Genomic DNA, 211542 nt, shown 5'->3' with positions numbered 1-211542 from the left:
ACTTTAAGTGCAGTTAACTGACTGACTGTCCTGCCTAATCTAGCTAACTCAAATGAAATGACACTGTCTCTCTCTCTCTCTCTAAGCACACCGGAACACACTGCACAGGGCCGCCGTGCAGGCGGCCTTATATAGTGTGGGGCGTGTACTAAATCCCCTGAGCCATAATTGGCCAAAGCCTCCTTGGCTTTGGCCAATTATGGCTCTCTGTTAAGGCGGCGCTGTGATTGGCCAAGCATGCGGGTCATAGTGCATGCTTGGCCAATCATCAGCAAGCAATGCACTGCAATGCCGCAGTGAATTATGGGCCGTGACGCGCCACACGAATTTGGCGCGAACGGCCCATATTGTTCGGAATTCGCCGAACGGGCGAACAGCCGATGTTCGAGTCGAACATGGGTTCGACTCGAACACGAAGCTCATCCCTATAGTAGATGACTAAGATGTGCTTACCCCTGTGTGGGACCTCTCAGATGTAGGTGAACAGTACACATAAGAAGAGAAAGGAAAGTTTGCCATGTCACAGCCTCCAAGCTTTAAACCCCGAGCGGGAGCACTGGGCTACGCCCCTAACGCCATATGAGTGTGGCTACGGAGGATGCCCGCGCTGCGCATGCGCGAGCTCCTCCAGCCAGCGGGATGACGCACTGCACGCCAAACGTGGAGCCGCGGAAATGCGGAAGTCACACGATGGGTGTAGATATATGGCGCCGATGTAAAGGTGGCCCCACCCATACACTAGTTGGAGGGGAGGGGACAGCAAGGGGGAGGATGGCCCCCCAATTTATACATCGCAACTCCCGGGAAGGAGAAACAAAACCGCGGCCACCGATGGACACAGCACATAGGAGACAGTACCATAAACCAACCAGGAATGACATACAGAAATGATATAGTACTCATATGTAAATGTATGATGGCAATAAATAGTAGTAGGTATGACCACGAGAGCAGCAAGCAGACCAAGTGGGCTAGTAGGTGTCTTCCACCTTAATAATTCGAGAGAAAAAGAGAGCGGTCTGGGTGATGCCCATCAAACTCTGCCACTGTGCCCCATCAAATGCCACCACTGCGCCCATCAAATTATGCCACTGTGTCCCATCAAATGCCACCACTGTGCCCAATAAAATGCTGCCACTGTGCCCCATGATGAAACCATAGACAGACAGGGTACAGATAGCATGTAGTGGTGAGATGTACCTACCTGCTCCTCGCGTCGGTCCCCTACTAAAGGCAGCAAGAGAAGCACATGATGTTCATTCTGAGTGCCCTGCAGTGCAATCTGGGAGTTGTAGTCTCTGCAGATCACAGGCACCAGAGGGCCAAGTTGAAGTCTGTGCTGTGGAGAACTACAACTCCCGCCATGCATTGGGGCCGCCGACTGTGGGGGGGAAAGGCTAGGAGAACGGCGCCGCGGCGGTGGAGCCTGCTATTGGACACAATGACGTGTGTTCTTCTCCCTCGTCCCGGTGGCTCAGCTCAGACAGGCGGCCGCGGCGTCAGTCTGTGTGCAGCGCCAGCCGCCCGCACACTCCGCCGGCTTGCTTGGGCTGCGCACTGACGATATTTCCTTCCACTCCTGAGGCAAATTAAGCGAGCGCAAGGCCCTTCTGGGGGCGAGGCCTAAGGCGAGTGCCTGTCTTGCCTAATTAAAGAGCCGCCTCTGCATGAGACACCTACTAACAAGAGTGGAGGAAGAAACAACAGTGGACAAGCAAGGAGAGGAAATAAAAAATTTGAAACACCAGTTGGAAGTGCTGCAGAAGGAACAGAGGAACATTAGGTATAAAATGGAGGACCAAGAGAACCGCAGCAGAAGAAAAAACCTCCGGATTAGAGGTCTCCCGGAAACGCAAGGTGAAAAAGAGAATCTACAGGAAAAAATGGAGGAAATTTTCAAAGATCTGAAGAACCCCAGCAACATCAGCGGTAACTTAAAGCTAGATAGAGTTCATCAGATTAGAAAGCCAGCTGAAATCAGGGGAGACGTTCCGTGTGATGTTATTGTGCAGTTTCATAATTACCGGGATAAAGAGCAGATTAATTCAAACTTAAGGAAAAACCCGCAAGTGAAGTATGGCGAAACAAGCCTACACATCTTTCAGGATTTAGCCGCAGAGACCCTTAGCAGGAGAAGAACTCTGAAACCATTACTAGCTGCCTTAAAGGCGCACGACGTCCAATACTCCTGGGGCTTCCCTGCCAGTCTAATTGGACGTAAGGACGGCTGTATGGCGGTGTTGAGATTTCTGGAGGAAACACAGAGATTCTGCGACCGTCTTGGAGTCCCATTAATGGAGATCCCGGGGTGGTGGGAGAGAAATGGAAACCAGGAGCAAACAGGGGACTTAACCACTTGGAAACCAATATTAATGGCAAAAGAACATAGGGGTTAAAAGGGTCCCCGGCCCTAAAATGATCGAAAATAGGCTTTGTCTGTCTGTTCTTTTTTTTTTTTCTTCTTCTTTCTTTTCTTATATGATCTAAAGTCGGTGGGGGGCAGGGGGAGCGGGTGGGGGGGGTGTGGGAGGGATGGCCGGGATTATATCTAGAGGAAAGCTTTCGGCTCAGACTTGACCCCTCTTCGAGCTCAACCTCTGGGGAGTCAACCGTGAGGCCAGGTGGAGTTGGAGGGCCACGGTTTTATAGGGGGCTCATGTGGAAATCCAATACTTCCCCAATTTTGTTGGGAAAAGGGGAAAGGGGGGGGAGCAGGGGGGTTTGGGTAGGTGGAGGCGGGAGAGGGGGAGGGGGGTGGAGGGAGGGGAGGGCATGGGGGGGGGCGAAGGGAGGGGCTCTTCAACGAAATGAAACCTTGAGCTTGTATCACAAAGTGAAGAACATAATTAGGATGAGTGAGGATGGCCAGCTTAAAAATGATCTCTTATAACGTCAGGGGCTTAAATTCCCACGTGAAACGTGCTAATATCCTATGTGGATTGAAGATATTGAAAGCTGAGGTGGTAATGCTTCAAGAGACACATCTAAGCGCCAGTAAGAACCAAAAAATCTATTCTAGAGACTTCCCAGTATGGTATTACGGTGACTCACCAATAAAAGGTGCAAGAGGTGTTGCCATAGGGTTCGCCAGGGAGACCAGGTTTGAAATGGAGGAGGCAATGGCCGACCCGGAGGGGCGGTTTCTCTTCTTAAAAGGCAAAATCAATGGTTTTGAAGTGCTCTCTGGCAAATATCTATGGGCCTAACAGAAACACGTATGAAAAAGTAATAGGTATATTGGCAAAGTTTGAAGAATTTAAGATAGGGAAGGCTATTATTGCGGGAGATTTCAATTTATGTTTAGACCATGGAAAGGATTGTTCGTCACATGTCCGGGGGAGGGATGGAGCTTGGGTAGGTAAATTTAAAAAAAAGCTGCAACAGCTCCAGCTGGTAGATGTGTGGAGGATCCAACATGGTGATACAAGAGATTATGCTTTTTACTCCCCCGTACATATGACGTATTCGAGACTTGACTTCATCCTGATTGAACACAGGTTGCTGGAGGATGTTATGGAGGTAGCTATCGGTAATATGTTGTTTTCTGATCATGCACCAGTGAGTTTACAAATAAAAATAGGGGAAACCCACACCCAGGGCTTAGGGTGGAGATTGAATGAAGATCTGTTACAAGACAAAGATATTTTAGAGAGAATCAAGGAAGAACTGGAGTGGTACTTTAAAATAAATGTCCCTGGGGAGGTAAACGAGGCTACAGTTTGGGAGGCCCACAAAGTGTATATCAGGGGTATATTTATGATGGTAGGTACGGAAAAAAAAAAAGAGATGGAAAGAAGAAAGCTCAGCCCTGATAAAAGAAATTCAAGAACTAGAGCAACAACATAAAACGTTGGGAGAGAGGGAGGCTTGGATAAACCTACTGAAAAGAAGGGAAGAGCTGAGGGCTTGTACAGAACAGGAAACGCGTAAAACCTATAACCTGGTTAAGAAAGATAGATATATTAACGGTAACAAACCGGGCAAGCTCCTAGCCAGGGCCTTAAAAAAAAAGAAAACAAGTAATTTTATAGAAAAAATTAAGACCAAATCTGGTGAAATTAAATATAAGACGTGCGACATCACGAAAGCATTCTGAGATTTTTACGGCGAGTTGTGCGCAATAAACACAAACAGTTCACACGAGTCAAATAAATGTAAGTGCGAGGACAACAACATTTTTTTGAAAGAAGCAAAATTAACAAAAATTACAGATGATGATAAAGTCTTATTAGATGCCCCGATTACCGAGCAGGAACTAAAGAAAGCCATACAGGATACACCAAACGGGAAAAGCCTAGGCCCTGATGGGTTGACGGTTCTGTACTACAAAAAACTACAGGAAACATTGATTCCCATAATGTGTTCATATATGAATGGGATAGGGGAAAACTGGGAGATGAGGAAGGAAGCACTAGAAGCAAGCATCGCCATCATCAGGAAAGAAGGGAGAGATAGCACGTTATGTTCTAGCTACAGACCTATTTCGCTCTTGAACGTTGACACAAAGCTATTTGCAAAGATCTTAGCCGACAGATTGAAAAAGATAATTAATGAGATAGTCCACTCTGACCAAGTAGGTTTCGTGACGGGTAGAGAAGGGAGAGACAATGGCATTAAAACATTATTGGTGACCGAGATAATGAAGGATAGGGGAGCCCCAGGTCTACTTCTGTCAATGGATGCTGAAAAAGCTTTTGACAGGGTAGACTGGGGCTTCATGTGGGATACACTCGAGGAGATTGGTATAGGTAATAAAATGCTCAGTAAGATTAAATCCTTTATACTCTGCCTACAGCAAGGGTTAAGACGAACGGTACGCTCTCTGAACCTTTTATAATGCACAACGGCACTAGACAGGGGTGCCCACTTTCCCCGCTGCTTTTCGTGCTGACGTTGGAACCTTTATTGGCTAAGATATAACTCAGTCCAGACATCAGCGGGGTTAAAATTGGGGAAGAAGAGCACAAAATTCGAACCTGCTAGAGACCATCAAGACTTATGGTAGACTATCCAACTTCCGGGTTAATGCAACTAAGTCGGAAATACTGGAAATAGTGGAAGATAAAGCAGGGGATAAGACCTATCAAGAGAGTCTCCCATTCAAATGGGGGATATAAGAACTTAACTATCTAGGAGTTAAAATTACCCCAGATAAAGAGACACTGTTCCAAGCTAATTACAAGGCACTTCTTAATGAGATCAGGACTGATTTGAATAGAATCCCGCGAAATCAATTCTCATAGGGAGGCAGAATAAATTTACTTAAAATGTCAGTTCTCCCGAAAATCATGTATAAAATGCAAATGGTCCCAATTTCAATACCGCAGAATTTTTTGAATAAATTGCACACTTTGTTTTTAATGTTTATATGGCGGGGGAAAAAAACACGAATTAAGTATACACAATTAGTCAATGATAAGAGGAAGGGGGGGTGGGGTTCACCGGATATTAAAAAATATTACGTAGCCATAGTTATATCACGGATTATAGATTGGGTGAAAACAAATATAGAAAAACAGTGTGCCAAAATAGAGGGTATAATGAGTGGGGTGGATTGGGGTAAAAATGTGTGGATTCCACCACAGTGTAGAAAATTGAGCACGAAAACACTGGATATCACCAAACACGTTTTAAACATGTGGGATAAAATACATGACAGGGAGAAATGGGGTTATAATTCACCACTAATCCCGCTTAAGGACACCGATTATTTCCTGCCCGGGAGGGAAGATTTGTTTGGGAGATGGATACTGAAGGATGAGGCCCAATTAAAAGACATCATGAGTCAGGGCAAGTTGTGTACCTACCAGGAGTTAAAAGCAAAAGATAAATGGTTCATTATGGACTTTTTTAAGTACAGGCAGTTGAAACATTTTGTTGACACACTCCCGCAGCCAATAAGGTTGGTGGAAGATCTTCGCCCCCTCGAAAAAGCACTTTAGGAGAAAAAAGGAAGGGGGTGAGCGTCTAGGATTTATAGAACATTGATTAAAATGGGAGAAGTTGAGTGCCCGATATTCCTTAGGAGGTGGGAGGAGGAATTGGGAAATAAGATCAGTGTAAGCGAGGGGGGGCTGCTCCTTGGTAGAGTGAACGCTACCTCAGTGAACTACAGGGTATCAGAGATGAACTTTAGAATCTTGGCGAGAATGTATATCACCCCGGATAGGGCACATAAAATACAGAAAGAAACATCGCAACTATGTTGGAGGGGTTGTAAGGACATAGGGACAATGGCGCATATATGGTGGCAGTGCCCGGGAATGAAAAAATTCTGGGGGGAGATAAGGAGTAATATTTTTGAGATCACTAGTATGAGGATCCCAGATGACCCCTGGGTGTGCTTACATCACGGGAGTAACATGCCCACAAAGAGGTACTTGAAATCACTGTTACCACATCTCCTTAATGCGGCCAAGAGTCTTATTCCTAGATACTGGTTAGACAGAAGAAGACCTACAATGCGGGAGTGGTTCAATAAAATAGAGGAAATTCACTGCCTGGAGTATCTGAGATACAGTGAGGGATTAGAGATGAAGAGTATGAAAAGACATGGAGTGATTGGGTAAAATCTAAGTCCTCCCCCAAATTGGTTGAGTGGTGGGAAATAGAGCCGGAAAAAATAGAAAATAGAGCCGGAAAACCGAATAGGAGTTTAAACACTAACTCGAACCAGACGTTACATACTCAAATAGGGTAAATGCTTAGGAGAGGGATAGAGATAGATACAGGCCAAGACCATTGGGGGAAGAGTTGGGGGGTAGGGTTGGGGGGGATGGGCGGGTAATCGGGACTCCTAGAGGGGGGGTAGGCTTTTGGGGTATATTATTTTTGTATTCGGATATTTGTATGGTATGTTGTAATCTTTATTACTTAATAAATGGTTGATGAAAAATGAGTAAGCCACAATGATGTGAAATTATTAAGGGATGATATTGACTTGAAAGTTGAAACAATATCTCCCAACACTTTGCTGATGTGGCAAAAAAAAAAAAAAAGGAGACATAGATGCAAAGCTCTTCTCAGCATCAGGCTCCACTCTCAATTTTTCGTCTGTATTAGGTGATTTTATTATTGGATTAAACTGATTCTGATATTTATTTATTTTTTTTAATTTAAAGTATTGTACTTTTATTAATTAATATGTGTATTTATATGTTGGAATATTACTAATTTCTGCAATCAACTGGCAAATGATTAGTTAAAATATGTTTTCCATAGCATGGCTTGATATCTAATATCAGTATTATGTATACAGTATGTCATTTCTGTCATTTGATTCATTTTTGTGATTCAATTCTAAGAAGGACAGAGAGGGCAATCTATAACAAAGATCTGAATTGTATGTTGTCTACCGGGCGCTCGGGTTTGGCACATCACGGATCTGGTGGACAGATTACTGGGAGGGAATGGGGAAGACCCGGCTCTCATGGTGCACATTGGCACCAATGAAAAAGTCAGAGGCAGATAGAGTGTCATAAAGAACGATTTTAGGGACTTGGGAGGTTTGAGGAAATTGAGGAAAAGGACCTCCAAGGTAGTATTCTCAGGAATACTACCGGTACATCGAGCCACACCAGAGGTAGATTAGGGAAGTAAACAAGTGGCTGAAGAGCTGGTGTAGTAAGGAGGGGTTTGGTTTATGGAGGACTGGGCCGACTTCTCAGTCGATCACCAGTACTATAGAAGGGACGGACTGCACCTAAATGAGGAGGGTGCAGATCAGCTGGGAATAAAGATGGCCAATAAGTTAGAGGGGTTTTTAAACTAGGTGATGGGGGGAGGGCCCAGAGGTAGAGATAGTCAGTGCGGAACATATTCCAGAGGGTAGTATTGAGGGCATTAGTGGTAGGTTGACTAAAGCATATAAACCCAAGGTAAGTATAGTAACAAGTCCTAGTTGCAATCTTGGAACACCCAATAAGAGGATAGTATGCGACCAGGCTAAACTACATGGCATGTTCACCAATGCCCGAAGCCTGGCAGACAAGATGGGTGAACTAGAGATATTGTTGTACAAGAAGTATTTGGCTTTTGTGGGAATTTCAGAGACCTGGTTCAACAGCTCTCATGATTGGCTGGCAACCATTCAAGGGTATACCCTTTATCGCAGGGATAGAGAGGGTAAAAAAGGGGGAGGGGTATGCCTATAAATTAAGAATAATGTACAAGTGAATGTGTGCGTTGACATCACTAAGGGAGCTAGGGAGGAGGTGGAATCCTTATGGGTAGAACTCCAAAGGAATGAAGCTAAGGGGAAAATATTACTGGGAGTATGCTATAGGCCCCCTAACCTGAGGGAGGAGGGTGAGACGGATCTCCTATCACAAGTTGAATTAGTAGCAAGGATGGTAAGTGTTATCATAATTGGGGATTTTAATTATCCAGACATAGACTGGGCGGAGGGAACCACGCATTCGTCTAAGGCACGCCAGTTCATAAATGTCTTGCAGGACAATTTCATGGTTCAGATGGCAGACGCACCAACTAGAAATAAAGCGTTAGTGGATCTACTGATTACCAGCAATACAGACCTGATCACGGATGTGGAAATACGGGGCAATTTAGGAAACAATGATCACAGGTCAATTGGCTTCAGTATAAATCACAGAAATAGGAACCATAAGAGGAATACAAAGACACTATATTTCAAAAGAGCCAACTTCCCTAAACTATGAACCTTGTTAAAAGGCATGAATTGGGATAAAATCTTAGGAACAAAGAACACGGAGGAGAGATGGGTTTGCTTTAAGAGCATATTAAATAAGGACATTAGCCAATGCATCCCATTGAGTAATAAATTTAAAAGAGCAAACAAAGCAAAGGAGAAGGCCTTCAAAAAATACAAGGTTGAGGGATCATCATCAGCATTCAGACTTTATAAAGCATGCAACAAGAAATGTAAGGGTGCAATTAGGGAGGCTAAGATAGAACACGAAAGACACATAGCGTAGGAGAGCAAAAAAAATCCTAAGACATTCTTTAAGTATGTAAACAGTAAAAAAGGGAGGACAGGCCATATTGGCCCCATAAAGAATGAGGAAGGACATCTGGTTACAAAGGATGGGGAGATGGCGAAGGTATTGAATTTATTCTTCTCCTCAGTCTTCACGAGGAAATCGGGGGGCTTCAGTAACTAAAACTGCAGTGTTTATCCTTATGACACATCACAGGAAGCACCTCCATGGTTAACCACTTGTTGACTGCCTAACGCAGATATACTGCGGCAGAATGGCACGGGCAGGCAAAATCACGTACCTGGTACGTGATTTGCCTCCCGCGGGCAGGGGGCGTGGGAGCCTGAGGCGGTCGGCATCGTTGGGGGAGCAATCCGTGCTGAGGGGGAGGCCACTCATTCATGGCCACCCCTCGCGATCGTTCCCAACGAATGACAATCTTCCTCTGCCTCTGTAATGTAAACAGCGGCAGAGGAAGTGATGTCATCTCTCCTCGTGTCAGTCTTTTCGTTCCGGCGCCGAGGAGAGAAGACATCCAAGTAAGTGCACCAACACTACACTAACAGTAGAACACTCTAGGCACACATTTCACCCCCCAGTCACCCTCCGATCACCCCCCGATCATCCCCCTGCACCCCCTGTTACAGTGACACCAATAGCAGTTTTTTTTCCTGATTATTGCATTGGTGTCATTTTGTGTTATAAGTGGTAGGGCAGTTACTGTTAGGCCCCTTTAGGTCTAGGGTACCCCCCTAAAACCCCTAATAAAGTTATAACCCCTTGATCACCCCCCCCCCCCGTCGCCAGTGTCACTAAGCGATCGTTTTTCAGTGATCACCATATAACTGTTACAGTAGTTAGTTTGTTTTTTATTGTTTCAGGGCACCCGCCGTTTATAACCTAATAAAGGTTTAACCCCCTGATCGCCCGGTGGTGATATAAGTTAAGATTTAGGGTCAGATAGGGTCTGCGTCACCCCAGGCAGCGTCAGGTTAGTGCCAGTACCGCTAACACCCACGCACGCAGCATACACCTCCCTTAGTGGTATAGTATCTGAACGGTTCAATATCTGATCCGATCAGATCTATACTAGCATCCCCAGCAGTTTAGGGTTCCCAAAAACGCAGTATTAGCGGGATCAGCCCAGATACCTGCTAGCACCTGCGTTTAGCCCCTCCGCCCAGCCCAGCCCAGCCCACCCAAGTGCAGTATCGATCGATTACTGTCACTTAAAAAACACTAAACACACATGACTGCATCGTTCGCAGAGTCAGGCCTGATCCCTGTGAACGCTAACAGTTTTTTTGGTAGCGTTTTGATATAGTTGCTAACAGTCAGGAGCTTTTTTACCTCACTAGTGTACCACTAAATTTAGAGCTCGATCGATCCTACAAAATTCAGCCCCTCGTAAACCACTTCAACCAACGTTTTGCAGACTTGTTAGGGAGGTAAATATAAAGGTTCGCCGTCAGCACTTTATAGCATCAGGGACCCCCATATACTACCTAATAAAGGATTTAACCCCTTAATTGCCCCATAGTTAACCCTTTCACCAGTGATCACCGTATAACTGTTACGGGTGACGCTGCTTAGTGTGTTTATTTTTTATAGTGTCAGGGCACCCGCCGTTTATTACCGAATAAAGGTTTAGCCCCCTGATCGCCCGGCGGTGATATAACTTGGGTTTTAGGGTCAGATAAGGTCTGCGTCACCCACGCACGCACCATACACCTCCCTTAGTGCTATAGTATCTGAACAGATCAATATCTGATCTGATCAGATCTATACTAGTGTCCCCAGCAGTTTAGGGTTCCCATAAACATAGTGTTAGCGGGATCAGCCCAGATACCTGCTAGCACCTGCGTTTTGCCCCTCCGCCCGGCCCAGCCCACCCAAGTGCAGTATCGATCTATCACTGTCACTTACAAAACACTAAGCGCATAACTGCAGCGTTCGCAGAGTCAGGCCTGATCCCTGCGATCGCTAACAGTTTTTTGGTAGCGTTTTGGTGAACTGGCAAGCAAGCACCAGCGGCCTAGTACACCCCAGTCGTAGTCAAACCAGTAACACTTGGTGACGTGGCGAGTCCCATAAGTGCAGTTCAAGCTGGTGAGGTGGCAAGCACAAGCAATGTCCCGCTGCCACCAAGAAGAAGACAAACACAGGCCCGTCGTGCCCATAGTGCCCTTCCTGCTGCATTCGCCAATCCTAATTGGGAACCCATCACTTCTGCTGCACCCGTACTTCCCCCATTCACATCCCCAACCAAATGCAGTCGGCTGCATGAGAGGCATTTTCTTTATGTCCTCCCGAGTACCCCTACCCAACGAACCCCCCCAAAAAAGATGTCGTGTCTGCAGCAAGCGCGGATATAGGCGTGACACCCGCTATTATTGTCCCTCCTGTCCTGACAATCCTGGTCTTTGCATTGGTGAATGTTTTGAACGCTACCATACACTAGTTGAGTATTAGCATAGGGTACAGCATTGCACAGACTAGGCACACTTTCACAGGGTCTCCCAAGATGCCATCGCATTTTGAGAGACCCGAACCTGGAACTGGTTACAGTTATAAATGTTACAGTTACAAAAAAAGTGTAAAAAAAAAAACCACAAAAAAATATATATAAAAAAAAAAAATAGTTGTCATTTTATTGTTCTCTCTCTCTCTATTCTCTCTCTATTGTTCCGCTCTTTTTTACTGTATTCTATTCTGCAATGTTTTATTGTTATTATGTTTTATCATGTTTGCTTTTCAGGTATGCAATTTTTTATACTTTACTGTTTACTGTGCTTTATTGTTAACCATTTTTTTGTCTTCAGGTACGCCATTCAGCTGCAACACAGATTTATTTATCTTGACAGAAACGATATATAAAGCCGTCACTCCAGCGGAGGTGATATATGCCGAAGCATGGTTGCAGCAGGGGCGGAGGAGCAATTTGCTCCTAACTTTTGGGGCGGATGCCCCCATGCTTCGGCATATATAAATGGTGCATGTATGCCCATCATTAGAAGTGGGTGGATGATGGTGGGCATACCCACCGATTTATCTCTTTTTTTCGTTCAGCCCACAGGCTGCATGAAAAAAAAAAGATTACAATATATGCCCAACAAGGACCAGCAACATACTGGTACGTTGCTGGACTTTGAGTGGTTATCCCAGAATGATGCCTGCAGGTTTAGGTATCATCTTGGTATCATTCTTTTCAGCCAGCGGTCCAATTTTATGAAAAAGCAATCCTAGCGACTAATTAACCTCTAGACTGCTTTTACAAGCAGCGGGAGGGAATACCCCCCCCCCCACCGTCTTCCATGTTTTTCTCTGGCTCTCCTGTCCCAACAGGGAACCTGGGAATGCAGCCGGTGATTCAGCCAGCTGACCATAGAGCTGATCAGAAACCAGAGTGGCTCCAAACATCTCTATGGCCTAAGAAACCGGAAGCTACGAGCATTTCATGACTTAGATTTCGCCAGATGTAAACAGCGCCATTAGGAAATTGGGAAGAAAGCATTTTATCACACCGATCTTGGTGTGATCAGATGCTTTGAGGGCAGAGGAGAGATCTAGGGTCTAATAGACCCCAATTTTTTCAAAAAAGAGTAACTGTCACTACCTATTGCTATCATAGGGGATATTTACATTCAATAAAAATGATTTTAAAAAAATGATAGACAACAAGGAGAGGGGCGCCTCTGAGTATAAATCATAAATACATTTTATTAAAACAACAATATCCACTCACATGGAAGTTGGAGAAGTTGCATTAGGGTCGGTTGGCTGGGCTGGAGAGATGCGGTGGAACTACAGGTCACAGCGGTTCCTGCAGGGCATGCCAGGTCCAAAGAGGATTAGTTCTTGCAGCCAGGTTCAGTCTCTTGCAGCGAACAGTCCAACACAAATCCTGCTGGGTTGGGAGCCAGGTTATGTCCCAGATGCACAGATAGGGGTTCCAGGGAAGGAAGGGAGAGATGTGTAGGACGCCAGATCATCCGTTCAGCCGTGCTGCTGCTCACTGATAGAATGGTGTGAAGCCTCTAGGAAGGGAAAAAGGCCGGCCAAGCCAAAGATCTCTAGCGAGGCTTGGAGAGCAAGTACAGCGTGGCGCCCGGTGATGACGTCACACGCATGCGACGCGTTTCAGAATAGGCTTGCCATTGGTGGACGAATGGCCGCATTCCTTTGTCAAGCATAGGGAGAGGAGGACACAGTGGGCTTATATAAGCTGAAAAGGGGGGGGCGGGGCCGGAAAGTCCGTGATTTGCATAAAAAATAGGTAATGGGCGGCATTAAATGGCAGGGGGGATAAAAACAAAAGGACCTTACAATGACATAGTGCAGAAAAAATAAAAGGGAGAATATATGTATATAATTTTACAACAGGGCTCCAATTAAGACTTAATTGTTCGCTGCAAGAGACTGAACCTGGCTGCAAGAACTAATCCTCTTTGGACCTGGCATGCCCTGCAGGAACCGCTGTGACCTGTAGTTCCACCGCATCTCTCCAGCCCAGCCAACCGACCCTAATGCAACTTCTCCAACTTCCATGTGAGTGGATATTGTTGTTTTAATAAAATGTATTTATGATTTATACTCAGAGGCGCCCCTCTCCTTGTTGTTTGTTTTAGCTTGCTGGACCCTGCTTTTGGTTCCTTTGGTGGCCGCCCTGACTGACCTCTTGTATATACTCCCAGTATATATGCATGAACTTACACATGCATTTTTACAGTTTTCAGTTTCTGGACTAATCGGTTTTACTTTCAAGGTAACTGTGCTTTGCGCCTTTTTACTTGTATTAAAAAAAATGATAGGAACAGTTTAAAAATAAGATAAAAAAGCAAAAAAATAATAAAGAAAAAAAAAAAGCACCCCTGTCCCCCCCTGCTCTCGCGCAAAGGCGAACGCAAGCGTCGGTCTGGCGTCAAATGTAAACAGCAACTGCACCATGCATGTGAGGTATCACCGCGAAGGTCAGATCGAGGGCAGTAATTTTAGCAGTAGACCTCCTCTGTAAATCTAAAGTGGTAACCTGTAAAGGCTTTTGAAGTCTTTTAAAAATGTATTTAGTTTGTCGCCAATTTTAAAACATGTCGTGTTTGGTATCCATGTACTCAGCCTAAGATCATCTTTTTTTTTTAAATCAAACATTTGAGCAATATAGTGTGTTTTAGTGCATTAAAATTTTAAAAAGTGTGTTTTTTCCCCAAAAAAATTGTTTGAAAAATCGCTGCACAAATACTGTGTAAAAAAAAAATGAAACTCCCACCATTTTAATCTGTATGGCATTTGCTTTCAAAAAATATATAATGTTTGGGGGTTCAAAGTAATTTTCTTGCACAAAAAAAAAAATTTTTCATGTAAACAAAAAGTTTTAGAAAGGGCTTTGTCTTCAAGTGGTTAGAAGAGTGGGTGATGTGTGACATAAGCTTCTAAATGTTGTGCATAAAATGCCAGGACAGTTCAAAACCCCACCAAATGACCCCATTTTGGAAAGTAGACACCCCAAGCTATTTGCTGAGAGGCATGTCGAGTCCATGGAATATTTTATATTGTGACACAAGTTGCGTGAAAATGAAATCTGAAACCTGTGACGATACGCGCTGACGTCGCCACGCTGTTTGATTAAGAGGACGGGGTTTTCTATTACAGTCGGCCGGCTCTGTTTTTTAGCACTAATTTATTCTACTGAAATGTAAGTGCAATACTTTTCTTTCTTAAATAAAATATCACAAACGTTATCACACTATGGTTGGTCTTTCTCTTATACCCGTTTGAGTTACCGAGACCTACCGGACGCCCACGATCACAGGGGATTGCGGTACACAGACGACTCATCTGGGTGTATTAGTTTGGACGTCCCTTATCAAGCAAAGTCCGTGGCTGGGCTAAAGCCAACTGCATGCTTTTGCTTGCCATCTGGTAAGAGAGTTTTTTAATAGGTGGCAGCACTTAAGTTTTGGACCAAGCTCACCTGGGTGTTTTGTTATGAACTTTGTCAATGCACATCTATTCTGATATCTATAAGCCATTGCTGGTTTGGATATATAGAGCGCAGCTTCTCCTTCCTAAAAGGTCAATTTTGCTGCAGCAGGTTCTATACACGGTACAGATGCACCTCTTTACAGGCAGACTAAGGGCACCCTCCAGGCACAATGCTACTCTAAAAACAATCTTTTTTGAAAGTTTTTTTTGCATTGACACATGTCCCCCAGGGCAGTACCGGGCCCCTGTACCCTTTTTATGGCCAATAACTTGCATGTAAGCTTCCAAACTGGGGATTTTTGATTTTTCAATTGTGATCCCATTGACTTCAATGGGGTCTGAACTTTTGTTGTTTAGATGTTCGAGAGTTCTGGCGCAAACCGAACCGGGGGGATGTTCAGCCCATGTCTAATTCTAAGCTGGACTCAGAGCTGTCACTGCTATACAATGTAACTTTACATGGCTCAAGTACTGCCATAAAATACAAATATATCATATACATCTTAAAGTAAAACTAATTAGCTACTTATTTGCCCATTGTTACATAGTAGGTGAGGTTGAAAAAAGACACAAGTCCATCAAGTCCAATCTATGTGTGTGATTATATGTCAGTATTACATTGTATATCCCTGTATGTTGTGGTCATTCAGGTGCTTATCTAATAGTTTTTTGAAACTATCGATGCCCCCCGCTGAGACCACCGCCTGTGGAAGGGAATTCCACATCCTTGCCACTCTTACAGTAAAGAACCCTCTACATAGTTTAAGGTTAAACCTCTTTTCTTCCAATTTTTTATTTTTTTTTATTTTTTTATTTATAACCGACAGAGTGGGCCCACACGGACCAAATAATACAACCAACAGTATATCTTCACCACGGATTATTACATAACACAGCACACTTAAGGCCATTATGTTGCGGAATCATGGCGAATTAATTAGTACAGTCCCATGTGTTCCCACTCTCCTTTTTTCCTTTTTCCAAAACGTTGTGAAAAAGTCCTGCAAACAGAAAAAGAAAGAGGCAGCAAAGAGAAGAAAGAGAAGAAGAAGAAAAGAAATATAGTGTGGGAGAAGTGTAAGGGAAGACAGGGGTGGGGGGAGGGGATGGGGAAAGTCCCCAGGCTCATGGATCGAGTTGAGTATATAATGTAGTGCAATAGCATTGCTGATTTCCCCGTGTCCTGCACGCGGCAAACCGAGTTAAGTCGGTGTAGTTGTTTTTAAAGCCTGTCCTTCATTAGAATATATAAACATGTTCCACAACTGCCATGTTTTGGAGAATTTCTCTTGTCTATTTTGTGCCGTATGGATGAGATCTTCCATATGTTTAATCTCTTCTACTTTTTGTAATCCATAATGCTATGGGTGGTGGAGTTGTAGACTTCCAATGTAATGGAATGCAGGCCTTAGCTGCGTCCAATAGATGACGCAGCACTGACTTTTTATATGTTTTCATGGGAATGTTTGCCGCATGCAGGAGGAAGAAGGCCGCATCATCAGCTATAGTGTATTCTGTAAATTTCTGTATTGTCTGCTTTACGGTTTGCCAAAAATTTGTCAGACTCGGACATGACCAAAAGACATGTAATAGTGTCCCTTTTTCCGTTTGGCATCTCCAACAAAGATCAGATGTTGCCGGAAGAATTTACTTAACTGTGTTGGGGTTCTGTACCAGTGTGATAGGATTTTATAGTTCATCTCTTGAGTTTTGGCACATATAGAGGATTTGTGTGTGAACTTCAGAATTTGTTGTAAAGTATAGGGAGGACAGAGATAGTCAACTGTAAGCACCACATCCCATGATTAGGTAATGAACAGAAACTAAAGGCTGTTTAGCCTAGAGAAAAGGGGGAGGGGAAAAAACTTCCCCAGGGACTTTTAAGGTGCTATTTAATAAACAGTATATTCAAAGAATTCTGTACAATCATAGTGAATAAAATTAATATTTATTGATATGAATCACATTAAAATATTTATGCCATACTTCAAGAGTAAGACATGTTAATAAGAGCACTATGACATAAACAATGTCACCCAAGAAAATTTTTTTGTTATATCACAATTAGACAGTGCAACAAGAAGCAACTACTTAAAGGTGCCAAGACAATCTGCCGCTCTCGACATGTTTCGCTCTAATACGAGCTTCTTCAGGAGTTTAAAGGCAATGATTGTGGCGGACTCAGGCTGTAGCACATTAATCCGATATAAATATTTCAATAGATCGACAGTACTGCTGCTAGTTTCAAACCGGAAAGTTCACATATATGAGGGATATCACTGCCATGCTATGACCACAGGGGAATATAAAGTTTACGAAGCGGCCCTGGAACATAAAAGTATACCGGCAAATAGTATCATATAGGTGGAGATGGCATCATAAACGAGTGAAAAAATTGGTGAAAAAATTTTATTTTATTTTTTTTCACTGATGGCTGCAAGAAGGAGCGATCGCCAGCAGAAATATTTTTTCACAAGTAGTGGTCCGGCATGCAGACTGAGGAGAGCATCACGCTGCCTCTGTAGGATCGCACCGGTGACAGAGCTCTGTCACCGGTGCGATCCTACAGAGGCAGCGTGATGCTCTCCTCAGTCTGCATGCCGGACCACTACTTGTGAAAAAATATTTCTGCTGGCGATCGCTCCTTCTTGCAGCCATCAGTGAAAAAAAAAAAATTTTTTCACCAATTTTTTCACTCGTTTATGATGCCATCTCCACCTATATGATACTATTTGCCGGTATACTTTTATGTTCCAGGGCCGCTTCGTAAACTTTATATTCCCCTGTGGTCATAGCATGGCAGTGATATCCCTCATATATGTGAACTTTCCGGTTTGAAACTAGCAGCAGTACTGTCGATCTATTGAAATATTTATATCGGATTAATGTGCTACAGCCTGAGTCCGCCACAATCATTGCCTTTAAACTCCTGAAGAAGCTCGTATTAGAGCGAAACATGTCGAGAGCGGCAGATTGTCTTGGCACCTTTAAGTAGTTGCTTCTTGTTGCACTGTCTAATTGTGATATAACAAAAAAATTTTCTTGGGTGACATTGTTTATGTCATAGTGCTCTTATTAACATGTCTTACTCTTGAAGTATGGCATAAATATTTTTTTTTTTTTAACACAGGTAATGTTTATTGAATGTATTATACATTACACTTGAAAATGCAAGTCATACATTGCAGACAGGAGTACAACAAAACAGGGTTTACAAATTATACTGGTAGGTTTATAAAGGCTTATATCGTTTGATATGTAAGTTTCTAACACCGTGGACAAACTAAAGAACCAATCCTCAAGGGAATCAGTATAATCCATGCATGAATGAACCCTACATGTTAAAGCACACTCTCGCCCTGTATTTTTAGCACATATAAGACGCCTTTATTTTCCCTATATGAGGGGGGGGGGGGGAGAGAGGCTCCCACCAAGAAATCAAGAGAGTAAGAAGAGGAGGGTCCAATAACCATCCACCTACTCCAGTGTGCTCGACCCCCTATTAGCACCGCATATCTGTTACCCATCAATTGTTTCGGGGTAAAATTAAACCGTCAGATGTTTAGCCTCCACCCAAGCCGCCCATATCTTCTCAAACTTATGAGGACAGTTCCTACCCATGTATGTGAGTTTATACATTGGTAGTATTGCATTCACCTGCGCCCGCCATGCTTTTGTAGTAGGGGGGTCAGGCAGTTTCCATCTGAGCAGGATTTCTTTCCTGGCATAGTAGGCTGCATAGAACACGAATAGCTTTGTGTGTTTAGTAGTTGCCAGGTTGTCTGTAATGCCTAGTAGAAACACAAGCGGATCTACATCCAGGTGTAACCCTGCTACCCCATTTATATCTGACACCACCTCCCGCCAATAGGTCTGAAGGATCGGGCATGACCATACAACATGGAAGAAAGTTCCCACCGACTGCCTGCACTTAGGACAAACATCTTCTACTCCTGGATAAATGTTGGCTAGCCTATGCGGGGTATAGTACACTCTATGTAAGAATTTCATCTGGATAAACCTGTCCCTTGCTGAGATCATGAGTGGGATGCACTGCTGCAAGCCTTCAGACCAGTCTTCCTCAGTCAGTTCAGGGATATCTAGCTGCCATTTAGTGAACAGTGGGGTCAATGTGGAGGTGTCTTTACAAGTGAGCCTGATATATATAGAAGACAGTATACGGTCAATATCCGTTACTGTAAGTAAGGACTCAACTGAGTGTGTGGCAATAACTATCCCGTTAGGGAACTGAGCCCTGGCCGCGTGACTGAGCTGTACATATCTAAAGAACATCCACGAGGGAAGATGATATTTACCTTTTAATTCTGTGAACGACATAAGGCGATCATCTTTGAAAATATGGCGTATTGTCCGGATCTCGTATCTGGCCCATACCTGCGGGTCAGGGATGGACTGGAAATGCGGCAGTTTGGGATTACCCCATAATGGTGTATATGGTGAGACAGCATTACGATTATTAAGGTAGCCTGATACTTGACCCCAAACCCTCACCGTCGTCTTCATCAGCGTGGTAACTCGAGGGCTGTATCTCGGTCCCCTGTACACTAGGTTGCTAAGTTCTGAGTATGAACCAAGAATCGCCGCCTCTAAGTTGACCGCTGGGTTGGCTCTGTCCTGAGTAAACCACCAACGCACAGACACTAATACCGCCGCCCAGTAATACTTCTTGAAATTTGGTAGGGAGAGGCCACCTTCCATAAGCGACAGCTGTAAAGTGTGTTTAGCTATTCTGGGAGCTGCCCCCGCCCAGACAAAAGACGTGATAGCCTGGTCCAATTTGACAAAGAAAGAGTTAGGGATGGGAACTGGGGTATGCCGGAAGGCATACAGGAACTTTGGTAAGAAGGACATCTTAATTAGGTTTATCCTCCCCACCGGGGTCAGTGGAAGTGTTTTCCACACTGAGCATCGTTGGATAAAGCGCTGTAAGATGGGGTAGACATTATCTTCTAAATACTTCCGTTGGTCTAATTGAACCTGTATACCCAGGTATTTGAACTGCGCTACCCTTTTCAGGGGGGTGGTTGAGTCTATCGGCCTAGGGACTCCCGACAGGGAGAACAGGAGCGACTTATCCCAATTTACCCGGACTCCTGAGAACGCACCAAATTGGTTAATAATGGACAGAGCCGCCCCCAGTGATTGCTGGTCATCTTGAAGGTATAAGAGCATATCGTCTGCGTATAATGAAACTTTTTCAGTCAGGGGGGGAAACGACATGCCTCTCACCGCCGTCGCCGCCCTGAGAATCACCGCTAATGGTTCAATCGCAAGGGCGAAGAGAGCCGGAGAAAGTGGACAGCCCTGCCTGGTGCCCCGGTGGAGTGGGAATGATGCAGACAAAACACCGTTCGTGCGAACTCTAGCCGTCGGACCTGAGTACAGAAGGCGTACCCATTTTACAAATTTAGGTCCCATGCCAAATCTAGGTAGAATATGCCATAAATATTCCCACTCCACCGAGTCAAAGGCCTTCTCCGCGTCCAAGGAGGCCACCACGCCAGCTCCCCCCCCACCAGTCGAGCTCGCAATCACCGTAAACAGTCTACGTAAATTGATATCTGTTCCCTTGCCTGGCATAAACCCAGTCTGGTCACCATGGATTAGGGATAAGATAACTGTATTGAGCCTGGTAGCCAAAACCTTTGCAAGGATCCTTGCATCCACATTAAGGAGCGATATAGGCCTATATGAGGAGCAAAGATCAGGGTCTTTTCCAGGCTTGGGAATTACAATGATAACAGCTCTAGACATGGAAGGAGGCAGGGAGTCAGAATCGAAGGAGGCATTGAGGACTTCGAGCAGTCTAATGGCAAGGGTGTCAACGTGTTCTTTGTAAAATTCCACAGGGAATCCATCATCACCCGGGGTCTTTCCCGACTGGAGGGAGCCAATAGCCGCTTGGATCTCCTTGAGGGTGAGCGGAGCGTCAAGTCTCTGTCTAGCTGCTACCGACAGGCAGGGCAGCTCAATGGCATCTATGTACGTCTGTAATTCGTCAGCAGAATATTGTACTCTGGAAGAATAGAGGTCCTCATAATATGAGGCAAAGCACCTGTTTATGTCTCTAGGATCAGACAGCAGCCGACCCGAGGCCTCTTTAATATTAGCCACAGAGGTCGTCGCCGCCTGCTCCCGAGACAACCATGCCAGGAGACGCCCGGTCCGCTCACCCTGCTCGAAGATACGCTGCGACTGGTGCAGCATTATCTTCCTCGTGGCTGCCACCCGCAGAAGTGTCACCTCCCTCATCGCACACTGTAAGTCAATTCTACAGGTTTCATCCTTATTGGCAGTATACTGGGCCTCCAATCGGCCAGCCCTGCGTTCAGCCTGGAGCAGTGCCTCGCCAGTCTGGCGCCGGGTGGAGCCTATGGCTTTCTGATAGTGGTCCCTAGCATGAAATTTAAAATCTTCCCATGTAGAAGCAGGCGCGGTAGCAGGTGGATTAGCTGCCCAGTACTCCCGCACAGCCAACTCCGCCCCCGGAGCTATACGGTCATCAGAGACCCAATACCTGGACAAACGCCAAAGGCAGTCGGCGGGAGCAGGACCCACGTTTAGTTTTAGTAGAATGGGGGAGTGGTCAGATATACCTCTAGGCAGATGAGAGATCTCCTGTACCTTAGTGAGAAGAGCTCTAGTGGCAAAAATCAGGTCAATACGGGACATGGCTCTATAGGAGGCTGATTGGCAGGTGTAGGATCTCAAGAGGGGATTCTTCCATCGCCAAACATCCGTTAGGTCGAACGTGGATGCCCATTTAGAAAGCGGGGATTCCACAGACCCATCCGGGGTTAGCCTATCTACAGCAGGGCAGGGAGGCATATTAAAATCGCCCGCTAGGACAACATTGTCAGTGGAGCATCCAGCTATAAATCTAGCAATTTTATTTAGGATTAACAGCGATGCTGGCGGAGGTATGTAAAGTCCCACTATCACCATAGGCATATTTGCAATAACTGCATGCATTGCTACATATCTGCCCTCGGGATCCAAGTGCAGGTCCAGCAGTGTAAAGGTTAGGTTCTTATGAATTAGTATACTAACCCCTCTGGCATACGATGAAAAGGTGGCATTATAATAGTGTCCCACCCACGGTTTCTTTAAACTAAGGACTCGACCCCCAGTGAGGTGAGTCTCCTGTAATATGCAGATATCTGGCCGGTGGAGTTTAAGGAAGTTAAAGACTAAAGAACGCTTGACCCGGGAGTTTAACCCTCGGACGTTCCAAGATATGATTGTTACTGGGGCCATAATAATTTGGGGCAATATACGACAACCTGCAGGAGGAGTGCACTCAGATCCCTAGGCAGGGAAGTTAATCTCGTTATCCATGACTCTACAATTGGCTTTGTACATGTGACCAACCAGCCATACACACCCTGAAGCCAGCATACCCCATATACCTGTGTGTAACGTAAAGAACATTTCTTGTTAAACTTTAACTGAAAACCCCCCCCCCTCCCCGCACACCCCCCCAAACCAGAGCGTGCCTGATCCCAAAAACCAAACATGATCAACGATCAAATGGGGACATGAACCAGAGGGCCGGAAACAGTTAGCGCCCTCTCAGGTTACAAAGGTCTAAGTCAGTAGAAGATGCCGCCATCAACGGGATATGGCGGAATTCCTTTATTTTCTCCCGGTTATCACCGGGGGCACATTCTTAAAACAACTCCCCCCTCCCCCTCAAAAAAAAAAAAAAAAAAAAAAAAAACCAAACCCCCCATTTCTAGGGTATAAAAAAGGAGGGAGCAGAGGTGACAGTGTCATGTATGCCACAGTAGAAAAATGGCCAGCAGACGAAGTGGCAGCCCGAGCTTGCAGAGAATCAAAAATTCAAAAAACAAAACAAAAGAAAAAAAATGTCACTATCAGACGTCATACGTGGTAGGATAGTTCTTGTTGAAATATCGGCTCCTCCTAACTCAATAAAGTCAGCCAGATAGTGAAAGTCAGGGCAGTCAAGATAATTTTCAGGATGGGAGACGAGTGGCGCACCAGCTCCAATAACGGCAAGGGTTAAGCAGTGGAGAGTCTCCGAGTCAGGGCCGCCCGACATCCCGCCAAGCCCATTCCCCTCCATAGGCAAGTCCCAAAGTCCGACTGTGCGGAGAAGCGAAGGGGTTAACTATAAGGCAGACAGTGGCACTGTCCATGTGGCGGACAAGCCGCAGGGGCCCGAGGCAGAGTATTGGCAGGGAATAACATCAGCAGATCATCTATCCCCCTAATTGCGAGGGAGAGTGTTCAGCCAGTGTGAGGCCTCATTAGGTGAGGTAAAGAAGCGGACAGTCTCTCCGTCTTGCACACGGAGTCGGGCAGGGAACAGCATACTGTACCGTATTGCTTTAGCTCTCAGGGCCTGCTTCACTGCATCGAACGACTTGCGCTGCCTCTGAGTGTCCGCCGAGAAGTCAGGGAAAAACATCAGGCGGGTCGCTTCATGTCGAATGTCCGCCATCTTGCGTGCCTCGCGGAGTATCAGGTCCCGGTCCCTGAAATTCAATAGCCGGAATATGAAAGTTCTGGGTGGGGTTCCCGGGGGGCCCCGGGTCGGCGGCATCCTGTGAGCCCTCTCAACGGCAAAGTGTGGCGAAAACGCTGCTTGGGGGAAAAGTGAGCGAAGTAGCCGCTCCGTGTAGGCAGAGGTATCGGAGCCTTCAGATCCCTCAGGCAGGCCGATTATCCGTAAATTGTTACGCCTATTACGGTTCTCAGAGTCTTCGGCTTTAGCCTCCAAATGCTTCACTCTCACTTGCAGGGTGTGAAGGGAGGCTGAGTGATCCCTCACTGTGTCTTCTGTGTCTCCCACGCGGCGCTCCACCTCAGTGACCCGCTGCCTCACCTTCTCAAAATCCTGCCTGATAAGACCAATCTCTAGCTGCACGGTGTCAATTTTAGTGGTGAGAGTAGAGAGGGAGGACTGACAGCCCGTGATAGCCTGCATCAAGGCAGCAAAATTACCCTGTTCCGTAGAAGCAGTCTCAGGCCCCTCCGTCTGGGTCGCCATGCTTTGCACTGCCGCCACGTGTGTAGCGGCGCCTCCGGGATTGATGTGAGAGTTTCTCAGGTTATGTTGCTCCGGGCGCCGCCGGTTCCGTGTCCGCATCCGCAGGGGAATCTTAGGAGTCGCTTCAGACAGTTAAGGCAATTCAAAGGATGGGATAAAAGGATAAAATCCCCGCTATGGCTGCAGAGCTTCCTGACTAACCGTCCTACTCCGTCGCCATCTTGGCCACGCCCCCATGGCATAAATATTTTAATGTGATTCATATCAATAAATATTAATTTTATTCACTATGATTGTACAGAATTCTTTGAATATACTGTTTATTAAATAGCACCTTAAAAGTCCCTGGGGAAGTTTTTTCCCCTCCCCCTTTTCTCTAGGCTAAACAGCCTTTAGTTTCTGTTCATTTCAGAATTTGTTGTTTCTTGGCTAGGCTAAAGCTACAGTTCATTTCTTTTTCCCATTTGGTTAGTCCTGGTGGGACAAAGTCTGTTGGGGGAGTATTGTGGATACTGTAGGTCAGGGAGAGTGTGTGTTGTAGAGTCCCCGAGGTTGAACATATGTCTTCGAATGTGGTGAGTATCTGTCCGTTCGTTGGGGGTTGAATGTTTTTGAGGAAATGACTCAGTTGAAGTGCCCTCGGGAAGTCCAGTCTGTATGTGCCTGTTGGATCAGTAAGTTCTGCGGTTGTTTTCCAGCGTCCGCCCGCACTAAAGTGGGAGGCTTGATAAAGGTCCAACCTAGCTAGATTCCCAAATACCAAATCTTGTAGTCCTGGTGTGAACAGCGCGTTCCCTAATATTGGATATAAAGGGGAGTTCAGTGAAGACAGGGTTGCCCTCGAAAGCAGTCTAGCGCAGACAAGTATGGTGTTTCCTATTAATGGGTGTCTCTTAATCTCCGCCGGAATAGTCGAGGGACACCAAGAAGCTCTCCGAAGAGGTACTTGGCTTTGGTTTTGTTCCAGACTAGTCCAGAGTTTGGTCTCTTGGTGCCGACACCAATCGATCAATCTACCCAGATGAACCGCCTGGTAGTAGGCACGAACGTCTGGTAATGCTAGGCCACCATATTGCTTGGGGAGAACCAAGATTTTGTGAGCTAGTCTCGGTTTTTGTTTAGCCCAAACAAACTCCGAAAACGTCGATTGTACTTTTTTGAAAAAAGGTGTAGGTATGTTCACAGGTAGTGCTTGCATAAGGTAGATGAATTTGGGGAGAATAGACATTTTCAGTATGTTGCACCGTCCCACCCAGGAGTGTAAGCCCGCGCCCCATTTGTTTAAAAGCTCCCTTATCGTTTTAAGCAGTGGTGGGAAATTTAGATCATAGAGCTGTGACAGATTATGGGGAATCTGTGTACCTAAATATTTTAGGGCCTTGTTATTCCATTTCAAATGAATACTGGATTGGAGGTGCAACAGCTGTGAGTGTGATATTCCAACTCCCATAGCTTCCGATTTAGCGAAGTTTATCTTCAGATTGGAGAGATTCCCGTATAGTTCGAACTCTTTCAGCAGATTCGGTAGGGAAATTGTTGGGTTTGTAAGAGAAAACATGAGGTCATCCGCATATGCGGATACCTTGTATTGGGTTTGATTTATCTCCACCCCCTTAATGTTGGGGTTTAGTCTTACATGACATAGGAAGGGTTCAAGAGATAGGGCAAAGAGGAGGGGGGAAAGTGGGCAACCCTGTCTTGTTCCATTGGTAATTGGGAACAGGTCTGACAACATCCCATTGGCTCTGACTCTGGCGGACGGTGTTGTGTAAACTGCCATAATCCATCTTAACATCTTTCTACCAACTCCCACGTGTCGGAGTGTTTCGAACATGAAGGCCCAGTTTACACGATCAAATGCCTTTTTAGCATCTGTGCTGACAAAGACACTCTGTGTTTTTGTGTGGTTGGTTGTATGAATTAGGTTCAATACCTTAATGGTGTTATCCCTCGCCTCTCTAGTGGGCACGAAACCCACCTGATCTAGATGTATTAAGTGAGGGAGGTGTAGCTGTAGTCTGGACGCTATTATTTTAGTGAATAACTTGATATCCGTATTGAGCAAGGAAATTGGCCGGTAGCTTCCACACTGGGTCGGATCTTTCCCTTCTTTAGGGATGACCGAGATCTGCGCCTGCAAGGAAGAGTCATGGAACCCGCCCCCCTCTGTGTGGCTATTAAACAGCTCCACCATGTGGACACTCAGGGATGGCAGAAGAGTTTTATAGTACTGTACTGTTAGACCGTCTGGGCCCGGAGCCTTCCCTGGTTTGGTGTTGCCTATTGCTGCTTGTAGTTCAGACAATGTTATAGGGTCCTCTAGTAAGTCGCGTGTTTCAGTGGACAATGTAGGCATCTGGGAGTTAGTTAAATAGTCCCTCATTCGCTCTGTTGGTGGGCATGTCGTGGGGATGTTATATAATTTTTCGTAGTAAGATTTGAATTCATTTGTAATTTGTTGGGGAAGGGTCATTTTGTGGCCTAAGTGTGAGTAGATATGTGGTATATAAGATGCCATCCTTTGAGTCTGTAAAGATTGTGCCAGCATTCTGCCACATTTGTTGCCTGATTCGTATACTCTTTTCCTGGTAATTTGCATTGCAGCTTTGGCTTTATAATGAAGTAGATCCGTGATCTGTGTACGCACCCTGTCCAGTTCAATCCCCAATTGTCTTGTCTGGGTCTGTTTATGTGCAATCTCTAGTGTCTGTAATTTTTTTATCAGTAGGGTCATTTGTTCAGTCCTCTGTTTTTTAAGTCGTGAACCATGTTGTATAAGGATACCCCTTATCACCGCTTTGTGGGCTTCCCATACGAGACCCTTGTTGCTGTCTGTGGTGTGGTTGTCTTGGAAATAGTGTGTTATCTCTCTGGTGACAGCTGTAAGCGTCTCCGGGTCCTGCAGTAGGCTCTCGTTTAGTCTCCAAGGACTTCTTTGTCCCTTGTAGAAGTCTGTCAAAGCATAGCGCATCATGACTGGGGCATGGTCTGACCATGTAATGGAGCTGATAGTGGTGCTCCTGACTGCTTGTAGTTGTCTATGGGGGATCAAAAGGTAGGCTATACGTGAGTATATTTGGTGTGGGCGGGAGAAAAATGTATAGTCCCGGTTTCCGGGGTGCAAGAGACGCCAGGCATCTATTAATTGTGTCTCATGCAAAGCTAAGTAAATAGCTCTGCGAGTTCCTTTGTGTGTGGAAGATGTTCCCGTCGAGGTATCCTCTGAAGGGAGGAGGGGGATGTTTAAATCTCCTCCCACAATGAGTTGGCCTTCTGTAAATTTTTGAAGGAGTTTCAGATGTTTTCTGATAAAAGTGTCTTGGTGGCAGTTGGGGGCGTATAAATTGGCTATAGTCACCCTCACGTCGCCTATCATGCCCTTGAGGAAGAGATATCTTCCCTCCGGGTCTGTCTTTATAGCAGTCAAGGACCAGGGTATTTTAGCCGATATCTGAATGGAGACCCCTCTAGATTTAGCCTCCGAATACGTTGAGTGATATACCGTCGGGTAGTGTCTGTTTTTCAGGATGGGTAAGCATTTTCCCGGAAGTGGGTCTCTTGTAGCAGAACTATGTCTGCTTTCATGCGTCTCATATCATTTTGTAGCATTCTTCTTTTTTCTGGGACATTAAGTCCTTTACGTTTAAGGTTACAATGTGAAGTTCGTCCATGATCCTGGGGAGTGGGGGGTAGGGAGAGAGTAGATGGGGGAGGCGTAAGCTGAAGGGTAGTAGGGAAGTAAAAGAGAAGTGAGAGAAATCAGAAAAAAGATAGAAATGAGGGTAAGAGACTCTCTATCAGAGTCTTAAATTTCTATTTAGAGTAGCAAAAACTTGCTTATACGCTCTGCAGGGAAACCTGCGTATTGAGCTTGTGCCTAAGTGGGAGTGTGATCAGCGAGGGACCTGGGAGATATCCGGACACCATCCGCACCCCCCCTACCCTGGTGTGTATATAAGTGCAGGCAGGTGGAACAATGGCATTCCTATCTTAGACAAGAAATAAACAGGTATAATAACCTCATAGAACAACATTCCTACATAACAGTTCTTACATGTCTTAACACAAACTGCAACACTTGTATGATAGTATAGGAAAGCAGGCCAGACACGTATATAAAACAGTAACTAGAACAATTCTCCGGTGGGGCATCCCATCTCCCCCTCCCCCCGTGACCTAACCAACTACCCGTTGTCATCTCCCTCCCGCCCTTGGCAAAGGGCAATACGCGTATCAGTGGCCAACGGCGGGGCGGAGGGTCCGTATCGTGAAAGAGACCCCGGTAACCTCCTCCCTCATCAGCTTCCGAGACACGATCACCCCAACCAAGTTTTACCCTCTCATCTGTTACCGTGCCATCACCCCAACATATACGTTCTTGACACAGAGGTTGCAAATTGATAGTATGGTGAACCTTCCCTGTTGCGAAAGTCTCGTTCGTTGCTGTTAAACATCTGCCTGGGTTAAGATAATTGAGCAGGGTCCAAATACCGACAGTTCCCATTGGCATTAGGGGTAAAACTTCCTTACCGGTCAGCAAATTGGAGTATTGACAGGTTTTGAGATGTGGGACTAGTTGCAGGGTGGAAGGAGTCAGATCCTCTGCATGTGTCCCTTCGTTATACGTCATGTGCTGGCGTGGGCCCTGTGAGTATGTTATCATTTAGATTTTCTATCTTGACTCATAGTTCGTGTTGGGGTGGGAGAAGTCCTCTGGCGGGTTGGTTGCAAGTACAATGCTCTTGGTGTAGTGTCTCTTTACGTATTCCTTAGACGCTCCTTGTGTGGAAGGGTGGGGAGGGTCTCTCATGTTCACCACTGTCTGTCCATGTGGGGTTGCATAGGCCAACCTTAACCGAATCATGGCCCTGGTGTAGCAACAGATATAAGGTCCTCTCAAAACTCAGGGTGACCTGACAGTGGCATAGGAGGCTGTTGGCTCTGCTCAATACTTTGGCTTACAGTGCACATATTGGAGCCGACAGTGAGGGGAGATAGCCCTTAAACAAACCGTTTCTCCCTGTTCATAATATGCAGACCTCCCGCTCTGTCTAGGTCTTTGTGGTAATTAAGGTGGGTGCCGGGTAGGTATTCCGGAGAACTTTAGAACGGGGAAACACCCCCGTGGTTTAACAGAGAAAGGTGCCACAATGACTATGCCTACTTCTTTAACTAGTTACTTTCAAAAGTCAAGACTCACGTGGACCGTTGTTGTTGGAGGCTCTAGAGCGGCCCCGAATCCTCTGAGATCTGGGCGGCTGGTTGGATCTGAGCGTTAGAGGTCCTGAGCGGCCCGTCGTTCTCGGTATTTTCAGCAGCCAGTTGGGTATTGGGATCGGGTCAAACCCCAGAAAAGTAAAGCAGGCAGGGAGATCCGCCGGGGATCGCAGCGTGAATGAAGACTGGTTATCACCGCTAGGGGATACCCCCATCTATAAGTGTATCCATGTTGCCTTGCAGCTTCCAAAAGGGGTTTTAGCATAGCTCGGCGTTGAAGAGTGGCTCTGGATATATCCGGTAAGATTTGAATTTGTGCACCGTCGAATTCTATGTCTCCGCTATCCCAGGCGTTGCGCAAGATGGTTTCTTTTTGAGCATACCGGTGTAAGCGGCATAGGACGTCCCGGGGTCTTGCCGGGTCTGTAGGCTTTGGTCCTAGGGTTCGATGGACCCTGTCAATTTCCAAAGAGGGTGCGGGGTTTTCTAGAAGTCTATGAAATATGGCTGTTACTGTCTCCGCCAGATCCTCCGGTCCCGTTGCCTCTGGAATCCCCCACAGCCGCAGGTTGTTGCGGCGGCTACGGTCCTCCATTTCTTCGATATGTAGCTGCATCTCCTGTATCTCCATATTGTGGGATTCATGGGCTTGTTCCAGTGATAAGACCCTGGACTCCAATGTAGTGGTCGGAGTTTCCCCAGCGGACACTCGGTGGTTAATCGTGTGTAACTCTGTCTTGATCTCCTGTATGTCCCTGTTATGTGCTTCCTCCACGCGTTGAATCAGGGCCTCGATATCAGCCCTGGTAGGAAGAGCCTGTAGCATGGCGCGTAGATCATCTTCTATCCGCATCTGGCTGTGTGGGGAAATTGCTGTCTCGGATCGGAATGCAGCCGGGGTCCCCGAGTGTGGATCTGCTTCCATAGTGTTAGATGGGGTGAGTATCTGTGTCACAATGGGGGTCCTCTCCGTGCCGTGTGCACGTGGCGCGGTTACAATGGCACCTGGGGATATCTCCTGCCTGTCTCTGAGGAATCGTCTTATCCCACGCTGTGAGTTCGGGGTTCCTGTCCCTCTAGTCGTCGCTCTTGTCTTGTAGTGTTTAGGGGTGGACATGCCGTGCTCACCTGCCGTAGAAGTGGGTTGTTTGGCCGGTGAAGTGCGGATCGTGCCCGGAGCACCTTCAGCTCACGTCTTTACTCGGCCATCGCTAAGCCACGCTCCCTTTTCTTCCAATTTTAATGAGTGGCCATGTGTCTTGTTAAACTCCCTTCCGCGAAAAAGTTTTATCCCTATTGTTGGGTCACCAGTACAGTATTTATAAATTGAAATCATATCCCCTCTAAAGCGTCTCTCAGAGAGAATAAGATTAGTGCTTGCAACCTTTCCTCATAACTAATATTCTCCAGATCCTTTATTAGCTTAGTTGCCCTTCTTTGTACTCGCTCCATTTCCAGTACATCCTTCCTGAGGACTGATGCCCAGAACTGGACAGCATACTCTAGGTGTGGTCGGACCAGAGTCTTGTAGAGCGGGAGAATTATCATTTTATCTCTGGAGTTAATCCCCTTTTTAATGCATGCCCATATTGTTTGCTTTGTTAGCAGCAGCTTGGCATTGCATGCCATTGCTGAGCCTATCATCTACTAGGACCCCCAGGTCCTTTTCTATCCAAGATTCCCCCAGAGATTCTCCCCCCGTGTATAGATTGCATTCATATTTTTGCCATCCAAATGCATTATTTTACATTTTTCAACATTAAACCTCATTTGCCATGTAGTTGCCCACCCCATTAATTTGTTCAGATCTTTTTGCAAGGTTTCCATCCACCCTGTGGAGAAGTTATTGCCCTGCTTAGCTTAATATGGTCCGCAGATACAGAGCTTGAATTGTTTACCCCATCCTCCAGGTCATTTATGAGCAAAATAAATAGGATTAGTCCCAGCACAGAACCCTGGGGGACCCCACTACCCACCTCTGACCATTCCGAGTACTCTCCATTTATCACCACCCTCTGAACTCGCCCTTGTAGCCAGTTTTCAATCCATGTACTCACCCAATGGACCTTATTTTGTTCAGTAAAAGGTTATGGGGAACTATGTCAAATGCTTTTGCAAAATCCAGATACACCACATCTACAGGCCTTCCTTTATCTATATGGCAACTCACCTCCTCATAGAAGGTTAATAGATTGGTTTGGCAAGAATGATCCTTCATGAATCCATGCTGATTACTGCTAATGATACCGTTCTCATTACAAAAATCTTCTATATAGACCCTTATCCCCTCCAAGAACTTGCATACTATTGATGTTAGGCTAACTGATCTGTAATTCCCAGGGATGTATTTTGGGCCCTTTTTAAATATTGGTGCTACATTGGCTTTTCTCCAATCACCTGGTACCATTCCAGTCAATATACTGTCAGTAAAAATTAGGAACAGTGGCCTGGCAATTACTTGACTGAGTTCATTAAGTACCCTCGGATGCAAGCCATCTGGTCCCGGTGATTTATTAATGTTTAGTTTCCCAAGTCTAATTTTAATTCTGTCCTCTGTTAACCACTTCAGCCCCAGAAGGATTTACCCCCTTCCTGACCAGAGCACTTTTTACAATTTGGCACTGCGTCGATTTAACTGCTAATTGCGCGGTCATGCAATGCCACTTGGGGTGTCTACTTTCCAAAATGGGGTAATTTGGGGGTGTTTTCTATTACAGCCGGCCGACTCTGTTTTTTAACGCTAATTTATTTTACTGAAATGTAAGTGCAATACTTTTCTTTCTTAAATAAAATATCACAAACATTATCACACTATGGTTGGTCTTTCTCTTATACCCGTTTGAGTTACCGAGACCTACCGGACGCCCATGATCACAGGGGATTGCGGTACACAGAGGACTCATCTGGGTGTATTAGTTTGGACGTCCCTTATCAAGCAAAGGCCGTGGCTGGGCTAAAGCCATCTGCATGCTTTTGCTTGCCATCTGGTAAGCGAGTTTTTTAATAGGTGGCGGCACTTAAGTTTTGGACCAAGCTCATCTGGGTGTTTTGTTATGAACTTTGTCAATGCACATCTATTCTGATAGAGCGCAGCTTCTCCTTCCTACTGTATGTTTGTGTTATCTTGCAATTAAGCTGCTGCTGTTTGGATTTAATATGTTAATTTTTAAATTTTTTAATCATTATTGCCACTTATATCTAGCGTGGTTTTTTCCTATATATAAAATTGACCTTTAGGCTGGGTTCACACTGATGCAAATTGGATGTGGTTTTCACCACATCCAATTCACATGACAGGAGAATGTGACCGGCTTTCAATGGAGCCGGTTCACACAGCTCCGGGGTGACAGCAGAGTGGATTGCACAACGGCACTGTGCTCTTTGGCTCCATTTCAGGTCTAAATTCAGGCAAAAATTAGGGCCTGATTCACACCTGAAACAGAGAACACGGACGCACGGGACCCCTGCTGTGAGCCGCCTTGGCACTAGCTGCATCTCATCAACAAAACATGGACTCATAGCTATATGCCAAATTTTTCACCTTATTTCTCCCATTTCCATCTTTACATTTGGATTTCACAGAGACAACTCTTCCTGACTGAGTGAGGGAAAACAAGCTCTCCTTGGTCTCTGTGCCCCTTTGGAGTGAGTAGAGATTGCTGTGGGACCTCACTGCTATCTATCAGATCACTGACCAGCTGTCAGTTTCAGAGGCTGAAGATTACAACACAGTAGGGATGAGCCGAACACCCCCTGGTTCGGTTCGCACCAGTACCTGCGAACGGACCGAAAGTTCGCACGAACGTTAGAACCCCATTGACGTCTATGGGACTCGAACGTTCGAAATCAAAAGTGCTCATTTTAAAGGCTAATTTGCATGGTATTGTCCTAAAAAGGGTTTGGGGACCCGGGTCCTACCCCAGGGGACATGTATCAATGCAAAAAAAACTTTTAAAAACGGCCGTTTTTTCGGGAGCAGTGATTTTAATGATGCTTAAAGTAAAAAAAAAAAAAAAGTGAAATATTCCTTTAAATATCATACCTGAGGGGTGTCTATAGTATGCCTGTAAAGTGACGTGTGTTTCCCGTGTTTAGAACAGTCCCTGCACCAAATGTCATTTTTAAAGGAAAAAATCTCATTTAAAACTGCTTGCGGGTTTAATGTAATGTCGGGTCCTGACTCCTGGCAATATGGATGAAAATCAGTGAGACAAACGGCATGGGTACCCCCCAGTCCATTACCAGGCCCTTTGGGTCTTGTATGGATATTAAGGGGAACCCCGCACCCAAATTAAAATAAGGAAAGGTATATACTCTGAACAGCAGTATACAGGCTGTAGGTTTGTTGTTAAGTAGAATCTCTTTGTAATTTTGAACGGGTACATTTTTAACGTGTTTAGCTCCAGCCAAAAAATCTTTTTTAAGCTTTTTGGAAAACATAGGGAAGGGTTATCACCCCTGTGACATTTGTTTTGCTGTCTTTCCTCCTCTTCAGAAGATTTCACCTCACTTTTTGTCCCAATGGATTGGAAAGCATCAGTGGAAAGGAGAAATGTTTTTCCCATATTAACTCTTACAGGAGAGAATTTCCCTTCCTAGGGGTAGATTTATTCTCACTTCCTGTTGTCTCCTTCCGTTTGCAAGTAGGAGTCGTTTGTAAGTTAGTTGTTTGAAAGTAGGGTCCTGCCCTATATACTCAGCAGAAATTTGGGCCTTAGGTGTTGCTGTGGCCACAACACTGTAAGCCCTCACAGGGCTCTGCTGTGAAATATTAGATCAAGAATTGTAATTACATGCCCCTGTTGAACAGGAGCTGAAAAATTAGGCCTTAGGCACTGGTGCTGGTGCCACAACACTGCAACCCCTCACAGACACTCTAGTTGGAATGCAGGAACAAGCCCTGCTGCAAAGTATTGCATCAAAAATTGTAATTACACGCCCCTGTTAAACAAGGGCTGAAAAATTGGGCCTTAGGCACTGGTGCTGGTGCCACAACACTGCAACCCCTCACAGACACTCTAGTTGGAATGCAGGAACGAGCCCTGCTGCAAAGTATTGCATCAAAAATTGTAATTACACGCCCCTGTTAAACAAGGGCTGAAAAATTGGGCCTTAGGCACTGGTGCTGGTGCCACAACACTGCAACCCCTCACAGACACTCTAGTTGGAATGCAGGAACGAGCCCTGCTGCAAAGTATTGCATCAAAAATTGTAATTACACGCCCCTGTTAAACAAGGGCTGAAAAATTGGGCCTTAGGCACTGGTGCTGGTGCCACAACACTGCAACCCCTCACAGACACTCTAGTTGGAATGCAGGAACGAGCCCTGCTGCAAAGTATTACATCAAAAATCGTAATTACACACCCCTGTTAAACAGGGGCTGAAAAATTGTGCCTTAGGCTCTTACAAGCTATCAGCGTGATGACTGAGGAGGAAGAGGATAATTACTCAGGAATAGTCACTCAGCATCAGCATAGGCAGTCTTTGAAGGGATCTGAGATTTCAAAAAAAATTATTCGGTTACATCAGCATCAGGTGCTTGGTAGCTGGTGGTGATCCAAGACTCATTCATTTTTATGAAGGTCAGTCGATCGACCGAGTCAGTGGACAGACGCACCCTGTGATCGGTTACCACGCCTCCAGCAGCACTGAATGTGCGTTCCGAAAGAACGCTGGATGCAGGACAGGCCAGTAGCTCAATTGCATACTGTGCAAGCTCTGGCCAGTGATCCATCCTCAAGACCCAGTAACCCAGAGGATTTTCGGTGGGAAAGGTGTCCAAGTCTGATCTTGCCCCTAGGTATTCCTGCACCATGTAAAACAGACGCTGGCGATGGTTGCTGGAACCAATCATACCTTGGGGCTGCGGACCAAAAAATTGTCTGAACGCATCGGTCAGACGGCCACCTTCTCCACCGCTCCTTCTTTGACTGACCGAAGCCTCAGCAACACGTTGTCCAGAAACAGGAGTTTGTAACCTCCCAGTCTCTGGGAACGCGTTGCACAGACCTTTCTGCAAGGCCTCCCGAAGATGTTTCATCCTCTGCTCCCTCTGCGATGGCAAGATAAGGTCCGCAACCTTACCCTTGTAACGTGGATCAAGGAGGGTTGCCAGCCAGTATTGGTCCTTCTCCTTGATACCACGAATACGAGGATCCTTACGCAGGCTTTGCAGGATCAGGGAGGCCATGCAGCGTAGGTTTGCTGAGGCATTCGGTCCGGAGTCCTCTGGGTCACTAAGGACGACATGGTCCGCAGCCACCTCCTCCCAGCCACGTACAAGTCCATGTGTTTCTTGGGACTGATCCCTTAAAGACTGCTGCTGATGCTGAGTGCCAGGCTCCACCTCCATACTGACACAATCTTCCTCCTCCTCCTCCTCCTCTTCCTCCTCGTCCTCTTCCTGTGTGATCGGCGGGCATGCAGGAACACTGTCTGGATAAAGGGGGCCTTGAGAGCTAAGGAAGTCCTCCTCTTCCTGCCTCTGTTCTGCCTCAAGTGCCCTGTCCATTATTCCACGCAGCGTGTGCTCCAACAGGTGGACAAGGGGGACAGTGTCACTGATGCATGCACTGTCACTGCTCACCATCCTCGTGGCCTCCTCAAATGGTGACAGGACAGTGCATGCATCCCTGATCATGGCCCACTGGCGTGGGGAAAAAAAACCAAGCTCCCCTGACCCTGTCCTGGTGCCATAGTCGCACAGGTACTCATTGATGGCCCTCTGCTGCGTGTGCAGCCGCTGCAGCATGGCCAACGTTGAGTTCCACCTGGTGGGCATGTCACAGATTAGGCGGTTCTTGGGCAGGTTAAACTCCTTTTGGAGGTCCGTCAGCCGAGCACTGGCATTATATGACCGGCGGAAATGCACACAGACTTTCCTGGCCTGCCTCAGGACATCCTGTAAGCCCGGGTACCTGCCCAAGAACCGCTGCACCACCAAGTTAAGGACGTGAGCCAAACAGGGCATATGGGTCATTTGTCCCTGTCGGAGGGCAGAGAGGAGGTTGGTGCCATTGTCGCAAACCACCATTCTTGCCTTAAGTTGGCGTGGCGTCAACCACCTCTGAACCTGCCCCTGCAGAGCTGACAGAACCTCTGCCCCAGTGTGGCTCCTGTCCCCCAAGCACACCAGCTCAAGCACCGCATGGCATCTTTTGGCCTGCGTACTTGAGTAGCCCCTTGAACGACTACGGAGCACCGCTGGTTCCGAGGAAGAGGCCATGGAGGAAGAAGAAGAGGAGGGGGTGGAGGAGAGAGGTGTGTCACAATCATTAGCATTTTGGAGGCGTGGTGGCGGAACAACCTCCAACACTACTGCACCTTGTCCTGCATCCTTCCCAGCTGCCAGCAGAGTCACCCAATGCGCCGTGAAACTTAGGTAACGTCCCTGTCCATGCCTGCTGGACCATGAGTCAGCGGTAATATGCACCTTACCGCTGACCGCCCTGTCCAGCGAGGCATGGACATTGCCTTCCACATGCTGGTAGAGAGCCGGAATCGCCTTCCGTGAGAAAAAGTGGCGTTTGGGTACCTGCCACTGAGGAACTGCACATTCCACAAACTCACAGAAGGGGGCAGAGTCTACCAACTGAAAAGGCAGCAGTTGAAGTGCTAGCAATTTTGCCAAGCTAGCATTCAACCGCTGGGCATGTGGATGGCTGGGAGCAAACTTCTTTCGGCGGTGCAGCAGCTGGGGCAGGGAAATTTGCCTGGTACAATCTGACGTCGGTGTACCAAAATCAGATTGCCCACAAGTACGTGGCTGTGACACACCTAATTCTACACCTTCATTCCTCTCAGTGCAGGTCTCAGAGAGGACTGAAGGTCTAGTGGGGTTGGAAATCTCAGCTGATGAGGAGCAAGCAGAGGTCCTCTTTGTTCTTTGGTGTGGGTCTTTTAGATACGCTTGCCAACGAACTGCATGGCAGGTCAATATATGTCTGGTCAAGCATGTGGTACCCAAGCGGGAGATGTTTTGGCCACGCGAGATACGCTTGAGACATATGTTGCAAATAGCAGCGGTGCGATCTGATGCACTCGTCTCAAAAAAGGCCCACACCAAAGAACTTTTTGAATAACGCGCAGAGACTGCAGCGCCCTGCACATGTGGAGCTTTGGGGTGTGATGCAGTCAATGTGCTGCCCTTAGGCTGGCCCCTGGAGGGCATCCTGCCTCGTTGGTGATGTGCCGCCTCCTCCTCCTCCTCCTCCTCTTCTCTCCTATCAGGCACCCACGTTGAGTCAGTGACCTCATCATCCCCTCCCTCCTCATCACTGGAGCAAACCTGGCAGTATGCTGCAGCAGGGGGAGCATGACTGCCAGATTGCTGTCCTTCTTGGGCACCCCCTCTGTCCGTGCTCGTGTTACTGCCTTCATCGAGCTCAGTATCATCATCAGAGCCTTCCAAACGCTGGGCATCCTCCTGGAGCATGTACCCAACACTGTGGTCAAACAGTTCGAGGGACTCCTCAGGAGGACATGGTGGGGCTAGGGAAGGAGTCACTGATGACATTGAGCCGAGGGAAGAGGCCGCTGCTTTGCCAGACAAAGTACCCTGGGCATGGGTGAGAGAGGATGAGGAGGATGAGGACGGCTTGGTCATCCACTCGACCAAGTCTTCCGCATGTTGCGGCTCAACATGGCCAGCTGCCGAAAAAAAGGCCAAGCGTGTCCCATGGCCACGTGCTGATGAGGATGCACCGTCTCCACGACCAGCACTAGACACAGAGCCTGCTTGCCCTCTCTTATTGGCTTGTGACTGTCTGCCTCTCCTTCTTGGCCTTCCAGACATACTAATGGCCTGTAGCTGCACTAAGCTGGGATATATATATATATATATATATATATATATATATATATATATATGTACTGATACTGCAGCTAGCAAAATCAACTGCCTGCCTGTAGTATGAGAACACCACCAACCTTCTACAGGTAGCTTTAGCTGAACACTGTGAGGTGGACGCACCCCACTAACTTGTAGGTTTAGCAGAACACTGTGAGCAAGACGCACTGCACTAACTGTAAATAGTCTAGCTGCCTGACTGTGGTACTAATAGGATCAAAAGAACACCAGCAATTTTATTTAAAATACTGTAACAAGACAAGCCTGCCTGTCAGTAAGAAGATAACAGGAACGGATCTAGCTGAACACTGTGAGCAGGACGCACCCCACTAGCTTGTAGGTTTAGCTGAACACTGTGAGGTGGACGCACCCCACTAACTTGTAGGTTTTGCTGAACACTGTGAGCAGCACGCACCCCACTAACTTGTAGGTTTAGCAGAACACTGTGAGCAGGACGCACTGCACTAACTGTAAATAGTCTAGCTGCCTGACTGTGGTACTAATAGGATCAAAAGAACACCAGCAATTTTCTTCAGGTAGCTGTATTTACTGTAACAAGACAAGCCTGCCTGTCAGTAAGAAGATAACAGAAACGGATCTAGCTGAACACTGTGAGCAGGACGCACCACACTAGCTTGTAGGTTTAGCTGAACACTGTGAGGTGGACGCACCCCACTAACTTGTAGGTTTAGCTGAACACTGTGAGCAGGACGCACCCCACTAACTTGTAGGTTTAGCAGAACACTGTGAGCAGGACGCACTGCACTAACTGTAAATAGTCTAGCTGCCTGACTGTGGTACTAATAGGATCAAAAGAACACCAGCAATTTTCTTCAGGTAGCTGTATTTACTGTAACAAGACAAGCCTGCCTGTCAGTAAGAAGATAACAGAAATGGATCTAGCTGAACACTGTGAGCAGGACGCACCCCACTAGCTTGTAGGTTTAGCAGAACACTGTGAGCAGGACGCACTGCACTAACTGTAAATAGTCTAGCTGCCTGACTGTGGTACTAATAGGATCAAAAGAACATCAGTAATTTTCTTTAAAATACTGTAACAAGACAAGCCTGCCTGTCAGTAAGAAGATAACAGGAACGGATCTAGCTGAACACTGTGAGCAGGATGCACCCCACTAGCTTGTAGGTTTAGCTGAACACTGTGAGGTGGACGCACCCCACTAACTTGTAGGTTTTGCTGAACACTGTGAGCAGCACGCACCCCACTAACTTGTAGGTTTAGTAGGAACACTGTGAGCAGGACGCACTGCACTAACTGTAAATAGTCTAGCTGCCTGACTGTGGTACTAATAGGATCAAAAGAACACCAGCAATTTTCTTCAGGTAGCTGTATTTACTGTAACAAGACAAGCCTGCCTGTCAGTAAGAAGATAACAGAAACGGATCTAGCTGAACACTGTGAGCAGGACGCACCCCACTAGCTTGTAGGTTTAGCTGAACACTGTGAGGTGGACGCACCCCACTAACTTGTAGGTTTAGCTGAACACTGTGAGCAGGACGCACCCCACTTACTTGTAGGTTTAGCAGAACACTGTGGGCAGGATGCACTGCATTAACTGTAAATAGTCTAGCTGCCTGACTGTGGCACTAATAGGATCAAAAGAACACCAGTAATTTTCTTCAAAATACTGTAACAAGACAAGCCTGCCTGTCAGTAGGAATATAACAGGAACGGATCTAGCTGAACACTGTGAGCAGGACGCACTGCACTAAATGTAAATAGTCTAGAAGATAACAGGAACGGATCTAGCTAAACTGAATACAGTGTATATATATATATATATATATGCAACACCTGGGATGCATATATATACACAATACACTTTAAGTGCAGCTAACTGACTGACTGTCCTGCCTAATCTAGCTAACTCAAATGAAATGACACTGTCTCTCTCTCTCTCTAAGCACACCGGAACACACTGCACAGGGCCGCCGTGCAGGCGGCCTTATATAGTGTGGGGCGTGTACTAAATCCCCTGAGCCATAATTGGCCAAAGCCTCCTTGGCTTTGGCCAATTATGGCTCTCTGTTAAGGCGGCGCTGTGATTGGCCAAGCATGCGGGTCATAGTGCATGCTTGGCCAATCATCAGCAAGCAATGCACTGCGATGCCGCAGTGAATTATGGGCCGTGACGCGCCACACAAATTTGGCGCGAACGGCCCATATCGTTCGCAATTCGGCGAACGATCGAACAGCCGATGTTCGAGTCGAACATGGGTTCGACTCGAACACGAAGCTCATCCCTACAACACAGCTACAGACATTCCTTTCTCCTCTCTCTGCACACAATGGACATAAATCAACTGAGCCTCCTGACTTTGTATATCAGCAGAAAGCCATCAGTAAGGACACAGTATATTGGTCTTTTATGACCTTACATGCAATGGAAAGAATCAAAACTGTCCCTTCTCATAGTTGCCAACACTGTAAAAACTTTTTTGGCTGTAGGTGGAGTCTTGTTATAATTAGGAGGCGGAGCATGTGTTGGTGGGCGTGGCACAGAGGAAAAGTAAAAATGCGGTGCACGATTTTGAAGGGATGAGGTTGGAATCCTAATTGGTATATCCATTTATGAGGTTCTGTGGAGGGTGTCAGAGAACTGGGGGATGATCAGCAAGCCTATTATTTACAGTGAGTCAACATATTTAATGTCTTTAATAAAACCTCCAACATATTATTAATTCCCTCTAAATGCTGAGTGTATAGTTGCCAACATTGTAAAAAAAATTTTAGGGACACTTTTTGGCTGTAGACGGAGTCTTGTTATAATTAGGGGGCGGGGCATGCGTTTGTGGGTGCGGTACAAGGGAAAAGTAAAAATGGGCATGGTTTGCACAAAATAGTGGGCGTGTCTTAAATGGCTCAAAGGGGGTGTGGTTAGAGTCTGAGATGAATGAGGGATGGAGAGGGAAAGGGGGGAGAGGGATGGAGGGACAGCAGGCCCGGATCCTACACAAAAATAGAAATGTGTATTCTAGAAAGTTTAACAACCAGCAGATAAAGATACTCCAAACACTCGGTGTTAGCACTTCAATCATCCCGGCACCATGGTTGTTATGGTGTCAGGATGATTGAAGTGCATTATTTCTATTATTACATTGTAGTATAAAATTAAATAATTCAACTCACCATAATGCTGAATCAGTGGGATCCCTGAGCGTGTCACCTGCCACGTCGCCTGCCACCAGCCGTCCGTCCTTGCATCAGGTGCCCCCAGCAGAGTCCGTCCTTGCATTCGGTGCATTGCAGATGTCCCCAGTGGAACCCCCCTTACATCAGATGTCCCCAGCGGAGCCCCCCTCACATCAGGAGTCCCCAGCGGAGCCCCCCCTTACATCAGGAGTCTCCAGCAGAGCCCCCCTCACATCAGGAGTCTCCAGCGGAACCCCACTCACATCAGGAGTCCCCAGCAGAGCCCCCCTCACATCAGGTGTCCCCAGCGGAGCCCCCCTCACATCAGGAGTCCCCAGCGGAGCCCCCCTCACATCAGGAGTCCCCAGCGGAGCCCCCCTTTACATCAGGAGTCCCCAGCGGAGCCCCCTTTACATCAGGAGTCCCCAGCGGAGCCCCCCTTTACATCAGGAGTCCCCAGCGGAGCCCCCCCTCACATCAGGAGTCTCCAGTGGAGCCCCCCTCACATCAGGAGTCCCCAGCGGAGCCCCCCCTCACATCAGGAGTCCCCAGTGGAGCCCCCCCTCACATCAGGAGTCCCTAGCAGAGCCCCCCTCACATCAGGAGTCCCCAACGGAGCCCCCCCTCACATCTGGAGTTCCCAGCGGAGCCCCCCTCACATTAGGAGTCCCCAGCAGAGCCCCCCTTTACATCAGATGTCTCCAGCTGTGCCCTCCTCACATCAGGAGTCCCCAGCGGTGAATCTGCCGCCATTACAGAAGGCCAAGGGGAACAACATAATGTCTCCGCCGGCCGCGGGCGTGGTTACAATAGAACAACCGCCCACCCCCGCCCCTTTCCATAACAGACTGGCAGCGGGGAGGAGTGGGGCGGAGCGGGGATGGGCGGAGCGGGGCGGAGCGCGGGGTGGGCGGCGCCGCAGCAGCTAGCCACCCAGCTCCACTCCACTTCTGGTCTTCTAAAAAATGGCGGCCGGCGGAGACATTGTCTCCGCCGGCCGCGGACCTCTAGGGGCGGTGGTGAAAAATCGGGAAACAGTGGATTTCTCTGGACATTTCCCGGGAATAATTAAAATCTGGAAAAGAATCTAAATCCGGGGAATGTCCCGGGAAATTCGGGACAGTTGGTAAGTATGCCTTCTCCCTGTACACATCAATATTGATCTGGGTAAGCAAAGGGAATTCAATCCCTGACATTTTCTTTTCTGTATGTCCTGTTATATTGCCACGGTTCAGACTTCAGTTTGAGAGATTATATATGTGCTGATAGTGCTAATAATTACATGGAGAAATAACCTTTGGATAATCTCATATGGAATATGAACTCCCTCTGAAAGTATTCTCTGTATCTGATTACTTTTTGTTTTTTACTCTGCGGTCCTCAATCACAGATCTGTGGAAAGTGACATTCATCTATACCATACGGAAACTGGGTTGAACGAATGCGTGATTGGTATTGCTATCCGCGTTCTGATAATGTTATCAGGTTATATTATTATGTGGTGGAGGTTTCTTCTATTTATTACATTTTGTATATGGTGGAATTATTTATAATAAAGTAATTTTTGCTAAAAAACTGTTTTTGTTCCTCCTTGAAGAATCCCTCGTGGGCTGTTTGCCCTCTCTTTTTCTCCAGAGAATTTTTTCTATGTGAGCCGTGTCCGCACACAGTGTGAACCCAGCCTTATAAAGAAAAAAAATGACATTTACATTGATTTTCCCTGCAAGCTTTCTCTATTTTATAAGCAGAGGCTGCAATCAGCGCAAAAATAACAACAAACCCCCTTTTTGTATGCAAGCTGGACACTGAAGGAGTTTTCACAAAAATACAAAAATAGTAAATGTTAAAATATATAAGTGCAGCGCAAACATAAATTCCAAAACATTGGTGAACAAGAAGTCCCAGAATATAATTTTCAATAATTATCAATAAAATGATGAGAAAAAGTCCAGATAGTTGGTGAACAACAAGTCCCAGAAAGCCTACACCAGTGATGATAAATCCACATAAGGTGACAGTCCCTCCACCTCCGGTCTTATTATCTACTCTCACCTCAAAGCACGGACTCCTGAGCTAACAGGTAGTCATGCAAGCAGATCCCAATATACCAAATGGGTTGAACCGAATCACACACTTATCTCTAGAATCCTCAGAAACAGGTGAGGTAATACTCAAGGTGGGTGCCTGCACAGAGACTGGAGCAGCAGCAGGGATGGCCTGCAACACAGGTTGTACCAGAGCAGCCATAGTGGAAGATTCATCCTCATTGTTGATTCTGCTTGTCAGTCCTGGCTACTTAAAGCCGTCCAGCTCACTTCATCTCTGCCTTCGCCTTTGGTCACATCTCAGAGACATTCTCCTACGTTCCTGTTGAAGACTTGCTCGGCTGACATCCCTTCTGGCTCCTGATCCTGCTCATTGTACTACTACGTTGATCTCTGGCTCTCTGACATTGGCATTGGCTGACTACCCGATCTGGTTACTGAACTCTGGCTATGTATTGACTACAATTACTCTGTTTACCTTTTTATTATTATTAAACAAGTGATTAACTGTACTTCTGTCTCTGATTCATGGTTTCTGACAGTAGGTGAAGGCCATGAATTCAGAAGATGCAGTCAGTCCACTTGTTGGTAATATTTTTTCCAGATCGGATGACCAGGATCACCGCATGGATCAGTTTGCCTTAGCATTAAAAATGCTCCTGAGTCGCACGGCTTACCTGGAATCTTCCACTATGGCTGCTCTGGTACAACCTGTGTTGCAGACCGTCCCTGCTGCTGCTCCAGTCTCTGTGCAGGCACCCACCTTGAGTATTACCTCTATAAGAGGCATGTCTGGTTCCACTCCGCTTCCCCATCGATTTGGGGGTGATCCAGTTCAATGTAGAGGGTTTCTCAACCAGGTTGAGATATACTTTGAGATGCTGCCCCAGGCGTTTCCCACAGACAGAAACAAAGTAGGTTTTGTGATATCTTTGCTTTCTGAGAGAGCCTTGGCCTGGCAAACCCTCTATGGGAGACGCAAAAACCCGTGGTCCTGAGTTACCCAGTGGTTACCCAGTTTGTGGCTTCCTTCAAAAGGGTATTTGACATTCCCGCACGCTCCGCATCTGCTGCCAAGAGCCTCATATCCATCAAACAGAGTACAAGAACTGTTGCCGATTACGCCATTGAATTCCATACTCTGGCAGCAGAGGTTGCTTGGAACAATCAGGCCCTCGTGGCTGCCTTCTCTAATGGTCTCTCGGATAATATCAAGGATGAGATAGCAGTCCGAGATATACCCACTGAGCTGCAGAGGTTGATCACATTTGCCATCCTCATTGACTCCAGAATCAGAGAAAGACTCTCTTTTAAGGAGCACTGGTGCAAGCCTCCTGTACATTTGTCTCCGAGCTTTGCAGTCCCACCCTTGCCTCCCTCACCTCCCATGCCTCCTGGTACCGAGTCGGTCTGTGAAGATGAACCCATGCACTTGGGCTTCACGCATCTCCCTGCGGATGAGAGAGCCCTTAGGAGGAGGGAGTGATTGTGCCTTTTATTCTAGAAGTTGATGCTTCTGAGACTGGAGTTGGCACCCTTCTGTCTCAACGTCCTAACTCTGAGTGCGCTATACATCCATGTGGCTACTTTTCCAAGAAATTGTCACCGGCAGAGTGCAATTACGAGATTAGTGACAGAGAGCTGTTGGCGATCATTTTATCCCTGAAAGAATGGAGACATCTCCTTGAAGGTACCACTGTGCCGGTTCTCATTCTTACTGACCATAAGAATCTCACATTCTTGTCTGAGGCTAAGCGCCTCTCTCCCAGAAGGGCACGATGGGCTCTTTTCTTGTCGAGTTTTAATTACCTTGTCACAACAATTTTCCTCCACTTCCAAAATGGAGTTGGTTTCGATCCCTGTGATTCCTCCTGATCGTATTCTGGCTACGGTTCGCACTAGTCTTACTTCTCCTTTGGTCGATGCTCTTCCTGAGAGTCCAGCTCACTTCATCTCTGCCTTCGCCTTCGGTCACATCTCAGAGACATTCTTCTGCGTTCCTGTTGAAGATTTGCTCGGCTGACGTCCCTTCTGGCTCCTGATCCTGCTTGCTGTACTACTACATTGATCTTGATGTAGATACAGATGTTACTGGCCCCCTCATAGTGGCATGGAAACATCTGCCTCTACTTGTTGGCCACCCAGACATGATGGGGAAGGCTTATTACCCAAATATAGAAGAAACTGGGAAATGTGTGATTGGATGCACTTTATTGAATGAAAAGTGGTGTTTGGTGCACTTTAAATTGAGGACTGACGCTGACAGAAATGTAAAAACTAAAAAATAAAAAAATTAAAAAATAAAGGGGGAACACTAGTGTCGCAGTCAGAAAAACTGTGGCTGAAATTAGTTTTTTTTTAAAAAGGGGGGGAAAGGCAGGGGACAAAAAAAAGACGACCCCCCCCCCAAAAAAAAAAATGCAGCAACCAAAAAAAAAAGGCTATACAGCACTGTATACAGTACTAAATGTTATGTAATGGTGTTAAACACTGCACTACACTACACTAACACACTACATTGACATATACTGACACACTATACTCGCATACTACACTATACTCACACTATACTGACACACTACACTATACTGACACACTATACTCACAATATACTGACACACTATGCTATACTCACACTATACTGACACTCCATACTCACACTATACTCACGCTATGCTGGCACACTACACTATACTCACACTATACTCACACTACACTATACTGACACACTATACTAACACTACACTAACACTCTACACTCAGAGTCACAATATGTGAACACAATAACTCGCTAATAGCAAACTGAGCCCTGCTCTATCTCCACTCCAACAACACACTGCAAAATCTTCCTGTGGGAAGAAACCTTTTATAGTGTGGGACAATGAGCACTGAGCTGTGATTGGACAAAGTCATCATCACTTTGTCGACTCAGTGCTCTGACAGTGCTCTGTGCCCTAATTGGCAAAGCCTTGCACCTGACCAGTGGTCAGGTGCATTTCTTTACCCAATTAGGGCCCTAGAATGCACTGTGAAGCCTGCAGTGCATTGTGGGGCGCTCGGTGGGAAAACATCCTGCCGACCGCCCCCAAATTCAGGTGTTCGCTGAATGGGCGAATAAGTGATAATTGGGCCTAACTTTTGCTTGGCCTGAACCGTTCGCCCAACACTACTTAGAATGTTTTCATGTATGTCGGTTAAAGGATCCATCTCAACAGGGATGGGGGCTCAGGTATTTAATAAGCAGCTCATCCAGCACCAGTCACCCCCCTTTAAAAAAGTCTTTACAGACAAAACGTTGAGAGTGGAACCTGATGCTGGGAAGAGCTTTGGATCTGTATCTCTTGAGCAGTGGAAGGGTTGTAAGCATTCTGAGGATTTGAGTGGCTGGCTGGCTGATTGCTGTATCCTTGTTTCAATGTGCCTGTTTACTTGCAGTCTATGTGAGTGTTTTTTTTAGTTTCTTTAATAAAATTATTCAGAAGTTATCACACCATTGGAGTTCTCCTGTGCTCTTTTTATGTATCCATCTGAGGGGAGAGCAGAGAAAGTGGTGGATAACAGCCTAGGTACCTGACATGAGCCTGGTTTGCCTAATCTGTTCTTAGATGGCCGCAGAGGTCATCCAGTGTTGCAGCATCCAATTGGGCCACTGGTGACACCTATGGAGGCTTCAGAGAAACAAAGTTCCTCTCATTCTCCATTCCCTCTGTACAAACGTCAACAACACAGTGCCACCTACAGAGCCTACATATGGTCTATCCTGGAGGCTTGAAGCTTAGGTGTCCAGTTACATCCATATGATGCAATTCCTGCAAGAACTGGCCACACTCTTTGAACAGCTTCAGGCTTCACTCATTCCTCTGGTTCCACAGCCTCCCCCGCAGCCTGCAAGCTGCACCTCTTCTGCCATCTCTTATGGCCAGCATTTCCAGTGCATCTTTAAGAAATTTGGGCAGACATAATTTTCAGCATGCAAACTTTTAAGTCTCCATCTGAGATTCTCTACACTGGATACCTTCCGCAACTTTGCATCCGTGCATCAAAATTAAAGCAGTATTTTTTTTTTAAACCTGAAACGCAATGTCATAATGTGAAACTTACCTGAAAATGAAGCCTTCCAGCAGCGCGCTGTCACTGCTGAAGGCGCTTTCATCTTCACCCGGTCTTCCTTCCGGGCTTGCGGACTCCGGCTGTGTGAGCTGGAGCCGCAATGACGTCACTCCCGCGCATGCATGTGGGAGCTGCTGTTTTACGGCATAGTACTCACAGGACTCTGAAGGAACAGGACGGGTATGCCGTTACTTCAGAGCGCATGCGCTGGTGACATCACCGGCTGTATGTACAGTAAATATCTCCTGAGCGGTGCACGTTTAGGAGATATTTACAGTACCCATAGGTAAGCCTTATTATAGGCTTACCTATAGGTAAAATTCATGCATGGGAGTTTACTCCTACTTTAAATTGGAAAAACTATGCCTTGGTCACTACCTTCTGGCAAGAGATAGCAGATAGAACTATTCCAATTAATTTGGATGAATCAATATCACTGTGTAACCAAACTAACATTAATTTCCAGGAGAGGCTCCAGGAAAGGTCACACCAGCAACATTCTTTCCCAAGTAATCCTTAGTCCACGTCTCCTTGATACTTGGAACAGCTTTCACCAACCACTTCACTTCCTGTTGAGGAACCTATGCAGCTAAGAAGAACTAAGGGATGTATCTATCCTCTATCATCCCTGAATCACAGGTCATGTCCGATTACATAGCCAAGAACTTGCAAAAAAGCATAATTTACAAACCTTCATCTCATATGTGTGTGTGGGGTTCTTCTTCACCTCCACGAAAAACAGTTCTCTAAGGCCATGCATTCACTATAAGGGCTTAAATGCCATTACCATTAAGAACCTGTATCAGCTGACCTCTTCCTGTTAGCCTCAAAGCCACACAATTGTCCTTGCATCTACTGCAGGCAGTTTATATGAAACTACTGCTCCATCTCTGCACCCATCACTACTACTCCATTGCTAACCAATAAAAGTGCTGAAGCCAGAGGTTAGTCTACCAAAGCTGTTACTGCTTTTCAAGAGTTAAGAGAAGACTTTATTTTGGGACTCCTTCTCAATTCTCTTTTGGTTCTCTTTTTCATTTAAGTAAAAGCTTTCTCTGTAGGGGTAGATGCTAATTATTCAATCCTTTTGAAGGTAAACAACATCCACTTGCCTTCTTTAAAGAAATTTTCCCCCACAAAAATAAATTAAACAAATAACACTCTCACTGACTCTGAGCTCCTTGCGATCAAACTTGCTTTCCAAGAATGGCACCACTTCCTCAAAGGATCTCCACATTCCACCCAAATCTATAGTATTTAAAGAATGCTGAATGACTAAATCCCAAACAGGCCAGGTGGAACCTTTTTTTCAGTTTGGACTGGCGCTCTCTCCAGATCTTTGACTACACAATATTCTGAGTTTGCTACCGATTCTAAAATGATTATTCCCACCTCATGCAACAATTACTCTCTCACTCACTCAAGAATTGCAAATCCCTCCAGCTAAGCCATTTGTCCCAGTGGAACTGAAGCACAAAATGCTACAATGGGTAATTCAAAGTGGGGGGGCATTCAAGGTTTCAGTGTTCTTTCCTCCTTATTAGTCAACACTGTTGGTAGCCTTCTTTTCATTCTGATATTTGAAAAGACCTTAAAGCCCCCATCAAATCATTCTTTGCAGCTATTACCTTTTGTACCACCACCCCCTCCCTTTAGAATGTAAGCTCTACGAGCAGGGCCCTCCTGAACCTTTTGTTTTGAACTGTACTGTAATTGTGTTGTCCCCCTTATACATTGTAAAGCGCTGCGTAAACTGTTGGCGCTATATAAATCTCGTATAATAATAATAATAAAGCCTGCCACATTTGTGCTCAATCCTATTCCTCTTCTCTAGCCCCCACCTGCTCTTACTACAACCTATTCACAAAAGAACCCCTGATCTTACATAGCCATTGAATTTGACACAGCTCTTTTACCTTCAAGAAACAATATTGTAATTCGGGTCACCATTGATCAATTTTCCAAGATGATATATTTTGTTCCACCTCTTGGCCTTTTCTCTGCTCCTGCGTTGGTACTCATCTTTTTCAAAAGATCTTCTGCCTCCATGAGGTTCCATCCTACAACATCTCTAATAGGTGTGTACAATTTATGTTTGGTTTTTAGAAAACCTTCTGCAAGTCAATCAATTTCTCTTTGGATATGACTTCATCTTACCAACTACAGACAGAGAGGATTTAAAGAAATTGGAAGTATAGCTTCAATCCTTGTTTTCTGCTCATTATGATGATTTGCCCTCTCTCTTTCAATGGGCTTAAGCTCATTCCCAGCATCTGGTAACAAGTTCAAAGATTGCTCCAGCTGGAGGACAGTGTCTGTTTCTTCACTAAAAACATCAGACTCAAATTTAAATCTATGTGCCAAATTTGCTCCAGATTTTCAACTCTTTCCATGTTTCTCTGCTTAAACCATTACTCTAGTCATACCACTCATCGGATCACTGAAGACATTCAGGAGTGAAAATCAAAGCTCAAACTCCTGGTCTTCCAGAAGTACACTGCAGACCAGTAACTTGTTGATTGGAAGAGAAGCATCTTAGATTCGGGCATCAGATGTCTTTGCACTGCACCTCTAAAAAGAAAAAAAGTATTCAGAAATACCCTTGTAAACCTGGTCCTAGGCATGTCCCATAAGAGGGTGGGTACCTATTCTTCCGTATTCCAGCACTGCCTCTGCCAAGATTTATGTAAGAATGCACATGCCTCTCATATTAGGCAACATTTGCTTATCCTGGATTTATCTTTAGGTACCATATTGGAGATTGTTTGGCCATTTTAGGGATCAAAACTGCAACCTTGATATTGCTAAAGGTCTGCTTCAGCAGAAAAATATTAAAGTGTATATATGTTCAAAATGTAAAATATTATATTCCTTTCCACATTTTATCAAAATTATTTCTAGCCTACTATTAATCTGAACGATCTTGAAGTTTTTAAAGTTACTTTATGAAGATCCCTACACATTTACTTTCTTGAATTCTGTGACACATACTGTATTCATAATGCTCTGTGATTAGTTACTGCTGTGTCACAGTAAGTCAGTACAAGAATCACTGCTTGCAGACAGCAAGGTAAAATGGGATATGTAGTCCTTAGAAATAGAGAAGCTGCAAAGCATGCAGGGAATACAGGAAGTTGTGGAAAGAGATGGCCAGCAAACAGGTAGCACTCAGAACATGAAAGGAGATGCATCTACCTGTTGAGTTGTAGTTCCAGGCCTCCTCATCAGTGCCCACCAGTGCTGCCTCATCAATGCCCATCAGTGCAGCCTATCAATGCCCACCAACGCCCATCAGTGCCACCTCATCAGTCCTATCAGTGCAGCCTCATCAGCTCACATCAGTGAAGGAGAACAATTACCTGTTTGAAAAATTTTATAACAAACTATGAAAAAGGTTTTTTTTTAAAGATTTTCAGGTTTTATTTGTTAATTTAGCAAAAAATAAAAAACACAGTGGTGATTAACCACTTCAATACCAAGCACTTAGACACCTTCCTGCCCAGACCAATTTTCAGCTTTCAGTGCTGTCGCAGTTTGAATGACACTTGCGCGGTCATACAACACTGTACCCAAACTAAATTTTTATAATTTTGTTCCCACAAATAGAGCTTTCTTTTGGTGGTATTTGATTACCTCTGCGGTTTTTATTTTTTGCTAAACAAATAAAAAAAGACTGAAAATTTTGAAAAAAATAAAAGTTTTGCTTTTGTTTCTGTTAAAAAAATTTGTAAATAAGTACGTTTTCTCTTTCACTGATGGGCACTGATAAGGCGACACTGACAGGCACTGATACGGCAGCACCGATGAGGTGGCACCAATGAGCGGGCACTGACGATGGGCACTGATATGCGGAACTGATGGGCACTGGTAGGCAGCACTGATGGGTGGCACTGATATGCAGCACTGATGGGCATTGATAGGCGGCACTGATGGGCACTCGTGGGTGGCACTGGGTGGCACTGGTTGGCACTGATGGGCACTGAAAGGCGGCACTGCTGGGCACTGATAGGGTGGCACTCATAGGCGGCACTGCTGGGCACTGATAGGCGGCACTGATATGAGGCACTGATAGGCATCCCTGGTGGCACTGGCAGTGGTAGGCATTGGAGTGGGCAATGATTGGCAGCTGCCTGGGCACATAGTGGTATTTCCCTGGGGGTCTAGGGGGCATACCTGGTGGTCCAGTGTGGATGGCTTCCCTGGTGGTCCTGGGTGGCTTCCCTGGTGGTCCTGGGTGGGATCCGAGGGGGGCTGTGCTGATAAACAATCAGCACAGACCCCCCTGTCAGGAGAGCAGGCGATCGGCTCTCCTCTACTTGCGTCTGTCAGATCTGATCACGTGGTAAAGAGTCTCCGTCAGAGACTCCTTACCTAGATCGGTGTTGCGGGGTGTCAGACTGACACCCCGCAACAACATTGCCGCGATGCGCGCCCCCGGGGGCGCGCAGCGGCTCGATATTCCTGATCACGTCATATGACGTCCGGTCAGGAATATCAAACCACTTTGCCGCCGTCATTTTGTAATAGGGCGGGCGACAAGTGGTTAAATAGCATCAGAAATTTCTATTTGTGTAAAAAAAATGATAATAATTTTGTTTGGATACAGTGTTACATGACCACGCAATGTCATTCAAAGTGTGATAGCGCTGAAAGCTGAAAATAGGCCTGGGCAGGAGGGGGGTAAAAGTGCCCAGTAAGCAAGTAATTAAATAGTTAAGGGGTGGGGCCCCCCGGTGATGCCCCCTTGTGACATCACCAACCCAGCATGCATACTCATTCACATGGGTGGCCAGGATCTGGGGGGTAGAGGAGAAGTGTCTTCCTGGCCCGCTCTTTAACAACCAGCTAATCACTGGTTGTTAAGGACACCGCTGGCCTCCACATAAAAAATAAATAAATAAAAAAACTCTGCTAAACACTTGACAATGGCGTTTAGCAGAGTTTAGAAGAGTTTAGTAGCATGTAGGAGCTGTCAGCGTTTTTTCTGCCAAAACATTGCTGCTCCACAATGCGCTGGCCCTGTTTTTTTTTTTTTAACAGCTTCTAAACGCCTATGCTACTAAAAGCTTCTAAAAGCCTATGTGTGGGGGCGTGGCTTGATGCATGGAGCAGGCAAACATGTAGTGCTTCAGCTCCCGGATCCCTTGGCTCTACAGGGCTTCTCCACGCCGCTGATCACTGCCTAAACAGACCAAATGGGGAAAGATAAGTACAAGGATCAGAAGGTATCAGGGGAATCCCGTCCTGGGGGAGATTTGGGGCATTTTTTCACCTGTTCTTTGGCCGCGGCCCAGCGCCAGCCAGAATCCAAGATGGCGCCAGCACCTCTGTCCCCAGCCCGCTCTGAGTCGGTCCTGGACTTACTGGCCGGCTCCCAGGCATGCCATCCCACTCCTGGGACACAGGATCGCGCCCCCCCCCCCAGGCGCTACAGGAGCCACTCTAACACATCCCTGGGATCAGAGGATGGATGGGACTTAGACTCTCAGATGAGATCTCTGCACAGCTACATGCGATCCCTCCCAACAAAAGCTGACTTTGAACAGTGTGTTACACGTATTGAGAAAACTTATAAGCAAGAGATCACTGAGCTTAAAAGGGACATTGGGGACATAGAAACCACCACTGAAGGCCTCCATGCCTCAGTGCAGTCACATGAGGAAATACCTTATTCGCACACAGTCATGCTGCAACAACTAGCATACCAGAAAGACGACATTGAGAACAGAAACAGGTGCAATAATATCCGAACCCAAAGATTTAAAGGCAGCAGTGACAGCCATCTTCAATCAGCTATTACAATTGTCCAAAGATAATCCCCTTTAACTTGACCGGGTCCACAGGACCTCTGGCCCCAGGAAACCTGACCCCTCATTTGTGCGTGACACCCTATGCAGATTGCACGTCTATAACATAAAAGAATCCATCATACGTGCTGCCAGCACTCAGGACTCTATTCTCTTTAACACTACCCCCGTGATGCTGCTGCCTGACCTCTCACGCCAAACCTTAACCATGTGGAAAACTCTGAAGCCTCTGACGCAGTTACTTCAATCTCGTCAGTTGAAATATCAATGGTGCTTTCCCTGCCATACCTGCCTCAGTGGCAAAAACAGAGCCGCAAACGGCGTCCCTGATCCTCATCGCACAAAGATCCCAATGATTGATGTCCTCTAGGCCGGCTGGTCATCCATTCCCCTTCTTTTGTGAACAGGATCACCTCCTGTGTTTACTCAGAACCTCTGAGTACAACTTCTCCAAGACTCACCTGTTGATCTTCTTTCCACTGAACACCTTCCAATAAGTTTCTACTGTTAGCGGTTACATCCACGCGGAAGGCTCTTTACTACATACCCACATTGGGACTCACCTACAGAAGACGCCAGGTTCTACAGTTCGGGACTGGAACTACTGAATCGTGATACTCAGGAGAGAACTCAGCAAAATTTACCAGTCCTGTCCCCTGCAACTACCCCCTCCTCTTTTATCCTGATATTCATTCCCATGCGTATCCATCCCTTATTGCCTACTGCTTCACTTGTTAGACTCTAACTTTTGATTTCCAGGGAAGCATGCACTTGATTTCGATACGTAACTGCTCTCCTGCCAAGAGCACCTTACACCCATGTTCTGTTAGCCTATGTTCTGTTCACGTGTTATATTTTACTGTTCATAACTTTTCCCCCCATGACAGGTTATTTTGCTCATACCTATTTCCTGCCCTGTGGAGCCTCCATGCCTACCATAACCCCCCCAGGCATATTCGGTGCAAGTTTTTAGCAGCGTACCTTGGTTTAGAGATGTTCCCCACAATACATTTTTATGTATACTGTAGCTACATACTTATGACTAATTGGTTCCACCTAGTGGCCTACCCAAGTAATTCTGTTCATCCTCTACTGTCAGGGCTCTAGCCTCCTGTGCTTGATTTTACCAAAACATGCTGTATTGCTGCTCTACTGACACTGGAGCCTGGGATTCCCTTTTCCTGTCTATGCTTTTATACTACTACCTTTTCCGCCAACTATTCCTCTCTAATAGTTCCCTATTCTTCCACTTCCCCCCATCCCCCCCCCCCACTGCTGGTTGGGACTGGTCCCCGAAGGACTTTCATTACTCCATTTTTACTACCCTTAACCCCCCTTCCTATCATGGCAGTCACACCACCTCTTAACCTAGCATCCTACAACTGCAGGGGCTTTAACACCCTGGAGAAGCGCAGCCAGATTCTCTACCACTTTCACAAACAAAGAGCTAACTGCAGGAGACACACTTCTGTACTGGCTCAATACCCACGATACGCAATCGCCATTACACTACCTGGTTTCATAGTACTAATCCTCTAGTTAAATCCAAAGGGGTTTCCATTGCATTTCACAGATCTTTTCACCCTGAGGTACTTGACCCCTGTATTGATGACAATGGACGTTTTGTGTTTCTCAAATTAAAACTCAAAAATTTTCTCTTTACACTGGCCAATATCTATGCTCTCAAGGTGGACCAGGCTCGCTTCCTTTCTATCACTCTCACCAGACTATCCTCCTTCGGGGATTCCTGTGTTATCACCGGAGGTGATTTGAATGTCGATCTCTCCCCGTCTGCCGACAATTCCTCGGGTAAGTCATCCATGTCCACAACCTCACTCTCACACATCAAATCCCTTCTACACTCCCACCACTTAGTAGATGTATAGCGCATACACCACCCCACAGAAAGAGACTATACCTATTTCTCCATAGCCCACAACTCCTACAGCAGACTAGACTATTTCTTCATCTCACAATTCCTCTTAGATACCCCATTGCAAACTTCCCTGGGACATGCCCTCTGGTCTGACCACTCCCCGGTATACCTATCCTTTGCTCATCCCCCACAGTCGCGTAGAGAAGCATCTTGGCGTCTCAATGAAAACCTACTACGGGACCCAGTGTGTATTGCTGAAGTTACCAAAGCGATCCAACACTTTCGGTCTGACCACTCCTCAGACACCACCACCCCACTCAATCAATGGTTGGCCCTGAAGTGTGTGGTCCGGGGCGTACTCATACAAAATGGCGCTCGGTTAAAGAAAATTAGATCAGATGACATCCGGCGCCTCCTTACCACCATTTCAGACTTGGAATCCCTTCACAAAAGGGATTCCTCTCGGTTAAAGAAAATTAGATCAGATGACATCCGGCGCCTCCTTACCACCATTTCAGACTTGGAATCCCTTCACAAACAAACCTTAGACCCGTCCGCCTTTGTCACCCTCTCGAATGCTCGTCGTGACCTTCTCCAATTATTAGACTCCCACTCCCTAATAGCCAGGGACCGCGCCTACTACTCCATAGCCAATATGTGTGGCCAACACCTAGCATGGGTCATTCACCCTAGACCCCCCCACCAGCCCATCCTCTTCATCACCAAACCAGACCAGACCAAGGACTTTAACACCAAAGGCATATCTACCTCATTCAGGGACTTTTATTCCCAATTATATAATCTCTCACAAGCAACCCCACACAGCCCTACATCTTCCTCTCAGGATCCAATGCAGGCCTATATCGCTGAAACGGCACTGCCCACAATTTACCCCCAGGAATCCTCAGCTCTAGATAGACCCTTGTCGGAACCAGAATTTCTGAGTGCCATCAAGGGACTAAAACTAGGCAAATGTCCAGGCCCAGATGGCTACACACCGCGGTTTTACAAAACCTTTGCACCTCTGTTAATACCATTCCTGGCTAGGGCCTTCAACGCCATCGATGACACTACCCTCCCCTCCAGAGACCTCCTATTAGCTAATATATTCATCCTCCTGAAACCCTGTAAAGACCCCTCCCAGTGCAGCAGCTATCCCCCCACATCCTTATTAAATATAGACCTAAAACTATTTGCGAAGGTTGTCGCCAACCGCCTCTCCCCTCTACTTCTAGGGATTATACACAGAGACCAGGTCGGTTTTGTCCCAGGCAGGGAGGCCCGGGACAACACTACCAAGACCATACATCTCATCTCCTATATCCAATGTCACCGACAACAGGCTTGTCTTCTGTCTTTTGATGCCGAGAAGGCATTTGACCTGGTCAACTGGCGATTTCTGTGACATTCCCTTGAGCAAATAGGTTTAGGATCAACCTTCAACTCCAAAATCATGTTCCTTTACTCACACTCCTCTGCATCGGTCTTAGTGAATGGCACGTCATCAGAAGCGTTCAACATATCCAATGGCTCCATAGAAGGTATCCAAACACCATTCGAACACCATAAATTATCACTTTACGTGGATGACTTACTAATCTATGCCCGACAGCCCCACACAACCCTTCCTTGCCTCTTCTAGGAATTCAAACGATTCGGATTACTAAGCAATTTTAAGCTCAACATCTCCACAACAGAGGCCCTTAACATCTCTTTATCCAAATCAACCATGTCTTCACTTTCTCCAACTACTCCTTTCAATGGCAGACCAAGGGCATCTCCTACCTGGGCGTAACAATCCCTGTTAATCTTTCTAATCTTTTTACACTAACCTATATCCACCTTCTCTCCCGACTTCGAAAAGACTTGGCTTCCTGGGGGGGCATGACTCTACCCTGGTTTGGAAGCATTAATACCCTCAAGATGGACACCCTACCCAAACTATTATACCTATACCAAACTATACCAGTCACCATCCCCAAATCTTTTTTTTCTGCCCTAAGCTCCCTCTCTATTCATTTTATATGGAATAAGGGGCTATCCAAAATTAAATATAAATTACTCACACGTCCAAAACTACAGAGAGGCACAGGCTTACCGGATTATGAGCTTTACTATAAAGCCACACTCATGGCATCCTAGAGTGGTTCCCACAACCCTTCCAAAAAGCCTTGCTGATGGTCGAGCAGGACCTGTCTCCTGTCGATCTACGGGCTCTTCTCTGGGGTTAAAAGGGCAGCCTCCCGTACTTATCATGCACCTCACCTCTGACCACAGCTGTCCTTGTGCTTTGGTATAGGAGAGGGCTATGCGAGATTCTTTCCTCTGATCTATCCCCCTTATCATCACTATTTGACCACCCGGCCTTCCCACAGGGCAAAGGGGCTTACGCGCTGGATTCATTCCACCACCACCTGGCCTCAGGCACATACCTTCATCCACTCGGGAAACAGAACCCTGATCGTCCCAACGGGAACATGCGACTGGCTCACTTCCTTACACCTAACAACCTTTACCAAACACGTATTTTTTTCATCCCAGATCCACCGCCCGCTCTCTGAATTTGAACATCTGGGTTCCCTTCAGGAGCTGCCCAGACACTTACTTTCCCACATTTATAGTCTGATTCAGGCCCTCACACAAAATTACCTACCCACTTATACCAGGATATGGTCGGCAGAACTGGGAAAGACCCTCACCAGAGCGGAATGGCAGATTGCATTCCACTTCACACACAAGTCCTCCATCTCCTGCTACTCAAAAGAGAAGAACTTCAAGATTCTGTCTAGATGGTACAGGGACCCCGCCACACTACAAAAAATATTTCCATCTTCCTCATCTACCTGCTGGCGATGCAATGCAGCCACAGGCACGTATCTTCATGTCTGGTGGGAGTGAGATCGGATTCGACCCTTCTGGAAACAGGTATTTCAGGTATATGATAAGATATATGATGAATCTTTGCAAATGACCCCTGAAATAGCCCTTCTTTCCATACTACCAGGATCAATAGCCTCCCAAAAACGGTGCCTATTACGCTTTTTTCTATCGGCGGCCCGTCACCTCGTCCCCCTTTTTTGGAAAACAACCACTACCCCCCCCCCCCATTATCTCTCTGGGTCTCCACGATGAATGACATTATGCAAATGGAAGAGATGTTGGCACTAGACAATAACACCTACGAAAAATATACAGTTTTGTGGTCTGTCTGGCGGCGCTTCTCCTCCTCAGATACCCTGGCTGAAATGCTTCCTCTTTCCCCGAGCTCAGCTCCCCCTCTACCCTGATCTCTAACCAAAGTCAGAGGATGAACCCCAACTGATAAATCAGAGTCCTTCTCTTCCAGTGTCTGCCAGCAGACCCCCTCCCCACCCCTCTCCTCTCTTAGCCCTCCTCTCTTTGTCTTCCTTCCTCCTTTCTTTTCTCCTCATACTCTTTTATTGTTTGACATAAAATGATTGTATGACTATACACAAAATCTCAGACACCAGCACTGCTATAGGCGAGAGCCATTTGGCACGCTGGTTGCCGCTTCTCTGTAAACAATATGTCAACTGTGTTTTTCTTTTCTGTTGATATTCTGTTATCTTACCAATAAAAACATGTTTAACCCTAAAAGCCTATGTGTGCATGGATGATAGGTGCCACTAAAGTCCACCCTAAAATTCCCACCACTTACATGTAAAAAGTTTCTTTGTGGGTTAAATGGCAACCAGCATCACTTAAGCTACCTTCTGAGACCCCAAGGGGGTATATCATCAAACCATTCTGGGCTAACAAGAGAATACTGCAAGGGCCTGTAATAGGGTTGTCACCTCATCCCTTTAAACTCAAACGCATATGAATTGCTCAGATTCTGAGGCCAATTTAATGCTGATAAGGCACCTTAATTAGTCACATAACCTGTGTAATTCATATGTGTTTGATTTTATTTATACATTTGTATTTATACATTTGTGATGTTCTGTGGAGGATGTCAGAGAACTGGGGATGATCAGCAAGCCTATTATTTACAGTGAGTCAATATATTTCATGTCTTTATCTAATAAAACCTCCAACATATTATTAATTCCCTTTAAATGCTCCATGGGAGGTTACTACTTTATAACAAGAGTTGGCAGTGAGATCCAATACACAGGTGAAGCTCAGGTGTACTAGTACATAATATTATGGAACAGAGAGCAGCAGGTGACATTAACTACAAGGATGATGACTTGGAGACAATACTTGCTCCTTTTCTGTTGTTGTGTCTTTATTACTGGGGTAAGTACAATTATTTGCTTAACTTTTTATAAGAGTTCTTCTAATGACTGCATATTGGGAGAATACAGTATAGCTGGGCAAAGACATTATTGATTGAATATTTTTTTTTCTTTTAAATTCTTTTAAATTCTTTGAAAACAAAAATTCAGTCCTTAGTCTAGCCCCTTGTTTTCCTATCCTATCCTTAGCCATTCCTTTCCCCCCTTACCCTTACAATTTTCCTTCACTCTCCACTTAGTTTAACCTCTTCTTAAAACCGCCTTTTACCTAACCGCGATTCTCTTGCCCTTTATAGCTCAGGCTCCACTTCTCACCTGCAAAGTTTTTCCTTTCTGTTTCTTGCAGTGTCTCAATACCTGAAAATGCAACTTTACCCATTTAATTTATTTTCCTTTACCAAGGACACTTCATGGTTTTTAAATAGCCACTGTGGCCAATTTAATCCAACTAGGAATGTCACACTTTTATCCCCTTAATACATATAAAAGTAGCTATACATTCTTCTATGACTTTCACCCTTTGGATACCTGGGGTGTCTTCCCCTCCTTCTTCTTTAATATTATTGATAATATGTGTTTTTTACAGATTAAGGTTATTAGCATTCCATTCACTGCTTCATACTTCATGCCAAGCTTGGATCTACAGGTGCATCTAACAAAATTAGAATATCATCAAAAAGTTATTTATTAATTCAATTTAAAAAGTGAAACTTATATATTATATGTAGGACCCCCTAGCGTTGCTAGAGTGCTAGAGTTAGTGTTGTGTACAGAGTAGGTAAATTGTTCAGGCTGGCCGGCAACCAAGCCTGTGTGTTTTTCTGGGTTCAGGGTTTAAGGGACTCAGGGAGGGCTGAATAATTCACAGGCAGCATCTCTGAAATCTGGAAAAAACTTGGAGAAGATTCTAGAAGGATGGGAGTGAAGGAGAGGAGGAGCTGCCTGGAGTATTCTGAGGGCCCTGACTAATCCCCAACAGATGGGTTGGCAGGAGGCAGGCCCCCTCAAATACTCTTAGTCAGTCCAGCTGGGGCAGTGGAATCTGTAGATGGAGTGTTAGGCTGTCGGTGGCCCTTGAGGGTAACACCCTAGTCTGGGGGTTGACTTTAGGCCTGGGCTTGGGTGCAGAAGGGACATTCTTCACGACACACAGAGGTTTCCTGACCAAAGGCACGGAAGCAAGTGGAGGACAGCAGGAGAACACTGCCAGGCAAATCTCCAGGGTGGAAGAAAGCCAGGTGGGCTGGTGAGCGTTACAGTCAGAGGACTGAGAGACATGCCTGAAGGGACTGGGTGCAAGCAGTCTGGGATGGATGCAGAGTCAGTCTGGGAGGACTGTGGAATTTTAGCCAGGATGGCTAGTGAAAGAGGCAGCTGCAGCTAGGTGGGCTGGCAGTGCCTGAAGAGGTGGTGCTGGGATCAGAAGCCACAGTAGGAGGACAGCTGGGCACTAGGACTTTTTGCTACACTAGCATAGGGGCCTGTGGTCCCTGCCTGTAAAGGGCATTTGCTTTGGTCTGATTGTGCTGTTGTCATCCATCCACACAGTGCCAGCTGGTCCTGGGAATTGTTGTTCTACAAGCAAGTTTGTGCTGGAGGTAGAGGAGAAGTGTATATACCAACTGTATATAGTTGTGTCCCTGAAGAGTTCTACTGTTCTGATCAAGCGGGCATCCCATAATACCCTAAACCCTATCCCAGTTCAATACCCCTAATAAAATACAAAAGCAAAGCTGCAAGGACTGATTCTTGACTTACTTTTTGCTATAATACATATCCAATAAAAAATAGTAGAAAAACAAATTTTTTCATCAGTTTAGGCCAATATGTATTCTACTACATATTTTCGGTAAATAAAATTCCAATAAGCGTATATTGACTGGTTTGCGCAAAAGTTATAGCATCTACAAAATAGGGGACACTAAAAGAGATTTTTTTAATTATTGTTTTTACTAGTAATGGCTGGGATCAGCGATTTTTAGCAGGACAGAGACATTGCGGCGGACAAATCTGACCCCAAGTGACACTTTTTGGTGACCAGTGACACCAATACAGTGATCAGTGCTATAATAATGCACTGATCACTGTATAAATGGCACTGGTGGTGATCAAAGGGTTAGGTGTTCCCTAGGGGGGTGCTTTCTAACTGTTAGGGGGATGGGCTCACAGGGAGTAGAGAGAGATCGCTGTTCCTGATCACTACGAACAGCAGATCTCGCTCTACTCTCCTGTCAGGACAGGGATCTGCCTTGTTTACAAGGCAGATTCCGTTCAGCCTCTGTGAGGAGCGATCGTGGGCCACACGCATCGGCACCCACGCCTCTCCGCAAGCACGCGCGTGCCCTGTATTTATTATACGAAACAATGTACAGGTACGTCGTTTTGCGCAATAGAGCCGACCTGCCGCAGTATATATACTGTGGCTGGTCGGCAAGTGGTTAAAGAAGCTGGCTGTTCACATAGTGCTGTATCCAAGCATATTACTGGAAAGTTGTGTGGAAGGAAATAGTGTAGTAGAAAAAGGTGCACAAGCAGGGGTAACCACAGGCTTGAGAGGATGAAGTAAAGGCCATTCAAAAATTTGGGGGAGATTTACAAGTAGTAAACTACGGCTGGTGTCAGTGCTTCAAGAGCCACCACACACAGACGTATCCAGGAGATGGGCTACTACTGTCGCATTCCTTGTGTCAAGACACTCCTGAGCCAGAGACAACGTCAGAAGCGTCTTGCCTGGGCTAAGGAGAAAAAGGACTGGACTGTTGCTCAGTGGTCCAAAGTCCCCTTTCGGAAGTAAATTTTGCATTTCATTAGGAAATCAAGGTCCCAGAGTCTGGAGGAAGAGGGAGAGGTACATATTCCAAGTTGTATGAGGTCCAGTGTGAAGTTTCCACAGTCGGTGATGATTTGGGGAGCCATGTCATCTGCTGGTGTTGGTCCACTGTGTTTTATCAAGCCCAAAGTCAGCACGGCCCTCTACCAGAAAATTCTAGAGCGCTTCATGCTTCCCTCTACTGACCAGCTTTATGGAGATGCTGGTTTCATTTTCAAGCAGGACTTGGCACCTGCCCACAATGCCAAAAGTACCAATATCTGGTTTAATGATCATGGTATCACTGTGCTTGATTGGCCAGCAAACTTGTCTGACCTAAACCCTATGGAGAATCTGTGGGGTATTGTCAAGAGGAAGATAAGAGACACCAGACCCAATACAGAAGAGCTGAAGGCTACTATCAGAGCAACCTGGGCTTCTATAACACTTTAGCAGTGCCACAGGCTGATCGCCTCCATGCCATGCCACATTGATGCAGTAATTCAGGGATCCTCAAACTACGGCCCTCCAGCTGTTACGGAACTACACATCCCATGAGGCATTGTAAAACTCTGACATTCACAGACATGACTAGGCATGATGGGAATTGTAGTTCCTGAACAGCTGGAGGGCCGTAGTTTGAAGACCCCTGCAGTAATTCATGTAAAAGGAGCCATGACCAAGTATTGAGTGCATACTATATTGTATATGGACATACTTTTCAGTAAGCCAACATTTTTGTACTAAAAATCCTTTTTTTTATTGGTTTTATGTAATATTCAGTTTTTTGAGATTTTTTGAGATACTGAATTTGGGGTTTTCACTAGCTGTAAGACATAATCATCAAAATTAAAAGAAATAAATATTTGAAATATATGTGTGTAATAAATCTATATAAAATATGAGTTTCACTTTTTCAACCGAATTACTGAAATAAATTAACTTTTTGATGATATTCAAATTTTTTGAGATGCACCTGTATATTATGACAGGATAGCCTTTGTACTGCCGCTCCCCAACCTCTGTATTCTGTCTGCATTGTATCGTACCATATAAAAAAAAAAAAGTGTTCATTAGAAGGGAAGGACTTTAGTCTGGACAGTAAACACCTTTGTGTAAAGATGGTCACATCAGACAGACCTTCTCACGATTCAGAGAGGATCACAATTAAAATGTTTTTTATTTTCCTACTGAAGTATGCATTCTACTCTCATAAATTCTAAATTGACTTCTAAATTTTAAAATGTTTGTATGAACATTCGTTCAAAACTCCAATAGTGTATAGAAACTTAGGATGCATGAAGCAATTGCAGCTGATAACCTTAGTCAACATGACTTATCGGACCTTCCCATAAATTTTGCAAGAAAAACACTAAACTATTTATAAAAATCATAAGATGACCGTTAAAGATGAGCACAGATTTGGTTCAAGCCCTGAAGTTCGGACCAAACCCCCGAAACAAGCAGTCACTCCCGCCATTCAGCGGTGGACAAGGCATTCCCCGACCTGCAGCCATACATAATGAAGGGGCAGGGATATTCAGACATCATTGACCTAATATGTCCATATCTGGTCAAATACACTGTCCAATAATGGCCATGGGACCATATTAGGCCAGTGATGCCATGAGCATCACTGCCCATTTGTTACGTACAGCTGCAGAGTGGGGAATGCCTTGGCCACAGATTACCGGGTACTGATTTTGTCTGAGTGACAACTTAAATGCCCAGTTCGGTCCAAACCTAAGTTCGGACCAAACCCATGCTGATCCCTAATTGTCATCACATGATTTTTACATATACTTCAGAGTTTCTCTTTCAAAAGACAAGGTTCGTCCAAAATTTAGACGTCATAAGAGCAGAATGCATACTTCAGTAAAGCTGCTTTCACACTGGGGCGTTGGGGGCGTGGGCGGTAAAGCGCCGCTATTTTTAGCGGCACTTTATCGTCGTTTTTGCAGAGGTTTTCGACCGGCTAGAGGAGCGCTTTTAACCCCCACTGGCGGCCGAAAAAGGGTTAAAACCACCCGCAAAGAGCTTCGGCGGCGCTGCCCATTGATTTCAATGGGCAGGGGCACTTTAGTGATCTTTTCTGAATTCTGAAAAGGTCTGTTTGATGTGACCCTCCCTAAAGGGCTTTAGACCACCACATTTTTTAAAAATTTCTCTCTCAAAAGACCACGACTGTCCAAAATTTACGAGCGTGTTAAATAAGTCATGAGGGCCAAGGTTATCTGCTACAATTGTTCATGCATTCTCAGCTGGCAATACACTAGTAGATTTTTGAATGAACTCTTGTACAAACACTTGTAGGAAAATTTGTACAAAAATTCTCAGTACATTTGACAACTTGGTGAATGTCGTTCCAAAGTACTTCAAAATTGTGTTTGCATTTAACGTTGCATTTTGGAATGAATAGAACTTACCAAACAAGAATACACTGTTGGAAATGTGCTCATTCAAAAAAAAAAATCCATCCCGTACCTTCAAATGTTCTCATCACTACAGTCAAAAATGAATGTTTAACCCCATTAATGATTATAAAATCAAATGAACATTCTTAGAAATAAAAATTTGGAACAAAATTCTACTAGTACATAACCGGCCTAAAACTAAGCAGAAGTGCAAAGTATTCAGCCTAATAGTGGCCATGCACATAGAAATATGTAATTGAACAATCTAACAAACACAGTATTGTTCCACTCTTTACAGTTAACTAGAGAAATAGTGATTGCAAAATATGATCTATATCAGTCATAAATATAAATGATCAATTAAAACTGATTGTATATTCAATCTGTATTAGAATTGGTTCCCTGACACACACACACACACACACACACACACTTGATCGATAAGCGATCAGCAAAATTCCACTGTGCCTGATTGACTTTGGAAAGTTGAAAATCGATCAGGAGGTTGCAAATAGGAGGGGTCTCTGGTTTACAATTTTTCTTTTTAGTTTGATTCAGGTTATTCGCACTGAACGATTATAATGATACGTGTGAGAGCATCATAATTATCTTGCCTCTGACAATAATGTTCATGGGAACTTCCCAGTTGGCAACAGACATAAGAGAAGGATCAATCATTATTGAGCATTTGATCATATACAGTAAAGCAGTGATTCTCAACCTTAGCCCTCAAGTATCCCCAACGGGCCATGTTTTCAGGTTTTCCTTTACTTTGCACAGCTGCATTAAATTAATATCAATGACACGGTAATGATAAGAGCTATTTATCTAAGGGAAGTTCCCAAACCATGGCCATTTGGGGGGTACTTGGGGACTGAGGTTGAGAACCACTGCAGTAAAGCACATGTATTTTGAGGTAAAAATTCCTTCTATGTCATGCACTTTCACCAGGGGAATGAAAGCTGAATTCACATACAGCATAGTAAAAATACACGCAGTTCCCTGCTTTATTGCGATTTGATGTATATTTGTGTGCTGATGTGTGATTGCTGCATTCCCTTGTTTTGCACATTTTCTTGTCCTAAAACAATAAAAAAGTTATTACTTTCTGCTGGACATACTGCATACTGTGTTCAAAAGAGATAAGATGAAATGAAAGTGTGTTTTATTTCATTACTATTAACCACTTGAGCTCTCGCTCATATATATCCTTTACAGTGTGGACCAGAGAAACTGGTCCTGTAAATTTGGTGATAACTGATTAATTAAAATTCCAAATCAATATGTACATTTTTTTGTAGACAAACTAGGCTTTCTTTTGGCAGTATCGACTTGCACAAAATAATTTTGTATACTGTATAATCTATAGACAAAAACATTTCGAAAAATTAAACGCTTTTTTAAAATTTTGAAAAAATTGGTTTAATGTAAATAAAAAGTATACTTTTTAATAGTTTGTCCTGTTTAAAATTACACTAAAATTATGTTTCTGGTACAAAGAATTTTAAAGTTATTTACAAATAAAAAAAAGGCATATCTTTCGATTTGTGCATTTTTTTTTATGCAGCACTAAAAAATAGAATGAAAACAAAATAAAATGAAAATGAATAAAAAAAAAAATTACAATTCAATACATGTCTCCAAGATACAACTGAAAATTAGATGAAATATCTTGAGCCCACGTTCACATCTGCCCCTTTTGACATGCGATTTGACATTTTGAATTGGTGCGACATAGCCTTTGTGGCGCCACTCTGATTCCCAAAAGTAGTTCCTGCTCTACTTTTGGCGACTTCCGGAGGAAGGAGCAGGAACCCGCACAGATGTCTCTGAAATCACTCCTGAAGTCGGACTGACATGCGGGTTTGAAATCCTGCAGTTCAGTTCAGCTGAATGATTTCCAACCCACATCAGTGTGAACCTAGGCTCAAAGCGAGATGAAATCTCCTTTATTAGGCTGTCACCAAAACATGTGCCTTTATATTGCAAGATTTCCCATCACTTGATCCTATAAAAACTCAAATTTTCTATTGTTTTTTAGTCCCAGTGACAATGATCTATAAAACAAAACTGCAGTGTTAAAAAAGAGCCCTTATTACGCTATACAAAGAGGCTTCCAAATATGTCTTAATAAATAAAAAGTAAAAAAGTATTAAGAGTCTACAACATACTCCTCATAAAGGTGCTCAAAAAGTGGAATGCAGTTCAGAGAATGGAGTGCAGCAAAGCAAACCCATAACCTTCACCCGATTGCACTGCCTCTTACCATCATAATTTGACCCCCTCAGATTAAAAGTTTAAAAAGTTCAGTATGAATTGTCCTAGTCACAAAAACCCCTGGTGAAGAGGGTCTGCCAAACTCCTCTGAGAGGGGCACACTTGAAAATGGCAATTGCGTTCCAAAAAGCAGGAATAGGACAAAAACTCCTCCCCTGCAGCGGCAATGCGCTCCAAATAGGAAAACATTTAAAAAACTGAACAAACTCATACAAAAGCCTACAAAAAGAACCAAATCCTCATTTGTATGAGTTTGTTCTATTTTTAAATGTTTTCCTTCCACTATTTGGAGCACATTTCTGCTGCAGGGGAGGAGTTTTCTGTCCCCTTCCTATTTTTTGAAACGCAATTGCCGTAATTACGAAGGCTCAGCCCTGTCCCTTATAAAAAGTGAGGTCAGACCCCAGCCATGCCCCTGATGACGTCATTGATGACGAAATACATAGTGGAGTCTTGAAGTGTGACGTCATTGCGCATCCGGACGTAGCCGCCATTTTGTTGGTTGGAAACATTGGAAGTTATCTACAGATATGCTTCTTTGTAATCTATATTCATGTGAGTTTATGACTTTAAACATAATAAAGAGTGTTTTTAATTTCTACACTATGAGATGCACTTTCTGCTTTCCCCTGCTTAATCTGGGAGTTCTTTGAGTATTGCATCGGAAGTTTTAAAGTGTACCCGACTGAGAGGAGTTTGGCGGACCATCTTCACCAGGGTTTTTTTGTGACCAGGACAATTCATGCTGCGCTTTTTGACCTTTCCTCTGAGAGGGGTCAAATTATGATGGTAAGAGGCAGTGTGATTGGGTGAAGGTGATGGGTTTCCTTTGCTGTACCCCATTCTCTGAACTGCACACCAGATTTTGAGCACTCCCAGGATAACCTTTATGAGGACTCTAAAATATGCAAAGACTAGTGCACAAAAAACCACAACCTCCTATATAAAGTATATAGACCTGAGTAAAATAATGAATATAGTGGTACCAGATAGAAAGCAGCCAACATAAATGGGTGCACTCAACACCCCAGAACCTAAATGCTAAAACAAAATAAAATGATATGTGGCGCTGCTCTATCCTCCCGTACCAAACTGCAGGGAAGCAAGGTTGGCACTAATAGATCAATCAACATCCAGGTAAACCTCCTACTTGCAGGTACTAAATATATGACTGAGAGGTCTTAGCCACTGAACCAATATTACAGGTACTAAATATATAACTGAAAGGTCTTAGCCACTGAACCAATATTCCTAATGGATAGCCTGCATGTCAAATCAAAAAAATAAAAAAATATATATACACAACTAGTGCAATCCCTAGTGCAATAAACCAACCTCCACACTAAAATCAATGGTCAAAATTATAATAAGTATCCTGCATAGCAAAATATGTACATAGATAAATAAATGGTTACATAAATAAATAAATAAAGTGACTTGTGCACAAGTGCAATCCCTAGCCCAATGACCAATCTCCACAATGTATACAGTAATCAGAGTGACCTGATAATGACTCTAAAATACAATCCAAATATTGTAAAAGTGCAAATAGTGCATAACAAGTGCAAAATTATTAAATTGTGCATAAAATAAATTACTAATGTGACCTCATTTTCTCTAAAGTGCAGTGACTCAACCAGTGTAGAAAATATCCTGAACAATGTGCGACTACGGACGCCAATGGAATGCTCCGCAGTGATAAAATTACAAATAAAGCAAAAATTGCTAACATATGTGCAATATATGATATTAATAATAGAATCGCATCCCTTAAATCTGAGATGCAAAACAGAGCACACAAAAAAAAATTATAATATAGTCCAAAATGTAACAATGGTGCAATGCAATCCACACCAATAACATGCAATCTGTGATTTCCAGTGTTCAAACAGTCTTTTAAAGACGTGCAGATAGCAGTGACTTGTGATGTTCTTTGCTTCTGGTGCACACACCAATTATTCCCCCCAGCCTCTCACCTCCAGTAGCGGCCCCCAGTGGGCCGAGTCAAGCGGATGGGTAATGTTATTATCACAGGGATGTATTTCATGCAGCGGCACCGTCAGCGTTCGCCTTCCCTGTGGGGTGACTGTAGATATAGCTCTCTGCTTCAACTCCGGCCACTCACAGTAGTCCCAAGGCAATAGTTAAGAAGAAGGAATAGCTCCCATAGTGTAGTATTTTAAAATTCAGGTTTATTATAAAAATGTAGTAATTTACATAGAAAATCACAACGAGCAGTGAGAAAAGTGTATGGCTTCCGGGTTCGGCCGTCCCCGACAAGCGTTGGCACCTGGCTCCTCCTACCCTGACGCGTTGCGTCACACCACGTGACTTTATCAAAGGGGAGGATAGAGCAGCCCCACATATCATTTTATTTTGCTTTATGAGGACTCTGTTATGGACTCTTAATACCCTTTTAGGCAAATATTAGGTGTGTACAGGGGTGCAACACCCCTTACCCTACAATGGTGGACTATAACGGCCACAGAGAGGAGACATGTTAAAATTTACATAATGTTATTATAAAACTTTAAAATCTATTAAGCAAAAAAAAAAAAACCCTCCAAACATAGGGAGGAACTACAAAATATAAAACACTGTATGTGGTTGGCACAGTACACTAAATTCAGAAGAAGTGGTCGGATGTTGTCTGTACAGTCATTGTTTCGTCAAGAGAACTGGCGTCTACAGGACCCAGACGTATTTGATCTTAGATTTACAAGTGAGACCCATTAGTCGGTCGGCCAACCCACACGCCTAGGGGGGGCATAGGAGCACACAAGGCAGGATCCAACCACAGCAGAAGTGAAGAAATAAGGCAGTGGTCTTGGCTACAGCAGCAGTACATATGGCAACAGGGAGGATAGCGAGGGAACAGGGGCCACGCAGTTCATAAATTCCAGAATCATCTTATTAATGGAATGTGGATCACATTCACAAAGTCAGACTGGGTTGCACAGCCCATCACACCCACTGCCAAAAGGAGTCGCTCTTTTACTTTTTATTTATTAAGACATATTTGGAAGCCTCTTTGCATAGTGTGATTAGGGCTCCTTTTTTAGTGCTGCACTGTTTTGTTTTATATGTTATATTTATATTGTTTTCTAGCAGTATTGTGTCAGCAGCTTTATTTTAATAATTGAAGCAAAAATAACCGATTTAATTTATGTACACATCAACCAGTGACAATGATTGCCAAGACAAACAGGGAAATTAACTTACACAAGGAGGACAAAGACAACAATAAAAACATGAAGGTTTTTTTTTTTTTTTAACACTACTATCCAAATATAAATGTACACTTTATATACACTTTAATTCCTGGGCCCTGAAACACACATTCATACAGTACAATTTACTCAAGCAGCACAGAGAAAGAAGGGACCTGATTAATTTGTGTAACAATAAATCTGAGTTGCTTTCCCCGCAGAATCTGACTGTATTATTTGCTGAGAAACCCAAATCACAGCAGATGAATGTTGAAAGATTTTAAAACCAAATCCATGACTATATGTGGGCATGGACGAATGTTCCGAGTCATGTATATATTTTAAAATGTGCTGACTTTTTGTGCTAACTTTTTCTTACCTTATTTAAAGCTGGACATTAGGTGAAAAGCTAAATACACAGATGAACTAGATATATGGGAACTGTTTTACCTGCCAAAGGATTTGTATTTTTGTCTATACAGTCCTGGGAATTACACGGCTGTGCCACACAAGACAACCTTGGCAGTGCAGAAGACCTGATTTTTATCTGCTGCATTTCAGTAACACTTACATATCTTGTCCTTCTCCCAGCCTGTAACTTGACAGTAAAAATAGAAGCTCTCTCCTCTTATGAGCCTGTTTTAGCATATAAGTACTGCAGTACAACTGATTGGCTAGGATTAATTTTCTGCTCATTTGTTTATTTTACTACTTACTTACTACTTGTAACCTTTAAACAAAAATAAAGCCGACTGAGTGTCAGTTTTAAAAATACTTGCTGTTGGAAGTCTGCTTGTGCATCCTCCCGAAGTCTGAAGATTACAATTTACTCCAGGCAAGGTGATCTGAAACATAGCAAACACTTACATCTGGTGGAGGATGCGGGCAGCACTCTAATCAGACGGGAAAAAATTAAGAGGTGTTGAAAGCTTTGGTAAAAGCCACTGCAACGCAACAACATGCAACTGTGACCAGTGGTGGCTGATGCCAAACATTTTTGGGGGGGCGGCAAACAGTCCAACCACCACCACCCCCCTCCCCGGTCGGATCAGTCGCACCCCCCTGGTCGGTGGGTCAGATGGACAACCCGCACTCCCCCTCCGTCCTTCGATCACCAACCCCGCACTTACGCTATGTAGGTCGCGGGCAGTGCTTCCTCTGGGCGGCGGCTTCACTCAGCATCTTCTTCTCCTTGGCTTCACGGCAGCTTCCCCTGGGTCTCCTCCTCCTCTACCTCTTCTCCTCCAATTCAAATGCTTCTCCTCTCGACCAGTTGGGTCTCAGGATCCGCTTCCCGATTGGCCAGGAGGAGAATCAGGAACACAATAGAGAAGATTTATTTGCTATTGCCATGCAAGTGGGTGTGCTCGAGACGCAGTGCTCTGCGCCCGGAGCCCACCCTTTTTATAAGCCAATTAGAGCCTCAGGCTCTAATCATGTGCTTCTAAAACAAAAAAAAGCCCCATTGGAATCCATGCGTCCGGCACCCTGCATGTAGATTAGGGGCTGGGTGCATGGATTATGGGGGCGGCGCCCCGGCGCCCTGTATGGATGGGCCACCGCTGACTGTGACCCAGCAGCAGGCTACAGCATTATTGCAAGAAACAAATAGCCAACATATTGAAACAAATCACAAACATGCTGAAGTGTTGAAGCTGTTGTCTGACCAGGTTGGTGCAGTTACAGAGGCCCAGCAAATGGAGAGAGATGTCCTAAAAGAGGTGGCCCAACACCTGGCAAAGTTAAGTTAGGTGGGTAAGTGCAGAGAATGATAGCGGCAGATGATATGCAGGACTTTTTTTCAGCGGGAACGCGGGGGAATGCAGTTCCAGCCCCTCTTTGGGCCAAGGGGTGCTGGGGTGTGCTGCAGGGTATTAATGCTCACTGCTGGGGATCTATTTTTGCAAGGGGGTCTATTGTTGCTGGGGAGGTCTATTATTGCTGGTGGGGGACCTATTGTTGCTGGGGGGGGTCAGTTGTTGCTGAAAGAGATCTACTGTTGGGGGAGGGGTCTATTGTTGATGGCAGCCAGACAGACTATTAATGCTGGCTGTGCGGAGATCTGTTGATGCTGCCAGAAGTCTATTGTTGCTGGCGGGGAAATTTTGTTGTGGTTGGTCCATTGTTGTTAGGGGGATCTATTGTTGCTGGCTGCAGGGGATCTATTTTACTGCTTTTCTTGATATCATTACCAAATTCCATACAAATTACTTAGCACCTCAAAATGATACATGGTTCTATATTGTCTAAAAGGGACGGAACTGGGAGGTGGGTAGGGGCGGAGAAAAGGGGTGACTCTGAAAGGGGGAGTTCCTGCACCTATTGTCTGAGAAAAAAAGCCCTGATGATATGAAAGCCTTTCTTACCATTTTGAGGGAATTGCTGAACAAGAAGGGTGGCAGAGAGAGCAGTGGGTGAGGTTTATTGTACCCTTTCTGGGTGCTGAACCCCAAAATGCTTAACCACTGGGTGTATACAACCAAAAAGTCCCCACTCTCCTAAATGTTATTTTGTCTTATTCATCTTACCAGAAAATGCCTGCAACCAAAGGCCCTCTCAGCTCTGGAGGCAGTGGAGCATGTTGTTATGGACCACTATCTGTGAACAATACCTGTCACTCTAAGGCAGTGGGTAAGCCACAGAAACCCTAAAAGGGCAGAACAGCTTGTGAAAATGATAGAGAGGTATACTGGTGCTGAGAACCTTTTCAGTACTGAACTTGCAGTTTTGCAGAGTTCCTAAAAGACTGCTCACAGGGGTTAAGGGCCCAGGGAAAAGACTCTAGTAAAAAGTCAAGGGAGTATAGGCCAAATAGGTCAGGACCATGGTGCCTTTGGAATACTGGGTACAGAACCCATAAAATGTTTTCATTGAAATGGGTGAGGAGATATCATAACTAATGCAGTATTATAGTGCTTATATTAAGAAGCATGCCAGGAAAGCCTTGCAAAACAAATGTGTTTTTTTCAGTTGATGAAAATCCAGTTAGGGTTGATTTACACTTGCTTCGACTTTCCTCGAAGCAAGTGTAAATGAACGTGTAACTTTCCTCCTTGCCTCAATTTTCTATTTGTTTTTAAGGGGCTCAGTAGAACCCTGGCTCAGTAGTAATCCCCAACTTAGTAATAACTCCAGTTCATTAATACCCCCATTTAGCAGATTCCCAGATCATTAGTACCCCCGCTCAGCAGATCACCAGTTAATAAGTACCCTTGTTCAGCAGATCCTTGGCTCAGTAGTACACTCAGCTCTGCTGATTATCATGTGTGACATCTGCTAGTTTCTCCTGCTCTGGTCCCCCAGCTCTGCTGATCCTCTGCAACCCAATCCCATCTCTCATCTCCTTCCGCTATAGCATTTCTACGTTGTGCACCACATGTGCTGCCTGCTAGTTGCTCTGCCCCAGACCCCACTTACATTCCTGCTACTTCACTTCATGGTGCACAACAGATGTGACATCTGCACAAGACACTCCCAGAATATATACACACAAACCAGAAATGACTGCTGATTATGTATTTCTGGTCTGCTTGTCGGTTTCCCAGTGCATCCTTGGATATCATATACCTCCATAGCTAATAAAAGCTCCTCAAAATGCTTCAGCTGCTCTTAGGAAATGTTGTGATAGACTTCTGTGGAGGCTTTGGAGAAGTTTTGAAGCACCAAGCAAGTGACAAGGAGTATAATTTTTGAAAATAGCGCAACAGTGTGAACAGGACTGTAAGCTAAAAAAAAAAAAAAAAAAAGACAGTGACATCGAGCGCTCAGAGGTCTTCTATGGTAAAAAGCAACAAGGGCATCAGTCTTCCAAGACTGGGTGGATGCTGCCCTCCTCAGATGGGGTAATCCGGTAGAAACTACGAAAACAAAGCAAAATGGAAGGTGCGCACACCCAGTGCATTACCAATGGCATTTATTGAATAATAAAAAGAGTAAAAGATGGGTACTCACAAAGTGCAACTCTCAAATGAGCCATAAAAACACACAGTGTAGGATAGTGTGGACACGAGTGCTATATCACATCAAGGGGTAAAACTGACGCGTTTTGGGGCACACCCCCTTCCTCAGAGCTAAGCTGCTGAGGAAGGGGGTGCGCCTCTGAAACGCAGCAGCTTTCACTATTTGATGTGATACAGCACTTGTGTCCACACTATCCTACACTGTTGAGAATTTCACTTTGTGAGTACCCATTTTTTACTCTTTTTATTATTCAATAATTGCCATTGGTAATGCACTAGGTGTGCACGCCTTCCATTTTGCTTTGTTTTCGTAGGACTGTAAGCTAACCATTTTATTTATGGTGAGAGGTGCTTTGATTGACATGCAGAGTGCTTTAAAAAAGCATGTAAAATGCCACATTTTGAAGCAAGTCTAAATAAACATCCTTGCTTGACTCATGTTGTGTTGTTACTGTTGTACCTTTAGTCAGGTGATTTCATCAGTCCCTCTAAGTACCATTCCAGCACTATAGGGGTCATTTGTATACAAGGCGACATATCACTACCAGACTGCTGTAGTTAAAATCGCTATCCCCAAAACATTCTGTGGGTGTAGTCCTCACTTTATGAAACCATTGTGGAGAAGGATTTCCTTGACCTTTTTAACAGTAATGTGGAAGTGGAAACTGTTGGTGTGAAGGTATTAGATTTTTTTTTTCTCATTAATGGTGAGGGATCAAGAGAAGGAGGATTCTAATCCTGAGGTTGTCATAATATACAAAATGTATTGCTTGGCTCTGGATGAAAGTGAGCAGGGTTATGTGCCAGATCTAGAAATCAGAAATGATAATTTTAGTAAAGAATAACTGAAAGATCCCATACTAGTGGATCCATTGTCTTTCCGTGGCAGTTGTTCAACTGCGGTGGCTTGAGCAGAGGTGAAGATATGTGGCATGGTGAGGGGGAAAATTGTTGAAGTATTATAGGTTTCCCCTCCCTTCTTTTCATATGTCAGAAGGTATGACAGGAAAAAACCAGGCCAGGTGTCTGAATTACCATAGCAAGTGGCTTGCTATTGGACGCACTGGTGAAGGGGGAGGAGCCAGGGGCACTGGCAGGGGACCCGAGAAGAGGAGGATCTGGGCTGCTCTGTGCAAAACCACTACACAAAGCAGGCAAGACATATTTGTTTTTTGTTTTTAAAAAGCCGAACCTTTAATATCACTTTAAAGAAAAGGGAATCACTTATATAGTACTGTGCAAAAGATTTAGGCAGGTGTGAAAAATGCTGTAAGTTAACCACTTCCCTACCCGGCTATTGTAATATGACGTCCACAGATGGGATCTCCCATCCTGGGTGGACGTCATATGACGGCCTGGGCTTCCCGGCCGCGTAGGGGGCGCGCGCGCCCGCCGCGTTGCTCGGGAGCCGGCGCGTGTGCCCGGCGGCCGCGATTGCCCGTTAACCGGGCCGGACCGTGGATCTGTGTGTGTAAACACACAGATCCACGTCCTGTCAGGTGAGAGGAGACCGATCTGTGTTCCTAGTACAGAGGAACACTGATCGGTCTCCTCCCCTTGTACGTCCCCGCCCCCTACAGTTAGAAGCATTCCCTAGGAAACACATTTAACCCCTTGTGTCCCCCTAGTGGTTAACCCCTTCACTGCCTGTCACATTTACACAGTAATCAATGCAATTTTATAGCATTGATCGCTGTATAAATGTGAATGGTCCCAAAAATGTGTCTAAAGTGTCCGATGTGTCCGCCGTAATGTCGCAGTCACGAAAAAAAAAAAATCGCGATCGCCGCTATTACTAGTAAAAAAAAAAAAAAAATATATATATTTTTTTTAAAATGCCATAAATCTATCCTGTATTTTGTAGACGCTATAAGTTTTGCGCAAACCAATCAATATACGCTTATTGCGATTTTTTTACCAAAAATATGTAGAAGAGTACGTATCGGCCGAAACTGAGGAAAAAATTTTTTTTTTTATAAATTGGGATATTTATTATAGCAAAAAGTAAAAAATATTGTGTTTTTTTCAAAATTGTCGCTCTTCTTTTGTTTATAGCGCAAAAAATAAAAACCGCAGATGTGATCAAATACCACTAAAAGAAAGCTCTATTTGTGGGGAAAAAAAGGACGTCAATTTTTTTTTGGGTACAATGTCGCACGACCGCACAATTGTCGTTTATAGTGCGACAGCGCTGAAAACTAAAAATTGGCCTGGGAAGGAAGGGGGTGAAAATGCCCTGTATTGAACCTGTTAAGAATGCTTTCAGAAATAGAAGTGTAGTTTATTTTTTAGAAATGAACAAAATGGAAAGTAAATGGACAGAAGAGAAATCCAAATTAAATCAATATTTGGTGTGACCACCTTTTGCCTTCAAAACAGCATCAATTCTTCTAGGTACAGGTGCACACAGTTTGTGAAGTTACTTGGCAGGTAGGTTGTTCCAAACATCTTGGAAAACTAACCAAAGATATTCTGTGGATGTCTGCTGCCTCAACTCCTTCTGTCTCTTCATGTACTCCCAGACATACTCCATGATGTTAGGGTCAGGGCTCTGTGGGGGCCAAACCATCACTTCCAGGACTTCTGTTGTTCTACTTGTTCTTCTTTACACTGAACATAGTACTTAATGACATTGGCTGTATGTTTGGGGTGGTTTCCCAGCTGCAAAATAAACTTGGGGCCAATCACACACCTCCCTGATGGTATGGCATGATGAATAAATATCTGCCTGTATTTCTCAGCATTGAAGACGCCATTGATCCTGACCAAATCTCCGACTCCATTTGCCTCCTGCTACAGCCAAATATTTCAAATTTTGACTCATCAGTCCTGAACACCTGCTGGCATTTTTTTGCACCTCAGTTCCTATGTTTTTGTGCATAGTTGAGTCACTTAGGCTTGTTTCCACATTGGAGGTGTGGCTTTTGTGGCCGCAATTCTTCAATGAAGACCAATTCTGGCAAGACTTCTCCAGTCAGTAAATAGAATAGATGTCCCACGCTTTTCAACCAGTTCTGTGCTGATGGCACTGCTGGATATCTTCCAGTGTCGAAGGGAAGTAAGCAGGATGTGTCTTTAATCTGCTGCATTAGGTTTCCTTGGCCAACCACTGCATCTATGGTTCTCAATGTTGCCTGTTTCTTTGTGCTTCTTCAAAAGAGCTTGACCAGCACATCTTAAAACCCCAGTATGCTTTTGAAATCTTTGCCTGGGAGAGCCCTTGCTAACGCAGTATAACTACCTTACGTCTTGTTGCTGTGCTCAGACTTGTTATGGTGTATGACCTGTGACATGAAACTAATTTCCACAACCTCGCCTTATTATCAGGGTTTGAATATACCTCATCCAGTTTTACGACTCCTACACAGTTGTTTCTGTTTCAGTTAATGACTGTGTTTCAACCTAAACATGTAATTAATGATAATTAGAACCTGCTTGGTATAATGGAGTAAGCCTAGGGGTAGAGAGATAGATTTGGGTGTCATCAATGTAGAATTAGTACCAGCTTACCCAGGATGGAGGGGTTAATTGAAATTAGGATATGTCCAAGAACAGAACCTTGGGGAACCCTTATGGGAAAAGGAGATAGGGAGATAGAACTGTAAGTGACAATAAAGGTAAAGTAGGATAAGAATGAAGATAACCAGGGAAGAATACAGTCACAGAGACCAAAGGAGTTAAGTTTTTTTAATAGGAGGGGGTGCTCAATTGTATGAAAGTCAGCAGAGAGGTCCAGGAGTACAGAATAGTGTCAATTAGTTTGAGCTGTTAGAAAATAGTTTTTGAGTTTTAGGAGAGCAGTTTCTGTGGAGTGTTGTTATTCTCAGTGAGGTAGTAGCTTAGTCAGTTCAAGACATTCAAGGAGTTTGGAGGAGAAGGGGAGCAATGAGATGGGCTAGGTTGTTAAGATTGGAGGGGTCTTTTTAAGTATTGGGGTGACTAATGCATGTTTTAAAGAGTTGGGGAAGATACCAGAAGAGAGGGAGAGATTGAAGATACAGAGCATAAGATAGAGCCAGAGGGTGACCGTAGTATTTGCGAGTTAACAGGGTCCAGGGGTCAGTTGGTTAGGTGGGAATTAGAAAAAAACTTTAGCAACCATGTCTATAGTAGCGTGGTCAAATGAGTGAAGTGTTGAGTGTACCTGTAGACATGCAGTGTTAGATGGGGAGATATCTGAACAGTGAAGATCTCATCATGAATTGTATCAATCTTTTTCTTGACATGACTGGCAATCTCCTGGGCACTGAGTGAGTTAATGGAAGCCGACAGTGGAGGATGAAGTAGAGAGTTAAAGGTAGAGAAGAGTTGACGGGGACTGGATGAGAGGGTATTAAAGTGGGGTTCCACCCAAAAAAAAAAAACTACATGAAAAATTAAAAAAAAAAATACAAAAAAACATTTGGATATTTTTTTTTTTTAACTTACCTCTAAATGCCTGTTGCTAGGTGGTCCCTCGTAGTCTGCCTCTTCCAGTGCCTGGGCTGGTGACATCACTTCCCCCTCGGCACAGGAAGGGCTCAGCTCTGCTTCCTCCCTCCTGTCAATCATCTGGGACCCATTACAGGTCTCAGGTGACTGAGCGGCCAATCACGGCACGCGGCGCCGCTCGCGCATGCGCAGTGGGTGCCAGGCTGTGAAGCCACAGCCCGGCGCCCACAGTTGCAATTCCGGCGCCGCTGAACGGAGGGGGAGACGAGCGGGGCTTCGATCCCCCACATCGCTGGACCCTGGGACAGGTAAGTGTCCAATTAAAAGTCAGCAGCTGCAGTATTTGTAGCTGCTGACTTTTAATTTTTTTTTTTTTTACCAGACCTCGGGTGGAACTCCTCTTTAAGAAGAGTGATAAAATAGGTCTGCTTTGGCAATGTGGAGACAGGAATTGTATTTTTGGAGGGCAGATTTATATTGGTTGTAGTCTTTCTGAGACTTGTGGTTTGTGTATGCATGTATGTAAGACATTTATGTCTTACGCCATAAATGCTCACAGATGCTAAAATAAATAAAAGGTTGTTTAGTATTCTAACAGGGATAGAGGATGCATGGGGAATGTGTGTCATACCTTGTATGCATAACATATAATACAATTAGTTTTCAGCAAAGTAATCTCTGGAGGACAGCTAATTGAGGCCAGGAATAGAGCCTTGTGCAAGAAACTATTACATGACAGCTACCTAGCACAGGTCTGCCCCATTCTGAGCACTAGCATACCTCTGTACACCAGCCCAGAGCTGGTCTTAGTTACGTCTGTGCTGCTATAGTAAGAGGTTCCTAAAGTGTTCATAGTTAAAACTACTTGAATTTAGCAAAAATGTCGGTAATGCTACTGAAAATGACTAAAAAACTTGCCTGAATTAGGAGCAGGTAGTTCCAAAGGAAACTACTGCCAGATATGTGTGGTAAAGGCTTTGTTGAATCCCCCCCCCCCCCCTTATAATCAATTAAATATCTTGCGACAGGCATTTCACTTTATACTGAGTGTAGTATTGTGGATATTATACTGATGTGGAAGTTGCTTTTCCAACGAGTTGCACCAGTCAAAACTGTATTTAAGGGCATGGCACCCCACTTTTATCAAGCAAAACGGAAAGTTCACATAGGCATTAGTTGCCCACGCAGGGGTTCTTCCACATCAATATGATCTGTCAAATGAAAATACTGAGCCACCTGGCACCCTTGTTGGCAACACCGCTGATCTTCTTACCAGTCCCTCTGACTGTGTTGTCTATCTCTGCTGGTTCAGCTGGTTCTCTTAACCTTTAGTCGCAGCGCCCTGCTGCACAGCCCAATCCTGGCCTCTGGATAGGGTTTCTCCTGACACTCTGATAGGAGCCCACCTGGCTCTTGGAATGAGATCTCTTGTCTCCTTGCTGCTGGCTGGGACACCTCTGAGTCCTGGTTTAGACCTTCTGTCTCCCACACTTGGAGCTGTCTCCAAACTGGGAGCTGTGATCTATCCTCAGGCTTGAGTATATAACAACCCAGCACACCTGTGTACTTAGATAGACAGCAGGTACCTGGTAAAATCCGGACTACAGGATTGAAGGTTTCAATTCAGAACTACAGAATCTGGAGAAAAACAAGAATACAGCTTTTTCCGCTCAGAAATGATAGTCTGGAACTTCGACTTAACCCTTAATGTGCATCCTGTGTCATATTTTCCTCCATTTTCACAGTGACAGGGTCTCACTCTGTCACACTAGCTATATTTTTTAAATGTTTTGTGTTATCTCTATTATGTACCAAGGCCTATAAGGGCATTTTATCATGTAAACCACCTAACTACATAAAGCTGAATTCCAGTTATGGCAGTTTTTCCATAGTTCATTCGTCCAGCCTGGACGGTGCAATTCAGGGAATTCAAGGAATCAAGCATTTCTTTTCCTTTCCACTCATGATGGAAGGAAAGAAAATTGAATAATCTATGACCTGCCTAAGGCTCAAATGGACCAACGTGAGTAGCTGAAGCAAATACCAGAGGAGTATTCTTACCTACTGGGGACAGTGAAGAATTTTTTTTTCTCATTAATGGTGAGGGATCAAGAGAAGGAGGATTCTATTCCTGAGGTCAATAATATACAAAATGTATTGCTTGGCTCTGGATGACAGTGAGCAGGGTTATGTGTCAGATCTAGAAATCAGAAATGATCATTTTGGTAAAGAACAACTGAAAGATCCCATACTAGTGGATCCGTTGTCTTTCCATGGCAGTTGTTTAACGGCAGTGGCTTGAGCAGAGGTGAAGATATGTGGCATGGTGAGGGGGAAAATTGTTGAAGGAATATAGGTTTACCCCCCCCCCCCCCCCCTTCCTTTCATATGTCAGAAGGTATGACAGGAAAAATCCAGGCCAGGTGTTTGAATCACCATAGGAAGCGGCTTGCTATTGGGCGCACTGGTCAAGGGGGAGGAGCCAGGGGCACTGGCAGGGGACCCGAGAAGAGGAGGATCTGGGCTGCTCTGTGCAAAACCACTACACAGAGCAGGTAAGACATATTTGTTTTTGTTTTTAAAAAAGCCAAACCTTTAATATTAGGAAACTTCAGCAGGTGTCAAGCCCGGGACCCAGTCATCGGAGGTGGCGCTTGCAGTGCAGCCTTGTGTGTCAGGCCGGGGACTGAGCAGGCCAGTGGGGTGAAGCTTGAGGATTATCTGTGAGTGCCAAGCCAGGGACCCAGCAGGGATGCGGGGGTGAGGAAGATACTCAGTGAGGAGATTGGAAGAGCTCAGGAGATCCAGTGGCAGTGGATCAGCAAGTCTAGTGAGAGAGACTGGGAGCTCAGTTGAGAGAATATCTACAAGAGGAGACTGTAGAGGAAGTGAAGGAGTTCATTGTAACCTTTGTTAAAAACTGTTCAAGATTGTTGCCATAGGAGACAGCATGTCCTATAGAAGTCTCGGAGTCTGCCAATTAACATTGCAACTACTAAAGGGAGTCCTGGCCCTAACCCTCTCTCCCACAGTTCTGTTTAAAGAGACAATAAATCTCTTTGCATTCAAGAAGTGTCTGGCGCCCATGAATCTACCTTGCACTACACCCACCATGCCTTGTAACCCACTCTACAAAGAAGGATGTCAACTATCCCCAACTCATTAGACCAGAGGGGACCCGGGACCTTGCTACATTTGCAAAGGTGGTGTCTGAAACACATTGATCTATGGATAGGGTTTAACCACTTTAATATCGGGCACTTTTACCCCTTCCTGCCCAGGCCAATTTTCAGCTTTCAGTGCTGTCACACTTTGAATGACAATTGCGTGGTCATGCAACACTGTACCCAAATTAAACTTTTATCATTTTTTTCCCCACAAATAGAGCTTTCTTTGGTGGTATTTGATCATCACTGGGTTCTTTATTTTTTGCTAAAAAAAAAGTTTTCTTCATTTCTGTTATAAAATGTTGTAAATAAGTAAGTTTACTCCTTTACTGATGGGCACTGATGAGGTGGCACTGATGAGGAGGCATTGACAGGCATCCCTGATGGGCACTGATTGGCATCCCTGATGGGCACTGATTTGCATCCCAGGTGGGCACAGATTTGCATCCCAGGTGGGATTCACTCACTATTCCCTACTCTCTCCAAAATAAAACAAAAAGGTTTTCGGGTTTTAGATGTATTTTAAGAGAACCTTTCACTAAACTTTTTAAGTCTCTTTTATTTCCTCCCTCTTACATAGTTGGTTAATTTTTTTATATTACCTTTTATCTTTCATATCTTTATCTTTCACAGATGTGCAACAATTATGTCTGTATCACATGATGGTCAACTTATGGCCCCGTTACAGTTGGGAAACTCTTGACATTTGAATCATTTATTGGCAAGAGATTTAATGCTTTGTTAAAGCCCAATTTCACAAATTTTAACTTCCACCGAGTGGAGAAGAATGAAAAGGGCTGCCCTGAGCACATAGGAGAAAGGGCACATGACAGGGTGGGCTGGAAGACAGGAGAAGGGTTAAGAATGGGTGGAGAATGGTTTAAGGATATGATGTAGGGAGCAGGGATTAAGTGGTCATGCCTTAGAAACCTCAAGGAGGAACTGACATAGTGTGGTAAGCAATTTGGCCCACCCACCCAATGTGTATGATTATGTGGAGTTCATGAAGGAAGTACCTAGTAAGGTTTATTCGAGGTGAATAATGGTGTAAAAATTACTGGTATGTACCCACTGAGCTGGTTGTAGATGGCTAGTGGCCGTTACAAGGAAACAAAATATTCCAGGTGAATAATAAGTGGCTGAAGATTTCAATTTAAAAAAGAAATTCAGGAATTAAAAAAAATAAAACTTACATACGTAGGTGGATGCAGCATCACTCCGATACTGCATCTGCCCCCCCACCCCCACCCCGCTGGCTCCACACTGAGAACTGAATGATCAAACACAGCTGATCACTCCCCTCTGCTCTGAGCAGAGAGCTGTGACTGTCAGTCGCTCTTTGCTCTGCCCCTCCAAAGGTCACTGGAACGCTGGGCTGTGGAGGGGGCGGGAGCTCAGGTTCTTGGCGGAACGGGGATCCCGATTTTAATCTTGGGATCTTCCAAGAGTTAGTACCAGCTCTGTGATATCAGCCAATAGCAGACTTCAGCCCACTGTTGTCCGAATCTGGGCCATATGCAAGACAAACTGCACTCCTGTGATCCATAGGAGAAGTGCAGTCAAATGAGCGTCATCCATACTTCTCCTTTAGCCCCGGTTCACACTTGTGCGAGCAAGATAGTCCATTCATTTGAATGGGCTGCTGTGCCTGCTAAAAAGATACTTGTACCCTTTTAAAAATGCTGTGGCAAGGAAAAAGCATGGTCTTTTTGACCATGTGATTTTCCTGCAGTTCCCATAAACTCAGTATGGGCTGAGATGTGGAGGGGGGGTGCCATTCAGAACACATACAGAACTACTGTATGTGTACCAGCAGCCATGTATAATAAACCTGAATTACAGTTGGTCCCCTGCCACCTTCCTCCCCGCCCACCAATGTGTAAACGCCAGCTTTTTGTCTATGCACAGGTTGTTTGACAAAGGGGGTGGGGCTCCGCATATCTGTCCCACCCATCACCGACATCAGAACTCCAATTTGACAGCTCCACTCACTGGTGGCCATAAAGGCCCCGGCTTGCCCACCATTCCCTGCTATGCTGGAGAGATATTCACATTGCTGCATGTCCTGCTAAGACTAGGCTGTCAGCAATGGGTATAGCTGCTGCCCGCTAATCCGGGGACAGATCCGCGGACATATTTTGTCTGGGGACAGTGTACTCAATCCAGGGACTGTCCCCGGAAACCGGGGACGTCTGGTCACCCTACTGTAATGCACACACAGTGTTCTGGATGGACAGTGGTCTAAGGTGGAGGCCTCAGGCCTGTATTTGTAATGTACACACTCACAGTGCTCTCTGATCTGAACAGTCTTAGTTGTGACTCGTGAGTCGGGAATAGGACTCTTGTCAGGAGGCCTGTAATGCACAGTGCTGCTCTGGACGGTCGTCTGAAGACTCAGACCTGTAATGCTGGCTTCACAGTCACTTGCTTGCTGGGAGCGGAAGCAAGTGGAGCTTCGCGGAAACCGGAAGTTCACAAGGGTAAACATCCCCGCCTCACATTTTCATTTCGTTTTCATTCGTTAACAAAAACTGAATTGATTTTTGTCATAGTTTGAGTCAGTGGACGAAAATGTGGTCTATTTTTCGTTTAGTTTTTGTCACTGTAAAACGGCCGCTGACGAAAATTTTGACGAAAATGTTTTCGTTGACGACATTAACACTGGTTCAAACCTAAACACTTTTATCTTGTATGCAATCAGGCAGGCCCTTGTACTACATAGTTGAAGGTAAAGCTAAAGGAAATTTAATAAGATAATTGTATAATGTATGGCCAGCCTTACAGAGGGTGAATCTCCCTAACGGGGGGCACAGACAGCAATAAAAACTGACAAGTGTTGTAATCTCTTTCTACCCTGTTCAAAACTAAAAAAAAATGCCTTTAGTTTTTACTACTTTAAGAGATTTTATTGCCATGGGCCAAAAGAATGGATGGTTTAACAATGTCAACCCTTTAGGACATATGTGCAATGTATGTGAACTAAAAATCTCTGTTTTTTTTATTGCAAAGTTTGGTAGAAAGGGTGCGTTGCAGTGTGCAGAGGGTTCATCCAGAATTAACATGTGGTCACACCCCATTAGCACCTGATGGATTATATACATATAGAAGCTATTGGAAATTGAGCACAGGTATATTTTACTTTGCATTGCAGGTCAGTGACCAGATCTGAAACTTGTAGCTCTCCTACAATGTGTGTCTATAGGCCCGATCTTGGCACTATATCCATTGTAGCATTTGCATTTGGAAGAGCAGAATAGGAATTAAAAGGGCTTTTTTTCTCAAAAAATAGGTGCTGGAACGTAACCACGGCCCCACAAAACCCCTCCCCCTACACACACCCTCCAAATCACATCAAATGTGTGGGTGTGTTCAGTCAAATTTTGCGAAAACAGTAGGAAGGTCTTAAAGCAGGGGTGTCCAATCTTTTTTCCAAGAGGGCCAGATTTGATGAATAGAACATGCTTGAGGGCCGACCATTTTGCCTGACATTCTTAAACCATTAAAATTTGGTCTAAGTGTGTCCATCCGAGCACTAATACACGGCCCAACAAGAATTCTCTTGCCTTTGTGCTGTGTGTGGTGAATAGATGAGCTTGGGCGTGTTATTTGGATATACCGGATTTAATCTGCTTATAACACGCACCTTCACTTTAAAAATGAAGTTTCAGGAAAAAAAATCTTAAATTTTAAATAAAGAACTGTGAAGCAAAATAAGGGTCAGTGCCCATCAATGCAGCCTAATCAGTGCCCATCTGCGGCCCCCACTCCATTGCCATGAATGTGGCCCCCACTGTATTGACATGAATGCAGCCCCCACCGTATTGACATGAATGCAGCCCCCACCACATTAACATGAATGCAGCCCCCACCACATTAACATGAATGCAGCCCCCACCGTATTGACATGAATGCAGCCCCCACCGTATTGACATGAATGCAGCCCCCACCGTATTGACATGAATGCAGCCCCCACCACATTCACATGAATGCAGCCCCCACCACATTCACATGAATGCAGCCCCCACCGTATTGACATGAATGCAGCCCCCACCGTATTGACATGAATGCAGCCCCCACCGTATTGACATGAATGCAGCCCCCACCGTATTGACATGAATGCAGCCCCCACCACATTGACATGAATGCAGCCCCCACCACATTGACATGAATGCAGCCCCCACCACATTGACATGAATGCAGCCCCCACCGTATTGACATGAATGCAGCCCCCACCGTATTGACATGAATGCAGCCCCCACCACATTCACATGAATGCAGCCCCCACCACATTCACATGAATGCAGCCCCCACCACATTCACATGAATGCAGCCCCCACCACATTAACATGAATGCAGCCCCCACCGTATTGACATGAATGCAGCCCCCACCGTATTGACATGAATGCAGCCCCCACCACATTCACATGAATGCAGCCCCCACCACATTCACATGAATGCAGCCCCCACCGTATTGACATGAATGCAGCCCCCACCGTATTGACATGAATGCAGCCCCCACCGTATTGACATGAATGCAGCCCCCACCGTATTGACATGAATGCAGCCCCCACCACATTGACATGAATGCAGCCCCCACCACATTGACATGAATGCAGCCCCCACCACATTGACATGAATGCAGCCCCCACCGTATTGACATGAATGCAGCCCCCACCGTATTGACATGAATGCAGCCCCCACCACATTCACATGAATGCAGCCCCCACCACATTCACATGAATGCAGCCCCCACCACATTCACATGAATGCAGCCCCCACATTGACATGAATGCAGCCCCCACCACATTCACATGAATGCAGCCCCCACATTGACATGAATGCAGCCCCCACCACATTGACATAAATACGGCAGCCCCCACCACATTGACATGAATGCAGACTCACCATTGCTGTCAGTGCAGCCTGATTCATGTCCATCTGCAGCCTTGGAGGAGACAGGGAGGGGGCGGGACGAGCGCCAACAGATATACAGGAGAAATTCCTGTTTACACGGCGGCCTCTTTAATTGAAAGTCCCGCCTCCTATGATGGACAAAACAATTGTCCAATGGCAACGCAGGAGACGGGACTTCCTTTTACACAGGACGCCGTGTAAACAGGAAATTCTCCTGTATCCTGTACGGCGCTTGTCCCGCCCCCTCCAAGGCAGCCAGCATATCTATCTTTTATGGCCCCCGGCGCTCGGGGATTCGTTGGGGGCCACAAAAGATATATATGTCAAAATTACCAGGCGGGCCGTCCGAAACCGGACCGCGGGCCGCGATTGGCCCGCGGGCCGGACTTTGGACATGCCTGTCTTAAAGGGACATTAAATACCAGGATTGCATTACATACAGAGTGCAGACCTGTCACTTGTATACACAGAAAGCAGACTTCTGTGTTTAAAAGTGATTGTGGTGAGCAGGCACCAAAGGGTCTGAGCCAGAGGTGGTGGAACTGAGTTCCACCAAGTTCCCCCTGAAAAAAAGCCCTGGGAATTAACAAAACCAAAGAAATTTCCCAGCTCAACTTACCAACCAGTCTGCAACCAACCGAATTATCCTGTCTAACAGTTTGCGTTAAAAACAGGGGTTTAGTTTGAATACATTTGCAAATACATGGGTAACTAGATTTTTGAGAGCCTCTGGTTGGTTAGTTGAGCTAAGTAAACTTCTAGCAAAAAATGCTGATTTTTACATGAAGTGTCAGAATTGACAGATATCTGCTAACGGACACGCCCACATGTCCAGTAATATATGATTTTCCCAAGATTTACAAAGGAATCGGGTCCACTTGAACACACACTGGTGTCCCCATGTGTGATTGTCTTTGTTATAATCATACATCATACCCAGGATTTCCTTTCCATTCAAAATACTATTCTCCCTCAGGGGACTTTTTAATCGAAAAGATAGATATTACATCTTTATACACGTCCATCACTACTAAAGATGGGTTACAGGTTGTCAGTTATTTTTTGACTAAAAACTCCTTAAGCAATATACCAACAGAATTTGTTTTTTTGGTCTGGAACTGATTTCGAGAACAATTTTTTTCATTCTAAGATACGATTTACAAACAAATAAAGGGAACAACAATGGGGGGTGCAGCAGCACCTTTTCTTTTGTTTGAGCCATATTATATATCTTTCCTGCAGCTGCATTTAGGATACATGTGCAGATGTGGAAAAGATATATAGATGACATACACTATATTACCAAACGTATTGGGACACCTGCCTCTACACGCACATGAACTTTAATGGCATCCCAGTCTTAGTCCGTAGGGTTCAATAATGAGTTGGCCCACCCTTAGCAGGTATAACAGCTTCAACTCTTCTGGGAAGGCTGCCCACAAGGTTTAGGAGTGTGTCTATGGGAATGTTTGATCATTCTTCCAGAAGCACATTTGTGAAGTCAGTCACTGATGTGGACGAGAAGGCCTGGCTCACAGTCTCAGTTCTAATTCATCCCAAAGGAGTCCTGACTTCAACTCGATAGAACACCTTTGGGATGAATTAGAGCATAAACTGCGTGTCAGGCCTTCTTGTCTAGGCCTTTGTCTGGTTCCATGAGGTAGGATGTTACATCTAACAATTGGTTAGGAAGAATTTTTTTCCTATATTTTAATATCGGAATTTAATAATGATATGGGTTTATAAATAGTGGGAGAGATGGAATAGTTTCCAGGCTTTGGAACTGTAATTATAATGGCTTTTAACATCTTAGGAAAATTATTAGTATTTGCCGCATAATTGACCATTTTAGTTAGATATAATGCTAATGTGTCAGCGAATGCCTTGTAATATTCACTAGGAAGGCCATCAATTTTTGGAGCAGCACCCTCATTTCCTAACCTTTTCTTTTGTTTATATATATATATATATATATATATATATATATATATATATATATTTCCTGCAGCTGCATTTAGAAAGCATGTGCAGATGTGGAAAAGATATATAGATGACATACACTGTATTACCAAAAGTATTAGGACACCTGCCTCCACACGCACTTGAACTTTAATGGCATCCCAGTCTTAGTCTGTAGGGGTCAGTATTGACTTGGCCCATCCTGTGCAGCTATAACAGCTTCAACTCTTCCATAAAGCCTGTCCACAAGGTTTAGGAGTGTGTTTATGTGAATGTTTGACCATTCTTCCAGAAGCGCATTTGTGAGGTCAGGCACTGATGTGGACGAGAAGGCCTGTCTCGCAGTCTCCACTCTAATTCATCCCAAAAGTGTTCTATCAGGTTGAGATCAGGACTCTGTGCAGGCCAGTCAAGTTCCTACACCCCAAACTGGCTCATCCATGTCTTTATGGACCTTGTTTGTGCACTGGTGCACAGTCATGTTGGAACAAGAAAAGGGCCATCCCCAAACTGTTCCCACAAAGTTGGGGGCATGAAATTGTCCAAAATGTATTTGTATGCTGACACCTTAAGAATTCCCTTAACTGGAACTAAGGGGGCAAGCCCAACCCCTGAAAAACAAACCCGCATCAAAATCCCCCCTCTACCAAATGATTTGGACCACAAAGCAAGGTCCATAAAGACATGGATGAGCCAGTTGGGGTGGAGGAACTTGACTGGCCTACAAAGAGTCCTGACCTCAACCCAATAGAACACTTTTGGGATGAATTAGAGTGGAGACTGCGAGACAGGCCTTCTCGTCCACATCAGTGCCTGACCTCACAAATGCGCTTTTGGAAGAATGGTCAAATATTCCCATAGACACTCCTAAACCTTTTTGTGGATAGCCATCCCAGAACAGTTGGAGCTGTTATAGATGCAAAGGGTGAGCCAACTCAATATTGAACCCTATGGACTAAGACTGGGATGCTATTAAAGTTCATGTGTGTGTAAAGGCAGGTGTCCCAATACTACTAATTTTCACTTGTGCGTTTCTTAACTTCATTAAAAAAAATTCACAGGAAATTCTCAAATCTTCTCAGATATGAATTCACTTTCTTGATTTTGAGATATTGTACTGTGATGGGTTACATCATTACTCAAGAAGCCCACATATCATAGAAAGTTTCTCAGGGACCAACTGCCCCCCCCAGGCCCCTCTGATGCCCCGTGAAAAGGCCACACTGTTTCTGCCACTGCAGACAGGTGTGAAAGCATCCGGCCACCGCTACACTGTACTATACTTGCAGAGCTGCAGCAAGGCAGTGCAAGTGTGCCAAGGGCACCCGGCCGGCACAAGTCAGACACAGTCACTTCCCCTTCCACTCTCCATCTGATAGGAGCTTCCTAGTCCCAACCCAGCGTGACATAATTTAGAGGCCAGGAGGCGGGATGGAAGAGCAGAAGAGAGTACTACCAATGCAGTCTGATAATAACCTTATCTAAGGCACTGATCAAATCCAATAGAAAATCTATGGAAGGAACTAAAGTCAGAGTTCATGGAAGAGGCCCACAGAACCTTCAAGATTTAAAGACTGTGTGGAAGAATGGGCCAAAATCACACCTGAGCAACGCATCCGACCAGTTTCTCCATACAGTAGGAGTCTTGAAGCTGTCATTACCAACAAAGGATTTTGTACGAAGTATTAAATATATTTCATTTAGCATGTCCAATACTTTTCCCCTGTGTCATTCCATTTTATTACACATAACTAGGGATGAGCTTTGTGTTCGAGTCGAACCCATGTTCGACCGTTCGTCAAATTGCAAACGATATGGGCCGTTCGCGCCAAATTCGAGTGGCGCATCACGGCCCATAATTCACTGCAGCATCGCAGTGCATTGCTGGCTGATGATTGGCCAAGCATGCACTATGACCCGTATGCTTGGCCAATCACAGCGCCGTCTGTACAGAGAGCCGTAATTGTCCAAAGCCAGGGTGGCTCTGGTCAATTATGGCCTGGGGGGTTTAGTACATGCCCCACACTATATAAGGCCGCCTGCATGTCGGCCCTGTGTAGTGTGTTCCGGCGTTGAGAGAGAGATAGATTGACAGAGAGACAGTGTCATTTGATTTAAGTTAGATAGATTAGGCAGGCGAGTCAGTTAGCTGCACTTACAGTGTATTGTGTGTGTATATATATGTATATATATATATATATATATATATATATATATATATATATATATATATACACATCCTAGGTGTTGTGTGTATATATATGTATATATATATATATATATATATATATATATATATATATATATATATATATATATATATACACTGTATTCAGTTTAGCTAGATCCGTTCCTGATATTCTCTTCCTACTGACAGGCAGGCAGGTGTTTTTACAGTATTTACAGCTACCTGAAGAAAATTGCTGGTGTTCTTCGGATCCTATTAGTCCTATTAGCTACAGTATTTACAGTTGGTGTAGTGCGTCCTCTGCACAGTGTGCACCTAAAGCTACCTGAAGAAAATTGGTGGTGTTCTTCTGATCCTATTAGTATTGCAGGCAGCTGTAGTATTTACAAGTTAGTGTAGTGCGTCCTCTGCACAGTGTGCACCTAAAGCTACCTGAAGAAAATTGGTGGTTTTGTTCTGATCCTACTAGTACAGTACCTCAGGCAGCTGCAGTATTTACAAATTAGTGTAGTGCGTCCTCTGCACAGTATGCACCTAAAGCTACCTGAAGAAAATTGATGGTGTTCTTCTGATCCTATTAGTACCGCAAGCAGCTGTAGTATTTACAAGTTAGTGTAGTGCGTCCTCTGCACAGTGTGCACCTAAAGCTACCTGAAGAAATTTGGTGGTGTTCTTCTGATCCTATTACTACAGTACCGCAGGCGGCTGCAGTATTTACAAGTTAGTGTAGTGCATCCTCTGCAGTGTGCACCTAAAGCTACCTGAAGAAAATTGGTGGTGTTCTTCTGATCCTATTAGTATCGCAGGCAGCTGTAGTATTTACAAGTTAGTGTAGTGCGTCCTCTGCACAGTGTGCACCTAAAGCTACCTGAAGAAAATTGGTGGTGTTCTTCTGATCCTATATTAATACCACAAGCAGGCAGCTACAGTATTTACAGTTAGTGTACTGCGTCCTCTGCACAGTGTGCACCTAAAGCTACCTGAAGACAATTGCTGTTGTTCTGCTCCTATTACCCTGTTTCCCCCGAAAATAAGACCTAGCGTGATTGTCAGTGATGGCTGCAATATAAGCCCTACCCCCCAAATAAGCCCTACCCTGTTTCTCCGAAAATAAGCCCTACCCTGAAAATAAGACCTACAAGAACTTTAACTAGGGCTTATTTGGGGGGTAGGGCTTATATTGCAGCCATCACCGACAGTCACTCTAGGTCTTATTTTAGGGGAAACAGGGTAATACCACAGGCAGGCAACTACAATATTTACAGTTAGTGTACTGTGTCCTCTGAACAGTGTGCACCTAAAGCTACCTGAAGACAATTGCTGGTGTCCTCATACTAATAATACTACAGGCAGGCAGTTGATTCTGCTAGCTGCAGTATCATTATATATATATATATATATATATATATACATCCCAGCTTTGTGCAGCTACATCTCACTGCAGGCCATTAGTATGTCTGGAAGGCCAACAAGGAGAGGCAGACAGTCACAAGCCAATAAAAGAGGGCAAGCACGCTCTGTGTCTAGAGGCAACAGTGCTGGTCGTGGAGACGGTGCATCCTCATCAGCTAGTGGCCGTGGGACACGCTTGACCTTTTTTTTGGCAGCTGGCCGTGTTGAGCCGCAACATGCGGAAGACTTGGTAGAGTGGATGACCAATCCGTTCTCATCCTCCTCATTCTCTCTCACCCAGGCTCAGGGTGCTTTGTCTGGCAAAGCAGCTGCCAACGCGGCCTCTTCCCTCGGGTCAATGGCATCAGTCTCTCCTTCCCTAGCCCCGCCATGTCCCCCTGAAGAGTTCCCCGAACTGTTTGACCACAGTGTTGGGTACATGCTCCAGGAGGATGCCCAGCATTTTGAAGGCATCGATGATGGTACCCAGCTAGAGGAAGGCAGTAACGTGAGCCCAAAGAGAGAGGGTGCCCAAAAGGACAGCAATCTGGCAGTCATGTTCCCCCAGCTGCAGTATACTGCCAGCTTTGCTCCAGTGATGAGGAGGGAGGGGATGATGAGGTCACTGACTCCATGTGGGTGCCTGACAGGAGAGAGGAGGAGGAGGAGGCACATCACCAACGAGGCAGGATGCCCTCCAGGCCACACCAACTGCATCACACCACAGAGCTCTACTTGTGCAGAGCGCTGCTGTCTCTGCACGTTATTCCAAAAGTTCTTTGGTGTAGGCCTTTTTTGAGACGAGTGCATCAGATCCCACCGCTGCTATTTGCAACATATGTCTCAAGCGTATCTCGCATGGCCAAAACATTACCTGCTTGGACACCACATGCTTGACCAGACATATGTCGACCTATCATGCAGTTCGTTGGCAAGTGTACCTAAAAGCCCCACACCAAAGAACAAAGAGGACCTCTCCTTGCTCCTCATCAGCTGGGATCTCCAACCCCACTATACCTTCAGTCCTCTCTGAGACCTGCACTGAGAGGAATGAAGGTGTAGAATTAGGTGTGTCACAGCCAAGTACTTGGGGGCAATCTGCTATCGGTACACCGACGTCAAATTTCCCTGCCCCAGCTGCTGCATCGTCGAAAGAAGTTCACTCCCAGCCATCCACATGCCCAGCGGTTGAATGCTAGCTTGGCTAAATTGCTAGCACTTCAACTGCTGCCTTTTCAGTTGGTAGACTCGGCCCCCTTCCGTGAGTTTGTGGAATGTGCGGTTCCTCAGTGGCAGGTTCCCAAACACCACTTTTTCTCACAGAAGGTGATTGCGGCTCTCTAGCGGCATGTGGAAGGTAATGTCTTGGTCTCGCTGGACAGGGCGGTCAGCGGTAAGGTGCATATTACCACTGACTCATGGTCCAGCAGGCATGGACAGGGACGTTACCTATCTTTCACAGCGCACTGGGTGACTCTTCTGGCAGCTGGGAAGGATGCAGGACAGGGTGTAGTAGTGTTGGAGGTTGTTCCGCCACCACGCTTCCAAAATACTACTAGTGGTCATTCTGCCACACCTCTCTCCTCCACCCCCTCCTCTTCTTCTTCCTCCATGGCCTCTTCCTGTGCTGATTTGTCTTCGGGAACCAGCGGTGCTCCGTAGGTGTTCAAGGGGCTACGCAAGCATGCAGGCAAAAAGATGCCATGCGGTGCTTGAGCTGGTGTGCTTGGGGGACAGGAGACACACTGGAGCAGAGATTCTGTCAGCTCTGCAGGGGCAGGTTCAGAGGTGGTTGACGCCACGCCAGCTTAAGGAAGGTATGGTGGTTTGTGACAATTGCACCAACCTCCTCTCCGCCCTCTGACAGGGACAACTGACCCATGTGCCCTATTTGGCTCACGTCCTAACTTGTTGGTGCAGCGGTTCTTGGGAAGGTACCCGGGCTTTCAGGATGTCCTGAGGCAGACCAGGAAAGTCTGTGTGCATTTCCGCAGGTCATATAATGCCAGTGCTCGGCTGGCTGACCTCCAAAAGGAATTTAACCTGCCCAAGAACCGCCTAATCTGTGACATGCCCACCAGGTGGAACTCAACGTTGGCCATGCTGCAGCGGCTGCACACGCAGCAGAGGGCCATCAACGAGTACTTGTGCGACTATGGCACTAGGACAGGGTCAGAGGAGCTTGTTTTTTTTCCTCACACCAGTGGGCCATGATTAGGGATGCATGCACTGTCCTGTCACCATTTGAGGAGGCCACGAGGATGGTGAGCAGTGACAGTGCATGCATCAGTGACACTGTCCCCCTTGTCCACCTGTTGGAGCACAGGCTGCATGGAATAATGGACAGGGCACTTAAGGCAGAACAGAGGCAGGAAGAGGAGGACTTCCTTAGCTGTCAAGGCCCCCTTTATCCAGACAGTGTTCCTGCGTGCCCACCGATCACACAGGAACAGGACGAGGAGGAGGAGGAGAAAGAGGAGGATTGTATCAGCATGGAGGTGGAGCCTGGCACTCAGCATCAGCAGCAGTCTTTAAGGGATCATTTACAGTGCCAAGAAACCCATGGACTTGTACGTGGCTGGGAGGAGGTGGCTGCGGATCATGTCGTCCTTAGTGACCCAGAGGACTCCGGACCGAATGCCTCAGCAAAGCTAGGCTGCATGGCCTCCCTGATTCTGCCAAACCTTTTTGAAGGATCCTCGTATTCGTGGTATCAAGGAGAGGGATCAATGCTGGCTGGCAACCCTCCTTGATCCACGTTACAAGGGTATGGTTGCGGATCTTATCTTGCCGTTGCAGAGGAAGCAGAAGATGAAACATCTTCGGGAGGCCTTGCAGAAAGGTCTGTGCAACGCGTTCCCAGAGACTGGGAGGTTACAAACTCCTGTTCCTCAACAACGTGTTGCTGAGGCTTTGGTCAGTCAAAGAAGGAGCGGTGGAGAAGGTGGCCGTCTGACCGATGCGTTCAGACAATTTTTTAGTCCGCAGCCCCAAGGTAATTTTTGATGCAATACTTTGCAGCAGGGCTCCTTCCTGTGCTCCAACTAGAGTATCTGTGAGGGGTTGCAGTGTTGTGGCACCAGCACCAGTGCCTAAGGCCCAATTTTTCAGCCCTGTTTAACAGGGGCGTGTAATTACAATTTTTGATGCAATATTTTGCAGGAAGGCTCATTCCTGCGCTCCAACTAGAGTATCTGTGAGGGGTTGCAATGTTGTAGCACCAGTGCCCAAGGCCCCATTTTTCTGCCCCTGTTCAACAGGGACATGTAATTACAATTCTTGATCTAATATTTCACAGCAGGGCCTGTTTCTGCGCCCACCAAGAGTAGTTGACAGTTGAAAATGGCATCTATGCATAAAACAATGAAAGGGGACTTCAAGAAGGAAGGGATGTAAGAGAACTTGGGAGTACTCAGTAAGCCTTTATTATTGTAATTACAATTCTTGATCTAATATTTCACAGCAGGGCCTGTTTCTGCGCCCACCAAGAGTAACTGTGAGGACTTACAGTGTTGTGGCACCAGCACCACCACAACCAAAGGCTCAGTTTTTCTGACCCTGTTCAACGGGGGCATGTAATTACAATTCTTGATCTAATATTTCACAGAAGAGCCCGTTCCTGTGCCCACCAAGAGTAACTGTGAGGGCTTACAGTGTTGTGGCAACACCAACACCTAAGGCCACAATTTCTGCAGAGTATATAGGGCAGGCCCCTACTTTCAAACATCCAACTTACAAACGACTCCTACTTGCAAACGGAAGGAGACAACAGGAAGTGAGATGAAATCTACCCCTAGGAATTCTCTCCTGTAAGAGTTAATATAGGAAAAACGTGTCTCCTCTTCACTGATGCTTTATCGCCATTCCTTGTTTCACTAAAAACCCCAAATTTTCAAAAAACATTTGTCATTGGGATAGAAAGTGAGGTGAAATCTTCTGAAGAGGTGCACAGACAGCAAAACAAATGTCACAGGGGTGATAATCCTTCCCTATGTTTTCCAAAAAGCTTAAAAATTGATTTTTTGGCTGGAGCTACAATTTAAAAATGTACCAGTTCAAAATTACAAACAGATTCTACTTAACAACAAATCTACAGTCCCTGTCTTGTTTGCACCGCCTGTATACTGCTGTTCAGAGTATATAGGGCCTGGGGGCCCCACGCCTTTCCTTTTTTTAATTTGGGTGCGGGGTTCCCCTAATATCCATACACCCAAAGGGCCTGGTAAATGACGGGGGGGGGGTACCCATGCCATTTGTCTCACTGATTTTCATCCATATTGCTGGGACCCAATATTACATTAAAGCCGCAAGCAGTTTTAAATGACTTTTATTCCTTTAAAAATGTCATTTTGTGCTGGGACTGTTCTAAGCACGGGAAACACGCGCCACTTTACAGGCATACTATAGACACACCCCAGGTACGATATTTAAAGCAATATTTAACTTTTTTTTTCACTTTAAGCATCATTAAAATCACTGCTCCCGAAAAAACGGCTGTTTTTAAAAGTTTTTTTTTTGCATTGATACATGTCTCCTGGGGCAGGACCTGGGTCCCCAAACCCTTTTTAGGACAATACCATGCAAATTAGTTTTTAAATTTAGCACTTTTGATTTCGAACATTCGAGTCCCATAGACTTCAATGGGGTTCTAAAGTTTGCGTGAATTTTCGGTCCGTTCCGGGGAGTGTGTTCCGGGGAGTGTTCGGCTCATCCCTACCAGAGAAGACCAGAAGAGCAAGAAGATATGAGACATCATGTTAATGGCTAGATGACAGTTGAAAATGGCATGTATGCATAAAACAATGAAAGGGGACTTCAGGAAGGAGGGGATGTAAGAGAACTTGGGAGTACTCAGTAAGCCTTTATTTATAATATTGATTATATTAAGCCAATCTCACATTTTTATCTAAAAGAAAAACCCTTCAACAGAACATACTGTACAGTATATTCCCTTTAAATGCTCAGTGGGAGGTTGCTACATTTTTAACAAGAGCTGGGAGTGAGATGCAGTACACAGGTGGAGCTCAGGTGTGTCAGTACACAGCATAGTCTAAGAGAGAACAGCAGGTGACATTAACCATGAGGATGGTGACTTGGAGAAAATGCTCATTCATCTTCTGCAGTCTTGTCTGCCTTGTCGGAGTAAGATTACCCAATTGGGGACTTTTAGAAGGGTTCTTAATAGCGAATGCATTAGAGGGATAAGGGGGGCAAAGGGACAATTTTTCTTTAGAACAAATTATCAGTGGTCATTAGTAGGGAAGGGCTTTAAACCAACCAGTAAACCTCTATATGTAAAGCAGGGGTCTCAAACTGGCGGCCCTCCAGCTGTTGCAAAACTACAAATCCCATCATGCCTCTGCCTGTGGGAGTCATGCTTGTAACTGTCAGCCTTGCAATGCCTCATGGGACTTGTAGTTTTGCAACAGCTGGAGGGCCGCCAGTTTGAGACCCCTGATGTAAAGGGTCACATTGGTCACATTGCAATGCTCGTTTCAGGATTCCGAAAAGTTTTCCCGATTGTCATCACATAATTTCTACCAATTTTCAAAATTTGAGAGCATGTCCGATAAGTCAAGCCAGCCAAAGTCATCTTCTGCAATCATTCTAGACATTTTAGGCATGAAGTTGGGCATGACTTGGGGGCATGAAATTGTCCAAAATGTCTTGGCATGCTGACGCTTCAAGAGTTCCCTTCACTGGAACTAAGGGGCCAAGCCCAACCTCTGAAAAACAACCTCACAGCATAATCCCCCTCCACCAAATGATTTGGACCAGTGCACAAAGCAAGGTTCATAAAGACATAGATGAGCGAGTTTGGGGTGGGGGAACTTGACTGGCCTGCACAGAGTCCTGACCTCAACCCGATAGAACACCTTTGGGATGAATTAGAGCGGAGACTGCGATGCCATTAAAGTCAATGTGCGTGTAAAGGCAGGTGTCCCAATATTTTTGGTAATCTAGTGTATTTTGCATATTCTTGCCCTAAAACAACAAAGAAGCAATTTCTGTCTGCTGGAAATATGATAGTATGGTGTTAAAAAGAGGTATGATACAATTAATGTGTTTTTTTTTCTATTATCAATAAAGAGTGCTGTATGTAAAGTCAAAATGTTACTGTTCAGTTTTATATTTTAGAAGGCTGGCCATTGACTAGCCTGAGTTTGTAGGAGGAGTCTAGGGCTTAAAATCCCCCCTCCTTCCCTACACACTCGGATGTTTATCCATTTTCCTACTGCCGTGTCCCCCAGAATTTTTTCAGATGCCGCAGCCTCAGTGGGTTTTGCAGCAATTTGTGGATGTCAATGGTTGGCCGGTCTATGCCCCCCCCCGAGATTTTCAACATTTCCGGGTTTGCTCAGACTTCTGCTCTGTTTGAGATTTATCCAATAGTTGCAGCGGCTGTCACTTGGGGTCCCTACTTGGTCTGGCCACACAGTTATTTTATTTGCCGATAATTCAGCTACAGCCGAAATTATCAATGAAAGTAGATCCGGGTCGCTCATTATAATGTCCTTCATGCGCAGGTTGACATGGTTGGACCTCATGCACAATTTTCATTTTGGGCCTCATGCAATTTATCAGTGGTGTCTATAATGTGGCTGCTGACGCCTTATCTCATTTTGATTTCTGGCGTCTCTTCCTACAGCATCCAGAAGCAGATTGTGTGGGCAAGCCGGTTCCTCCTTTCTCCACATTGACAATGGATTAGCCGCACTCAGGGTTCAGGCTGCCAACCTGGTAAATTCTTCATTGTCAATAAATATTCTCAAGGCTTACAAGACGGCTTGGAAGTGTTTTTGTAGTTCCATGGCACGCTATCCCTACATTTCGGTCAGGGATGTCAAATACATGTTGGCTTTTGCTGCCTATTGTCATGGCAAGTTGTCCCTTTCATTCAATAACATCACGTTGTACTTCTCAGGTATTCAGCTTTTTATGTCACTTCAGGATCCTAATAGACCATCCTTTTTTGCGGCTCATCCCATCAAAGCCATTTTGAAAGGTATACAGAAAGAGCAGGGTCAGTGACGTTTGACACATCTGCCAATCACCGGCCGGATGTTCCGTGGGTTGTCAAATACATGTTGGCTTTTGCTGCCTATTGTCATGGCGAGTTGTTCCTTTCATTCAATAGCATCAAGTTGTACTTGTTAGGTATTCAGCACTTTATGTCAATTCAGGATCCTGATAGACCGTCCTTTTTTGTGGCTCATCGAGTCAAAGCCATTTTGAAAGGTATACAGAAAGATCAGGGTCAGTCATGTTTGACACATCTGCCAATCACCGGCCGGATGTTCCGTGGACTATCAGATTTGTTGTCTCTTTCCCTGTTTGGCTCAGGTCCCAGCCTTGTCCTCAAGGCTGCTGTCTTCCTGAGTTACTGAGGTTTCCTCAAAGGTATCCCAAGTCAGTCACAATGCACCGGTGCTCCTTAAGGGTAGTCTCACCAGATGTCCTGATCACTTTTCTCTTCAACTACCCGACAGGTCAGGGTTTCAATATCAATTATTACAAAACGAACACTATCTGGTGTCCAGTTGATGTCTTGGACCAGCTCTCCTTCATGTTCGCAGGGGCTCCTCTTGATAGCCCATTACTCCCTTTCCCTACATAACCTCTGGCTTCCAGACAGTTCATCTCACATCTTAGAATTTTGCTCGTTAGTTTGGGATTAAATCTGAAACAGTTTTCGAGTCATTCCTTTAGGATTGGGGCGGCTTCCTCAGCATCCAGGCAAGGGGTCCCGTCCCACGTTATTAAATACATGGGACGTTGGAAATCATCCTACATCCTACAGTCGATATATTCCTATACCTCATGAGGAAGTTAAACGAGCTTTTGCTACTCTGCTTGACTGATTGTGCACATGTTTTCCATTAAACTTCACTTTGCTATACCTAGTTCTTGTATTTTTGCCCTCTTTTAAGCATACTGTTCCACGTGACCATGGCACACCTCAGGTCGCCGTAGTTGGTGTAGAACGTTGAAGGCTGGCCATTGGCTAACCTGAGTTTGTAGGAGTCTGGGGGCTTATAATCCCCCCTCCTTCCCCTACACACTTGTCGGCTAGCGTTTTTCTGGTTCCCTCCCACCCATACCCCTTAAACTGCATGGCACACCTCAGGTCGCCGTAGTTGGGGTAAGACATCTTCTCAGTATCCAGACTCTGACTACAAAGTGTGGTCTAGTTGAGTTAGAGTTTTTTTTTTTTTTTGCCGTCTGTTTCATTGAGGAGATTTTCCTTCACTTCCTTTCCCATAAGCTGACCATACACTAGTAGATTTTCAAATGAGCATTCATGTGAAATTTCTTATAGTTCATTCAATGCAATAACGAATCTTGCTCAAAAGTATTTCACAATTTTGGTTGCTTTTAAGCTTCAACTTTGGAATGAATGTCATCTCCTGAACAAAATCAGTCACTGTTACAAATTTGTTTTTTTGTTTGTTTGTTGTTGTTTGTTTGTTTTTGTAATTCCATTCTGTTGCTTTGAATTTTCTAATGACTGTGATCAAAAATGCATGACGATTTGACCCCACTAATGAATCAAAAATGGAACCCAAGGTTGCAAAAACAAAAAAAGTCTTCTAGTGTATGGCCAGCTAAAAACACAATAGAAAACTGTTGGGAATATCCTGGGCCGGTGCAAGGATTTTTGCCTACAAAGGCGAAGGTGCGATTTGGTTCCCCCTTGCCCATCTACAGCCTCACTGGTATTTCCTGTATGTTGCGCTCGTAATGTGATGGAGCGCAGCATGAAGGACCGCACACAGCATTGAAAATTTGAGCTGTGCTGAACTGGCACTAAACAGCAGGGTGTAATGAGGAGTTATGCATTCCCCGCTTTCCCCTACTGGCTACGGGGCAGTTAGCAGGTCAGGCAAACTAAAACTTCGATGCTGTGCCCAGTAGGAGAGAGGGTGCAGCTTTAGGGAATGCATGCCTCCCAACACAGAAAGTAGGAGACAGGAGTGTAATGCACAGAATGCAGTGGACAGGAGTGTGTAACACATAGTGTAGTGGTAAGGAGAGTACAAAATCTTGTCCTCCCCCCCAAACCTCACCTTTTCAGAAAAATTCCCACTTAACCCCCCCCCCAAGAAAGAAATCCCCAGTCCCAGTACAATCCCACCTTCTTCCTCATCCTAGCACTTATCCCCACACCTCTCAATTCCCCCTCCCAACACCAATCTTCATGCCCTTCCAGCACAAATTCTCTTTCCCTCCAATACCCCACTCAGAATAAATCCTCTTCGACAAGCCCCCCAAACCTCCCCCGCAGCACAACCCATTCCAGTATAAATTCTCTCCCACCCAATATACCTTACCAGCACAACAAATCCCTCCCAGCAAAACAATCTCCCCAATCCTTCTTCTAGCACAGACCTTTTCCCCATTTCTAGGATAAATTTTCTCCCCTAAATACCCCCTTCCAACACAAATCCTCATCCATGCACAAATACACCACCCCAAATCCCCTTCCAGCACAAATCTTCTTTCCCCCAATCCCCCACACCAGCACAAGTCCATTTCCCAGTTCCGTCATAAATCTTCCCACCCAAATCCCCCTTCCCAGTACAAACACCCCCCCCAAACACAAATCAATCATCAATACTTCCCAACTGTCCTGCTTTTTGTGGGAACAAAAGCCCACAAATCCAGGGCCAGTTCACACCAGAACGCACAGGGGGGAAACCTGTGTTCCGTGCGTGCTTCCTGCACCGCAACTTCAAAAAGTACTGCAGTTGCGATCTGCAGTGGGTGTCAATGTTATTAATGGCACCCCAAACACAGGTTGCAAATGTAATGCGTTTGCCTGCACCAGATTGTATGGTACAGTAGTACCATGTTATCGGGTTCCTGTGAATTTTATAACTACTGGTGCAGTCTGACATGATTTCATTCACAGGAATGGGCTGAAATTGCACTGCACCTGGAACGCATGTGAATCACAAAGGAACGCACAGTGTGTTCCTGTTTGATTTAGCCCAGGTTCACACTGACATGTGGGATTAAAATTGTGCGATTTCAGAGACATCTATGCAGATTCATGCACAGATGTCTATACAAATCGCACCCCGAAGTCGCCAAAAGTAGTCCAGAAACTACTTTTGGGTGTTGGTGCGGCATCACACTAATTCGGACGGTGCAAATTGCATGCCAAATCACTTCAATGTGAACCTAGGCTTATGGTGTGAACTGGCACTGGAGCCCAATGCCAAAAAAACTTCTGCCACCTGGCTCCACTAAACTTGCCTGACAGGGGGCACTAATGTGGGCACCTGGGGTGATTGCCTGGCATCTCTAGCGGGGTGCCCAGGGTCCTAAATGCAAATTTGTTCCCTGTGAAGAAGCCAGCATCTCTTTTATTTGGGGGGGGGGGTAAGAGGATACTGTTATGTTCTAGGGGGCGTTTTGGGAGAAGAGAGGACTTGTGCTGGCTGGGGGGGGGGGCAGATTTCATATACATCCCCCCTCAATCACTTAGTTTCAGCTTGTCTCCTTCACCCTCCTTCCATGTGTTCCCTCTCCAAATACCACCCCCCCCCCCCAAGTGTCATCTACAGTACATGGGCGGCACAGTGGAGTAGTGGGTAGCACTCTCGCCTAGCAGTAAAAAGGGTCGCTGGTTCGAATCCCGACCACGACACTACCTGCCTGGAGTTTGCATGTTCTCCCTGTGTCTGCGTGGGTTTCCTCCGGGTACTCCGGTTTCCTCCCACACTCCAAAGACATGCTGGTAGGTTAATTGGATCCTGTCTAAATTGGCCCTAGTATATGAATGTGAGTTAGGGACCTTAGATTGTAAGCTCCTTGAGGGTATAGGGACTGATGTGAATGTATAATATATATATATGTAAAGCGCTGCGTAAATTGACGGCGCTATATAAGTACCTGAAATAAATAAATAAATTGTTTAATAGTGTATGTATGTATACAGGAATAGATCACAGCTGAGGAGAAGGGGACGGGCCCAGGCCACTCTATAGCATAAGATGCGGCGGGTGGGTGAGGACTGGTGAGAGATGGCGGGTGCCCTGCAGAGCAGAGATCGCGCTTTTGTGGGACACCAAACATCCTGCACTACGGTTGCCACCTCATCCCTTTAAACCCAAACACATATTAATTACACAGGTTCTGAGGCTGATTAAGGTGGTAATTAAACTCACTTGTTGCCTTATCTGCATTAAACTAGCCTTCAGAACCTGTGTAATTCATATGCATTTGGGTTTAAAGGGATGAGGTGGCAAATCTACCCTACACAAGCTGCGGGGGTAGGTGACACTGGTGCCCTCACTAGCCGTGCCTCTGCCTGCAAGTGATTGGAGCCAAGTTCCGATACTTGGCTCTGTTCGTGGATTCGCTGGGACTCCTCTTCAGGAATGGAATTTTCCGTCCCCGCCACCCTAGCCCCCTGCCTTATGGTGACGCCGCCTCTGGGAATATCTTCAAAGCAAGATGAAATTCTCTCACAGTTGTTATCAGAACTGGTGTTCCCATTGGAAGATTTTCCGTCACATGTTCCTGTGAAATCTCTACATTTTCCAATCTCTTTCAGTCCCAGCAACAATGTTCACCAAGACAAACGGGGGGGGGGGGGGGGTACCTACCCAGCAAGGACACAGCAATAAAAACTTTACTTCCGTACTCCATCCAAAAGCTAAACGTTTAGGCTTTAAAAAAATTGAATTCCTTAGTGACTGTAATAAGGCCAGGGGGTGGAGACAAATTAAAATGATATTTAAAGGTTTGTTTAATAAAAATAAACACGTCTTTCTTACCTGCTCTGTGTAATGGTTTTGCACAGAGCAGGTGCTTCTGGCCCCCTTCATCAGTGCCCCCAATAGCAAGCCCCTTGCTATGGAGGTGCATGCTCGCTCCTGAGCCCCGCTCTATGCGTCCATGAGACATATGATACTTTTACACTGCCTAGCGCCCGGCGTTAGCGGTAAAGGTTTCAGCCGCTAGCAGGGCGCTTTTAACCCCCCCTCCCAGCGGCGGAAAGGTTAAAAGAAGCGGCATTGCTGTAAATGACAACAGTGGGAGCCAAGCCTTTACAACCACTTTAAACATAGACAATCTGTGTAAATGTGGGGATAATATATATCAATCACTGTATTATTAAAGGAGAACTAAACTGTATCTGAGCACCACAACATGAAAACGTTTTAATGAATTCATTTTTAATAACCAAAACAAACTCCCCCATCCATCCACGTATACATGCTTTTTTGTTGAGAAATCAACCCTCTAGCATTTCCAGCAGGAGCCATATTCAGTAAAGGCAAATGATTCATGTAGTGTTTACTTCCTGGGATCCATCTGCCCTTAGCTCAGGCACGCAGACAGGAGGGTGTGCTTAGCTGAGAAAACTCCTCTTCCCCTCCTCCAGATGAAAGAAAAAAAATGCCCAGGAAGACTCTTGGATGTCATCATTTCCTCCACCCCAAATTCGCTCATCTATGTCTTTATGAACCTTACTTTGTGCACTGGTCCAAATCATTTGGTAGAGGGGGTATTATGGTGTGGGGTTGTTTTTCGGGGGTTGGGCTTGGCCCCCCAAATTCCAGTGAAGGGAACTCTTAAGGTGTCAGCATACCAAAACATTTTGGATAATTTCATGCTCCCAACTTTGTGGGAACAGTTTGGGAATGGCCCCTTCCTGTTCTAACATGACTGTGCACCAGTGTACAAAACAAGGTCCAGATTGGTGAGCTACTGATGACAGAGCTGCTATCTCAAAAGTGAAGGATAATGCCGCGTACACACGGTCGGACTTTTCGTCTACAAAAGTCCAACGGACGCCGACGGACTAAAGCTGGCTGGTAATCCGATCGTGTGTGGGCTTCTCCGGACTTTCAGCAGACTTTTTCAGCCTCAAATCCGACGGACTTTAGATTTGAAACATGCTTCAAATCTTTACGTCGTAACTACGACGGACCCCGAAATCCGCTCGTCTGTGTGCTAGTCCGACGGACAAAAACCCATGCTAGGGCAGCTATTGGCTACTGGCTATGAACTTCCTTATTTTAGTCCGGTGTACGTCATCACGTACGAATCCGTCGGACTTTTGTGTGGTCGTGTGTAGGCAAGTCCGTTCGTTAGAAAGTCTGCTGCAAGTCCGCCGAAAGTCCGCAGGAAGTCTGTCGGACAGGCTGTCGGACTTTTGTAGACGAAAAGTCCGACCGTGTGTACGCGGCATAAGAGTTCATTCTCTGCACTGGTGCTCCTCTTTCCTGAAAACTTCTATCCATAGCAATGGTCCCTTGTAATACTGACTATGCTGATAGCCCTCCTGCTACCTGTTCCTTAAAGACATACTTTATGTTAGAATAAATGACAGGTCACTGCGTGGCCTTATCAAAATGTTGTTATGGGGCCCCACAATCTGTAGTTCAGCCCCAGTAACACACATCATTACAGATTAAGATATTGACCTTGGTACAGGACTTTAGACCCCTTAAGACTATGCCCCTCATTAACCACTTCCCGCCCGGCCGTCATTTTGTGGTTCAGTTATCCTGACTGGGCGTCATATAATGTCCAGCAGGATAACATTCATCGCCGCGATTTGTGGAGCGGTGTGTCAGTCTGACACACCGCTCCACCGACCTCGGTAAAGAGCCTCCGGTGGAGGCTCTTTACCACGTGATCAGCCGTGTCCAATCACGGCTGATCACGATGTAAATAGGAAGAGCCTTTGATCGGCTTTTCCTCACTCGCATCTGACAGACGCGAGTAGAGGAGAGCCGATCGGAGGCTCTCCTGACAAGGGGGGGGTCTACGCTGATTGTTTATCAGCACAGCCCCCCCTCAGATGACCACACTGGACCACCAGGGACGCCACTAGGACCACCAGGGAAGTGGGCAACATGTGGATGGCCAGGTATGTACCCCATGGCCATCCACATGTGCAAATTATGTCCGATCTGTGCCAATCAGTGCTCACAAATGGGCACTGATTAACACCAGTATGTACTAACAGGCATCAGTGATGCCCAGCAATGCCACCCATCAGTATCATCAGTGCAACCCATCGGTGCCACCTGTCAGGGTCCATCCATGCCCATCAGTGCCCACCTATCAGTGCCCAGCAGTGCTCATCCGTGCCACCTATCAGTGCCACCCATAAGTGCCCATCAGTGCCACCCATAAGTGCTCATCAGTGCCGCCTATGAGTGCCCATCAGTGCCACCTATGAGTGCCCATCAGTGCCGCATACCAGTGCCACCTATCAGTGCCCATCAGTGCCACCTATCAGTGCCCATCACTGCCGCCTATCAGTGCCCGTCATCAGTGCCCGTCAGTGCCACCTCATCAGTGCCACCTCATTGGTGGCACCTCATCGGTGCCCATTAGTGCCGCCTTGTCAGTGCCCGTCAGTGCAGCCGTCATTGAACAAGAAAACTTACTTATTTACAAAACATTTTAACAGAAACAAAGAAAAACTTGTTTTTTTTTCAAAATTTCAAAATGTGCAGATCCTAGGAAACCCCTGTTATGATTAGTGCACTGATTGTCATTGGGAATATGCCCCTCAAATTGGTGGTCAGTGTCTAGAATGCTTCCTTATAACGGTGGTCACAATACCAACATTAAAGTCAGTTTAAGGCTGGTTTCACATATGAGCCGCATTCGGCTCACGGTAGGGGTTCGGTGCATCATGGTTCACCATTTCAGGTCCGATTTCAGGTCAAATTTTGGGCTGAATTCAGACTTGAAACAGACCAAAAGATGCACAGCATTTTTGTGCAAATCACACCGGACCCGCTGTGGATATATATATGTGAACTGGCTCCATAGAGAGCCGGTCAAAATCTCCTGCTATTGCGAATTTGATGCGTGAATCCGCATCCAATTCGCAATGGTGTGAACCCAGCAGGATGAAATGGTGTCATCCTGCTGGCTCTGGACCACTGCAGGCATTATCAAATGGGATATCGATTAGCTACAGCTCAAGGAACCCCTAACAACTTCTATAGGAACCTTAGGGGTTCACAAAACCCTGGTTGAAAATGGCTGGCTCAGAGAATCTTGTGTGGGACCCGTTCTGTGTGTGGTTGCGTATCTTTTGTCATTTTGGGCATTATGCTGCATCATAAGTCCTGCTTACCTATATGGGAGGCATTACATTTGACAATGGACAGATCTTCCTTGCATTTGGAATGGAATGTTTTCCACTTTGTTGGAGAAGATAATAAATTTTATTTTTTTATTTAACCTAATGTTAATTGCCACATTTTTGAAGTAAAAGCTAAGTTTTATTTATATGAACTTGAGTGGACATTATTTATTGTTTGCTGCTTGACTAGATATTCTCTGTTTGCTGGGATAATAAAGAGAGATGCTTAGCATCTGAGAGGGCTCTGTTCAAGCAGCGAAGATTGATGCACCTGGTGTTCACTGTGAGCTACAAAGAGGTAAAGTGAATGCTGAAGGTAACGCTCATAAGTTTGCTTAGAGGGAACCAGAAGAGGTCAACCTATGGACTATAGGGGCTATCCTGGGGGAAGGAACATACCTCCATTGACTGTGCCTAAGGCCGGCCATACACGGTTCAAATCTTGGCTGGTTCAAACCATTAATGGGCAAGCTGAATGTACTAAGCTGATTGATCAACTGCTAGCGATAATCATTGTCTTCTCCCGGCAGGGATGGCTTCCCCCGCCTACTCTCGCCCCCTGCTGGGAGAAGACAGTTACTCGGCAAGAAGGATTCCCCTGTCAGCATTGTCTGTGTTGATGGGTAAAAGTGGTTGCAAAAAATACATTTGTACCATCTATGTCCTGCTTTTGGCCATTTAAGTAGGTCTTTGGCCATTTACAACTGGGCAGAACCCTGTGACAACTTCCTTGGTGTTTTCAATGCCAGACACAAGTGAAGGCAGGCTTTTCACTTGAATGCAAGCTCACTGATTTGTATAACAACTCAATGTCTGAGCTACTTTCCCTGCAGTAGCTTACTGTAATAAACCACTGCAAAGCACAATTCACAACAAACCTTTGAAAAATTGTCCAGCAAAAATGAGAAACATACTGTATATGGTATACTTTTTGAAATCCACAACTCCACTTTACTATGGATCACTTCTCATTCTCACCCCCCACCCTCCCCCTAGGTACAAACACCAGCAAGAGGTATGCAGGGGGAGGTGAGTTCCCATCAGGAAATTAATAATATAAGGAACTGAAAAATGTAAAAAAAAAGTGCTAATTCTTTGTTAACCTCTTGCTGACTGTATAGCGCATATACAGTATCTCTCAAAAGTGAGTACACCCCTCACATTTTTTGTAAATATTTTATTATATTTTTTCATGTGACAACACTGAAGAAATGACATTTTTCTACAATGTAAAGTAGTGAGTGTACAGCTTGTATAACAGCGTTGTCCCCTCAAAATAACTCAACACATAGCCAATAATGTCTAAACCGCTGGGAACAAAAGTGAGTACACCCCTAAGTGAAAATGTCCAAATTGGGCCCAAAGTATCAATATTTTGTGTGGCCACCATTATTTTCCAGCACTGCCTTAACCCTCTTGGGAATGGAGTTCACCAGAGCTTCACAGGTTGCCACTAGAGTCCTCTTCCAAGCTTCCATGATGGCATCACAGAGCTGGTGGCTCCTCCACCTTCCATTTGAGGATGCCCCACAGATGCTCAATAGGGTTTAGGTCTGGAGACATGCTTGGCCAGTCCATCACCTTTACCCTCAGCTTCTTTAGCAAGGCAGTGGTTGTCTTGGAGGTGTGTTTGAGGTCGTTATCATGTTGGAATACTGCCCTGCGGCCTAGTCTCCCAAGGGAGGGGATCATGCTCTGCTTCAGTATGTCACAGTACATGTTGGCATTCATGGTTCCCTCAATGAACTGTAGCTCCCCAGTCCCAGCAGCACTCATGCAGCCCCAGACCATGACACTCCCACCACCATGCTTGACTGTGGGCAAGACACACTTGTCTTTGTACTCCTCACCTGGTTGCCGCCACACACGCTTGACACCATTTGAATAAAATACGTTTATCTTGGTCTCATCAGACCACAGGACATGGTTCCAGTAATCCATGTCCTTAGTCTGCTTGTCTTCAGCAAACTGTTTGTGAGCTTTCTTGTGCATCAACTTTAGAAGAGGCTTCCTTCTGGGACAACAACTATGCAGACCAATTTGATGCAGTGTGCGGCGTATGGCCTGAGCACTGACAGGCTGACCCCCCAACCCTTCGACCTCTGCAGCAATGCTGGCAGCATTCATACGTTTATTTCCAAAAGACAACCTCTGGATGTACGATTCTCGTTTTTACGGTAATAATATCGATATTCGAGAATTCATATTGATGAGAAAAGTTCCAAGAAAGTCCGTTCAGTTCTCGTGTAAAAACTCAAAAATTGATTTAATAATAAAAATAGCAAAATATTACAAGAACAATATCAAAGTATAGAATGCCATTAATAATGTATTATATTCTTAAGATGAAGATTGAATCAGATGTGTGTGTGTATGTAGATGTGAAGCTATATTCAATATCTCATGGAGAGTGTCTGCAGCTGTCCTCGTGATGTGAGAGTGTGACCCAAAACTCTCTGTTACTAGCTTTTTACTCCTAAATTTAGCCCATACCTTCTCCTAAAAAGGTTGGCTTGTCTTAAAGGTTCTTAATTCACTTGTAGTCCTATAGAAAATCGCAAGCTTTCCTGAGACATATCTTTCCTCCCACCTCTCTCGCAAGGGTGGGGGTCGACATTCCTGAAGTATGGGCCAAGAGGAGCTATATGTAAAACCATTTAATTTATACAATATAAGTTCCCTTTAACTTCTACATCAAATACTACATATATAGGTATGTGTATTATTATATTAATTTAAAATTTTAAATGTTCTTATTAATATCCTAATCAAGAAATATTGTAATATAAAGAAATTATGATCTTAACTAAAACATGAACTTTTACATCTTAAAATAATATAAAACCTTCCTTGTCATCTGTGATGGGGGAAGGTGAGAGCTCGGCTCACTCTTAAAGTGGAGTTCCACCCACTTTTACAACTCTTCAACATCCCTCACTAAACTGTGCACTGCAAACAAATTGGATATTTTTAAATTTTTTTTCTCAGCACCTACTGTATATTTGCTGTATTCATTTTTCACTTCCTCCTCCCTAGCCGTGGCTCATCGCATCATTTCCTGTTTGCAATGCCTTCTAGGAAGGGGTGGCAACTTCCTCTGAAACTGCCTTTGCTATGGAAACCTGACCTAAAACCTATTACACTGCTTGTGCTGCACTGAGCATGTGCGAGATCTGCAAGATTGAGATCCAGGAAGAAATACAGTCTGGCTTCAGATGCCCACACTTAAGATGGCCACGGCCTGCTGTAAGTTTATAAAATAACAAACTACTGCTATAAACGAACAAAACAGACCTTAGTTTACAGACTAACTTTACTAGAATACATTAAGCTTGTGTATTATATGGGTAATTTTATTTAAAAAGTATAATTTTGGTCGGAACACCACTTTAATTACTAACACATGTTGACTCTACATAGAATTGCTTATGGAGTTTATAACAATGTATATACTTTCACGAGTATAAAAACCTATATAAGACTTCACTTTTTCCATACATAGAAGAGATATAAATATATATATTTATATATACAATTATTCTGTAAGATCTAATCCATTCATTTTTTTGCTAATTGGTGAATATTAGAATCTAATGCCGTGTACACACGGCCGGACTTTTCGACCAAACTTGTCCGACGGAACGAATCCGTCGGACAATTCGACCGTGTGTGGGCTTCATCGGACCTGCAGCGGACCTTTTCTATCGAAAATGTGATGGACTTTAGATTTAGAACATGTTTCAAATCTTTCTGACGGATTCGAGTCCGGTCGAAAAATCCGTTCGTCTGTATGCTAGTCCGACAGATGAAAACCAATGCTAGGGCACCTATTGGCTACTGGCTATGAACTTCCTTATTCTAGTCTGGTCGTATGTCATCACAGTCGAATCCGTCGGACTTTGGTGTGATTGTGTGTAGACAAGTCCGATTCGACGGAAGTCCGTCAAAAGTCCTTTGAAAAGTCTGACATGATTCAGTCCTTCGAAAGTCTGCTCATGTGTACACAGCATAACACTGGATATGACGCTGAGCATGTGCACTCAACTTCTTTGGCCATGGCGAGGCCTTTTCTGAGAGGAACCTGTCCTGTTAAAGCTCAGTTTCAAGGTCTTGGCAATCTTCTTATAACCTAGACCATCTTTATGTAGAGTAACAATTATTTTTTTCAGATCCTCAGAGAGTTCTTTGCCATTAAGTGCCATGTTGAACTTCCAGTGACCAGTATGAGAGAGTGAGAGCAATAACACCAAATTTAACACACCTGCTCCCCATTCACACCTGAGACCTTGTAACACTAATGAGTCACATGACGCCGGGGAGGGAAAATGGCTAATTGGGCCCAATTTGGACATTTTCACTTAGGGGTGTACTCACTTTTGTCGCCAGTGGTTTAGACATTAATGGCTGTGTTGAGGGGACAGCAAAATTACACTGTTATACAAGCTGTACACTCACTACTTCACATTGTAGCAAAGTGTAATTTCTTCAGTTTTGTCACATACAAATATATAATAAAATATTTACAAAAATGTGAGGGGTGTACTTACTTTTGGGAGATACTGTATGTGGCGGTATGAAAGGTGGGCACACTGACCAAGCTGTCACCAACAGATCTTGGTAAAAGCCTCTGACCGGGAGCCAGCCGGATGGCCTCCCAATCATGTGACCACTGTGAGAGTCAATCCCAGTGGTCTCATGATACCGAAGCCACACTGCCTCCCAGGCATTAAAGCCCACTTAAAAGGCCACAGGGAGGCGCTGTTAAGGGGTTAACACACACACATTCATTTGCATGCATAAACATTTTGCTCTCTATTTTTACTCGAATTACTCTTGTTTTTCTATTTTACTTGTTGTTCCTATACTATATCTGATTGATAAATCTTAGAACTATTTTGATATCTTTTCAGCATGTCTATGAAAGAAATTTGCTTAACGTGTATCTAAAGAGAAAACTTTGGGAATTATTAGTTGATTAGTTGTACTGTAGTTCTTTGTTGCAAGGACTGCCATTCCTCTGAAAAGCAATATGTCTCCCCCCCCCTATCTATTTTAACTCTCTAAATGCCACACTGCCACTCTGCAACAAGGGGCTGTTGCAGCGCAACCCCATTTGCTTGAATGTGTCGTGTTCTATGGCTGGTTGCATGGGCGTAGCAATAGGGGTCGCAGGGGTTGCAATGGTGACCCCGCATATGCTCCAGGGGGCCCGGGCAGCAAGAGGAATGATCATTTCTAGAGCAGGTCAAAGTCCGCTTCTCCTCCTCCCTGCTGGAATTCAGCTACTGCAGGAAAATACAGCTGATCAGATGTAGTAAATGCCGATCCTACCGTTCTGTTTCTCTTCTTGGCCGGGCCCCCTGTGTGGTCCCCCTTTCCCGCAGCCCTGCCGGCCGGCTCGAGATCACACAGTGAAGCAATCAAGGAGCCAAGCTTGAGCCAAAGAATTCCCTGAGAACATTCATAACTCCATAGGAGCCAGGTGACAACAGAGGCAGAGAGTAGAGGATTTCATGGATGGCATGGCATTGTGACAGCTGAGCAGGACACATTAATCACCATTATTAGCATTGCAGATCCCCAGGGACACACAGGAATTCACAGCCATTCTGTATAAGCAGGAGCTCAGCGGCTGCACAGATTGCTACCGGTAGCTGGCTATTTTGGGGTGTTTTTTGAGTGTATGAGGAGGATACATGTGGTGTGTCTGTTCATGGTATAATTTGCTTTCATGCTTATGGTGGAGGTAATTTGTGTTTTCTAATTGTTATCGTGGGTGGATTATTTTTTAATAAAGTATTCCATTTTGTATCTTTTCAAAAACCTGTGTGTTCCTCTCTGAAGAATCCTTTCCCTAGACCCTCTGGTCATTTTGTTATATGTAATTATTTGATTCAGAGGAACCCGCCTAGTTGCTGTAATATTTTTTGCAACTAGGTATTTGGTTTAGTGTCATTTATTAAGCAATTACTATAATTGTAGCATCTGTGTTGGTTACTCACACATTAATAGCCTTGTTTGACACCAATAATAGTTATGAGTTTATTGTGCCACCTTTAATTTTATTACCTGGTGTGTCCTATGCCTGCTTACTTTTGCTGATAGGTGTCCCTCATTCCAATGTCAAAAAGTTGGGAGGTGTGGCTAAGAGACGATCTACAGGAAATGAATGCTGGGAGATGATTTACAGGAAATGAATGCTAGGAGATGATTTACAGGAAGTGAATGCTAGGAGATGTTTTACAGGAAGTGAATGCTGGGAGACGATCTACAGGAAGTGATGGAATCTGAAAATCATTTTAAAAATTCAAATAAATTGACAAGATTGTCAGTGGAAGATTGAAGCCCTCTCAGAGGTGGCAGCACAGCGCTGGAGGGCTTTACTTTAGGGTAAGTCTTGCATAATGTGTTGTATGCAGGGCAGCCTATATATATATGGCAGCCCCCCTCACACACACCTGTGTATATATATGTCAGCCCCCCATACACACACACACCCCTGTATATATGGCAGCCCCCCTCACACAAACCTATATATATATATATATATATATATATAGTCGGCCCCCCATACACATACCTGTATATATTTCAGACCCCCCCCCACACACACACCTGTATATATGTCAGCACCCCCCCCCACACACACACCTGTATATATGTCAGCACCCCCCACACACACACACACCTGTATATATGTCAGCACCCCCCCACACACACACCTGTATATATGTCAGCACCCCCCCACACACACACCTGTATATATGTCAGCACCCCCCCACACACACACCTGTATATATGTCAGCACCCCTCCACACACACACACCTGTATATATGTCAGCGCCCCCCCCCCACACACACACACTGTATATACAGTCAGGTTCATAAATATTGGAACATCGACACAATTCTAATCTTTTTTGGCTCTATACACCATCACAATGGATTTGAAATGAAATGAACAAGATGTGCTTTAACTGCAGACTTTCCGCTTTAATCAGAGGGTATTTACATCCAAATCAGGTGAACGGTGTAGGAATTACAACAGTTTGTATATGTGCCTCCCACTTTTTAAGGGACCAAAAGTAATGGGACAATTGGCTGCTCAGCTGTTCCATGGCCAGGTGTGTGTTATTCCCTCATTATCGCATTTACAAGGAGCAGATAAAAGGTCCAGAGTTCATTTCAAGTGTGCTATTTGCATTTGGAATCTGTTGCTGTCAACTCTCAATATGAGTTCCAAAGAGCTGTCACTATCAGTGAAGCAAGCCATCATTAGGCCAAAAAAAACAAAACAAACCCATCAGAGAGATAGCAAAAACATTAGGTGTGGCCAAATCAACTGTTTGGAACATCCTTAAAAAGAAAGAACTCATTGATGAGCTCAGCAACACCAAAAGACCCGTAAGACCACGGAAAACAACTGTGGTGGATGACCGAAGAATTATTTCCCTGGTGAAGAAAACACCCTTCACAACAGTTGGAGAGATCTAGAACACTCTCCAGGAGGTAGGTGTATGTGTGTCAAAGTCATCAATCAAGAGAAGACTTCACCAGAGTGAATACAGAGGGTTCACCACAAGATGTAAACCATTGGTGAGCCTCAAAAACAGGAAGGCCAGATTAGAGTTTGCCAAACAACATCTAAAAAAGCCTTCACAGTTCTGGAACAACATCCTATGGACAGATGAGACCAAGATCAACTTGTGCCAGAGTGATGGGAAGAGAAGAGTTTGGAGAAGGAAAGGAACTGCTCATGATACCACCTCATCAGTGAAGGATGGTGGTGGTAGTGTCATGGCATGGACATGTATGGCTACCAATGGAACTGGTTCTCTTGTATTTATTGATGACAAAAGCAGCAGGATGAATTCTGAAGTGTTTAGGGCAATATTATCTGCTCATATTCAGCAAAATGCTTCAGAACTCATTGAACGGCACTTCACAGTACAGATGAACAATGACCCGAAGCATACTGCGAAAGCAACCAAAGAGTTTTTTAAGGGAAAGAATTGGAATGTTATGCAATGGCCAAGTCAATCACCTGACCTGAATCCGATTGAGCATGCATTTCACTTGCTGAAGACAAAACTGAAGGGAAAATGCCCCAAGAACAAGCAGGAACTGAAGACAGTTGCAGTAGAGGCCTGGCAGAGCATCACCAGGGATGAAACCCAGCGTCTGGTGATGTCTATGCATTCCAGACTTCAGGCTGTAATTGACTGCAAAGGATTTGCAACCAAATATTAAAAAGTGAAAGTTTGATGGATGATTGTTAATCTGTCTCATTACTTTTGGTCCCTTAAAAAGTGGGAGGCACATATACAAACTGTTGTACTTCCTACACCGTTCACCTGATTTGGATGTAAATACCCTCAAATTAAAGCTGAAAGTCTGCAGTTAAAGCACATCTTGTTCGTTTCATTTCAAATCCATTGTGACGTATAGAGCCAAAAAGATTAGAATTGTGTCGATGTCCCAATATTTATGACTGTATGTCAGCGCCCCCCCCCCCCCCACACACACACACCTGTATATACAGTTAAGTCAGCGCCCCCCACACACACCTGTATATATGTCAGCCTCCCACACACACCTGTATATATGTCAGCCGCCCCTCTACACACCTGTATATATGTCTGCACCCCCCCACACACCTGTATATATAGAAAACAAAAACAAAAGAAGTTCAGCGCTCTGGACGTGTAAACGGGAAGTCTTCTGGACATATATGTTTGATTCGCTTGCGCCTAAGGGGTTAAATGAGGAACTAGAGACGTGTAGTTTTGTGTAATGGATATATATATATATATTTTAATTTAATTACAAGTTTTTATTTGTTTATGTAATTGCTAGAGAAATTTTGGATAGGGTAATGATTTTATTGTATATCCTCCGAGCAACAAGAGGTTAATATTGGAGTCTTTAACCTTTCCCACTTTTTAATTGTTCCCGCCCTATTTTCTGCTTTCTCCTCCCCTCAAATAATTTTAGTTTGTATTTAAACCTTGCCAGTTGCCTTCATCCGTGACTATGATATAGCGCTGTAGCGCGAAACGCGTCGCCAAGGCAACCCCAGTTTTCAGTGGTCTGACTGAGTCATATGTCCCATTGACCATCCATCCCTGGGACTTCCACACTGACCTAGCATTGGTGGCTATTTTCATCCTTTTTATCCGGCTGTCTTCCATCTTCCACCCACATGCTATATACTACACAATCGCGGCTATCCCAGGAGTGACACCACCTCGTTACAGGCATTTTATCCCTTAAGGGGACACAGATCTGCGTGCGAGCGGTGCTGCATGTTTCCAGCTGACGCTACAGCTGCTCTCCTCGATGTTGCCGAGCCCTTCCCTCCTTGATACGGCCCATCAGCTGGTCTGTCGTCACCGCCCACTTAGAGACTGAGCTTCGGTTTCTCTTCTCAGCGAGCGGCCACTTCCCCCACCGCTGCACATGTGGAGTCCTACTCCGGAGCTGGTGAGCCACCCTTTGGGGATTACATCCCACATCCAGAGGAGGTTCCAGTGGGCTATCAGTGCTCCTTGCACCCCGGGTTCTTTCCTTCCCCTCCTTCCTGCTACATCTTGGGATCATGTAGTTTGGGTGAGACTCCAGTTTTGGCTCTCGTTGCTAGAAGGACAGTCAGTCATTTAACCACATGTTTGTCAATACCTTTGAATGTACTGTGTACCCACAGGGCTGTTTATATGGACTGCCTCTCTTTTTTAATACACTGCACTGGGTTTTATCTTTCCCTCTAGGCTATTTTATATTACAACTTTTAGTCATAGCTCCTCAGGTTTCCATACACTAGCGCTGGGGCATTGTTGTTGTTGTTTTTACCTGTATATATGTATATATGGCAGCCCCATGTACAGAAATCTGTACGCACACAAGCCTCTGGCACCTCTCTGTACACAAACAGCCCCCATCCCTTTCCTTTCCAGCCCCTACTTGTAACTTCCTACCTGGTCCCATCTCGTTTTTACAAAGCTGACATGTTGCTGAGAAGAATAGTACAGGCAGATCACTGTCACACGAGGGGTGCACATGCACATAGTAGCCAGAGGTGGCAGTAAAGAGCTCGATGCCTAAAATCAATGGCACAAGAACAGCAGAAACTGTAAGATCGTTTATATACTGCACAGCACGGATCTCCTTCACTCGTCCCTCCTTCTTCTGGCCCGTGCGGGCCCCTCTGGCCCCTTACAGTTGTAACGGCTGTACCCCCCTGATGGCGGCCCTGGTTGTATGCGATGCATACTAACATATTATGACATTGCCTTGCAGGGCAATTTTTTTTTTTCTTTAACTGCAGTTTACTACCACTTTAACAAATTGAAGCCAAACTCCAGCTAACACTTGATAAGCAGTTGCAGCAACATTTTTCCTTTTGAGGTAAACATTTTTCAGGAATAAATAAAAGCTGATCATTGAAAGCACACCTGTCTTTGTTGAATCTCATCCCTGTAACTGCTACATCTGCACGAGAGCTGGTGCTTTTAATAAACAACAGACTTACTGACAGGAGCATTAAGTGAAAATAAAGGAAAGAAAGCCTAGAAAAAGAAAACAAATACAGCCACCACATCTAAGAATTGGTAGGCTGCAATAGAGCAAATGTTTGCTTTTGGGCTTAATACCACTTTAAAGCGGAGTTCCACCCAAAAGTGGAACTTCCGCTCATTGTACTCCTCCATTGTACTCCATTGTACTCCTCGGGGGGGGGGGGGATAGCATGTCTGTCCTTCACAGGTATGCTTTCCCCACTTCCATGAGCCTCAGCCGTGGGTATAGACGTCACGGCTCGGGCTCCCTCCTCCTCCCTCTGTCGCCGGCCAGTAGGAGGGAGGAGCAGAGCCTCACACATGTGCAGTAGGGTTCCCGGCGTGAAGCCGAAGGGCTACAACTGCCAGGTTCCCTCACTTGCAATGGAGGCGGCAGCACCCGACAGCTGATGGAAACATCAGCTGCGATGCCGACATCGCTGGACTCCATTTTATATAAGGAAATAATTTTAATATGAAGAAATCATGTTTGAGTTGTGCTATTCTAGTGCTGCACAGCCCAATAGATTTGTAGATGTTTATCTAATTTACAGGTATGCCACATATACATTTTATTCCCATGGCACCAATACTCTATGGAGACCAGATAATAAAGATATGCATTTTTTATGACTCCTTGCTTCTGACGTCTGAAGAACACAAATCTCTATAACCTACTAATCTGTTAGATGACATGTCATTCATTATGGGTACTGCTGACATTATTTTGCCTGGATTGACTTGCTCATTATTGATGTAACATTCTGTAAGAATATATAATTTACTGGTGGTGACAGCCATAGAATACAAAGTAAAGTACTATATATGTGAACTCTCACCTTGTAAAACAACCCATTCAGTAAATGAAAGGCAAAACATATAAAAAAACATTATGTAGCGCTACCCCCGGAGGAGCCCCTTAAGTATGTTTGGTTCCATACTCTGCCTCTCAACCCTAAGAACAGTCTCAGCCCCCTCTGGCACACCTGGCAATAGTGTAAGTTCAACGACCAATGAGAAACACACACATTATGATAAAACACAGAAATTGTCTTTACTGCAATATTTCTGTGGAGAAGAGTGACAGACAGTAACAATATATACAGTAAATTTAAGTAATGCAATTGCAGAGATTAAGAGCCACATAGCTCAATCCTAAATTCAGGCTCCTTTCAGGGGATTTCAAATATGAGAATAACCCCAAGAGCAGAGGCCAACACTTCAACGATAACAACTTTAAATCAGGTTAGTTACCCCTAAGGTTTTTCTGAAGGAGTTCCGCTGAAACGGACTTGCACCAAAGTCCGATCATTTAGAACGTGGTGACGTACAACACATACAACGGGACTAAAAAAAGGAAGTTGAATAGCCAGTAGCCAATAGCTGCCCTTGCATCGTTTTTGGTCCGTCGGAATAGCATACAGATGAATGGTTTTCCCGATAGGAATTGATTCCGTTGGAAAGATTTAAAACATGTTCTATTTCTAGGTCCGTCAGAATTTTCGAAAGAGAAAGTCTGATGAAGCCCACACACGATCGGAATATCCAATGAAATGATTCTGTCGGACCTTTTCTGCCGGAAAGACCGGTCGGGTGTACACGGCATATGAGTCCAGGCCAGAGGAGATCAGAGGAATGACCCCAGGCCCAACTACCGACACTGTACCCAAATCAACGTTTAATAAATCAGTTCACAAGGTATACTATTGCGCACACCCACTACATATACAGAGCCCTGGACATGTGTTTGCGTGCCCGTATGGCACTAGTAACTTCAGTCCCTTTGAAGAAGGATGAAGCCTTGGGTCTTCAGCTAGCCACTCCCGTTGGTGCACTTAAACTCTTATTATTATTATTAAGTAAATGTAGCAGAATCTCTTACCTCTTCCAGCCTAATGAGAGCCTTTGAGGCCACAGACTGCTGACATCCTTCAATATATGGTGGGTTGTGAGGCATAATGGGTGCAAAGATGGTGAAAGTCATTGGGTGCCAAATACTTCTTGGATTTAAAAGAGGTTTTATTTCTTTTGACAGCCTTTTTATATATTTTGTGGGAAAGAGGGTTAGGGCCAGGACACCCTTAGATAGTTGCAAACTCAATTGGCAGACTCAGACTTCAATAGGAGAACAGCCATACAGGGAAAGGCCCCAGCAAGGCGCCACTTCTGCATATGCAGGATTGCTGTCTCCTATGGTCACAGTCCTTTAACAGTTCCTAACTCAAATGTATCAGTTCTTTCAGCTCCACTACAACTGCTCCTTGTAGTTCTTCAATACTGAGCTCCTGGTCTCTCACTAGACCCACCGATTCACTGACTATGAATCACTTAAGTTCCTCCAAGGTTGACTGCGGTATCCCCTCAAGCGTCACCCCCGCTTCTCTGCTGGGTCCCTAGCTTGGCACTCCAGATACTTCTCAAACTTCACCCCTGCTGACTGGCTCGGTCCCTAGCTTGACACACAAAGCTGCTCTGCAAGCATCTCCTCTGCTTGTTGGGTCCCTGACTCAATCACCGCCTAAGGTTTCCCGATTCTCCACCATGCCCGTTCGGTGAGAATATGATTCCGGTACTTGCTTCAGTTTACTCACGGTGGTCCCTGGTAAAGGCGATTGGTCCCTTCGTGGCAACAGTTTCCCTTCTACCTCCGACCACTGACAGGTTCTCTGGCGGACAGAACTGTCACTTTTAGTTGAACTGCAAGCCGCAGTCCCAACCCTGCGCTGCCCTCTAACTTCTGGATAGGCCCTCACACAGCCTGGCATCTAGATGCCCCCGGGATAGGCCCAATCTCTGGCCTAGCAACCCAGGACAGACGACACACGTTCACCCAGACGGCAGTCTGGGTGGCACAGAACACAAATCACCTGACCTCTCCCAAATATATAGGTCCTCCCAGCAGGCCAAGGGATTCAAGAAAATCCCTGCCCATTGGCTGGGACACCCACATACCCATAACCTGACCTTGGGTTGCCCTCCTCATATCTAGTACCACCAAGTTCCTGGCCACCTAGTGGTAGAAGAGAAAAGTGCAACAAGGCCAAGCTTAGGGAGAAATCAATAGATCCCTATCAATTAACCAATATAACTACTCTTGGCAAGTAAATTTGTGAGAAGCTCCCTGACTAAACTTCAGGGTGCTACATTAAATAATGCAGGATCTTCCTCAGCAAGGTGTTAGTGCAATGGTGTCTGTATACAGTGTCTCTTTATTTGAATGGCCTTGTGTCTTGTAGCACTACAGGTGTCAGCAAGGTGACTAAGAGCAATAATGTCTACATACAGTATTCATAAAGCAAAGTGAAACAACTCTGTCTGTGTGCAGTGTCCTTGTTCCCTGCAAATGGGCAACTGCCCTCCCACCAAATCCAGCAGTCGAGGCCCAAACGAACGTACTGGAAACAGGCAGGCTCTTCTGGTGAACCGACTGGTCACCTCACTCTGAAACGCTTCACACCTACGATGCAGGTGCACCTGGGATCCCCCTCTCTCAGGCTGGATGTCCCGACTGGCTGTGGAGTTTGCAAATGAGATGTGGACTGACCAGTGAGGCAACACCTCTCCCCTCCGGAAACTAGATGGGGTCTCTATATTCTTGGCCTTCAGAGCATGCTGGACTTTGTAGTTCCTACCCCCTTACAGGACTATGGGGCTGTTTGATAAGGGGACTACACATGCCAGGATCCTTTTCAGCTGCTCCTGCGGATTGTTACAGACCCTCTCGCTGGCTGCTGTACTTGACTGCTTCCTCACTGGCTCCCTCTGTTCCTGCCAATAGTAACACAGGGGAGGGAGCAGAGAGTGGCCAATACCTGTGCGAGCGCTGCTCACTCTGTGCTTTAGTCAGGGAGGAGGCAAAAAGTAGGGGACGAGAAATTCCCCCGCAGGGGCTGACAAACGTGCACTCCCCTTCTGGAGAGCCCCGGCCAGCTTGGCATGGAGTTGCGAGTGGATGCAGAGCACCCACTACAATTATAAATATCTTTTAGGAGGGGGAGAAATGTTTGTTTTCCAAATCAGAAGAGCAGCCTAGGGTGACAACACTGCTTCTCCATAATCTTGCAGAGGAAAACATTATGGATAGAGCAGCTCAATGCCACTCTCCCCCCTGGCCTCAACGAGATGGTGTCGTACAAACCCTTTTTGTGAAGTGCTCCAGTCATCCTTATCCTCCCCTCCCTTTTCTTCCTCCCCCCCCCCTTCCCTCCTACTTTCCTTCCCTCCCATTCCCCTACCTACCCACCATTTTCAACACTATGGGAATTGAATAGGTGTTGACACCCTTACTATTGTCGAGTTCGCCTAATGTCACTTCACCTATGTGATTGAACCCAATACTCGTGTTAGGATTGGTGACATTCTGGGTGTTATGCCCAGAAGTTTATACAATCATCACTTATAGTTTTTTACTATGTTTTCTTCATTTTATAATACAATGTTTTGCTGTTGAGAAGACTCGCTGTGCCCCTCTCCCTTGTAGTCATTTGGTTCTGCAGTGATCCTTGTCCTCTCTCCCCCTGGCGGAAACGTGTTTACCCTGGCAGGAAGCTCTCATCCCTGCTTGCACTGTATAGTCCTGGACCTCCTGGTCCTTAGGTTGCATCAGCGCACACTTGCACAGTAGCACGGCACCGTGCACCTGCGCCGTGCGGGTAAACAGAACCTGTGACGTCAGACGCTGCCTATGGCAGCGTGCCCTGATGCCGACAGGGTTGGGGAGCTCATATAGCGGTCTATGACAGACAGCTGTGTGAGCATTAACAGATTCTCCATGCTGGGCTGCTACGGTAGATCATCTCTTCTGAAGGTTGGTATGCTCTTGTGAGTGGTGCAGGGATGTGCCCCTCTCTTTCTTATCGTTTGTACCGCTCCTTTCTTCCTTCCCTGTGTCTCCCTCACCCCTCCTGGCTCCTAACCTTCAGCGTTTTGATCTTATCCACCATTGTATCTTACAGACGAACACAACAAGTGTCAGCTTCGCTGTATCCCTAACCTTAAGTGTCAGTTTTTTGACTCCGGAAGTAACTTTTATTTCATGATTACTGTTATACACCATACTTTGGTATATGCAGCCCATGCATTTATAATTGGTCAACCTAATATCTGGTGAGTTATAGTATTCTTACATAATGTTATCCTTGTGATCTATTGGATGTCTCTTGTGGCACTTCCTGTCCTCTGTCCAACCCACCTCCCAATTTTTTCCCCCCTCCTACCCCCTTCCTTCTCTCCCCCCCCTCCCCCCTTCCTTCTCTCCCCCTTCCCCCCCCCCCTTGTTCCCCCCCTTCCTTCTCTTTCTCCCTCCCATCTCCCTCCCTCCCCTCCTTGTCTGTTCTTTCCCTCCGTCCTTCCCTCCACCCTTCCCCCCCCCCTCACCTTACCCCTTGTCTTCCCTCCCCCCCATGCACCTATCCTCACGTCATCACTAGGGATGAGCCGAACACCCCCCGGTTCGGTTCGCACCAGAACCCGCGAACGGACCGAAAGTTCGCACGAACGTTAGAACCCCATTGACGTCTATGGGACTCGAACGTTCGAAATCAAAAGTGCTCATTTTAAAGGCTAATTTGCATGGTATTGTCCTAAAAAGGGTTTGGGGACCCGGGTCCTACCCCAGGGGACATGTATCAATGCAAAAAAAACTTTTAAAAACGGCCGTTTTTTCGGGAGCAGTGATTTTAATGATGCTTAAAGTAAAAAAAAAAAAGTGAAATATTCCTTTAAATATCGTACCTGGGGGGTGTCTATAGTATGCCTGTAAAGTGACGCGTGTTTCCCATGTTTAGAACAGTCCCTGCACCAAATGTCATTTTTAAAGGAAAAAATCTCATTTAAAACTGCTTGCGGGTTTAATGTCATGTCGGGTCATGGCAATATGGATGAAAATCAGTGAGACAAACGGCATGGGTACCCCCCAGTCCATTACCAGTCCCTTTGGGTCTTGTATGGATATTAAGGGGAACCCCGCACCCAAATTAAAATAAGGAAAGGTGTGGGGCCACCAGGCCCTATATACTCTGAACAGCAGTATACAGGCGGTGCAAACAAGACAGGGACTGTAGGTTTGTTGTTAAGTAGAATCTGTTTGTAATTTTGAACATTTTTAACGTGTTTAGCTCCAGCCAAAAAATCTTTTCTAAGCTTTTTGGAAAACATAGGGAAGGGTTATCACCCCTGTGACATTTGTTTTGCTGTCTTTCCTCCTCTTCAGAAGATTTCACCTCACTTTTTTGTCCCAATGAAAAATGTTTTTTGAAAATTTGGGTTTTTTTGTGGAACAAGGATTGGAAAGCATCAGTGGAAAGGAGAACTTGTTTTCCCATATTAACTCTTACAGGAGAGAATTTCCCTTCCTAGGGGTAGATTTCATCTCACTTCCTGTTGTCTCCTTCCGTTTGCAAGTAGGAGTCGTTTGTAAGTTAGATGTTTGAAAGTAGGGTCCTGCCCTATATACTCAGCAGAAATTTGGGCCTTAGGTGTTGCTGTGGCCACAACACTGTAAGCCCTCACAGGGCCCTGCTGTGAAATATTAGATCAAGAATTGTAATTACATGCCCCTGTTGAACAGGAGCTGAAAAATTAGGCCTTAGGCACTGGTGCTGGTGCCACAACACTGCAACCCCTCACAGACACTCTAGTTGGAACGCAGGAACGAGCCCTGCTGCAAATTATTGCTTCAAAAATTGTAATTACACGCCCCTGTTAGACAGGGGCAGAAAAATTGGGCCTTAGGCACTGGTGCTGGTGCCACAACACTGCAACCCCTCACAGACACTCTAGTTGGAACGCAGGAACGAGCCCTGCTGCAAAGTATTGCATCAAAAATTGTAATTACACGCCCCTGTTAGACAGGGGCAGAAAAATTGGGCCTTAGGCACTGGTGCTGGTGCCACAACACTGCAACCCCTCACAGACACTCTAGTTGGAACGCAGGAACGAGCCCTGCTGCAAAGTATTGCATCAAAAATTGTAATTACACGCCCCTGTTAGACAGGGGCAGAAAAATTGGGCCCTAGGCACTGGTGCTGGTGCCACAACACTGCAACCCCTCACAGACACTCTAGTTGGAATGCAGGAACGAGCCCTGCTGCAAAGTATTACATCAAAAATTGTAATTACACGCCCCTGTTAAACAGGGGCTGAAAAATTGTGCCTTAGGCACTGGTGGTGGCGCCCAGAACCAAAAATGTTCTTACAAGCTATCAGCGTGATGATTGAGGAGGAAGAGGATAATTACTCAGGGATAGTCACTCAGCATCAGCATAGGCAGTCTTTGAAGGGATCTGAGATTTCAAAAAAAATTATTCGGTTACATCAGCATCAGGTGCTTGGTAGCTGGTGGTGATCCAAGACTCATTCATTTTTATGAAGGTCAGCCGATCGACCGAGTCGGTGGACAGACGCACCCTGTGATCGGTTACCACGCCTCCAGCAGCACTGAATGTGCGTTCCGAAAGAACGCTGGATGCAGGACAGGCCAGTAGCTCAATTGTATACTGTGCAAGCTCTGGCCAGTGATCCATCCTCAAGACCCAGTAACCCAGAGGATTTTCGGTGGGAAAGGTGTCCAAGTCTGATCTTGCCCCTAGGTATTCCTGCACCATGTAAAACAGACGCTGGCGATGGTTGCTGGAACCGATCATACCTTGGGGCTGCGGACCAAAAAATTGTCTGAACGCATCGGTCAGACGGCCACCTTCTCCACCGCTCCTTCTTTGACTGACCGAAGCCTCAGCAACACGTTGTCCAGAAACAGGAGTTTGTAACCTCCCAGTCTCTGGGAACGCGTTGCACAGACCTTTCTGCAAGGCCTCCCGAAGATGTTTCATCCTCTGCTCCCTCTGCGATGGCAAGATAAGGTCCGCAACCTTACCCTTGTAACGTGGATCAAGGAGGGTTGCCAGCCAGTATTGGTCCTTCTCCTTGATACCACGAATACGAGGATCCTTACGCAGGCTTTGCAGGATCAGGGAGGCCATGCAGCGTAGGTTTGCTGAGGCATTCGGTCCGGAGTCCTCTGGGTCACTAAGAACGACATGGTCCGCAGCCACCTCCTCCCAGCCACGTACAAGTCCATGTGTTTCTTGGGACTGATCCCTTAAAGACTGCTGCTGATGCTGAGTGCCAGGCTCCACCTCCATACTGACACAATCTTCCTCCTCCTCCTCTTCCTCCTCGTCCTCTTCCTGTGTGATCGGCGGGCACGCAGGAACACTGTCTGGATAAAGGGGGCCTTGAGAGCTAAGGAAGTCCTCCTCTTCCTGCCTCTGTTCTGCCTCAAGTGCCCTGTCCATTATTCCATGCAGCGTGTGCTCCAACAGGTGGACAAGGGGGACAGTGTCACTGATGCATGCACTGTCACTGCTCACCATCCTCGTGGCCTCCTCGAATGGTGACAGGACAGTGCATGCATCCCTGATCATGGCCCACTGGCGTGGGGAAAAAAAACCAAGCTCCCCTGACCCTGTCCTGGTGCCATAGTCGCACAGGTACTCATTGATGGCCCTCTGCTGCGTGTGCAGCCGCTGCAGCATGGCCAACGTTGAGTTCCACCTGGTGGGCATGTCACAGATTAGGCGGTTCTTGGGCAGGTTAAACTCCTTTTGGAGGTCCGTCAGCCGAGCACTGGCATTATATGACCGGCGGAAATGCACACAGACTTTCCTGGCCTGCCTCAGGACATCCTGTAAGCCCGGGTACCTGCCCAAGAACCGCTGCACCACCAAGTTAAGGACGTGAGCCAAACAGGGCACATGGGTCATTTGTCCCTGTCGGAGGGCAGAGAGGAGGTTGGTGCCATTGTCGCAAACCACCATTCCTGCCTTAAGTTGGCGTGGCGTCAACCACCTCTGAACCTGCCCCTGCAGAGCTGACAGAACCTCTGCCCCAGTGTGGCTCCTGTCCCCCAAGCACACCAGCTCAAGCACCGCATGGCATCTTTTGGCCTGCGTACTTGCGTAGCCCCTTGAACGCCTACGGAGCACCGCTGGTTCCGAGGAAGAGGCCATGGAGGAAGAAGAAGAGGAGGGGGTGGAGGAGAGAGGTGTGTCACAATCAGCATTTTGGAGGCGTGGTGGCGGAACAACCTCCAACACTACTGCACCTTGTCCTGCATCCTTCCCAGCTGCCAGCAGAGTCACCCAATGCGCCGTGAAACTTAGGTAACGTCCCTGTCCATGCCTGCTGGACCATGAGTCAGCGGTAATATGCACCTTACCGCTGACCGCCCTGTCCAGCGAGGCATGGACATTGCCTTCCACATGCCGGTAGAGAGCCGGAATCGCCTTCCGTGAGAAAAAGTGGCGTTTGGGTACCTGCCACTGAGGAACCGCACATTCCACAAACTCACGGAAGGGGGCAGAGTCTACCAACTGAAAAGGCAGCAGTTGAAGTGCTAGCAATTTTGCCAAGCTAGCATTCAACCGCTGGGCATGTGGATGGCTGGGAGCAAACTTCTTTCGGCGGTGCAGCAGCTGGGGCAGGGAAATTTGCCTGGTACAATCTGACGTCGGTGTACCAAAAGCAGATTGCCCACAAGTACTTGGCTGTGACACACCTAATTCTACACCTTCATTCCTCTCACTGCAGGTCTCAGAGAGGACTGAAGGTCTAGTGGGGTTGGAAATCTCAGCTGATGAGGAGCAAGGAGAGATCCTCTTTGTTCTTTGGTGTGGGTCTTTTAGATACGCTTGCCAACGAACTGCATGGCAGGTCAACATATGTCTGGTCAAGCATGTGGTACCCAAGCGGGAGATATTTTGGCCACGCGAAATACGCTTGAGACATATGTTGCAAATAGCAGCGGTGCGATCTGATGCACTCGTCTCAAAAAAGGCCCACACCAAAGAACTTTTTGAATAACGCGCAAAGACTGCAGCGCCCTGCACATGTGGAGCTTTGGGGTGTGATGCAGTCAATGTGCTGCCCTTAGGCTGGCCCCTGGAGGGCATCCTGCCTCGTTGGTGATGTGCTGCCGCCTCCTCCTCCTCCTCCTCCTCCTCCTCCTCCTCCTCCTCCTCTCTCCTATCAGGCACCCACGTTGAGTCAGTGACCTCATCATCCCCTCCCTCCTCATCACTGGAGCAAACCTGGCAGTATGCTGCAGCAGGGGGAGCATGACTGCCAGATTGCTGTCCTTCTTGGGCACCCCCTCTGTCCGCGCTCATGTTACTGCCTTCATCGAGCTCAGTATCGTCATCAGAGCCTTCCAAACGCTGGGCATCCTCCTGGAGCATGTACCCAACACTGTGGTCAAACAGTTCGAGGGAATCCTCATGAGGACATGGTGGAGCTAGGGAAGGAGTCACTGATGACATTGAGCTGAGGGAAGAGGCCGCTGCTTTGCCAGACAAAGCACCCTGGGCATGGGTGAGAGAGGATGAGGAGGATGAGGACGGCTTGGTCATCCACTCGACCAAGTCTTCCGCATGTTGCGGCTCAACATGGCCAGCTGCCGAAAAAAAGGCCAAGCGTGTCCCATGGCCACGTGCTGATGAGGATGCACCGTCTCCACGACCAGCACTAGACACAGAGCCTGCTTGCCCTCTCTTATTGGCTTGTGACTGTCTGCCTCTCCTTCTTGGCCTTCCAGACATACTAATGGCCTGTAGCTGCACTAAGCTGGGATAGAACACCTGTAATTTTCTTCAAGTAGCTTTATATACTGTAACCAGACAAGCCTGCCTGTCAGTAGGAAGATAACAGGAACGGATCTAGCTGAACACTGTGAGCAGGACGCACTGTACTAAATGTAAATAGTCTAGCTGCCTGACCGTGGTACTAATAGGATCAAATAGAACACCTGTAATTTTCTTCAGGTAGCTTTATATACTGTAACCAGACAAGCCTGCCTGTCAGTAGGAAGATAACAGGAACGGATCTAGCTGTACACTGTGAGCAGGACGCACTGTACTAAATGTAAATAGTCTAGCTGCCTGACCGTGGTACTAATAGGATCAAATAGAACACCTGTAATTTTCTTCAGGTAGCTTTATATACTGTAACCAGACAAGCCTGCCTGTCAGTAGGAAGATAACAGGAACGGATCTAGCTGTACACTGTGAGCAGGACGCACTGTACTAAATGTAAATAGTCTAGCTACCTGACCGTGGTACTAATAGGATCAAATAGAACACCTGTAATTTTCTTCAGGTAGCTTTATATACTGTAACCAGACAAGCCTGCCTGTCAGTAGGAAGATAACAGGAACGGATCTAGCTGAACACTGTGAGCAGGACGCACTGTACTAAATGTAAATAGTCTAGCTGCCTGACCGTGGTACTAATAGGATCAAATAGAACACCTGTAATTTTCTTCAGGTAGCTTTATATACTGTAACCAGACAAGCCTGCCGGTCAGTAGGAATTTAACAGGAACGGATCTAGCTGAACACTGTGAGCAGGACGCACTGCACTAAATGTAAATTGCAGGAACGGATCTAGCTGAACACTGTGAGCAGGACGCACTGCACTAAATGTAAATAGTCTAGAAGATAACAGGAACGGATCTAGCTGAACACTGTGAGCAGGACGCACTGCACTAAATGTAAATAGCAGGAACGGATCTAGCTGAACACTGTGAGCAGGACGCACTGCACTAAATGTAAATAGCAGGAACGGATCTAGCTGAACACTGTGAGCAGGACGCACTGCACTAAATGTAAATAGCAGGAACGGATCTAGCTGAACACTGTGAGCAGGACGCACTGCACTAAATGTAAATTGCAGGAACGGATCTAGCTGAACACTGTGAGCAGGACGCACTGCACTAAATGTAAATAGTCTAGAAGATAACAGGAACGGATCTAGCTGAACACTGTGAGCAGGACGCACTGCACTAAATGTAAATAGCAGGAACGGATCTAGCTGAACACTGTGAGCAGGACGCACTGCATTAAATGTAAATAGTCTAGATAGAAGATAACAGGAACGGATCTAGCTAAACTGAATACAGTGTATATATATATATATGCAACACCTGGGATGCATATATATACACAATACACTGTAAGTGCAGCTAACTGACTGACTGTTCTGCCTAATCTATCTAACTCAAATCAAATGACACTGTCTCTCTCTCTCTCTATCTCTCAGCACACCGGAACACACACTACACAGGGCCGCCGTGCAGGCGGCCTTATATAGTGTGGGGTGTGTACTAAATCCCCTGAGCCATAATTGGCCAAAGCCACCCTGGCTTTGGCCAATTACAGCTCTCTCTACTGACAGCGCTGTGATTGGCCAAGCATGCGGGTCATAGTGCATGCTTGGCCAATCATCAGCCAGCAATGCACTGCGATGCCGCAGTGAATTATGGGCCGTGACGCGCCACACGAATTTAGCGCGAACGGCCCATAACGTTCGCAATTCGGCGAACGATCGAACAGCCGATGTTCGAGTCGAACATGGGTTCGACTCGAACACGAAGCTCATCCCTAGTCATCACTTTTCTACTCCTTCACCCTGTTCACTACCCTATCACACCTGGGTGTGCACCCCAAAACATCAGTAGTTTCCATATTCTTATTCTTTATTATCCATCAATCAGATTCTGTTTCTACAATCCCCCGTGTCCGCCATGGGGGGATTTGTTTGGGTCCTGTCGATTCACTGACCCTGTCTGAGTGGGTGAGCCAGTCCTATACTTTGATATTATTCATGTATCATGTTGTTTTAACACTATTTTGCTGTATTGTTCATATTGTTATAAAAATATCAATTGTTTTATAGACCACCCCTCCTGAAGAAGCGGTTTTCACTGTGAAACCGGTTGAGGAATCTCATTTATACCCCCCCCCAACAGAAACTTTACGGGGTTACCCGTCAGTAATCTTGTTATCTTGTGGTGTATACAATTGTTTTAAATTTTGTTTGTATATTTTTGTACCTCTGTAATGTGTTCATTAAAATTTATATATTTTATGATTTGCTAATGGTGATTTATTACCAAGTGCCGAGATAGTCCAACTCCTATTTCTAGGCGTGTACGCGCGAGTAGGCAAGTGGCAGCAATTGCCTCCACTCCTTTAGTCTTTCATTCCAAACCTGGATGATGGCACTTCCATTTTGTATATATTAAAGTTTAATTTGAGGCTATACTCACCAATTACGGGGTTCAGGAGTGCGTTACATTCAGAGTGCAGGGTTGAAGAGTGCGTTACATTCAGAGTGCAGGGTCGAAGAGTGCGTTACATTCAGAGTGCAGGGAATGAGGCTATACTCACCAATTACGGGGTTCAGGAGTGCGTTACATTCAGAGTGCAGGGTTGAAGAGTGCGTTACATTCAGAGTGCAGGGTTGAAGAGTGCGTTACATTCAGAGTGCAGGGTTGAAGAGTGCGTTACATTCAGAGAGCGTTATGTACAGAGTACAGGGTTCAGGAGTGCATTACATTCAGGAGTGCGTTATGTACAGAGTACGGGGTTCAGGAGTACGTTATGTACAGAGTGTGTTGTTTAGGAGTGTGTTGCGTTCAGAGTGCGGGGTTCAGGATTGCCTTACATGCAGAGTGAATAAATCACAGGCCAGTTTATAACTTCCCTGTACCAAGCTCTGTTCCCAAACCCCCCCCCCCATGGCAGAGCGCCCCTCTCTTCCTCCTCCTGACCTTTCTCCTCCTCCCTGTCCAGTGCACAGCACTCCTCTACCCCACAGAAGAGAAGCACTGTACCTTACCCCATGTCAGGGCGACAGCATCTGAGCGACAGCATCTCTCCCTCAGCTCTGATCTCTTCCCTCCCTCATCACTGACTGAAATATACCTCAGGCCACAAAATGGACCAATTACAGCCTCAAGTCTTTTTGAGTATGATGCCACAAGCTTGGCACACCTATTTTTGGGCAGTTTCTCTCATTCTTCTTTGCAGGACTTCTCAAGATCCATCAGGTTGGATGGAGAGCGTTGGTGCACAGACATTTTCAGATCACTCCAGAGATGTTCAATCGGGTTCAAGTCTGGGCTCTGGCTGGGCCACTCAAGGACATTCACAGAGTTGTCCCGTAGCCACTCCTTTGTTATATTAGCTGTGTGCTTCGGGTCCTTGTGGAAGATGAACCTTCGCCCCAGTCTGAGGTCCAGAGCGCTCTGGAGCAGGTTTTCATCAAGGATGTCTCTATAAATTGCTGCATTCATCTTTCCCTCCATCCTGACTAGTCTCCCAGTACCTGCCACTGAAAAACATCTCCACAGCATGATGCTGCCACCACCATGCTTCACTGTAAGGATGGCATTGGCCAGGGGATGAGCAGTCCCTGGTTTCCTCCAGACAAGACGCTTGCCATTCAAGCCAAAGAAACCAATCCTTGTTTCATCAGACCAGAGAATTTTGTTTCTCATGATCTGAGAGTCCTTCAGGTGCCTTTTGGCAAACCCCAGGTGGGCTGTCATGTGCCTTTTACTGAGGAGAGGCTTCCATCTGGCCATTCTCTATGCATCCAAAAGACAAGCAGAGCCGCGGCTCAGCCACACTCCCCACTTTCTCCTCATCGGCTCACTGGCTGTGATTGACAGCCAGGGGCAGACTGACCATTCGGGCACTCGGGCACTGACCGAGGGCCCGGGGTCAGGGGGGCCCCATGAGCAGCTCAGTCTGCCCCAGGATGTGCCCACAGCTTATCATGCAGGATAGGGGAAGTGTATGCACCGTAGAGGCAGTGAGCTATGTCATCCCTGCCTGCAGTTGATGAGGCTATATGAGAGGACTCGGGTGATGGCCGGGATTACAGAGCGATCATGGAGCCATGAAGATGTTAGCAGTGACAGGCTCTCCAGCCACCTCTCCTCCTGGGGAATTCAGCGGCGGGGCCACAGTATACAGCCATGCCACAGAGGAAAGCCAGTGAGAGAGCTGGAGACTGCAGAGTGAAGACAGAGTGGAGTCATGTCGGAGATGATAGCCACCTGACCTGCCTTGTGTGCAGCAGCAGGTCAGTGTGTAATCACTGCAGTTTAGTGTGATCACCAGCCAGCCTGACTGAGAGTTCCTTCTTGCCCAGTGCCCATCTACCAGGTGCTATTCCCTAGTACACTGATATCTGTACACTGAGTGCCACTCAGTGCACAGATATCAGTGTTATCTATAAGGAATAGCTCTCAGTATACAGATATCAGTGTTAGGGAAAAGCATTCAGTGTATAGATGTCAGTTATATATAGGGAAAAGCACTTAGTGATATTCCCTATGTGTTACACTGACATCTATACACTGGGTGCTTTTCCCTAACACTGATATCTGTATACTGAGTGCTATTCCTTATATACAACACTGATATCTGTACACTTCAGGAAAAAGAGCAATCAGTGGGAAGAATGTTCCTTACATTGGTGATCATTGGGAAGAATGTTCCTTACATTGGTGATCAGTGGGAAGAATGTTCCTTACATTGGTGGTCAGTGGGAAGAATGTTCCTTACATTGGTGGTCAGTGGGAAGAATGTTCCTTACATTGGTGGTCAGAGAGAATAATGTTTCTTACATTGGTGATCAGTGGGAAGAATGTTCCTTACATTGGTGATCATTGGGAAGAATGTTCCTTACATTGGTGATCAGTGGGAAGAATGTTCCTTACATTGGTGATCAGTGGGAAGAATGTTCCTTACATTGGTGATCAGTGAGAGGAATGTCTTCTTACATTGGTGATCAGTGGGAAGAATGTTCCTTACATTGGTGGTCAGTGGGAAGAATGTTCCTTACATTGGTGATCAGTGGGAAGAATGTCCCTTACATTGGTGGTCAGAGAGAATAATGTTTCTTACATTGGTGATCAGTGGGAAGAATGTTCCTTACATTGGTGATCATTGGGAAGAATGTTCCTTACATTGGTGATCAGTGGGAAGAATGTTCCTTACATTGGTGGTCAGTGGGAAGAATGTTCCTTACATTGGTGGTCAGTGGGAAGAATGTTCCTTACATTGGTGATCAGTGAGAGGAATGTCTTCTTACATTGGTGATCAGTGGGAAGAATGTTCCTTACATTGGTGGTCAGTGGGAAGAATGTTCCTTACATTGGTGATCAGTGGGAAGAATGTCCCTTACATTGGTGGTCAGAGAGAATAATGTTTCTTACATTGGTGATCAGTGGGAAGAATGTCCCTTACATTGGCGATCAGTGGGAAGAATGCTCCTTACATTGGTGATCAGAGGGAAGAATGTCCCTTACATTGGCGATCAGTGGGAAGAATGCTCCTTACATTGGCGATCAGAGAGAAGAATGTTCCTTACATTGGTGATCAGTGGGAAGAATGCTCCTTACATTGGTGATCAGTGGGATGAATGTCCCTTACATTGGTGGTCCGTGTGAAAAATGACCCTTACATTGGTGATCAGTGAAAATGATATAAAGTAAATAAAAATTATTTAAAAAAATTTAAAGCACACCCATGACCCCCGCATACACTCTATATGAAAAGCTTTATGTAGGATGGGCACATGTATGTACACAATAATGGCGCCCGCCAAATATGTATGGTATCGTCGGGAACGTTGGAGTAAGAGCAATTCTAGGGCCATAATTTTGTAACATGCTGGACAGAGCTTTTTATTTTTTGTATATTTTTTTATCAAACTGTTCAGCTAAGAAGACATTTGTTGCACCTGTTATATTGTGTTAATTTATGAAATCCTCAATTTTGGAAATGTACCGTTGTTGCACTTTCTTTAATGTAAGTTTATTTTTCCTTTATATTCTTTAATAAACATTTATTTTGAACATAGTGGCGAGAAATTCTGTGACGAACGCATGTAATGTGGGCAGTGCAAAATGTAGGTGGAGATTTGTGTGGGTGTGGCTTGAGTGTGGGCGGGGACAGGGGGCCCCAGGATCTCCTATTGCCCGGGGGCCCCATAAGTTGTCAGTCTGCCCCTGTTGACAGCAGTGGGAGTCAATGAGGAGAGGAAGTCCTGGGAAAGCTGAGGCACTCGTGCAACATTGCTGGATCGAGAGGGGGCTCAGGGGCGTATTGGGGGGGCTGTAGCAGCACAAAGAAGGTTTTTTATCTTCATGCATAGAATGCATGAAAGTAAGCTTTCAGCCCTTACAACCACTTTAGTGAATTGACCTTTGTAACAAGTCAGAAGCTTAGAATCTGCAGTAGGGGCTGATGTTTGTCAGGCATTTGCAAACGCCGCCAAAACCTGCATAAGCATGAAAATGTATATAATTGTGTCAATGCTCAGACGGCATCTCAACAGATGCTGATCGTGGATGATCCCTGAACAAGGATGGCTCCGACATTCTGGAGAGAAAAGCAGATGAATTTGTAAGAGGGGTGTTATGTACTCTGTGAGCGGTAATAAATACCTGGAAGTGTTACACATGAACCTTGCATTGTGGAGTAGCACTGTGGCTAAGTGGTTAGCACTTCCACCTAGTAGCACAAGGGTTGTCGATTCAAATCCCAACAATGGCACTACCTGCATGTTTTCCCTGTGCCTACATGGGTTTCCTCCCACACTCCAAAGACATGCTGGTAGGTAAATTGGTGGCTGGTGTTTTTTTTTTGGGGGGCGGCAAACAACCACCCCCCCCGGTGGTCTGTCGGTTGGCGGCACCCCCCCACCCCGGCACTTACCACGTTCCCAAAAGCCGCTACAAATCGAAGGGAGAACGAAGATTCGCAGTCCAAGGACCACGGCTATGGAACACTCTACCGACCAACATCCGTATGGAAGAAAACGATCAGGCCTTCAGGAAAAAACTCAAGACCTACCTCTTCTAACAAGCTGAACCCGCAGGAGGGACCAAGCGCCTTTAAGGTGATTCAGTTCGCATTTGCAGAGCTATACAAGCCATTCATTCACCCCATCGGTTGCATGCAGGCAGGCGGGCAGGTGGGCAGGGGCTCCTGTGTCCTTCCGCCTCCTAGAAGTCCAATAGGATCACTTGTCCTTTCAGCCAATCGGGTGACCGGTGTCAAAACCAGCTTCCTGATTGGCCGGGAGGGGGATCAGTGTTACAACAGCGAATATCGGAGCACGCTCTCTGCGACCCAAGCTCACCCTATATTAAAGCCTATTAGAGGCTCTGGCTTTAATCAGTGATTCAAAAATAAACAGCCGCTCCACATTGGAATTTATGCGCCGGTGTCCTGAAAGGGGCCAGATGCCTAAATAGGGGAGGCCGCGATGGACGGTGGGGGGGGTGTGGCGCCCATGTGCCCTTAATGGACGGGCCGCCCCTGCCCTGGTATATGTATGTATGAATGCGAGTTGGGGACCTTAGATTGTAGGGGCTGTAGGGACCTTAGATTGTATGTGCTCCTTGAAGGGCAGGAACTGATGTGAATGTACAATATACCTGTGAATGTCAAGTGCTTTGTAAATTGACAGCACTATATCAAGTACCTGTAATAAATAAATTACTTGGCATGCATGCACCAAACAAAAAAATATTGAGAAATGATACTAGGTCTGCTTTAAGATGTATATTTGTTGCATATGCCTTATACACCGAAATCTCCTAAAGTCTATGGAGACCAGAAATAAATGATATATGACTTTTTATCTCTAATTGGTGCCCAAACAACACACAAATCTATATAACCTACTAATCTGTTGTATGACATGTCAGTCATTACGGATAATCCTGACATTGTTATGCCTAGATTGTCTTCCTCATTAATGATTTAACATTCTGTGTGTATATATCACATTCTTAAAGCTGAACTCCAGGCAGGTATAAATCCCCCCCCCCCACAAATTAACCACTTGCCGATCGAGCCATAGCCGAAAGACAGTAAGATAGTAAGAAGAGCCTTTCACCGCTTCCAGTATGTGAAGAGAGAAGAACACAACACCCAGGTGTGTCAAATCTGCTTACCAGATGACAATTAAAGGCGAGCATCCTATCATTATTCCATGGAAGTATAGGTGTCACTCTCCAACAGATACAATGAATCCTCCCAAGAATCAATCAAATTAGCCGGCGTTTTAAAACAGCTTCTCAGGACAGGAGTAGGAGCAATGGAACTTCAAGCATTGGCAATCCAGCATTTACACATAACCTGCAAGGCAAGAACAAGGCAACAAAATATAGTGAAGCCCGTAGGGTAAAGAGGCACAAATTTATTGTAGTACATTTAGTTATGAAGTAATAAACGAACATCAAGAAAGGTAGAAAAATCTGCGATCATCAGCGTGTTTGCATCAGCCAGCCTGACATGTTTCATCCAAAGGAGATATCATCAGAGCTTGCATCACTTAGCCACGCCTCTGATGATATCCCCTTTGGATGAAACATGTCAGGCTGGCTGATGCAAGCACGCTGATGATCGCAGATTTTATACCTTTCTTGATGTTCGTTTATTACTTCATAACTGTAATGCCCTGTACACACGATCGGACATTCCGACAACAAAATCCATCGGATGTTGGCTGAAACTAGTCTTGCATACACACGGTCGCACAAAGTTTTTGGAAAATCCGATCGTTCTGAACGCGGTGACGTAAAACGTCGGGACTAATAAACGGGGCAGTAGCCAATAGCTTTCATCTCTTAATTTATTCTGAGCATGCGTGGCACTTTGTGCATCAGATTTGTTTACACCCAATAGGATTTTGTTGTCAGAAAATTTTATATCCTGCTCTCAAACTTTGCGTGTCGGAAATTCCGACGGAAAAAGTCCGATGGAGCCCACACACAATCGGATGCTCGCCTTTAATTGTCATCTGGTAAGCAGATTTGACACACGTGGGTGTTGTGTGCTTCTCTCTTCACACACTGGAAGCGGTGAAAGGCTCTTCTTACTATCATACATTTTATATCTTCAATGATTGAACTTATTTGAATAAGCGCTGCATTTTTGGACTATATTTTATTGTGTTTGGTGATCAAGGAACTGTGCTGGCTGCTATTTCATCCTTCTTTATGTTTTACTGATTTTAGCGCTGATACCCACCCACTTTTTGTTTTTTACCACTGATAGATGGAACTGTGGGCACTGATGGGTGGCACTGTGGGCACTGATGGGTGGCACTCTCGGCACTGATGGGTAGCACTGGTGGGCACTGGTAGGCGGCAGTGTTGTGTACTGCTAGGTGGCCCTGGCAGGTGGCACAGGTGGGCACTGAGGAGCTGGCGGCAGCTCTCACTGTGATCGGGACCGATGTCCCTCTCACAGCCACCGGTGATCAGCTTTTTTTTTCTGCTCACGCTGTCAGATGATTACCGGCTCTGTTCACATCACATGATCATCTGTCATTGGCTGACAGCTGAATACGTGGTAAGGGGTTGGGATCAACCCCTTACTTGGATCTGTGATCCAGCGAGTCTCATAGGCTCGCTGATCACAGAGCGCGCTGCGTGAGCCCTGCAGGGGGCGCGCAGGCCGCTCGGGCACGGGAGGACGTCAATAGACGTACTCCCGGCAAAGCAGGTCCGCGCTGTAGCCGTTATTCGGCTATAGTGCGGATCCGAACAAGTTAATAGTACATTGTTAAATGTATTTTTAAATGCAAGCAGAATACTTGCATGTGACCTGGTACCAGTCCGTTGCAGTCCGTGTACAGCAGGGCTGGGGTGTGAGCGGAAGAAGCAACACAAGGAGCATAGTAAAAAAAATCTAAAGTAATGAGCAAACTACAGTCCTCACAAAAAATATAAAAAGAAGGTATGAGCAGCAGCAAACATTCAAATGTGTCCCCACGTAAAGATATAAAAAGATAAAAAAATATAAATGTGGCACTACCTTCTAAGTGCTAATTATAGTGCTACAAAATGAGTGAACACAGCAAAGGCTTCGAAAACATATATAACAAATGATGTGAAGCCTCTGGGCAGTGATTCCAAATCGATAGAGCTGCAAAAGGTTAATATAAATGAGCACACATACACTATATTACCAAAAGTATTGGGACACCTGCCTTTACAGACACATGAACTTTAATACCATCTCAGTCTTAGTCTATAGCAGTGGTTCTCAATTCCAGTCCTCAGGACCCACTAACAGGCCAGAGTTTAAGTATTACCTTGGGGAGATGCAGACTAGAATACTGCAATCACTGAGCAGCAAATGATCTCACCTGGGATGTATTTCAGTTATCCTGCAAACCTGGCCTGTTAGTGGGTCCTGAGGACAGGAGTTGAGAACCACTGCTCTATAGGGTTCAATAATGAGTTGGCCCACCCTTTGGAGCTATAGCAGCTACAACTCTTCTGGGAAGGCTATCCACAAGGTTTAGGAGTGTGTCTATGGGAATGTTTGACCATTCTTCCAGAAGCGCATTTGTGAGGTCAGGCAATGTTGTTGGATGAGAAGGCCTGGCTCACAGTCTCCACTCGAATTCATCCCAAAGGTGTTCTATCGGGTTGAGGTCAGGACTCTGTGCAAGCAAGTCAAGTTCCTTCACCCAAAACTCGCACATCCATGTCTTTATGGACCTTGCTTTGTGCACTTTAAAGGCAACAGAGTAGTAAAAAAACAAATTTATTGATACAAATATACAAGTGTACAAAAATAAGGAAATCAACACATAAATCAAATAATGTATAAAACACTAAAAAATATAAATATGCTGGTGTAATAGTCGAATGTATATTCGTGCGGTCTTCCACGTGGGCCTACGCATTTTGGGACTGAATAGAAAGTCCCTTCATGAGGGGCAACTTGTGGGAAGAGTCACACCAAGCATATTCAATATATGAAGCTCACTGCCAGGTCCCGGAGGCAAATCCATCGTAAGCGCCCCGAAATATAGCGTATGGCTGGCCCCACCTTATCCACACTGGTCCCCCCAGTATGATGCCAAAACGGCAAGGCTCACCGGAGGAAGGTTGGTAATATCTTAGATGGAACCCAAATATATGGAACACAAATAGGTATCCCGATAATGGCACAGAGCCTAGAGGCCAGCAAAAATAAATGGAGAAAGAGCCAAAAAGTCCGGGGGAGAGAAGACCACCCTATGTACATAGGTAGCTCCAATGGTTCTATTTGGTAAGTGATTACTTCACAACAGCAGGGTCATAGAGAATCCGGAGATGCCTCCCGCTGTTCTGTCAGAATGGAGCCGCCGCCGACCAGGACAGTGTCAAAGGGACGTTCTATTCAGTCCCGAAACGCGTAGGCCCACGTTGAGGACTGCACGAATATACATTCGACTATTACACCAGCATATTTATATTTTTTAGTGTTTTATACATTATTTGATTTATGTGTTGATTTCCTTATTTTTGTACACTTGTATATTTGTATCAATAAATTTGTTTTTTTACTACTCAGTTGCCCTTAAAGTCCCACCAACTATCCGAGGGGGTTATCTTTTTTCCTTGTATGTGTAGGGATGGTGGCAACCTCTATGACCTAATTGGATGGTATCCTCTTTTTTTATCTTGTAGTTGCCGAGGGTGGGTCAACTCCATATTGAAACCTATAGACTAAGACTGGGAGGAATTAAAGTTCATGTGTGTGTAAAGGCAGGTGTCCTAATACTTTTGGTAATATAGTGTATATGAATATATAAAATAATACACTTGATGAGTATAAAGCAGTGTCGATAAACTGTATTAAATAACATGTATGAACTGTATGAAATACCATGCCAAAAAATCAGGAAACATTAAAGTGCATGTGCAAAAAACAATAGTGCGATAGTTGATAGAAGAATGTGAGAATTTCAGGTGAAAATAAAACGTAGTCACACTTGCTTCCACCATCCAAAATCCACCAGGAGTGTGCCGTTTGTCCCCCAGCAATCGGAGGTGAGGGGGAGGCCATCCATTTGTGGCCCCCCCCTCGCGATCGCTCCCAGCCAATGGGATAATTCCTCTGCTGCTGTATGCTAAACAGCAGCAGAGAAAATGATGTCATCTCTCCTCGGCTCGGTTTTTTCCATTCCAGCGCCGAGGAGAGAAGACTGCAATGTGAGTGCACAACACACACACACACAGTAGAACATGCCAGGCATACATTACACCCCCTTTACCCCCGATCCCCCCCGATCACCCCCCACCCCCTGTCACACTGACACCAAGCATTTTTTTTCTTTCTGATTACTGCAATGGTGTCAGTTTGTGACAGTTAGTGTGGTAGGGCAGTTAGTATTACCCCTTTTAGGTCTAGGATACCCCCTAACCCCTCCTAATAAAGTTTTAACCCCTTGATCACCCCCCGTCGCCAGTGTCACTAAGCGATCGTTTTTCTGATCGCTGTATTAGTGTCACTAGTAACGCTAGTTAGGGAGGTAAATATTTAGGTTCGCCATCAGCGTTTTATAGCGACAAGGACCCCCATATACTACCTAATAAATGTTTTAACCCCTTGATTGCCCCCTAGTTAACCCTTTCACCACTGATCACCGTATAACTGTTATGGGTGACGCTGGTTAGTTAGTTTATTTTTTATAGTGTCAGGGCACCCGCCGTTTATTACCTAATAAAGGTTTAGCCCCCTGATCGCCTGGCGGTGATATGCGTCGCCCCAGGCAGCGTCAGGTTAGCGCCAGTACCGCTAACACCCACGCACGCAGCATACGCCTCCCTTAGTGGTATAGTATCTGAACGGATCAATATCTGATCCGATCAGATCTATACTAGCGTCCCCAGCAGTTTAGGGTTCCCAAAAACGCAGTGTTAGCGGGATCAGCCCAGATACCTGCTAGCACCTGCGTTTTGCCCCTCCGCCCGGCCCAGCCCAGCCCACCCAAGTGCAGTATCGATCGATCACTGTCACTTACAAAACACTAAACACATAACTGCAGCGTTCGCAGAGTCAGGCCTGATCCCTGCGATCGCTAACAGTTTTTTTGGTAGCGTTTTGGTGAACTGCCAAGCACCAGCGGCCTAGTACATCCCGGTCGTAGTCAAACCAGCACTGCAGTAAAACTTGGTGACGTGGCGAGGTGGCAAGCACAAGTAGTGTCCCGCTGCCACCAAGAAGAAGACAAACACAGGCCCGTCATGCCCATAATGCCCTTCCTGCTGCATTCACCAATGCTAATTGGGAACCCACCACTTCTGCAGCGCCCCTACATCCCCATTCACATCCCCAACCAAATGCAGTCGGCTGCATGAGAGGCATTTTCTTTATGTCCTCCCGAGTACCCCTACCCAACGAACCCCCCCAAAAAGATGTCGTGTCTGCAGCAAGTGCGGATATAGGCGTGACGCCCGCTATTATTGTCCCTCCTGTCCTGACAATCCTGGTCTTTGCATTGGTGAATGTTTTGAATATTTTGAACGCTACCATACACTAGTTGAGTATTAGCGTAGGGTACAGCATTGCACAGACTAGGCACACTTTCGCAGGGTCTCCCAAGATGCCATCGCATTTTGAGAGACCCGAACCTGGAACCGGTTACAGTTATAAAAGTTACAGTTACAAAAAAAAGTGTAAAAAAAAAAAAAAACACAAAAAAATATATAAAATAAAAAAAAATAGTTGTCGTTTTATTGTTCTCTCTCTCTATTCTCTCTCTATTGTTCTGCTCTTTTTTACTGTATTCTATTCTGCAATGTTTTATTGTTATTGTTTGGTATGTTTTATCATGTTTGCTTTTCAGGTGTGCAATTTTTTATACTTTACCGTTTACTGTGTTTTATTGTTAACCATTTTTTTGTCTTCAGGTACGCCATTCATGACTTTGAGTGATGCCTGCAGGTTTAGGTATCATCTTGGTATCATTCTTTTCAGCCAGCGGTCGGCTTTCATGTAAAAGCAATCCTAGCAGCTAATTAGCCTCTAGACTGCTTTTACAAGCAGTGGGAGGGAATGCCCCCCTCCACCGTCTTCTGTGTTTTTCTCTGGCTCTCCTGTCTCAACAGGGAACCTGAGAATGCAGCGGGTGATTCAGCCAGCTGACCATAGAGCTGATCAGAGACCAGAGTGGCTCCAAACATCTCTATGGCCTAAGAACCTGGAAGCTACGAGCATTTTATGACTTAGATTTCGCCGGATGTAAACAGCGCCATTGGGAAATTGGGAAAGCATTTTATCACACCGATCTTGGTGTGATCAGATGCTTTGAGGGCAGAGGAGAGATCTAGGGTCTAATAGACCCCAATTTTTTCAAAAAAGTGTACCTGTCACTACCTATTGCGATCATAGGGGATATTTACATTCCCTGAGATAACAATAAAAATGATTAAAAAAAATGAAAGTAACAGTTTAAAAATAAGATAAAAAAGCAAAAAAATAATAAAGAAAAAAAAAAAGCACCCCTGTCCCCCCCTGCTCTCGCGCTAAGGCGAACGCAAGCGTCGGTCTGGTGTCAAATGTAAACAGCAATTGCACCATGCATGTGAGGTATCACCGCGAAGGTCAGATCGAGGGCAGTAATTTTAGCAGTAGACCTCCTCTGTAAATCTAAAGTGGTAACCTGTAAAGGCTTTTAAAGGCTTTTAAAAATGTATTTATTTTGTTGCCACTGCACGTTTGTGCGCAGTTGTAAAGCATGTCATGTTTGGTATCCATGTACTCAGCCTAAGATCATCTTTTTTATTTCATCAAACATTTGGGCAATGTAGTGTGTTTTAGTGCATTAAAATTTAAAAAGTGTGTTTGAAAAATCGCTGCGCAAATACTGTGTGAAAAAAAAAATGAAACACCCACCATTTTAATCTGTAGGGCATTTGCTTTAAAAAAATATATAATGTTTGGGGGTTCAAAGTAATTTTCTTGCAAAAAAAAATTAAAAAATAATTTTTTCATGTAAACAAAAAGTGTCAGAAAGGGCTTTGACTTCAAGTGGTTAGAAGAGTGGGTGATGTGTGACATAAGCTTCTAAATGTTGTGCATAAAATGCCAGGACAGTTCAACCCCCCCCCCAAATGACCCTATTTTGGAAAGTAGGCACCCCAAGCTATTTGCTGAGAGGCATGTCGAGTCCATGGAATATTTTATATTGTGACACAAGTTGCGGGAAAGAGACAATTTTTTTTTTTTTGCACAAAGTTGTCACTAAATGATATATTGCTCAAACATGCCATGGGAATATGTGAAATTACACCCCAAAATACATTCTGTTGCTTCTCCTGAGTACGGGGATACCACATGTGTGAGACATTTTGGGAGCCTAGCCTCGTACGGGACCCCGAAAACCAAGCACCGCCTTCAGGCTTTCTAAGGGCGTAAATTTTTGATTTCACTCTTCACTGCCTATCACAGTTTCGGAGGCCATGGAATGCCCAGGTGGCACAAACCCCCCCAAATGACCCTATTTTGGAAAGTAGATACCCCAAGCTATTTGCTGAGAGGTATAGTGAGTATTTTGCAGACCTCACTTTTTGTCACAAAGTTTTGAAAATTGAAAAAAGAAAAAAAAATTTTTTTTCTTGACTTTCTTCATTTTCAAAATCAAATGAGAGCTGCAAAATACTCACCATGCCTCTCAGCAAATAGTTTGGGGAGGTGGAGGTCTGCAGTGATTGGTTGACTTTCTACAACTTTCTCCCATCTCCTGACTGCATCTCTGGAGCTCAGCCACAGTGATCCTTGGGTTCTTCTTTACCTCTCTCACCAAGGCTCTTCTCTCCCGATAGCTGAGTTTGGCTGGACGGCCAGCTCTAGGAAGGGTTCTGGTCATCCCAAACGTCTTCATTTAAGGATTATGGAGGCCACTGTGCTCTTAGGAACCTTAAATGCAGCAGAAATTTTTTTGTAACCTTGGCCAGATCTGTGCCTTGCCACAATTCTGTCTCTGAGCTCTTCAGGCAATTCCTTTGACCTCATGATTCTCATTTGCTCTGACATGCACTGTGAGCTGTTAGGTCTTATATAGACAGGTGTGTGGCTTTCCTAATCAAGTCCAATCAGTATAATCAAACACAGCTGGACTCAAATAAAGGTGTAGGACCATCTCAAAGATGATCAGAAAAAATGGACAGCACCTGAGTTAAATATATGAGTGTCACAGCAAAGGGTCTGAATACTTAGGACCATGTGATATTTCAGTTTTTCTTTTTTAATAAATCTGCAAAAATGTCAACAATTCTGTGTTTTTCTGTCAATATGGGGTGCTGTGTGTAAAAAATGAACTTAAATGATTTTAGCAAATGGCTGCAATATAACAAAGAGTGACAAATTTAAGGGGGTCTGAATAGTTTTCGTCCCCACTGTATGTGTGTGTGTGTGTATATATGTATATATATATATATATATATATATATATATATATATATATATATATATATATATATATATATATATATTGTTTTTGGTCTTTGATAATTATTTGATGTCTTGTTTATTTTCAGTTTTAAACATTGTATTGTTGTCTGTGTGGCCCTGAAGAAGCAAAACGCGTTGACCCTACAACGCCAATTAAGTGGGATGTAGTGGAAATAAATAGGTTGTTGTTGTCATTTTGACCTCATGTGTTACTAATGGATTGTTTTTATACCATTATATGTATAAATTATGTTTTTAATATTTGTATACAATAAAAATGTATGACATTACTTGATGTGTATTTACTATTGGCGGCATATAGTCCCACAAGTCCCATGTGCTTGATTTTTTTTATTGATGTTCTAGATTTTGCTGGGGCCATAATCACTGCCCAAGGTTTCCAGTTTCAGGGTGTCTCCTTTCTTTGGCAGCGTCCTATGGAGCCACCCTTGTATGCAGACACTAGAATTGTGTCTCCTTCTATATTGTGCATCAATAGAAACACACAGCCCTGTAGTCCGGGATGGCAAGGCACTCCCCTGCCCGCCCTAGACAAAGGTTAAAACCAAAACAAAGTTACAATTATTCCCCACTCTATTCAAAAATAAAATACATTTTTTGGCTGGACTTAGAAATTGGAAATATAAAACATATGATGTAAGATTATAATGTATTCTCATGTCCAGCCAACAGGTAGAACAATTAGGCTCCTTTTACTGTATCATTTCTAGTACCTCCTGTTTTTGGTCTGTTGTGGCACATTGGCAGCCCATTCAAATAAATGGACTGCCTTAATGCAACGCACATTAAATGGTAATTCAGCCCCATCAGTCCAAAGCGCAGAAAAGGTAATTCATTTTTTTAACAACAAAAGCTGCTGGGTGCTAACCCTGTGCTTTTCTATCCAAAAATATGGCTTCAGATACAATGTAATAAAATAGTGTTAGCTGCAGTAACCATTTGCTGACCACGGCCACTGGCATATTAATGTGCAGATCGGCAGGGGCGGTAAACCCTCAGCTCAACCACGTACCTTTACTACCCCTTCACCCATGTAATTGAGGCCTTACTACACATATGTAACAGTGCTGGGTCAATCACCAAGCACCAGCCCTAGCATATGAAAGGAAGTGGGGTCAGTCATACGTGCCTCCATGACTCAAAGTACTGGATACAGTATTTTATTTATTCCCATTGCTGGGCTAAGAGGTCGGGAAGTGAAGGAAAAGTGAGTATTTGTTGTTGTTGATTTGGCCTACATTGACAAACCACAGGTTTCCTTTAAATGCAAAAGGCCCACCTTATTGATATTGCCTCCAGGTTCAACAATATTCATATCTCTGCTTAATTGGTACAACAGAAACAATTTTGAGTTTCTTTGTTAAATGTTGACTTTTTACTGTCTCTTTCACACAATTGCCTTGTCTAAGTTTTTAAAGTCCATTTTTATTTTAGTTCTCCTATAGATTTCTATCTATGGATATTTTGGATAAACGCACACTTCTTACCCTCAAGATATTCAGACGTCCCGCTAAGATTATCCCACCCACTTCAGTTCCTTCTACTCCAATTCTTCCCACTTCAATTCCTCCCACTTCAGTTCCTCCCACTTCAGTTCCTCCCACGGAACCAAAACTGACGGAGCTTTTAAAATATATTAGTTGGCCAGAACCTCCAGTGTCTTTGCAGAATTTTTTATTGTCTACCAGTGCCAAGAATTGTGACTACCAACTGTGGAATCCACGGGAAACTTACAAGATTGGAGAGACTTTGGAGGTGGTCATCACAGCCCGTGATCACAATGGCAAACGAAAGGAGTATGGCGGAGACTTTTTCCAGGCCAAGCTGCACTCTAAAGCATTAAAGGCTGGAGTCACCGGACATGTAAAGGACTTTGGCAATGGAAGCTACCTGGCCACCTTCTTACTCCCTTGGCCAGGGGAAGCCCGGGTCCATATCCGACTCATCCACTCCAGTGAGGCTGTAGATGTTCTGAGGAAGAAAAGAGAAAGTGACCCTGGAAAGGTAATTTATTAAACTGGTGATCCTAAATATTTGCAACCCCTTCATGCCTAAGCCTTTTTCTGACACTTGTTGCTTACAAGTTAAAATCAGTATTTTTTGCTAGAAAATTATTTAGAACCACCAAACATTTTATATATATATACAGTATCTCACAAAAGTGAGTACACCCCTAACATTTTTGTAAATATTTTATTATATCTTTTCATGTGACAACACTGAAGAAATTACACTTTGCCATAATGTAAAGTAGTGAGTGTACAGCTCGTATAACAGTGTAAATTTGCTGTCCCCTCAAAATAAGTCACACATTGATGTCTAAACCACTGGCAACAAAAGTGAGACGAAACGTGTTGGGAGACTCCACTGCCTGCCACAATTTTACATTAAGCGCTTTTTTACTACAAAAATGTAAGTGTTTTACCTTTTTCAATAAATTTGTTTTATATAAGGAATTATGTTATGTGGCCCCTTTTTATTTTATATGGGCCATTTTCCTGAGACGGGCAACTACCTATTAGAAGAGGTTCCCCCAAAGGTTTGGATGCCTTTGGAGTTCCATTGCCATTCATTTGAAAGGTCCTCCTTCATTACCGGTTGCTAATACAAGCCCATCTGACTCATTAAGCGTATGTTCTTATGAATCCAACCCCTCTGGTAAGCCTGCATTTCTTCTGTGTGGAGGGTCCATCACATTAACTTTTCCATATTGGTTATTCACGTGGTGAACAGGACCGTTTTATTCCAGTATTGGACTATGAATAATTATTGCACATAAGTGATACCTGAAGACCACCAGAGACTATATTTTGTGCCTCATGAGAAAAGATTTCTTTTTTTTCTTTATATCCTGTGCATGTAATAATACACTTGTTTGCTCATTTGATATAATAGCGCTACATTTTTTTATACACCTGTTATCTTGAACAAATATCCTATTTGTTGTGTTAGCTGCTGAATGGTTGAGTAAGCGCAGGGTTAACCTTCTTTGTTTTTTGTTTGAACAAAAGTGAGTACACCCCTAAGTGAAAATGTCCAAATTGGGCCCAATTTAGCCATTTTCCCTCCCTGATGCCATGTGACTCGTTAATGTTACAAGGTCTTAGGTGTGAATGGGGAGCAGGTGTGTTAAATTTGGTGTTATCGTTCTCATTCACTCATACTGGTCACTGGAAGTTCAACATGGCACCTCATGACAAAGAACTCTCTGAGGATCTGAAAAAAAGAATTGTTGCTCTACATAAAGATGGCCTAGGCTATAAGACCCTGAAACTGAGCTGCAGCACGGTGGCTAAGACCATACAGTGGTTTAACAGGACAGGTCCCACTCAGAACAGGCCTTGCCATGGTCGACCAAAGAAGTTGAGTGCACGTGCTCAGTGTCATATCCAGAGGTTGTCTTTGGGAAATAGACGTATGAGTGTTGCCAGCATTGCTGCTGAGGTTGAAGAGGTGGGGGGGTCAGCCTATCAGTGCTCAGACCATACGCCGCACACTGCATCAAACTGGTCTGTATGGCTGTCATCCCAGAAGGAAGCCGCTTCTAAAGATGATGCACAAGAGAGCCCGCAAACAGTTTGCTGAAGACAAGCAGACTAAGGACATGGGTTACTGGAACCATGTCCTGTGGTCTGATGTGGTCTGATGAGACTAAGATAAACTTATTTGGTTCAGATGGTGTCAAGAGTGTGTGGCGGCAACCAGGTGAGGAGTACAAAGTCAAGTGTGTCTTGCCTACAGTCAAACATGGTGGTGGGAGTGTCATGGTCTGGGGCTGCATGAGTGCTGCCGGCACTGGGGAGCTACAGTTCATTTAGGGAACCATGAATGCCAACATGTACTGTGACATACTGAAGCAGAGCATGAACTCCTCCCTTCAGAGACTGGGCCGCAGGGCAGTATTCCAACATAACGACCCCAAACACACCTCCAAGATGACCACTGTCTTGCTAAAGAAGCTGAGGGTAAAGGCGATGGACTGGCCAAGCATGTCTCCAGACCTAACCCTATTGAGCATCTGTGGGGCATCCTCAAACGGAAGGTGGAGGAGCGCAAGGTCTCTATCATCCACCAGCTCCGTGATGTCGTCATGGAGGAGTGGAAGAGGACTCCAGTGGCAACCTGTGAAGCTCTGGTGAACTCCATGCCCAAGAGGGTTAAGGCAGTGCTGGAAAATAATGGTGGACACACAAAATATTGAAACTTTGGGCCCAATTTGGACATTTTCACTAAGGGTTGTCCTCACTTTTGTTGCCAGCGGTTTAGACATTAATGGCTGTGTGTTGAGTTATTTTGAGGGGACAGCAAATTTACACTGTTATACAAGCTGTACACTCACTACTTTACATTATAGCAAAGTGTCATTTCTTCAGTGTTGTACAAGAAAAGATAGAATAAACTATTTACAAAAATGTCAGGGGTGTACTCACTTTTGTGAGATACTGTATGTACAGTGGGGATGGAAAGTATTCAGACCCCCTTAAATTTTTCACTATTTGTTATATTGCAGCCATTTGCTAAAATCATTTAAGTTCATTTTTTTCCCTCATTAATGTATATACAGCACCCCATATTGACAGAAAAACACAGAATTGTTGACATTTTTGCAGATTTATTAAAAAAGAAAAACATTCCTCCTCCTATAAGACCCCATAGCCCTCCTTTGCACTTAAAAGCATTGAAAACGTCAAGTTTGGCTGTTTTGAATGCTGTAATTTTTTTAAAATCTGGCGCCTTTCAGTCTTCAGTAAACCGGAAGTGATGTCATGACATCGCTTTGCTTCTGGGTTACTAGATCTGAGACCCGATCAAAGCCGATTCCAGCATTGATTGGGTCTCCGGCCAGCTGGACGATGTGCCCGGCTGGTCGCTTGGGCCTCCCAGTGGGACGGGAGAAAGCTGATCTTTTCTGCTCATTTTCCTGTGAGTTCTCATACTGCAGTGTAGAGATAAGCTGAATTCACCAGGGTGTGATTTATGGCAGGTTCACAGAACATGACTAAAGTTCAGGTGACATAACTGAACCCAATTCAATGGGAGCTGAATGTTAAAAAATAGTAATAATCATTGGCATTTCTTGGTGGGCTTTCTTGGGTCTGACCCACTAAACTTGTTCTATATGAAAAGGGGACAGGGTTCTGGTCCAAGGAGAGAGGAAGAGAGCGAGGGTGTGTGCATAATACAATGTTGCCATTAACAGAGTCCATCCTCACAGCCTACTGCTGAAGCTGGAGCAGCACTGGATAAAGAGCCTTCTACAGAGTACTGGATCACTGAGGTCTACAAATAGCCCAAAGACGCCAGATCTGGAGCTCTGCCATAATGGACTTTAACCTATGCAGATCTGCTGGGACAGCCATCAAGCCTGAGTTAGGGATTAGGGATCTTAGGGAGAGAATGTTCACTTTGTTATATATGCTGAACATTTCCCCTAAGGTTTTTGAAACTTTGTCATTGTCTAATCCGAAGTTACTCAAGGGGTGTAATGCAAGTAATGGCCACACAGTCTACAGTCAGGTCAGTTAAACACATTGGGGTATGAAGCAGGGATGTGCAGTCAGGGAAGGCATGTGAGGCACAGCAAAAAAAAACAAAAAACGATCGACTGAGAGCCAGGCCTTCTCGTCCAACATCAGTGCCTGATCTCACAAATGCGCTTCTGGAATAGGGATGAGCTTCGTGTTCGAGTCGAACCCATGTTCGACTCGAACATCGGCTGTTCGATCGTTCGCCGAATTGCGAACGTTATGGGCCGTTCGCGCTAAATTCGTGTGGCGCGTCACGGCCCATAATTCACTGCGGCATCGCAGTGCATTGCTGGCTGATGATTGGCCAAGCATGCACTATGACCCGCATGCTTGGCCAATCACAGCGCTGTCAGTAGAGAGAGCTGTAATTGGCCAAAGCCAGGGTGGCTTTGGCCAATTACGGCTCAGGGCATTTAGTACACACCCCACACTATATAAGGCCGCCTGCACGGCGGCCCTGTGTAGTGTGTGTTCCGGTGTGCTGAGAGATAGAGAGAGAGAGAGACAGTGTCATTTGATTTGAGTTAGATAGATTAGGCAGAACAGTCAGTCAGTTAGCTGCACTTACAGTGTATTGTGTATATATATGCATCCCAGGTGTTGCATATATATATATACACTGTATTCAGTTTAGCTAGATCCGTTCCTGTTATCTTCTATCTAGACTATTTACATTTAATGCAGTGCGTCCTGCTCACAGTGTTCAGCTAGATCCGTTCCTGTTATCTTCTAGACTATTTACATTTAGTGCAGTGCGTCCTGCTCACAGTGTTCAGCTAGATCCGTTCCTGCTATTTACATTTAGTGCAGTGCGTCCTGCTCACAGTGTTCAGCTAGATCCGTTCCTGTTAAATTCCTACTGACCGGCAGGCTTGTCTGGTTACAGTATATAAAGCTACCTGAAGAAAATTACAGGTGTTCTATTTGATCCTATTAGTACCACGGTCAGGCAGCTAGACTATTTACATTTAGTACAGTGTGTCCTGCTCACAGTGTTCAGCTAGATCCGTTCCTGTTATCTTCCTACTGACAGGCAGGCTTGTCTGGTTACAGTATATAAAGCTACCTGAAGAAAATTACAGGTGTTCTATTTGATCCTATTAGTACCACGGTCAGGCAGCTAGACTATTTACATTTAGTACAGTGCGTCCTGCTCACAGTGTACAGCTAGATCCGTTCCTGTTATCTTCCTACTGACAGGCAGGCTTGTCTGGTTACAGTATATAAAGCTACCTGAAGAAAATTACAGGTGTTCTATTTGATCCTATTAGTACCACGGTCAGGCAGCTAGACTATTTACATTTAGTACAGTGCGTCCTGCTCACAGTGTTCAGCTAGATCCGTTCCTGTTATCTTCCTACTGACAGGCAGGCTTGTCTGGTTACAGTATATAAAGCTACTTGAAGAAAATTACAGGTGTTCTATCCCAGCTTAGTGCAGCTACAGGCCATTAGTATGTCTGGAAGGCCAAGAAGGAGAGGCAGACAGTCACAAGCCAATAAGAGAGGGCAAGCAGGCTCTGTGTCTAGTGCTGGTCGTGGAGACGGTGCATCCTCATCAGCACGTGGCCATGGGACACGCTTGGCCTTTTTTTCGGCAGCTGGCCATGTTGAGCCGCAACATGCGGAAGACTTGGTCGAGTGGATGACCAAGCCGTCCTCATCCTCCTCATCCTCTCTCACCCATGCCCAGGGTGCTTTGTCTGGCAAAGCAGCGGCCTCTTCCCTCAGCTCAATGTCATCAGTGACTCCTTCCCTAGCTCCACCATGTCCTCATGAGGATTCCCTCGAACTGTTTGACCACAGTGTTGGGTACATGCTCCAGGAGGATGCCCAGCGTTTGGAAGGCTCTGATGACGATACTGAGCTCGATGAAGGCAGTAACATGAGCGCGGACAGAGGGGGTGCCCAAGAAGGACAGCAATCTGGCAGTCATGCTCCCCCTGCTGCAGCATACTGCCAGGTTTGCTCCAGTGATGAGGAGGGAGGGGATGATGAGGTCACTGACTCAACGTGGGTGCCTGATAGGAGAGAGGAGGAGGAGGAGGAGGAGGAGGAGGAGGAGGAGGAGGAGGCGGCAGCACATCACCAACGAGGCAGGATGCCCTCCAGGGGCCAGCCTAAGGGCAGCACATTGACTGCATCACACCCCAAAGCTCCACATGTGCAGGGCGCTGCAGTCTCTGCGCGTTATTCAAAAAGTTCTTTGGTGTGGGCCTTTTTTGAGACGAGTGCATCAGATCGCACCGCTGCTATTTGCAACATATGTCTCAAGCGTATCTCGCGTGGCCAAAATATCTCCCGCTTGGGTACCACATGCTTGACCAGACATATGTTGACCTGCCATGCAGTTCGTTGGCAAGCGTATCTAAAAGACCCACACCAAAGAACAAAGAGGATCTCTCCTTGCTCCTCATCAGCTGAGATTTCCAACCCCACTAGACCTTCAGTCCTCTCTGAGACCTGCAGTGAGAGGAATGAAGGTGTAGAATTAGGTGTGTCACAGCCAAGTACTTGTGGGCAATCTGCTTTTGGTACACCGACGTCAGATTGTACCAGGCAAATTTCCCTGCCCCAGCTGCTGCACCGCCGAAAGAAGTTTGCTCCCAGCCATCCACATGCCCAGCGGTTGAATGCTAGCTTGGCAAAATTGCTAGCACTTCAACTGCTGCCTTTTCAGTTGGTAGACTCTGCCCCCTTCCGTGAGTTTGTGGAATGTGCGGTTCCTCAGTGGCAGGTACCCAAACGCCACTTTTTCTCACGGAAGGCGATTCCGGCTCTCTACCGGCATGTGGAAGGCAATGTCCATGCCTCGCTGGACAGGGCGGTCAGCGGTAAGGTGCATATTACCGCTGACTCATGGTCCAGCAGGCATGGACAGGGACGTTACCTAAGTTTCACGGCGCATTGGGTGACTCTGCTGGCAGCTGGGAAGGATGCAGGACAAGGTGCAGTAGTGTTGGAGGTTGTTCCGCCACCACGCCTCCAAAATGCTGATTGTGACACACCTCTCTCCTCCACCCCCTCCTCTTCTTCTTCCTCCATGGCCTCTTCCTCGGAACCAGCGGTGCTCCGTAGGCGTTCAAGGGGCTACGCAAGTACGCAGGCCAAAAGATGCCATGCGGTGCTTGAGCTGGTGTGCTTGGGGGACAGGAGCCACACTGGGGCAGAGGTTCTGTCAGCTCTGCAGGGGCAGGTTCAGAGGTGGTTGACGCCACGCCAACTTAAGGCAGGAATGGTGGTTTGCGACAATGGCACCAACCTCCTCTCTGCCCTCCGACAGGGACAAATGACCCATGTGCCCTGTTTGGCTCACGTCCTTAACTTGGTGGTGCAGCGGTTCTTGGGCAGGTACCCGGGCTTACAGGATGTCCTGAGGCAGGCCAGGAAAGTCTGTGTGCATTTCCGCCGGTCATATAATGCCAGTGCTCGGCTGACGGACCTCCAAAAGGAGTTTAACCTGCCCAAGAACCGCCTAATCTGTGACATGCCCACCAGGTGGAACTCAACGTTGGCCATGCTGCAGCGGCTGCACACGCAGCAGAGGGCCATCAATGAGTACCTGTGCGACTATGGCACCAGGACAGGGTCAGGGGAGCTTGGTTTTTTTTCCCCACGCCAGTGGGCCATGATCAGGGATGCATGCACTGTCCTGTCACCATTCGAGGAGGCCACGAGGATGGTGAGCAGTGACAGTGCATGCATCAGTGACACTGTCCCCCTTGTCCACCTGTTGGAGCACACGCTGCGTGGAATAATGGACAGGGCACTTGAGGCAGAACAGAGGCAGGAAGAGGAGGACTTCCTTAGCTCTCAAGGCCCCCTTTATCCAGACAGTGTTCCTGCGTGCCCGCCGATCACACAGGAAGAGGACGAGGAGGAAGAGGAGGAGGAGGAAGATTGTGTCAGTATGGAGGTGGAGCCTGGCACTCAGCATCAGCAGCAGTCTTTAAGGGATCAGTCCCAAGAAACACATGGACTTGTACGTGGCTGGGAGGAGGTGGCTGCGGACCATGTCGTTCTTAGTGACCCAGAGGACTCCGGACCGAATGCCTCAGCAAACCTACGCTGCATGGCCTCCCTGATCCTGCAAAGCCTGCGTAAGGATCCTCGTATTCGTGGTATCAAGGAGAAGGACCAATACTGGCTGGCAACCCTCCTTGATCCACGTTACAAGGGTAAGGTTGCGGACCTTATCTTGCCATCGCAGAGGGAGCAGAGGATGAAACATCTTCGGGAGGCCTTGCAGAAAGGTCTGTGCAACGCGTTCCCAGAGACTGGGAGGTTACAAACTCCTGTTTCTGGACAACGTGTTGCTGAGGCTTCGGTCAGTCAAAGAAGGAGCGGTGGAGAAGGTGGCCGTCTGACCGATGCGTTCAGACAATTTTTTGGTCCGCAGCCCCAAGGTATGATCGGTTCCAGCAACCATCGCCAGCGTCTGTTTTACATGGTGCAGGAATACCTAGGGGCAAGATCAGACTTGGACACCTTTCCCACCGAAAATCCTCTGGGTTACTGGGTCTTGAGGATGGATCACTGGCCAGAGCTTGCACAGTATGCAATTGAGCTACTGGCCTGTCCTGCATCCAGCGTTCTTTCGGAACGCACATTCAGTGCTGCTGGAGGCGTGGTAACCGATCACAGGGTGCGTCTGTCCACCGACTCGGTCGATCGGCTGACCTTCATAAAAATGAATGAGTCTTGGATCACCACCAGCTACCAAGCACCTGATGCTGATGTAACCGAATAATTTTTTTTGAAATCTCAGATCCCTTCAAAGACTGCCTATGCTGATGCTGAGTGACTATCCCTGAGTAATTATCCTCTTCCTCCTCAATCATCACGCTGATAGCTTGTAAGAACATTTTTGGTTCTGGGCGCCACCACCAGTGCCTAAGGCCCAATTTTTCAGCCCCTGTCTAACAGGGGCGTGTAATTACAATTTTTGATGCAATACTTTGCAGCAGGGCTCGTTCCTGCGTTCCAACTAGAGTGTCTGTGAGGGGTTGCAGTGTTGTGGCACCAGCACCAGTGCCTAAGGCCCAATTTTTCTGCCCCTGTCTAACAGGGGCGTGTAATTACAATTTTTGAAGCAATAATTTGCAGCAGGGCTCGTTCCTGCGTTCCAACTAGAGTGTCTGTGAGGGGTTGCAGTGTTGTGGCACCAGCACCAGTGCCTAAGGCCTAATTTTTCAGCTGCTGTTCAACAGGGGCATGTAATTACAATTCTTGATCTAATATTTCACAGCAGGGCCCTGTGAGGGCTTACAGTGTTGTGGCCACAGCAACACCTAAGGCCCAAATTTCTGCTGAGTATATAGGGCAGGACCCTACTTTCAAACATCTAACTTACAAACGACTCCTACTTGCAAACGGAAGGAGACAACAGGAAGTGAGATGAAATCTACCCCTAGGAAGGGAAATTCTCTCCTGTAAGAGTTAATATGGGAAAACAAGTTCTCCTTTCCACTGATGCTTTCCAATCCTTGTTCCACAAAAAAACCCAAATTTTCAAAAAACATTTTTCATTGGGACAAAAAAGTGAGGTGAAATCTTCTGAAGAGGAGGAAAGACAGCAAAACAAATGTCACAGGGGTGATAACCCTTCCCTATGTTTTCCAAAAAGCTTAGAAAAGATTTTTTGGCTGGAGCTAAACACGTTAAAAATGTTCAAAATTACAAACAGATTCTACTTAACAACAAACCTACAGTCCCTGTCTTGTTTGCACCGCCTGTATACTGCTGTTCAGAGTATATAGGGCCTGGTGGCCCCACACCTTTCCTTATTTTAATTTGGGTGCGGGGTTCCCCTTAATATCCATACAAGACCCAAAGGGACTGGTAATGGACTGGGGGGTACCCATGCCGTTTGTCTCACTGATTTTCATCCATATTGCCATGACCCGACATGACATTAAACCCGCAAGCAGTTTTAAATGAGATTTTTTCCTTTAAAAATGACATTTGGTGCAGGGACTGTTCTAAACATGGGAAACACGCGTCACTTTACAGGCATACTATAGACACCCCCCAGGTACGATATTTAAAGGAATATTTCACTTTTTTTTTTTTACTTTAAGCATCATTAAAATCACTGCTCCCGAAAAAACGGCCGTTTTTAAAAGTTTTTTTTGCATTGATACATGTCCCCTGGGGTAGGACCCGGGTCCCCAAACCCTTTTTAGGACAATACCATGCAAATTAGCCTTTAAAATGAGCACTTTTGATTTCGAACGTTCGAGTCCCATAGACGTCAATGGGGTTCTAACGTTCGTGCGAACTTTCGGTCCGTTCGCGGGTTCTGGTGCGAACCGAACCGGGGGGTGTTCGGCTCATCCCTATTCTGGAAGAATGGTCAAACATTCCCATAGACACACGCCTCCTAAACCTTGTGGACAGCCTTCACAAAACAGTTGAAGCTAGTATAGCTGCAAAAGGTGGCCAACTCAATATTGAACCCTACAGACTAAGGCCCCATACACACCATTAGACTTTCTGCAGATTTTTGTCTTCAGATTTACCAAAACCATGTAGTGCAAGGGCCCGCCTGATTGCATACAAATTGAAACTCTTAAGGTTTGACCTCATATTATATGGTTTTGGTAAATCTGAAGACACAAATCTGCAGAAAATACAATAGTGTGTATAGGGTCTAAGACTGGGATGACATTAAAGTTCATGGGCGTGTAAAGTCAGGTGTCCCAATACTTTTGGTAACATAGTGTATGTGTTGCCCTTTGTCTGGTAAATATGAAAGGGGATTTGCCTCATCTACCAGACTAAACTGCCTGTGCGTCCCATCCCGAATGCAAATGTTCAAGAAAGGTTCCTCAAAAATTGGATTTTAAATGGACACCAGGAAGTGATTGATATAAAAATTACAAAATGTATAATGCGTTACAATAACATACAACATGAAAAACATGAAAGACCAATGATAAAAACATATATGTGGGAGACAGGTGTGGAAACCAGCTGAAGAAAGAAGGAGGCCAGCAGACTATTGTCCGACACGTTTGGGCGTATAACACGCACCCACGATTTTCCCCTGATTTTAAGGGGAAAAAAGTGTGTGTTATATGCCGATAAATACGGTAATTAAAACAGCTGATAATACTGACCCCAAATATAAAATAATTTCACCGGCAATAGACAGACATTCAAGTAGTAAGATAAAAGGATCCGTCAGGGCCAGACAGGGAGTGGCAACCCAGATATCAAGGAACAATATGTGTTCCCAAAAAATTGCTCTTGATCATTAGGTCATTTTGCTACAGCGAGTTGCGTTACACTTGATGTAAAAATATTAAGTTTATGTTAGCTTTCTAAAACTATAGATCAAAAGGAGTCAATAAGTGTATATATACATATATATATATATATATATATATATATATATATATATATATATATATACTCTATATTCATCACGTGAATCCATACCTTAATTAGAAGAGATTGGCTCATGGAGGGTGTAGCCAACCAGAGCAATATTCCCATACTATATGAAGGAACCTATCCAGACAAAGTCATGATAGAGGTTGTCCTGTAGTCTAAATCTTCATGGCCACTGTCTTAAATAATAAAATCAGAGGATTGTTGTAATCCAACAAAAAGGACCAAAAAAACGACCTGGACCTTGGGCGGGGGGTGCCAATACCTCTTCATCATCGGCCACAAAGCGCAAGGGGTTCTGCTGGCAGTTTAATGAGGGCGCCTGCAGATTCAGGGGTTCCTGTTGTTTCCGACAAGAGTGTTCTGGGTGCGGAGGTTCTCATTCCTTGGCCAAGTGCTTCAAAAAAGGAAAGAGGACAGCCGACGCTGGAAAGAGGTTAGACACCAGTGAGGGTGGAAAAAATGGCACTGTACCTTAGTAGGTATCCACATAGGGCAGCTGCAAGAACTTTGTGGATGGGTTTTAGGGAGGGCTTTCAGATTCCGAGTTCTTTGGCCAGTGCCCCCCCTGTTTCGGCTAACTTGAAGTTGGCTTATGCTCTCAGAAACTATGGAAGGAGGTGGCGTTGGGAAGGATGGTGGGCCTGTTTTCTGTTCCGCCGATGGCGGACCTGGTGGTTTCACCATTGGGGTAGTCCCCAAGAGGGAGCCGAATCAGTTTTGCCTTATCCACCACCTTTCCCACCAGAGAGTGGGGTCGGTGAATGATGCGATAGATCCCTCCCTGTGTACTGTCTCATATGCATTATTTGATGAAGCGGTGCGGTGGGTACAAAAGTTTGGTCGGGGGGTGCTGATGGCAAAAACTGATATTGAATCAGCTGTTCGCCTATTGCCGGTCCACCCGGACAGTGTTCGCCTGTTGGGCTGCCCTTGGGAAGGGGACTATTTTGTTGACCAGTGTTTGGTGATGGGTTGCACCATTTCCTGTTCATATTTTGAGATGTTCAGTTCTTTTCTCGAATGGGTCATCAAGGACTTGTCAGGCCTTGGATCTATTTTACACTATTTGGACGATTTCTTGGTGTTGGGCCCTCCCGAGGATCAGTCCTGTCTCATATTGTTGGCCATGTTACAACATGTTTTTCAAGTTTTTGGGGTTACGTTGGCGCAGGGTAAGATGGAGGGTCCCACTGCGGAGTTGAAGTTCTTAGGGATCATCATTGATACCAACCTGATGGAATGTTGGTTGCCGAGTGATAAACGCGAAGACCTTTGGGGTTCAGTGGGGGTTGTTTGTCGTTCCAAGGTGCAGTTGCAGGATTTGCAGTCCTTGTTGTGTAAATTCAATTTTGCGTGTGGAATTAGGCCCATGAGGCGGCTGTTTTGCCGACGACTGGCGGCTGCCACTGCTGGGGTCTAGGCACCACATCATTTTGTGCATATTCACCAGGAGCACCAGGAGGACTTGTGGGTGTGGGATATGTTTTTGGAACAGTATAACGGTAGGTCCTTCTGGATGGGGCCAGCGGTCCCGGGCGCGGAATTGGATCTATACACGGTCGCATCTGGGTCAGTGGGTTATGCGGCTTACTTTCACGGCCGGGGAGCGCGGGCTCATTGCCTGAGGGGTTGAAGGGGTCTGATCTCATTCGTAACCTGGCACTTTTGGAATTGTTTCCGATAGTGCTGGCCGTGGAGCTCTAAGGGTCGGGATTTAGGAATCGGCGGGTCTGCTTTCACTGTGACAATTTGGGTGTGGTGCATGCCATTAACTCATTGTCGGCTTCTTCTTTGCCTGTGGTTTGCTTGCTGCGTCACTTGGTGTTGTTGTGTTTGCAATTGAATGTTTTGGTGTTTTTTGCTGTTCATGCCCTGGGGGTTGAGAATGAGGTGGCTGATGAGCTTTCTCGCCTACAGTGGGACAGATTTCGTCGGTTGGCCCCGGGACCGGAGCAGCTTGGAGTCCCGTGCCCCAGTCATTTGTGGGACCTTGTTTTGCCACCATAACTGGATTGATTTGGAAGTCAGTAGCTGATTCCATGTGGCAGGCCTATGAGCGGGTTTGGTAGCATGACCTGCTAAGTAATGCTGGGGGTTGTTTTAGCGATGAGGATAGGTTACATGTGTTGATGTATTTTCTGGGTAAGAACTGCAAGGAGGGTGTGGGACTGATAGTTTCACGGAACAAGTTAATCTGAGATTATCGCATCCAAATAGACTTCAGCATTCAAAAGCGGATGTTAGATGTTTTGTTTCTTCATATAAAGACACCTAGTCACTCATTTGGATTACGATTGTTTTAGTGTGTTATACTACACTACATAGCACACAGGAGGAACCCCCCTATACGGATTACAATTATAAAAGCTAGCGAAGACTGAAGACGTCTGGACTGCCTTTTTCATTGCAGGGCCCTGCACTCTAGTATAGTGACTTTAAGGTTTAGATTAAGGGGAGCTCCCAGGTGTAGATTCATATCAATATATATATATTACTGTGATTGTCATTGATTGTCATATCATTCCTTATACTATTGCACTACGTTGGTGTGATAGTATATTTATTGAAATAACTCTTTATATAAATATATTACTTATTCAAAGAAAGAAGTTATTTTTGGTCATTATTGAAGTTTGTGTGCAGTGTTGTCATTTCTCCTATAGGTGGAGCTACCAGTACCCAGGGAGAGGTAATCCTAATTGTAAGTGTATATTGTGGGTTAAAGTTAATGCTCATATTATTTCAACACTGCACTACAGTTGTATCAAGGGGAGTGAACAATTTAAGAAGGGTGTAGAGCAAAGAGGACAGGCCCACTTAAACCAGCAGCTCCACCGTGAGTATTGCTACAAATGCATAAAAAGTCTTAAATAAAGTCTTTATAAAGTGATGTCTTCTTTGCAGCTTCCACCACACCCAGGTGTTGAGTGAGCCCACTCCCTAAAGAAATTCACTCACCAACTCCAAACCACTTGAGCCCCGGACCATTATGCTGCCTAAGGACCAGAGGTCTTTTTCCAATTTGGCACTGCGTCGCTTTAACTGCTAATTGCGCGGTCATGCAATGCTGTACCCAAACGAAATTTGCGTCCTTTTCTTCCCACAAATAGAGCTTTCTTTTGATGGTATTTGATCACCTCTGCGGTTTTTATTTTTTGCGCTATAAACGGAAAAAGACCGAAAATTTTGAAAAAAAATGATATTTTCTACTTTTTGTTATAAAAAAAATCCAATAAACTAAATTTTAGTCATACATTTAGGCCAAAATGTATTCGGCCACATGTCTTTGGTAAAAAAAATGTCAATAAGCGTATATTTATTGGTTTACGCAAAAGTTATAGCGTCTACAAACTAGGGTACATTTTCTGTAATTTACACAGCTTTTAGTTTATGACTGCCTATGTCATTTCTTGAGGTGCTAAAATGGCAGGGCAGTACAAAACCCCCCCAAGTGACCCCATTTTGGAAAGTAGACACCCCAAGGAAATTGCTGAGAGGCATGTTGAACCCATTGAATATTTATTTTTTTTGTCCCAAGTGATTGAATAATGACAAAAAAAAAAAAAATATTTACAAAAAGTTGTCACTAAATGATATATTGCTCACACAGGCCATGGGCCTATGTGGAATTGCACCCCAAAATACATTCAGCTGCTTCTCCTGAGTATGGGGATACCACATGTGTGGGACTTTTTGGGAGCTTAGCCGCGTACGGGGCCCCGAAAACCAATCACCACCTTCAGGATTTCTAAGGGTGTAAATTTTTGATTTTACTCCTCACTACCTATCACAGTTTCGGAGGCCATGGAATGCCCAGGTGGCACAAAACCCCCCAAAATGACCCCATTTTGGAAAGTAGACACCCCAAGCTATTTGCTGAGAGGCATATTGAGTCCATGGAATATTTTATATTTTGACACAAGTTGTGGGAAAGTGACACTTTTTTTTTTTTTTTTTTTGCATAAAGTTGTCACTAAATGATATATTGCTCACACAGGCCATGGGCATATGTGGAATTGCACCCCAAAATACATTTAGCTGCTTCTCCTGAGTATGGGGATACCACATGTGTGGGACTTTTTGGGAGCCTAGCCGCGTACGGGACCCCGAAAACCAATCACCGCCTTCAGGATTTCTAAGGGTGAAAATTTTTGATTTCACTCTTCACTGCCTATCACAGTTTCGGAGGCCATGGAATGCCCAGGTGGCACAAAACCCCCCCAAATGACCCCATTTTGGAAAGTAGACACCCCAAGCTATTTGCTGAGAGGCATGGTGAGTATTTTGCAGCTCTCATTTGTTTTTGAAAATGAAGAAAGACAAGAAAAAACATTTTTTTTTTTCTTTTTTCAATTTTCAAAACTTTGTGACAAAAAGTGAGGTCTGCAAAATACTCACTATACCTCTCAGAAAATAGCTTGGGGTGTCTACTTTCCAAAATGGGGTCATTTGGGGGGGGTTTGTGCCACCTGGGCTTTCCATGGCCTCCGAAACTGTGATAGGCAGTGAAGAGTGAAATCAAAAATTCACGCCCTTAGAAAGCCTGAAGGCGGTGCTTGGTTTTCGGGGTCCCGTACGTGGCTAGGCTCCCAAAAAGTCTCACACATGTGGTATCCCCGTACTCAGGAGAAGCAGCAGAATGTATTTTGGGGTGTAATTTCACATATTCCCATGGCATGTTTGAGCAATATAACATTTAGTGACAACTTTGTGCAAAAAAAAAAAAAAAAATGTGTCTCTTTCCCGCAACTTGTGTCGCAATATAAAATATTCCATGGACTCGACATGCCTCTCAGCAAATAGCTTGGGGTGTCTACTTTCCAAAATGGGGTCATTTGGGGGGGTTTTGAACTGTCCTGGCATTTTATGCACAACATTTAGAAGCTTATGTCACACATCACCCACTCTTCTAACCACTTGAAGACAAAGCCCTTTCTGACACTTATTGTTTACATGAAAAAGTTATTTTTTTTTGCAAAAAAATTACTTTGAACCCCCAAACATTATATATTTTTTTAAAGCAAATGCCCTACAGATTAAAATGGTGGGTGTTTCATTTTTTTTTTTCACACAGTATTTGCGCAGCGATTTTTCAAACGCATTTTTTGGGGAAAAAACACACTTTTTTAAATTTTAATGCACTAAAACACACTATATTGCCCAAATGTTTGATGAAATAAAAAAGATGATCTTAGGCCGAGTACATGGATACCAAACATGACATGCTTTAAAATTGCGCACAAACGTGCAGTGGCAACAAAATAAATACATTTTTAAAAGCCTTTAAAAGCCTTTACAGGTTACCACTTTAGATCTACAGAGGAGGTCTACTGCAAAAATTACTGCCCTCGATCTGACCTTCGCGGTGATACCTCACATGCATGGTGCAATTGCTGTTTACGTTTGACGACAGACCGCCGATTGCGTTCGCCTTAGCGCGAGAGCAGGGGGCGACAGGGGTGCTTTTTTTTTTTTTTTTTTTTTTCTTTATTATTTTTCTGCTTTTTTTATCTTATTTTTAAACTGTTCCTTTCATATTTTTTTTTTTTAATCATTTTTATTGTTATCTCGGGGAATGTAAATATCCCCTATGATAGCAATAGGTAGTGACAGGTACTCTTTTTTGAAAAAATTGGGGTCTATTAGACCCTAGATCTCTCCTCTGCCCTCAAAGCATCTGACCACACCAAGATCGGTGTGATAAAATGCTTCCCCAATTTCCCAATGGCGCTATTTACATCCGGCGAAATCTAAGTCATAAAATGCTCGTAGCTTCCGGTTTCTTAGGCCATAGAGATGTTTGGAGCCACTCTGGTCTCTGATCAGCTCTATGGTCAGCTGGCTGAATCACCGGCTGCATTCTCAGGTTCCCTGTTGAGACAGGAGAGCCAGAGAAAAACACGGAAGACGGTGGGGGGGGGGCATTCCCTCCCACGGCTTGTAAAAGCAGTCTAGAGGCTAATTAGCCGCTAGGATTGCTTTTACATGAAAGCCGACCGCTGGCTGAAAAGAATGATACCAAGATGATACCTAAACCTGCAGGCATCATTCTGGTATAACCACTCAAAGTCGTGAATGGCGTACCTGAAGACAAAAAAATGGTTAACAATAAAGCACAGTAAACGGTAAAGTATAAAAAATTGCATACCTGAAAAAGCAAACATGATAAAACATAATAACAATAAAACATTGCAGAATAGAATACAGTAAAAAAGAGCAGAATAATAGAGAGAGAATAGAGAGAGAGAGAACAATAAAACGACAACTATTTTTTTTTATTTTATATATATATTTTTTTTTTGACACTTTTTTTGTAACTAACTTTTGTAACTGTAACCGGTTCCAGGTTCGGGTCTCTCAAAATGCGATGGCATCTTGGGAGACCCTGTGAAAGTGTGTCCTAGTCTGTGCAATGCTGTACCCTACGCTAATACTCAACTAGTGAATGGTAGCGTTCAAAACATTCACCAATGCAAAGACCAGGATTGTCAGGACAGGAGGGACAATAATAGCGGGTGTCACGTCTATATCCGCGCTTGCTGCAGACACAACATCTTTTTTGGGGGGGTTCGTTGGGTAGGGGTACTCGGGAGGACATAAAGAAAATGCCTCTCATGCAGCCGACTGCATTTGATTGGGGATGTGAATGGGGGAAGTACGGGCGCTGCAGAAGCGGTGTGTTCCCAATTAGGATTGGCGAATGCAGCAGGAAGGGCACTATGGGCACGACGGGCCTGTGTTTGTCTTCTTGGTGGCAGCGGGACACTACTTGTGCTTGCCACCTCATCAGCTTGAACTGCACTTATGGGACTCGCCACGTCACCAAGTGTTGCTGCAGTGCTGGTTTGACTACGACCGGGGTGTACTAGGCCGCTGGTGCTTGCCAGTTCACCAAAACGCTACCAAAAAAACTGTTAGCGATCGCAGGGATCAAGGCCTGACTCTGCGAACGCTGCAGTTATGTGTTTAGTGTTTTGTAAGTGTCAGTGATCGATCGATACTGCACTTGGGTGGGCTGGGCTGGGCCGGGCGGAGGGGCAAAACACAGGTGCTAGCAGGTATCTGGGCTGATCCCGCTAACACTGCGTTTTTGGGAACCCTAAACTGCTGGGGACGCTAGTATAGATCTGATCGGATCAGATATTGATCCGTTCAGATACTATACCACTAAGGGAGGTGTAAGCTGCGTGCGTGGGTGTTAGTGGTACTGGCGCTAACCTGACGCTGCCTGGGGCCGGTGCTTGCCAGTTCACCAAAACGCTACCAAAAAAACTGTTAGCGATCGCAGGGATCAGGCCTGACTCTGCGAACGCTGCAGTTATGCGTTTAGTGTTTTGTAAGGGACAGTGATCGATCGATACTGCACTTGGGTGGGCCGGGCCGGGCGGAGGGGCAAAACGCAGGTGCTAGCAGGTATCTGGGCTGATCCCGCTAACACTGCGTTTTTGGGAACCCTAAACTGCTGGGGACGCTAGTATAGATCTGATCGGATCAGATATTGATCTGATCAGATACTATACCACTAAGGGAGGTGTACGGTGCGTGCGTGGGTGTTAGCGCTACTGGCGCTAACCTGACGCTGCCTGGTGCTTGCTTGCCAGTTCACCAAAATGCTACCAAAAAAACTGTTAGCGATCGCAGGGATCAGGCCTGACTCTGCGAACGCTGCAGTTATGCGTTTAGTGTTTTGTAAGTGACAGCGATCGATCGATACTGCACTTGGGTGGGCCGGGCGGAGGGGCAAAACGCAGGTGCTAGCGGGTATCTGGGCTGATCCCGCTAACACTGCGTTTTTGGGAACCCTAAACTGCTGGGGACGCTAGTATAGATCTGATCGGATCAGATATTGATCCGATCAGATACTATACCACTAAGGGAGGCGTATGCTGCGTGCGTGGGTGTTAGCGGTACTGGCGCTAATCTGACGCTGCCTGGGGCGACGCATATCACCGCCGGGCGATCAGGGGGCTAAACCTTTATTCGGTAATAAACGGCGGGTGCCCTGACACTATAAAAAATAAACGAACTAACCAGCGTCAACCGTAACGTTTATACGGTGATCAGTGGTGAAAGGGTTAACTAGGGGGCAATCAAGGGGTTAAAACATTTATTAGATAGTATATGGGGGTCCCTGACACTATAAAACGCTGACGGCGAACCTAAATATTTACGTCCCTAACTAGCATCACCAGTGACACTAATACAGCGATCAGAAAAATGATCGCTTAGCGACACTGGTGACAGGGGGTGATCAAGGGGTTAAAACTTTATTAGGGGGGGTTAGGGGGGTACCCTAGACCTAAAGGGGGGTAATACTAACTGTCCCAACACTGTAACTGTCACAAACTGACACTATGCAGTAATCAGAAAAAAAAAAAAAAAAAAAAAAAAAAAACCTGCTGGTGTCAGTTTCTGACGGGGGGGGGGGGGGTGATTGGGGGGTGATCGGGGGGGCGATCGGGGGGGGGATCGGGGTGTTTTGTATGCCTGGCATGTTCTACTGTGTGTGTAGTGTGTTGTGCACTTACATTGATGTCTTCTCCCCTCGGCGCTGGAACGGAATACCGAGCTGAGGGGAGATGACATCATTTCCTTTGCTGCTGTTTAGCATACAGCAGCAAAGGAATGTTCCCATTGGCCGGCGGCGATCGCGAGGGGGGGGCCACGAACGGATGGCCTCCCCCTCATCTCGGATCGCCGGGGAACAGAACGGGACCGCCTCGGGCGGCGGGGGGGGGGTCCGATCGGACCCCCCACCCGCGGAAGGCAAATCACGTACATGTACGTGATTTTGCCTGCCCGTGCCGCTTTGCCGACGTAAATCGGCGTTAGGCGGTCCTTAAGTGGTTATAAAGTGATGTCTTCTTTGCAGCTTCCACCACACCCAGGTGTTGAGTGAGCCCACTCCCTAAAGAAATTCACTCACCAACTCCAATTGCCCACACTCTCATGTAAGGCTTAAGTGCTTTTTATACCCAAACAGGATGATTTTTTATGCATTTTTTATGCAAATTTTTTTTGTAATACAATCATTTGTTGTGCACTTTGTGTATATTCTTCACCTGTCACTTGGTGTTTATTATATATATATATATATATTTGCATTTTTACATTTGTATTTTCATTTAGTTAAAGGTTTCACTCTAATGCCCCGTACACACGGTCGGATTTTCCGATGGAAAATGTCCGATCGGAGCGTGTTGTCGGAAATTCCGACCGTGTGTGGGCTCCATTGGACATTTTCCATCGGATTTTCCAACACACAAAGTTGGAGAGCAGGAGATAAAATTTTCCGACAACAAAATCCGTTGTCGGAAATTCCGATCGTGTGTACACAAATCCAATGGACAAAGTGCCACGCATGCTCAGAATAAATAAAGAGATGAAAGCTATTGGCCACTGCCATGTTTATAGTCCCGACGTACATGTTTTACGTCACCGCGTTTAAAACGATCAGATTTTCCGTCAACTTTGTGTGACCGTGTGTATGCAAGACAAGTTTGAGCCAACATCTGTCGGAAAAAAGTTGTTTCCAAAAAAATAATGGTCACTGTTTTTGCAGGAATACCTGGAATAACAAATGACTAGGATGATATGTAGAGCAAAATAAAGGCTATATAGAAATCCTATTTGCATTGCAGACCAGGAACCTAAAGGCTTTCATTACACAACTAATTACTAGGATGATATCCTTAACTATGCACCTTCTTTGGAGGAACACCATTCAATCCTTACTCAAGTTTTTAACAGACTAATGAAGTACAACCTAACCCTAAATGAAGAAAACATTTTTTTTTTCTTTGCGCAAAACTGAGGTTGACATTGTAGGCTGGAAACTCTCATCACTGGGTTTACAACCTTTACAATCCAACATTGATGCTATACTTGAATTACCAGAGCTAAAGAATAAAGCAGAGCTTGTTTAATTTCTAAGATTCAAAACTATTATTTAAAGTTTGTAGCTGATTATGCTGAAATCATGACACCTTTGCCTTACTCAAAAAGGATGCAGAATGGCAATGGACATAAGCCTGCTCAGAGGCTGTAAGTGCCTTGAAACACTGTTTAGCATCTGCACCAACACTTGCCCATTTTTCACCAAATGCACGTTTGTCTTTTGTGATGTTTCCACTGTTGCTTTAGGTGCAGTTTAATCACAAATTCACCAGGAAAATAAATATTCTGTCACTTTTGCCTTTCAAGTTCTTTGCCCAGCTGAGAACGTGAGGCATTGGCATGTGGACGGTATCATCACTTTCTCTATGGTAGGAAGTTTACCCTAAGAACTATTTATCAAGCTCTAATTTCCTTGCTGTCAGCATCAGGGTCTGGCCACCATCCTCTTCATACAGTGCCTTGAAAAAGTATTCATACCCCTTGAAATTTTCCACATTTTGTTATGTTACACCCAAAAATGTAAATGTATTTTATTGAGATTTTATGTGATAGATCAACACAAAGTGGCACATAATTGTGAAGTGGAAGGAAAATGATAAATGGTTTTCAACATTTTTTACAAATCAATATGTGAAAAGTGTGGTGTGCATTTGTATTCAGATCCCCTGAGTCAATACTTTGTAGAACCACCTTTCGCTGCAATTACAGCTGCAAGCCATTCCATTGTAGCTCTGGCTGCATGTTTAGGGTCGTTATCCTGCTGGAAGGTGAACCTCCGCCCCAGTCTCAAGTCTTTTACAGACTCTAACAGGTTTTCTTCTAAGATTGCCCTGTATTTGGCTCCATCCATCTTCCCATCAACTTTGACCAGCTTCCCTGTCCCTGCTGAAGAAAAGTATCCCCACAACATGATGCTGCCACCACCATGTTTTATGGTGGGGATGGTTTGTTCAGGGTGATGTGTTAGTTTTCCGCCACACATACCATTTTTCTTTTAGGTCAAAAAGTAAAATTTTGGTTTCATCTGACCAGAGCACCTTCTTCCATATGCTCGATGTGTCCCCCACATGGCTTCTAGCAAACTGCAAACGGGCCTTCTTATGGCTTTTTTAAAACAATGGCTTTCTTCTTGCCACTCTTCCATAAAGTCCAGATTTGTGGAGAACACGACTAATAGTTGTCCTGTGGACAGATTCTCCCACCTGAGCTGTGGATCTCTGCAGCTCCTCCAGAGTTACCATGAGCCTCTTGGCTGCTTCTCTGATAAATGTTCTCCTTGCCCGGCCTGTCAGTTTAGGTGGACGGCCATGTCTTGGTAGGTTTGCAGTTGTGCCATACTCTTTCCATTTTCGGATGATGGATTGAACAGTGCTCCGTGAGATGTTCAAAGCTTGGGATATTTTTTTATAACCTAACCCTGCTTTAAACTTCTCCACAACTTTATCCCTGACCTGTCTGGTGTGTTCCTTGGCCTTCATGATGCTGTTTGTTCTCTAAGGTTCTCTAACAAACCTTGATTTAAATCATATTTTTTAACCGCTTGCCAACCACCGCACACAGATGTACGTCGGCAGAATGGCACAGGCAGGCAAATGGGCGTACCTGTATGTCCCTTTAAATGTTCTGCGTATCGGGCACACGTGCTGCATGCCGCGGAACTCAATGGTCGCTGGCAGCCCACGATTGCGGTGGGGAGAGGTAGAACGGGGCAAACAAGGCATTTCCCCGTTCTGCCTAGTGACATGACAGGGATCGACTGCTCCCTGTCATTGAGAGCAGTGATCGCTGTCATGTCAGTGGAAGCCCATCCCCCCCACAGTTAGAATCAATCCCTAGGACACACTTAACCCCTTGATCGCCCTCTAGTGTTTAACCCCTTCCCTGCCATTTTCATTTACACACTAATCGGTGCATTTTTATAGCACTGGTCCCTGTATAAATGAAAATGGTGCCAAAATGGTGTCAAATGTGTCCGCCATAATGTCGCAGCTGCGATAAAAATCGCAGATCGCCGCCATTACTAATTAAAAAAAATGAATAATAAAAATGCTACAAATCTATCCCCTATTTTGTAGACACTATTTTCTTTATTGGAAATAAAAATCATACATAGATGAAGTTTCTGTCTATTTTCTCTTCTTCAAGCTTCCCATCAATAGTCTTTTTACAATGATTATTATTCCTGTGGATCCTTTCTTTCCACCGTCCATGTATTCTTTCAATCTCTTTATCTAATGCTTCCTCCTTATACTATATCTGTTTTCTACAAATCTATTTTAAATACATTTTGCTTGTACTTGAAAAACCCATTCTTTAGTACAATTTCTTCTCACACTTTTTAAAGTGATAGTACAGGTCCCTTTTTTTGTTTTTTAAATAACAAACATGTCATACTTACCTCCACTGTGCAGCTCCTTTTGCACAGAGTGGCCCCGAATCTGTTCTTCTGGGGTCCCTTGGCAGCTCTCTTGGCTCCTCCCCACATTAGATAACCCCCTGGGAGAAGCACTCTCATGGGCGGTTACCTTGAGGGCATGCTCCCGAGTCCAGCATTCGGCGTCCATAGACTCCGAATGCAGGACTCGGCCCCACCCCCGGCGGCCGCGTCATTGGATTTGATTGACAGCAGCAGGAGCTAATGGCTGCACTGCTATAAATCTATCCAATCAACAGCCGAGAACTCCCTAGCTGAGAGATGGCACGTCCCTGTGGGACAAGTTCGAGTGTTCAGGTAAGTAAAATGGGGGGGGGGGGGGGGGGCTGGAGGCCGGTCACTGCCAGGTGTTTTTTTTACCTTAATGCATAGGATGCATTAAGGTGAAAAAACGTTTACCTGTACAACCCCTTTAACTGTCCTCTAGGAATATTTTTTAGCCAATATGGGATGGTGGCAGCTAGCCATAAAATTGGGACCACGCTCCATAACATTTAGACTTCCCACCTATTTTTGAGTAGGTTCCTCCTCTTTTGACACCAAAACAGCCCTGACCCTTTGAGGCACGGACTCCACTAGATAAAGCATCACACTGCCTCCACCAGCTTGCCTTCTTCCTGTAGTGCATCCTGGTGCCATCTTTTTCCCAGGTTAGAGATGCACACCCACCCGGCCATCCACGTGATGTAAGAGAAAACATGATTCATCAGACCAGGCCACCTTCTTCCAGTTCTGTGGTCCAGTTCTGGTGCTCGCCTGCCATTGTAGGCACTTTTGGCTGTGGACACAGGTCAGCCTGGGCACCCTGAATGGTCTACAGCTACGCAACCCCATACACAACAAACTGTGATGCACTGTGTTTTCTATTGGAATCAGCATGAGCTTTTTCAGCAAATTGAGCTACAGTAGCTCTTCTATTGGATCAGACTAACACGGGCCAGCCTTCCCTCCCCACATGTATCAATGAGCCTTCACCTCCCATGACCCTCTCACCAGTTCACTGGTTTTCCTTCCACGGTCCACTTTTGGTACGGCCTGACCACTGCAGACCGGGAACATTGATATTGCAGGAATGTATTATTTTGTGCCTGGAGTATTTGTTAACTCACAATTTTTTCATGTTCGACAGGAAGTACTACCTCCAGAAATGCGGAGCCTCCATGGGTGCCAAATTTTCACCGTCCCTGGCTAACCTATACATGGGATGGTGGGAGAGGCTCTGCATACTTGGGACTGGCAGTCCCCGTCGAAAAGATACAGTGTTTTACAGTAGATACATAGACAATCTCCTGTTTATAGTATCAGATCCACATATCAGTATGGAAAAATGGTTAAGTTATTTGAATGATAACAATCTTAATTTGAAGTTTACAGGCAAACTTGATCTTGGTCTATTGAGTTTCTAGATGTCTTGCTTACGGGGGACCATAAAGAAATTGTTTCTAATTTGTACAGGAAGCCTAGTGCAAGGAACACACTTCTATGAGCCGATTCCAACCATCCGGGACATACTATTAGGAACATCCCAGTCGGGCAGTTCCTTATACTTAGGAGAATCTGCAGTAAAGAATCAGACTTTGATAGCGAAGCTGCCCTTATGTCTTCTAGATTTTAAAAAAGGGGGTATCCTAAAACTATGATCGACAGAGGTCTATCTATAGCAAAAGGAACACCCCGTCGTAAATTGCTTACAGAAAAAACAGCCAATAGACACAAACATGGCAATACTAACAAGTCTACTTTCATTCCCACCTTCACCACACCCTACAGCATGGAGCTTCACAAAATACGGAGGATTGTATTTAAATATCTTCTGATTTTGTCTTATGACCCCATATACTCCCAGATTCTTGATAAGGGTATTCGTACTGTATCTAAAAAGGCACTGTCCCTTAACAACTTTTTATCACCGAGACTTTTTTCAAGTAGGAATGCCTCCACCCCTTGGTTATCCTTTCGAGGAACTTTTAAATGTGGGAGACAAAGCTGCACTTACTGTTCATTTATTTAAGGTGGTGACAGAATAACGTCTATGTCCACAGGCAAATCCTATAAAATTCATTCCTTTGTCAATTGCAATACACGTTATATAATATATACTATTACTTGCACCACATGTTCTATACAATATGTGGGTAGAACGACACGCAGGCTTAAAGACACTGGAATGAATTTCATCAGAAAGATACCTCTAGCCTTGTTGTTCAAGTTATCGACAAAATCGGGACACCACCCAGGGGTGGTGACAAGTTCAATGTACTATGTAAGCGCCAAGTTCGGTGGATTTTCTTTTTGAACTTCAGACGACCATTTGGACTTAATTTTGAGTGGGACGTATCACATTTTTATCAATATGTGATCATAAATTTGGGTTTAATGCTTTTAAGCTATGTCCCCTCCTAAGCCTGTTGGCATTACAATTCTCACCTCTACATGAGCTATTTAACTAGTAGTGGTTTAAGCGAGTCTTTTTTAGTTTTACCACATATATCATCTTGGTATCAATTTGTAACTTTGTGTAAGTTACGCTCACTCCGATGCCACCTGAAGTCCACGCACTTACTTTGTGGTTCCAGGCTTATTTTCTTGTTGGATCCATTGCCCCATTTTTCTATTCCAGTTTTTTATTTTTCTGCTGCAGCGGCAGGAGCGAGACTTTTTTTTTGCCTCGCTCTGCACCTGTCTAGTAGATGGGGCGTAACCTTGTTTAGCTTTTCATTTAAATGCCTTTATAACAGTGGTTGTGGTGGACTGCAGTGGATGGAGTGAGACTTTATGTCTGACCTTACATTTCACTAGCAGTAGGTGAAGTGAGTTCCTTAATTCACTCAGTTTCATTATACATATCTATACAGAGTCAATTTGCTATTTTGTGCAAGTCACATTTATCTCTATGCCATCATAAGCTCATGCAATATACCCTGTGGTTCTAGGTTTAATTTGTCTAATTTATCACTCAATTTTGTATCTCAGTTTTGCATTTCTTGTGGTGGCAGGAGCCAGACTTTGTCTAGTAGTTTGAGCGCTACTCTGTCCAATTTAATTCACTCAATGCCTACCTCAATGACGGACTGCAGCGGACTGAGCGAAACTGATTGTATGTGTTTATGTATATATATATATATATATATATATATATATATATTTTTTTTTTTTTTTTTTTCAGTACATCATACTAGATAGCTCCTTTTTTCTGATGGTCTCTACCCCGTTTTTCTTACTCTATTCTGTTGTGAGTCCTAGTCTTTTTCTTTATTTATTGTTTCCTTTTTTCACACATACTTCATCTTTGTTTCCTCATCTTTATATACATAATTCTTACATACATCCGTTTTTTCCATACCAAATAGGGTTCCGTCTATATAATTCTGTTCTTATATTTATTGTCTGAGGTATACTTTCCCTTCTTTTCTCTTTCGACCGGGACATTTTTGTCTCATCCGGCAGAGGTTTATTTGTATTTGATTTAGGGTTTAGTGGTATTTTGATAATAATATATTTTTGCAACAGATCACAACACTTTTTAAGTAATACATTTTTATAACGACCCAGTGAATTTATATTAACAACTAGCATAGGACATTTTTGTTTCATTTTGTTCTATATTCTGTTTTTTTGGATACGCTCATGACTTGTTGTCATGATTTTTGTAGTCGATCTCGACATCACTAACTGCATATCCATTATTTTATATTTTGCCCCTACATATTTATTTATTTATTCATTCATCTAGGAGGGTCCGTAGAGTTTACACTTTTTATGCATTTTTCATACATCTATGCATAGATTTTTTATTCATGTTATTTTCTTTTTGGTGTTGTTCACTCTTACTATCCCATTTATCTGTTAACACCATTTTGTGATATGTAACTACTTATTATTCTTGACCATTGCCCATTGGATATATGCAAATATCGATCACATTTGACCATTGTCCTTTGGATACATGTGTATATTTGTTTTCAAACTATATCCTAGGTCAAATCAGGTCTCTCTCTCTTTTGTGACTCACGGGTGTTTCTTAATTTCTTTGGGATTACAGGTTTTTTAATTGTATGCAAAGGGTGTTAACCTAAGTCAGAGGTGTTAATTTGTGGTTCTTTGAGCTCCCTCACCCTAACCCTTTGCTTATTTATACACTTCTTATTTTTGTCCATGTTAGCTATGAGTAAGCATCCAATGATGTGAAACGCGTTAGAGATCATACCCCGTCCTGTCTCTATTTATGTGACTGTATTTTGGATTTTTTAAAGTTCTACAATAAAGATGTTTTTCTTCAGAGTGCGGCAATCCAGGAATCTTCTTATCTTCACTCAACATCCCACAAGAGCTGCAGTTTTGGAGTTGCTCAGACCCAGTTGTCTAATCGTTGCAATCTGCAATGTCAACAAAGTCACTCAAATCCTTAAGGCTTGCCCATTTTTTTTCTGCTTTCAATACATCACCTTTGGGGACAACATCTTCACTTGCTGCCTAATATATGCCACCGACTTCCAGATGCCACTGTCACAAGATAATAAATGTTATTCACTTTACCTGTCAGAGATCATAATGTTATGACTGATCAGCTTATGTAGGACAACGTAGGGCCTGTCCTCATTCTGGATGACTGAGAGGCCTGGATGGACGCTGTCGGAGGTAGTGACAAGATAACTATTTTTCTATATTTTTTTTTTGTAATGTCTGTAATTTTTTTTGTCTACACTTCTTCTTCATAGGTATATTTCAGTGGCCATTTTCACTTTAATGGGAACAGCGAAGTGGTGGAATGTAACTTGGAGGTGGCAGGCCCAAAAATTTGTGAGTACAAAGACCCTTATACCGGTGAGATATGGCAGTGTGTTAAGCCGCAGAAACTCCCCTGTGATTCCTTGATTTATCACTCCGTGGGCGGATACCGCAAAGTGACCAACAGCCTGGAGGACTCTTTGTTAAGTGGGTGAGTAAAACAGTCTATAAACATTAGAGGGTGCTTCATGTAAGAAAATTATGATGTAGTATTTGTCTTGCCAGGCTGTAAAAGGGTCAGCTAAATGGACTGATCAGTCTATGGTGGTGTTCATAATCTTTATAACCTACTATGTCTTGATACTTGCCCCTTCCACCTTCCAGACATTATTTACACTACAGTGTAGACTACTGTTAGGCGAATGGTTCGGGCTGAGCAAAAGTTTGGCCCGAACTTCGCCCTGTTCGTTTAAAAAAAAACATGTCCCCCTGATGTAGATCCATCGTCAATCATGCTGTCCGCCGCACTGCCGGGAAAAAAGCTCCGCCTGCGACAAAGGCTGACCGCTGAATGTTTCCTAGCTGAGTGGAAGTTCTTAAATAGATAAGGGGCGGGGCCACTGGTGATGTCCCCTGGTGGCCCCACCCCTACCTGTTTAAGAACTGTGATCCGGCGGAGGAGGCATTCAGTGGTCAGCGTTCGTCACGGGCAGGGCTTTTTTTTCCGGGTCCAGCGGTGTACTCCATACTCATTCACATAGGAGGGGTTCGAGATCTGGGGGCCTCCCGTGTTAAAGGGGATTCCAGATTCTGATAAGCCCTCTGCCCGCAGACCCCCACAACCACCGCTCAGGGTTGTCGGGAAGAGGCCCTTGTCCCCATCATCATGGGGACAGGGTGCTTTGTGGTGGGGGGCAGAACCCCCCTGCCCCAAAGCACCCACCCCCTCCCATGTTGAGGGCATGTGGCCTGGTATGGTTCGGGGGGGGGGGGGCGATTGCTCGTCTCCCACCTTTCCTGGCCTGCCAGGCTGCGTGCTCAGATAAGGGTCTGGTATGGATCGTGAGGGGGACCCCACGCCGTTTTTTTCTTTTTTATATATTGCCAGCTGACAACCGCTAGTCAATTTAAATGTGATTTGACTCATTTTTTGCTGCAGCATGTTCTATACATGCTACAGATGCACCACTTTATAGGCAGACTAAGGGCACAACCCCCCCCCCCCCGGCACTATATAAAGTAATTTTTCATTTTTTTTGTTTCACTTTAATCATCATTAAATCCACTGCTCCGTTAAACAATGATTGTTTTTTAAAATAATGTTTGCGTTGATATGTGTCCCCCAGGGCACTTATACCCTTTTTATGGCCAATTACCTATTTATAAGCCTTAAAAATGGGGACTTTTGATTTTTCATGTTTGAGTCCCATAGACTTCAATGAAGTTTGCGGTTTGGGGCAAAACTTTTTCCCTGTTCGGGAGTTCTGGTGTGAATCGAACTGGGGGGTGTTTGGCTCATCTCTAGTGTAGACATGCTCCAGCTGCACACCTTGCCTCAATCAGTAATGTTTAAAGGGCTATAAAACCCAAAAGCAAACGGTTTGGTGGGAGGGGCTGGCAACTCCTGTTAAGGTAGCCATAAACTAGTAAATTTCCAAATGAACGTTCATATAAACATCGATTGCTTAAATATTCAGTAGATTCTATGACTTTTTGTTTGCTTTAACATTTGATTTTTGGTAATATTGTAATTTTCCTCAAGAAAAACCACATTAAGGTTAGAAATGTGCTTGTCTCAGAAAAAAATGTCCACCCTACTCTGAATTTTCTCTTCAAAAACAAACATCAATTTGACTCCGCTAATGATTAAAAAATTCAACAAACATTCTTAAAATAGTAAAAAAATCAAAAGATATTCTACTATGGCCAGCTTTACAGCAGCCTACATTGGATCTCCTTTCAAGAGCGTGAAAGATCACATCCTTGGCATCTTTTTAGATGTGCATGATCCCCTATGCTTGCTACTGGATTCTGCAGACTTAAAAGCACCCTACATTGGATCTCCTTTCAAGAGTGTTTAACTACATTTGAATTTGGATATAGATAAATGAGTTATAGAGAGATGTGAACTCACACTGTTTTTATACTATTTGGGTGTTTTGATATAGAATATGCTGTATTGTTTTTCTATTTTGAAATAGCAATAAAAAGTTATCAAGTTAAAAAAAAAAAGACGTGCATGCTCCTCTCTGCTTGCTACTGGATTCTACAGACTTAAAAGCACCCTACATTGGGTGTGAAAGATCACATTCCTGGCATCCATTTAGATGTGCATGCTCCTCTCAGCCTGCCACTGGATTCTGCAGACTTAAAGTGTTACTAAACCCACAACAGTAAAATCAGTCTGTACTGTATATGCAGTAAAGCATGCTTGATATACTCACTGTGGAACCTAAGGGGTTAATCCTTCACATTGTGTAATAGGGCTGTTTGATCCTATCTTCTCTGATCCTCTTCTTCTCTCACTGTCCCCAATCTATCTCCTGATATGACAGAGCCTTTGGAAGTCACTCTGCACATGCTCAGTTTGGTGTGTATTGCTAGAGAATTAATTTTATCTGGGAGGGTGCATTTGATCGGCACAGGGCCAATCTGCACTGTCCAGACAGGGGGTCAGGGGTCATGCAGCCTCATAGGACAGTCAGAGTAGAATGAAAACTCCTCCTACAAGCTTGAACCAGACACTGACAGAAGTATGCTACATACTGTTGATGAGAAAAGGTAGTAATCAGTTTATATTTACTAAAATATTTGCATCTCCATGTTCTGTGTACTGTGGGAGACCAGATATAGTGAATACAGGGTCCCGGGTCTAGTAACACTTTAAAAGCACCTTACATTGGATGTCCTTTAAAGAATGTGAAAGATCACATCCTTGGCATTCATTTAAATGTGCATGCCTCTCTGCTTGTCTACGGATTCTGCGGACTTAAAGGTTAAATTTCGATATAATTTGTATTGCAAAGTTACACTGGTCTAACTTGGAACCATGTAAGTATGTATATTTCATACCTGAGTGATCCCTGTGGAAGCTGCAAATCAATGTAGTAATCACTGCTACTACAGTGATAGCAGCAGTCTTCCAGGTCCAGTGCTGAGCAACTTTCCTTCTGCATAGTAACCAGAGTCAGGTTGCACACTTGTCTCTGCCACCCTTCACAGAATGCCTTGTATTTTTATGAATACAAGGCAATTTCTGGTTGCATAAAGTGGAGCGGTGGGGCAGTAATGTCATGATTTCCATCTTATCCAATCAGAGAAGGCATTCTACTTATTTTAAAAAATACCAGCCATTCGGTGAATTGTGCCAAAGCCAAGCATACCACCCCCTCTGCAGAATCCAGTGGCCAGCAGGGACGGGTATTGAACCAATGGAAGAATGCATATCTCACACCTGAGTGAACCCTCTGAAAGCTACAAATCATTGAGAAGATAGGAGTTTCTTGAGCAATGAGCACTTTCTGGCTCTCAGATAAGTAACCACTGACAACAATAATCTTTTTAGCTACCCATAATAGGGATTCTTCCCAATGACCAAAAATGTAAGGAGCATTCTGCCCTGTGACCATCACGCTAATGTACCATGAGCTTAAGGCCTCATGTGCACTGCTGCTGGTAAACGGACGTTTAGTAGCAGTTGGGCATTTTTTTCAACTACCCCTGAACTCTCCTCTATGTTATCTTATCAGTACATGTACACAGGGTCGTTTACAGTCGTTTCTAGGCAGTTGAGTTTAGAGGCTTTTTTTGGAAAAAAATGGGTTCAGAAGCTGAGTTTAGAGGCATTTCAAGCCAATCACTTCTAAACGTGGCTAAACGCGGTAACTCGTTTACAGGCGTTTTTCATTTAAAAAATAAATAATAATTTTATACATTTTATTAAAAAGCTTCTAAACGCAAACGCGGCATGTAAACGCGGCAAAACGGACGCTTAAATGTGGGTTACTATCTGTCAAGTTAAATCGTTCAGGAGAGGTTGTAAAAACGTCCCGTGTACATGAAGCTTTAGATGTACCAATTATTAGCAGGTGGCTCCCTAAGAACGGAAAGATTAAGGGTTTCTCCATATTAAAAAGATTGAAAAAAGCTGTATTATAACTATGGACTATGGAATGTGTATGGTGCATAGAAGAGTATACAAGACCGCAACTAATGTGCACTGCTTGTTCCAAACAAACGAAAGTGGTGGGGAAAATGGTAGGTTCGAAAGCTTGTGGAGGATGTTACAAGAAGGCAGAAAAACACAAAAAAGAAACTATTTAATAAAAAATTGATTACAGGACCATTAAGTGGTGGATGTGTATGGATCATTTTTGGGCAATAAGGATGTTGTTTAGTGTCACTTTAGGTTTTTCGGTTAGCTATCATATTTGAAACCATTCAACAGAAAATAGTTTCCCTGATGATGCCAGTAATTATAATCAGATACTTTCAGTTTGGTTGTTGGCACAACTAAGGTTGCTAATAAAATGTTCGCTCTCCACAGCTCTGTGACTGACAAGACGATATCGGGTTCAGTTCCTCGAATCAACGTCCTGAAAACTAATTCTTTATTAGGTAAGCCTTCAAATGTATTTGATTTAAAGTCTTTTTCTTGTTAGTATGGGCTAACACAATGTATCAGACATTAATGTAAAATGCCAAGTAATAAAAGTAAAACACCATATTAATGCCCAAGGTTCCAGAATGGGAACATTCAACACCTGCACTGTTTTTTTTTTTTTTTTTTTTTTGTATCTACTGAGGCTTCCATCTGCAAGATATTCCCTCATTCAACCTTCCCGGCCATTATAAAGTCAAGTTATACAGTGAGGGCAAAAAGTATTTGATCCGCTGCTGATTTTTTGTAACTTTGCCCACTGACAAATGATCAGTCTATAATTGAAATGGTAGGTTTATTTTAACAGTGAGAGACAGAATAACAACAAAAAAATCCAGAAAAACGCATTTCAAAAAAGTTCTAAATTGATTTGCATTCTAATGAGTGAAATAAGTATTTTGCTCTTTCGCAAAACATGACTTTGTGATTGCCAACAAGGATTTTGACACCAAGTACTGAGGTCAGACATTTCTTATAGTTGGCCACCAGGTTTGCACACATCCCAGGAAGGATTTTGTCCCACTCCTCTTTGCAGATCCTCTTCAAGTCATTAATGTTTCAAGGCTGGTGATTGGGTAACTCGAACCTTCAGCTCCCTCCACATATTTTCTATAGGATTAAGGTCTGGAGACTGGCTAGGCCACTCCAGGACCTTAATGTGCTTCTTCTTGAGCCACTGCTTTGTTGCCTTGGCCGATTGTTTTGAGTCATTGTCATGCTGGAATACCCATCCGTGACCAATTTTCAATGCCCTGGCTGAGGAGAGGTTCTCACCCAAGATTTGAGAGTACATGGCCCAGTCCATCGTCCCTTTGATGCAGTGAAGTTGTCCTGTCCCCTTAGCAGAAAAACACCTCCAAATGTTTGACGGTGGGGATGGTGTTCTTTGGGTCAGCATTTCTCCTCCCCCAAACACGGCGAGTTGAGTTGATGTCAAAGTGCTCGATTTTGATCTCACCTGATCACAACACTTTTACCCAGTTCTCCTCTGAATCATTCAGATGTTCATTAGCAAACTTCAGATGGGCCTGTACATGTGCTTTCTTGAGCAGGGGGACCTTGTGGGTGCTGCAGGATTTCAGTCCTTCAGGGGGTAGTGTGTTACCAATTGTTTTCTTGGTGACTATGGTCCTAGCTGACAACAGAAAATGTATACTCAGCGCTACCTCTCTGAATCATGAATGTACATATACTCGCATCAAATATGTGTCTTATGACAACATGTGTAACAAAGTGCCAATATAGTGCAAAAAAATGCATTCAATAAAATTCAAAACATACAAAATAAGGTGCAAATAAAGTTCATCAAGTGTGAGGTGCAGGGCTGGTGACACGTTGATGTAATCTTGGTGACTTCCGGTGCTCCCCTCCTGGATCCCCACTCACCAGATAAAGATGATAAATACGCCTGTGTGTATCAAGATGGTGCCTCCTGTCCAGCAGATATGTAGATTAGTTGTGCCTCAGAGAATGGAATCTCCTCTCCTCCACCACTTGATGTAGATCCTACATACTTTACTTGGTCAAAGATGGTCCGGTTAGTAAAGTTTGGACAAGTGAAGAGAAGAGGGCATATAGTGTAATATTGCAAGGTTTATTAAAAAGTTTAAAATCATTACACTTACATCAGAATCTTTAAAATGTGCAAAAATTGCCGCCTTGGCATCCAAACAGCCTTCACAGATTATTCTTAGCTTGACATGTTTCTCCCCTCCCACTGGGTATCATCAGAAGCTTATGAAGTCTGTGATTGGCTGTCTTATATACTTTAAGTACCGCCTACTACACCCAATGACTCCCACTTCTCTCATTGATGGTGCAGTATGAAATTACCCTTACTTCCGGTTTCCGCCGGAACCGGAAGTGACGTTTCCGTTGACAGCTGCCTTGGGATCATTGACAAGATTCTCCCGTGTAGTTCTGGGCTGATTCCTCAATGCTCTCATTATCACTGAGACGCCACGAGGTGAGATCTGGCATGGAGCCCCAGACTGAAGGAGATTGACAGTTATTTTGTGTTTCTTCCATTTGCGAATAATCGCATCAACTGTTGTCACCCTGCTTGGCGATGATCTTATTCCAGCCTTATGTAGGTCTACAATCTTGTCCCTGACATCCTTGGACAGCTCTTTAGTCTTGGCCATGGTGGAGAGATTGGATTCTAATTGATTGATTGCTTCTATGGACAGGTGTAACAAGTAACTGAGCTGAGATTAGAGCATTTCCTTTAAGAGAGTGCTCCTAATCTCAGCTTGTTACCTGTATAGAAAACACCTGGGAGCCAGAAATCTTGCTGATTGATAGGGGATCAAATACTTATTTCACTCATTATAATGCAAATCAATTTATAACTTTTTTGAAATGCATTTTTCTGGATTTTTTTGTTGTTATTCTGTCTCTAACTGTTAAAATAAACCTACCATTAAAATTATTGACTGATCATTTCTTTATGTACAAAATCAGCAGGGGATCAAATACTTTTTTCCCTCACAGTAGTGTCAATCTCTTTCAGCTTCATTAAAGTCCTCTTGATGGGCAAATAAATGAGCCACTAGGGGAAACTTTGACACTGGTGGGGTCTGTCTGTAATCTTAAAGCGGCCATAGTTGGATTGCATGTCAGTTGGTTCAGAAGGAACCGACCGAGATTTGAACCATCTATGAGCAATCTGAATGTACTCAAGTCGATCCACCAATTGGGTATAACAAGCATGTCAGATTTTTGGTATGTGTTTATTGCCAGCGGCTGCACCTGCTAACAATTAATCATTGTGTTCTTCCAGCAGGGATGGCTTACTGCACCGGGAGAACACAAGATTTCCCCATCAACACTAACTGTTTGCAGGAAAAAATATTGCACCATCTATTGCCTGCCTTAGAAGCCACCAGTAATTCTAACCACAGCCCCACCATTATGACTAGAATTGATTGGCCTTTTAAAGTACTTGTATGTAAACCCAGTTGTTAAAAATTTATCTGAGATTTAAAGAATTTGAAAATTCATTAAAAACATTGTTTTTTCTCTACAGCTTTAGCTATATTGCGCACCTGTAATGAAGTATGCCCCATGATGTTCAGGCTGCCGGATTCTGTAGAAATCTTAACCACAGGTAAGCAATGTAACTAAAACTGTAGAAAAATATTCTTTTAGCTAAACTTCAGCTTTAACATAATTTCAAGTGTAATTTTCATTTAAACAATAACTGGTGATCCTGCCATCAAGCATTTATAAAGGGTGACCATGCCCTGTCCCTGTCTACCAATTATGCTCCTGTGTTGTCACCCTGCACACGGGCTTCCGATGGAGACTATAGTGGCTGGTTCATCACAAATTACTCAGAAAGGAAGGAAAGAACTGTAGAAAGCATGGGGTTTCTACAGTGCTTTCATATATAATTATATATAATCACAAACATGTCTTTATTCTATAATAACAATTATAAAACTGGGGTAAAAAGGCCAGTACAGTGCCTTCCAAAGAGAGGATATAAAAAATAATCTACAAAATAAATAAATATAATAAACACCACAAAAAAAACTCAAGAAACAAAACTAAATAATATATACAGTATTCACAGATATCATGAAATACATAATGTAGACTAAAATCTATCTATACTGCTGGGAAAAAAATAACACACAGCGTCCTCACTACGTATTTGTTAGGTACAAGAAGCCCAAAAATCTAAACATGCACAGATGTTTAGAGGAGAAAAGCCCATCTCCCCCAGCCTGCGAGGAGGACCAGATGGCACGGACTAAAATTTACAGGCTGGCAACAGAGTAAATGATATAGTACACCACTCTGGACACACAGCAATTAGATGTCTCCAAATAAAATATTATAATGCACCCTCTATATGTAGCATTGAGAATTACTTAGATATGGTCCACTGTGGTCACCCTAGGGAGAACCACCCTGAGAAAAGCCATGTAGCCATCACTATAGTGCATATTAGACATGTGCACTGACAAAAAATTTGTTCGTTTTAGTTTTCGTTTCATTTGTTTTTTGCTTTTTTCAGAAATTCGAAAATTCAGAATTTGGAAAGTCGGAAATCTGAAAATTCGGATTTTCGAATTTCCTAATTTTGGATTTTAGAATTTTCAAATTCTTGAATTTCCAAATTTTCAAATTTACGAAATTCAGAATTTCCGAATTTTCTAATTTCCAAATTATCGAATTCTGAATTTCCGAATTTCAAAATTCAAAAATTCAAAATTCCGAAAATTCGAAAATCTGAAAAAAAAAGAAAGAAAATCAGTAAAATTCAAAATAACTAAATAACTATTAAATTATAGGTATTGGAATTTCCTTTAAAATTTGTCTGTTTGTGAACATAACGAATACACATTTATCTGAAGTTACGAATTATCCGAAATAACGAATGCCGCATCTAAACAAATGGAATGGAACAAATTAATAATAAATATTAATAATAAAAAGGTTTTATTATTATTATTATTGTTATTTATTATTATTAGATAATTACGTTCCATTCTTTTAGATACGGCATTCGTTATTTCAGATAATTCGTAACTTCAGATAAATTCGTACTCATTACATTCACGAACAGCCAAATTTGAAAGGAAATTCCAATACCGATAATTTAATAGTTATTATTAGTCAGTTATTATTTCAAATTTTCGGGTTTTCGAATTTTCGGATTTTCATTCTGTTGAATTTTCAGATTTTCATTCTTATTTTTGGATTTTCAAATTTCCAAATTTTAGAATTTTAAAATTTTGGAAATTCTGAATTTCCGAAATTCTGAATTTCCGAAATTCTGAATTTCGGAATTTTTGAATTTCCTAATTTCGAATTTTCGAATTTCCAAATTTCCGAAATTTCGAATTTCCAAACTCCTGAATATTCGAACTTCTGAATTTCTGAATTTCGAATTTCCGAAATTTAGAATTTTCCGAAATTTAGAATTTTCCGAAATTTCAAATGTCCAAAATTCCAAAATTCCGAATTTTAAGAAATTTAGAAAATTTGTAAATTTGAAAATTCGGAAATTCAAAATTCGGAAATTTCGGAATTAACGAATTTGTCAAAATTTGTTAAGAAAACAAATTCGGAACTAATCTAATTGCATATGTCTAGTGCATATAGATAGGAAGAGATGGCAAAGCAGATGCAAGAAATGAGCAGCACTGAGATACAACTATTCATTAAAAAACAGTTAAAAAAGGAATTTTATTTAAAAATGGCAAGGGCTTATGATATACCTTGATTTAGCAAACTACATTTAATTTAGCTAGGGAATTTCTTTAAAAAGGCCAAGTAGCTCAAATGGTTGTGTTGGTCTAGGAGAAGTTCCTGGATGTTGCTAATAGAATTAATATGTTTATGCATTTTCAGTTATTTATTTGTGTTATTAAAAAAAGAGTAAACCTTTTTAAAAGCCCAGATTATGGAATACCACCAAACAGTATGATCTCTCACCCATCACCCTCTTACAGGCCTCACCTCTACACTCCCAGGATGTAGACCTGGCCAGGAATCTCCACAACCTTCTGGGTTTTACTACAATGACATCTGGAGGTCCCTGACCTGCAAGGCAAGACATTTTCCGAAGCCAAATGAGGCATTAAAGTGCCTTAAAGGGAAAGACATCTACATGTTTGGAGATTCAACTCTACGCCAGTGGTTCGAGTACCTGGTAAACTTCATACCAAGTATGATTTATTTATTTTTTTACATTTTCATTTTACCTTTTTACAAAAGTGATAATTTCTTAGTTTTCATCGGGGTGATTTATATCAGGCCATAGATGTGATTTTTTTTTTTTAACTGACAATGAAAAAGATGGAAATTTTGAAGCAGACTGTCCTGTCCAATGGGGGTGAGGTTGCTCACTCTTGAGTAGGAGGGAGGTCTATTGGATATTTTGATTAGACACCCTCATCACCAAGGGGATGAATTTTGAGTGGGATATAACACACTATTATGAATGATAACTCCCCTCTTAGTGGTTGCCCATAAATAAGAATACACGTACCTACCTCTCAAACAGACATGCTCATTTTTCTTGTCGTAGTTTTTTCACAATTTTCTCTTCTGATAAGTATATTTTTCACCTCCTTGTTGATATAATGTATGTTGCTCACCTTTTCTTTAGGGTCCTTTTGCTCTACCCTCCTGCCTACATTATTACTTCATTTTAGATTTTAGACTTTTGACATATATTTTCAAGAAGGGAAAGATTCAGGGTATATATTTTATTAGGGTTGGGGATGGGGGCATTCTTTTTGTAATGTCATTATTTTGCAATGTCAATTTTAGCTATGCCAATTTTCATAATTCAAGGTCTTGTAAAGTTAATTCCCTAGAATGGCAATCTCTCTTTTATTAGCATTGCTTTTGGTAATGAGGATAACACAATATGGATTTAGGTGGTTTGGACTCCTAGGAAATAGATGGATACTTGCACATGAATAGATAGTTATTATGCACATACTGTATATCAGTGGCGGCTGGTGTTTTTGTTTTTTGGGGGGCGGCAGACAATCCACAATTCACCCGCTGACACCCCCCTGGTCAGGTCAATGGATGGCACAGAAGCCCCCCGGTCAGCCAGTTGGGTTGCGGGGGTTACGGCGGCACCCCCCGCTCCGTCAGTCAGTCAGTCAGGGCCCCGCACTTACCCCATCTCGCGGGCAGCAGTCCGGGCTGCGGCCTCTTCTCTCTCTCTGGGCTGCAGGCGGCTGCTATCTTGGTTCCCCAGCGTCTCCTCCCTCCTCCTCCTGGCGGCCAATCTGATCACCTGTCGGTCAATCGGGTGACGAGTCTCATGACCCGCTTCCTGATTGGCCGGGAGGAGAATCAGTGTTACAACAGTGAATAGCAAATATTCATTTGCTATTGTCACACAACTGGGTGTGGTGCCCCACAAGCCCACCCTCTTTTTGAAGCCTATTAGAGCCTCTGGCTCTAATCACGTACTTTAAACCCCCCCACCCACCATTGGAATCAATGTGTCCGGTGCCCTGCATGTAGATCAGGGGACTGGACGCATGGATAGGGGGGGTGGTGCCTGTGCGCCCCTAATGGACGGGTCGCCACTGCTGTATATGGTCTTTATACAGTATATATGTCACAACGATCATGGGACTTGCCTATACCGTAACTCTATAATTTTGAGAGTCTCCCAAATTGAAGCACATACAGTGTATAGCACTTGGATCAAGGACAGGTGTGCTTGGAGGGAGCCCACGCTTCCTTAAAGGTATAGGGATGCACAGGACACCCAGAAAGGCAGCTGAAGGAATCCCGTACATGTCAGCACCAATCCCCCTGTCCTGGCCACCTCCACTTATACAATAAGGTCCAATAGCAGTGCAACACGTCAGAGGGGTATGGCCATAGGTTGAAACTGTCAGTAAGCCAGCCAGATAGAATAAACTATTCATGTTCTGACATCATCAGTGTGCAGCCCTGCCTTAAAGAGGAAGTAAAGTCCCATGCATAGTTTATACGTATAGGTAAGCCTATAATAAGGCTTACCTATTAGGTACTGTAAATATCTCCTAAATGTGCACCGTTTAGGAGATATTTACTACAGTATATATGCAGCCGATGATGTCATCAGTGCATGCGCTCTGAAGGAAAGGCCATCCATGCCGTTTCTTCAGAATCCTGTGCCGTGAATGACGGCTCCCCTGCACATGCGTGAAAGTGATGTCATCGCGGCTCGGGCCAGTCACACAGCCAGAGTCTGCGGACCTGGAAAGGAAGATGGGTGAAGATGGATGCTGCCTCCAGCGATGACATTGCATTACCTGAGGGCTTCGTTTTCAGGTAAGTTTCACATAATGTGCTAGTATGAGATGCTAGCACATGATGCCTTTACTTTGCAGGTCCAGAAAAAAAAAACAACAACCAGCAGTTTACAACCCCTTTAAGCCTTCCTACACTCTGTGTGTTATGTTTTACTGGCCCTTTTGTGTGTAAAGTACTCCTAACCGCTGTACTCTGTGTGATAACCACTTCTGGCCCCTGCATTCTATGTGTTTTGCACTCCTTACCCCTGTGCTATGTGTAATAATACCCCCTGAGCCCTGTAATCTATGCATTCATTATTTCTGATCCTTGTCCCCTGTGTGTTATGTACCCATGACTCTTGTACTGTGTGGGATTACCACTCCTGACCCCTGTACTCTGAGCAGTAACCAGTCCTGGCTCCTTCATCTTCTGCATTATGCACTCTTGGCCCCTGTTCCCTGTGTGATACCTCTTCCTTACCCCTGCACTTTCTGCGATACCCATTCATGACACCTGTATTCAGCCTTACACACTCCTGAAATCTGTGCATTATACACTCCTAAGTCTGTGTTCCGTATTGTTGAGTGCTGCACTTTCTGTGTTATGTACTGCTGAGTCCTGTACTCTGTGCAATAACCACTCCTGACCCCTGTAATCTGAGTAATAACCACTTCAGACCCCTGCATTTTCTGCCTTATGAACTCTTGGCCCCTGTTCCCTGTTTGATACCCCCTCCTGACCCCTGCATGTCATTAATTTGTGATTTTATGGATACAGCACTATTTAGCCCCGAGTATTTTCCCTGTTCAACAATCAGTTGGGGACACTGACACAGTGTAGTTAGTAGTTACATCTATTATACTGTGTGGGATTTAAAAATTAAAATATCCTTTTTTTGGTTAGGGTGTGTGTGATTATAATGTAATAATTCAATAAATTGCTTTTGACTTTGCAAAGCTTTTCAGATATTGTGCTGAACTCCTTTAAGTTTTGGTATGGCATAGTCATAGTCATGTTATAGTCATGTTACGGGTAGTCATAGGTTACGGCATGGTGGTCCTCAGGGGGTTGAACAGGCAGGTGTCATAGAAGGTAATGGTTGAAATTAGGAATAATATGTTTAAACTGAAATAAGGCTCTAGGATGCTTAAATTATCATATTTTTGTCTTTCACCTAGGTCTCAAGACGATCGATTTGCACATCAACTACCAATCGGGTCCACTACTTGCAGTAGATGCTGACGCTGGATTGGCTTTACGATGGCGTGCTCATGGACTTCCCTTGAGGACCACAAAGACCATGATGGCTGACCTGCACTACGAGGCAGCCCACTTGGCTGGGATCAGTGGCGGACCTCATACTGTTATTGTATTGACCCTGTGGGCTCACTTTACCACTTACCCCATCAGAGTTTATTTGGAGAGGCTGGAAAGAGTTCGTCAAGCCATTTCATCTCTGCTTTTCCGTAGTCCCAAGACGACAGTGCTCATTAAATCGGCCAACACGGGTTATAAGTCAATTTTTGGCAGTGACTGGTTGTCTCTTCAGCTAGACATTCTAATGCGGGCTGCCTTTAAAGGAATGGATGTCACTATTATAGATGCCTGGGACATGACGTCTTGTCACTACCTCCCCGACAACATCCACCCAGGTCCGCCGGTCATCAGGAATGTGGTGGACCTTATGTTGTCCTATATATGCCCTACATGATTGATAAGATTATGTCCTCATGTTCTCTATTCCTTGTTTGGATATCTGTTAAACTTGGGTTGAAAACTGAAGAATTTTATATAAATCCTGGCATTCGGGCAGTTTCCCTGTATTGTTTTAGTTTGTATTTCACTTTTGCATGGTTGCTGGCAAGTTAAATTACAGACTTGCTTACAAGTAGCCTTTGGAGACTTTTGTGGTGAGATATCCCCACCAGAATTTCATGTTCTGTCCAACTGGCATTGCCATAACCAAACTTAATAATTGTATTCTCCCCAGTAGATTCTTCATAGATTCTACATAAAGTAGAACATGTTCGAAGAACAACAACATGTAATGTAAAGTAATGTGAGCTATATATATATATATATATAGTGTATGCATTATACCTATCTATCCAGCAGGTGGCACTGTAGTGTGTATCTATGGTAATGTATTTAGAGACATGTTTTGATATTTAAAAGTAAAGCCGTATTGCTGTATCCAAGAAGCTTCCAGCACTTATATCAATACTCTGCACAATAGGTTATGGGCCCAGCGTACCCAGCAGGCACCCAGCAGCACCCAGGCACTGGAAAGAGAACTCTGCAACTCAGTGAGTACTGTATACAAGCTACTGGAAGAAAGAAAGCAGTTCAGATGCGAAGTTTGCAATTGCAAAGCTGAATAATGCCAATTACCAGCTGTGGAAGTTTAAGCTAGAAATGCTTTTGAACAAGGATGACTTGTGGCAAGTGTTGAATACAGACAGACCCACAGATGGAGAGACGGAGGACTGGGATAGGTAAGATAGGCAGGCAAAAGCAATTATAAGCTTACTAGTGGAAGCTTATACACATAAGAACAGAGAAAACAGCTAAAGGTATGTGGACTTCATTACAAAAACTGCATGAGCATTCAAGCCTCAACAGTTAGCTGTTTCTACTAAGAAAATTGTATAAGATGAGACTCGAAGAAGGCCAGCAAATGTGTAACCACGTGAATGCTAAGCTAGAGATCATAGAGCAGCTACGTGCCATTGGAGAGGACATAAAAGATGACCATATTGTTTCCCTGCTCCTCTGCAGCCTTCTAGAGACATATACTGCTCTTATTAATACTTAGAAACCATACCCGAGCAGTAACTAACACTAGATTATGTCAAAGGCAAATTAATTGATGAATATGACAGAAGTATCAGGGCTGGGCTCAGCCCTCCCTTCTCTGAGCTGCCAGCTCCCATCTCTCTCCACAGTTAGCCAGCTGTTGTTGATTCTGCTCTTCAGTCCTGCCTACTTAAATCCGTCCAGCTCACTTGATCTCTGCCTTTGCCTTTGTCAACATCAGAGACTTTCTCCTGCGTACCTGTTGAAGGCTTGCTCAGCTGAAGTCCCTTCTGGCTCCTGATCCTGCTTGCTGTACTACTATGTTTACCTCTGGCTCTCTCGGACATTGGCTTGGCTGACTACCCGATCTGGTTACCGAACTCTGGCTTGTTTTGACCACACTTACTCTGTTTACCTTTTTATTATTATTATTAAACAAGTGTCATTTAACTATACTTCTGTCTCGGTCTGATTCATGGTTCCTGACAGTAGGCGAAGGTCATGAATTCAGAAGATACAGTCAATCCACTTGTTGGTAATATTTTTTCCAGATTGGAAGAGCAAGATCACCGCATGAATTAGTTTGCCATAGCGTTACAAATGCTCCTGAGCCGCACGGCTCACCTGGATTCTCCCACTGTGGCTGCTCCGGTACAACCTGAGTTGTAGGCCGTCCCTGCTGCTGCGCCAGTCTCTGTGCAGGCACCCGTCTCGAGTATTACCCCTATAAGAGGTATGTCTGGTTCCGCTCCGCTTCCCCAGCGATTTTGAGGCAATCCAGTTCAATGCAGAGGGTTTCTCAACCAGGTTGAGATATACTTTGAGCTGCTGCCCCAGGCGTTTCCCACTGACAGAAGAAAAGTAGGTTTCGTGATATCTTTGCTTTCAGAGAGAGCCTTGGCCTGGGCAAACCCTCTATGGGAGACGCAAAAACCTGTTGTCTTGAGTTACTCTGTGTTTGTGGCCACCTTTAAAAGGGTATTTGACGTTCCCGCACGCTCCGCTTCTGCTGCTAAGTGCCTCATGTCCATCAAACAGAGTACGAGAACTGTTGCCGACTACGCCACTGAATTCCGTACTCTGGCAGCAGAGGTTGTCTGGAACAATGAGGCCCTCGTGGCTGCCTTTTCTCATGGTCTCTCAAATTCCATCAAGGATGAGATAGCAGCCCGAGATATACCCACTGAGCTGGAGAAGTGGATCACGTTTGCCATCCTCATTGACTCCAGACTCAGAGAGAGACTCTCTTGTTTCCTCCCTGGTGGTTTTCCTGAGTGTGGCTTGGGGTTAAAATTCAGGACCATTAGCGGTAACCCCGAGCCACACTTGGGATTACATCGCAGGATCCTGGTGTGGCTTTACTTACCTTGTCCCCGGGATCCTGCGATGTCCTCCCGCTGTGTCTGCGGGCTCCGTCCTCCTCCGAAGCCTCTCCGTGCCAGGCTCCGTTCCCTGCGAGCGGCGAGACGCACGGGGGCGGAGCCTGGCGGCAAATTCAAAAAAGTGTAAAATCATAACACATACAGTACTGTAATCTGTAAGATTACAGTACTGTATAAAATTATTTCACATCCCTTTTGTCCCCAGTGCTTTGTCCTATGCCCTGCAGGCAGTTTTATATATACTGTTCTTTCTGCCTGGCAACTGGAGATTGTCCATAGCAACCAAAAAGTGTCCCTTTACATCAAAAGTGGCTTTAGACCAGCTAGAAAACAGCGATAGTAAATTAGAACACTTGCAGAATTGAGCAATAGTGAATCGTGGGGAAATTTATTTTATTATTATTATTTTTTTTTTTTTTATTTATTATATTATAATTTATGTTTTTGTGTTTCAAACTTTATCATGCCCGGGATATCTACTAGACTCTTGTTTGGACAGATTTAAGTGTGTTATTGTTAAGAATTACAGACCTACAATATAAAACGCCAAATTTCCATGCAAAATAATTGTACCGCTTTCAGCACCTAAAATCCGAAATAATCATACCACCAGGGAGGTTAAGGAGCGCTTGCGGAAGCCTCCTGTACGTTTGCCATCGAGCTTTGCAGTCCCACCCATGCCTCCTTCACTCCCAAGGCAGCTGGCCACCGTGGGAAGAATCAAGTCGCTTGGGCCATTTCCCAACAATTCTGGTGACCTAGTCTACGGGCTGATGTAACTGCCTTCGTAGCTGCCTGTTCCGTGTGTGCTCAGAGTAAGACTCCACGACACCTTCCAGTGGGCCTCCTACAACCCATATCCAATGGAGAGAGGCCTTGGACCCACTTGTCTATGGATTTCATTGTGGAGTTAGCCAACTCCCAAGGCAACACTGTTATCCTTATGGTGGTTGACCGGTTCTCAAAGATGTGTCATTGTATTCCACTTAAGAAGTTGCCACTTCTAAGGAACTGGCTTCCATTTTTGCTCGGGAGGTCTTTTGCTTACATGGGCTATCCAAGGTTATTGTCTCGGACAGGGGTGGTCAGTTTGTCTCCCAGTTTTGGCGAGTCTTTTGTGCACAGTTGGGAATTCAGCTTGCTTTCTCCTCTGGGTATTGCCCGCAGTTTAATGGGGCTGCAGAATGAGCCGATCAGTCCTTGGAGCAATTCCTACGTAGCTATATTTTTGACCATCATAACAATTGGTCAGACCTATTACCGTGGGCAGAGTTTGCTCACAACAGTGCCTGCTCATTTGTGAGTCTGCTGGAACTCTGTCCAAGTGGAACGAGTCTAAGTGGTAAATTAAAACCAGAGTGGGTACCTTGAGTGGAGAGTGAACAAGTCTTGCTTTTTGATTGCTGGGTTGCATTTTTAAGTTCTTTTTGGGGCTTTTAACACCTTTTTCTGACACTTTTTAAACAGCTAGTTTTTTTTTTTCTTTGCTTCCTTCAGCCTACTAATTAAGGGGAGTTAATTGCTCACAGGTGCTTGAAGCCTATATAACCTTCTGCGGAACTCATATTGAGCCTGCTCATTTGTGAGTCTGCTGGAACTCTGTCCAAGTGGTGAGTTAAAACCAGAGTTTAAAACAGGAGGCTATAACTGGGGTCATATTACCTGTGTAGTGTGAGTACCTGAGTTTTGTCTGAGTAGTGTGTGTGGATCGTTAGTATTTGTGTATTGTGTACTGTATACTTGTGTATTGCAAGTGTACGTAGGTCTGCGAGTGCACGTAGGTCTGTGAGTGGTCTGCGAGTGTGCGTAGGTCTGTGGGTGGTCTGTGAGTGGTCTGCGAGTGCGCGTAGGTCTGCGAGTGGTCTGCGAATGCGCGTAGGTCTGTGAGTGCGCGTAGGTCTGCAAGTGGTCTGTGAATGCGCGTAGGTCTGTAAATGCGCGTAGGTCTGTGAGTGCGCGTAGGTCTGTGAGTGGTCTGTGAGTGCACGTAGGTCTGTGAGTGGTCTGTGAGTGCACGTAGGTCTGTGAGTGCGCGTAGGTCTGTGAGTGGTCTGCGAGTTCGCGTAGGTCTGCGAGTGCGTGTAGGTCTGCGAGTACCTGTGTATTGTCTTGAGTATTAGCATCAGAAAGCTAGTTGTTAGGTAATTTGGACAAGATATAATCCCCAATCCTCATTAAATTTAATAGGTATGATGCCCGGCGGGTGTGGAGAGGCGACTCTTTGTACATCTTGCGGCATGTATGCGTTCCTTGATCATCCGATCAAGGGTGAATAATGCTGTGCAAAATGTAGGCGCATCGTTTCCCTGGAAGCCCAGATTCTGAATCTGGGGAAGCAACTGTCAGCACTGAGAAGTCCCTCCATACTAAAGGAGATCCAGGCACGTACACGGCAGGTGCTGGCAGGGGCCAGCACAGAGGCGGGTGGAGACAAAGAGGTGCAGGCACTAGCAAAGAGTAGATGGGTGACAGTCAGGAAGGGTAGAGGGAGAAGTGCCAGGGAGGCTGATCCAGGGCTGGAGCATCCCAATAAGTACGCTCCACTGAGTGACATTGGTGAAACCAGTCAGGAACCAGCACTGCTGGAGCTGAGGGACTCTCCTAGCTGCCAGAGGAAGAACTCTTCCAGTGAGAGTGGGGGTGGAAGCGAAAGGAAAGACACATTCTGGTGGTATGGGGACTCAGTTCTTAGAAGGACAGAGAGGGCAAACTGTAACAAAGACCTGAAACGCCGAACAGTATTTTGTCTACTGGGTGCTCGGGTTCGGCACATCACGGATCTGGTGGACAGATTAATGGGAGGGGCTGGGGAAGACCCAGCTGTCATGGTGTACGTTGGCACCAATGACAAAGTCAGAGGCAGATGCAGTGTCCTAAAGAATGATTTTAGGGACTTAGGAGCTAAATTGAGGAAAAGGACCTCCAAGGTAGTATTCTCAAGAATACTACCAGTGCATCGAGCCACACCAGAAAGGCAGAGGGAGCTTAGGGAAGTAAACAAGTGGCTGAAGAGCTGGTGTAGTAAGGAGGGTTTTGGGTATCTGGAGGACTGGGCCGACTTCTCAGTCGATAACCGGTACTATAGAAGGGACAGACTGCACCTAAATGAGGAGGGTGCAGATCAGCTGGGAATGAAGATGGCCAAAAAGTTAGAGGGGATTTAAACTAGGTGATGGGGGGAGGGTCCAGAGGTAGAGATAGTCAGTGCGGAACATATTCCAGAGGGCAGTATTGGGGGCATTAGTGGTAGGTTGACCAAAGCACAAAAACCCAAGTTAAGTATAGTAGCAAGTCCTAGTTGCAATCTCAGAACACCCAATACGAGGATAATATGCGACCGGTCTAAACTACATGGCATGTTCACCAATGCCAGGAGCCTGGCGGACAAGATGGGTGAACTAGAGATACTGTTGTACGAGGAGGATTTGGATTTTGTGGGAATTTCAGAGACCTGGTTTAACAACTCTCATGATTGGCTGGCAAAACATTCAAGAGTATACCCTTTATCGCAAGGATAGAGAGGGTAAAAAAGGGGAGGGGTATGCCTATATATCAAGAATAATGTACAAGTGAATGTGAGAGATGACATCACTAAGGGAGCTAGGGAGGAGGTAGAATCCCTTTGGGTAGAGCTCCAAAGAAAAGGGAGTATGCTATACGCCCCCTAACCTGAGGGAGGAAGAGGATACAGATCTCATATCACAATTTGGATTAGCAGCAAGGATGGGAAGTGTTATAATAATGGGGGATTTTAATTATCCAGACACAGACTGGGTGGGAACCGCGCATTCATCTAAGGCTCGCCAATTCCTTAATGTCTTGCAGAACAATTTTATGGGTCAGATGGTAGACGCACCAACTAGAAATAAAGCATTACTGGATCTATTGATTACCAACAATACAGACCTGATCACAGATGTGGAATTACGGGGCAATCTAGGTAACATCGATCACAGGTCAATTAGTTTCAGTATAAATCACACAAATAGGAAACATAAAGGGAATACAAAGACACTGAATTTCAAAAGAGCCAACTTCCCTAAACTACGAATCTTGCTAGAAGGCATAAATTGGGATAAAATCTTAGGAACAAAGAACACGGAGGAGAGATGGGTTTGCTTTAAGAGCATATTAAATAAGGGCATTAGCCAATGCATCCCATTGGGTAATAAATTTAAAAGAGCGAACAAAAGTCCTGGATGGCTTAACTCCATATAAAAGCAAAGGAGAAGGCCTTCAAAAAATACAAGGTTGAGGGATCAACCTCAGCATTCAGACTTTATAAAGAATGCAAAAAGAAATGTAAGGGTGCAATAAGGATGGCTAAGATAGAACATGAAAGACACATAGCGGAGGAGAGCAAAAAAAATCCCAAGAAATTCTTTAAGTATGTAAACAGTAAAAAAGGGAGGACAGACCATATTGAAGATAAAGAATGAGGAAGGACATCTGGTTACAAAGGATGGGGAGATGTCGAAGGTATTGAATTTATTTATTCATCACAGGAAGCACCTCCATGGTTAGCAGAGGACACAATTAAAATTAGACTTGAGAAACTTAACATTAATAAATCACCAGGACCAGATGGCTTGCACAAGAGGGTACTTAGGGAACTCAGTCAAGTGATTGCCAGACCGTTGTTCCTAATTTTTACAGTCTACTGACTGGAATGGTACCAGCTGATTGGAGAAAAGCCAATGTAGCACCAATATTTAAAAAGGGCCCAAAATACATCCCTGGGAATTACAGACCAGTTAGCCTAACATCAATAGTATGTAAACTCTTGGAGGGAATGATAAGGGACTATATACAATTTTAGTAATGAGAACGGTATCCTTAGCAGTAATCATCATGGATTCATGAAGAATCGTTCTTGCCAAACCAATCTGCTAACCTTCTATGAGGAGGTGAGTTGCCAGCTAGATAAAGGAAGGTCCGTAGACGTGGTGTATCTGGATTTAGCAAGAGCATTTGACACAGTTCCCCATAAACATTTACTGTGCAAAATAAGGTCCGTTGGCATGGACCATAGGGTGAGTACATGGATTGAAAACTGGCTACAAGGGCGAGTTCAGAGGGTGGTGATAAATGGAGAGTACTCTGAATGGTCAGGGGTGAGTAGTGGGGTCCCCCAGGGTTCTGTGCTGGGACCAATCCTGTTTAATTTGTTCATAAATGACCTGGAGGATGGGGTAAACAGTTCAATCTCTGTATTTGCAGATGATACTAAGCTAAGCAGGGCAATAACTTCTCCGCAGGATGTGGAAACCTTGCAAAAAGATCTGAACAAATTAATGGGGTGGGCAACTACATGGCAAATAAGGTTCAATGTAGAAAAAATGTAGAATAATGCATTTAGGTGGCAAAAATATGAATGCAATCTATACTCTGGGGGGAGAACCTCTGGGGGAATCTAGGATGGAAAGGGACCTGGGGGTCCTAGTAGATGATAGGCTCAGCAATGGCATGCAATGCCAAGCTGCTGCTAACAAAGCAAACAGAATATTGACATGCATTAAAAAAGGGATCAACTCCAGAGATAAAACGATAATTCTCCCGCTCTACAAGACTTTGGTCCAGCCGCACCTAGAGTATGCTGTCCAGTTCTGGACACCAGTCCTCAGTAAGGATGTACTGGAATTGGAGCAAGTACAAAGAAGGGCAACAAAGCTAATAAAGGGTCTGGAGGATATTAGTTATGAGGAAAGGTTGCAAGCACTGAACTTATTCTCTCTGGAGAAGAGACGCTTGAGAGGGGATATGATTTCAATATACAAATTCCATACTGGTGACCCACAATAGGTATAAAACTTTTTCGCAGAAGAGAGTTTAACAAGACTCGTGGCCACTCATTAAAATTAGTAGAAAAGAGGTTTAACCTTAAACTACGTAGAGGGTTCTTTACTGTAAGAGCGGTAAGGATGTGGAATTCCCTTCCACAGGCTGTGGTCTCAGAGGGGGGCATTGATAGTTTCAAGAAACTATTAGAGAAGCACCTGAATGACAACAACATACAGGGATATACAATGTAATACTGACATATAATCACACACATAGGTTGGACTTGATGGACTTGTGTTTTCAACCTCACCTACTATGTAACCATGTAATTATGAATTCTGCTTCCTGATTGTTCCTGTTTATGGCGAATTATGGTTTCCATCCTTCCATGTTGCCTGACTCGTTTGTTCCGCAGAGTATTCCTGCGTTAGAGGAGCATCTCTGTGGTCTTCGTTCCACTTGGGCAAAAGTCCAGGAGGCTTTGCGTCATGCTAATGATAGGTACAGACTCCATGCTGACCGCAGACACCTGCCTGCGCCTTCCAACAAGGTTGGGGACAGGGTCTGGCTGTCATCTCGCAACCTCCGACTTCGTGTTTCCTCACTGAAGTTCGCACCTCGGTTTATTGGGCCCTTCCGTATTCTTCGCAGGATTAACCCAGTGGCTTACACATTAGACCTTCTTTCTAATATGCTTATTTCGAATGTATTTCATGTCTGCTTATTAAAACCTTTGGTCTGCAACCGTTTTACCACCTCGGTGCCACATCCTCACCCTGTACAGGTTGAGAACCATGAGGAGATTGAAGTATAGTCCATTGTTGACCCCCGTAGGTTCCGTGGGCGCATACAGTACCTGGTGCATTGGAAAGAATACAGTCCAGAGGAACACTCTTGGGTCTCATCCTCGGACGTACATGCTCCTGTCCTCCTCCGTGATTTCCATAGACATTTTCCCCTCAAGCCTGGTGGTCCTCCAAGGGGGAGGGGTCATTGAGGAGGCGGTACTGTCAGGGCTGGGCTCAGCCCTTCCTTCTCTGAGCTGGCCGCTCAGCTGTTAGCTAATTGCCAGCTCCCATCTCTCTCCACAGTTACCCAGCTGTTGTTGATTCTGCTCGTCAGTCCTGCCTACTTAAAGCCGTCCAGCTAACTTGATCTCTGCCTTCTCCTCTGTCAACATCACAGAGACTTTCTCCTGCATTCCTGTTGAAGACTTGCTCAGCTGACATCCCTTCTGGCTCCTGATCCTGATTGCTATACTACTACATTTACCTCTGGCTCTCTGACATTGGCTTGGCTGACTACCCGATCCAGTTACTGAACTCTGGCTTGTTTTGACCACGCTTACTCTGTTTACATTTTTATTATTATTAATAAACAAGTGTGATTTATTATACTTCTGTGTCGGTCTGATTCATGGTTCCTGACAAGAAGGAAAGAAAATATGCACCATGGGGGGCGAGGTCTGGATATGGCTGAGTGAAGACGTGTGTTTGAGGAGCTCCCGGTCCGACCCGTCCTTATACAGCTTTTATTCAGCATATATTTTCTCGGTACATCTGGAATGTACTCTGCTGGGAAGTGGAGAGGAAAGCAGAGGAAGGGGGAATCTCCCAAACCACACAGGAGTGCAGATATTCAGCAATACCTCCGAAACAATCAAGGGGCCTCTCCAGTCACCAAGATGGCGGACACCACGAGATCGGGCCCTCCAACAGAACAACAGCCACAGGCCCCTTTTACCTCTCTATCGCTGCTAACTACTACAGACATGGACCTTACCACTCCCGAGATGTTCCGAATAGAATCCCAAGAACCTCCACAGCCGTCTCCCTCACCGTTGATCCTGAAAGCTGACGCCGAATTGAGAGCGCTGCTGCAGGCTCTTCCAACACGTTCGGACATAGAAACTATAGTCAGCAGAATGGAAGCAACTCACCGTAAAGAGATGAAGATAGTGAGACAGGAGGTGAAGTCGCTATCGGAACAAATGGGGACGGGAGAGTCCTCAGTCTCTGCACTGGAGCAGCGGATATCGGTGATCGAGGCAACACAGGCATCCCAGGCTAATACTATCCTCACACAACAGCTTCACATGGAACAAATTGAGGACCACAGCAGGCACAATAATCTACGCCTAAGGGGCCTGCCAGAAGCCACTGGTGCGCAGGATCTAGCGGCATCCGCCCTTGCAATGTTTAGATCCCTAATGGGAAACTTATTTCCCCCTAACCTGTCCTTTGACCGGATTCACATAGCTCTCGGTATCCGCTCAGCTGATCCAGACAGGCCAAGGGATGTCATCTGCCGAATCCACCAGTACACCCACAAGGAGTTAATACTCTGTACAGCATGGAATAGGGGAGACCTTGATTTAGACGGAGCTGTCATCCGTATCATGCCGGACTTATCCAGAGAGACACTGCAGTGAAGGGCTCTCCTGAAACCTGTCTTGGAAGCTGCCAGGCGTGGTGGACTCACATACCGGTGGGGTTTTCCCATCTCGGTAACATTTAGGAAAGCCCAGCAATCCTTCACGCTCCGGACCCCCGCAGACCTTCCTGCTCTGTTTTCTTTCATGGACACAGATCCCATCGAAGTGCCTGATTGGGTACAGATGCTGCAGCGCTTCAGCCCTCGCTCCGGAGCGTCAGGCATATGAAGAGCCAGATCACCCAGACCACAGCAGAGCCGGTGCAGATCCAGCCTCAACTCTGCAGAAGCACCAAGGGAAGACTGAACACCTGCTTTGTGGTGAGATCCTAGTAACCGATCTCTACTTTGATATACCTTTCCCCCCTCCGTGTTCTTGTGTGCTCTGTTTGCCCTCCCCCTCCCTTCTCATCCTGGCATTAAGCTGTCTATTTCCCCCGGGACATCCCCTCATGGTATGGGACTAAATATACTGCCTCCCCCCCCTCCTGGCCATAGCATGGGAGATCATCAGTCACCCGGAGACAGTGACAGTCTGCGGGGAGGTCGGGGGGAGAGGAACGCTTTATGAACGCTCTACATAGGCAGTGGCGTGTTTGTGCATTCCCTACATCCAGGGCTTTTTTTCTCAAACAATAGGTGCTGGAACTCAACCACGACCCCCCAAAATCCCTCCACCCACATACAACCTCCAAATCACATCAAATAGTGGGTGTGGTCAGTCAAATTTCTCAAAAAGTAGGAGGGTCTTAAAGGGGCATTAAATACCAGGATTGCATTACACACTGAGTGCAGAGCTGTCATTTGTAAACACAGAAACCGGACTTCTTTGTTTACAAGTGATTGTGGTGAGCAGGCCCCCCCCCAAGGGTCTGAGCCAGAGGTGGTGGAACTGAGTTCCACCGAGTTCCCCCTGAAAAAAAGCCCTGCCTACATCTCTGCCTACGCAAGCCTGCTTGAAATTGGAGCATCCTGTGAGGGGTGTTTTTGGGAGGGGGGGTGCTGTGTGCGGAGAGGGGTGAGCCGGTCTCACTCTACTCTTCTTAAGTTTCAAGGGGGAAATCCTCCATCTCCTCTGATTGTTTTTCTTCCTCCTCATCCCGTCCTCATTGCTTCTAACAGACGCCTTACCACAGAACTCAAACAAACTCTTTTCGGGCAGAAGGGCTAATAAGATGTTGTGGTAGTCACCAGGAAGACTTCAGAAACTGGGATTGGAAACATTAGAAGGTTCAGCAATCCCTGACATGCTGAGGACGCGGAGATTGTGTTTAGCCACGTGAACTGTGTTAACATGCCTAGAGGTCTGCTGACTTATACGTTTACTTCATGTTATGTTCTGACAGGTGGGGGGGGGTAACTAATAACTAAGAGGTAGGAGTGTATTGTGGTAAACCCCTGCTGCTATGCCTATATTCTACAGAGAACACCCATACTCTCAAGGTTAAATCTAGGACAGTATCTCAGGGAATAAGTCATACCCACAGCATCACCACTGCTCCCGGATGATCACAGAGGGATTCTTGGGGGGGGGGATTGGGTAGGGGCACTCGGAGGCAAGGAGAGGGGGTTAGCGGCTTTATTTCATATCATTAATTTTTGGGCTCACAATTATAGGGGGGATAGTTAAATACACGGGTCTGCTTTACACCCAGAAGTATAGCCCCACAACAATGGAGACTGCAGCCCATGCTTAACTCCCCCTTTTTCCCTTACCCACTCCCCACTAGTACATTTACCAGAAGACATTTACTACAATGGTCCTTAGACAACTCAGGAGGAGGACCCAGGGGGCAAGGGGATAGGTTAAATGGAGGATGATCCCAACTTCGTGGTTTGGTTGAAGGCGCCAAACTATTTTGGGGCATACACCATATTGTTATACACACTGCGCTAGGGAGGTGGGGACCCCCTGAGGTTGGTTTTCCTCACCTCTTCAATTGTTTCTACCCCTTTTTATTTATATTTGTGCAAGTAAGTTCTTATAGCATTGATTCTTAATTTATGTTGTCAAGCTGGGAGGACTGGAGTGGATCGGGAGACTCTATCTCGGTCAACTCTTACTTCTTCCCCAATAGGACGAAGCATCCCTCTGGCAAGAGCCGGGACATGCTTCTTGGCAAATAAATTTATTTGCATTTAGTTACAAGACAGTGAGATTTAACTGTCTAGTATTTGTCTTGCTGGACGGTTTCGTACTCATCTCTTCTGTCTTATTTCTCTTTCTTATCTCTCCTTCCTTCATGCCTATTCTAACATCTGTCTATTCTAATCCCCTTTGACTTCCACCCACCCCATTCTCCTTACTCCACCTTCTCCAACAAAACCTCCTAAGTGCGGGTGACAATGGACACCATCACTATCTTTTCGTTGAATACGAAAGGCCTAAACATACCAGAAAAGAGACGCATGTTGTTACATGACTTTAAAAGAGCACACGCTGACGTAGCATTCCTCCAGGAAACGCACTTTAAGACAGGTAACCCGCCGTGCCTTAAAAAACGATACTTCCCACACTCCTACCATGCCACTAATATAGCTGCCAAATCCAAGGGAGTGTCAATACTACTATCCGGAGTGGTACCCTGGACGTGTAGTGATACTTTAGTGGACCCTGAAGGCCGTTATGTGTTTATTAAAGGATGGATAGGGGACAAGAAGGTCACATTGGCCACTATTTATGCTCCTAATGACCGACAAGATGCCTTTTTGTATCGCATTTTGAACTTACTTGCGGGATTCAGGGAGGGCCAGCTGATATTGGGGGGTGACATTAACGTACCTTTAGCCCCTACGGTAGACACCTCTACATGCACTTCCTCCATACGCAGGAGCACACACAAATGCATAGCCCAAGATCTACACAACGCCCAACTAATAGACATTTGGAGACTACACTACTCAGGAGAAAGAGACTATACTTTTTACTCGTCTTCGCATAAAGTGTATTCAAGAATAGATTATTTCTTTGTCCCACACAGTCAATTAGAAGCTGTCCACAGTGTGGAGATAGGCAATATTACATGGTCAGATCAAGCACCCATCACCATGCGTTATGGCCCGTCACCCTCCTTGCATATCCGATCTAAATTTTGGAGACTAAATGAAAGTCTACTCCAGACTAGGGATGAGCTTCGTGTTCGAGTCGAACCCATGTTCGACTCGAACATCGTCTGTTCGATCGTTCGCCGAATTGCGAACGATATGGGCCGTTCGCGCCAAATTCGTGTGGCGCGTCACGGCCCATAATTCACTGCGGCATCGCAGTGCATTGCTGGCTGATGATTGGCCAAGCATGCACTATGACCCGCATGCTTGGCCAATCACAGCGCCGTCTGAACAGAGAGCCGTAATTGGCCAAAGCCAAGGAGGCTTTGGCCAATTATGGCTCAGGGGATTTAGTACACGCCCCACACTATATAAGGCCGCCTGCACGGCGGCCCTGTGTAGTGTGTGTTCTGGCGTTGAAAGAGATAGACAGAGAGACAGTGTCATTTGATTTGAGTTAGATAGATTAGGCAGAACAGACAGTCAGTTTAGCTGCACTTACAGTGTATTGTGTATATATATGCATCCCAGGTGTTGCATATATATATATATATACACTGTATTCAATTTAGCTAGATCCGTTCCTGTTATCTTCCTACTGACAGGCAGGCTTGTCTTGTTACAGTATTTACAGCTACCTGAAGAAAATTGCTGGTGTTCTTTTGATCCTATTAGTACCACAGTCAGGCAGCTAGACTATTTACAGTTAGTGCAGTGCGTCCTGCTCACAGTGTTCAGCTAGATCCGTTCCTGTTATCTTCTTACTGACAGGCAGGCCTGTCTTGTTACAGTATATACAGCTACCTGAAGAAAATTACTGGTGTTCTTTTGATCCTATTAGTACCACAGTCAGGCAGCTAGACTATTTACAGTTAGTGCAGTGCATCCTGCTGACAGTGTTCAGCTAAACCTACAAGTTAGTGGGGTGCGTCCTGCTCACAGTGTTCAGCTAAACCTACAAGTTAGTGCGGTGCATCCTGCTCACAGTGTTCAGCTAAAACTACAAGTTAGTGGGGTGCATCCTGCTCACAGTGTTCAGCTAAACCTACAAGTTAGTGCAGTGCGTCCTGCTCACAGTGTTCAGCTAAAACTACAAGTTAGTGGGGTGCGTCCTGCTCACAGTGTTCAGCTAAACCTACAAGTTAGTGCGGTGTGTCCTGCTCACAGTGTTCAGCTAAAACTACAAGTTAGTGGGGTGCATCCTGCTCACAGTGTTCAGCTAAACCTACAAGTTAGTGGGGTGCGTCCTGCTCACAGTGTTCAGCTAAACCTACAAGTTAGTGGGGTGCGTCCTGCTCACAGTGTTCAGCTAAACCTACAAGTTGGTGTAGTGAGACCTCTGCACAGTGTTCATCTAAAGCTACAAGTTAGTGCAGTGCGTCCTGCTCACAGTGTTCAGCTAGATCGGTTCCTGTTATCTTGTTACTGACAGGCAGGCTTGTCTTGTTACAGTATTTACAGCTACCTGAATAAAATTGCTGGTATGTTCTTTTGATCCTATTAGTACCACAGTCAGGCAACTAGACTATTTACAGTTAGTGCAGTGCGTCCTGCTCACAGTGTTCAGCTAAACCTACAAGTTGGTGTAGTGAAACCTCTGCACAGTGTTCATCTAAAGCTACAAGTTAGTGCAGTGCGTCCTGCTCACAGTGTTCAGCTAAAACTACAAGTTAGTGGGGTGCGTCCTGCTCACAGTGTTCAGCTAAACCTACAAGTTAGTGGGGTGCGTCCTGCTCACAGTGTTCAGCTAAACCTACAAGTTGGTGTAGTGAGACCTCTGCACAGTGTTCATCTAAAGCTACAAGTTAGTGCAGTGCGTCCTGCTCACAGTGTTCAGCTAGATCGGTTCCTGTTATCTTGTTACTGACAGGCAGGCTTGTCTTGTTACAGTATTTACAGCTACCTGAATAAAATTGCTGGTATGTTCTTTTGATCCTATTAGTACCACAGTCAGGCAACTAGACTATTTACAGTTAGTGCAGTGCGTCCTGCTCACAGTGTTCAGCTAAACCTACAAGTTGGTGTAGTGAAACCTCTGCACAGTGTTCATCTAAAGCTACAAGTTAGTGCAGTGCGTCCTGCTCACAGTGTTCAGCTAAAACTACAAGTTAGTGCTGTGCGTCCTGCTCACAGTGTTCAGCTAAACCTACAAGTTGGTGTAGTGAGACCTCTGCACAGTGTTCATCTAAAGCTACAAGTTAGTGCAGTGCGTCCTGCTCACAGTGTTCAGCTAGATCCGTTCCTGTTATCTTCTTACTGACAGGCAGGCTTGTCTTGTTACAGTATTTACAGCTACCTGAATAAAATTGCTGGTGTTCTTTTGATCCTATTAGTACCACAGTCAGGCAGCTAGACTATTTACAGTTAGTGCAGTGCGTCCTGCTCACAGTGTTCAGCTAAACCTACAAGTTAGTGGGGTGCATCCTGCTCACAGTGTTCAGCTAAAACTACAAGTTAGTGTGGTGCGTCCACCTCACAGTGTTCAGCTAAACCTACAAGTTAGTGTGGTGCGTCCTGCTCACAGTGTTCAGCTAAACCTACAAGTTGGTGTAGTGAGACCTCTGCACAGTGTTCATCTAAAGCTACAATTTAGTGCAGTGCGTCCTGCTCACAGTGTTCAGCTAAAACTACAAGTTAGTGCTGTGCGTCCTGCTCACAGTGTTCAGCTAAAAATACAAGTTAGTGCTGTGCGTCCTGCTCACAGTGTTCAGCTAAACCTACAAGTTGGTGTAGTGAGACCTCTGCACAGTGTTCATCTAAAGCTACAAGTTAGTGCAGTGCGTCCTGCTCACAGTGTTCAGCTAAAACTACAAGTTAGTGCTGTGCGTCCTGCTCACAGTGTTCAGCTAAAACTACAAGTTAGTGTGGTGCGTCCACCTCACAGTGTTCAGCTAAACCTACAAGTTATTTTTTTGCGAGCTCTGCACAGTGTTCACCTAAAGCTACCTGTAGAAAGTTGGTGGTGTTCTCATACTACAGGCAGGCAGTTGATTTTGCTAGCTGCAACATCAGTACATATATATATATATATATATATATATATATATATATATATCCCAGCTTAGGGCAGCTACAGGCCATTAGTATGTCTGGAAGGTCAAGAAGGAGAAGCAGACAGTCACAAGCCAATAAGAGAGGGCAAGCAGGCTTTGTGTCTAGTGCTGGTCGTGGAGACGGTGCATCCTCATCAGCACGTGGCCGTGGGACATGCTTGGCCTTTTTTTCGGCAGCTGGCCGTGTTGAGCCGCAACATGCGGAAGACTTGGTCGAGTGGATGACCAAGCCGTCCTCATCCTCCTCATCCTCTCTCACCCATGCCCAGGGTACTTTGTCTGGCAAAGCAGCGGCCTCTTCCCTCGGCTCAATGTCATCAGTGACTCCTTCCCTAGCCCCACCATGTCCTCCTGAGGAGTCCCTCGAACTGTTTGACCACAGTGTTGGGTACATGCTCCAGGAGGATGCCCAGCGTTTGGAATGCTCTGATGATGATACTGAGCTCGATGAAGGCAATAACATGAGCACGGACAGAGGGGTTGCCCAAGAAGGACAGCAATCTGGCAGTCATGCTCCCCCTGCTGCAGCATACTGCCAGGTTGCTCCAGTGATGAGGAGGGAGGGGATGATGAGGTCACTCAACGTGGGTGCCTGATAGGAGAGAGGAAGAGGAGGAGGAGGCGGCACATCACCAACGAGGCAGGATGTCCTCCAGGGGCCAGCCTAAGGGCAGCACATTGACTGCATCACACCCCAAAGCTCCACATGTGCAGGGCGCTGCAGTCTCTGCGCGTTATTCAAAAAGTTCTTTGGTGTGGGCCTTTTTTGAGACGAGTGCATCAGATCGCACCGCTGCTATTTGCAACATATGTCTCAAGCGTATCTCGCGTGGCCAAAACATCTCCCGCTTGGGTACCACATGCTTGACCAGACATATGTTGACCTGCCATGCAGTTCGTTGGCAAGCGTATCTAAAAGACCCACACCAAAGAACAAAGAGGACCTCTCCTTGCTCCTCATCAGCTGAGATCTCCAACCCCACTATACCTTCAGTCCTCTCTGAGACCTGCACTGAGAGGAATGAAGGTGTAGAATTAGTTGTGTCACAGCCAAGTACTTGTGGGCAATCTGCTTTTGGTACACCGACGTCAGATTGTACCAGGCAAATTTCCCTGCCCCAGCTGCTGCACCGCCGAAAGAAGCACTTCAACTGCTGCCTTTTCAGTTGGTAGACTCTGCCCCCTTCCGTGAGTTTGTGGAATGTGCGGTTCCTCAGTGGCAGGTACCAAAACGCCACTTTTTCTCACGGAAGGCGATTCCGGCTCTCTACCGCCATGTGGAAGGCAATGTCCATGCCTCGCTGGATAGGGCGGTCAGCGGTAAGGTGCATATTACCGCTGACTCATGGTCCAGCAGGCATGGACAGGGACGTTACCTAAGTTTCACGGCGCATTGGGTGACTCTGCTGGCAGCTGGGAAGGATGCAGGACAAGGTGCAGTAGTGTTGGAGGCTGTTCCGCCACCACGCCTCCAAAATGCTAATGATTGTGACACACCTCTCTCCTCCACCCCCTCCTCTTCTTCTTCCTCCATGGCCTCTTCCTGTGCTTTGTCCTCGGAACCAGCGGTGCTCCGTAGCCGTTCAAGGGGCTACGCAAGTACGCAGGCCAAAAGATGCCATGCGGTGCTTGAGCTGGTGTGCTTGGGGGACAGGAGTCACACTGGGGCAGAGGTTCTGTCAGCTCTGCAGGGGCAGGTTCAGAGGTGGTTGACGCCACGCCAACTTAAGGCAGGAATGGTGGTTTGCGACAATGGCACCAACCTCCTCTCTGCCCTCCAACAGGGACAAATGACCCATGTGCCCTGTTTAGCTCACGTCCTTAACTTGGTGGTGCAGCGGTTCTTGGGCAGGTACCCGGGCTTACAGGATGTCCTGAGGCAGGCCAGGAAAGTCTGTGTGCATTTCCGCCGGTCATATAATGCCAGTGCTCGGCTGACGGACCTCCAAAAGGAGTTTAACCTGCCCAAGAACCGCCTAATCTGTGACATGCCCACCAGGTGGAACTCAACGTTGGCCATGCTGCAGTGGCTGCACACACAGCAGAGGGCCATCAATGAGTACCTGTGCGACTATGGCACCAGGACAGGGTCAGGGGAGCTTGTTTTTTTTCCCCACACCAGTGGGCCATGATCAGGGATGCATGCACTGTCCTGTCACCATTTGAGGAGGCCACGAGGATGGTGAGCAGTGACAGTGCATGCATCAGTGACACTGTCCCCCTTGTCCACCTGTTGGAGCACACACTGCGTGCAATAATGGACAGGGCACTTGAGGCAGAACAGAGGCAGGAAGAGGAGGACTTCCTTAGCTCTCAAGGCCCCCTTTATCCAGACAGTGTTCCTGTGTGCCCGCCGATCACACAGGAAGAGGACGAGGAGGAGGAGGAGGAGGAGGAAGATTGTGTCAGTATGGAGGTGGAGCCTGGCACTCAGCATCAGCAGCAGTCTTTAAGGGATCAGTCCCAAGAAACACATGGACGTGGCTGGGAGGAGGTGGCTGCAGACCATGTCGTCCTTAGTGACCCAGAGGACTCAGGACCGAATGCCTCAGCAAACCTACGCTGCATGGCCTCCCTGATCCTGCAAAGCCTGCGGAAGGATCCTTGTATTCGTGGTATCAAGGAGAAGGACCAATACTGGCTGGCAACCCTCCTTGATCCACGTTACAAGGGTAAGGTTGCAGACCTTATCTTGCCATTGCAGAGGGAGCAGAGGATGAAACATCTTCGGGAGGCCTTGCAGAAAGGTCTGTGCAACGCGTTCCCAAAGACTGGGAGGTTACAAACTCCTGTTTCTGGACAACGTGTTGCTGAGGCTTCGGGCAGTCAAAGAAGGAGCGGTGGAGAAGGTGGCCGTCTGACCGATGCGTTCAGACAATTTTTTGGTCCGCAGCCCCAAGGTATGATTGGTTCCAGCAACCATCTCCAGCGTCTGTTTTACATGGTGCAGGAATACCTAGGGGCAAGATCAGACTTGGACACCTTTCCCACCGAAAATCCTCTGGGTTACTGGGTCTTGAGGATGGATCACTGGCCAGAGCTTGCACAGTATGCAATTGAGCTACTGGCCTGTCCTGCATCCAGCGTTCTTTCGGAACGCACATTCAGTGCTGCTGCAGGCTTTGTAACCGATCACAGGGTGCGTCTGTCCACCGACTCGGTCGATCGACTGACCTTCATAAAAATGAATCAGTCTTGGATCACCACCAGCTACCAAGCACCTGATGCTGATGTAACCGAATAATTTTTTTTGAAATCTCAGATCCCTTCAAAGACTGCCTATACTGATGCTGAGTGACTATCCCTGAGAAATTATCCTCTTCCTCCTCATTCATCACGCTGATAGCTTGTAAGAACATTTTTGGTTCTGGGCGCCACCACCAGTGCCTAAGGCACAATTTTTCAGCCCCTGTTTAACAGGGGCATGTAATTACAATTTTTGATGCAATACTTTGCAGCAGGGCTCGTTTCTGCATTACAACTAGAGTATCTGTGAGGGGTTGCAGTGTTGTGGCACCAGCACCAGTGCCTAAGGCCCAATTTTTCAGCCCTTGTTTAACAGGGGCGTGTAATTACAATTTTTGATGCAATACTTTGCAGCAGGGCTCATTTCAGCATTCCAACTAGAGTATCTGTGAGGGGTTGTAGTGTTGTGGCACCAGCACCAGTGCCTAATGCCCAATTTTTCAGCCCTTGTTTAACAGGGGCGTGTAATTACAATTTTTGATGCAATACTTTGCAGCAGGGCTTGTTCCTGCATTCCAACTAGAGTATCTGTGAGGGGTTGCAGTGTTGTGGCACCAGCACCAGTGCCTAAGGCCCAATTTTTCTGCCCGTGTTTAACAGGGGCGTGTAATTACAATTTTTGATGCAATACTTTGCAGCAGGGCTCATTCCTGCGTTCCAACTAGAGTGTCTGTGAGGGGTTGCAGTGTTGTTGCACCAGCACCAGTGTCTAAGGCCTAATTTTTCAGCCCCTGTTCAACAGGGGCATGTAATTACAATTCTTGATCTAATATTTCACAGCAGGGCCCATTTCTGCACCCACCAAGAGCGAGTGAGGACTTACAGTGTTGTGGCACCAGCACCACCACCACCACCAAAGGCCCAATTTTTCTGCCCCTGTTCAACAGGGGCATGTAATTACAATTCTTGATCTAATATTTGACAGCAGGGCCCTGTGAGGGCTTACAGTGTTGTGGCCACAACAACACCTAAGGCCCAAATTTCTGCTGATTATATAGGGCAGGCCCCTACTTTCAAACATCTAACTTACAAACGACTCCTACTTGCAAACGGAAGGAGACAACAGGAAGTGAGATGAAATCTACCCCTAGGAAGGGAAATTCTCTCCTGTAAGAGTTAATATGGGAAAAACATTTCTCCTTTCCACTGATGCTTTCCAATCCTTGTTCCACAAAAAAACCCAAATTTTAAAAAAACATTTGTCATTGGGACAAAAAGTGAGGTGAAATCTTCTGAAGAGGAGGAAAGACAGCAAAACAAATGTCACAGGGGTGATAACCCTTCCCTATGTTTTCCAAAAAGCTTAAAAAAGATTTTTTGGCTGGAGCTAAACAAGTTAAAAATGTACCCGTTCAAAATTACAAACAGATTCTACTTAACAACAAACCTACAGTCCCTGTCTTGTTTGCACCGCCTGTATACTGCTGCTCAGAGTATATAGGGCCTGGTGGCCCCACACCTTTCCTTATTTTAATTTGGGTGCGGGGTTTAAGACCCAAAGGGCCTGGTAATGGACTGGGGGGTGCCCATGCCGTTTGTCTCACTGATTTTCATCCATATTGCCAGGACCGGACATTACATTAAACCCGCAAGCAGTTTTAAATGAGATTTTTTCCTTTAAAAATGACATTTGGTGCAGGGACTGTTCTAAACACAGGAAACACGCGCCACTTTACAGGCATACTATAGACACCCCCCAGGTACGATATTTAAAGGAATATTTCACTTTTTTTTTTTTTACTTTAAGCATCATTAAAATCACTGCTCCCGAAAAACGTCCGTTTTTAAAAGTTTTTTTTGCATTGATACATGTCCCCTGGGGTAGGACCCGGGTCCCCAAACCCTTTTTAGGACAATACCATGCAAGTTAACCTTTAAAATGAGCACTTTTGATTTCGAACGTTCGAGTCCCATAGACGTCAATGGGGTTCTAACGTTCGTGCGAATTTTTGATCCGTTCGCAGGTTCTGGTGCGAACCGAACTGGGGGGTGTTCGGCTCATCCCTACTCCAGACGCCTGTAGGCTTAAGGGACGTCACAAACGAGTTGAAACATTACTTTTACACTAAAGATATTGAAGATTGTGACCCTGGTATCTTATGGGAAGCCCACAAGACTGTGATAAGAGGTGTGTTAATAAAACATGGCGCTCGCATCAAAAGAGAAAGAGAGCAGAAACTGCTCCAACTCCTCCATAGGATACACATAGTCGAATTGAAACATAAACAAACCCCCGTTGCCTCACTAGAAGTAGAACTGCAGTCCCTCAGAAAGCAAACAGTAGACCTGCTACATTATAGAGCCAAAGCGGCACTACAAGTCTGTCGAAAACTCTCATATGAATCAGGGAATAAGTGCGGGAAACTACTTGCGAAGGCAGTTAGAAGACATAAATTGAACACATACATTGCCCATATCATAGCCTCATCGGGAAAGCAAAAGACCACACCAACCCAGATAGCAAAAGAGACTACTTCTCCTCCCTTTACAACCTCCCAGTACGACCTCCAAATGACAAGACGATAAATGACTACATATCAGCAGCACAAATTCCCCAAATCACGACAGCAATTAGTACAGAA

At 45.0% G+C, this 211542-nt stretch overlaps 1 protein-coding gene across 2 annotated transcripts; it reads left to right on the top strand.

Annotated features, from left to right (window-relative positions):
- Window positions 1-59111: 59111 nt before the first annotated feature.
- LOC141133484 (NXPE family member 3-like) lies at window positions 59112-190472 on the top strand. 2 transcript variants are annotated; one of them, XM_073622877.1, is made up of 7 exons: window positions 59112-59294; window positions 146245-146814; window positions 174785-175005; window positions 179341-179411; window positions 182483-182563; window positions 184920-185135; window positions 188400-190472. In XM_073622877.1, the coding sequence occupies exons 1-7, from the start codon at window positions 59238-59240 to the stop codon at window positions 188930-188932; spliced, it is 1749 nt and encodes a 582-aa protein (XP_073478978.1). In that variant the 5' UTR covers window positions 59112-59237; the 3' UTR covers window positions 188933-190472. The 2 variants fall into 2 exon arrangements, with proteins under 2 accessions (XP_073478978.1, XP_073478979.1); XM_073622878.1 differs by lacking the exon at window positions 182483-182563.
- Window positions 190473-211542: the final 21070 nt, after the last annotated feature.

Source organism: Aquarana catesbeiana, linkage group LG03 (genome assembly GCF_042186555.1).
Source record: "Aquarana catesbeiana isolate 2022-GZ linkage group LG03, ASM4218655v1, whole genome shotgun sequence".
Taxonomy (NCBI): domain Eukaryota; kingdom Metazoa; phylum Chordata; class Amphibia; order Anura; family Ranidae; genus Aquarana; species Aquarana catesbeiana.
The sequence above is the reverse complement of the archived record's forward strand: the minus strand, read 5'-3'. Positions and strand labels throughout refer to the sequence as shown.

What these genes read in the sequence shown, in the direction of transcription:
- LOC141133484 (XM_073622877.1), top strand. Translation starts at nt 59,238, where the DNA reads ATGATGACTTGGAGACAATACTTGCTCCTTTTCTGTTGTTGTGTCTTT. An exon ending in GTTGTGTCTTTATTACTGGG is followed by an intron (nt 59,295 to 146,244) that starts GTAAGTACAATT and finishes TTTTTATTTTAG; the next exon opens with TTCTCCTATAGATTTCTATC. An exon ending in GAAAACTAATTCTTTATTAG is followed by an intron (nt 179,412 to 182,482) that starts GTAAGCCTTCAA and finishes TTTTCTCTACAG; the next exon opens with CTTTAGCTATATTGCGCACC.